Here is a 288,358-nt window from a genome sequence, read left to right as displayed (position 1 = left end):
TATAGTGTTATGTTTGTCTGACTGTTTCTTAGATTTTTTGGAAAAATTGTATCTGGAACATGTTTTGAACTGACCATATCCCATATCTGCATAGTATTTATTTATAGGTGATCAAAAATAGCAAAGCACTTATGATTCTTATATATATCATATATAATAATTGTTTCTTCAGTGGTAAAATGCAGGCTTATAAAGACATTTTCTGAAGTATATTAATTTATGGTAGTTAACCAGAAATAAATGTTTAAAGCTGATTCTTCGCATTTTATTTGATGTAAATAAGAATATTGAAAGCATCTACTTGCAATCGACAGTGTGCGGTTGTGCCTTTGTTGTCGACTCAACATAGGTCCACCGACTAAATGCCGATCACAATATTTTTTAGGGGTATTAGGAGTAATCTTTAAATTACTCATGCATTCTCAGGAATAGAACTATTCAGATTATAACAATAATTGACTTGAGAGACTTTAGGACCTAAATTCTATATATTCTCATTTCTACTTATAGATTAACTCTGCAATACCATGATGGTGTGGAAATTATACTTTATTGTACGTAAATTATCGTCCTATTACTATATCACTGAAAGCTATTAAATTTATAATAAAATTTATGATATCTGTTAAGGAAGTACGATCCTATGGCGCGTTTGATTGGTTAATCTGGATTTAGTCATGATTAATTCTAGATCTTTCAAATTTTGTTGCCCTTTTGAGCATTTTCAGGGTAATTTAACACTTGTGTAGTAGTGTTAGAAGGCATAAATACTTTTTATTAATACATATATCGAATCAAATCACACTTTATTATTCAAGTCATATAAAACCGCTGTTAATTTCAAGGTAATCTTAGATCTGGAATGTTGTGTATTTCGCCAAAGATTTACTAATCGAAAATGAAAATTGCAATAAAACTGAAACTCGATGCAAAAAGTTATCCTAGATTTACCAATAGGAAACGATATTAGTTAGATAAATCTCCAATATTGTTTATTGAGAATCTGCATAGAAGAAGCAAGAAATTAACCCAGGTTTACCAATAGAAATCGATATTAGTTAAATAAAACTCCAATATTGTTTATTAAAAATAACCAATAGACTTACGGAACTACTTATTTATTTATTATTAACAGCGGATGTGGCACTACGACCGTCGGCTCTATTGTGTGCACTTGTGGGCTTAGAGTAAGTCTCTAAGACCTATTGGGTCAATAAAAAGTAGTATAGAACCTATTTTACAGAGTTTTATTACCGCTTCAGTAACGATAAACATTCCCAGGAGTCCATTTCGTGTGTACATTAGCGCAAGGCATTCTAACAGTACATGTATGGCTGCCTCTTTATTCACTTCACAGTATCTACAGTTTGCATTCATATATATACCCAGTCTCGTAATATTGTGTTTTAGTTTATAGCGTTTTGTTAGGATTCTAAGTTTTTCTCTTAATAAGTCCATACAATCTTAATATCTCCTATTGTCATAGGTGATAATAAATGATTTGGATTGTGCTAATCCTTTTCGATTATCCCAGTATTCCTTTTTATCTCATTATCCTTCATTTTTATGAGAGGAGGGTATTACGTCCTAGTCCACAGAATGGTTCAAGCCCCATCAGCAGTGTGACCTCTCCTTTCCTGGTTAGTTTGTCTGCATATTCATTTCCGTGTACACCAGTATGTCCCGGTACCCAGAGCATCGTCACCTGATTTAATTCGCCGAACAGATTTAGCTTTTCAAGCTATTTTTGTACCATTCTTGAGGTTATCTGATGTGAGTTTAGTACCTTGATAGCTGCTTGACTATCTATCAGTATTACGACAGAGAGTACTCTTGGAGGATATTTATATTTTTGCTTAACGCTCCTTAATGCTTCTTGCTCGATCCGACTATGCTTACTTCGGAACCTTTCCCCATCAGCTGTTAGGTTTGTTTGACACCCTCCCAGTTCCTCAGTAAAACGAACTTTGGATTCATTGCGTCTCATGGCATTGACCACACAAGACACTGTTTAGCAAGATTTTCGAACCGTTAGAGATTGAGCCAGCTCTCTGTTAGATTTCATTCTTAGAACTGATCTTTCGGGTTGGAACTACTTATAGCACATCCTATACATATATCTTCCTACTGTTACGAATACTCTTATGGAAAACAATTTAGTTCTTCTGTATTTAGAGGTAACTGCAAATTTTCGTTATGTTCCAGTCGTCATTAAAGTATTCAAAATAAAAGGATGTTCATAAATAATGGCTCATAGGTAGTCAACTGTATACTGATGTTCTACAGGTGTTTTAAACTAACTCTGCGTTCTGGCATTGCAGATATACGTTATGGGTAAGTAGCGATACACCGAAGTTCTTCAGATGTTTTTTTAGTTAATTAGTTAATTCGCTTGTGAACAAAAACTATTCTTTGTAGTACTAGTAGTTTTTTTTGCTAAGCTTTTCTTATGTGTAATCACTTCGTTCGCTTATGAGTTTCGGAGCCACTCGATATCGACAACCAACTGACGCTTAGACCGGAACTTCATCGTTCACAGAGCAATCAAAGCAACGAGGCTTCGCCAGTGACAGAAGTTATATTTGAACTACAATAAAAATAATGTAATATAAGTTTCACGTTTTCGAAAGAAGGTGAACATGTTAGGTATCCCCGAAAACTATTAGAAATGCAATAACAACAACAATAACTACTAAAGTTGAGGAGCTTTCGACAATTAACAGTATGTCGTGCTTCAATATAAGAAATCTGTTTTGTGTTGTCTCTATTACCAAATACGAGTGGAAAATATTGAAGTTAGCGACACTTCCATTTTCAGAATATCAGATATGTAGGAAGTACGTTATATACGTATAAGGCAGTTGTCATGTGTGCAATTGTTTTGTTGTGTGCATTTCCAATTTAATTTGATTTTATTTGGAAATATTTTTATAGTTGCATGAAGAGTTTGTTTTTGTTGTCCTTATTTTAGGGAAAAGTCACGATTTATTTAAATGAAATGTCTTGAAGTATCGCATTCGCTTTGGGCAGTAATAAAATTGTCTGTCTTTAGGGGTTACCTATCCTTTGATCTAATTGTCGACGAGTATGTATTCACATGTTTATGAATTTATGATTACGAGTATGGAAAATAAGCTCTTTAATATGTAAAACTATACATTTTCGTTGCTACAATCTATAAATTTTCCACTCGTTTGGGTTGTGTTGTCCTTGTTGGCATTAATTCCATGAATGTTTGCAATATATTAAACATACGTTAGAAAAATAGACGTTTAGTTTGTGTTAAAATAACCAGAGGTTAACATCTTGTTTACGGATAAATTAAAAAATTTGTTTGTTAAATATAGAAAAGTTCTAAGAAAAACATATTAAGTGCTTGTTTTATAACTGATTCTGTAGATTGGTGTTAGATTTCAATCTCTGTGGATATGACAGATTTAGATATTGGTCTTGTTACTCTGTAGTGTTCTTTTTTCGGGCTCTAAATATTTTTTGTATTATTTAATTTTTTGAATTTGGGTATGTAATATAATAATAAATTCTATAAAATTTTGTAGAAAAGTAACTGCTTTATAACAAAGATATAAAATGTTGTTTATGTGTAAAAAGACTAAAAAAGACTTCCAGAGAATCTTTTAAATTTAATATTTTAAATACTTCAAAGCACACAATTTCACCACCAGACAGAATGAAAAACATAAATGGTGTTTCTTTCACTCACTGACAGTTTTTGCCGCCTCATATGATTTAGAAGAGTTAACATTATATTATATATGCAATTCCCTAGTTTCGCATATAGTACTGACATCCCAAATGCTGAGCACTGACAATGAGACACGCTATGATATATTTTTGAACACGAAATTCGATTGCTGTTAATGAAATTTAATTGATAGCTGATAATTGTACTTCGATAGCCGAATAAACGCGATATATACATAGGTTTACCATAAATAACTATATAGGGCTTGTTCTTCCTATGTTATAGTCCATTTCATTAAAAAAGCTACTAAACGACTACAAATAACATGCCAAAAAAATGACTAAAACCGGATTGTTATGTTATTTGAAAGTCAATATATATATAATAGCATTATACATATGTGCTTATCCATATAAGAATATAGTATGTGAATATATATATGTTAATCAAAAATTTAGTGTTGTAGTTTTTAAAATGGTGGCAACACAATGTCCATAATTTGCTTACTGTCAGCTGATTTTATTGTTTACATGAAATTTAAATAGGTATATATGCACGGTTGCCACTTATGGTACTTTAGTACCAAAATTGGTACTTTTTTTTTTTTTTTTTTCGTTTGGTACTCATTTTCAAAAACTGGTACATTTTTGACGACCCAATTTTATTGTGCATATTTCCAATTAATTTTTTTTATAAATGCAACTTTGCACTATTTTATATTTTGTTCATTTATAACACTATAAAAAACACAGAACGAGAAAACAACAATGTCCAAAAAAATTTTGGACCTTTTTTTTATAGAAATGGTACCTTTTTAAACCAATTTTGGTACAGAAAAAAATTTTCAAGTGGCAACCGTGTATATATGATAGCGTTTGATATGAGTGGGAAGTCACAGGTGACTAATGTAAGAGCTCTCGAGTATTTTGATGTGAACAAATTATTCGAAACTCGGATCATAGTATGTTACATTAAAATGAAAGTAGTAGTGCCTTAAAACGAGTTCTTCTAAAAATTTCATTACAAGTGGGCCGGTATAAATAATTTATAAGAATAATTATGAAATTCATAAAAATAAAAACGTAAACACAAAAACAAACTGTAAGAATATATAATAATAAAAATAGCCGCTTCAGCTTGATTGTCAATTTTCTATAGTGGTTGTGGCAGAACTGGTGGTAGTACTCGAAAAAATTCTGCATCTGCGGCAGAACAATAAAGTAAGAAATACTTAAAAACGAACCTGAAGTCCTCACTTCTAAAAAGTACAATATTTCATCGATACTTCAATGAACAAGTGGTAAAGAAACAGTCCAGATTCAATTAACAAAGATCCTTAAAAAAACATAATAATTTGATAAAGTTGAAAGTTGTAATAGAGTAAAAATCAATCTATTATATATTGAATCCATTATGTGGGAATATTAACTTATATTCTTGAAAAGTGGATCAAATTTAAATAGTTAGTTTATGGAATATTTAGGCTTAAACTCTACAGTAAAGAAGAGTTCGTAACCATTGCAATATCTTTAAAGGTAAACTTCTATTAATATAAGACGCAACTAAATGGATATCGGAGAAAGTCACTAATCGGTAAAATAAATAAATATACTCAATGAAAGTCAGGCTGCGCTCAACAGAAACAAAGAAAGCTAAGTAGAAATATGTACTTAGCTTCTACGGGTATGTCAGTGGGTAGATAACTGCATGGCAGCAATATAACCGATCCTATGGGTAGTATGGTATAGTAATATTGCTAGAGACAATACTACTGATGAATTGACGGAACTAAGTGTAAATATGCTTAAGCATCTTTAAAGCAACCTAGTAAGCTCAAAGTTCGCATGAGACAATCCACTAAATCGATAAATTAGAATTATGACTGTAATCTCTTTCTATATTGATAAGAATAGTAATGGGATATTGCATACGAGCACATGCTATACTTTATAAGTATAACAGCCCAAGTACGAAGAAGATATCTTATATCACCAGCTAGGTCTATGTTCTGGTCTTACAACTGTTGGCAAAGAACTTATTAACATTTGTCAATGCAAAAATTCTAAAATAGCTAAACTTCATTAAATAAGAAAAATGTATAAGTGAACCTATAAATGAATTATATAAATATAAATAATTATTAATAGTTATTAAATTATTTATAAAAAATAAATAATGTAAACGGCATCACAAAGAGTCTGAAAATATGTCTAATACGAACTACTTTCTTAAGTTCCTATTATTGTATATGATAAATTCATATTTACACACACATTATACTATATTAAATAGAAATAAAAAAGTAGGCCATAAAAAATTAATTTAAAAAATCACAAGTTATATTTGATTTTTTTGTTAATGAAAATTTTTGTTTATTATTATGTGTTGTTCTAAAAAAATTGATAATCCAAATTCTTATGTCGTCACATTTATTTCAAAAATTTTAAGTCTAGAAGAGATAAATATAAATTAGCATTTTCCATTAACCGCGTTTCGTATATAGAAAGGAGTGACACCCTGCAGTTACTTTTCTATTTTATAGAGAGCAAAAAAATTGTATCCAATAATCCTTTGCAGATTCGTTATGCCAACTTCTGATAACAAAATTATTTCCGCTCACAATGGGTAAGTCTTTTTTTTTTCTCTAAATATAGATAGAATGAAGCGTTTTTTATGGATTTAAGGTTTGTAAATAACTAGTTTTAATATAACTTATCTAAAATCATTGTTTGTTAAAATCGTTTTCTCATTTTTATCTAAAGCACATAGAGATAGATTTCTGAAGAAAGCAAAATTTATCAAGGATGATGAAATTATAAAGTCAAGAAATAAATTCATTCGTTCAAGGATACGAGTTGAGAATTTGAAAAAAGTTTTATTGTCTAAACGGTAAATTATTATTAATCGGAATGTTGAAGATTATAGTAAAATATATTAATTTAGTCAAAAATAATTTTATAAAATTATTAAGACACACTCACCTGTGGCGAAATTAATATATTAATTAATAATTAATAATTTTTTGAAATACTTTCTGTTTCTCTTAATTTTACCACAAACAAATATGGAATGATATGTTTGATTAAAAATATATCGAAAATTCTTATTTGAACCCAGAGCACCTAAGATATTTAAATAAATTTTTTTAGTCATGGAAGATAGATAAGATAGAGTAAATAGATCTAAAACTGTTACGACATTCTCTCAAAAAACTTTCTTATTTTAAATAAAATGTTTTGTAGTTAATAAAAAAAATCAAAAGAAATATTTTTTAATATTTATATAAAAAATAGATATGTCTATTATTATAAGATACACAAATATTTGTTATTAACATATTTCTTTAATATTCTTATATATTTTGTACATCATATATGTGAACAGTATATATTTGTTTTTAAATGAGTACACAAGTTAGTGTGTATAATAACTAAATTTTGTTGTGATGGGTTAGGAAATATTTAATAGGCGTTTTTATTTTTGGTAATTATATATACCAAAACTATCTTTATTAATCTAACTATTACTTGTGTTTCCGACCTTTGGAATTTTTTAATAAGAACCTGATTCTCATTACTAGCTTCACGTTATGATTCTCTTTCTCATTCGAAAACACCTGAGAATGTGATTCTTTTATTGTAAAATATCTTAGAATATCTTCTTTAAGGTCTATTTTACATCAACCAAAGACTTTTACACAGATTCGAAGAAAAGTTAATCTGATTGTGTTATTGTCAAAACAGTATGGTTGATTTATTAAAACTTTCTAGCCCAGTTCTATCAATTTTAATCGTCATCAAACATGTGTATACGATGAAATATTACAACACCTTACCACTTGATCGAATTCATCCTCTTTATCAAGAGAACTCTAAAGTTCTAAATATTTTTAACAAAAGAGATTGAACTCAAACGTTTGATTAGGTGGTAACAGATAATACCACTGCAATATTCCCAAACACACAAAATCACTTTCCTTGTAATTAATGATATTTTCGATATCATTCGTTTTAAATCCGTTTAACATTATCTTATCCGCTGCACTTCTTACTATCCACTGTAAACTTCAACAATATGTTCGATTTTGTTCTGCTTCAACCGGAGTTTTAAATTCAGGTCTAATAATTTTTTTTGCACCCTGTGGTGGTACCTCATTCCGAAATATCGTGCTTTTCTTTACTTTTTAATAATCTTATGGTTAATTTTTATTTCTTAGTGATATAGTAACTACTTACATACCATATTTTTTGAATACTCTACGCGCTTTAAGTGACCTTTCTTGTAATATCTTAAATGCGGCACGAATAATTTATATTCAGTTAATTCAGTTAATTTATATTCAGTTCATAATAAAGTTGTAATGTATGTTGGATTCTTGAAAAAATTCTAAACATCCTTTAACTTTTATAACGAATAAACAAATATTCAGTAATAATCAATTAATTCATCATTCGTCAAACACAAAGACGACTTCCAAATTCAACAAACCATTTCAAGCATTTCAACAAACCCATTTCTATTATACATACATACATACATCCTGTGTTTTTACGTGATTTCCTGCCTTGATGGCTTAACACCACGGTGCTCTTAACACACGTATTATTTTAAGCGTCAATCAACGCCCCATTGGAATAGCCTTCCTTATTCCGCCGGTACCAATGAAGAAATTCATGCAAGTTATAACTTCCACCTTGGTAAGATGCGAGGCCTACCAACTACCTCTGCTGATCTTTGGGTCACAGCACCCGGTTTGAAACGCACACCACGGCGAATGAATGACAAACAAAACATTCTTCCCGCGTGACTTTGGGTATTAACCACAACCACTTCGAGTCCAACGCCAATGGTCAGCACAGCCGAAGCTGTCGGGCCACTGACTCCCGAAGTACCAGATAGTATCATCTCTGGTCAAATGTCGCAAGTTGCCGCCCACAACTCACTACCATTTACACTTCTTGCATAAGTGTCAGATTGGCACTGGGGGATATTAGTCGCCTCTTACGACAGGCCATCCTAACCGCCGGAGTATTCTTTTCCCCTCTCCGCAGGGAACCATTTCAATTATAATAGTATTATATAATTATTGCCTTCTCTATTTAAAAATCTACACATGTACACTTTAGATCAAGGTTGAATTAGATATATTCTCTAATCACAGTCGAAATTTTTTTTAGTAAATTATTTTCAATTCCTTCTATTATTAATGGTTCTTAGTACTATAATAGTAAGTTTGCTATGAATTAAAAATTTTTCCTTAACTATCTCATAATTATTCACTCAAAAAAACGTTTATAGGTCTCATAAAACTCTTTAAACAATATATTTTAATACCGCAGATATAACACATTTGATTTAGGATATAAGATAATAGTATAATGCAAATTTTTTTGTAATCATTTATGTTGCTTTATTCATATTATTGATTTAATTTTCAATTTTAGAAATAGCGAAACTGAGGTAGTTGACAGTGAATGGGTTGCAAGTGGAAAATTAGGAACACGCGATGCTGTTCTCAAGTTTCGTACCAACATCCTCAATTCAGACATTTCCGCTACATCAGAAATTCAAGATTCAAATTCAGACAACAACGCAGCTGATTCCAAGAATCCCGTCAGCGGTTCATCAACCACTCCTCAGTTATTTGATGGTCGAGGTCGAAGCAACAGCATAGTTACAAAATCCGCAAAAGAATCTGCTGAGTCTGAGGATACTGAAGCGGATTTAAATGAGTCGGGAGATTTCCAATGTGATTCAGAGTATTCAAATCATGAAGCTGATGAGGGTAATATCGACTTGCCATATTCGAGAACGATGCCTGCACACGTACTTAAAATAACGTATAAGTTTATGCAAACGGAGACCAGATTAATTAGGAAGATTTTTAATAGACATGGTTTAACTGAAGTACAAAAAGATGAAAATTTTAGTATACTATGGACTGGTGTTCATATAAAGCCAGATATTCTTCGAAATCTGGCACCATACCAAAGAGTTAATCACTTTCCACGGTATGTGGTGGTAATGTTAATTTCATTAAAACTACAAATATGGATTGTGTAGCATAATTCTAAATAATTATATTGTTTTCTACCAATTTAGATCGTATGAGTTGACCAGAAAAGATCGTCTTTACAAAAATATTGTACACCTTCAACATTTGCATGGATTTAGAAGTTTCGATTTCGTGCCTCAGTCTTACATGTTACCGAAGGAGTTAAAGGAGTTGGCATCGGCACATAATAAACAGAAAGGTCCGTGGATTGTTAAACCAGCGGCTTCAAGTAGAGGACGAGGAATTTATATAGTCAATGCAGTAAGTAAATTTTTTTTTGTAACGGTTCAGATTCAAATCGTGATTGTCAATTTATTTTATAGCCTGATCAGATAGATATGGATGAACCGGTAATTGTATCTAGATATATAGTAGATACGTTATGCATTGATGGTCATAAATGTGATATACGTATATACGTGTTAGTAACATCATTCGACCCGCTCGTTATATATATCTACGAAGAAGGGTTAGTTCGTTTAGCAACAGTAAAATATGATCGTAGGGAAGCACATTTATGGAATCCATGCATGCATCTTTGTAATTATAGTATCAACAAATATCATATGGATTATATAAAGCCAAATGATGACACCGAGGAAGATATTGGTCATAAATGGACATTGTCGGCACTATTGAGGCATTTAAGAGTTCAAGGGCACAATGTTCCACAGCTGATGGCTAATATTGAGGATCTTATAATTAAATCGATACTTGCCTGTTCACAAACTGTAATTGCAGCTTGTCGTATGTTTGTGCCAAGCGGTAATAACTGTTTTGAGCTTTATGGATTTGATATTCTTGTGGATAATTCGTTGAAACCGTGGTTGCTTGAAGTGAATCTTTCGCCATCAATGGGTGTTGATAGTGGTCTTGATACTCGTGTTAAAGCTTGTCTTTTAACGGATCTATTGACCTGTGTCGGAATACCTGCATTTAGTACCTCAACACGTGATACCTTTGACAAAAAGTGGACTCGATTCCGAAGTATAAACTTTGGGAAACGTACTAGTTCTGCTGATTCCGGTAACAAACGCCCAAGTGTTAGTGGAAGTCAAAATCTTCATCCGTTGACTACGGAAGAACAACGAATCGTTCGTAATGCTTGCATGCAAAATGCCCGACGTGGTGGATTTGTGCGCATATTTCCAGCAGAAGACACTATGCAACGTTACGGACACTATTTGGATACTACAACTGGAATACCTCTTTCAACTTCTGTTGCACCAGGTCAAAATTTATGCCCTATGGTATTACCACATAACTACAATCAAGTTTTGTTTGATAATTTATATGGGAAAAATGCTGTTAATAAGGGAGCAAAAGAAGGTAATTCAGCAAAGCAGCGATATGCACAGTATGAAAGGGCCTTGGCAAACTCTACTCGTATCGTATTCTGTAAAAAAAATATAGAAAAATCAGAGGAATTATGTAAAAATTTGCGAGCTGAAATTCTCTCTTACATTAACAGCGGTTCTGAGCTAACACAGTTACAAGCACGCCAAACGTTTAGTCGATATTTGGAGGCGGTATTGCATCGTTTAACGAAGGAACCCAGAGATTTTCATGAAAAACTAATACTAAAGTTTCTAAATCGAATTGGTGGTGCCTTTAAAACTCCTGTTTTATTTAAGAATCCAGAAAATGCGAAAGTTGTTAACAAAGCACGTTCAGCAATGGTAGCAAAATTGTTATCTGATTTTCTTGAACAATATATTAGGGATACCGAGGCGTATATAGATTCTTTTGAATACTACAATATGATACCGACAAAATTATACAATGATTTTTTAAATCATGCATTGGAAAGTGATTTAGAACACGTCTTAGCGTTAATTACGTGTTTGACTGGATTAATGCCTTACCTATACAATCGGTATGGGCTCTCAGTACCGCCGACTCCTCCTATTCCCTCTGGTCAGTATGGCTTTCTGAGAGCATTACCTGCAATGGTTGCTCGTGGTACAGGATCAAGGGAGTTTCACAAATGTGAATCATACTTAAGAATTGAGAAAGCAAATGCAAGTGGTAAGTGTGATAAATTGCCTTATATAGCGGCTAATAAGAAAAGGAAATGAAGCAATTTTGAAGGATACGATAGGGTTATGACACTAGAACGGAAATGGAAAGGAATCGATTGAAAATTTTTAAGCATGATTGGAAAGAAAACTTTTTGGGTTTATATTTGAAGAAATTTATGATGAAAAGCTGGTCTGGCTGAAATTATTTTGAAATTTTATGTGTCGAAAATTATAATTATAAATTACGAATATTAACGAAATTCAAGCGAAAAATATATTTTTAGTATTATAAATTTATTTTTTCGCGTCAAAATCTATAATACGTCCACACTCAAAATAAGGCGTCTGAAGAACTGCCAGTGAAAACAAATTTCTTTATTTTTGATGCAATTGAAATGATTAAATAAAAGTAATATATATTGTACTATGAATATTTTTATTTTCTGAATGTATGATTTTTTAATTTTTAATTATTTGTATAAGTAAATTGAATGACAACAGTACTTATGTTATTATAAGTTTAGAGTAGAATTGAATTTACTTAGATATTATTATTTATTGTCTTTACTCTCGTATATGTTAAACTTTATAAGCATTGTGTGTAGAAGAAAAAAAATTATATACTTTTCCTTGTGCTATTAATAATATTGTAATACCTCATCAAATAATTTATAGGTTGTATAGGGAGTAATTGAATAACAGGAATATCTTTGCATAATTAATTAATATACATAAAATTTAATTGTATAAACAATCTGTTTAATATATACAATACTCCATTTGAACTGTGATAAAAATTTGATGATGTATGAAGGAAGTAACAACATATAGCATGTAGCACACAAATAAATATTTATAAAAATTTATTTTTAAGTTTACAAAAGAAATGTGAAAAATATTAGAATTATTATTTTTAATTATATTATGAATTGTATTTATTTTTTATAAAGCATTTTATTTCACTTTAAACTAAAACCAAAGTATATGCATTCCTTTTAGTGTTTTTGTTTTTATTAAAAATGTGGGTATTCACTTATAAGTATTTTGAATTTTTGTATAAATGTGATAATTAAATGTATTTTCATTATAAGTTAACTAAATTTACTTCTCGATGTTTGTAAAATTCTTAACTAAAGCCAAAGAAAATATTACGTATATTGCTTACTGCCTTAAACTGTTTCTTCGATTTTTTTAAATTAAATTAAATATTGTCATATATAAAGAAATGTTGTAAGTTTAAATAAAACTGCCCAAGAGAATGCCCACTTAAGTGAATTTATGTGAATTATTTGTTTCATTAAAAAAGTCTGTGAAGATATTTAAGTCTCTTCTAGTCAAATATTTTAAACTAAATGAATTAATTTTCTGTCATGTACGTAAGAAAAAAAAACAAAGTTTATATAAATGCATTAAAAGCGTATCTGTCATATTTTATAAACTTTTTAGCACAAATAGAAATAAATATTAAGCTAGCGGTTTTAACTACTGATTTATAAAAGAGACTACTATATAACAAGTAAATTATATATAAGTGAGATTATTTATAATATATTGTAATGAGAATTTATATATCTGTCAATCAAATGTCAAAAACAGACATTGCTTGATGTTCGTACCTAAAATAATTTTTAACTATAAAAAAAAGCTCTCTAAATTTTATTATCGAAAATATTTTTTATCATAAAAAAGAATTCAATTAATAAGAAGTCAAAAATGTGCACTTATTGTGAAACTATTGTATATTAAAAATAAAAATAATAAGAAAATTTCGAAAATTTAGAATACAGTGAAAACTCTGCTAATGGACACTACTAGCAAAAACATAGAAATATAAAGACATGTAATTTGCCGCTGTTAAAAAAATTATGATTTCCTAAAATCCAGAATCCGATTAATCGGATAGTAAACGAAAGTCTCCGGAGTTGAAAAAAATATCGGAGAGTCTGAATAATCTAGAGTCTGCGAATATCTGGATTTGCGATTATTATTCGAAGTGAAATTATTCGGTAACTTCGGAAGCAAAACTGAAGAGAGAGCACAAAATGCAAATGAACGTGCATTACACAAATAAAATTTAAAAAAAAATTTGTTTGTACGACTTTGTGTGTTTAGTATTTTACACAGAAAATAATATGTGTGTAATGTTTATTTTATTTTATTTTATTTTATTTTTTTTATTTTTTTTATTTAATTTTATTTAATTTAATTTTATTTTATTTTATTTTATTTTATTTTATTTTATTTTATTTCTTTTTACTTTATTCTATTTTGTTTTATTTATTTTATTTTATTTTATTTTATTTTATTTTATTTTATTTATTTTATTTATTTTATTACACATCACAACTTATATTAATATTTATTACTTATATTAAAGAAATTATATTGATGAAAATTTGAAATATTAGGAAAACAACGAGTGTCCACTTAAGAGAGTCTTCGCTGTATTAAAATATGAATTATGAAATACGTATATGTATATATATATGTATAAATATATATAAATTATTCGATTTTGTAAACATATATACATATATAGAAATATAAATGATGATAAATTATTTGATTGTATTGAATATTGAATTATTTGATTTTTGTAAACATAAATTAAAGTTTCTTAAGATTTTTTAAACTTTTCTAATTATTTATATATATAGTATTTAAATATTTAAGAATCATAAAATCTGATTGGGAATGCGTTAGTGAACCAATGAAGACAGGGCTATCTTAAGAAACTTTTACTAAAAAAGAATAATTTGAAACTTTTTGTTAAGACCTTCAGAAAGCAAATTTGTTCATTTTGCCAAAAGGATAGGATGACCCTAAATCATAGGTTGACAGAAATAAACCTAGATAAAAAAAATTTTAAATAATTTCCTTCAAATATTTTAAACAATAAAATAATGCTAAAACCCTTCATGGTTTTGCTGTGCAAACACAAATTTTTTGCTTACATAAAACAAATTAATTCGTAAGAATCCAAAGATTGAAATGTCGACCTCTGCCCAAAAAAGAATGTAATAGGGCCGATGCACACCAGCGACAAAAAACGCCTGCTACCGCCACTTTACTTCTTGAGCGGTTGTGTGATACAAGGATATCGTCGAGCAATGTACAACAACCAGCGGCGACGAATAAATTTTTCACCGCTCAAACGGAGAAGTGACGGTGCCCAGCGTCTTTTGCTCCTAGTGTCAGACGGGCGTTAAAGTAATAGATCATTTTAGAACCCAATTCAGTGCGCTTTGCAAAAGTATTATTATAATGAGGCTGTCCAATGTCAGTGTCGAGTCATAAAAACTTAAAATTAAAATAAAAGTAATAATATAATTAGAATCATATATACCATGTATAAATCTTAATGTTGTTACTTTTATTTTTTATACTTTTATAAGATTACTTAAAGAAAATAAATTATATATGAAATTATATATAATATATGTACTTTAAAATAAAAAAAAAACGTAACTAATTGACTATTTTTCAACATAATTACAATTTTTTTATTACTATTATTAGAATTGATAGTATTTTTAGTAAATATAGTAATTTTGTTGTTATATCTAATTAACTTTATTAATTCCTTATTTACTTTTGCAGAAAGAGAATATACAGAGAATATATATATTTGTGATTTAATAGTTGATAATAGGTATCCATCCGCTTAATAAAAGAAAATTTATATAAATTCAATTCAATACATTGGAAATTTTTTGAAACTTTAGTATATTGTGAAATATAGACAAAATTGATAATATTAAAAACTAGAAAAAATTAAAAAAAATATTTTTTTAAATGATAAGGCTTTCATTCAATATAGCAGCGAAAATGAACAAAAATATATATTTTTAAAACTACAGATCGAAAATTTAAGCTTTTCAGATAAGTAAAAAATTAAATTTTGTATTATAAATAAAATTAAATGTTACGTCCACAAAATTAAAAAAAATAGTATTCTAAATATTTTAATTTATTTGTAAAAATAAATGCAAAATTTTGGTAAATTGAAAATTATAATAAAAATTATTTTACTTTTTTTTTTTAAAATATAAACGCTTTAAATCAATAAACGTCGCAAATCAATCACTTAAAAAATATTTAAAATAATAATTTTTATTTAAAAAAATATACAATTATTTATTAAGCACTGCAACTTAGATATTAATAATTACAAATTGTTGATTTGAAATAGATAATACAATTATAATACAATTTAAATAAAAATAGTCGAACTTAATTAAAAACTAGAAAAACTTGGTGCAACGCAATTATTTTAAAACGAAACAAAACTTTATTTATTAATAAATATATTTATATTTCAATGCAATGTTCAATTAAACGAAATACTTTTTAGAAAATCAGCTTAAAATTTATAAATTAGCTTGAATATTTTAAATAAATTTTATTGCTAATAAAAATGAAATAAAAAATACTTTATATACCGTGTTAACATGATTTTTAAAAGAGTATATGGTAAGAAAAATATAATGGATCGGATGATAATGAAGATATTAAAAACGGTGTATGAGGGCCTACTGGAATAAGTGAATAGATAATAAAATGTATAAAATGAAATGAATAATATTTCGTAAAAGAATCTGATCAATTTAGTCACATATTTTAAATAATCAGCGTTATTATCTATTATCTCAGAATAAAGATGAGAAAGGATTGCAATCTGGCTAAAGACGAGTGGATTATGTTTTTAATAACCAAGAATAAAAATTAAAAGATTGCATTATGCCTAGAGACGAGAGAGAAAAATAGAAGAATGTGGTTCCAATAATATTGAAATATACTAACGTGGTTCAATATATTAAAATTGATATAATATAGAACATAAGTCTTTACATTGAAAATATATTTTATTTTCATTTCCACAAACTATTGGGAATTGTTTTACATTGAAGATAATATCACAAGACGTAAATATTAAAGTATTTTATTTAATTGTAATGAAAGTGCCTTAGTCTAAATCTATGTTGCCTTTAGTTGAGTGTCCCATGAGGACCGATGTTATTTTAGAAACTTATATTTTGCTTTGATTAATCAGGCCCAAAGTACTAGCAAGAGGTCTTATATATAGATTCTGTGGTTTTTTTGGTTCTAGATTGGGAGTATGTTGGTTTTAAGTTCGTCTATATGGTAAGATTTGACGATATCGTATTAATATGTATAGAGTGATCTTGCATTAACGGTTGTCTGTGACTGGTAGGAATAAGATGTTATCAACTGCAGTTTATTTTATAAATTTTATATAAATCCATTTTAACCGTTACAAGTTTCATCTTAGTTAATTTAGTATTAAAAACGTGATATCAAATATTCTTGAATTAATTATTTACTTATTAACTTTATTCTAGAAGGTGATATTTATGTTTAATTTCGGAATATATTGATTAATTTTTGAATTTATAAGTACAAAAAATAATAAAATATAAAAAATATATACCCAAATATAATAATAAATAATAATTAACAAATATAATAATATAAACCGCTAAACAAAAATGGTATACCTAATTCCTGATATTCCGATCTTAAGATTTACAGAAATTAATTTCTGTTAATATAGCTGGATTGCATAAACCAAACAACTTTAGATCAGCGCACTCATCACAGAAATTTTATAAATGTACTTACGACGCATATAAGTCTTAGAAGTATTGCTTGAGCACAATGGTATGTGTCAAATTACTTCATTCATTGGGAGCTAAGCAACTTTTTGTGGAGAACGATATTCATATAAGCCGTGAAAATTATGTAAAATATGTATATAAAATGGGTATCTATATGATTTTTTGTGATAGAACTTGTGGGTAATATCTGTTCTTAAAGGAGATTAAAGTGGTTTCTGCTTTAAACCTATCAGTTAGAATTAAATTTAAATAAAAATAAAGTGTTTGTTAATCATGTTCATATTAGAAGTACCATATAAAAATGTTTGTTTTAGTAGTCGCCGAGCTTTCTACTTGTATTCTGTCCAAGTAACGCCTAGACAATGTTTTGATACCATACACCCGATTAGGAAAATGTAAGTTTTCACACGAATCAGCGTCTTTGATAAAGGAGTTATGTTTCCTTTTATGCTCACTTAGTCTCATAGTGACATGTCTTGATCTTGCGAGACTTGTTTATTTTTAAAGAAAGTATTCAGTTTTTTTTCTTCCTCTTGAAAAGAATACTTTATTTTTCGGGATTTGGCACTTAGATATTGGTTCTATCTAGTACTGTCTTCTTCCTGCTAAATTTAAGCTTGTCAATTTTGGTTTGTATATAGTAGTTTTCAATTTTTATTCGGATTCTCTTAGAAAATGATTATGGGGATGTATTTGAGCACTTTTTAATGAGCTAAATATTTGTTCTTTTACTGCTGAGATGTTTATCTAGCTAGTTCGTTAGCGATTTTTTTTTGATTATTCTTGGTGCCTTGAAACCCAAATTAATGAAATTGTCCACTGGTTACTCGGTAATTTCTGTGGCGTTGTTGTCCTAGTACTATTTTAATATTACTTATTTTGGTTAGTTTCTCTCATTGTGTCTATCCATAGTGAGAGTAATAGATAAAAACAGTAATAGGTAATAATTGCAATAGAATATAGAATAGAAATATTAATAGAAAATTGCAAAGTTTTATAATTAATTGTAATTGTATAATATATAAATGTAATGGATACTATTTATTCTATTAATTGTTGTTATACCACCTGTACTCGACGAAAAGTATTTTACCCCAATAACTTAATAGTTGTAATTAATAGCAGTAAAACTAACTAAATCAAGAAGCTAATTTCCTTGTTAAGTTATTAGTATTGTTTAATAAAAATGCTAAAAATGGAATTTGATTGGGCATTCTACCCAACGACCAAATAAATACATTTCAAGCATTGACGTAGAACCCTTAAGGCAGTAGACGCCCTGGTGCACCAGTTTTAACTTGAGGACAATTGAATGGTCATTTGTAAGAGAGATGACAGTAGCGCATTACACATAGAACGATATATGCAGAGAAGTACCTAAAAGAGTACGGTTTAAGAGAACCGTTGAGATCGTTGAGGGAAAGTGGACATTAAGAACACTACTGTTTAATATTAGAGAATGAAAAACTAAATGAAATGAAAAATGATAAAATTAGATTGAAAATATGACAAAATATACACAAAACAGTAAACGATTACAGTAACGATAAGCCTGCTAATTTGCATATTTCTTGAACTTTTTACACTTGATTGTGAACATCCCTAGCGTATTCTTCGGTGATATAAGTTATTTATTGTTATAAATGGCAATGTTTCAGTTATAGAGAAATACCATTAAAGTATTTACTTTGTAAATATATTTTTCCGAAAATAGAATTTAGGCAATGTGTTTATAACAAAAATGTAAACATTAAAGATTTTGTTTATTTGAATTTTACTCAACTCGTCGAAATCATGGAGCTTTAGAGCTTTTTGGAGGCACCTTTTCTCACCACACTTGAAATGATTTCAACGATTGGAGTAATTTTTTTCAGTCTTTAAAAATGTCAAAACTGAGTGGAAAGCATCGGTGGAAGGATTTTGAGATATAAAATTTTAAATAATTAGGTAAATTATTTAGTTGAGGGATAATAATGTGTGATAATAAACTATTAAATATCGAATAAAACTGTGCGGAAATGTACTTTCAATTATTTTGTTAACACAATCTGCCATATGTTTTGGCGTCGGTATTGATTTTGTCAGTAGTTTCATACGTGGTTGATTGAAGGGAAAGATTTGAAAGATATCGCAATCCTACACATCTGTTTATGTAATAAATTCAAATCAAAAATAAATAAATATGAAGAGAATGAAATAAGTCGAACATTTTGCAGAGAGAAACGATTTCCACGGATTTCTTTATAAATTGAATTTTCGCAAGAGTTATATTCTCAGCCAAACTTCCTCAAATCCATAACAATAGACTGATAAGAGTGCGATGACTGCTGACTCAGGTATGCGAAATATTTTTGGTAGTAATAGTACAGTTGGGGGTGGAGGAGGTGGTGGTGTGTTTGGTGGCCCCAACAATGGACGTACAATAGCAGGCAGCGGTGGTACTATAACATCGGCAAACCCTTCTGGTGGTTGTAGTTCTGCACTTTTACAAAAACAAATGTCTTTCAAGACTTCCGTTGGTGCAAATCAGTTATCAAAAGCCGACGAAATAGAAGTTATCGAAAGTGCAAATATGGATGGCGGTTCAAATAGATATAACAAGGTAATATATTTATTCATTTAATTTATATTACAATATTAATTGAAATAATTTTAATTGTTTGATAGAATACTGCCCTCGGTTGGATCTGTTGTGCTCCTTGCATATGGTTACGTACATCAGCAACAGTTCATAAAATAGCAATTACAACGGCAACTTTGCTTGTTACTTCATTATTGGTGGCGTCTCCTATTTTATTTTTGATAAGCACGGCACCATCACAACTGCCACGGGATTGTTATACCGATGATGATGATTGCATGCCGACAACCGCTCCGCCGCCTGAATGTGTCGATGCAGTATGTCGTATTGCTGCTTCTAGTATACAAGCCAAACTTAATTGGCATCTGGATCCATGTACAGAATTTAAAAATTTTAGTTGTTCTGCTACTGTTCATGGATCAGGTTTGATAAGTTTACGTGCAATGCGTAGTGCACAGGAGGCGGTAGATATGCAAATGCAACGTAAGATTTTGCAAAATATTTTTTAATTGTATATTTCCAATAAAGTATTTTCTTCTTTTATATTTTAGAACTATTGCAGCACAATACTACTTCTGGTCCATTTAGAAAACTAGGCCGTTTGTTTGGTAGCTGTTTACGACAAACAACGAACTCATCGACAATTCAGTTAGTGCTGGAACAATTGGGTGGATACTTACCAATTGGAGCTTTAGGCCCTTCCTCAATATCGAATTTAATTTCAAAAATTTATGAATTGGGTCCGACACCACTTGTTGATATTTACTATGATCTGAGTTATGGTAGGCGCCCACACGTATTACTTATAATAAGTGGTCCCAGCACATCTGCGCCAATTTTAGAAGTAAGAATTTGAAATGCAATTATAGAAGTAAAATAAAAATGATAAATTTCAGAATAAAATTCGTTGGATGGGTCCTAAAGCACCACCATATTCAATGAAGCAAGGAGAACCAAAATTACTGAATAGTTTATTAGAAAGCTTTCTACCCAGTGGCTTGACGTATGACCAAAAGGCCTCAGAAAATGAAGCTATTTCAACTTTTATTAGAGCACTAAATAAGGTATGTAAAAAATAAATAGTGTTGGCTTGATTAAAGTAGTTGTTCACCCTGATTAAGTGGTAAAATAGTATTACAATTAGTAAAAGAGTAAACAATTAACAATTAGTAAAATTGTTTGCCTTATTAAGGACACAAGCTTGTTGAACAATCCGAAGGTTCTACATATATATATATTAATAAATATTAGGATTATACCCGTAATATAATAACGATCCTGATAATTAGGTAACATGGTAACACAGTAAACTTCGCACAACAAAAAATAAGTATTTTAAATGTGTATTGTTGTTGCCTCTTATTATGTTACTCAGCCACCGGGTTCGATATGTAATAATCTATATTATATATCTACATATATTTATACAATATGATAAAAAGTATATGTACAGAAACGCATTTAAGGAGAGAGGGTGTGTTTGAAAATTTACATAAAATATTTAATTGAATAAAATCCATTGTATCTGGTTTAAAAAATTTTAGAGAGACCGGGTGTGCACGTAGAAACTCTCCTCATGTACATTAATTTTACTATATTAAACAGAAATTCATTGTATATTAAAGGATAAGAAAATTATTTTAATATTAAGAAAATAACATATTTATTTTTTATATTATTTAGATATGTGTTGAACATTCTCGGAGAGGATTTTGGAATAGTTCTGTTTTTTATAATATATCAGCTGTCCAAGAACAATATCCAATAGTAAGAGAGCTTATATATTATTTTAAATATACCTGATGTATAATAAATTCAATTTAATAGCTGAACTGGAGTACACTGATACCGAGTAACTGGAGTGGACCAATTGTTGTTAGAAGTTCAGATTATTTGAAGGCTGTCGAGCAGCTGCTAACGAAATATCCAACTCGTGTAGCACACAATTCTCTTTTACTTCTATTTGCTTTAGGAATATTGCCACAGGACAAACCAAATCCAACAGTTTGTACACGTTCAACCATGTGGGCATTGCCTGATATCACTTCGGCATTATATGTAGCACAGCATTCGTCCGATGACTTAAATGATGTGATAAGAAGAGTGAGTACAAAGATTCACTATGTTAAAATTATAATAACTACAATCAATTATTTTATTTTTAAGACAGAAGTTGTATTTAAGTCACTCAAAGCGCATTTAAAACGTGCCCCTTCTTTGAAAGGAGCTGCCTTGGTTAAATTATCGGCTTTGAAGATTCAATCGCAACCTTGGAATGGATTTACGAATTTCACAGCAATGATTAGGCAATTAGAATCTATTGAAATAACAACAGATAATTGGTTTGAAAATGTTCTGAAAATATACAAACGAAATAGAATTGTACCAGAATCCATAAATGTTGAGATGGATTCCCACGATGCGTGAGTATACATATAATACATAAATCAGTCTGACACTTATTGCAATTCCTCTTTATTATTTAGTTGGGCTTATCCTATTGTTGCTAAAATATTTTATGATACTCTAAGTCACTCCATAGGTAAGACAATCATTTAAGGTATAATTTATAGTTTTTATAATTCTAAGTTTGGTTTAACATATTTTTCAGTTGTTCCTTTATCAGTAATATTGGTGCCGTATTTTGATGATAGACTACCACCATATTTGCAATATGCTTCCGTAGGTGTAGCAATTGCTAAAGAGATTTTAAGATCTATCACAAAAACTTTTGAAGATAAAGCCATGAGATGCGTACCAAAGTCCGTTAATATCTTTTCGAACTATAGCCGGATGGATATACTTATTCAGTCAGGTGGCATGCAAATTTCGTATCATTCGATGCTCTCACTCACTGGACCTATAAAGGGAATGGCACGTTTACCGGGACTGAATTTAACTCCAACACAAATATTCTTCTTAGTATCAGCACAGGAGTTGTGTGCAGAGTCGGACTATACGGGCATCGACACGGACGCTAGTGAGTTTGAAGATATGTAAGTAAAAATTTATATAAGTTAATGCTTAATTCTTATATTATTTAAACTTTAGTTTGGGCTGGCTTGTGGCACAAGGTGGTAGCGCTACTGAGGTATTCAAATGTCCATCGGGTTCGATGATAAATGCTCAAAAAACTTGCAATGTGTTATAAATTTCGTTATGAAAATAATTGAATTTAGTGTTATTTTCTTTCCGGATTTGGATTAGGTATTGTTATATATAAAAGTACGGTCACTTTTTTTTATCTATTTTATATTGAATGCTTAAAAAGACGGAAGATAATAATATCGAAATATCTACTCTATCCACACATCTGAGATAAAAATGTGGTTAAGTACTTTTAATACTATTGCTATAGTTTTGAAAATATGTTTTTAAAGGATATAATAATACTCATTTCTATTTGTTTAAAAATTTATGAGGGAAAAAATTTAATTAATCTAATGCAATAATTTTTAATTTTTTATAATATGAAAGTCAGTTCTAACTTGATATTAATTTTTTTGCGCGAATGTGATGCGACTTATTACGTTAAGAAACTAGTAGGGTTCGAACAGTGATGACGAAGTAACAACAAAAGTTTGACTAATTTATTGAAACTTGGCTGATCATACATACATACTCGAAAAAGCGTTCTATGAACAGCCAAATTTCAATAAATTAATCACACTTTTGTTGTTGCTTCTTTATTATTGTTCGAACCCTTTTAGCTCTTACTTGTTTAACCGTTTTTAGATATATTTGCCTAAATATAATTTATTCAAATAATTTGATATTTGTATTTGTATCAAGTAGTTTGAATAGTTCGGATTATTGGAATATTCGTATTGTTTGCATCAAATAGTTTAAATATTGAAAACTTCGAATATTACTTTTTATAGGTATGATCTGTGCTTCTATTACTTTCCTTGTTGACTATTGTAAACTATTTAATTAATTGTATTGAAGTATTTCAAGCAATTACCATTCATATTTTAAAACAACGGTGTAATTATTTGTTTTATAGAATATCTTTTATAGAATAAATCTGTTCAGTTAAAATATTTTTAATTATTTTAAAATTATTTTGTAAAAATATTTAATAAGAATGCCTTTAATAACATATTTGATAAGTTGTAGTAAAATTTTTAATCAATTATAATTAAAATACAGTTTTTAAATATATATAGAAAATTAGAACTGATATTGTTATATTAGAATATGTATATGAAGTTAATCTAGTAAATAAGTAGTTGAACTTTAGAAAATTGATGAAGTTATATAGTAAATAGCAGAAATTGAAAAAATGTATTTTTGTGAAAATAACAAAATGTTATTAATTGTTTAAACAATAAGCAAAAAAAAAATTATATAAAAAAATCTTTTGGTAACGATAAAAAAAAAATAGAAATGTTACACTTTGTTAAATTTATAAATGAACAGATTATATTATTAAGTTTTTGTAGTTCTCGAAAGCAATTCATTGAAAATCTACCTGTATACTAGAAAAAGTTAGTCAATTACACAAATCCACAAGGAACTAACAAGAAAATTTCATGCTTGGTTATCAATCCCTTGATGTGAAACCCTGTACCACAGTGTCTTGTATTAGAACTGTTTTTTTCTATTATAAAAGATTAAAATAAAAATATTTTTAAACTGAATTAAATTTAATTACTTAATATCAAAGCACTGGTAAGTTCTTCTTCTGCAGAAATAAAATGTGATGTGTTTCGATTTTGCATAATTATCATCTAAAAGGTTGCTAAGAGACAGAATTTTGGATCCCAAAAACTGCTCAATTTTTGGATATATTATCAAATATTTGATATATCGAATTTTAATTTGGAAATCGGATCGGATCAAATCGCACCATTTTTAGTGCACTTAACTTTTGAACCGTAGTGAAATTTCATAAACGATAACAAAGTCATGGTTGATAAGAAGAAGGGATTATGTACGATACCATATGTTTGGTGGGACCAATAAAGTTTATTGAATAAACAATTGATTATAATCTCTACTGTTGGTAATACAATAAATATATTTAAACCGTGAAATTGCGTTTCAACGACAAAAACCTTGGGTCATATTTATTTTTTACAATTCGAGTAAAAATTAATAGTCCTTAGCCGGAGAGTTTTAATTCATCTACAGTGGTTGCTACACTACACTAGGTCTTGCTATATTAGGTTACTATCAACTATTTGTTGTGATTTTTTCTCAAGCTCTGATTGCTGTAAAATTAATTTCTAAAGAATAGTCTGAAAAATATCTGCATCGGGTTTTTAAAAATGAAACTTTAAATAATGATGTAGTCATTCTAGACGAAAATGAATAGATAATGGCCGAAAAACTTAGCAAAATGTGGCTAATTCATATATTGTATTTTTTTATAATATCTAACAATAAGCATCGATCTGCATATATGTTATTTAGAAAGAAATTTTTATTTATTATTAACCGCAAGTTAATAATATTACCTACAAGCTTTCAAAATAAATTGCCTTATAAGCTATTATAAGCTATCCTTCTTACTTTTAGAGTATCAGATTTTCCAGTACAATAGTACAACTTAATCAATTTAGATTTATGAGCTACAGGTATTTAATAATACCAGCGTTTCCAACATAGAAATATTATAAAAAGCTCATTTGAAAAAACTCATTCAATTTAAAATACTAAGATCCACCATTACTGCTCCCATTTTATACGTATGTAGGGAACAAAAATATTTACCGAGATCTTATATACTATACACTATCTGTAAAAACTGATCTCTCAGCCACCAATCAAATCAGTTCAACCTTGTATAAAATTCATCATTTTAAAAATATTCATGTAAGTTTTCGTTATCGTCTCTAAGGAAATCAAGTCTAAAGCCAAAATTCAAGTATTTTAGCCCACATTATTGTCGTGAGTTTCCCATAAAAGAGTTACTTACTTTTTAAATTATATTAAGAGCCACTTTTTCTCGCTCTTATTAGAAGAGGAAATCAAACACAGGATCGTATACTAGGACAAACTACCAGGACTTTTACAATTCAAATTACTTATGGGTTCATGTAACCATAGCAGGTTCAAGGACTGTACAAACCTGTCTAAGAATTTTCACAGGAAACCTGACAGTACACTGCAGACTAAAGCACCGCCTAAAATTGACGAAGAGTCGGCAATGCATATACTTCTAAATTGTCCTGTATTAATGCACAAAACAAGACGAGTAATGGGAACAGAAATGTTACAGTTTGAAGAGCATAGACACGTTACAGTAGGAATCATACTACGGTTTATCGAGGTAATAGGACTTAGAGAAAAACTCGAAGTTCAGTAGCGACACAATAAATCTTAGTCACAATGGATTAACCCACATAATAATAATAATAATAATAATAATAATAATAATAATAATAATAATAATAAGAGTACTTAAGTTTTATTAACTTATTGTTAATTGCTAATGTAAGGGAATATTCTATAAATAACAAAATAGTAATAAAAAAAATTAATAAATAAATATAAATGTATACTCGTCTCTTGGAAAGAATCACACTATTGATATTGATTATTGATATTGTTCTGTTAGAGATTGTTTGCACTATAAAACGTCTGTGTAAATTTGGTGCGTACTGTTCTATTGATAATGTTGAGATGTCGAACAAAGATCATTCATTTCATTCCTTGGTAACGAAAGTAAAAACAATAAATATACAGTAAGTTTTATAATATATGTTAGTTTGCTTGTAATCTCAAGCAAACGTTATCTCTGATAAGGAGAAATAGAATGGATATCTCTAAATTGACAGCAGTTTTTATTGTCTTCTGTTTAATTGGAACACAGGCAGCTAAAATAGGAACCTCCTATAATTCCAACTATTAAAATTTTAATCAAATATACGAACAGAAAGCATTTTTCATTTCTTTTAAACATGTCTTGCTCTTTAGAAATAGATAACAGCCATGCTAGATAAACCTTACTTCAATAACCTCGGGAGGTAGCGGAGGCTAATTTTTACGCTCTATGTGTTCTAAAGCCACACGGATAGAACTTACAGTTAACTACAATGTGACATTAAAATGTTGCAAAAGTGCTAATTGGACTCACGGGAAGAGACTCCACTTGAACTTACAGTATACATGTACCTATTTAGGTCAAAGCCGGCATATAAATATATAAAAATTTTATATACACTTTTTATGCCTATGGTTCTATTTCTTTCATGACCGAATTTATATTTTTATTTACATACTAAACCACGCAAATTTATACATCTGATTGAGGAAGCTTCGGTATATATAAAGGTATATATAAAGATTTTGAAATGACAAACATATATCTTATTTACATATATTTCTCAGGTATTTTAAAAACTTGATTAAATTTTAAATTTTGTTCACTGAAATTATATTATTCAAATAAATATCTATATGAAGTTTAGCAGAACATGGTAGGCATTGCAATAAATTTTCTATTTCAAAATAAATGTTATTTATTTTGTAAAATTATCAAGGAATTCATTAATTTTGTTTTTTGCAACGATATATTTTAGTATCATTAATTAACAAAAATGATTTTTTTTATTCGTAACATTATTTTTATATCATTTATAGGAGTGATTATTTGTTCTCAAGCACCTCAACACTTAATACGAAAATCGGCACAATTATCCGCTCCAGCTTCTGTCGACGCATCTCCCGTTGTTAGTGCTGTTCTTTTGGAGTGCCCGAAGGAAGCGAAACTTAAGTCATCGAAACGTGCTCCTTGCGAAGATCAATTAATGGTTAATATACGTGTTAATCCTAGTTTCCATATAGAAAAAATGGAAAAATTTTTAATATTAGATGAAGTTTACGATCCGAAGCGGCATTGTAAAGCAAAGATTATGTCTCCATATCTTATTGAGATTAGTCGGGGTGAACCAGTTATGATGTATCCATTAGAGTTTTCTAAGGTATAATAAGCATTTTTTCAGTAACAAATATTGAAGAATGAAATTCTGTTATTTATAATATCTTAGTCAATGAAATGTGAGGGTTGTGAAGCAAAACCAGCTAGTTTAATATCAGAGAAACCAGGTCCTCGAAGTATTCATCTAAATGAGGATTTAAGTCAGTTGAGCCCTGAGCAAGAATCATTTAATAGGGGTAAGTAGAAGCATTGCAAATTTGTGATAATACATTAGATATATATATTATTTTTATTTAAAGTGATAGAGAAGATATCATCCGTATTTTCTCCAGCAGTTAGAAGGAATATGGATGAGAGTTTAGAGTCCAGTCAATTACGTAATGATATGTCTTTTAATGATCCAACTGCACGCGATCAATCCATTAAGAAAAGAACGCATACAAATATGGAAACAAATCATAGAACACAGCAAGATAATAAGATTGACGCAGTTGATAAAGAGTCTATTCGACCCATAAAATCAGGTTTAGGTCGCTTTTCGTCTGATATTAAAGCAACAGCTAAATTTAAAAATGATTTCTTGCGTAATGCGGACGATCATGAATCGTTGGCAAATGTTGGTGTAGATGAAAAATTTGTTAGTAAATTGGAAGACGGTGGAAAATTAGCACAACTAGGACTTGTTAAACCGTCCCGTGATTCACAACTAACAAATGTCAAACTTATTGGAAAAAATGATTTTGTGAATATAGTTGACAATATTAATAGCGTTGAGGAGGGTAAGTTACAAAAAGATAATGAAATTGAAGGTAAAATTGAATCGTCTGAAAATGGTTATGTGCGACCATTGCGAAGTAAAAATGTTCCTCTTGACCAGCAAACAGAAAATAAATTATATCCTCAAATAAATTTAAATGAAAATTCAAACGAAATTAAAGGCATTGAAGATATTTTAGGTTTGCAGCAACAGGACATGAACTCAGTTACTGGATTTCATGAGGAGTCAGACGAATTCAATAATGAACTTAATCCTTTAAATTACGCAGAACATAATCCAATCAAACAATTAAAAGTAATGCGTGGTGAGGGAACTAACGAGTTCAATAATGAATTCCGACCATTCAGTTATGCAGAACATAGTCCAGTAAAACTAAAGAAATATAGACATGATGATGATTCAAATGAGTTTAGTAATGAATTACGTTCTGAAAGCTCTGCTCAGCATAATCCAGTTAAACGGAAAAAAGGTAGACGTGATGAAGATTCGGATGAAGTAAATAATGGATTAAGTCCTATTAATAACATCGAACATAATTCGATAAAACGAATAAAAGGGGCACATACTGACTATCCTGAAGAATTTAATAGAGATTCACATCCTGCAAGTTACGCTCCACATAATACCGTCAAACGAAAGAAAGTTACCCGTGCTAAGAAAAGACACAAGGTAAAGCACCGACTAAAACCAGAAAACAAAATTGAAAACAGTGAATCCGTTGAGAATGAAGACTATAAAGATGAAAGTTATGATGAAGGTAATCAAATGGAAAGAAAGTTAAAGGTAAATGTTAACAAAAATGATTCAAAAATTTTCTTATATAACTGATACATTCTAAGATACCAGTAAACTTTAAAAACTGTGAGTGCAAAACAAAAATTGGTGTGAAGTCACAAGATTATGATGCCGACGATCAAATAGGTGAGAATGTGGAGCATAATTATGAAGACATACAAACTAATCACAAAGACCAGAACATGCGGGAAGCGAATAATGAGAATAAAGACAAAACTCAGAACTTTAACCCCAAAAATAAAATCACCGACAAAAATCACGATAACATGTATGAAGAAAGTGATCTTGACTCGGAATATGCTTACAATGACTTCGATGAAAGAGGATCAGTTCCTGATGCAGAAAACCATCTAATATCTTTAAACAAAAGACAGGAAACTCAAGTATTTTAAAATTTAATTGGTTATTTATATATAAAATAATAGTGTTTTTTTTAATAAAGCAAATTAGTGATGACAAATTAAATGTTCCAGAAGAAGGCAAAGTTTTAATGCAACGCAATGCCGATAATGTATTAACACCTCTTGATTTTTATGAAAACTCTTTGGGAAAATTAACGTCTTACAGAGCAACTGATATTATATCGGAGCCAACCTCAGACGATTTGAAAATAAATGATTATGACATGTTAAATGGGGATACTCTCCAAGGTTTCAATGGTAAAGCTGCAAATGTTGGTCAAAAGAAAAATTTTGGTTATGTGGAAGTAAAGGCATTGAACTTTGTGCCAAGTGCAGAGAAGACGTATCCAAGGTATTTAAATATATATATATATATATGTATCTTTTATTATAAATTTTATTACATTTTTTTCATTTCATACTAAATAATATCAAATCAATTTTGTTATTAAAACATATAATTAATACATTATTTATCTATTAAATTTTTTTTTATATATTTGAATCTTAAAGAAACTCAAAATATAATTTAAATAGTAAATATGTTAGTGAGAAAAAACTATCCAATAAACAAGATGTTCGAGAACATCTGAGAGGCAATATACCTGTAAGGGGTTCATATACAGAACTAACGTTTAGTCATAAACCTGGTTTAAAAAGTTCAACAACTTATCATCTTCCCAGTACATTCTACAATGAAAAGTATGACATGCCTAATACAAATCGTGATTATGTTTATAACAATCGCGATCAGAGTTATCTGAGTAAAGGAATGGGTCTTGATGCATTTAAATTTATGGATTCCTATGACAACAATGACAGGAAAGGTTTTTCAAAACTTAAACCAATTAAAGGCAGTGGGTTTTATGATGATGATTTTTATATGAATAAAGATCTTATGGATTTTACAAACAGCAAAAATGTGGATAATAATGAGCCTCAGATGACTGCAGTGAAGGAGGACCCAGAATATAAACCGGATTATGGCGCCATACTATCATATGGTGTTACTGTGCCAAAATTTTTAGAAAAGGAAAAAGAAAAGCCTACAGGAATGGGTTCCAAGTCATTATGGACTGATTCAAATCTGCCTTCTTGGGAACCACAAGTTATGCGCGATATTGATGAATCTGGTGAAGGGTCAAAACTTAAATCGCGTAAGTAATAAGACCTTAGTATTAGTTGATAAAATACAATAACTTACATTTTTAATACTAAATTATTATTAATGAGTACATCTTAGAGGAAACTGCTGAATATAAAGGGTCTTGGCAAGATTCACCGTATGAATATTCAATGAATAAAGCAGATAACATAAAATATTCCTACCCAAAGCGACCTCCAATCTCAAGAATTATAACAGATCCACATTTAAGCTTTACGGACAAAATGCGCATAATTGACACAATAAGTCCACAAAATACAAACGAGGATCGCAAAATGAATCAGTTTTCTAGAGAATTTGATTATACTGTCCCACATATGGCAACTCCGTACCCAATCCCAATACCTGATTCTTGGAAAATTCGACGTGAACACCCTAAAAATATGGAGAAGCGTAGTTATTTAATGTATGATGATTTAGGAATACATGACACGCTTAAAGACAATGATTACAATTTTGATGAAATGGATCAGAAAGGCTTACATTTAGGCATGCAAAGACATACTGATGAGGACGTACAACCCTGTAATTCATGTGGTGGTAAAGGTAAAAAGCCACCAACAAAAACAGATTCAACTACATCGTTAGGTGAGCAAGATTGTGGTTGTCAAAAAGATCCTTCTGTGTGTTCATGTGCGGATAAAACATTAAAGGGACCACGCTCAGTGTCAGACACTTGGTAAGTGTAGTCCCATTTAAAAGCATAATTTTGTAAGTTTCAATTGCTTGACATATAGGTATTCAGTATTCAACATGAGTGCGCCCTTGCCGTTCCTCACAACGAGTTTGAAAATCTTTCGCAAGCGCCGCAACATTTGGTGGAAGATTGCACCATCGATAACGTAAATGTGTTATTTTTTTTTTTGCAAAAATATTAATTTTTTTTTATATAGCCTCAACAGCTTATCAGGAATCTTTGCCAACGCGAATCTCTCGATTTTGTTCTCGTCCCATGTCGACATATTTCAACTTGAAAAATCCTTAAAACTTAAAAATCATCAACTACTCATTCCAAAAGATAATAAACCCTCACGCCGTAGTATAAGTACATTAATTTGCATCCAATATAAATTTTTAAATCTCATCATTTAATCATTGTTTAGTATCAAATTTAGCAAAAATCAACAGAAATCCAAATATTATCCTAGCTATTGATAAAAAGAGACGTGGAAGTCGGCATGCTATAAAAAATAAAAAGGCAAATCCCGTGGTAGATGATCAGATTCTTTGTAGAAAAATAAGAAGAAAAATGCATGCCGACTCCATTAATCAATTGAACGCTTCCAAAAATGTGCGAAATACAGAAACATCAAATGACTGTGTCAATAAATCAAAAAACTTATCAAGTAAAGATGACATTCAGACTATTGGAGATTTGGGTGTGTTCCCAGTGACAATGAATGTTCTAGAGCGGTGTCCACATGATAAAAATCATTTGTGTTTGAATATGTTAGATGACAAAGTGCCTGGTAAGAAATCTGACTTGATTCTTTTAATCTGTCTTAGAAATTGTATATTCATTTGCTATACTAATATCTTCTAGCATTCAACTTTAAAGTAAAAATGCCATTTCGCAATAATGAGGTGATCCGTGATAACTCATATAAAGTAAAGATTGCTAAAATTACTAGCGATGCAACCACAAAAGATGCATTGCAAGTGTCTGTAGATGTAATTAATGAAGGGCTTCGCACACATGAGTTTTCAATTGGTGTAATGAATTGTGATCTTGGTGCCTGTTCTTCTAGTGTTAAATCCACAGTAAACAAGCATTTGTATCCTAGAATAGGCGAGACCATTTCCTTCCTGCTGCCTTTGATTTCAGAACCAAATCAGAAACACAAAAAATTTAATTGTGATGGTTAGTTGGATTAATAAAAGTTTAACTTTTTTATTATTAATTATTCAAATAATAACTTTCTTCAAAGTTGTGGTGACGCCTTGTAATGCACGAACAAAAATGGACTCGGTAAAGCGACGTCGAAAAATAATTCCAAACCAACATGCAACGAAGTATAAGCCTATTGCTATTCGTCAAGTACAGATTGAACCAGATGCTCGATGTTTTTGTGTGTGGGATTGCCGTTGTCACTGTGTTCCAAATATAGAAACCCATGTGGATTATCACGTCTGCCAGCGTATGGATCATGAAGAAAAACTTTCTGCTGGCCTGTTACTGCATGTGGATCCAGATGATAATGAAGAAAATGTGTCACTCGGTGATAAAGTGCGAACTTCGAAAACTGAAGGAGGATTTAATGCAGAGGAGGAAGAAAGCTCAGTTTGGATCTATGTTCGCAATGCGATTATATTGATTTTACTTATGATTTTGTTAGGTTCGTTTCAAAGTATTTTTTAAACTAATAAACAATTTTTATAATAATATTTCTCACGTTTTTAAAAAGGATTATTGAAAGCTTCTTTAGGAGTTTGCGTAAAACCCATTGACAAATGTGGTTATGATTGGATTCAACCTGCAAAAGGATATGAAGATTCTTCGAGGTACTATATATAAATATGTTTTTGTGGTGCAAAAATCATTATAAATGTATAAGATATTTATTTGCGTTTATTTCACAGATGTCGGCGATTTGTTATAAATACCTTCTTCTTCATTCTATTTCCTTTTCTGTGTTGGTGTCGTTGCTTTTCTCCCACTAAAGACGAACTGCTTTGTGCAAACTCTGATTGGAAAGTTGAAGAAGATGACATGTTAAATCAAATGGACTCGGAATGTAGAGAAACTTACCATTCAGATAATGATTCCAAAGTAATAATTATTTATCTGCATTTTGGCAAAATACGTCACATGTTTATTAATTTAATTAACACATAAATTTTACAGAATTATAAAAGGCGTCACAGAGGTACTTCAAACGAACGCCTAACTGGTGGAGATGAATCTAATTTAACCCCTAGTTACTTAAAGGAATTAAAGAAAGCAATAAATGAAGAATCCATGTTTGATGATGAAGATGATACAGAAGAAAATTCAAGATATATTTTAAATGCAATGAAAGAAAGTAGAGCATATTTGCAAAAAATTGTAAGTGAACCCCTTAAAAACATGATTTGAAATATAACACTGTATTTGTAGTTGAGCTGTCACCCAAGCCCAGATCCAGCACCAAAAATAATATGCAAAGAAGCTGATGAATTAGTTAAATCATTAATTGATGCGCAAAAAGTATATCGTACATTAAATGAACCAATAGGAAATGTACAAAATATTCCAGTTGGTTACACCTATTGTGTTCAAGGATTGTTTCTATATGGTGAAATGTATGAATTTCTAGCATATTCTCCTATTATTCAGTACCGAGGTTATTCAGCAGATGTAAGCAAATTCTTTTTTTTAAGTACATATACATTTATTGTACATTTTACACTTACAGGGGTCAAAAATAGAATCGCTTCCACGTCCAGTAAATTTATCGACAAGAGCTTTTACTTGTACTTATGTCGACGAGATGGATATTTTTAAAAAAGCTGATCTCTCCGTAAAACCTCCACCGGATGTACCATGCATTAATATGTCGACAATCGCAAATGTTGCATCGTCTGTCGCAAGCTTAGCTTCTAAAGATTCTTTTCAGTCGAAAATTGAAAGTCTCAGTAAAATCTTAGAGAATACAAAGGAAGTAAGAAATCTAACAAAACGAAACGATGAAAATTGTTTTTCATTTAAAAGAAACCCTAGTTTTTCCACAAGTGACACCGATTTTAATAATTCTGATTATACTAACTCAGAAACATCTGATGAATCTAATAGATCTGACGAATCCGATAGATTTGATAGATCTGACAGATCAGATAGGTCTGATGGGTCGGACAAATCTGATGGATCTAACACCTCTGATAGTTCTGATAGACTTGATTTTGACACTAGTAGATTTAGATGTGATACGATTTATGAATAATTCATATTCAATGATCGATTTTACATATTAATTTCTCATATGTTCAGTGTTACATAGTTAGGATATGTATATATTTTTACTGTTGTTTAATTTGCATAAAAGTTGTGTTGAGTGTAAAGAATTTATTTTGTATGTTGCTTAAATTTTAATTGATGTATAGTTGATATTGTTTGAAAAATATTATAAAAATAAAAAATTATTTAATAATTTAATATATAAATAAACTTTTTTAATTGTAAATTATCTTATGTTATTTATGTAAGGAGAGAATAAAAAAAAAAGTAGTTATTGTTTAGTTATTGTATATTAATTTAGAACTTGAAATTTCTTAATATTTATTATACATTTTTTTACTTTTAAAAAATAACCATATGATGCCAAATTAATATTGTATATTAATTTATAAAAATAATTTAATATAAGTATTTGGTTGTTAAAAAAATTTAAATACCTGTGATCTTCATCCTGTTTTGTGGATCACTTTATATAAATAAAACTTCTTAAGCACTTTTGCTACATTTATTAGGTGTGCCGGTATGAAATGAGCGTTTTTTGGTGAAAATAAAACACTAATTAGTAATAGGAAAGTAAAAAACATTTTATTTAAACTATTGGCCATTGCTTTCTACACATTTTTACCACCTTTCTGGCAATTTGTGGATACCACGCCAAAAAAATTGTTCGTCTTTTAAGGCAAACCAACCAGACACCCAATTTTCGACCTCCTCGTAGGAATCAAAGTGCTGCTCAGCCAATGCGTGTCCCATCGATGAAAACAAATGGTAGTCGGAAGGAGCCAAGTCTGATAAATACGGCGGGTGGGGTAGCAGCTCCCAGCCAAGTGTTTTGATTGCATCCTGAACCCGTTTTGCTTTGTGTGCAGGTGCATTGTCGTGTCTTCTGGCCCATTCCGGTCGTTTCTCGATTAATGCATGGTTCAAATTTATCATTTGTTGTTCATAGGTACACCTGGTATTTTATACTATAAACATGTATGAAATAAACAAAATAATTTGTATGATTTAATTATTTCATCCTATAAATATGCAATTGAAATATTTTTAAATTTGGATGAAGAGGGGAAACCCTTTTTTCAGCAATAACTGGGATTACTAACAACTCATTCACTCCTATATAACAAAATAAATACCTCAATTTGAGAAGATGTGATAAGTATTTATCTTAAAATATCTAATTTTTATATGTTATTATGTTAAAGTAGGTATAAGTTTAAATAACAGATTTGTAAGAGGTGTTGTATAAGGCAGATCACAGTAAGGTATTAAATTTTTAATTAGTCGTAAAAGAAAAACAATAACTGGAAATAGCAAACTTATTTACATGTCAGAAAAAGTTTTTTCTACTTGCAAAAAAATAATAATTTAATAAACACACCCTGTAATCTAAGTCTCCAATCTATTTATATTTACATTACATTTATAATATAATATAACACTTTAATATATCTGGGTTTTTAAGATCTGTAAGTTATTTTCTAAATGTTAGTAAACCTTTAAACAGAGACGTATTTTGAACAGTAGTGAATTACAATTAGAAAAATTTATTATTTTTAATTATTATAATTATTTACTTTATTAATTTTATTCTTAATTAATTAAAGTTTTGGTTAATTGAGACTTATTTTAAACAGCGGTGAATTACAACAAAATTGTATTTCTTAATTATTGTTAGAATTATTTCTTTATTAATTGAATTATTGATCTCTATTAAAACATTAGTTTCTATTAAAAAACATGGTTTCTTTCGTCATAATTTACTTTAAAAATCATCTAAAAGGTTTAACTTATTTCATATCTATCAGCTTTCTGCGTTAGTAGTAATATAAGTGATAGAAGAGAAACTACAAAGATTAAGTTGTCAATCTGATCAGAACGGTGTTGGTATTCAATCAAGTTATGACAACTCGTTTTATAGAGTCCGTAGTTTAAGATAATAAATTGTTGTTCTTCTTTATAAGCATTTCAGTCCTAAGTGGTTCCTTCCATAATTAATACATTTAATTTTTTTTTCAATCTAATGGCATAGTTCTCTAATCTGCACATTAATTTTGTTAAAATGACCTATTACATTATCTATGCATCTTCTTGAGATATTCCTGGAGTATTTTAAACTGTTCAAAATTATGCAATAGAGGAAATCTAAGAGAGTAAATGGAAACGAATCTATCATATGTTGGGACAATCATATAATAAAATATGAAAACAAGCACTTCAAAGGTTCTACAAAGGCTAAGATAATTATTAGTAATAGTAGTAATTGGTACTGGTACATAAAATAAACAAAAAATAAAAGACCACTAATAATTGCTAGTTGTAAAAAAGAAGTTGAAGTGAGGGTGCCTCACGTTGGACTGCAGTTCTTAAGACAGTATTATATGTTTGCTATGTTAAAGTGTATAATCTTTTAAGTACAGCTACATAGCTGATATCTTCAGTAGTCCGTTTGGTGTGGTGGCCAACCACACCATTTGAGATGAGCATACCGATTTTGTCACCACGTCAAACGGGCTACTAAGAACACCAGATAAATAAATGAAAGTAAGAAGTGATACCCTTCAATATATCAAACAATTCAACAAATATTTAACACTAGCTTCCTTGCCATTAATCGCAGTTCGTTGGGCTTCATCTTTTTTTCGAGTAATAAACTATTGTGCAATATAAAGTTATATTATGTTATCTCCATATTTCCATCTCCTTTTTTATCTCTATAATGTTGAGTTAAAAGCGATTCTTGAATGGAAATTTGCTTCATTAAATTTTTTTCACTAAGTACATAGGTCACCTAAATATTCGTCTTGAAACCATTTCTTTTAAATTTATATGATTTCAAACAGTTGATTGATCTTCAGCTCCCTATAAATATCCTGATTTCTTATCAAAAAACTATGTCACTCAATAAATAATTTCCATTTTTTTTGAAAAGACTAAAGTGTAATTAAACGAAATATTAATTATTTTAAGCAAGAAGGATTTTAGATCCTTCTATATAAATATACTAGTTGTTACTTTCCGGTAGTTAGCAATTGCTGACACAGCTCCCACGCTTCGATACTGCATTAAAACTACTGTTTTCATAATAATGTTTCAGTTTTATATTTTGAGTTTATAAATGCCGAATTGAGGCCAAACTATATTACTTAATATATTTTTTTATTATTGCAATAATTTGAATAAAATTTAAAGTTTTAAATTTTGCTTTAAGTTTCAATTCTTTTGGTACGCAAATGATAATCGCGCCTTTTTACACGTCCAGAATTACTTTCACTATTTGTGTTAAGCTTGAATACATTATTTCGGTAGAAAGATAAAATCAAAAATAATTTATACAAGCATCTAAATATATTAGGCAGCATCGGAAACCTGATTCCACTACAGTATATATTTATATATATATTTTTCATAATTGTATGCTGCTCTTCACACATGTAAGTTAGATAGCCCATACACTATAATCTACTAATCATGAACTTGAACTCTATCTGCTTTAAGGTTTAATCGCCTAAAGTTCGTGATTATGATATCTACAAAAAGTTATATGCCGCTTTATCCAAGATGGATCTCGTTCTGGTCGGCCAGTAAATTTAGTAAATGAAATTTTACAATTGGTGGCGTATGACTGATACACAAGCTAGTCGGTGCTAAGCTGAGGTACTTAACATCAACCCAGTTCCAATTTAGAATCGTTTCAAAAAAGCAGATTATGCAAAGACGCTCGAAGTTTAGGGATCAAATATATTACCATCAGTGAAACGTAACGAAATCGAACCATTTTAAAAGGATTAATGGATTAAATAAGATAATATCCAATACATCTTAATAAAAGGCTGGGGACTTTTTACAAACGACTTTAAAAACTGAATTGACCAGAAACAAGTATATGTTCATTGTTTTGTGGGATTGGAAAGAATTGTCCATCATTTTAAGAGCGTATCAATAAGGGAGATGAATAATGGATTAAATAAGATAATATCCAACACATCAATCTTGATAAACGGCTGGGGACCCTTCACAAACCACTTTAAAAACTGAATTGACCAGTAACAAGTAGATTGTTCATTGTTTTTTTGTTGATTGGAAAGCATTGTCCATAACAATATTGTCCAGCCTGATTTAATGGTTGATGCAGTCGTTTACTGGTCACAACTTGACTGCTTGAATAAAACAATCAAGCAAAAACGATAAGAATTAGTCAACTTTTGGATTCCATGTTGGATTCCATTCTGATAATTTCATTTTGATAACGCTTGGCCACAAACATGTTTTATGACTCGAAATAAATTGCCGGAACATGTTTAAGAAGTTTTGATGTATCTACCATATATAAACTGGATCTTGCACCAGATAATGAATGGTAAAAAATTTGACAAGTGAAGAGGCTCTGAAAATTATTTGCCCAAATTTTTTGTTGATAAACAGGGTAGAACACCGATGGAATTATGAAGCTAAAGGAAAAATAGAAAAAAACCATAAATTTTTGTAATATTATTACAATAAATTATAATAATATAATAATAAATGATTATTATAATAATCATAATTGTAATCATATAATTGTTATTATATATAATACTTGTTTAAAATTAATATTCAATAAATTTAAATTTTTATTCAAAAGTGAAAAAAAAACGATTGATACACTTTAAAAACAATTATTATTAATTTATATATATATATATATATATATATATATATAATATATATTATATATATATATATAATATATATATATATATATATATATATATATATATAACATATATACACAATATCATAACAAAATTAATATGATGCTGATGATATGTGAGTGTAATGTGTGTAGCGCAATGGGCTAAAAGCCTGGCGGACTTAAAGAAGAAAGCAAATGAAAACAAAAGTTTTAAAAAATACAAACTAAAATATAAATAAAAAAAAAATATATATGTAATATAAAAAAACTCAAATCGCAACTCTTTTGAATATTCAATAAGGTGTTACCTCACATGGCGGCAGATTGGACGCAGAAGTCGCAGACGGACAGCACCCATAAGAGATTAACACTTAAACAGTTGAGTGTCAATATGCGGATCTCGACTGATCCTACTTGAATATTGAACTGATTGATGTAATGGAACATGCAAACCGCTTAAGCATTAACATATAATTATGTCTGCATATATGCATATCCGTATATCCGTAGAAGAGATCCAGTCGAAGTTCGAAGTTATCACAACAAACCATATTTACAAATGAGAAAGCATTCGCAAATATTTTATGTATATATGTGCGATATAACAGTTGAGATACATACATTTTTTTATTGAATTTAATGTCATAAAATGTATTAGTATTATACACCGGTGCGGTGAAAATACTAATTACGCTGAGTCATTGTTAAGTAATAGTTTAATTTTACACTTTTTTTCTGAGACTGCCTTTCTGTCTAATCTACTTCATAGGTTAACTTCGTTTGGCTCCTACTTATCGAATAAAATATTTGTACTTTTGAGCATACAAAATATGAATAGCAAATGATCACTTAAGGTCAAGAAATAAACTAAAAATAGGTTTTTTTCCAATTCAATGTTTTCATATGTGAACTATGAAATATGTTTTAATAGCCTTCCCTAAATAAGTCTTCAGATGTGCTACTAAACAGTCATATATCCGTAAATTATGGACCGTAATAGATATTTCAATACTAAATCTACTAAACTTTTGTCAGGTTACGACTAATGTTTAAAGTATTTGCACAATAATAGTATTTAAATGTTAGTTAACTATAATTAGATGGAACATTTACTATAATTCGTATATCGCGATTAGTCTAATCCATTCTGGTATTGTGAAATATTGAGGTCATAAAAGCTTCTTTTATAAAATTTGTCCGTCCGCCGATTGCGAGTTTTGTTGCTCTCATTAAATTTGGACTATTGCTATATAATTTATGAATATGGCGTTACAATAAATTAAGATATTTTAATTGTTTTTTGAATTTATTACAATTTTTGTATGCACCGGTTATTTTTTATGTCAATAAAGTTTCTCAATATTGTGCATTCGCAACAAAAAATTCAATATTTTTCTACAAGTGATTCATCCGTAATTCATCATAATTTACTTATCCAATTATGGGATAAAATTCGAGTTGTTAAAAGAAGAATTATGGATTGTTACTACTACAAGCCTAGACCGAGTGGTAAGCAGAACCGCAAAGGAAAGCGCTTTACAATACTTCAAAAGTTTCTTATATCAATGATATCGCATAACATCGAGACTCTTTATTCAAGGTGAGATACTTTCCCGATAGTTACTAAGTCGACCTTTACCATTTGATATGCGCTAAGATATAAGGGCTATGCTTCCCTAATTTCTGTGCTCAACCTTGTAGACGTCAAATTCACCATTTTTCGCTTATAATTTAGTATCTAGGTCAATTGGCATAGACTCTTCAACTAATTTAATTCAACCGCTAATCCTTCTGGCTTAGATGCATTTGGTTTGCTAAATTTTCTACCAACTGATTTATCTGTATTTCTTAATTTCTTGTACTATAATTAATATGATATGCTATTCACAGCAACGGAAACAGTTTTGGGTATATCGATCTTTTATTAGTTATCTATTTTATCCTTAGAAAATGGGTCTAACTCTAACAGTATATGGCCTTTTTCCAGCTACGGTACATAAAACAGTTATTATCCACAAAATGGGAATAACTGTGATAGAAAGGTAATTACCTTAATCATGTTATATAGTCAAACATCTATAACTCGAAGTAGGATTTTGCAAAGAAAAAGATTCGATTTATGGAGACTTATAGTTAAAAAATTGTATGTAACTTGCTCTCTAAAGCCTGTTGTACTCTATTTAGTCTGAATTATAAAAAATTCGAATAACAGAAGTTCGAGTTATGGAGGTTTGACTGTATATATATATAGATTCTGTAAAACGCCGTTAGTGTCATTGTAAGAGAATATTTAATACAAAAGTTATTCCATCTCTTGAAAAATCAAAAGAACAAAGTGATACATCCAATAAAAGTATGATGATGCTGTGGTAGGCATTAATTTTATTACTCAAATGTTTTATAAAATCCAGCTTAAGTTATTCACAGGTGCACTTAATATGGATTCCGAGACATGATGGTATCCAATGCAATGGAATCGCAGAGAAATTCGCAAGAAGAGACGCGGCTTTAATAATGATAGACCCAAACCCTGCGGTCTAAGCAAAGGTATTGTATCCATTTTTTTGAACGGCGCAGAGGAAAAAGAAAGAGAACTATATTGGGCACCAAGATTGCGGTAATCTAACATGCTTTAAGGAAGTTACAACCTAAAACGCTTCAAGGAGTGTATAGAACACACAAAGAATAACCTAAGAATTATTACGGGATTATTAACGCTTGACTGTAGCTAGAATAATCACCTAACAAAGTTAGGAATCCAATCCAACTCAGACTGCAGATGCTGTAAAGAAGACAGAGAAATCCCATATCTTGTGTTAGGGGAATGCTCGGCGCTGATGTCGAGCAAGAGGAAGAAGAAATACCTATGGGGCTATTTCATGAAACACAAGGACTCAAGACTAGGAAAGATAGGACCTGTACTGTCTTTCATTAAAGAAGTCGGACTTGGAGAAACACTCTAATCCGACTAAGGTGCATAATAGATCTTTTAGGTTGCATTATTATAATTTTCCATAATAATAATACTATCCACTTTATTTACCATGTCATACCAGTAAAAAATTGCTATGAAAACTAAATAAGTTTTGCTTCATTGATTGGACATAAAAAATAATATTTATGGTTTGATGAGCACATTTACAGACAAATTAAGTTGGCTATGCTTCCATTTTGAGTAGAGAAACAATTAATTTATACATAATATTTATATGTTTTTCAAATATTAATTGGCCTACATTTGGATTATGTAAATGTCTTTTGGTGTTTCTGCTCCAATTTAAACCTTCAACACTTTTCGCATGGAGTACGCTTGCTTCTTATCACCGGGTATCATATCCAATTACCAACTCCATATGCAGTCCAATGGCTTGTAAATAATTGCTATTTGATTAGATGCGGAACGTATTACCTAATTCCAAATTGTGGGAAAATTAATGATTTTGTTCCAATCACATTCATTGATCGGTGAAGAAAAGCAAGAAGAAAAAAATTTAATTCGACATGAAGTTCGAATGTTAATAAGTATTTGAAAGCGAACAATGAAGAGTTTGCGATCTGTAGGTTTGGAAGCTGAGATGAAAGTTTTGGTGTTCATTTACAATGTTTACGTTAACTAATTACTCATTCGCGGAGTGGTAACTCGAAAACGAGAGTGTTGAGTTAATAAAAAAAAAATTGTCCAAAATTTACACTTTATAAAAGCGCGCGTGCACGCACAGCATTCGAAAATTTGATTAGTTTATTGTATATTTTTTCTTCTCCTCTAGATACTTACATACATATACTTATATATATACATATACATATATATACATATAAACAAACGTTTAAATTTGTTGAATTTAATTGTTTTTACACTATATGAAATGGCGTTGGAGCAGATCTTTTTCACTTAAGGTTTTTTTGTTGATTCAATTCGCTCATTTGGTCGGCGACAGAGATAAATGAAGTTACTGGATATTACGACTTACATTTTACCTACTCAACTTTCTCGTGATGGTATAAATAGTTTAGCATAATTTGACTTGTGTTCATTCCGCGAAATTCGTTCACATCACTTGCGTTGATATCTTCAAATTATCGGTTTCCTCACGGAATACGCGATGTCAAGTATTGTTTTGTTACTAACCGTTGTTGTATCGGCTATCGCTGCACCCCAGGGATATAATTACAAATCATCCGCACCCGTTGTTGAGCATGGGAATCTGAATGGATTTAAGCCAATTCTGGCAAGTGGATTACCTTGCTCACATAATGCTAATAATAATTTAGGAGAAATTAATGGCAACGCCGCAGCACTGATACAATCACAATCGACCGGCAGAATTGTGAATCATCACAATGGCCAACATCATGTTGAACATAATTTGGATACAGCAGCAAGTACAGTAAACTCACAATCACAAGCAGTTACAGTAAATAGTCATATCAGAGTCGGAGATAATGGACCTGCTGCATCTGTCATCACTGGTGCTTCTCAAGAGTTTCGACCAATAGCTGGATATGTGCAAGGTGGGCTAGCTGAGCAATCCAGCAGTACCGCTTCAATTTCACAACAATTACTACCATTACCTCAACAACAAAACTACTTTAATCCATTACCACAACTTCCCCCTCAGTTACCTGCACAACCGTTCAATTCAGCTCAAACAAACTCCGCTCAAAACTTTGCTTACACTAATACATTCACCAATCAAGCAGCATCTACACAAGCGAATCACATACATCATCATTATACAGTGCCATCCTCGGGTAAAGTTCAATTACCACCAGCACCCGCACCCGCACCCCCACCATTAGTACCAGCACCAGCACCAGTATATTTACCACCACAATCAACGCCAGGTTTACAATATGCTTCGGGTTATGAAAGTAATAAGTTTGCAGCTACACAAAATACAGGCTTCACAGGAAGACCATCTCGTCCATTAACTCAGTTTATCAGCTCATCTCCATATCGTCCACTTGGACCTGTGCTTCCTGGTCCAGTTGGTAATGTTGCTGTACCTCGACCAGTACAACATTTTGGCGGTTCTAACCAATTTTCTTCGAGCAATAGCTACCAACAGAGCTCTAATGGATACGCAAGTTCATTTGGACATAATTCCTTTGGTGCTCAAGTGATTTCACCTAATAATAACTTTGCACCGCAACAGCCACAGCATTTAATTTCAGCCGGTAATGCTGCATCGTTTGGAACTGGTTCATTTGGAGGACACAATATTGATTTTAGTTCCTCTTCATCTAATCAATTAAATGGTCAATTGGGTAATGTAATTCGGGAAACTTTTGCAAATGCTCCATTAGATCCAACCTTTGAGAAACATATCTACGTGCATGTACCACCAGAAGATTTAGAGGGAAGCAAGCATGCACCAGTACAATTAATTCAACAAGAGCAACCAAAGAAACATTACAAAATAATATTTATTAAAGCTCCAAATAGTGCTACGCCCAACTATGCGCAATTAGCAGCTGCAACTGCTCCACAATCTGAAGAAAAGACAATTGTATATGTATTGGTTAAGAAACCTGAAGAACCAACGGTTGAAGAAATTCAACAGATTCAACAATCTAGCATTCACTCAAGTAAACCAGAAGTCTATTTCATTAAGTACAAGACACGAAAAGAAGGCGAACAGCTTGGTCCAGTGTATGACGGAGCCACGCAATATAACAATGTTAATCAAATATCATCAAGCAATGGAGCATCTAATGTTGCAACTAATAGCAATGCGGTACTAGCACCTGAAGATAACATTGATATAAGGTATGGAGGCGGTGAAAGTAACTCATATTCGACATCATCATCATCACTGACATCGACATCGTCGTCATCTTCGGCATCGTCCACTTTAGATGACAGCGTTACACAGCATGGATTATACGGCGTACCGCTCGAATGAAGAGCAAAATAAAATCGAATTGTATCACTTTTTTATATTTATTTTTCATTTATTGTATTAATTTTTATTTCTTCGTTTTAAAACTCATCATTACTCATTCGTATGTGATTGAAAGCTGCTGAAGCTGTCGCTGCTTCGAGTATCGCATACAAAACTAGAAGCTGCCATTTGTTGCGAATTTAATACCAACGAACTTTTTAATTTATTTATTACGAAATATTTATTATAAACAAATACATTTTTTATTGCCATAACATTTCTTTTTTTTTACATAATTATAGGTGTGTTTTTAGGGAAAAGTGAATTAAAAATACAAGAAAGAAGAAAGAAGTTTTCAATTATTGGATTTATGTGTCTTTCTTCAAAATTTCTTATAATGCTTTAAATTATTTAGATTGAATATATGCGTATATATGCATCTCTTTAATACTTTCTCAAAGATTTTATTATGCGGTTCTATGCACTGAGTAACAATCGGTTTAATCGACCCACTTACATATAGTACTTTCATAGAGAATACTGCATATACATGTCCATTAGTGTTGGGGAATGAACTTAGATTCTTTGCGAGTTCAATCGACCCACTTACATATAGTATTTTTATAGAGAATACTGCACGAATATATCCATTAGTGTTAAGGAAAGTACTTAGATTCTTTGCGAGTGTTATGGGTTATATGTATATACAAATATCATCTTTATAAATATCGGACGCAATATGATTTAATTTATGGAGAAACACAATGAACTTATTTTGCAAAACAAAAATTGAAAACAATCTTAACAATATAAACATATATTTAATAATAGCTTAGCTCCAATAATTAATTGCAGAAATAGCAAAATAAAGACCTGGAATCAATTCTATTAGACTAGAGTATACATTAGTTAAATATCACTTAAATATCAGCTAATGATCTTTACTGCTAGTAAAGTTTTATGAAAAACATAAAGTGATATTAAATCATAAAGGCTTATGCAATAACATTAGCCTATTAGAGAGGTATTAGTTTTTTCTAGTCCCCACACTATTCAATTTATTGATCAATTCCTCCTGGTTGAACATTGATTTGCTAATGCTTATAATTCTCATTTAGTATAAAATTGAACACATTCTGGCATTGGCTTTTCCGTGGAAGTTATAGGTACACCGAGAGTATTAACATTGGATGCATTATGTTATACATAATCAATAAAGAGTTTGTTGAGAATTTTCCGGTACAAATTTATTTGTATTTATTTTTATTTATTTTTAATTAAATATTTGTATTGTATATTATTGTGCAGTATTTAGTAGTTTTTATTACGAATATTATTTTTAAGGTTGAATGATTTTTAATTTGCAAAATGTAAACAAACTATAATTGACACTTAATTGGAGAATCGTTTATTGATAATTAAAACGCATTAATTAAAAAGTTGAAGGTAAAATATACATTAAGGTTTTTATACTTCAATTTAAAAATGCCTTAAAGCAAAATGCATCTTCAGATTATAAAACCTTTTTGTTATGAATTGTCAACATTCGCAAGTTTAAATTTGTATTTCGGATTTAACAATAAATTACATACATATGCTTTTGTTTGGAGTATATTTTTGAAATATTTAATTTGTTGATAATTGTTATTTTTATGATGAGAAGTTTGTAAATATGACATATATATATATATAACGAAATATTTTATTAAAATGGAACGTTACAGTACTAGTTCTTTTAAAATACTAAACCACTTCTTTTAAAATACTAAACCATAATACTATCACTTAGAGTCAATACATCTGTGAAAGAATATGACCTGATCAAATTTCTGTGATTGTTAAGGAGAGTTGATCTTAGGGTACAGATCACGATCGTCACAGGGCACAACACAATGAACATCACATGGTCACTATGGGTGTTATCACAGATTCGATAGATCAATCTTGTCTTGTCTTGATGATTGTCTAGCGTTTGTATAAACTAGAACGAGATTATAATCGTCGGAGATCCTAATCATAAACAAAGTTTTCGTTTTAGTCAATCCTCTCAGTTTCGTTATGAAATGAAAATATGCGAGGCAGAGTAAACGCTTGTTCTATTTTCTCTTTCTATCAATTATCTCTTTCATTATGTTCAATATCATATGATTTGTGTATCTAGTTCTTCTGCTTTTGGTTTAGGACCAAATGGTCTGTTAACTATTTACCTTAGTTTTATAATGGTTTCTTATCAACTCTATATTCTAATCTTTTTCAGAGCTCCTTTTGAAACGTAAGATATACGTAAAATTGATAAAAATTTTTGTAAATACTGTATATGGTAGTATAAATAAAAAATTAAAAAACACTCAATAAACACTTTTAAAGTTTAAGATCTGTAAAAAAATAAATTATTTTTATTTTATTACTAAAGGTAGTATACTTTAACAATTTATGTTATTTAGTTAATTTTGTTAGATTACCGATAAATTTTATATTTGAAAACAAATATTGAATGCAATAGTTGTTGTTGGTTTGTATATTTATTCCTGAAAAACAGTTATGGCATAGAAAGTTTTTTATTTTCTTGGTTATGTAGTATTTTCACTTTAAATCTTCATATTTTGTAAATTTCTCAAACTCTTTGGAAACTAGCTTTCCAATATATGTGTTAAGCAGTGAGGAAGATATTAAATTCCTTTCGTGCTAGTTTGTATTTGTGAACAGCTTGATGAGATGAATGGGTTTAGGATTGTAAATCTGTTGGTATTGAAGTTTCGTAATGGACGGATGAAATTTCTAATATATATATATTTTCTATAACACTAAGGAATGTTATATTAACAGTGTTTAATTTATGAGATATAATTGCACTCCAACATTATACATTATGCCAACAATTCATTGATGATGGATATTTGATGATAACTAAAGTAGTTATATGAAGATGAATAGCACAAGAATTCACTTGATTATAAATTTAATTTTTGTACTAATCCATTATTATTGCCTTTATACAATTATAAAAAAATTTTTATTCTAAAATATCTAGAAACGAGTATAAAAATATACCAAAATCTTATTTTAAATTTTTAATATATACCGTATCATTTTTGTGTTCTTTCCAGAAGAGCCTCATTCTCAATTGGCAATTTGTTACTTAATGTTAAAAAAATGTTAGCAATTTAGTCGAGTTTATTTTCTCTAGATTTGACAGTTTAAAATAAATGTTACGGTGCTTTACAATAAAAACCAAATATATTATTATATACTTTAAACTATACAGAACTTAACAATTTGGCTCCTCATGTAGTAAATATAAAATAATTACCATGCAAAATGAACTTGAGTTTTCATTAACCTTTGATATTATATATTACTTAGCTGTTGCACGAACAACAATCCCTTGCTCTTAATTGGATGGAATAGGCGGCTTAGTAGTAAGCTGCAAACTGGTGACCCCGACTTCAGATAAAACAAGCGAATCAGTAGTGAGGTGATAAACTTATGATTTTGACGTAGGATTGAACAAGAAAATCAGAGTAAAAAGCTGCTAAACTAATGACTCCGACTTCAGTTGGCAAGAAAGTAAGAAGATACCAAACTGCTAAATCCAATGTTGGATGCTAACAATACATTGAAGTGTTATTACCATAACTATTGAAAGATAGCTACAAAAAAGTATGACTACATTAGGAAAACAGAAAAAATTTGTAGTTTTGGTTTTAGCGAATTTTTAGTAGTCTTTACAGGGCAAGTTATATTTTATAATAATATAGGTGCTCGGGAGTGTCACATTACCGCCTCTTTGCCAATTGTCTGTTATAACCAATTGTTTATTGTAGCCAGTTCTTCTTACATTTAAATATTTATTATTACATAAAAGTTAAATAGATTTACTGCACAAGTAAGAGTTTCGTTATCACGAGTGAAATGTCTGTTATAGTATGTTTTCACTCTATGTAACTTACTAAGTAAATTTCGTTAAACATACAGAGTGCTTCTGTGCTTTTTAACTTATAGCATATTCACACTGTCTCATTAAGAAGGTTTTGCACATTATAGCCACTAATTAGGATGATTTTTCATACAAAGTGCTTTCATATAAATGAGCTCATTATCAATAAATCAGCTTATTTAAGGGCAAAAAATGTCAAATGCAAATATTTTGAAATTTCTTCCCAGTAAATATAATCTAAAATTTCTAGTTGCCCAAACTATTGCTAGAAATTCATTTTCTATTCTTGAATATCTCTTCTCCATATTACTCAGTGCACGACTTGCGAAATAAAGTAGTAAATTTGATCCTGCTCTTTAAGATAGTACCGCCCCTAACGCCTTATTACTAGCATCTTTCCAATCCCACATTAAATAGGTATCATTCTGAAGCGATTGAAAGAGTCAATATCGTAATAAATTGGTGCAAAAAAAACGACTCGTTTTCTACTAATCACATGACTAATTCTTAAACTCTCCGTAACGATATTATTGTAAAAAATTCGATTAAATCTAAAAAACAAGTAAACATTACCGAATATTTTAAATCATAATGTTCAATAAAGATAATAAAATAAAGTTTTTATGTAGAGTTTAAATTTTTTGATAATTTTTTATAGAAATAAAAAAGTCCAGAAATTAGAACAAGTAGTTCTAATTTGTGAGCCTCTACTGTATATATAAATAATGTAATATATCAATTATTTATTACATTTTTTATGTAGTATATTATTAAGTAAAGTTTATTTAAAAAAAATAGTAGCTCTATTAGAACTTTAAAACAACTTTCTTTTCCATATAATAAGTAACTTATGTCAATGGAAACGACAAAATCTTAAATCTAGTTAAGTAACTTACTAAGTAAGCTGTGGAAACATGGTATTAGGCTCATACTTGTATAACAAAAACATGTATGCATTGGCATATATAACTACATGGACAGTCAGAATCAGTGTGTTAATTTTATAATGCGAAATTAAGGAGTTGGCTACACTCATGTATATATATATTTATATTTACTCTATTTTATAGATAGATAGGGACGCAACTTTTGGTATTATATATTTAACATGAAAATTTTCATATAATGTATATAATGTAATTACCATAAAATTTATTAAAAAATTTTAAATTTGGTAGTGTTTGAAATTACCTGTATACCGAAGGTTTGCTTCCTCGGTTAACTTATCAGAAAAAATCATTTGAAGATTATTTAGGGCGCTACCGTTTATGAAAAACACTTAAAAACACTAAAAATATATTTTGTGACATCTTCAACTGGTTTACTCTCGAGTTGTTAGTTTTGCGGTTTCTTCGACCAAGGTTATTTATGATGACTCAAGTTCAAAATTAAAGAAACCACTTACTATTAAGTAAAAAATATACTCATTGGTTATATTATTTAACTTTAAAAGTATTCTAGCTAAAATTTTAATTTGATAAATTTTAGGTGTGCGTCACGAGAGAGGCAACCGCGATCTGTTGATCTGTCGATCTGTTTTAGGTCAAAGACATATTGTATATTTGCACTTTCGATTTCAATTTTGTTTTTACTTTCATTTAGTTTGAATATTAATTAAGTTTTACGATGCCTTCGCTTATTTTGGACGGATTGTTTTGAAAGTATCTAATTTCCCAGATTCGGCTCGCTATCTTTAAGTTCGGCTAGTTGTATTTCGAAGAGTGGCTCTTTCCATCAATGAAGCTACACAAATCAACAAAACGATGTAATTGTTGTCTAATTAAGTGTAAATATGAAAGATGCGATAATTGTTTTTTAATTTCACTGCATTTACAAGATCTTCGTTAATTTATGTTTAAAGAAAACTATTAATGTTTGCTCCCGATCAAGGCCAGGTAAGCTCGTAAACAAAGCAACCAGTAAATTGGCGTTTATTGATGTATTGTTGATAGATATTTGTATTCGTTTTTCATTAAATCCATAAAGTTTATTATCTGCATCAATTACCAACGAAGACGCAGCTACGAGCCAAAGATTGAAGCGAAAATTGCCCAATATTAGCCGCATTGCTCAAACGCGAACTATTGTATGTTGATTTCAAAGCAATTTCAAAGTGAAAAAATATTTTTTCAACAAATTTCAAACGAATTAAAAATATACAAATATATTAGTGTAGTGTAGCTACTTCGCAGTGCATGTTGCTGTCATTGAGGAGAAAAGGCCATCTTAGCTTTGAGACAAGTTAAGATATTTGTGGCACAATATCAGCACAGACAAATTCAAACAGATCGGCTCACAGGTGGTATAAATAAGTTCCCTCATTTGCGAGCGCGTTCAGTTTGTCGATTTTTCAACGCCAGTCACTCGGTCGGTCGGTATATGTGTGGAGTTAAAAAAAATTAAATAAAATTAAATAAAATTTAAACTTGTCTATTGTGGTTTCGATACAAATCTAAGAAAATATAGGAAAACATGAACTCGTTTAAGAGTGACATGTTAATAACAACATTTTCAAGTGCATTTTTCTTGTATTGTTGCATATTAATATCAAGAGCAGATGCAGCGCATATTGCAGAATCAAAAGATATTGTCTCGAAAGACTCAGTGTACAGTGAACCACAGATACTACAAGCAAGAATATCGAATGATGCACAATTCGTGCAACATCCACAAGGTGGACAAAGTTTCTATTTACCGCCAAATCTAAAAATTGACCACACAACACATCCTCAGGCACAAGAAGAACAAAATGAAGTGATACAACTACAGTTGCCTACAAATAGAGATACGAATAAGATATTATTGCATTTACCTCAGACACAAACGCAGTCGCAGTCGCAATCGCAATCACAATATTCTGCACCGCCTCCATATCCATATCGTTTACCACCGCGCAAACACTATAAAATCACTGTAATACGCAGTCCAACACCAGCTACCACTCCTCCACCTCCAACACCCGAAATCGAGGAAAAAACCTTAATTTACGTTTTGGTCAAAAAGCCCGATGATCCGACACCAGCACAAGTGGAAGAAATTCAAAAAGCACAACAAGCAGCGATCAAGTTTAACGAACCTGAAGTTTACTTCATCAAATATAAAGCGAACAGCAAAGAAGTGGAAACCATAGCAGCTGGTAATGTGGCTACTGCACATGAACAACATCAGGCAATTGGCCAACTGCACTCAGCGGACTCAGTCGGTCAAATCGTACAAAGCCAAGCACGACCGGAAGCAGCTGCTGCCACTGGAGGATACTCATATGCCGGCATTTCGCATTGATACCGATTACCTTTCTGCTTGGAAAAATGGTTTGGGTGAACGGACGAACTGATGCTTTGTAGAAACTATACATGTTTTTTTTTAATTTTTTTAAATTTTTTAAATTTTCATTTTTCATTTAAAATAATTTTTCCGCTTTTGTATTTTTTTTATAAATTTATTAAAAGAAAATCACTAGTTTGTGTGTGCAATACAAGACACAACATAAATGACAACAATTAATGCCTAATTTCTTTCTCGCTAATTAATCTTTAATTAAATTAAATACTTAAGTGCCAAACAAAAATTAATACTTCGAACAATTAAAATCTGTTAAATTTTCTCTTTTTGGATTTATTTTACTTAATAACCAAAAATATTGAAAACTATTAGTTTCTCTGTAAAACTAGTTTCGCTGCGGAACTGGGTGAGATTTTGGAAACGATTTCGTAATTGGGCTCAGATTGCGAACTGAAAATTAGTTGAAGAATTACAAAATCGAAAAGATTTCATGGATATTCTCATTAAAATATATAAACAATTTTTCATAATTTTTTTAGTTTCTATGAATATGCAATGAAGTCTGGTACTTGTAAAAATTTGCTTTATTATGGGTAAATACAATATGAGTTTTCCATTGTTAACGACTATTACAGTGCTGCCTCGCTTTATATACACTTTTCACTTTGTAAACAGGTTCTCTAAATTATATAGAGGTTCTCTCTAAATTAAATTAAGTATACAAAATTTAACATGTTTCACTAGAAATAACGATGCAAAAATCATTTTCTTTCTTGCCTTCAGAGTAATGACTCAAAAATCGTTTTTCGATGTTTAACATCATCTCCTTCAATTGATATAGTATCTAATTTTTTAGTATAATATTTTTCTTCCTCTTCAATTTGAATAAAATTTATATAAAACAATAATATATGCATTGGAGGTCCAAGTCTGAGAGTAGTGCATTTAGGTAAATCGTACTTAATTTATTATTCGGAAACTTTTTCTATTACAAGTTACCGCTTAAAAGTACTAGAACCATTAATTTGTAACGCTTCTACCGATTTTTTTTGCTAATGCCATGAATCTTCTTTCAATAGTTCTTTCTATATATTCTATACGATTAAAGGTTATTATTTGATTAATTAGGATTAGATTATTTGGATTGTTAAATTTTTATAAATTTGATAATGGACTTATATTGATATCTATTAATTGTTTGAAATCAAATAACAATTCAAAATTCTCTGCATCATTTATTAAAGTAAATAAATCATGCATTGAAAATGTAATTTAGTTTAAAAATTAGTCTATATAGTCAAAGTGCCAGCTTATAACGTCCAAAAGGGAAAAAGGACGCAACTAGCATTTGCAATTAAAAATATATATGAAGAAAATGTTTTCATAAACATTTTCAATGTTTTGATTAAAAACATATTAATCTTGTATATAGAAGATATACAGGTTTATAAAATACATATAACTAAAATTATATGTAAAATAGTCACTTGTTTAAAAACGGCTTAAATATCAAGTGTATTGCAATAAAATATATTTTGTTTCTTAAAAAAAATGATCACTGGAATATTTTAATTATTATTTCTAATTATTTCTAATTATTTTCATTGTTAGGGAGTAATTAATTCGCATTTATAATTTCAAATTTTTTATATTTATTTCAATTTTTCTTTTAAAATTTACTTAATATTTTAATAAATTTACTTAAAAAAAGGAAACAAAGTAGATAAGTACTGCCTGCCAATTCTCCATCCCTAGACTAAGTACTTTAAATCCAAAGTGCTTTAATATATTTGCAGGGCTGATTGTATGATGATTCTGTGATGATTATATGATGATAATATAATGATTTTATGAATAACAAATAATGATTCAATCCGAAATAAATATATTTAGGAATATAGCAAAAAAAGAAAAAAGAAAAAGAAACAAATTACTCTTTTGTGGAGTAACTGCAAAATATCGGAACAGAGTTTAACCTACTAAAACTACTTAACTGTGACCCATTGATAATGTTTGTAGATACTATTCAATATATAATAGTATCGTACAATATAGTATATTGCATCTTGTTTTATGAAAAATAAATTTTTATGAATTTAAGATATAAATGTGTAATAAATAATTATTTTTAGACTATTGTGTGTGTGTGTATTATCAGGATACTGAACTTATATAGCATACATGAGATCTCTCTTTCTTGGTGTTTTCAGTGATAAAGTAATTATTGTCTATAATTATTAGCTACAGATCAAATAGGTTTTTTTCTATTTATTAAACAATGTTAAACGTCCTACGTTAGAACTACGCCTGTTTTTCATAGTTTCAAAAAAAATTATTTCTGGATTCATTCAAATTAGAACAATAATTATAAATAAAAAAATATATATAAAAATATATAAAAATAAATAAAAATTTTTTTATTATTTTTCCTTGTTTTTTTTACTTATTACTATATATAAATAAATTAATTACTATTTATAAAAGTGATTAACTGTGACACCAACTAAGAAGTGCAAGGGTCTATAAGTTGTTCAAATGCTCTATTTTTAAGTTCAAATGCGTCGTTATTAGTTTGCTAAGATGAAGTAATCTACATTTATAATATATGACATTCTGCAATATGATAACATTAACAGATTGTTTTTTAAATTATTGTGTAGTTCTAATGGAATGCACAATTTTGTTTTGTTTCCTTTGAATAATAATTACATAAATTGTTAATATTTAATAGACCATTAACGTTAGAAATCTTAGATCCATATTAGTTGGATTATCTGTTGTTTTTTAGAACGAATGATTAATGTTATATATTTATCTATTGAAATATAGAATTGTTCGGCTTTGTCTATAATACACGCTTCCAATTCAATTTAGATCAATGTAAAGTCTACGATATCTGACTGATTCCAAATATAGTTATGTGACTCAATAGATATATTTCTGGAGTTCACTGACTTTTTCAGTTATTTTGGTTTTATTTTAAAGTATTTTGTTCAATTGCTTACTTCGTCCATACAAAGGTTAGTAACTCGCCTCTCCCGGCAAAAATTTTTGAGGACATTACAATGGGCAATATATGCCTCCGAGTGGACGCGCCTTCCGAACCTAACCTAACCTAGTTTGTCCATTGCTTCTTATATTAAAATATCACAGTTGATGATTATAGAATATAAGTTATAAATAATTAAGGAGTACTTATCGATATGTTACTTTGCATATATGCGTTATTGTAAATAAGAGTCGTTTTCAATAATTATCTAGCAATATTTTAATCATCTTATATATGTATAAATCCTTCATATTTAACTTTATCGATCGTTGAATATTCCTAAAATATTTGGTTTAATTTTATTTAAGCTTCCCTAGTAGATCTAGGTTATTAGATTTCACATCAGCAATTTTTCCGTTACTGGTTTTTGAATGATGGTAGCTATATTTAAATCTTAACCGATTAAATCATATTTTCAATATGTGTATCGAATAGTATCCATATGTTTCAAACATATCATCATAACTAAATCATAAAGAAAAACCTGTTTAAACTGTAAGTCATTTCAAAAATCATCAAAAATCAGATTTATACAGATGATCATCATCAGATTAAATTATCTAATAAAGCTTATCAAATATATACTTTCCTTATAGGATCTTCGACCTTGCGCTCACTGCAATCATAAGGTCTCTGCAAACTGAACATATTGTTGTACTATAACTGTATATGGTCTAATAAAAAATTTTAAATTCAATTTTTTAAAAGGTGCATTCATAATCTTGACTAACGAGCTCGATAATCGAATAACATGGTAACAGAGCAAAGTGTCTACGGGAAAATACATATACTATACTCGAAATATATTTTTTTATGGCCATTTTGCACTGTTTTGTTTGCGAAAACGTCAATACCGCTATTGTGTTTAATTAAACCATAATGGGTCCATAACAGGTATTTTCTTAAGTTGAAAATAATAAGACAGTCCAAACAGATATTATCTCATTGTTTTTATTAACTGTCGTATACCACGTTAGAGCTGGAGTCGACTAATAATAAATTCAAATGTCATTATTTTTCGAAAAAGGTGTTCATTTTCATTTAATATCAATTTCTAGATCGGGACATTGAAATGGTGTGACTTGTAAATGTAGATTCTGATCATATAATTTAGCAATAATAAGTTGAAAAATGCTTTTGCTCCGGCTTCCATTTGAAAAAAAACAATGTATTTGCAATTTCAAATATATCTTAGAATTTGAAACTGGTTAAATAAACTTAATAAGTTAAGACCGACTAAGGAAACATATTAAGAGACGATTTACTTCTGCTGCTCGAAATCAGCTGATGCGCTCTACTTTATGGGAAATAATGCATTCGATTAAGTAAAAATAAGAGGAAACGTGAAGCGGGCATTACACATCATACTTGGTGCTACGACTTGGTGTGTTGAAATGGAAATTTGTGTCAAGTCTTATGTTCGGACTAATCGAAATCAAAATATTTTGATTTTTCGTCAGACTTGCTCGTGTTTTTTCGTGTACAATCGAATTTTTGTCGACTTACATGCAAATTTCATTCTATTTTAAAGATTGGAACCGAAACCGTCGTTTAAATGTACGCACGATTTTATTTTGTAGTATATTTGTTGTTTTTTTTTTTGCTGAGGAGTGTTTAAAATAATGTCGCAGTGCATGATGTGTAGTAGCAAGCGACGTCCAACCAAGTTATAGCATCAACTTGTAGCACGAAGTTGTAGCACCAAGTTGTCGCACCAAGTTGTAGCACCAAGTTGTAGCACCAAGTATGATGTGTGATACCCACTTAAGAATCAATTGAATTTTGGTTTCTTGATGTTGACATAGAGAAAATCAAATATATAAGCTGATAAAATATTAAGCAATTGTATCGCATTTATTTCTGTTCGAAGTATTTGGTGATCGGATTCGAACTTGTGTTATTGGTATTTTTTTATTGGTTTGTGTTATGAGTATTTTGCTATAACGAATCACTAATCTTTTTTGCGTTTTGCGCTTAATGCTACTTTCTTTTCAAGTGCTACCTCTACGACACTAATTTATACTGGATTCACAGAAGAGTTTGATTTTAACTGTCATTTCAAATTATTCTTGATTTCGGTAGCAACCCAAGTTTAAATAAATAAGATTTGTGTTGGAATTTTGACCATAATACATTTTCTCTGTGAATGCTCGGCTTAGGCGTCTAGAAGATATAGGTTTTTAGCATGATACTTCTTTGATAGTTTATCAGACTGTACATCGGTGAAGACGAAAGACCTATTAAATTATTTAAATTTAGCTTGATGGCCTTAGTCTCTACTCTTCTTTATTAGAGTTCTTGCGAGGAATGTGGTAGCAAAATTAGTGAAAAATCGCTAATGGAGGTAAATGGAAGTTATCTTCCATTGCCACTGCAACCAACCAACCAACCAACAGTATTGTGCGGTAGAAACTTAGTTATTGTGAATAGTTTTAGGGAATTTTATACCAAATAAAATAAAATTGATATATTTCATATGTATATATAATATCTGCAAAATATTTGTCATATTTACATATCATATAAAGTATATAGTTTGTGAAAGTAGTTAAAAAGTGTAGACATAAGATATATCTGACAATCAAATTACAATGATACGAACGTGTGAATCTATATTTTTGCTTTTCGATTTCAGATATTTCAGACATCATTTAAGTTTCAAACAAAACTCTTAAAATTACAATCAAAACTCTTGTGTGAATTCAATATTTAGCCTTAAGTGCTGTTCACACCGACGAATAAAACATGTTTAGTAATTTTAAACGAAAAAAAAGTATTCTCTGGTTTTAAATTTGTCTGTTCCATTTCCACGATGAAACGTAGCTATGAATTATAACACAGAAATAGTTCAAAAGCTTCTTGCTTTGTGTAATCCAACTTCTCCGTCGATCGATTTCGTTGGAGACAATTTGTGTGCGGGATTGAGCGTACATTTTCTCTGTTTTCAGTCGAACGCGTATTGTGAATGTGTAAAGATTGTTCGCGGTGTTTTCGTCGAGTTGTTTTCGTAAACGGGTTTTTGTTTATATGTGAGTACCGTGTTTTTGTTTTCGGTTTCGCAACTGAGTGTAATTACAAGCGATTGCATGGTAAGCAGTGTCTGCCGTTTCTATTTTCAAGAATACACAGTGCATTTTCTCTCCGTGCAATTCATCGTAATTATGTATTGGATTTGTATGTAAACATTGGCATGATCTCTTCGCAGTGCATTTGAGGAGCAATTTATCTGATATCTTCTCAAGACGATGCTAAATAATTACATTTGCTTTTTCCAGTTGTTTGATGTATGCTTGCGGTTTTTAAGTTTTTTGCGTTAATTGATGTCGTCGTAGTAATATGTTTTTTTTTTTGTTGGATTTAAAAAGTTTTCCTAATGCGAATTAAATAGTCTCTACGACACTGAAGAGTTGTACAAATGCATGCATCCCAATCCCAATCCCAAGAAGTGAAGATTAAATTTTATGCATGTGTGTTAATGTATCTTTTCATGCCAACACTATTGTTGATTGAAGTGTTTGTGGTGGCTTGTGCTTTATATGGAGCGATTGTTTACAAAAAATAAAAGATATGTATATTTTCCGAATACAAATAACAAATTAATTTGTTGATTCGTCGATTCGTTGCTGAAATTGAAGTTGTGACGTAATAAATTGATGATGTGAACAAAATTTTTTGAAGTACGGAATTTGTGTAACAACGTAAAAAAAATTCGTTTCGAAAGTTGAAGAATTTATGTACAATTGCTTGCTATACCTAAATACGTATGTAAATAGTACATAAATAGTAAATAGTAAATAAAAATAAATCGTCTTGTGCTGTGCTGTGTTGTTTACTTAGTGCGCATTCATATTCGCTTTTTCAGATAATAAAAAAAAATGTTAAAGTAAAAAGTGGAAAAGCAAAACGAATTCATTCTTCACAATATCCATCCAGTGCTATTATTAGATCCGCAGTTCAACCAGTCTGTCATTACGCTTCATGGTCTGTACGCTTGAAGTTGTGGATCTTCAAAGAAGTCTGCCTACATACGAACACTTCGGATAGAGGATATATTTATAAATGCGTGTGTGTCGATCTTTCGATACTTCTCCACAACAAGTTACATATTCTCCTCACAATTCTACGATTCGTAATTAAGGTAAGATATTTTGCAAGTTAATTGAACATGTTTCGTTCATTTCCAGAATGACTACACAAATCTAACCTCAAGTTTATTCATTATTTGAGACTGAAATCTGCATCGGCTTTGAGAGTAATTTTTTCTTTACATTTCAAATGGATTTGCACTGCATTAAATGTTTTATGTCTTAGTGCAATGGATTATTGCTACATAAATAAAAATGTTTTAAAACTATTTAATGTCTTCTATAAGCTTTATTGATTATGCGTAAAGTGGGTAGCGAATTTAGTCTAGAACGAGTCAAAAATGTAACTTAAGCTTAGCCGAAACCTTCAAATCTTTTAATCACACATTTAATCGCACATATACGAAATAGAGTTTTCTTATTAGAATAAATTTTTATGTTTATAAATAAAAAACTATCTTAAAAACCCTCCTGTTTAAAAAAACCTCCTGTTAGTCCATAGGACTAGTTGTTAATTTCAACTCTACATTTTGTTTAAATGTAACAAACAAAAAATATATATATATATACATAAATAAAAAACTATCTGATGAATGAGATTTGTGTATAGTTGAATGTTAATAGCATACTAATAACATTTTCGATTCAATCTAAATCTGGATTTAATCTAGATTTACACCCGATTTGTCAAATTTTACATTTTTAGAGTAACCTAACATTTTTTTAGTTGTGTTAGTAGACATTAATATGTTTCATAAATACATATACATATCAAATCACATTTTATTTGTTAAATCACATAACATTAACAGCTGTTAATTTCAGAGTAATCTTATTACTCTGGCAAGATATTTAGAGTGTTATAAATTAATCTCGAGTGTTATATACTTTGCTCCAGATTTACCAATCGAAAATGAAAATTGTACTAAGAGTGCATTTAAAATGCATCTCGATTGAAAAAATTACCCCAATCGAAAACGCTATAAGTAAATAATTTTATTTTATACGTAAAAACATTGCAATAATGTTACATAAATCACAATTCAATAATTCAGTTTGTTGTTAATCGAATTATTTTTATTTTTAAATGTTCATTGCGTTGTTCATCAAATGTTTTTCGTTGTATCATTTTTAATAACATATGTGATCCTTGAAAATATCAAAATTTTTGTTATTATTTTTATCGGAAATGTATGTAAAAATAATTTATTTTAGCATACCTGAAACATCTATCTAAATCAAACCTAATCTAAAATCTGCTGTATCGTTTAATAATATTATATTAAGAGTAAATAAAAATAAATTAATAGTTTATGGGTAAATAATCAACAAACAAACATTACATCCCAATTTTTACATAAGTATTTATATACAGATATATAGATTAATAGTTCTATACTTCTAGTGAAATCAGTTCTGATTAATATGATAACTATAGTAAACCTCAGTTCCATAAGTGTATATAGAGACCCATATGAGGAGGGGTTTTTAAAAATTTATTGAAAGTTCATATGAAAACGTGTAAGTGAAAAAAAGGAACAAATCATCTGATGTAAAATGATCCGATATATAAAGCCACTGCTCTAGTCATCCAAATTTGGTCATTTCAATTGGTGTTTAAAGTCAGTTTCGAAAAATCTATGTGTGGCTTTTTGTGTGTTTGACTGAAATTCTTAAAGGCTAGTTTGTGTTGAAACAAACGGGCGAATAATTATTAGATCAAAGTAAATAATACATACATATATTTATAAGATCTGTTATATTTACTTTACAAACACCTTGACAAACACTCTATGTAAGTTATATAAAAACTTAAAAAACTGCAATAATGTTAAACTGGTATCTCTCAAAAAAGATATATATCAGTAAATCATTTTTTTATTCGTTAATATGATACTAAAATGTGAATAACTTGACAAGTCCTAGACTTTTATGATACTAAACTATTTTCAAAACCAGAATTTGCAATTCTCTCTTAACCCATTCGAAACACAATATATTCATTTGTAAGATTTTATTCCAACCAATATATGCAGAATTTTATATTAGTCTCTCTATATGAAGGCGAAATGGTTTACTTGTCTCGAAATAGTTTAGTATGCATATGGCAGCCAGATTAATGGATTTTTGTCTTTCTAATAAAATGAAAGTTTATTAGACTGTGAATGACAAAAACTAAATTTTACTTGTATTAATTTTTCGTCAAGTGTTGGTATTACCATTATTTCTTAGACAGAGTTACGACTTAATAATTATAATTACATTATTATACAGAGTATAGGGCAGAGACAAAATCCTTCTATCCGTCGAGTTTGCGAGTATGTATGTTATTCGGTACCATTCTTCCCCATGTCATTTTTTACCTTCTTTGTGTTAGATCTCTGTGTATAATCTTTTAGTAATTATTTTGCGTTCTTAGCCTGCCATTATTTTTCTTCTTTGGGTTAGATCCTTGTGGATAACCTTGCAGTGTTTATTTTGCAAATTAATTACATTATTTTCTGAGCAAGTTTCTCAATCCATCGCAAGTTCATATCTTTAAGCAGTTACATTAGAAATACCTCTAATATATTTAGCATCTCGAATGAGGCGCTTAGTTACCGACTGGTATTTAAAGTGCTAACAACAAAATACGTATATATATATTAGTTCACGCTGATCCTATGAGAACTAGAGGGCCACAAAAAAATATCTGTACCCGAAATGTGTTTTGTTGTTGCCGTTCATGATGTAGTAATGATTTTTGTTTAAAGAGATCATTACTCGAAATCGAGAATATCCCTTTTAAATTGTTATCTATCCATCAATATTCAGTTACTACTTTAACACCAAAAAAAAAATGCAACAGAATATGTTACGGACGTTAAATCTGAACTTATTGGCTTTTCATATTTTTATGGGCTCGCCCAGTAATGCGTCATATTGTTCTGATGAAAGTATATTTTTAGTTGTTTATGTCCGAATTAACTATTATCTATAGTGAGAGGAGCTTTTAAAGAAATTACTTAAAAAAAGAAAATTTGATTATTTATTTATTATTTTTTTATTTAAATTAAAATTATAAATTTAATAAAAAAAATTTTTTTTAAACACATTTTGCTCTGTGTGTTCTGAATTTTTTCTTCTAGTTTTTTTTTAGCGTAGTCGATAATATGAAGTCTCTTGTCCTAACATTAGATAATAATATTTACAGTTCTTTTATTTACCAATGTCACGTCATATAGACTTTGTTAATCAACAAGTTTTTATATTGCAAATATTGCATTTCGATACGAAGTCTTCAATCTGAAGTTAAAGGCAACTTTTTTAGAAAAATAGTTTTTTCTTCTTTCTATAGAGCGATAATTCGAATCTATAAACTTCAATCATACGAAGACTTTAAGGTTATCAATTCGAATGTCTGGCTTGTAAAAAAAAAAAAATGTTCTTGACGTACATTTATTTCTTTATTCAATGTTAATTTTTTTAAACATTAATTGTATGTATTTAAAAAGTGATTATTTTATTTCCTATAACAATTTTTCACTCCGTTTGTGAACTAATAACTTGATAAGTTCTTTAAGACTTTGCGATAAAAAGAAAAAAATTATAAATCTCATGAATTTGTTATCATTTTTAAAACTTTAAACATATTTTTCATAGTTTGGAAATGCGTCTCTGCTCTTAGTGGATTGCACTATCGCCACTTAATTCTTGTTTAATATTATTATACTATATCTATATAGAAATATGCATTTATGTATATTTTTTATTATTTAATTAAATGCAGCTGTCGGATAAATTATGGACTTTGCTGTGCTGTGGGAACTTTCTTCTTAGAATCTGGTACCGTTGAATTCTGTAGTAAAATCTATCTATGGTACTATTTCTGATTTTGTACAAGGGATAGAGGGGAAAAATATCGAAAGAAAATATAAACATAAAATATAGTTAATAAAACTAATACGTTTTTCATGGCTTGATATTTTAAAATAATTTCTAATTTTATTTTATAGATAGTTTTTATTAATTTTTTAATTAAATTTCAAATCATGAAAATCTATCAAGGCAACCGGTTTATTTTAGTATTTTGTTCACATATAGTATATTGAGACGGCGCTACTTGAAAATCAATTTCAAAATAAAATTAGAAATAAACATTTTTTTCATTAAAATGAAAAAATTATTTGGTTCAATAAAATTTAAATAATATTATACATGAATTTATCAATTCATGTATAATATGACCTGCTTTTTGTCTTCAACTATTACTATTACTATAATATAGTAATACTATATTACTATATATACTATAGTTATATATATATACTTACTTTATATATAACTATATAATATATAGTTTAATATATTACTAAACTACAACTATTATTTTACTATTACTATTAGTTAAAATTATAGTATTTAATATTTACGATTATACATATATACTAATTAAATACAATATATAATATTTAATAATTTATAATATAATATATAATTTATAATATAATAATATAATATATATATTATATTTATTATTATTATATTTATATATTTTAATATATAAATATATATATAATATATAAATATATATTATTATATTTATAATAATTTATAATATAATATATATATATATAATATAATTATATATATATAATAAATGTATATCATTTATAGTCATTTATAGTCTGACTATTATCTATAAAATCTCAAGATTTTATTACAATATAAAATCACATTATATATGATTCTTAATTCATAATATATACGATTTCATATTCATATTATATAAGAAAATAGTTTGAATATATTTTTATTGTATAAAAACTATACTTCATAAATTTTCACTATTTTTTTTTTATACACTAATGTTTTAATTACATATTATATTTTAATGAATGTAAATGATTTATATTATTGCAATAAAAAAGGTCTTTTATATTTTTTTGTGTCTCTTCGAATTATTGAATAATGCTTTTACTTTTATAGTTTCTTTTATATTAGCCATAATTTTTTCTTTCAGAGTTGTAAAAAAACAACATTAAGTCTGGTTGAAAGAAATTGGCAACACTTTAAAAATTTGTTAAATGCTAGATTTTCAACATATGTTTTTTATTGTGTTGTGTACAATATGAAATATAAAAATTAACTACTTAATTTAAACAAAGAAAACAAAATGAATATTAATAGGGATATTGTTAGCATTTTTAACTTTTAAATTTATTAATTTATTTATGCATTTGAACGTAGTGAATGAAATGCTCATATGGTTATAACGAATGATTTGAATTTTCCAACATATTTCCAGTGAACATACTTAAAACTTAAGACTTAAAATTTTTTGCGAGTAAAACCTAAGTATGGAGATTTTAAGAGCACTGTTGTTGCTTCACATATTTTTTTTCGTAAGTTGCGAGTATATTTTTGCTACCCTGGCAGAAAAAATATGCCTTTTATTAGGATCATATGTTATTTTTCTATTATAAAAAATATATTACGTAGTATGATATATTATTTGATTTACTATATTAAGGTTTAGAGTTGTCTCCAGTGCAATATGATTTGAACTAAAATTAAATATTAATATCCCAACAGCACACACTCTTGTATTAACTCACCAATTTAGAAAGCGGCACTAAAGACAACTAATATTTGAAGATTTTGTAAAGATCGTACTAAACATCTGCAAATCTATTGTACTTAGTTCGAATCAAGCATTTCTAAGAAAATAAATTTAAATTTTATTCTGACCAAAATATGTATGGCACTTAAACATTTAATATAATAAATTAGAAACATTTCCAAGGGTTAGTAGTGTAGATCTTTTTGATTACAACGTACTTCTGAACCTTCTTATATCAATAATAATTTTTTTGGAATTAAAACTTTAATTTTCAACAATACTTATTAATAGTATAGTAATAGTATGTTTTTTTATTATTACTGGGCACAGGTCGTTAGTGAAATTATATAAATAAATATCTATTCATATACTCAAATTCATATACTAAGTTTATTATCTCAACTAATTAATAATATTATTTTTTTATTTGTTTATAAAATTAGATTTATTGGTTAACATTTACTTGTTTTATATGTATTTTTATTATTTTTTACATAAAAATAAAAATAATTTAACTAAAGTATTTTAAACTTAAAAAGATTTTATGTTTGTAAATAAATTTTTAGATTTAATATATAACTACAATATACAATAGTTTTAAATAAATTTATATTTTGAATATTTTTTCTTTATTCGAGTTGTTATTATTGTAGTCCTTGAGAAGACTGATTTGGTTCGCTTTCTCTATAAATGATGAAAGTTGTTCAACGGAACTGTCAAGCGAAATTTCACCGATAAAAACGAATAGCTGTAAGACCGGGCAGCTCGTATAACCTTTTTAATGGATCCAATCATTGAGTTATTTATATTTTCCCATTTGATTTAGAGCATAATACTTTCTTCTTACAAATTTAAGGCAAGAGAGGGCTTTATTAAAAATATTTTGTTATCTATGCATATTTTATGGGATCTATTTTAGTATTATAACTTATAAATTTTAAATACTTATACCTCAAAATTTGCATTATGATTAATAACGATTTTGCTGCTGTCATTTTCATACAGCTGTATCGGTTTTTACGCAGCGCCTACTTTTTTGACCAAGGACCACTATGATATTTTTGTTTTTAATAGGGACCACAATAGGTAGGTACAGTATATATGCTATAAAATAGGTATATAATTACTTGGAAATGTTTTGTGTTTATTTTCTAATAAGTGGGGACTCATTGGACAAACTATAAACTATGTATCCATACCTACTTAATTTGATTTTCGAACCATTTGTAATCATCTCGCGGACCATCGGTTCAGAATCATTGGCTAGATTTTTTATATATATTCTTAGTTTTTTTACTAGGTACATACAAATTTTTGTTTGAATCCGAAATTCAAGAATATTACATTTAGCCAGTGTAGACTAAAAGTTTCGACATCTGGCTGATTCGTTCTAGATAAGTGGGTCTGTGATGTAGACCCATCCACTCATAAAACTATTAAATGCAATCACTCCATGACTGTAAAAATTTCTAAACAAAGATGTTTTTACAAAAATCATTGTTTAAGAGACACTATTTTCCAAATCTTCACAGGTGGAGTGTTAAACATAAATTACTATTTTCAATTATCACTTTTTTTTGTTAATTATTAAAATTATCTAAAATAGTCTTTTATACAAATTTTGTATTATAACTGTGTCGCATTCTGAAAGGTTTTTAAAGATACCTATTTCGAAGATACGAGTCTTATTTAAAATTTTTTTTAATTATTTTAAATTGCTGCAAGCGCTTTTACAAGTAACGTTAAGAACCCTATAGTCTATTATTATTCCGTATATGTGCAACATACTGCTATTAATGCTGATTTTTCTACTATTAATAACTCTGTATACATAAAATCCATAAATTTAATAAGCTATAAATTCATAAATCTATATTAGGAATATTTTAATTAGCATTTGTTTTTTAAATTGGTTTTTTATTTTTTTATGAATGAGAATAGCATTTTTTTTAAAGGTAGAGTCTTTTAATTAGTGAATCACTTACAGTACTCATTATCACTTAGAATTTTTTTTTATACTCGTATGTAAATATATATATGTAAATGAATTTAACTTTGAAATACTTTTTTAATGAATAGAACTTCAAGGTAATTTTCTTTATGGTAATTATATTTAAATCTATTTGATTTATCTAAACAAGTATTTCGTATTATATCTAATATTAAGGGAACTATAATAAATTATTACTAAAAGTGTATTCCAATCTGCCTTTCAAATATAAATGAATCTATGCAACAATAGTCGTAATTTTTTTCAGAGTTGTAAAAAAACAGCATTAAGTCAGGTTGAAAGAAATTGGCAGCATTTTTAAAATATGTTAAATGCTTACTTTTTAACATATGCTTTTTTTGTGTTGTGTTCAATATGAAATATAACAATTGTAAACACTAAAAATTAATTAATTTAAATAAAAGAAAACAAAATGAATATTATATATTTCTTATATATATATATTTCACATATATTTAAATTAATTAATTTGTTTGTTTTCGAACTTAGTAGTAAATGAAATGCTCATATGATTTTACCGAATGACTACAGCATATTTCCAGTAAATATTCACAATAGACTGATTTTTAAATTTGGCTGCACTAAAACTCAATTTTTTTTTTGTAAGTTGCGAGTATTCTTTTGCTATTCTGTAAGAAAAAATTACGGTTAATGAAATATTAAACAGACGTTTTCAATTGACTTTAAAAGAAATATATTGAATACAGTCAGTACCAATTATGTGAACTTAATTTCTATACAAGACTAACATATAGTGGCTTTTTAGTCTTCTAATAAGGGGGGCTCCTACATTAATGTATATTTTTTTTTAAATACTATGTATTTAAGCACATATGTACAATAAATAAAAATCATATTGTAGGACTTGAAATCTACTAAAAATTAACATGTAAGAATTTTTCGGAGTAAATCTTAACTCTGAAGATTTTAAGAGCATTGTTGTTGCTTCACTAGTTTTCTTTCGTAAGTTGTGAATATTCTTGTGCTACTCTGAAAGAAAAAATTACGGTTAATGAAATAGTAAACAGACGTTTTTAAATATCATTGACTTTAAAAAATATATACTGAATACACTCAGTATTAATTATGTGAACTTAATTTCTATACAAGACTAACATATAGTGCCTTTTTAGGCTTCTAAAAAGGGGGGCTCCTACATTAATGTATATTTTTTTTTAAATACTATGTATTTAAGCACATATGTACAATAAATAAAAATCATATTGTAGGACTTGAAATCTACTAAACATTAACATGTAAGAATTTTGCGAGTAAAGCCTAACTCTGAAGATTTTAAGAGCATTGTTGTTGCTTCACTTGTTTTCTTTCGTAAGTTGTGAATATTCTTTTGCTACTCTGGAAGAAAAAATTACGGTTAATAAAATTTTAAGCATAAATTTCTAAATTTCATTGACCTTTAAATGAATATACTAAATACACTCAGTATTAATTATGTGAACATAAATTCTATATAACAAGTCTAGCATATAGTGCCTTTTTAGTGGTCCAATAAGGGGGACTCCTACATTGGTAGAAATTTTTTTAAAATACCATATAACTATGTACATATATACAATAAATAAAAATCATATTGTAGGACTTGAAATCTACTAAAAATTAAAATTAAGAATTTTTGCGATTAAAGCCTAACTCTGAAGATTTTAAGAGCATTGTTGTTACTTCACTTGTTTTCTTTCGTAGGTTGTGAATATTCTTTTGCTACTCTGAAAGAAAAAATTACGGTTAATAAAATTTTAAGCATAAATTTCTAAATTTCATTGACCTTTAAATGAATATACTAAATACACTCAGTATTAATTATGTGAACATAAATTCTATATAACAAGTCTAGCATATAGTGCCTTTTTAGTGGTCCAATAAGGGGGACTCCTACATTGGTAAGATTTTTTTTAAAATACCATGTAACTATGTACATATATACAATAAATAAAAATCATAATGTAGGATTTGAAATCTACTTTAATGCCATTTTCCATACTCCACAGTAGATTGAATTCAATGTTATTGGATAGAAAAGAAATAATAAAAAATATAATAGAGAATGAATTAAAGTATTATTATGCTACACGCCTTAATTGGTACTAATAGACACACGCGTGGTGAAAAGTAACTTCCCCCTTCTTCCGTTTTTCACATAAAAATATTTGTATCTAAATTTTGTATCTCTGTGTATCTTTGAGTATCTTGACGATTCAAACGTTGGTTTGGGTGAAGTGAAATGTGTGCGTATCCGAATGAGTATTTGTCCGCTGGAGACAAAGTTTTCGTTGAATGAATTTGTGTGTCATAACTTCTTGTTTTTTTGTTTTAAATATGGGAATATACATACTTAGCAGCGCGCTAGGAAAACACGGTGGGGGGAAAACTAACGTACTTGTGAACCGTTTCTACACAATTCAATTGTTGTCTTTAAAATAAAAATTCAAATTATTAATAAAATAAAATACCGCAGCCTGAATTGCTCCGCTAAAGTTTTCACTTCCTCTTGTTTTTCATATATAAACGTACTTGCATAAGTATTTCGTAAAAAAAATAGTTGTACTTTTTTTTTTTTTGTTTTTTATTATATTGTACATATTTTATATATATAATATTTCAAGTTTTTTTTGTGACACAAAAACTTTATAAACTACCGTAATGACAAAATAACCGCTAACAAAATATTAATTAAAAAACTATGAACACAAATGTGTCCGACGAGTATCTTTCACACTTGTCGGCTGACTCGACGTGTTAAATGAGGCTTTTAATTAAACATGCACGTTAGGTAGAAATACTAAAGTACATTTTTTGTCTCTAAATGGTTTGTTTTTAAATTTTTTTCCACGAAAAAGGAGATTCATATGTTTTAATTTTAGCAGATTTTGGCATATGTTCCAAATAAACGACCAGATAGTTCTTTCATATTTCCGTTCCACAAATTCTGTTTACTTGAAATGTTTGGGGACTGCACTCGGTTAGGTATTATAGCTTTTAAAAGTAAAAATTGCTCATCTTTTCGTGATGAATCAAATTGCTACGTATGTCTCTCAAATTGGAAACTTTTATGATCTTCGAGTAATGAAAAATTTTCTCAAAAAATTATAATATTTTTTTTTCGTTATCTATAATACTTCCAGATAATTCATTTCAAATTTCAGCAAAAATAAATAAAATTCACATTTTTTTAGAACTATTTATATCTTTGAAATCTAAGACTATGATTGCTTCTGAAGAAATTGCTTCCGAAGAAATGAAGAAATTCCAAAAGATCTCGTCAAATTTTAGTATAGATACAATCAGTACTTGAAGATGAATCCGATTTGACAACAGCTTTTGATAGAAATAGTTATTTTCAGTAACTTTGTATGCTATATGCCGATATATGCTATATGCTATATCAGGATGTATTGAAATTTAAAATGATATACTTTTTACATAAATTAAATTACCAAAAACATATTATTATTATTAATATTATTGTTACTATTAAATAATAGGTTATAAATGCACCCTGACCTAAAAGATCTATTGTGCACCTAAAGGCCCAACTAAAACAATTCTAGACTATTTATAAATCTCGTAATTGCTGTGGGCTTAATTTTAAGTATTTGATTTGGGACAAAGATCCCGTTTCCAAGGTAATCGCGTCTACGTCTTGTCGCCGCTGGAGAGTTGCGTAAAATTTGTTCTGATGTTTCCTTCTCCTCATGACAGAGTCGACAGCTATCACTTTCTACCGCACCTATAATCTTCAAGTGGTAATTAAATCTACAGTGTACTGTAAGTACCAAAAACATATACATGGTATGTATATCCAATTTCTACATTGATTACACAAACAGCGAGTATAATAATAAGAAGACTCGCTAGATGGCATGCTACTTGTAGTTTGTTTTCATGTAAAATTTTTTAATTTTAAAATCTAATATCTCAAAAAGTGAGACAAGTCGACACATAGCGTAGTGAAAAAAGTTAGTTAAAATAGCTTTATTATATTCTTTATTAAAAGTATGTATCAAATAGACGTCTCTAGAAAATCGGAAACGCACCACTAATTATTGTTTGCAGTCTACATACATACATATATTAAGCGCAGTCCGATAATTTTGTAATAGTGTTATATGAGCAATGAAGCAGTTAATGTTTAACTGATGTAATACAAAATTCTATTCAAAATAATTTTAAAGTTTATATAAAATAGATTTATTAAGTTATAACATTATAAATATTTGGTATGACGCTTACTTATGATATATTTTCTGGGTTGGGACTCATTTTCAAAGCGTTCCTCAAAAGGTTATTGACTTCGATTTCGATATTACATTCATACATCTATATATTGTCTCTGGTATTAATGTGTTGCATGAATGCTTAGTATATAGGAGGTTTCAAAAAAGTCGGATTGTAATTTCAAGGGCAGTACTAAAAATTTAAAGAATAAATCTGACATAAAAGCTATATATCGTCAGTTTCTCTATAACTGCATTTATATTAATATAAATATTCATATTTTTCGAATGTGACGCATTTTATGACGAAAAGAAACTATTAATAAGTTAGAAGGGGTCAAATAGTAATGAAGAAATAACACCAAAAATTTTAGTTAATTTATTGATTATGATTAGCCAAATTTTAATAAATTAATTAAAATATTTGTTGTTGTTTCTTCATTAATGTTCGAACCTTTCTATATATTAATATACTTTGGTATTGAAGTAAAAAACTTTTTAGATTAAAACATTTATAGTAATTATAAAAATGTATTTTTCATTTATGAATTCAATTATTTGAGCTACATAAACTCAAATTTAAAAAGCAATAACAAACTGTAGTATTTATATTAAAAAACCTATTCCATACACATATAAACATATATGTACTTATATTCTATACATTGTTAATAAGTTCCGAATAGATTTATGAATCTAGTACTTTAGTTGAAATGACGCAGTAATTTAGAACTAATTCAGCGTAAGTCAATAAATTATTTAATGATTCCATGCTATTTATTTTGATGTTAATTGCTATTTTTGACTTAATTAAAAGGTCAACATAGCGCGCTTTGTTCACATTGGTATTAATTAACATTAACTTGTTTTAATCTAAGATTTTTACAAAAACGTTTTGTATTTTCTTAGAAAATTTCGGGTAAAATTCGTAAAAAAAAATTATTTTTTCTTTGAAAAATTTTAAATTAAATCGTTTTATGTAGTGCTATTTTAAAAATCTGTGGTTGAAAATTTTTAAAGAGATATTAAATTCATTGCTCAATAAAAAAAATCTTTTAATAAGCATAAAAATAATTAAACTTTTTTGACGTTTTTTACTTAATTTAAAACATAATTTTTTAATGATTTATTGTAAAATTAGTTATTACTATTTATTCCATATTCTTATCATTTTTTTTTTATTGAAACGTCCTTCTATAAGCTAGCTGTTTCCGATTATAACTCCTGGTACCATGAGGAATGAATGTTTTTATTCATACTCGTGTGGTTTGTAGCCTTTGTTCTTTAAAGTTCTGGCTTAGCTTACCGTCAATAGGTATATCTACCACACATCTAAGAAAGTCACTGGTATATATACAATTATATATATACCTATAAGCAGTAAACTAACTTTAGAATTTTTTGTTTTCTTTAAGAATGTTAATAGTTTCTCTTTTAGCTTTTCCATAACAACCCAAGTATATTTGTCAAAAAAATTTTGATCAAACAACCCTCTATATTAGAGAAATAGTTTATCCAAATATCGTTTTCCGTTTTTTGCACTAAGGAATAGTCTTCGGAATTTACGTGGCGTTTATAATTTATAATCTATATAATCTATATATGTATAATCTATCAATGGAGTATATTCATTATAGTTTTGTTTTGGTTTTAAAGGTTTTGTACTCTGCAAAAATTATGTTTTACATACTTTTGTTCATATTCAATATATTTTTTTTATGGAATAGAAAATGAATGGGGTACTGGGTATTAGATAGCGGAATACTGGAAACATGCTTGATCTCTTGTGTTATTTACTGACTAACTGAACAGAAAATACTCTACCTTTCAAGTGATAGCCAAAAAATCAGCGGTTAAGGATATCCTAGCTTCAGACGAGGATATGAGGCTCAGATAAGAGCTTTAGCACTCTTCTCCTGGTTTAATTCAATGCCGGAGAGTAATAGAGAATGTGACTAGAGATTTCGTTCGCTTTCAAACAGAAGCGATATTCTGTCAATTTACACAGACCCATCCTATTAATACGATACCGTTGGTTGTGATGTGCTGTCAGCCAATCTGCCAATAACCTTAGTTTCGTTCTACTGAGTAAGGGCACCCTGACGTAGTTTAACGACCGCATCAGCCTGGCGATTACCGGGAATGTCACGCCAGTAGCAACTTCTCTCAGTTACAAATCATATTTTATCAAAAAAACTTTAATTTTGCCTTTTAAATATAGTTGAAATATATCCCGGTTTTTTTATATACAGACTTTATTATATTGGAAATTCATCTGTCAAGACTTTTTTTTACAGCATTCCAAAAAAACCGTTAGAATAAAGTTTTGAATGATTTGATCATTTAAAAATTTTTTTATCAAATCTGTACTTTACATAATTAACTGAAACTACACAATTATATTAAGGCAATCATAAATTTAATATAACTTATCTTTGATGCACTCCAAATTAAGCGGTTTGTGGATTTTTACATATTTCAAAGTCATTAAGGAAGTGGGGACTTAATGTTAATTTGATAAATGAATTCTGAATAACTCAGCGGTTATCAGCTTTGCTTGAGAGAAAAGTACTTTAGTAGCAGTTGACTTCTTATATTTAATTTCTTATCCATTAACTTATTTTACATTATATTTAATTAGTAGCATAATGATTCAAAAAGAATTTAATAGAGTAAAAAAAAGTCATAAGATTTTGTAGTGACTTTGTGCTTTCTTCAAAAATAGCCACAGTCACTATAATCTGAGCGGAGCATAAGTATGATCTCACCTAACTTATGCATTGAATTTGTCACCGTGATGAAAAACATTTAAAATTTTGTGATTAAAAATGCATTGTGAGAAATCATTTTTGTTGCTGTGATGCTGTTGTTCTTTCAAGAGACGTTACTCATTGTTGAGTAAGTCTATTTGGTATGCATTACTTGTAATTACTTACAATTCTGATAGCAGTTGTGAATAATCAACGATGATAATTAATTCCGATTGTTAGGAAATAAGCCCAGTACTTTCATGCGATTGAATCGAATGATGTCCAGGATCTAGAATCAGGTTTAAATTAACCTGGACTACCCTCAAAACCTTAATAACCTAACTATTTTCAAGGGTAATAACCTAAATACCCTTGAAAATAGTAAGGTTATTAAAATTTTAATAGTAGTTCAGGTTAACTTGGAAAATTCTCTCCAGGGATAGCGCAACAGATCTTAAACGTTGCATTGTACCATTGTCCCTATTACTAATAATAAAATCGTATTCTTGTGTTCTTACATTTAAAAATATAGTGCAATTTTTTTTTTAATTATTTTAGAATTATATAAACATTTTGGTTTCAAAAGTGTATATATTTTTTCAATCATTCCTGACTTCTTGCATTTTCATTTTCTAACTTTTATTTTATAAATGATATATATTTCATCTAGAGAATTTCAAGAAAAAATAATTCTAAGGCTACTGATGATAAGTATTTTCCAATACCAAACATAAGTGTATGGTTAGCCAAAAATTCAATTAGTTATAATAATAAAAAAAAAATTTTGTTGTTGTAATTCACTACTGTTCGACACTTCTCCATTAATTACAATGCTTTCTTCACTTTAAAATGCAATTTAATAAATCATTTATATCAACAAACTATTTCAATTATAGTCCATTTATTTAAAAAAGTATATATATATATATATTTAACATATTCTTATTTAGACGATTTTTCTACATTGGAAAAAATAATCTGTAATGTTTGTTTGGTGGAAGGTCCAAATGCATATACTCCGAGTCTTCGCAGTCGAAGAAGATGCAGATTATATATTTTAAATAATAATTTTTCTTTAAATGCTTTAGATAAAAGAATGACAGCAAAATTTGTTTTTGTTTGGTCATTATGGTCAGTAGTCAGAAAAGCTATTAAAATATGGTCGTAATGTCGGTATATATCGTTATACCGATGTCGCTATAAAAGTTATAAATTTGACAAATTTGACTTCGGGAAACGGTTCTTAAATACAATTAGTTGTTGTTATGGTAATCTGCTGGGATGTAAAAGCAGATTACATGAAAGGATTTGCAAGACGAATACTTGGTTTAGGATGTGCATGGGTGATGGTAAATGCGATTGCACATTATATTAGGTATCAATATCTACTATATTATATGTACGTACTCAATCTATTCGCAAACAAGTTTCTATTCTTTTATTTTGCGCCATTATATCTTTCATCTCAATATATTTTTTGATCGTCCAAGGTTTATTCTATCCTTACAAGGGTGTAAGTTTTTGCATCTCAGCAAAAATAAATTAAAAACTGTTGTGTCGACCTTGTTATTGGTGTGGTACTAGGTGCCTAGCATGTGGCAATCCCGGTATGCTCGCCATTGTAACTATTTTAATCGTTTTTACGGATATTTTTAGCTCCCTAAATATTTTATATAGAGGTTCACTCTATTTTTCTTATTGAAAAATAGGAAAATTACAAATATGTAAATAATAATACAATACAAAATATTGTAAATAATCTAAAAATTTGTATTTCTTTATTCTTTTTTAGTTTTACCAATTAAAAATAAATGTTATATAAAATAAAATATAATAAACTATAAATTTCTAGAAAATGTTTCATATGTTATTTATTTAAATTAACCAACTTAAATTTTACTAATCTTTAAATATATAAACATAATGTCTTTTTAAAATTATTTTCTTATTTTATTTGCAGTGTTTAAGTCAGAAAAATCTTCAAGGTAAAACATAATCAGATTTACTCGTGAAGATGACAACAGCATGTCACAAATCCGAAAATCAGCTTCTTTCCGGTCAAGGATACCAGTAAGACGAACACGCCTAACACACCAACGGTGCTGCAGTCCTCATATGCATGACTTCGAAAGCACAACCCAAAGAAACTTGCAGTTGAGAACCAATAGTAGTTTTGCATTCGAGAAGAATTCAGTGGGCAGTAAGCAACATTTTCATATTCACAGCAATAAGAAAAATTGTTCTTGTTGCGTTAACGATCTCGAATATTCCTCCTATTCTAGTAGTGATGAAAGTTATGAATCTGAAGATACTCATGAGGTAAAAAATATTTATAAAAACAAAAAAAAATTGTATTTAATGTAATTATTAATATATCTTATTTTTCGTTATTAAAGAAAACAGTAAAACAAAATATAATACATCCGATAGATGATTTTATGTACGTATCAACAGATGCTATATCTCTTGATGGTTTGTTGGATACTGTAAGCTGTGGAAGTAATTTTTCTAATCCGCCTTCTCCAGTTGAATATAAGAGTAAATTAGTTCTTTTATATTTCATTCATCTTATTAATATTATTAACTAAATTTTCTTTTAGATGCGAAAACGCAATTAAATCACAATTTGTCATCATATGAATCCTTAGATAAATTTAAACTTAATGATGATCTAATGAATTTAGATAACTCATTTAAGTTTAATAAAATACAGAAAAAAATAAAAAACAATTCAAGTTAGTATTTTCAAAAAATTCAATTGAGCATGTATTTGAATATATCTACATGACTAATCATAGCCAATAATCACCCTTCACCGATTCTCTTAAATTGCTTTTAATTGGCTTGATAAATTATTTAATTATTGAACCAAGGCAGTCTGATGATTATTATATGTGTAATACTTATAGTTAGAATTGAAAAAAAATATAAAAATATTTTTTTGAAGAAGTGCATATATATGATATATAATTTAGAATCAACAATAGTTCCTTAATTTTTAAATTAGATGCACGTCGGTATATATTAAATAGTATAAATAATTTTTAACACTTTCATAAAAGTCCTGTATCGCCTGTAAATTTTTCTTAATCGTAACAACACTTAAAACCAGAATTTCTCAATACTTGGTCCATGAACTGTTACTGGTTTATATCATTAGCAACACCGCTCCATAACATATAATATTTTCGTTTATGGAGATATTATTTTTTAAAAAGATATGGGGTTTCAAAACATGGAGTTTATTTTATAATTTTTGAGTTATTACGTCGAAAATATTTTAAAGTGGGTTCTAATATTAAGAATTCTCTTGATGAAGGCAAAAGCGAACTTGCCGAAATGCGTATAGAAATATACTAAAAATAATGAACGAAATAAAAGCTCAAATTCTTAAAAACAAAACCGACATTAAATATATTTCTAGTCCGTAGTACGTTTTGTGTTAAAAAACGCTACTTTAGACAACCCTTTACTAACAACTAATATCCTTTATTATAACATGTTTAGTTAAGTTTGATCAAATGACACTATATATATATAACACTATATATATAGCTTTTTCATATTTAGATATAAGATCGTATCTTTGCATAAGTTGAGAAAAAGTTAAGAAAATAATTTCAGATATATTATCGAAGCAGATTATCCTTAATATATAATTCCTTAATATTATTTATTAAAGTAATTAAACCAGCAATCCAGTCAAGGCGTAGAGAAGGGTTCTAAAGAAACCTCGCAGTCAATAGAGAGTAAAAGTGCTTAAGTGTACTGACATAAACCAGCAATGGAACATTTATTTTGGTAATGACTTTAGTTATATGAGTTTACACAATGTAAGAAACTTTATCACTAAAACCACATCTTAGGAATGAATGAAGAAGATTGCCACACACCGCAATGCATATACTTCCTACTAGTAATTAAGAGGGCGAAATTTAGTTAATAGTTTTAATACGAGTACTTAGAGGTTTAGGTTTATCTAAGCAAGCAGGTTTACAAAATTGTCAACTTTGTTCTACTTGTAGGCCCATGCATATGATGTTATAAGTATGCTATGTGTGAAGCAATACAAGGAAAAGAAATCACTAACAAATTCAAATTTATAACCAGATTTATACACAGATTAACTAAACAGAACGTTTACGTAAGGACACTATATTTAATAATATTTTATATATTTTTTATATATATAATAATTTTTTTATAGCTAAAAAATTGGAAAAGGATCATTACTAGTTTAAAATTACAAAATATTTTGTTAAATTAATAGATCAATTATGGTTCCTAATATTTTCATTTTTGAAGTGTTAGAAATTGTCATAATATTCTTTTATGTATTGGTTTTGTAAGCATATTAGGAAGTAAAAGGTATTACCCTTTCAGAGACCAGTAACTACCGCTTTTGTCAAATGAATGTTGAAATTTCTGAACATATTCTCTGTGTATATTGTAATTTAAGTAGGAGCAGCATTTTTACCTATCTGAGGGCCAGACTTATTGCTCCTCTAGAACATATAGAACAATATAAAATTGTTAAAGCTCCTAAAAGCCTAAGGGTACGAAACGGAATAGTAAAACTGCTGGTGTTAACATAACAGACCGTCTATATAGTATTCCTTACTTTAATATTTACTTTAATATATAATAATATATATAATATATAATACAAAGTGGAGTACGGAATTCGCTGATAATTTTATATTTCAATAAATTACAACTGAAACGAAAAATATACAAATTAATTTCAATTTAATATATACAGTTTATATACATACAATGCTCAATTTAGTTGAAATATACATAAAATAGTAACAGTCAAAGTACCAATTAAGAGCTCTATAAAGCAAAAAGAAACGAAGCAATAATTAATTTGTCAACCAATTTCTCAAACAACGAAAGTACCAACGAAGAGCTCCATAAATCAAAAAAAGAAGCAATAGTCAATTTGCCAGCTAACCCTACTAAAAATAAATAGTAAATAAATCACAAAAAATAAAAAGCTAAAGATTAATTTGAAAAAATTATGAATTGAAAAGCTCATTGCTATAGGTATATACTTCCTTTTAAATTTAAATATGTAATTAGTGCCAATAATCACAATAAAAAATTTTAAATTATTTTTGAAAAATAATTTTTTTTTGCATATTTTACATGCTTATTTTGATATTTACAATTGCTATTGTATTTGAACCAAGTTCTAAATACTCATATGAAATGATAAAATACATAATAACCTGCTGAATACGACAATTGTACGAACTTATAAAAACAATAAATAAATTTTAATTTAATTACAATGCTATATTTATACATAGTATAATTTACATAAACAAAATAAACTGGAATATGAAATGTTGTTCTTTGTAGATTCTAACGAAAAACCACAACAGCAGTTCACCCGTCAAACTCATTCGAATGCAACACAATCCGTCATGGCCTCAGAAGAATTGAAGCAGAACTATAACGAAAAGCAGAGACAGTTAAGTGACTGGTATTATATAAAATCTAAAAATGTATCTACGGATGATGTAACGAATGCTCATAAGCCACTTGATAAATCAAATGGCAATAATTTGAGTTCCCCAATTACAAGTAGATGCGAGAATAATCGCATTAGAAGTGCTGGTATCAAATATATGACGCCAGTAACGTCAACCAGCCATGCACAGTCATTACCCAGGTCAAGTAGTGGCAGTGCAACCCCAAGTTCCAGTAAAAAATGGAATAATTTTGATGCATTGCACAGTTACGAAAACGTGCGAATACCAAAAATTGATGATGTGTACAATATACCGCGAGATGCGATTGACCGCAGAGCTGTTGGAAGCACTGCAGGTGTTAATATGCTTGCGAGTGATAAAGGCGATGCAAGGTGCAATGTTAATTCCTCGTTACCGCGTGAATATGTTAATTTGAAATCAAAGCTTAAAACTCCACCGTATCAGTGTCCACCCGACTACAACAATCCTCCAACATATGACATAATTGAGCAACAACAAACGCGCAACGTACTAAAGCAACAGCACATGAACTCGCTCAACATTGAACCAGAAACAGATGCCTTAAGCAAGGTTAATGTAAAATTATTAAAGCAACAATACCAACAGCAGCAACAACACAAAACACCAACCACGACACAAATTTTAAATACACAGACTGAATATGCGAATACACAACCAAGTAGTGGACGGCGCGGGGCGGATTGCAGCAGTAAGTACAACAACAACATCGTTGAATTGCAATTACGGCATTGGGAAAATATAAGTAGTAATGGTGTAAATAACCAAAATAGAATGCTTGACAATCTGACATTGTTGTCCTGTCATGAGCAGCAGCAACAAAGACAACAATTACAGCAACAGCAACAGCAGCAGCAGCAGCAGGACCAACAGCAGCAGCAACAACTACACTCACGGTTTCGAAATAATCCTAACAATTGCGGTGATGGCGCAGTTGTGAACAAGTACAATAGCAACGATTATATAGAGCTAAAACAACAACCAAATTGTAATGAGTTAAATGTATATCGCACACAGCAAAATCAAGCTCCTCCAAACGCCCAACATCAGACTCATCCACTACGAATCAATAATCAACGTTCCGAAATAGAACAAAGCGCAGACAATGCACAGGAACAGCCCACTGCAGCGCCACGTCGTTTTGCACTACCATTAACTGCAACTCCACGTCCTGCACTCAGATCAACACTTTTACAAAAACGGCCAGACGAGACGAGTTGCAGCAGTTTTGAGCAATTAAATCTCATAGGACCGCCAGGGGAAATTGCATGCGATAACAATACCATAGAGAAATGTAAAGTGAATGCACGGATTGGCAGTCAGGCACGAAATCCACAGACTAACCAAAATACACAAAAATATGTCCTTGATAATCAGAAGCATATAGCTACCGATGATAAACAAGTGAAGGCTGAGGGTGAGCATACAGGTTCTTCCGCGGAAAGTAAAGAAATTGTTATGGATGCCTCAAAGCAACATTACGGCAACATAAATCGTTTGCAAATTAATGAGAATAAAAGGTCGGATGGCACTTTAAATGGAATACAACAAATGCATGGTGATCAGACACGGTCCCCGATTTTACATCGACCCAGCCTAGTACGTGGTGGTTCGAGCCATGAAATCGGAACGAAACAATTTGATGGCACAGTTCAAAAGCAAAAACAACAAATTCAAATGCAACTACAACAAAATCCCCTGACAAAGCAATTGTTTGGAGTAGTTCAAAAAGAGGTAAGTACATGGATTATATCTTAAAGTGGATATTTAAAAGACTGTTATGTACTCGTATGATTGAAATATAATAAAATGTGTTGTTACATACATACATTTCGTGGCAGCATTATTAGAAATTTATTTGTCAGATTATAGGATAACTGAAACGCTTATTATTAGTCTAGTAAAAATAATTTTCATACATAAATTTGTCGTTAAATGAAAACCCATAATATAACTAACGAAGTTATTTCTAGAGGTTCTCCGTAGTCAAATTATAACTTTTGATTAACACAATTTCAATTCCTTATAAGCGTTTATCCATTGAAAGGAACATAAAATACCTAAAATAATTGCTGCCATTAAGAGCAACTAGCTTCATTCCTAAGCCATTACTCTAATGTGACTCCTACGCCCTACACAATTGTTTGGCCTTCCTTCCTTCCTTGATGCCATCCTACCAAAAAAAGTAATGTAATACACTAAACGGGGTCACCTTTGTTTAAACGTTTCGGTACGCTTTGTGTTCATTCGAATCACGAACGAAGAACGCGGCCTGCTCCCTCCCTCCAAGTGGACAGCAGCCGCAAATTTGACATTACACACGCAGTAACGAGATGAAATGTGTGAAGAATATTGTGTTCCGACCCTGAGTTTATATATCAGAGAGAAGAGTTATGAAAGTATTATATCCATACTTCGTTAAGTTCTCTCTTCGTATGCGCTTAGCGAGGACCTACAGTCTGCGCAGTACAACTCTCATCTCATAGTAATACGGACAAATACGATTGTTTACTTACCGGCAGTGAGTGTATGTTGTATCGTCTGTGGGATGTTTTGTATTATTTCTTTCAAAACCATAGGTTCAACAGGCGTTCAGTTGGAAATTAGCCATACAAGTGTTCGGTTATCTAATATTTCTTATATGCACATACATCGACAATTTTAGAAGTTTAAAAAGTTAAGACTTGAAAACTGTTTTAATAAAGGTTTTTAATGATATAACAATTTTTTCCACATAAATTTGTTGAACACTCGATATAGCTCACTGGAAAGAAATATATTTGAGGTATGTATATATTGTTTACTTTTTGTTTTTGAACTTTTAAAATACTAATTTTATATTAAATACTATTAATTATTTTCTTTATATAAGTGATTGATTTCTTTTAATTTATCTAATGATAACAGTCAAAACTTTGAGAAAGAAAATGCGAGAGATAGAATCTCTTTGGATAATGAAAAATGTTTATATTATTAGATTTTTACTAATTTTTGTTTTGAGTTGTAAGGAAGGAAACTCTAACGATTTTGTATCCCAAAATTTTAATATTATATAAGGGTTTAAAAATGCGAAAGAGACGAAAAAATATTCAGTATACAAATCAGACTATTCAGATTAACTATTTTTGAGATATCAAGGAGATATCTTGAATACATACTTTGTCTAATAGAGTTTCGTTTGGCATTGTATTACTCGGTAAATATTAAATATACAAGTATATCCCTTCGTATACGAGTCTATCTCGAACCAATGAAATACCTTACAAATTTTAAAGCAGACTGATACGAAATATCCTGTATATATCTTAAGTCACTTTTTTTATAAGGAAACATCATATCAAAGGTTTTTTCCAGAAAATATTTCTTATTTGTTCCAATTTTAATAACAGTTACTTTCTTTCCGGTTTATTTTTTTTTTCACTTCTACTGTTGTTGTTGTTACTGCAAATATTTTTTCTATTGTTGTTGTTATGTACGGGTTATGCGTAATAACGAATGTCAATTAATGCGAAGATCACCTGAGACTTCTCAATTTATTGTTTTTCTTTCGAGTTTTGATTAATTTAAATCTATTTATTAACTTCTGAGTTATGCTTATAATCTATGAGTTTATTACCTCAAAGTATCTGTTATAAATAACATTAAGCAATTCAATTTCTATAACTCTAAATACCCAATATCTTTTATAATTCTGCAATATAAAGTATTAATTATGTATTAAATAATATAAATTACATATTAAAATCAGTAGCTTGTGTAATACCATGTTTCCACTGGTCTCATTTAAACGGAGACTAGGGCAGAGCCGTTGGTCATTAAGGCTGCTAATGAGGATAATTAACCACACAAAGAGGTTGCATAAAAATGAGCTCATTATAAATAAATCAACTCATTTGAGACGAAAAATATCAAATGCAAAATTAAAAATAAATTTCCTAGACATGAAATTCCCAAAAATTGCAATATTTGTCACATGTTTTATATGTAAAATATAAACAAACACGTTATTTAACATTTATAAATTAGCTTATACCAATAGAAACGACCAAGTCTTAATTTTATTAATATAAGTAATTTTAGCTACAGCGGATATAATGTGTTTAGAAGGGTGTTTAGAAGGTTGTTCTAACTATTAAAGTTTTTTATATTTTTATTTAATGTAAAAAATATAGTTTAAAATATTTTTCTGAATAAAATAGAACATAAATAAAATTTATTAACTATTATACATTTATGTTATAAATGCCTCTCGTTGGTTCTAGCTTGAATGTCTCTTTACTACCTATTATTACGAGAATTTGTGGATTTAACACGACTTTCTTAGCTAATTGACGAGGATTTGTTCCTCCATCCACCACAACTAACTATCAAACATAACTTTAAGTTTTAATTTAAAATCTTTTATTTTAAATATCCTTTATCATTTATTTTAAATATTTTATTCACTAAAGCTCGCTTAAATACATTAATATAAAATATTTTACTTTCAAAAAAATTTTGATAACAGTTTTTTTATATCTTAAGGATTCAGTATTATTTCGGATTTTTTTTTATTTGGTTTAAAATAAAAAATAATTCATTTTATGTTTATAGTTCAATTTATTTGTATATTTACAATGAAATATTTTTCTAAATCAAAAGAATATTATTAAAAAATATTAAATATTATGTCTTTATGTTTAAATTATAAATATTTTCTTCACTAAAACCCATTTAAATTCATTAATACAAAACCATTAAAATTTTTAATGGTTTAAATAAAAAAATTTAAATAAATAATTTAAATAAATTTTTATAAAATTTTGATAAGAATTCTTATATATCCTTAAGGATTAGGTATTATTCTGAATGACATTGTTTTTTTTTTTTGTATATTGTTTTAAAAATATAGTCTAAAATAATTCTTTTCATCTATTCATTTCAATTCATTTAGTGTTTTTATTAATATGAAATATTTACCTAATTAAAAAAAAATATGATTAAAAAATGTTATGATATGTGATAATAATATCACATTATAATATGTTATTAAAATAATAGTATTCTCACTAGCGCCTTTCTTTTATTCATTAATGTTAATATTTTGTGTTTATAAAAATGTTGATAATAATTTTGAATATCCTTAAGGATATTTATTTGATCTTAAAAATATAGTCTAAAATAATTCTTTTCATCTATTCATTTCAATTCATTTAGTGTTTTTATTAATATGAAATATTTACCTAATTAAAAAAAAATATGATTAAAAAATGTTATGATATGTGATAATAATATCACATTATAATATGTTATTAAAATAATAAATAAATAAAATAATATATAATATAATATTATAATAATAAATATTTTCTTTACTAGTGCCCATTTATTTATTTATTATTTATTTATTTATAATAAATATTTTTCCTTTACAAAAATTTGTGATATTGATAAGAATTTTTAAATATCCTTAAGGATTCAGTATTATTATGAAGGATATTTTTTTTTATTTGGTCTTAAAAATATATTCTAAAGAAATTCATTTCATCTATCATTTAAATTAAGTTTTTGTTAATATGAAATATAATTCTAATTAAAAAAAAATTATGATTAAAAAATATTATGATAAGTGATAATATCACATTAAATATGATATTAAAATAATAATTTAATATAATAATAAATTAATATTTTAATAATAATATAATATAATAATAATATAATATTTTAATAATAATATAATATAATATAATAATAATAATAATAATAGTTTCTTCACTAAAGCCCATTTATTCTTTATTCATCAATATTAAATATTTTTCCTTTATAAAAATTTTGATAAGAATTATTGGATGTCCTTAAGGATTCAGTATTATCAGTTTATCATTCAAAATATTTACAAAGGTTTTATTTGGCAAAGTGTTGCGTTTGTTTGTTGCTATTGTGCAACTGCGTTCGTTGTTTGGATTCACACTTGTTTGCCTTAGAGTAGTCCTGATAAGATTCCTTATTGATAAATGTTTTTGTGTCCTCGTGTGCCGGTTTGTTATCAACAAACCGTTGCTCTTTTCAAACGTTTTATAAGAGTACAACAGCATCTTTTAACGAGACAACTCGTATAACATTGCTACTGGTATAAGAGTCTGTGTCGTGGTTTCGTTAAATATTTTGTATCTTAGAGATACATCTTTTGGAGTATAGATTCAGTTAAAACTTAGAGCTCGGATACTTTACTTCGGTTTTTTATGGTGCACGGATAATTTCTTTTCCAAATAAAATCTATCTCCTGTTCTTAATCTTTTTTACACCATAAAAATTAATGCACCATAAATAAAGTTAATAAATTTAAGTTGTGTAGTTGTTGTTCGGTGGTTAAAAGTGCAAAAAGTTTTACTATTTGTGAGATATTAAATGCGAAACTCAACGGTTCTGTGGTAGATTTTATTAAACAAAAAGTTCAATAAGTAATGCAAGAGATGTTTGTGCAAAATTGCAGACTTTGTGGAAAGGACATTTTTTTTTAGAGACTCAAACACATCAAAGGAATTTAATATTAATACTAAAAGCTTAACAAATAATCGAAGCAAATTAGTTTAGAAAAGAGTTTAGTTTGTGGCTGTATCTGTGTGTGGCTGCGTTTTCGCATACATACAAAGAAAATTTTTATTGTAGTTGATCCCCACTTAAATGCAATTGTTTTGGATTTATATTTTAACTATGTGGGTGACTTGTGGTGCATTTACAATTGTACTCCTGCCATATGGAAGCTCTTCCTTAGCTCTGCTGCAGGAGCAAATATTTGAAAATGTTAAATGGAAGCAATTCTTGAAAAAGAAACTAGTCTAACGAAGGACATATTATTTATAACTGCTGCTCTTGTCCTTTTTCATGGCAATGTACTTATTGCATTCGATGGGAGATGCAAGTATCCTTCAACTGTGAAATTGAAAAATTTTTCTCCTCCTTTCACCAAGTACTAATGTATTATGTTATACTTATTACTTAATTCATATCGCTGCATTACATCCATCGTCAAGTATCGTATGTAGTGAAATATTCCAAATATTCCAAATATTAATGTAATGAATAATGAATAATGAATAAAGAATTTTTTTTTTGTGTGAAACTGTTGAAAATATTTTTAATGAAATATTTGCAACATTCATGAAAGTTTCGAATATTCAAATTTTATTTTTAAACAAAAATAAATTGTGTCAAATTTTGTGAAGTGAATTTGAAATGCATAACAGCAATTTGCTTAATTTTATGGCGCTGCCAGCGAAAGTATAAAGTATCTTGATGGTCCTTTAAACTGAATTTCAAAATTTATGTCTTTGTAGCATCTCATACTTTGCATCTCTTTGAATCGCAGAAACCTTACCATCCTTACCTTCCCTTTATCTGCTGATATATTCCATGTGGTCCGTTTAAATATAATTTTTGTACATGCAGCATAAATATTTTATATCGCAAATGTGCGTGCGTGCTCTCGAAGCGCCTGCACAAACCCATAAACCCACAAAATCTACAAAATCTACATTTACTCAATTTAATTCGTAAATAAAAAGAAGCACGAAACACAAAGGATTCACATGCATCACAAATTATTTTCCACAGAAGAGTATCCAGCGCACAGCTTCAACGCACTAAGCCCAGCCATATTGTTTCAAATATTTCGCATCTACAAAATACAAAAAACAAAACAATGCCACATTGAGTTCGAGTTTGAATCTATTTGAGTCTGAATCTGTATCTGTATCTATAGCTGTAGCTGTAGCTGTAGCTGTAGCTGTAGATGTTGCTGTATCTGAAACTGAATGCAAATACGAATTTGCATTAAATTATTTTGCACGAAATGCAAGCAAAAATTATAATTTTTATGTGTCGTGGGCAAAACAAAAGGATTTGGTTTGCTTAAAGCGTTTGTGTAAATCCGCACATATTTTAACATTTTTATAATTCAATTAAGCCATATTTCATGTTTTTGCATTTAAGATACTAAGGATTGAATTGGAATTGTGTGTGAGTGCAAATATTTGTTTTGGACTTTATGGTCCAACTATTTTGCACTTAACATGATTAATTGACGGAGTCAAAGTTCGAGCCAATATGAAGTAATTAATTACGAATGTTTTGTTATTAATGATATAAAATTTAATTGACTGCCGAAGTACACATAACGCCAATATAGGTTGCCCTCTCTCAGTGTTTGGTTGCCCTCGTAGGGAGCAACCTACAACTAAAATACAAAAACCGCAGACATGGCCACTTGAGCCCGAGTTACCGCTTGAGTCTCAATGGGCTGACGGTGTTACGGAAGGCTATTGGGATCAAGGTGGTCCATGGGTATGTTGAAACATATATAAATTAAAAACAAAATAATTAAATAACATTATTTTTTGATAATAAAATAAATCACCTAATAAATTTGATTTAAAAACTATTAGTATAAAATTTTTAACTAAATTTATAATAAGCATATGTGTATTAATTTTTGATTTTAAATTTATATATTACTACTTTATAATATAAAATAATGACACAGTGATTTCTAGTAACGAACTCAGTTTGTAGGGATTCCAATGCAAAAAAAAATAATTTTCTTAAAGAAATATATTTTCCCACTTCAAAATGTAGAATGATATAGCAGGATATAATATCACCATCAATATGGCATGGTATATATATATCATACCATAATAATGGACTTAATGATAGCAACAAGTCTGCCATAAGATAAGAATATTTGAGGTAATGAGTCCCAGTGAAGCAGAGTACTGCAATTATATATGGCATATATACACCATACCATAATAATGGGCTGGATGATAGCAACAAATCTGTTATAAGATAAGAACACTCGAGATAATGGGTCCCAGTGAAGCAGAGTACTGCAATTATATATGGCATATATACACCATACCATAATAATGGACTTGCTGATAGCAACAAATCGGTTATAAGATAAGAACACTCGAGATAATGGGTCCCAGTGAAGCAGAGTACTGCATTCATATATGGTATACCTTACCATATTGATGGACTATATGATAGCAACAAGTCTATATATGAGTTAAGTTAGTTAGCTCTAAGTCTAGTTAGTCTACAAGCTTAGAATATTTGAATATATTTGAATATATAATGTGTATTTGAATATAATATATTGAATATATAAGAATATATTTAAAAGATTCTGTTAACCGACTCTAACTGAACACTCCGCCCTTTGATTAAGCGCTAAATGTTAGATATTAAGGGCATCCTAATATCAGATGGTGATAGAAAGACCTCATTTATTAACCTTCTCTTGGCCTAAATCAAAGACAGTCACAAAAAATATGACTAGAAGTTTCATTCGCTTACAAGCAAGGTCCACATTCTAACACTTCTGATAGGCCTATCTTGTCGAATTAGTAATGCAGATCATGGTACAATATTACAATTACCTGTCAATAAGCTCAGTTCCATTCCTCTCAGAAGACACGAACTATCGCGGGGCGTAGTGAATAACCAGCTTTTTAGCTGGTCTGTTACTTTTTTTAATTACAAATTACTTGTTCATGAAAAACCTCATTGTGAATCAACTTAGTTCACCATAGTTTATATTAAATTATAATACTATATTACTATTATATTAATATATTACTATTATATTACTATTTTACTATTTATAATTGAATGCTAAGTGCTATTTCGAATTGGTAATTTCTCCGATCAGTTACGAATACATATTCATGAAAAGGGCATTCTATATGCCTTACTTGAGACATGTAGATTTAAAAATTAGATTGAGATATTTTATAAAACGTTTATAAGTATCCCGAGCTCGCTATATCTTATCGCCATGTCTTGCTTTTTAAATGATATTTCTTTGGTTTTAACATTATGATTGCGGAGCTTTAGCGCTCATCTACAATAACTTATCGAAAAATTTTACCATTTTCGCTTTGATGGATTTGTTAACCGTGATAACTAATAGGTCAGTGTAAAATCTGTATTTTTGGTGTTCATGACTTCGATGATTCCTTTTGATATTTATGTATTTCATCTGTGGTAAATTTGGCAGCTATAGCTTGAATTTGTTTAAAAACGACTATTTGATTATGTGCTTATAGATAAATAATCGATTTCTATACTTATCTTATAATAATTTAGAAGCCATCAAAAAATTATATATTAACTCTGATTTGATTTTTGGTAGACCAGCTCGCATAATCTCACGGATATCCCATGTGAATTCTGCATGATGTATTTGGTTATAAATAATATAACGCAAATCAAGAGTTTATCACTACTATTAAATAGTTGTGGGTATCGAACTATACTTAATTAATGTTATTATACAATTTAATTATTTTATTAGGCGTTAAGTGAATATTTATATATTATATATATATATTATATATCTTACAAAATATGAAAACAATGGTGTATAACAAGGTATATGTATAACCTTGTTATACACGCTAACGTGATTGTTAGGTGCACCTAAAAGCATTGTTCAGTAAAATAAGAATTCTTAGTTAGTGCTAAATCTCTTTTTTTTAATAATATATTTGTTAAGATAAAAAATTTTATGGTTTTTAAAACAACTATGGAGCATCAGATCATTGGTGAATCAATTGTACGTTACAATATAAGTATTTGTCAGAATAAATAGACGTGTATACCTTGATGATATTTCGAAAGAATATAATTTTATTATACGTTCCCGATTCTTGCAATCTTTTCATATTCAGTCTATATTTATATTTATTAATACGATACAAAACTGTTCAGAAAGCTCAATTTATAATTTAATTCTAATTTAATTTGTCTCCTGTGTTAATTAATGTGCTTGATAAAATCCTTATTAAGGCTTTTTAATTTAAACAATAGGTGACTGACTTGATTTTATCTAAGCCTATTAATTGCTTTAATGAGTAGCTTTAAATGGATTATAAACATCAGCAATAAATGTATTATTCCATTCCATCCTATCCGTAGATGGATGTTTTTGCTTGCTATAATTATTATCAGAAGAGCAGTGGCAATTTATGATCTATAAAATCTATTGTAATAGCCCTGAGGAAAGGTTTTTAAACTAACATGGACTAATTAAGGCTATCTTATAAACGTAACAAAGGCTCCTCTTGATTCTAAGTCCCATACTTCATCGGTTTAATGAAAGTCAATTGAAGTTACTAAGCTCATCTCCTGACAAACTCAGGGTTCGAGCTGATAAAATGAGCGGAAGTTCCATTCAGCATTTCACAGTATCTGTGTCCCTAAGTCTCATCTTTAGAAAGTGGTAGTTATAGGGGCATTTCCAATTGAGAATGTCCAGTGATTAATTTGAGTTCATATCTATTTATTCATGATATTTGTTCCATTGAATTTAAGTGTTATGTCATATGCATCATCGTTTTATTATTTTAAACTTTTTAAATTCCTGTTGTAAGCAGCTTTAAACTGTGTACATGATCTCCTCTATCGATTCAATTTGTTTACACAAATTATATTTATCTACGAGTACATATTTTTTTAGATATTTACAAAATTATATAAAAATTAATTTTAAATAAAATTTTATTTTTAAAAGGTGTTCCAACCAAAAACTTCACTTCCCGTGTACAGAAGTGAATGTGAGTTGTCAGGTTCTTATGCTTCGCTCGAATGTCCTTCACCACCGGGGCCACCAATATGTCTTCCGGAAACTCAAAGAGATCCACAGGTATAAAAGCTAATGCAAGAACTAGCATGAATTAAATTAATTGTTTTAATTTAGGCACGGCTTAGTAATTATTTAAGAAATCTTTATCAAGAACTAAGTTTTAAAGAGCCTGTAATTCCACCCTGGGCAATACCTATTCAACCGGGTGCCTTATGCAGTGCACGTCTTGAACCAGATTTGCGTCTCAGTTTAAATTCGCATGGTTTTAGTGATTCTTTGACAGTTGACCAGATTTTGGTGTCTTTACAGGTAATTAAAAATGTTTACAGGTAAATTTAATATTTACTTACATACACAATAAAAATAATTTCAGACAAAAGAAGGAACTTTTCTAGAGGCACCACGAAGATGCTTAATTGAATGCCCTACTTGGGCATCACGAAGTAATCTTTGTTTAAGAATTTTGTATGCTTGGGCGAAGGAACCACCATGGCCGCAAAAAGGTACGCCCGTAGCGCTAACCTTATTTATTCCACTCAATGAATTGAAACGTAGTTTTGCTCATTACTTGGAAAAGGTAATTTAATTTTTAAAAACTCTAAATTAATAAAATGTGAAACAAAATGTGTTTTCTATTAGGAGATATTGCCGAAAGGATCTCTCAATCCCTTTACGAGTGGAGTTGGTGGTTTTAGTGCAGCATGGAACTCATTGGAATCGCTTGGGCCAAAATTGTTGATTATTTTAGATGGCTACGGCCAAAGCAATCAGAAATCTGGTAACGCTAGTGCTAATATTGTGGTAACTCCGAAGAAAAATAAAAATGGTAGTTTTACCGCTTGCGCAACTGCAAAACATTATCCTTCAGATGTATACGATTTACTTGATGGTAGATTATTTCCTGAAGCAAGAGTTATTATAACTACATATTCATCTAGCTGCATGGAATTAATGCCTATTGTTCAGCGACATATTGTTTATGAAGGTTTAACATGGGGTAGATCAGTTTCGATTTTGGAAGGCGGGCAGTGGGGTGGTCCATCCAGAATGTTAGATGCAATTCAGGAAAGTCCTCATTTACGTAAAGCAATTAAAACACCGCTTGGCTGCTTGGCAGTGGCTTCAATTTTTGATGCACACGGTGGTGACTTGCCTATTGATGAATTGGACGTAGTCGAATCAATTATGAATTGTGTGGTCCCCGGTGCTTCATCTGCTGTGGTGTCTGAATTAGGTAGATTGGCTTTATTTTGTATAAAAATGAAACGTACTTGTTTGACCATGAATGAGATTAAAATGTATTGCTCAACTCCTGATCATATAATGGGTTGTTTAGATAAATGTGTTTTATATGGAAAAACAGCTAAAAAGAAAGCTGAGTATGTATTTAATCCAATATGCACTGGAATGATGGAGTTTTTAGCAGCTAATTATATTGCGTCATTGGTATCTCGCCCGGGTCTTTTGGCAGCCGAAATTACAGGTATGGCTATTGGAGATGAGTTAGATCCAGAATTATTAAAAGTATTAAAGTTTGCAATGGCACTACTTGGCGAACGCGCACATATCCTCTTATCAAGATTGACACCATTATGGCTATCACCACAAACTGTATTTACTCTAGCTTTGGCTGGTGGATATAGTGAAGCGAATATAGCAGCTCTATGTGATATTCTTGGCATATCGAAGCATCCACCTATATCTCCATTAGAAACGAAACCCTTGTGGGTACAAGTACGCTCTGTTCCCACAGATTTAATGGGTTGGGGTATGGCGTTAAAAAGTTCTACGTGCACGCTCAAAAATTTGGAAGTTATATATCAATTAGAAAAACAAAATCTTACAGAATCAAGAAAAGCTATTGATATATTTTTGGATTCAATAGCTTTAAATGAAAGTGTTTCAACACTACGTTTATCATCTCTTATAGAAATGGATGTGAAGGATACTGAAATCACATTTTTGGGAAATTGTGTGTCGAGGCTTTTACTTAAACCACGTTTGGAACACTTTGAGCTAGTTTTAACACTTATCGAAGAGGATCCACCAATGTTAAAATTGCAGCCAGTTGTTGCAGCTTTATGTAGAACAATTCCACGGCAACCGAAATTAAATTCATTGCTATTAGATTTAGGTTTAAGCACATCTCAACTAGTGCAATTGTGTACCGGGCTTGAAAAGTGTGCTAATATAACGAGAATTTCATTGCCACATTTACGTTGTGAACGCGGAGCCATTTCGGCTTTATCAGCTTTACTTAATACTAAGCCTATTAGCTTTCTTTCTTTACCATCTTGTTGGGGAGCACGAGATGATCCGCCATCATCTAGTGGCGTTAGTATGGGTAAGTGAAAGTTCACTATATTATTTGTATGTTAATTAATAAATATTTTTTACAGGTTCAGGAAGTGGCAGTAGCACAGGTAACTCTTGTCTGATTAAGCAAGGTTCTTTACCTGGGGTACCTTCACCGAAATCATATGCTCCAGGTATATTCTCATCATTGCCACGGGGTGTATTTGTACCACAATCGTCAATTGGACGTTCAGCGACCTTGCCACGACAACCTTTGGAGCAATCTGTCGAAAAGCGTTCATGTGATTCCGTTGTTTCTAAAATGTGGTATCCAACACCTGCTTGCGAAGGAGGTCCACATAATTCAGGCACACTGCACGATTTGTTCTTGGCTGTACGCGAATCAAATTCGAAATTGCATGGCTTAGATTTAAGTAAGGCACAATTGTCATTAGAAGATTCGATGTGTCTCGGAGAAACTGTTCGTCTTTCGCATACAATGCATACTCTGAAACTCGAGGGATCATCACGCATAAGTGAAATTTTACCATCTGTACTAGGTGCTAGTGAATCTCCATGTTTGCAGATGTTAAGTATTGGCTCACAACGTTTGAGTTTAGAAGATTCGGTAATTGTAATGTGTGCTAGAGCATTAACTAGCTGCTCCACTTTACGTCTGTTAAGTCTAGATGGTTGGTCATTCCGTATCGAAGTAAGTATTATAATCTATCTTATGGAAAATTAATTTCTTTAAAATTTTTTATTAAATATTTAGCATTTGCAAACACTTTCGATTATAAGAGCGTTTCTGTCGTTGACATCAATTCGAGAATTGAGTCTGGCCAATTGCCGTCTGCAAACGAATTTAGTTAAATTAGATACAAAAGTATCCCATATATTTGAGTCAAGATCAGTTGTTGTGCTGAAACTTGCTGGCGCTCAAATAATTTTACCAGATCAAAATGTTTTGCGTGGACCACAATTACTGCAATACATCGGTGGCTTTCCTTGCCTACGAGAATTAGATTTATCAGCACCAGCACGCTCTGGTGTAGACAGCACTCATTCATCTCCACTTATTTTGGATGATAAATGTATCGTGCAATTCTTTAATAATTTGCATACACACTTTGGGTAAAAGTTTTTTTAAAAATAATTAAGTTTTTGTATTATTCCTTATATATTGCTTTTGTTTTTGTTTGTTTTTAATATCAATCTAGATTGTTAAACACTTTAAAGATTTGCAATTGGATCATACATTTTGATGATTTCTCAAGAACAATTAAAGCTATTGCAAAATCTATTCGAAACAGTCCGATAAGCCATTTAAAACTGGATGGAATTTCTGTGTTGGATAGACCGAAAAAAACACGGAGTGAATCAGCTTTAATTAATTGTTTCATTTCATCCTTGCCCCACCTGCGTTGGATGGGAATAAGTTTATCCGGTAAAAAAGAGGATCAAATAACTGCCATTGGAAATGCTGTATTGGATTTAAAAGGAACTGAAATTGAAATAAAGTAAGTCTTACCAGTACACACCAATTGTGACATTATAATCCATTTTTATGTTTATATCGTTAAATTGCAGACTCAGTGAGTCAACAATAGAGCAAGCCAAACTCATGGCTCAGGCGATAAGCGTTGATGGAAAGTTCGATATAAAAGTTTCGACTTTTGGCACTTCAAGTGGTATTTTGATACATGCCGAAAAGTCGGGCATGAAGAGTCTTTCACGTAAAACAAAAGAAAAAAATCAGTATTTCTAAATTAAAACTACTCTCAACGAAATTTACTTTAAATAATTTAATTAAATTAAAATTAATTACATAAAAGTTTTAAATTAATATGTGAAGCATAAATGTGTTTAGAAAATTTATTGAATTAAACGGAAATTAATTAAAATTAATTTTGCTCGAAAAGACTGAAAGATAATTTATGTAGAGTTCATAGAGAAGAAATTATGAACAGAAGTTCGTATTTAATAAATATTTAAATATTCATTATGATAATGAAATAAAAATAAATGCAACAAAATTGTGTAATAAATGTTAATGTTTGAATTCTATTTAAACACACTTTAAAATTACGAATATATCTTGTTAATATTTGCAGATAAAATCTGCTCTTAATTTTTAAGTTTCGTTTTTATACATTTTTAATACAATTCATATATACTTATGAATACTAAATATTTTTAAATGTATTATCATAATTGTTGTAATTAACATGTTTTATGATATATAATATATATATACATACATACATATATATATATATATATATAAGTGCATATTTATATTGATGTTATTGTATTACTAAGTAATAAATTTTAGAACGAAATTTATCTTTACATATTTGAGTGTTGTTAGTTTAAAAATAAGAAATAAAAATGAAAATAAAAATAAAAATAAAAATTGTTAATAAATAAAATAATTAAGGCAAACTTATTCACCAAAATATATATAAAAATATATAAGGCATATTTAGAACATATGTTTAGTTTTAATGATGCTTATTTGAGATATATGTATGTGCTGTAGTTAGAATATTAAATAATAATAAAAAAAAAATAAATAAAATTTAACTCTTAACAAATTTCAAGAATTTTTCAACAAACGTTATATACTATAATTTATTATCTTTTTAAATATTTTATACGCAAATGAGATGGAAAACTGGTAAAAAAAATATGCAAACGAGGTTTCTTACAAAAACTATTTACTTCACGTTAGACGAATTCAATTAGTCGAAATATTATTTTGAGAATTTTTAGACGAAATGTTCCTCTGTATGATTTCACATCTTTCTTTTTATACGAAAACAGAAGAGTTATTAATATAACTTAACGAAATCTTCACACACACAGTATTGGTCATCCGAATTTCATTTCTTATTTTAATTACTCACAGAATAAAATAAAATTTTTATAACATTATAATAAAATTGATTTTTTTTCAATAATTTTTATTGTGTATCGACTTTGAATTATCGTTATCAACTTATCTTAAGATAATTTAGTGAATTTAATTAAAGAATTCAAATTATTCATTTATTTATATAATGGTGATACATAACTTCGCTATAACATATTAATGTCATAAATAAATATATGATATTAAGTATGATAATAACATGAGTACGATCATCATTTTAGGTATCAATTATTTTATTTTAAAATTATCAGTTGATCAATATGTATTTTCAAGCAAATTTGTTGCAGTACAATAAAAAAACTCCAGAAAAATGTCCGAACATAAAAGTCAAGTACGGCTTTGGGTCAGTTAGTTAAGGTGCGCTGACTCTGAGCTTCAAATTTGGCAGGGCATGAGTTCGATTCCTGGTACTTGCAGTTTCAAAAAATTATTTACGAATAATTAAATACAAACATTATTTTCAAGACCAGTATATGGTCAAACAAAAATTTAATTATTTAAAGTAATATAAAATTAAAAAATTTTGGTTATTGTGGTTCACTACTGTTCGAAAAACCTTTTCATTTTCAATTAAACTATTTACACTGTCATTAAAGAAGTTTATACATACATAAACTTATCATATATGCCATATTAGTTATATTGACATTTTAAATTGCAAGACAAGAACAAACTGCAATATGGCACTGTGACGATTTATAACGATATGACGGTCATATATTTGTGACACTATTAAGAAAAAGTTTTGAATCACATAATAATCATTGGCGTAGCAATAGCCCAAAAAATGTAAGTGAGATAATATTTAATTCTTTTAAGTGTTTTCATTGGTTTGGAAAACTTACAATACATAAACAAAACAGAATTTTTTTTTTTTGGAAAAAAAATAAATATACGATAATATATCATCAAGATATATATTGTAATAACTGTTTTATAATATATTTATATAAATTAAATTTTTGTTAAACAATACACTTATCAAATTTTAAACAAAAACGTAGAATATTTCAATTCCCTAGAAACTAAAAATATTAAAAATTTAGATAAAAGTTTTTGTTATATAACAAACTCATCAAATATTAAACTAAAAAAAAAGGAAGAATATTTTCAATTCGCTAAAATCTAAAAATATTGATAGTTTATATAAAAATTGTAAGCAAAAAATTAGTAAAAAAAATTATTTAAATAAAAGAATCAGATTAAAAAAATTAAATATTGTTGTATTTAAGGTTAATGGCTGTGTGTGTGTTTTAATTGCTTAAATTAATATAAGATCGCATATTAATGTTTTTAATTGTTAATAAGTCAAATATTTGATTCCAATATTAGAAGACAATACAATAGTAAAAAAAAAAGTTTGATGTCAGTGAAAATATATAAAAATTTCGAAGAATTTTCCTTTTGAAATATTAAGATAATAAATAAAAAAATATTTGTCCATTCCGCACAAATTAAGAATGTTTATAAAAAAATTAATAAGTGTTTTTACAGAATTAAATAAAAAAAAAATAATTAAATAATAACTACAGTAATATAAATAACAAAACGAAAAACATACAATTGTAAGTTGGCTATAAAAAATAATTTGAAGTTCATATAAGTATAAAAAAAATAAATCTCTCTTAAGATAAATAAATAAATGCACAATAAAATACAAAATAATAATTAAATGCAAAAAGCAAAATCATTATACTTAATTTATGTTGATCGTATACCCTACGCTTTGCAACCTTCTTTAAAAGTAATCCAGTTTTATACCAAATTTAAACCAAGAAAAAGCCAGAGTTGCAATTTAGTTGCTTTTATATCAAAAACTTTAAACAGTTTTTTTTTAAATAAAAATCTGTTTATTAATTTATTTATTTATTTATATTTATTTATTTAATTTGTTTTTAAATTTTAAAAAATACAATTTATTAAAACTTATATTTTCAATTGGAAAGATCGATAAAATCGTCTAAAGTGTTTTTATATTTTATTTGGAAATGTAGATTTATTTTTTTTTATTAACATTTTTTTGCTTTTTTAACATCTGATCTTATCATTATTTGAGTGTGTAACCAAAATGTGCAAAATGAAATAATAAAAAGAAGTTTGTTAATATTAAAGGTGTCTATTAACCAATTACTTTATAAGATAATACTTAAATATATATTTCATATATATAAATAAATAGTTTAAACTAATTATATTGAAACTTATTAAGTAAAGTATTAAGGATAGTAAGAGAAAAATAAAACAAAAAGGCACAAAAAATTAAATTTTATTGTGTAATCAACTCACATTTGTATACAATAATGAACAATGTATCTTTATCTAGTCTAATGCTAAAAAAATTTCACTTAAATACTTACTTTAATAAATTAAACTATACTTGTACTTGTCTCTTCACACCCCAAAACATTAACACAAATAAAGTTTTCAAGCTTGTTGAACAAATAAAATACAATTGAATTTATTTAAATTTTTTTTTAATAAATTAATAATCATAATTTAAATACATTATTTCATAAAAATTTAAATATAATAAATAAATATTTAATGAGTCTTTTTTTATACATATTTCTATATATTCTTCTTATATATGGTGAAAGTAATTTATTGCTTATGGAGATTTATGCATGACATTTGGTCCTATGGTGGTTATAGTTTTATTTAATTTCAAATATGCAGTCAAACTTCTATAACTCTAAAAACCATCTTGCGAGGGAAAGGTTCGACTTATGGAGACTTCGAGTTAAAGAACTATTTTGTTATTATATGTTATTTGCTTTCTTAACCCTGTTGCACTTTATTTAGTTCTAATTATAAAAAATTCGAATTATAGAAGTTCGATTTGTGGAAGTTTGACTGCATTTATTTATAATAAAATTATTTAATATATTAATAAAGAATAATATTTATAATAGTATTTATACATTAATTTTAAATATATATATTTTTAATTATGAATAGAATTTATTATATATCTTATAAAATTGAACCTAAAATTTATATTTCTGAAAAGACAACTCTCAACAATTTCATTGATCCCCTTAATTTTTTTTAATATTTTTTTTTAAATGAGTATAAAGTAATATGTTAGTAATAATATTAGAATACATATTAGAACTATTATTTAATATTGCCTAAATCATTACAAGTTCGTTAAAACAATGAAGGAATGTAAATAAAGCAATAGATATAAAATGGAAAGAGGAAAATAATTAAGTCCAAAAGTCTATATTTTTTAGGTTAAGTATATTTTATATCAATTATTATACAGGATATTATTTCCAATAACTTTTTAATAAAAGAAATGGAAATAATATTATTCCAAAAAGTATTGAAATCTATTAAAGTATAGATTTCAAGTTTCTAAAAACAAGTTTTAAAGCTTGCGGAAATGGAGTGTTCAATTCCTAATTGAAAGTTGCCAACTGTGATATCACTGGCCTTTAAATCTAGATTGACTGTGATTTTTCTGTTGTCCACATATTATTTTTCTATCATAAAAAAAAGTAATTTCGCAAAGTTTAGGTTGATACAAGGTTGAAATTTGATGTTGTTCCGGAAAATGCGCCAAGAATAAATTCATCCTGCCTATTACGAAAGATCTGGTTTGAAATATGGTAGACATTATAATGATATAGTAATTATATCAATTTAATATCATTTCAAATCTAACATTTAATAAAAGCGATATCAAACACTATCTTTCTAAATACATTATCTTTTGAATAGAAATATTTCTCGGTATTGGTCGACTATATATATATAATTTAAAACAAGAAAAGAAAATATGTGTTACACATATATATATTTATATTTATAATCTCTATAATCATTGGGTGTTATAATTACAAACACGTTTTTTTATTAAATTTCCTAAATTTCTGTCCGTAGCTCCTAAAGCGCTAGTCTTAAAAATTGTTTTGTTTAAACACCCTTAAAAGAGTTTGTTTTAAAATTAGTTTTAACTCATTAAAAACAATTTAATAACAATTTTATCATGAAACATAGCTTTTAAACAATACAAAAGCCACTTTAAGTTCAGGTCCAGATTCTGACTTATCAACAGAAAACAAGCATTTTTTGATTTTTATGCCAATATACTCTTAAAATTGATTTTAAACTCTTAAAATGCATTTTAAAACTCACGTAAATGTAGTAAATTTAAAGTTATTTTGTATATTTAACACTTATTAGATTTATATAAAATACTTGTTAAAAAACAAATTTAATATCCTTTTTATTCAAAAAGTATGTTATCAGCAAGTTAAAAAAATTCTAAAGAAATAACTTTCCATTATCTATTTAATTTTCAAGATAAAAGCAACCAAATATTGGTATAACATATTTTTAACAAATTTTTAACACTCCCTACCTGTGAAAATAAACGTAGTATTTCTAAAGAAAATCGTTTATCTCGAATGATACGACATCCTTTGACAAACAGGAAGCCTTAAGGCCTAATGAAAGGAAACTGTGCCAGGATAATAACCACTCAACGTTGTTTACCAAGTGAAAGCAAACTGCAAACACCTTAGAATCGCTTTCATTTCCATTTAAAATTAATTAATCCTTCGTATCTTTTTTCTAATATGAAGATATCTTTACTTTATTCCTTATTTATTTTAAAGAATATTTTTTTTTGCAATAATTAAACAAGATTTAGTCTTTTTGAGGAAATTTATTATTTATTATTTAATTTATTAAGTTGTTATACTAAAGAAATATAATTCATTTTTAAATTTATGAATTTATTACAATAATTATTAGTTAAACAATTTTTTATTATTTAATTTACTATAATGAAATTATTATTTAATTTACTATTTAATTGAAGCCAGGTAGAATCTGTTTACCTGTCTCAATTTCCCAGCGACATACTTAATAATGAAAGGTAAAAGCTTTCTTAATTCCTTACGCTTGGATTTGGAGGGCAACGTTCGCGTTTCTTCATTAATCCTGCTCTACAATCGTAGTTACAACAACTTCTTGCACAGAGTTTACTCTTAGTAATTACTATCTAGCAAGAGTATCCTCTCTTTCTCCTCACACTTCCACCCCATCACTGTTTCCTTCACTTGTTTTTATTTATCTCTTATATATATTTGTTGTCTAAATAGTTAGCCTTCTGTATTTTAATACCTGCCTTTTCCTAGATTACTGGAATAGGGTGTAATCTTTGGGCCTTTACGATCCAGTGGCTGAAATTAAATTTCCAAAAAGTGATTTAAGTGAGAAAGTGAATAGAATCCGCTCGTAACACGATACTAAATTTTTAAATGATAACGAATACTACGTATGAAAATATAATAATTTAATGAAGATTTAAATATAATTTTGCTTCATCTGTGCGGATGTGAATGGATGATGAAAATGGAATGAGAAAAATAATTGTAAAAAAACTTCTATTAGAGTTATTGTCATGGGACAGAAAAATTTTTTAATTATTGTTATTGTATTTAATTATTTTTTCTATAACTGGAAAACATCAAGAGCCACAGTATCAAATCTAAACTTAGTAAAAATACTTCTTAGAAAAGTTAAACAAGCAAATCCCATTCCATTAATTAAGAAAAATATATATCTGGCACAAATTTTTGTAAAATTAAGTGATGAAAGAAAGAGAGTATACTATTGATAAGTTTCCGTGAGCGATTAAGAGTAAGTTCTGGATAGGGAAAGGACAGGGAATAATTTTTCAAAAGAAAGGGTCAAGCATTAAGACGCTTGCACTTGAAATGTTGATAAGAATTAAATATTTGACTTCACGTTTTAGTTTTAAATTAAAATTATTAATATGAACACAAAACTCTCCAGAATACTACGGCAAAAAATATACTAAAAGTAGATAATTAACTTTAAATAAATAGTTTTTTATTAGCGACATGATCTGCAATATAAACATGCTGTACAATATATTTCTTTCTTATAATGTGGTGGAATTTTGTTTAAACATTTTTTATTCAACACAGCATACACTGAACACACCGTAAAAACAAACATTTTTGTTGGCAACGTTATTTAGTTTTGATTACAAAGTAGCCGGCAGAAGATATAACACTGATGTCACAGTCAGTTAATTTTTTTTTTTTTGTTTAATTCGCTCGCTCAGTTTTTATAAAAAATTTTAAATATGAATCTTTTAAGTTTTGTTGTATTGTTGTGTATATTCGGGTGGGGAATGGGCGCAGGCCTTGAACAGGTTGACGACTCAGATTTAGTGCATTTGTTAACTGGCGATGACAACGTCATCGTTTTGTTTAGTAAGTACAACATTGCAAAATTATGCGTATATTAAACTAAAAAATTTTTTTTAATTACAGCACAAACTAGATGCGAGGATTGTAATAAGTGGGAGTTGCTTGTTGAGAATATTTATAATGAACTTACTCAGTCTTTGGGTGCTATTGTGGTTAAAGCCCATAATAGTCAGTTAGTTGGTATTTATGATCCTTCAAAGGAACCGTCTTTGGTATTTTTTAGACGTGGTATTCCTTTACTCTACCACGGAGACCTTGTTGAAGATGACGTAGTGCGTTTATTTAGTGATAATAGAGAACCGGTTGTCAAAGAGCTAGCAGATGAAAATTTTGAACATCTGACTCAAGCAGCAACAGGCGCCACTACTGGTGATTGGTTTGTTTTCTTGTAAGTTAAAATATAATGCATCATCTTATATTATTAAAAATAAATCAATTAATGTATTAATGTAATTTTCAACATAGTTATTCAGCTGATTGCATTTTTTGTCAACGGCTGTATGCAGTCTGGGAAACTGTAGGAGCTGTTCTGAGACATCGTCTTAATGTAGCGCGTGTAAACAGGCTAGAGGCCGGTATTTCAACCGCGAAACGTTTTGGTATTACAACATCTCCAGAATTTATATTGTAAGTTAATACAATCTTATGTACAATAATGTAATATTTAATGATATAAAAATGTACTTTAATTTCAGCTTACGCCAGGGCAAGTTATATCGCTATAAATTAAAGGAGTACACTCCAAAAAGTTTTATCGAGTTTGCACAAAGCGGTTTTGCTAAGCAGTCTCATCCAGAACCAGTGCCGGCAGAGATTAGCTATATGTATATTTTATTTCTATATTAAATGCCAATGTATGCAATAATTTTTTTTTAATTTTTTAGGAGTGATATGCTATCCAATCCTTTAGAGCTGCTGACGGAAAACAAGAATGCTGTTATTATAGTAAGTGCATCTGTGGGATTATTAGTGCTAATCGTTTTGATCAAAAAATGTTTTACAACAAAACCTAAGAGTCCATCACCTAAAAGCAAGAAAGCTAAATAGATTTTAGTGTGACTTAACTTATGATATCAAATATTTTTTTTTACTTAATTATTACTTAACATTTCATTCCAAGAACAAATTTAATTTATTCTCTTTTATAAATGGCTTGAGTAGTTTCACTATTTTTAATGTTATAAAAAATAAATCTATTGAAATAAATAATCAATTGTTTTCCCATATTGTGTTCTTATAAATATTAATACGAATTAAGTTAAGTACAAAATATTGTACGAGAAATAAGCTATATTTTTTATTAAGTTTCATTATGTATAACTAAAGCGAATTGTTTTTTGTTTTTACTAAAACTATTTTGTATTAAAAATATAAATTAGAGAAAGAATAAAAGTTTAATAATTGGCTTTAGTAACACTTAAAAGTAAGTTTCTAATATTATATGAATGTATATATAATAGAGTTATGTTACATATATATTCTAGTTATATAGTTAAAACGTTTATGTAATTGTGTTTTAATCACAGAGCTTATTTTAGCGTTCAATAGGAAATGTTAAATGTTAATTAAAATTGTTAAATATATGGTAGTAGTAAAAATTTAAACTACTATTTGAAATTTTAACTACCATTAGCATTATATTTAAATGAAATATAATAATCAATTATTTTAAAAATTTAAGAAATATCTTACTTTAAATTCGTAGTTGATTTTTGATGTCCGTTTTCTTTCTTATTACTTCTAATTATCGTAATGAAGATTTTATTAGCCTATTATTGTTAACATGTTCTCCTTATAAATTTAATTATCGTCAAATCAAATAATATATTGAATATTACTGAATTTAAAAAAATAAATAAATGAATAATTGAAATTTTTGGAAATAATAAAAATTCCTTTATCAAGGTTACTTAAGCAAGCCAAGTGAAAGCAAATATAATTACAATTTAATAATTACAATTATGGAATAATTCAATTAGTGAGTTTGCTTTTGATGGCTAATTGACATTCACTTTTTTTTTAGGAATATTTCCAATCTATCATAAATAATTCATCTATTGTATATGTGGATTAATTAAATTATATTAGTGCTATAATACAAGGTACTTAAATATATACATTTATAACTATGTAACTCTAAAAACTGTCCGAAGGCTGTATTTGCTGGACATGTACAAATTCATATGAAAAGAGAAATATGAAATCTTTTTCGAATTCATTAATATCCAAAAATTGTCGGGTATACGTCCTGAAGCCGGTCTTCGACAACGACGACCAAATTTCGTTCACCACCCCCAAAGGAATTTTACAAGCCGATCCCAGCTTGGAGTTTGGATTAATATCCAAAAATTGTCGGATATACGTCCCGAAGCCGGTCTTCAACAACGACGATCAAGTTTTGTTCACCATTTTACAAGCAGATCCCAGCGGGTTACAACAACAACAACCGAAATAAAGTAACAACAACATTGAGAGAGGTTGATTGTGCTGCATATATCGATAGTGTCCTTTTTCATTTTATGGTTGCAGAGTAATATGGTCCCAAAAAAAGCTTTACCTGATGTTTTTTGTAAAAAACTGTGCAGCCAGTATTATGTAGATCATGTGTTCAATAGTGACTTACCTCGTATAAGTCAGTCTATTTGTAGTGTGTGCTTTAACTACAGCTTTACTCGTAATGTTAGTTATCTATGTTAACTGTTTTTCAGCATACACTGGTAGCTTGAGCCACTAGCAATTTATTTGAAAGTCCCCATTGTCGACTGGATAATTCGATTTGAGTTATTTCAGTACACCCCCATAATATACCTATTCATTTCCAATACCTCACATATTTTTTAATGGGCTTTCCAATCGACCCTGATATCATAAATGTGTGCTAAAACTGCTCCGCACAGAGTGTGAATTCTACAAAGGTCTTGTATATAAACAAGCTTTAAAAAATCTTAAAAAAATGTGGCTCTAACTTAAGAATAGCACTTCAAACACTCATTCAATTCGCTAAAATGGTTTCTATAAAATAAATATGGAAACTCAATATCATCTAGTAGCACCAGTCACGAAGTTTAACTTAACCTAACTATTTTCCCAAATGTCCTTATAAATATATATCTCATATGTTGATATATAAATGTTAATAACCTTTCAATTTTTTTTAAATTTTTAGAGTACTATTTCTCTTATTTTATGAATTTATTTATTAATTTTTTTTTGTTTTTATTGGCTAATTATTTCTGTCATTGAACTTCCAATTGGTTCTGAGAAGAACGTTATTCTCAATGCGGTGGAGCTGACACCAAAACTAAAATTATGGTTTCTTAGCATAATTGGTGCTTGGCTATAATTCCAAAAGTAAATAAAATCATCGACAGCTTTGAGACGTTCATACAACTTTTCAAACAAATCAGTTTAGAAAATATTTTAGACGAATTATTATAAATTTATGTGTAAGTTTGTATATAAATTTATGAATATATAGTTTGTATCGTTCATATATATACAACAAAGTTAATTGCGTTAGAGATACTTATACTTCAGGGTCAAGTTTGAAGCCACTGTATGAATAAGGTGAAGACAGCGATTAAGTACAATTCGTATATTTTAAGAAATGCAGATAACTCGTATTTTAAATTATAGCTTTAATTATCTTTAGCAGTTTGGCTAACATAGTTTGCTTAGAGAATAGCAGATATTAAACTTTTTAATAAAGTATCTTGTCATTCTCGTATTTCTAAAATTCTGAAATCGTTTAATAGAGACAATGAGGTGACTACCTTGATTGTGAATGACATTAAATATCAAAACACTGTTTTGCTGTCTCCGAGTGACTGACAGAAATATAGTTTTTATATAACTTCTGATATATGTTTGTAATTCAAATAATATCTAATAGATAATGCTTTTATCATTCTATTTTATATTAAAACATTTAGTTGCGTATCCTGATGCATTTAAGAAGGATTGGTAAGATAAGATAAGAAGTATACAATTTTTTTGCAAACACATAACAGATGTTTATCAAATTTTCTTTTAATGAAGTATTATTCCTCCTAAAGCTTCCTTACTTAACCGTGGAGTGTTACCTAACATATATTCCTGTTCTACTTTAATAAAAGTAAACTGATTTACATAAATTATTATAGGGTTTTTCAAATAGTAAAGAAAGAAAGGACAAAAACAAAAATTTATTTAATTTTATTGAAATTTGGCTGACCATACAACGCTGTTTCGACTATTGCCAAGTACTCTTCAGCAGTGGTCTTAGGAAATAATCGAATTTTTAATTGGTTTATAGTCCGTATATAATTTGTTTGCAAGTGCCAGGCTTAGAATTCAAGTTAGAAGCGATGACTAATCGTGTTTCCACAAGTATTCAAAGTGCATACAGTTTCAGTGCTCTAGTTCTAGGTTTTTTGTCACTTTTTTTAATTGTTAAAGACCTCTATAAAAGTTTTTATAGACTTTTATTGGGCGGAAAACCGTTATCGATATTTCTTCTTAATTTAATTTTGGTTCATTTCTACACTTATATTGTACAATATATAAAAATGTTATATGTGAAAATGTTATATTTATTTGCGAATAATAGTGATATATACGTATATGTACATAAAAAATTATCTGCATTTTTTTAATATATTTTATTTCAGAAGCAGAAATATAATAAAAATAAATAAAATTCTATAATTTGAAAACTAGGTAAATCGAAACTTCCTTTATTCTAACGGCTTCAGTTTCCTTTTAGTGTTCGATTTACAGGGTCTACTGAATCCGAGTTAAAATAGTGAGGTATATTCATAAATGAAATAAAAAAATAACGTGTTTTGTTAACAGAAATTTTACTATTCCTCTTCTATTTGATTTGTAGATTAGCTAATATTTAGAATCAAATACTTTTATTTTCTGTACAGATCTTTCCATAATATTTTTAATTAATTTATTAAACATATAGTTACTAGCTTATTAGGATAAATAAGTACTCTAAACGCTACTCAGTTTCCTTTTGCTTTAATATGATTGCCAGCAAATTCTTCATAAATTTAAAATAAATCACTTAACAACACTGTTGCAAACGTCATTATCGCAAATAACGATATGGCGTGCAGTGTGAAATGATCGTTACAAAATTCGCGGATATTAAATAATATTCGTTTATTAATTATAATCAAATAAATCATATATTATTTTGTACTGTTTTGAAATGATGTTAAATAAATCACACAATGTTATTATTGTGTTCAATTAATTAGTAATAAATTTTTAATTAATATGAGATGTGCTCATAACAAATATCAAATTTTAAAGGAAAGACTATTCATCACAAAAGTGTGATTCAGAAGAAAAAATCAAAATACGTTGTATTTAAATAAATTTTAATATAATTTGAAGTTAATTTATTAATTGATCATTTGAAAATTAAGGGAATGTGTATATTTAAAATGTGATAAGAATTCTTAAATTGTATTGATGGTATTAAACATTTCTTTCTTCACTTACATGAACCACCATTTTGATTGCAGACAAATACACAAGAGAAAACTAACAACAACAAATTTCAATTCCATTATTGGTGAGTACTTTTTTGTGGGGAATTTTTATCTATTATAAAAGGATTTTCTTGTTAGTTTCACTTAATATCCTTTTATAATTGTTTAGAGTTTATACATAGATATTTGTATAAATAAATTCATAAAAATTATCATAAGAATCTTTAATCAATATATTTTACAGAAAGACAATATTTTATTTATAAAATGTACACTAATCGGTTTTTAGAGAAACCCATAAGTGATAATAATTTTAATAAATATTTTATTTATTAATAAACAAAAAATTAAATATAAAATTTGTTTATATTTTGAATATTATTTATTTGACTTTATCTGTTTTTGTTCTGATTAATTTTGAAGGCAATCAACAAGGCCCAAATGTAAGAAACTGATAATCCATTAATTACACTGACCGAAATAATCAATTTAATATTAACTTTATAACCGTATTATTTGATTCTAAGAATTTTGGCTAGAAGCTAATCAGTGATTAATCAGAACACCTGCCTTGAATACAGTAGTTTAGAATATTCTACGTGACACATACTTACCTCTGACGTAAAAAACATAAAAAAATTAACCAGATTCAATTGATATTATATATGAAACAAATAAACAATAAATAGTTAAAGAAAATTACATTTATAATAAAAGAAATAACTCAATCTAATGTTCTTCTAAGAAAAATAAAGTTTTTTATGATATATTGATAACAAACCGGTTATAGCACTTAAAATTTTTTAAATTAAATTAGATGTATACCCCCAGTCCAAACGCCTAATTTATTATTATTTCCTTATAATATTAGTAGTATTTTGATTTTATGAAAAATGTCTAGTTCACAAATATTAGGGACATAATAAGTTCATGGGGATTTTTTTTATTAAAAACAGGTTAACGATCTTAATAAATAATTTTATTTCAGTAACAAAGTTTTTTAAAGTGTTTGTTTGATTATGTAGATATCGTATTACTCTAGGTTAATAAAAGTCATTAGTATGATTTCTTATACTTAGTAAGACACAGATTTTGGTAGCTTTTACAATTAAAGTTAAAAACATAACTCTCTCTAAAATAAACATATTTCTGATGTAACTATCTTAACTTTATGACATATAATATAAATGATTATAAGTTTTGTTTTTAAAACATTAATTTTATATATCTCTTAAATGAAATATTTCGAGAACTATTAAAACAATACATGAGGAGTTTGAAATGATATCTAAAAAAAAAAACAAGAAAATAATATATAAAAATTAACAAAACATATATAATATATATTCCTTTTCGAAATTCATAATCAATAAAAACTTATAAGCAAAATTAATCAATAAAAAATTACAAGTTTGAATTCAATTTGATAATTTTTTATAGACTATGGTATATCACTGGTATATCAAGAGAAAACGTCTTTAACATTTCATTTAAAAATAAAATAATGGACTTATTTTTGTTTTTTGTTGTTATTGTAGACCGAAGGGATCTATAAAGCAGACAACATGAAACGAATTTCAGGATGTGAATAGGTGATGTTAGAGAGAGAGAGGAGAGAATTATTTAGGAGTAAATAATGCTCCTCTCTCATTTGCATCGTATAACATTGTTTTTGAATTCGCTCATCCATTGCAATCAATATGAAGTATTAGTTACTGATATCTTCAAATGATTAAAAGTAAATGAAGTTTATGGAAAATATAGAATTGGTTAGAATTAGCTTTACCCTAATTGAAAACTGATTATATTACAAACATCTAAAAGCACAAAACTACTTTTTGTGTCTTTCTAATAAGAGTACAACAACAGATTTTAATATATGAAAGCTGAAGAAAATTCAGTTTCCGTTAAGTTTTGATTGACTTATGTACCCTTACTAAAGTTTTAGTATTTCAACATTACATATTTTAATATAAAGTAACAAAACTTTAACTTTAATTTAAATTAAGTTCTTTAAGTTTTTAAGAACAAGATTTTTTTTTAACTTACATTGACTTGTAAACAGAAGCGAAATATTGACATTTTGAAACTTGATTTGCATTAATTAATTTTCAGTGTAATAAGTATGGAATATTAAACACTTGCAAATTAATATGGATTTATTGAAATAAATTTATAAAAACTGGTCAAAGTCGTTGAACAAGTACAAATTTGTAAAGTTCAAAATACGCGAAAAAACTCAAAACTTACTAAAAGTACTCAAAAGATAATAATTTTCAATTCGTATTTATACAGTTTATGTATAAAATATCAATTGACATTAAAAAACAATTACATGAAATAAATTTTTTATAAATAAATTTTTTAATTTTTTTAAAATAAATTTTTCTTTCGTTTCTTTAAATTTGGAATTTAAATAAATTGCGTAAAGTTGGTAACACACTTTTGTCACTCAGTGTAAATGTATTTTGGCATGTTGCATGCATAGTCCACAGATTCGCAGCTACTGGTGCTGCCACTGTCGCTGCTGTGTCTGGTCTGATTTGCGCTACATACGTACACCGTACACTGTACACCGTACACTGTACACACATATGACTGGCAACTACGAATAGTTGTGCAGAATACACACACATAGCTACATATATGTGATGTGCATTTTGAATGCATATTTACGTTTTGGTCTCTACGAGCGACTATCAACCTGTGACGAATGTGCGGCGGCTCTGCATTAAACTATTTAATTATTTGAGCCACACCGGTTTTAGTTGTAGTTTTTAAACATTTTTCTTTGTTTTTTTTTTTGTTTTTAGTTTTTGTTTTTTGTTTTTAGTTTTTAGTTTTATTCATTTCTTTTCTTTTATATTGTAGATTGTATATAGTGTATGTAGTATGTAGTATGTAGTATTTACAACTTAACCATCGGTGCTGCTGCTCGTTTGACTACACATCTCAATTCTGTTTGTTCAGTGTTCGATAAGCCTTCACTCCGCGTTGACACGAAAAGAAAAAGCTCAGCTTAGCGCACTTAAAGCAATCAATTCGTAAACGTCGTGATTGAATATTTACGCGTCATCGAATGATCAAGCATAAAACACAAAAATATCGGTGGAATGGAATCTCAGTTAGTGAATCGGCGGTAACTGAAACGTCTGCGCTAAATCGCAACGCAAAAAAGTAAATAAATTGAATGTTGAATTTTAAGTGTTTTTTTTGTGTTTTTTGTGTTTTTTAAAAATTTTACTTTTTCCAAAAATCAAAAGAAATTTTTAGCGGCAACGAAATTGTCGTCGACACTTAACACCCATTTAACTTGAAGAAACATAAAATTTGTGTGTTGCGTGTTTGTGTGTATGTGTGTGTGTGTGTATTTGAAGCATTTGAAACCACACAAATTGTTACGTATACGTACCGCATTCAAATTGGCACAGATAAATTCGTATGTGATTTTTTTCCATTAACGGCAAACAATTCAGACATGTACATTTCGAGATCAGACGTTGCTGCGACGTTGTTTTCTCTATGTTTTTTGAAATTTTATTAACAATTTTATTTTATTTTTGAAATATTATACAATATCATAGTTTTGCTTTGCCAAATTGTGTGGAGTATACAAAACTAATATCTTAAGTACCCACTCGAAGATGTGAATTTGAAGATTTTGAACTCGTTTTGTGTTTTAAGTTTCTGTTCGCTTTTTCTTTTCGCAGTTTTTAAGTGAATTTTATTTATTTAAAGTTTCAAAAGGGAGTCCCCGTATTTTTACAAAATTTTACTTTACATTTATTTTGAAGATTAATGATCAATTCACATACCCCTCAACCGCTTGACTTTTACTTTAAGTTCAAATATTGGGCTAAGTAATTGTATTTGATAATGAGAGAAATTTCAGTACTTTAAAAATAAAGAAAAGTAAATTAAACGAGTTTTACATGAGGTGAGCAAAAAAAAATAAATAAATAAATAAAAAAAAACAAAAATAAACAAAAAAGAAAAAAAAATAAATTAAATATCGATATGTTTATATTCAAGTATGTAAAAAACTGCACGCAGATCGTTGACTCGCATATGCGATACTACCATACTACCACCAACAATACCTCCTCACAAACATCATTTCTGCCCGTTGGCCCAACAATTCAATGTTATTCCTCCATTGACAGGCAATATTAACAGCTCAACGATGGTTGAGTATTGTGAAAATTCAAAACAATAAAAGCAAGGCAAAGCAATTGCAATTGTTTGTTCTTTTTACTTTACGCAGCAAACAAAGAAAAAGCAAAAACAAAAATAAAATCAACAAAAAAGCAAAAACAAAATCAACAAAGAAAAAACAAAAACAAAATAAACAGTAAAACAGAAAACATGTAATGCTTTCCCCGCAAAGTAAAGAAATAATTGAGAAACAAATTCAAAACATTGCTGATAAGAAAAATTCCAATCAGTCTAAGCTATTGTGAATTGAATTGGTACTCTTGTTAGTTATTGTTGTTTTAATTGAAGTAGTAGTAGTTGTTGTTGTTCTTGTTGTAGTTGTTGTAGTTGTTGTCATCATTAGTCAAGCAGTTAGAGCAATGTAAACATAATACAAACGACTGTTCTAGTTATTTTATGTTTGTGTGTTTGTTTGTGTTTGCATTTTTCTTTTTATTATTGTTATTAACTTTGGTTGTTATTATAACAGTGCAATTAAAAATATGTTTTTGTTGTTGTTGTTGTTGTTGTTATAAATGTATGTTTTAAAAAAAAACTTTGATATGAATATATTAGAAATTGACAGTGTAGTGCATAAAAATAGATACATAATTAATTTTAATAATAAAAATATAAAAAAAAATAACTATATAAATTATAGATAATAGACGAAATATTGGTGCCAATAAAATGTATGTATTTTAAAAAAAAAAAAATTAATTTATATATTTAGTTGTTGGGGACAATAAAATATATGACGTGATAAATATTTATAAAATTTTTATATTATTTATAAAATAATAACTAAATAATGGGAAGAATATTTTAAAATATTCATGGAAATCATTATTACCTTCAGATTAAAAATAAATTATAAATTTATATATTAAATCATTAGTGACAATTAAATATACGATTTGATAAATAATTAAAAAATTTTTATATTATTTAAACAACTGAGTAATTAGCCTGTTCGAAAATATGTATAAAAATTAAATGTGGTCATTAAGACCATAAATACAGTAAATAATAAATATAAAATAATAAATAATAAATATATAAATATGTATATAAAAATAACGAAAATATGTATATAAATAAAATGTGGTTATTAAGGCAATAAATATAATAAATAATATATATGTAGTAATTCATAATTGTATAATAATTAATAAATAAAAGATATATGTTAACTAATAGATATATTACAAATAATAAAAATATAATGATAATAAATAAAAGATATATGTTAATAGATATATTACAAATAATAAAAATATAATGAATAATAAATATATAATTATTAATAAATGCATAATAAATAGTAAATATATAATAAATTGAAAAAATTTTAATCTCCCCTCCACAAGGCCTCCTCGAATACTAGCTGAACTTATAATTAGCAAAGGCAAATAATATAGGGCCAAAGATTGGGAAAATAAGTGTTTAGAACTGGGTGTTTCAATAACCAGTTTTCTGAGAATGGATCTTAAACTATTGCACAAAGATATTATAATTTTATACAAACGGAATGAACACGATTTCTTTGTTGCGAATGCTATGTCGGGATCTCATGGCATGTACCCACAGCTACAATATGACATTTTGCATAATTTTTATTTCGAAAACACTCAGCACATATCGAACCTACTTTTTAAATGTAGAGGCGGTCTTTTTAATCCGAACGGTACAGAATTTACTATATCTGAAGTGATTGTTCTTTGTGTAATCGTCATGAAATAGAAAATATATGTCATATTATTGGTGTATGTCCAATTTTCAGAGAACATAGACGTATTTTTATTGATAAAGCACTTCTGTCCGAAGAAGAAGTGAAAGTCTTGTTAAACGGTAGCAATATTTATAAACTATATAAATTAATGATAAGTGTTTTAAGTTACAGAAGAAACTTAAGATTTGAACCCAGTAAACCACCTCTTAGGAATAAATGGAGAAGATTTCCACAGCATTGTTACAACTTTATTCCAGTAATCAGGGGAGAGAGGAGTTACAAAAGATTAATTTAGATTTTAAGTGAAATTCTATAATATTTGTATGAATTTTTTGAATAAATAAGTAATAAAAAAGAAAAATAAGTAAATTTGTATTACGACTAATTAAATAGTTTTTTATATTTTTACCGGGCTTAGGTCGTTTATTCAACACATAAGTTTAAATATAAAATATAAAATATAAATATAATATTATATAATACATTATAAATATGTAAAAAAATAATAGATATATTATAAATTATAAAAATATAATAAATATATAAAAATTAATAAATGTATAATTAATAATAAATATGTATACAATAAATAATATAAATTATGAAAATATAATAAATATATAATAATTAATAAAGTTATAATAAAAAGTAAATATGTAATAAATTATAAGTATATAATAAATAATAGATATGTTATAAATAATAAAAATATAATAAATAATAAATATATAATAATAATAAATAAATAAATAATAATAATAAATAGTAAATATATAATAAATTATAATAAATAATATATAATAAATAATAGACATGTCATAAATAATAAAAATATAATAAATATTATATATATAATAACTAACAGATATATAGTAAATCATTAAAATATAATAAATAATAAATGCTTATAAAACATGTATAATTAATATATATTATAAACTATAAAATTTCATAATGTATATAATAATATGATATAAAAAAAAATTATGAAAAAATAAAAAAAAATATATGAGATGAAATGAAAAAATATTATGTCATTATATGTATTTAATGCACAAGCTTATTTGAACAATTAGAACACAACGTTTGATTGTCAGGTTCATAATTGCTTGAGATGAGAGAGTATAAAAAATCTTGGCTTGAAAGATTGAAAGATTATGTCAAAAGTGAAGGTTTCACGCACAAAACAACTATAAATGCTTGCACACAAACACAGTAGCAGCAAAACAGTTAAAATCTTGCCTGTTTTTATGTTAGTTTGTGTGTGTATGCGCTATGACAGTTTTGTGTGTGCTGTTGTTGTTGTTGTTATTATTTTTCATACATACGTGCATACATACATACGAGTATGTATATGAAATATTTATGACTTAAAAGTTAAGTAAAGTTCAGTTAATTTTTAGAGGAAGTTAAGTTAGTTGTGCTGAAGTTAGTTGCCTTGCTGCATTTGCGTGCGCGTGGCCTCAACACTCAATGCTAATTTTGAAACCCGTTTTGAAAACGTTTTTTTCTTCTTCTTTTTTTTGCTTTTGTTTTTTTTTTTTGCTTTTTACTTTTTGTTGTTATGGTTGTTGTTGTTGTTGTTGTTGTTAGTGTAGCTGTTTTATTTTGGTTCCTGTTTTCGCATAACAAATCAGTTTCTTCTCTTTTTTGTGCACATAACCATTAAATTGTCAAAATAACAGTAAAATTAATTGCACGTATGTTTGAAACATAAAACAAAATTGATTAAAAATATAAAATCAAAAAATCAAAAAAGCAATTTATTAAGTTTAACTCAAACATGCATTACAGTTACAAAACCTATAATAGAAATATTCTAGAATCAATCGTAAAGCATCTCGAATGATTTGATACCGGTTAGAATAGTTGTAAATAATATCAGTTTACATACGCTCGCATATATCATAGTGTCTATGTCATAGACTATGCATTGTACATACATACATACATACATACATACATACATACATACATACATACATACATACATACATACATACATACATACATACACATCATGTAGATGCGGTGTGTGCTTTGTATATGCACCTTGTTTGCAATTATTTCTGTGCTGCCAGATTGCTCATTATAACAGCTATTCTCCTGCCCCTGCCTGCAACCCACTCCATGTAAGATAATGCGTAAGTGTATGAGATATCGAAGCATATATAATTTAATATCATACATACATACATTATAAATTTGATGTATTTTTGTGTAGATAGAGTATATACATTTGTGCATTTATAGTTTTCTAAACTAATCTAGATATTCCATGATCAGTTAAGGCGTGTGCATAATTTTATTAAGTACATTCATGTCATTTGATAAGTGTTATACGATATCTAAACAGATATCATTAAAAACTTTTATTGAAAAATCATATTTGTTTTATTATTTAATAAGTTTATTCGCATCAAATATAAGTTTTATTATTTTTACACTATCTTTAAAGTTGTACTCTCAAAAAACAATATAGTTAAAATACAAATTGATAATATCTAAACATATAGCACTTCTTATGTTCATAGAATTCCAGTACTGTATATATATATATATATATATATATATATAGTATGTACATATATCAAAATATAAAACAGTACTGAAAGTCAATGAAAAGGGCTATATGTTTAGATATTATCAATTTGGATTTTAACTATATTGTTTTTTGAGAGTACAACTTTAAATATAGTGTAAAAATATGTATACATATATTATTATTATATATATTATTATATATTATTAAATATTATATATTATTATTATATATATTAGGATCTCCCCAGTTGTATAGTCACCAATTTTTTATTTCTGAAGAGATTGGTTTTATTAATTTCTAGTTATATAGTGGAAAGGAAAATAATGTGAAAAATTTTGAAAAAAAATTTATTTTAGGGCGTGCTGCAGGTATATAGTCCCATTCTGTCATTTATCACTTTATAAGTCATAATATAAATAAGTAGATAAAAAAAAAATAAATTATAAGTTCCAAATTTGATCAGTATTACACAATTTTTAAGTCGATTATTCTTAGCTAATATGACAATAATATAATACAATTTACTAATAAGTATGCAAATTTGAGGTCAATTATTGCTTAGTTTGATGAAGTGATAAACAATAATCTAGTCAAGATGTAAAGAGGGGTTTTGAAAATACCTCGAGTTAAGTCCTAGTGCTGCTTCATGATTCTGTGATAGAGTCTATGCTTCTGCGACATTCACATAAACACAAATATGATAAGCAACGTATATAGTAGAGCAAAAGTTTTGTCTGTCCAGATATATATGAAATTAAATTCCTAAACTCATTCTTTATTTCTTTTCTAATGTTAAGTATCCAACGAGGCATTTTGGCCATCATAAAATTTTCAATAAAATCTGGTTAAATATTTTTCAATCCTAAGGGCTGATAGACAGTCATATTATGAATGGTCACGGCAATTGAAGGTTTTTTTTGGTTATGGCTAAAAGGAATGATATGTATTAATTTTCATCATATTCTTATCATCTTAGCATCACAACTTTCATCTGTTGAAAAAAGATTACTAAATACCTATAAGCTATAAGATACATGAGGTAGATTATCTTAAATTTTAAATTAAACGTTTTGAATTTTGTATTGCACAGTAAGTTTCGGTATTTGAGGAAAATACTTCTGGCAATCGCAATACATGTTTTGATGTTTAATTTGTTATTCCAGTTTATTCGTCTGGCCATAGGTATACATATATTATATACGAGTACTTCTTTATGTTGACTTGTTGGCAATTAATAAAAAGAGTGGTTTGGTTCGACCTTGATGTTCTTTTCTAAGAAAATTTCATATTTTATATTTCTTTTTAAATTTTGATTAATAATACATCATTTTTGCTGTTATCATACAATTTCCTAGACAAAACTTACTTTAATTTCCTTAATTTTGATTTGTTTGTAAGCACTTTCTGGAAAAGTTATAATAATTTATAGATATATTTCTAAAGTTTTATTAATTTGTTTTTAAAATGTATCTTAATAATAGTTTTTATAACAGTTTTCGTACAGTTTATTGCATTCAGCGGTTTGAAATTTTACTACTGCTTTCATGTTGTTGAAAAGGTAATGAAATCAATACATAGGCAATTTTTTCTTCTGCATTTTATTCTTAATGCTGGAATGGAATAGTGAAAAGCGAAAGTAAAAAGTTTGCATGTAATTTATGAACACCAATATAAATATTATACTACAAGTTGCTCAAAGTCAGGCTTTCCGAAGGTTTTTCAAAGAGACCTTAGAATAGATCCGTTCAAAAAATACATAAGGGACAGAGCTCTGAAGCTATATGCGAAAACTGACAGGATTTCCTTATTTAGCACTATCTAATCTCAGAGTAATCACTAACCGCACGGGGAGGTACGCAGAGCTTAGATCAATTATTGAATAATCAAGAAGATTATGAGGATAATCAAATTAGTCAGTGAGATAGGTGGGACTTTACAGAAACCCCCAAGCCCCCAAGTTATTAATTTTTCATGTAGTAATCCATTGTGTGTGTATTTGTTATTTTTAAATAAAATGTTTAAATTGTTATTCAAGTAATTTCTAGCATTTCAGAATAATAGCAAAATAAGGTCGTTAATAATTTCTAGCATCCCTTTGTTCCATTGCGAACACTTATAACTATTTCAAGTCCCACAATTTGTGTGTTTGAGATGTTTCAAATAATTAAATTAAAAAATTTATTATTTACTTTTATTAAAATTACTATTGTTAATTAAATTTTGAAGTATTTCACCGGTTTTTTTTTATTTCAAAATATTTTTATGATATTGCTTTTGTAGGAGACCTTAAATTATAATATTCAAATTTTTATCACTTATAAGATATTTTGTTTTTAAATTGGCTAACTTAATAATAATAATTTGAAGCTTTTTTGTTTAGGAATGAGTTATTTAGAATTTAAATTTATGCAGTACACGTGATACGAATTTAAAATCGATTTTAAAATATTAATTATGCGGTTAAAGTAAAAGAAACATCGTCAAATTGAAATTGATTAAAATGAATTGATAATTTTTTATGATTTCATTAATATTATATAGTTTCTAGTTTTTTAAATTAGGTGTAGTAACATTTAATAGATGATAATTTGCTATTATATTAAATAGATAAACATACCTATTAAATCTCCTACATTTTCAGAAGTAGTAAAAAAATTCGTTTTATTCAAAATTTCGCATTATATTTGCAGATACGTTTTTAAAAAATTAATTTAAAATCGTAATTTGATACTTTTAATAGATTATTCCATACTTCAATAGAAATGTAATATATACATTGGTATTGTAAATTACTACAAATTTAAGAATCACATGCTATCAGTTAAATTTATTTATTTAAAAACAATAGTAGTTTTACGAGATCGACAGAACTTAGCTTTATTTCAAAATTATAAAACAAATTAATTTGTTTTTTCTTTTATTCATTTGTATCTGAACAGTTTTTAAATTATTCTTGTCATTAAATAATGTTTTATATATGTATATATAAAAATATTTAATGGGTCTATTCACATTTTGATGAAGGTCTTCTCACCTAATTAAAATAATTTTTGTTTTATAATTCGAATTAGTTTCTTTTAATTGTTTTTTTAACTCTTTATTTATTTTATACATTCCTAATTTGCTTGAGAGATAATATATACATACATATATACAATAACATATAAAATTTATTAAACCAAAGCGACTAAAATTTAAGCGGTAAGATTAAAATAATTCAAAGTGAAACCATGAGTATTTTGGGTGACTTGATCAAATCAATTTTTGTCAATGAATCTTAAAGATGCAGTTAAGGTTCCAGTTAAAAATTATATATTTGACAATTTGCCAATTTTTTAATATCTAAAAACTAGAAATAGATTATGATACAGACAAACTTTTTTTTATTTACAATATTATTTGTAATTAATAAATTATTAAGAAATATTGTTTTTATAGATAAGGTAAATAATACAGATTGAATTGGATCTCTTTGTATCTAGATCATAATATAATTTAAATTTAATTGAAATAGATTTTGTAAAGCATTTATAAAAAATCTCACTTTTAAGTAATCTTCAATCAATCATATTTCAGAAATTGAAAAATTGGGTTAAAAATTGCAAACTCTTTCAGATATATTTTTCAAAGATATATTTTTTAAAGATATATATTTTTAACGGAGAAGTTTCCACAAATTGTGTTTATTATTATATTATTATATTATATTATATTATTTGTGCATTTCATAATAAAAGTTAGAAGTTCAAAAAGTTATTTATTGTATAGTATAGTTGTTTACTTTTTTGTGAATATATCCATTACCGATGCTTTTACAAAATAACCATTAAAATAATTTTGATTATAGTAAAATATCAATTGTTGATGTAAATAAGTAAAAAAATATTCACTTTTAGTTAAAACTGAATTTTTTTCTTATTAAAGGGTGTAAAAATTGTCGATTCAAAATTCTATAATAAAATAAAATAAATTATAATTCTCAAATGGTTCATTTTCAAAAGTATGATGCATATAAAAAAAATAAGGAATTGGATATAATTTATCGTTTTGCGGTTATTATAATATAATACTTCCTTGCTACCTTTTTTACTTTATCCTTCACCGAAATTATCCTAAGGTCCCAATCTATTTAGAAATTAGCTACATACCATGGAGCGTTAACCATTTCTCATAGAGTTTTAGACTGAAATCTTTGAAGAATTTCGATATTGGATGTTGAGGTTGCTTTCCATCCCATAGGTCTATATGGGTTTAAGCACACTTTTATATAAAATAAATTTATTTTTTAGGGATACTGAAGATATTTCATTTAGTAGCCAAAATATTTTTAAGTATAGAAAAAGATAGGAATGAAAGAAATATCAAATTTGTAACGTGAAAGATTATTTTTGAACTAATTTATCTTTTTCACAGCGCAACACTTTATGAATAGTGATTTATAAGTTTAAGAGACAGTTTAGATAAGTATTTATATTTCATGCCGATTTCATATATTTTTATATAATTGATCTATTGTTCAAATTGATATTTTTAAAATACTTTCAAAAATTATACATTATTTTCACCAATATTTTGACTATATTCTATAATCGTTCTTTATATCAATATAAAAAGCTTTGAATCAGTTTATAGTCTAATTGTTATTGTTTAATGTTTCATATTTCTTTTTATCATACTATTGTGCAATTTACTCACTAATTATAAAATCTCACTATTAACTAGACATCGAAACTTCAAGTATCACCTCAAAAAGATAATTCTTGCTGACGAAAACACTTGCAGACTATGTCTAGAAGAAAAGGAGACAGCGGTGCATATATTGTGCCAATGTCTAGCACTGGCAAGTAGGAGGAAGATTGTCTTGGGACACCATTGGGTTGGTGATGACTTGACAGGCAATCGTAGAACGAAAAAGGACCAAAGTAGTTTCGTGGTCTACTTCGGCTGATCCTTTACTTCAGTGGGGTCACTTGTTGGGCGGTGCGCTGCGTCCCCAACGTTCCACAATATATATTGTACGATTTGTGCCAGTTCACCATCGAAATACTAATGAAATTAAATAAATAGAAATAAATTTAAATTTCTAAGAACACTTCTTCAATAAATTGAAATAGTTTAAATACTTTCTACAATGAAAGCCCATAATTTCATAAAATGTCATAAATAAATAATTACAATTTTTAAATACATTTAATTACATTTTAAACAACACATTTTTACAACAGTAAATTAAAAATTTGAAATATTTTTAAGTCAAATTTAAACTGAAAAATTTCATACAATTTGCATAGGATTTCATGCGGAAATATTTGAAATTTTCTACTATTATATATATGTATATTAATGTATATACTATAAAGTACGTATGTATTTCTTTTGTTAGTGAAAATTGTTCAATGAACGTGAGGAATGCATAGGTTGTATCTTGATACTTTGTTAAATTTACAAAATTGAGTAAAATATAAAAACGTTAGTAAAATATAAAACGTTTGAGCTTTTATGGGCAGAGTTTCTGTTTTAAAAACAGTGCTTTTTTTCAATTGAAAAAAAAATTAATTAAAAAGTATGAAATTTTGATAATTTACATATAAGTTAAATATGAAATAAACTTCAATGTTAGTACCAATATTTTTGTTGTGAATAGAAAAAAAAAATAGTCATAAATGCCTGACCTTGTTCAACAATTTTAACATAAAATTAAAACGCGAACAAGAAAGTTTTTTTTTTTTGAGTTTTATTAACAAAAGTTTAACATAAAAAGCAAATCAAAAATTTTATATTAACGAAAAAATTAAACATAAATAATAAAATTGAAAACCAAATCCTAAAATTAAATGCTCGAAATTGAAATTGTGTCACAACGAGTTCGAATTGTATCTGATGTGCGAGTATCTGCGAAGTATTTGGCCTGTGCTTAGTAAATGTTTGAACCTGAGTCGAACGTGTGTCGATAGTTACTATTTCAGGTTTAAGTGAATACAAACGATTCGTTCATACTTCAAAGTACATGACGAGCTCATGTGTTTCTGTGCAAATTCATGCTCTTCATTTCAGTTCGATTGCATGTTTGTTTTGTTTGTTAACTTCAAAAAAAAATGTATCTGAAAAAAATGGAAAACAATAAAAAAATTGCTAAATAGTTAAAATTCAAATTCAACAAAAATAGTGTTAATAAGACTTTGTTGTTGTTGTAGCTGTTGTAGCTGGTGTAGCTGGTGTAGTTGGTGTAGTTGGAGTAACCACAAACCGCAGCGTAATAATTAGTCATATATGCAATTAAGAAAATGCACAAATTAACATAAATAAAAAAAAATTAAAACAAACAAACTTTTCAAATGAAAAGACGAAAAGTGTCAAAACGACGAATGAAATTATAGCGATTTTTTGTCCAAAACGTTTGGTTTTGAGTTTGAAATTTTTCGAAAATATCTTACGAATGTGTTTGGGTGGCTAATGAAAAATTCACGATCATAGGTTAAAAAGCTTTAGTTGTGTATCTCATTCACGTCTCCATTGTTGCTGTTGGTTGCTTTTACAATTTTAATCAAAATGTGTGTCAAAAGGCAAACACTGTAATCATGAAAAATTAATAATAATAAAGTTATTTTTAGAGCAAAATCAAAACAAAAAAAAAAAAGAAAATATTAAAAATAGTAAGAGGGAGAGATAAGTGCTTACGAAAATTACTCAAAGTTAAAAATAATTAATTCAAAAATAAATTTATATCTGTTACATCAACGCGTCTGCTTCAACAATCTATCTATTTATCTATTAAATTAGAAAAAAATGCTGATAATACTTAAAACTATAAAATTTTTAAAAACACATAACTGAGACGATAAGCAGTGCTCGTAATCCTAAATTAATTTCAAAATACAAGACGAATTTCGCAAGAAGCAATAAATCATCGACTGACGTTTATTTAAATGGTTTAAGGTAAGAAAGTGCCCGAATGTTTTAATTTTATATTTTAAAGCAATTTAAGATAAGGTTTATTAGCTTAAATCGAAATATACAATTTAATAGATCATCATGGGACTTAAGCCATGATGACGCTGACGCTATTAATGACTTTTAGTCGATATTAGATTATTGCAAAATATAAGTGTTTCAAAAAAATTTTTTATTAAAGTTTACAAAAGGGTAGATAAAGAAATAAGGGAATTAATTAATACACTAATATTATTATTAATAATAAATTTATATAGAATAAATAAAAAATAAGCGAATTAATTATTAATAATAAACAAATATTATTATTATTATTAATAAATAAAAATTAATAATAAATTAATATTAATAGAAATGATGTTTAGGTCACATATACTTCGAAACAAAACACTGAAGATTAAATTTTACCTGTTTTAACAAATAATATTATTATTATTAATAAATAATAATTTATAATAAATTAATATTGATAGAAATGATGTTTATGGCACATGTACTTTATAATTTAAAACACTAAAGATTAAATTTTAATTGTTGTATTATTTAAATATTGATAGCCATACTGTTTGTAAAATATTCCCAAACTGATTTATTTTTATATATTTTCAACATCATCATTTTTCAGCACTACATAAGATTTCTGATTTTGACATCGAATTGGGTGGGGCTAGGTTTGGAGCGCCTTAATCTACGTCATTTACCAAAGCTCTGTTTTTGAAAGCTCTTCTTAATTCAACTCTATTGTTATTATTGCTATGGGTTGTGTCACTGCGACCGTCGGGTCTATTGTAACCTATTCTGGGTTTAGAGTACGTCTCTAAGCTCTCTTGCGTCAATAAGAAGTAGTATACAACCTAATTTACTGAGTTTTGTTGCTTCTTTCGTAGAGTTATGAAGTCCCAGGAGTTTATTCCTTTTGTGCATTCGCGCAGAGCAGTCCATCAAATACTTTTGCAGATATTTTCTATGATTAAGGAAACTTTTTACATATATATGTTCGATTTTTAAGCAACATAAGGCATAGCAAATATCTTTAATATTGAATTAAATAAAATTCTAAATATTAATATACAGTAAAATGCTTATTTTTATATATAATTTTATTTTTTAATTTAATATTTAGTATTAGTTTTCAATAAAAGTAATATTCTTATTAAATTATTTTACTAGCTGACTTTGAATCATAAAAGCTTCTAAAATGAATGGAAAATCCATTTAAATCGAGTAATGTCAATTTACACCTCCAAGATTGGTTTCAAGTTTATTCAAATTGATTAGCCTATTTATTACAAAAAAAAAAACCAAAAACAAACAGGCTGGTGAACCACTGACGGCACAGGTAAAAGACTGCATTTCACAATTTAAGATAGTGGAAAATTTGTCTGCAGAAACTATAAACGATCATACATAGAAACAAACTTTATATAACCAACATAAAGTGGATCAATCCAGAATAAGTAGCTTTATACTGGTTATATGCAGATATGAAGCCTGTTCGTAGAGTAATCTTAATCTTTACATATTTTACAAATCTCTGTGATATTGCTTTACATATATACAACTTACTTGTGTATCTAAAGTGTTGTTGCAAACAATAATGGATTTAGTTTAACAAGCCTTAATTGCCTGCTGGAAGTATTTAAAAACATTTCCATAATTATAACCTAATCACTGATCACTTTTTTTATATCTTTAGATTTGTCGAGAATATTCTTTTAATATATGTCATAGCAAGACTTAATTAGTAAATAGAAAACAATTGGAGAATTGTTTATGCCTTTAAACTTAATATTATCATATCAGATACGATCAGCTTCAGATTAGTGTAAACAAATTTATTGATAAGTAGCTGAAACCTTTTAGCTACTACTTAAGTTAGTAAACATGATTCTTAAAATTCATGTCCTTAAATTTATAAGGTATGAGAATTGACCTTATAATTCGACCCTTTTGAATTGAAAAATTTAATTAAAGCATTCAAGCTTATGTGTAGTTATAAAAACAGAATAAAAGTTAAACGAATTACAAATTAAACCTATTTAAGTTTATAGTAGGACATCGATACCATTATTTAAATTTTTTAATTGTCTGATTCAAATCTATATAAATTGGTTAACTTTACTTGAAGCTAAGTTTGATTAGCTGAAACTATTATAGACTTTCGTTAACATACTGAAGTTATCTATTGAATTATTTAAACCTTACATATCGTACTGAAGTTATCTGTTAAATTATTTTGACATGTTTTCGATTTATTTCCCTCTCTTCAATTATAAGTAACGTTCAGATTTGTTGATGTATTTTGGTAACCTTTTTTTCAGGAAGTGTACAAATCTCTATACATTATATAAGCATTTCAAAATGAAATCGCTTTTACGTTGACAGAGTAGGACAGTGACGTATTATTCATCATTATTATATTATTATATTATATTATATTATATTATTATATTTTATTACATTTATCAAAACATTTAAAATCTACAAATTGTTAGATAACGATTTTTGACTATTTGTCAAAAAATAAATTTATTTTTTGGCTTACAGAATTGCTTTTTGAGATTAAATTAGTCTAATACTGATTCCTAGTGTCACTTGTTTTTTTTTTGATATTTGCGTAAGAATGTACTTTCTTCTTACGAAGCTTATGTATATGAATAATATATGATAGCATATACTCTAGCTTCAAAAGGTAGCTAATGGAATTACATTTGGCTACAAATTAACCACGAACTAAGCGAATTCCATCTAAAAAATTATTAAATTGACTCCTATGCACTGCAATGCTTTTTACTTACATCAGACAATATCAATATTTTGAGTTGAGTGAAAACGTGGGCTGTAGACAATCCAAGCAGCTTATACGCGTCAGAATGAACCATCCACTTAACTTTTTTCTTCATGTCGTTGGCTGTTCCGGAACTGAATCCATCATCTGGATTTCATCGAACAAAACTTTATCGCGAAATTTAGTTAAAATCATATTGCTAGGTTTTTTAATAGTTTTAATATCCAGAAGGATATCTAAATATATCCTTCCATTATATATGTATCTATATCTAGATATTTAGAAGGATATATTTCCCAGAGTTATGACAATAAATCTAGTAAGCCGCGATGTACCATTACTTTATCAAATATATATAATCATATTAATTTTTTTTTTGTGGAATGTGACGTATCTTATGACGAAAAAAAACTAGAAGGGTTTGAAGAGTATTTGAAGAAGCAATAACCACACAACGTTGTCTCAAGTATTGCCAAGAATTCATCATTTGTTGCTCTAGCAGTCCAATAAATTATATTCGGACTATAAACTAATTAAATAAAAATTTGAACATTTCCTAAGACTACTAATGATAAGTAATTGGCAATACTCGAAATAGCATTATATGGTCAGCCAAATTTCAATAAACTTTGTTGTTGCTTTTGCATTACTGTTCGAACCTTTCACAATAATAACATTTTTTTCTCTAAGAGATTAATAGGTTATATGTTATACTAAAGAGAATTTAGTTTATTGAACTAGTTTAAGACAAACTTCCAATGTTTTGGTTTTTCATCATCATATATGGTTTCTCAACTATCAGTTTTCAACGTTTACTAAAGCTAAAAAATAACCTTTTGGTTTTAATTGAATAAGCGATTAAAAGTACTGAAATTTGAATATTAAACTAATATAAAAATTATAGTTAAATTATTGTTTCATTGTATTTCTCATATGCTTTAATATTTAAATGAATGTTTAACTACAAAGTTAACCGTCTATAAAAATACTATTTTATGTGATTATATGTAAATTAAGAAAAATATTGCATAAATTATTAAGTAAATAAGCAAAAAATGAAGAAGTTTATATTTTTAATTCAACTCTGGCATTTATCTCTCCAATTAAATTTTATTTCTACAAGCAAAAGCCATTAATTACAACATCAAACTGTTTTTTTCCATTTCATTCACGGATGTCATGATCATTCTTAATCTTTATCTCGTTCAAAGCCCGTTCTAGTGATAACTGCTTTCAAGACGGTTTCTTCAACCGGTTAAAATCTTCGTGTGCTTGAAATAAATGCACGTACATTTAAATTAGAACTTTTCCAACCATCCAAACATTTGCACAATTAAAGTCAAAACTTTTTAATGGGTTTTCTAAATTTGCCTTCAAAACTTAACAGAGTTCTTTTGTTATTTTAGCGACAAGACTTATGAAATATACTTTTCAGCCTGTTTGACTGGTAATTTCGAGCGATAATTTTAAAGCAAAAACTTGCATCAATTGCATATCTTGCTTTTATTTTTAGCACAAGTGAGTTACGTTATAGCCCCAGGCTTTAGCGAACAAAGCATGGGTATGAATCATTTCCCATAGACATAAACTCAGACCGTATGTCTACTGAGAGACGTCGGACACTATCACTTGCCTATGAGAATTTTTAAAAATAGAATTATGTTAGACGTATTATAAAATAGAGCAGTTCTGTAGAAAAAAATTTTTACTTAAAATGATCAATGCATACATGTTGGGTTAAAATCTTATTATTAGAAAATACGTTCATAGAGCTTCCCGTTTTTTTTTTATTATTTTACTATTTAAAGAGTCTTTGAAAATGAAATAATAAAATGTCATTCACGTTTTTTAACTGATATTGTAAAGACCACAAAACCTAAATTCAAGGCTTATTTACAATTCGAAACGAAGCTCAATAAAATCAGTTTTTTTCGCAATTAATCTGCATTTTATACACTGAAAAAAATTTTGATTTTCAATTTTTGAACTCATGTTGTTTTGACTTCAAATTAATGTACGAAGTTATTAATATTATGACTAATTATTTTTTTTTATTATTATCTATAATATCTAAGTTAACATAAAAATAAGGATAGCATAAGAATTTAAGTAACTGCCCTAATATAAATTTAATATATGTGGATATAATATAATAAGTGGTATTTAATAAGTGGTAATAATTTATATTACAATTTTTAATTGTCCTGCCAGTTACTGCTCTTGTCTTTCAGTTCTCAGTACAAATGTTTAATAATGAATATTTAGAAATGCAGTTTACTATTTGCTATTAGTTTACTTTTGCTATTCATTATAAAGATATTAAGTTTTTGAATACATTTGTTTTTCTTTTTTGTAACTAAACATCATTAAAAATATTATTGTTTAATAACATTATTACGTATATGTGCTAAAATTCATATATGATTTGTAAGTTAAAATCATAAGGAAATGACAATAACATACTTCATATCATATAATCATATATGTCTGTTTAAAGATATGGTAAGCAAATACGGTATTCGTAATTAGTATTTACATATATTATTTATTGTTTATGTGTCTGTCTCAGTATTGTTATTACCCAATTATAATAAATAAATACATAACGGCTACATTTAAATATTTTATGCATTTTTAATATATATGCAATTTATATAATATAATTAAAATTATGCTTTTTAAACAAACTTAAACATTTAAATAAATTAACACATTTAAATGTAAATTTTTAAATTAAAATAAAATAAACTACGATCATAAATAATATATTAATTTTACATTACTTACCACAGAAATTTTAACTATTTTTTTACAAAAAAACTAAGATTTTAAATAGTTAAAATAGTCTTGAAGGTGATAAGTTAATGGGTTTTAAATATATTTAGTAAAACATCGTTTGGATTATCGTGCTAATTTAAAAATACCTTCCTAGCATATATTGTTACAATGTTTATTGATTTACCACGTAATATTTATGTAAAAGTAAGTAAGGTAGTAAGTTACTTAACTAACTTTAAGATTTTGTCGTTTCCATTGGCATAAGTAACTTATTGCATGCGAAAAAGCTTATAAGTATCAGAAAATTGTTTGAAAGTTCTGACAGAGCTTGTTTCTTTAAATAAACTTCATTTAATAATATATCACATAGAAAATTAAATATATAATTGATGTACTTAAGCATGTATATATATACATACATTATTATCAATTACATATTCAACTCATAAAACAAAGATTTTATTAAATACTTACTTCTTCAGTGGGTTTATTTTTAGCTTAGCTGTTGTTCGTTTATTTTATATATAGAACTGAGATAGAACTTTTATAAAGTTTTATAAACTCAACTTAATAATATATCAGACAAAAAAATTAATATATAATTTAATAAAAATATTATAAAATTTATTAATTAAAATAATGTAAATGGATTTTTGTTGTTGTAGTTCACTATTTTCCAAAAAACCTCTTTATATTATTTATATATTTAATGATTTGTATACGTTATATATATCAGTTACATATTCAACTTGTAAAAATAAAGATTTTATAAAATACTTATTTCCTCAGTAGATTTGCTTACAGCTCAGCTGTTGTCTGTTTACATTTCACATATAAAACATATAACAATTATTACAAATTTTGGTAATTTCCCTAATGGGAAATTTATTTTTAAGGGTTACACTTAACATTTTTCTTCTTAAATGAGTTAATTTATTGATAATGAGCTCATTTATATGAAAACACTTTGTACGGTAAATCTTCCTTATTAGTGGCTATAATGAGCAAATCAGCCTAAATGAGACAGTATGAAAGTACTATAAGTTAAAAAGCAAGGAAGTTCTATGTATAGTTAACGAAATTTTCTTAGTAAGTGTAACTTAGCAGTAAAAACATATTATAACAATAAGGTAAATCTAGTAAATACAAAAATTTTTTGAAATCTGTTTTATTGTATTACTTTTTTCTATATTTATTTCCCTATTAAATATATATTTTCGTAAATAATTAATAACAACAGTACTAATTTGTTAGAATCTAATTACATATATATGAAAATATGTCCACTCGCTTCAATGTCTAATCTGATATTAAAATATAACAGATACTCCCTTACTTTAATTCTCGATGTATTGAAAGTTCATCACTTAAAATATATGACATTTTCTTTTACTTCTTCAATTATATTTTAATGATTATTATAAATTAAATACAAATTGAATGTAATTAATTATAAAAACAAAAATAAAACGATTCTACGGTAAGATTTTGTAGTAAAAAAATTTATTGCATACATTATAATTTATGTAATTAAAAAGTTATTTAATTTTATTTTAAAAAGTATATATAACTCTTAAATAATATTCTTATAATTAAATTTTTATTACTTGATTATGGTTTTCTTTATTATATGATTTTATCATGTTTTATAATTGTTATTAAAAGCTTCCTTGTTAACAAATTCCGGATTTAAAAAGCTCTTCAAAATTTTATTCTTAAATTAAGAGGACAAAATCAATTAAATATATTATTATTTATTGAGTTTCTCTTTGAGTTAATTAATAAATAAATATATTTTTTATTATTTTCTATAATTGAACATTTAGTTCGTTTTATAGTATTTACCTATTGGAAATCTATCCATGAAATGCTAGAAACAAAAATAAAAAAAATGGAATTAGAAAAATTGACAGAGACTATAGAAATATTTTTCAAGATTTTGGAATATTAATAACTGGACAAATTCCAGCTATTAACCCGTGAATACAGAAGGCTAAGTAATTATAGACAACAAATATATCTAACCTAAATTTATAAATAAGTGAGGGGAGGAAGGAAGGATGTTCTCTTTCCTTCCTCTATAATCGTGTTATAACCACGATTATAGAGCGAGATAACAGGATAAATGCAGATGATTTCGTATTGCATATTATATTATTTGTATCTCATATTATTAGGTAGATCGATGGGAAATTGAGCTAGGTGAATATCAGCGGAAAGATTATCACAACTACTTTGACCAATTTCAATTATCTTAAATTATCCTAATTATTTATTTGATTTTAATGAAAAATTATTAAAAAAAAATATTATTTTAATAAATAGCTGTATTTTATTAACTATATTATTAACTATAATTTTTAGAACACATACCATTTCGATCTATATAGTCTATTAGACGTCCTTTTTTATCATTAGTACAAATAATTAAAAATGTTCAATGGGAATTGTATTGTATTAATATGTTTGTTATTATTATATTTTTATTATTGTAGGACAGTTGAAGAAGTTTTTCATAGATTTTTTATTACATTGTATACTTCTAACTTTTAAGCTGTTTGGGATTACTTCACAACTACAATACAGTAGCATCTTTTTAATCAATATATAATAAGAAAGATATAATGTAATTATATTTATAATATAGTCTCATAAATATTATATGTATTAAATAAATATAATTATAATTATGAAAACAAATATAATGCAATTATATTACGTTTTCATTTGTTTACTAGTTTTTTTATCTGAAAAAAATAAACTCCCTCTCTGTGGAGTATTGTTTTTAGGTTAGGTTAAAGCTAGTTAGATCCAGAGAATACAATGTATGTTCAAATTTTTTTCTTCTTTTAAACGTGTACAAGTCATAAGATAATAGAGAATTTTCAATTTATTATTCTTCATTTCTCAAAATGTTCTACAAACAAGTTCTGTCCATATTCCAAATTTCATAGGCTAAAATCTTATCAGGTGTTGCTTGAGAACATTTAGTAGGTGTGGGCTGCTTTTAGAGTCCAATTTGACTCTAAAGTGGAGTGATGGATCTATGTTTAATCCATTGACATATAACGAAAAAAATTTATTTTTGTTTTGTACCGTAAGAACTTTAAATATTGCTGGTAATCATGAAAGTGATGTTTTTAGTTCACTTTGAGCAAACACAGTACTCACGCCAAATACTTCTTCTGCACTATTTAATATTCATACAAACTAGTGTTTATAATTAGTTCTGTTAACTTCAAGATGTACCTTAATTTTATTTTGAAATCATTTCATTTACTTTTTTGATTTTTATTTGAGCAACTATTGAATCGGGGTCTTTATGGCAGTGGCATATACAAGGTTGGATCTCATATCTCAGTTAAATATTTTGGATTTCTTAGCTCCACATAATAAATTACATATTTTTTTAATTAGATGTTTAAATTAGTCTCTGTGTTGATCTATTAATTAAGTTCTATTAATTTTGATAGAGCAGTCATTAAATTTTTTCTTTGAAATTAGAGATTTTGCACAACATTTTGTTTTACTAAAAAAGAGTGCTTAACTAAATTTCGGAATTTAGATTAACCTATTCTTTTGTCACATAACTGTGGTCCAATGCTCCTCCTAGGAGTTAAAGGAATTTATATTTGCTACATTACGATTGATATTTAAAAAATTTTGGTAGATGAACTTATTGAATGACGGATAATACAATTATCTCAAAATTGATCTCAACATTGTTTTCATATTATCTTTTTTGAAAAATTATTGTTAGAAGAATAAGTATTTCTTTTTAAAAAATTTCTTAATAAGTAAAGTTAGTATTTTTCTTAGTTCTGAAGGAACTCCTCATATAATATATCTGGAATATCTACGATGAGAAGGAGATCGATTTAATTAATTTTTTTTTTATAAAAGTTAAAATGCGCAGTGTGTTTCGAAGTTAGATAAATGTTGAAATAAAATATACCTATAAACATTAACAATTCCTTTAATATAATTTTTTTTTATATATATTTATATTTGCTTATATTTTACTTAAAAGTCAATTATTTACTAAAATTGAGCATGTCGCGTGTGTAAACTTACGTAATCAATATGGCTCATTGCCATGCGTTTTAAAATTTGTATATGATTCCATAGATAAACAATACACATACGTAGATAGGTAGATACATATACCTATATTGTAGGTTGATGAATGTCTGTTTAAGCGATCTTTCACAATGCAATTTACCTACGCAAACTGAACGTAATTTTAGCTGCAAAAAAAGTATCGCATGCCGCTTTACGATCGGCGAGTACCTACAAAAGAAAGTTACAGAGTTACAAAGGTACAAATAATTATTATTGACTTGATAAATAAGTAAATATTATAGGAAACAATTCAATCGAAAATTGTTTATAAATTCGATGAGCATTGAGACATCGAAGTATCTTGACTACTGCGCCAGTAACGCGACAACTCGGAGAAAGCCATTACAGCATAGAAAGAGCGGCGATAATACAATTGATTTTAAAATTTATAGTTGTTATGCATTCGTATTACCTCACCGCAATCTCCAATATTGGAAACTCTATTGAAAATGGCAAGAAAGTAAAAGAAAATAGTTGAGCAATAATGATTTGCATTAAATCAATTGAATTGAATTGTATTTATTGTGTAATTGTAATCGATATTTATTCGAATATCGACGAAAAACGCAAAACGCAAGTGAATCGAATTTATCTCAGATGCAATTGTAATCACTTTGTGACTTTATTTTGATACGAGTATAATGTAAATTATTAGTGATTTATAGACTTCATTCCTCATGTTAGGCACATAACTCGTAATTTATACACAATGCATACAATAATCGATTTTGTTACAGTAATTAAACTTTAATTAATATGTGGCAAAATATTTTATGTCAATAATTTTAATTCAATTTAATTATATTGCATCTAAACTTTATAGCGGACATTAATTAAGCAAAATTACAGTTTTAACATCAATTAAGGCGATTGTGTTTGCATTAATTTGTAGAAATCAATAACAAACGTCGGTATAAATAGATCAATCTATAAATATTTTCTACTGATTATTCGAATTGTAATTTTTCCTTTCAATTACTTCAAATAACAACATTTAAATGGTTTTTTCCATTTGCTAAATACAAGACTTGATATGTTAATATAATCAACTTATGGCAGCGATAAGCTTTTTCATAATATTTGTTTTAAAATTATTTTGCAGCTCATTGAAGCACCAAACAGTGAAGAGGCTAAGTACTTGTAGCCTTGCCTTCTGCAGTTAGTTTTTGAGATCTTTTGCGATCAACCAACGGACGATCACCGGTTGTCGTCAGTCATTCGCCATTCGCCATTCGCCATCAGCTATTAGCAGTTAACAGCACATAAGGCAGTTCTATTGATTTTTGCCCTTTTAATGTGACTGTAAAGACCGAAGATTAATATTTTTAAACCGAGTTTTTGCCTTTAACTTTTGTCCATAAAATTTTTATGATGTAAATAAGAATTATTTAATTTCTTCTCAATGAACTCTTATATGTTTTTCCACATTATATGAAATTTTATATGGATTTGTACCTGCTGTCAAACGACTGGATATGGCTTAATAAGATAATTTAAATTCTTTGAGGTTCATTAAATAATTGTTTTTATATGAATAAAAAATTGACGTGATATGCAAATTGTTCTAGACATATACAGAATTTATAATGTTGTTCAAACATCCGATTTATTTTATAATTACTATACGTTTGAGAAAATCATAATTATAATTTAGATTCAATTAAAATTATTTTTTCAAGCGCTTGCAATACCTAACAATCAGATTTATAAAATTATAAATTAATTTGCAATTGTAATTATTAATTAGTTATTTTCTCCATAGAAAAGATTTACATTTATTAATAACTCATATTGTTATATGACTGAAATCAGATGTCAGAAATCTTAATTATATTAAACAAACAAGAAAACATAATCATAAATGACTTTAAAACTTAACCTATGTTTAACCTCAAAACTTTATTTTTAATTTATATTAATTAATGTTTAGTTCTCAACTTAGACACGCACTTTAATAAAAGATGAAATAATTAATTAATATGTGAAAAATAAAAATTAATATATATACACTATAATTATAAGGCATTTATATGATTAAACAGTTAATAAATTACCAAAGCTCATTTCAAAATATTCTAAATATTTAATATAATGGGGACTGTAATTAAAAAATTTAATGAATTACTATTAAAAATAAATAAGAAATTTATTTTGTTCTAGTTAGAAAATAACTAAATTCAACTTCATATTTGCTTGAGATAATTTATGTATTGGGTTTAAAAGTTAGCGCCTTGAATTTAGCTGTGCTGCCTTGAAATGAAAATTATATCTATATTCAACCATCGAATGATGCTAATAAATATTTATGCTATCATTTATCAATCAATAATTTTTATCCTCTTCACACATACTGCAAGATAAATAAAAATAAGTTTGTTAAGTTGTTTGTAACGCAGTTGATAAGACACTTTATTAGATATATATATATCAATTTATACGAGTAAAATGGATAAATAGGGTTCTAACTTTTTAATAAATAGTTCAGGTATGCTTTTCATGCAATGGTAGAAAGATATGCTATTTGATTAACAATGATTGCTTAGAGCATAATGAGTGAGACAAACTATTGATCTTTTGTAAATTAGATGATATAGAGAGTAATATGGATAAATAGTGTTCTAACTTTTTAATATATAGTTCAGGTATACTCTCTATGCAATGGTAGAAAGATATGCTATTTGATAAACAATGATTGTTCAGAGCATAATGAGTGAGACAAACTATTGATCTTTTGTAAATTAGATGACATAGAGAGCTTTCGAAAAGTAGTGAACTACAACAACAAAAAATTTTTTTATATTATTTTAATTATATGAATTTATGGCTGATCAAACAGCTGTCTCCAGTATTGCCGTACACCCATCATCAGTAGTCGTGGTGCAATTATTTCTTGTATTTCATTATTCGTAAATAATGGATAGCATTGAAATCTAATGGTGTGGATGTATGGTTGAGCAGTGTTACCCTTCAAACCAAAGGAAAATTTTTTCAAAATTGTACGCTTAAACATTACTTCTTTATAAACTTTTATAAGGCGAAATTTTTAACTCACAGTATCTAAAATCTAAATTGCTTTGATATGTATTTTAATATAATTATAATTAATCTGCGTATTTTTACATTCTTAAAATATTTTTATTAAGTTCCAGCTGAGGGCCATTTACTCCATTAAAGAAATGATATAACTTTTTGATTTTTAAAACCTATATGAAATAAGTATAAAAGTACTTTGTATATTTAGAATAAATACAAATATATACATAGTGTATATAGTATACATAGTATTTTTCATATAGAATAAATATTTAAAACATGAATGATTTATGTGTAATCAATATCTAAATCTTTACCTTGATTAATTATTGAATAAATAATTTCAGTTAATCTCTTTAAACTTCTTTTAAGCTTATCGTGCATAATTTGATAGAAGTTTATTAACAAAAGATTAGAGATTCAGTGGTGGAATATTGGTTAAGATTATTTGTATAAGGATATAAACAGTCTTTGCTCAGTAAGCAGTTTCTTCAATAAACTGTTAACGATCATCACCTTTAGGAATGCATTCTAAGCCGCCATGCAAAGACTTCTGTCAAGCAATAATCATAAATTATTTTATAATTATTATTTATTTTTTAAAATAAATGTTCAGTGAAAAAGGAAGGTTTACTAAGTGGCATATCATAAGGCTATAAGGTTTTCTTCTGTCTCAGTGTCTATGTCAATAAAAACAAAATTATATCTTTAAAGTAAAGAAGACCCTAAGCCGCTGTTAATACATTATAAATAATGCTCTATTTGATGCTGTTTATAAATAGAGGACATTAATAAGTTGTTCTTGTTTAAATATTAAAAATTAAACAAGGGAAGAATGATTTTAAGTTCCATGTATGGGAAGTAGAAAATAGAATCAGTAAAAGAACATTTTCTGGTGGAAGGCTTTTAGTTTCATCTAAAATCTTTAAGTTAAGATGTTATTAATTGTTTTGTTAATATAAGCGTCTTATGACAATAATGGAGCTGTGGCATGTCCTCCAAGATTGTGTAATTTATCGTCGGTAGAGCATATTTTGCGAAAATATTTGACGTCATTGACTTATGATAGCCAGTAAACAAGGACTACAAGTTTGAAAGGAAATAATAAATGCACCATTAAAGAGTTACAAATTTAAATATTTTTAGAAGTTAATTAATATTGGAATTTCTTAATGCCGAGTCTAAGATATCATTTTTTTATGATCACCATATAATAATCTTTTGAATGTAGGATTGGGAATTCTACACGTTTCAAAAACACACTAGTATATATAATGCATTTTTTATATTTGTTAGTTACATAAATTTAATACTCATGATTAATTTTATATAATTTAGTTTACTTAATTTTACCAAGAATTTTTAGAAATCTTTAGGTTTAGAAAGAAATACGTTTTGATTAATATTATAACTAATTTTTAATATTAATTAATTTTAAAATAACATTAATTATAATCATTTTATTTTCAGATTTTTATTATAGTTGGAGAGAAAAGTTAATTAAAAAGTTTAAACATGCTCAACTGTACGGACCTGGCATGTGTGCTGCACCATCACCACTTCTACGCACATCTGCATCAGTTGCGACATCACTTACAGGACGATGTGAATCCAGGTAAGAAGAATAGTTTTTTTATTTGGAAAACTATCAAAATATTATTTATTATTTGTTATATTTGATGAAATGGAGAAAAAGTTTTTTTTATTATTGATTTTTACTTTAATATAAACACAAATTAATTTTTACTATTTATTGTTGCTTAATAACTTAAAAGCTTGTTAATTGAAGCGTTTAACACGATCGCCGGAAAAGAATGACATTGGCAGAGGAGCGTTTCAGTAAATTAAGTAAATATTTTTAATAAATCTCAAAACTGTTAATTTTCTTCACATGATATTTTTGTAAATACATGATGATTTCTGATTAACACGCTTTTGTTACTCCTCTTTAGAGGTACTAGTACCGATGAATACTAGAAGCGCTTCGCCTGGATTTCATACATGAATTGCAATTCTCACAAAATGTGCGAATGTAAAAAGATAAAATTTAGCACTTTATTTATAGAATCGAACGAAAAAAGAAAGCTTAAGATTTTTCTCATATCAATTTATTATTTGAAATTATATAAGGAAAAAAAAAAATTGATTACTATTTAGTTGCTGTGACTCAAATTAATCAATCAGTTTATTAGCATTTATATAAATATTAAATTCGTAGACATTTGCATTCTATTAATAATCTTATGCTGAGACTAAAGTATTTTTAATATTTAATTAAAAATTATGGTTATTATTAACAGTTTGAAGCACGTAAAGCTATCTATTGGCACGTTAGGTCTTTCGTTAGATACATGATTCTTTCATGAAAATCATGTTCTATTCTGATATTAAATTACCTTAATAAAAAACAAATTATTTAATATTATTAAATTATTGATCATTTAGTTTTTAATTATCTTTAAACCATAATATTGCAATGGAATTTAATTTCATAATATTAAAATCATTATGCATAGATATTTAATTAAATTATTAGTAATACTTTTATTATTGAATAAAATTAATAATTATAAAATCAATTTGTGTCATTTTAAAAGCAATATTTCTATAAATTGTAATTAAATTTATTCTAATTGATTTTTTATACTTAGTATTAAATTAATTATTATACTAATTAATAAAATTCCATTTAACTAACATGGAATTAACTCAAGCTTTAATATACTAATAACGAAATACTCGATAGATTTTACATTTTAAAGAAACCAAATATCAGATCAGTGAACTTTTAAGAAATGATATAAACCATATAATACATCATTCATTAAGATCAAGTTTCTGATCTCTCTAACAATGCATATCAACTTATTTTCGAAGAATTGAAAGAAATCAAATATCAGATCGGTGAACTTTTAAGAAATGATATAATGATCTATCTTACAATGCAAATCAACTTATTTTAGAACTGAATTTTGTTAGGAAAATACTACCCTTTAAGTTAATATATTAATTTTAAGGATGTTTTAACTTTTCGATGGTCTTTTGTAGAATAATTTGTCTTTGCCTTCAAATTAGATCTTAGCTTCTTCAATCACTTTTAAATTTCAAACAAATTTTTTTCTATAGAGAAATTTCTTAATGTCTGCAAGAAGCCAGCAATCACTGGAGGTTAGATCTAGAGAGTACGATGTGCAAGAAAACAATTTGAATCGTAATTCATTTATTTTAACCATCGCTTTTATAGACTTTTGATTTGTTACTCTTACGCATGCTAATTTACATCTAGAATTCTAAACAATTTGCTGCTTCCTGACTGTAACATAAGTTATTCATTAAATTTTTTTGTCCGTCATGTCTTGACTTTTAGTGTGCTTAGTAGTCTTAGTCCTAGCCAACTAGGTATATTGCGTACAATTACTAAAAGATATGATCGGGTAATAAGTGAAACTGAGGAAGTTTTGAGATGGTACGTTTAAATCTTAATAATGTTTTATATCTTTATATTCCTCGAACATTTTTATGTATCTTACTTTTCAAACTTTGCAAACTCAAGACTTTAATAAATTTAGTATGAGGACATGAATTTCCTTCAAAGGAAAATTTAGTGTAGTACTTTAAATCAGGGTTTTTCACAAGCCAAACATTATTAGCAGAACATTATCGTTCTGAAAAATACTGTATGTTAAGTTAGGTTAAGTTAGGTTATACCGCCGATCCCTCGAGGATCCACTTTCGCCTATTGGCCCATTGTGCTACTGTATGTACAGGAAATTTAGGGATGGCAACCATTTAAAACCTTTGGCGAAGCTTAGAATGATTATTTAATATTCTTCCAAACTGTAGTAATTATTAAAAAAAAATTGCAACTATAAGATTTATTGCTACTTCTAATACTATTAATAATATTGAATTTTACAGAGTTATTTTTCATGCTTTCAATAAATTTATAAAACTTAATCAAATAATTGTTAAACAATTGTTAAAAAAGAGATATTTCCATTAAATAATTACACTTATTGAATATGAGTAATTTATAAAAGTTTATAAACAATACTATGTAATTAAATTTAAAGAAACACATATAGGTGTATATTATTAGTATAGCTTCTAATAAGTAAACTTTAATTACAAAACAGTTAAATTTATTTTCGATAAACTGATCTATCTCAAGAATTTTTAAAATAACTTTTAATTGCTTTAACGTTAAGTATGTGTTATAAAATATAAAAATACAATCACGAGTACGAAAGCAAAGATTAAAAGATTATTAAATAAAATAAATTTAATTGCAAAGTACTTAAGTCATGTGATTTAAAACGTGAAAGTCTATAAAATGTTTCATTAACATTATGAATGATAATTTCACTTTTGAAATCTAATCAAATGCACAGAGATATGGCGTTCCTACTGACAGACCATGAACGTATCAAATTCGAATTCTCTCATACAAACCTGATAACTGTAGGCTATTCAGCTTATGGTGAGGTCAACAACAAATGGAACAGTGTACTACGATGTGCTGGGATAGGTTAAATGCATTATCTTACATTTTTAAGATGTGAATCTCTATGCCATCTGATTTTATAAAAAAAATTATATTAATTAAATGAACATAATGATATTTTTTCTTTTTAATTAAAATATTAATTATAAAATAAATTTAAGTTAATCGTATCGATAAGCTAGCAATACAAGTTTCTAGATAATTACACACAGAATCAATTGTGTTTTGATATAAATTTTAAACAAAGAAAGAAAAATCAAATTATTTATTAAAATAAATCAGAATTCACATAAAATTTTCGTTATTGCTCATTTCCCATTTAAGCATTTCTGAATTAATTATATCCATAAAACTTTATTTGTTTAAAAAAATAATGTAATAATTAATAAAAAAAAAAGTTGAAAATAGATACAATGCAGCATTCCCATTCGCATTCATGCTCGGCGGATCATCTTAATGGGTATATTTACCCTAAGTTAAATCGTTAGTGGGTACGAAATAACAAAATTTATGAAAAAATACAATTTAATTTTGACCGTTGAATCAAAACTGTAAAAATTATTTTGTCATCCACAACATACAATTTCATTCTCGTATTTCCTAGTACTAAAATTCAGACTTGCAATATATTAATTATTCCTCATTTGCATAATAAAATTTACATTACTTACCTGAACTTCCAAATAAATTCTACATCCTATACTCAATTTTCTTCTTGATGAATTAATTGAAATAAATTTTTGACATTTTGAAAATATGACATATTTCAGACTCACATAGATGAATCTCTTCAGTGTTCTTGGCTTTTCGATAATTATTTTTCTTTTAGCTTTTGATGTATAAGAGAGTGATATGTTTATATGACAAATTGGAGTTACATCTCAATAGCGTCGCTGGATGATATTTTCATATTAGTAGTCATACCAATGGTATTTTTCAATAAATTTCAACGGTATTCTATAGAGTTTCAACTAAATCAAATTTGTTTTGCGTTAAGGAGGATTGTAATGCCTACACACTGATCACAATCCGGTGCCTCGAAAAGTGATGCCAGAATTGCTGACTAAAACCACTCCCTTTCATTTCTAGAGACCTTGTCCTACTCCTGGACTACATAAGTATTACTTCGAGATAGGATTCCTATTAGTCATTTAAGAAACCCATCGGTGTAGCCTGCACCCAGACCTCGCTACTGCTTCGGGTGATTAATCTTGCTCTTATTTACCTTTTTTTGGGTATCAAGTAGTTGCATACATATTAGCTGTTAGTTTTAGCTAATTTTTAACTTTCCTGAATTAGATAAACAAAAAATTTTGTCATATTTACAGTTTACCAATATTAAAACACTGAACTCATAAAATTAGATAAATAAAAATTATAATAAAACTTACAAATCTGCGCTATAGACAATAGATTATTACGTCATGTGAATATCATATCCTTTAGTATTGAAACCTAAAAGATGCTATTGCGCACTTCAATAGCAGCGTACAAAAAAATAACGTCAATTTCATTACGTTATTTCTTTAATCAGTTCTTTGAATATATTAAATGTCTCGGCGATGTCTAGAGAAGCACAAATAATTTTAATACTAACAAGTTTTTTGTTATTCTATGTAAGCCGGTTTGGTATTATATATACAAGAGTCATAACAGTAGTGCAATTTTTTCTAATTAATTAACAGAATATGTTGATAAAATTTTGTTTAAGTATGTAAGTATGATGTATTAGCCATGCGTTTAATTAACTAAAGCATAACTTTTATTTTACAGTTATTATTAATTTCTTGTATTTAATTGCACTAGTTAGAGAAAAAATTAATTAATATAACGTTTTTGTATGTGATTTGTACACAAATTACTTTACAATAATGATAAATGTACTAATTCAATCTGTTAATATAAATTTTAATCTTGTTGCGCATTGTATCCTGTTCCCATTAAATTAACGTCATATATTAAGTGTTGCATCTTTCCTATGATTCAATTATAACTTAAATTGGAATAAATTACATCCTAATCCTATAGGTGTAATATGTTTTTAAATACATACATATATGCACTTTTCTTATTCTTAGTGTTAGTACGGCATAGGGCTGTGACGTTTTTTTTAAACTGCACTCTGTTAACTGCTTCTCTGCATATATCGTTCCATGTGTAGTGTGCTTCTGTCATTTCTCTTTCAATTGTCCTTCTCCAAGTTAAAGCCGGTGCATCAGGACGTCTGTTGCTTTGTGAATTCCATGTCAAAGCTTATTGTAGAATGTGTTTATGTGGTCATTGGATTATATGCCCTATAAAATTCCATTTTCGTGTTTTTATTTCAGTTCTTCGTTAAGTTTCTGCGATTTCCATATATTCTGCAATTGTCCAAACACTGCTTGAGCTTTCTTTATTCGTGCTGCAACGTTCTCGTCCGCTTTTGTTTGTTATTACACTTCCCAAGTACGTAAAAGTTGTTCTGTTTACTATATACATATATTCCAAAATAACGGAAAATATTTTCAAATTGAAATAATTTGTCTCTGCTATACTTAAAAATTGCATGTATCATATTCAATTCATTTTATAACATTATATTAATCACATATCATTATATAAATTGACAATATTTAATAAATTTCAATATTCCTTTATTAGTATAAAATAGATAATTAAATCAGATCAATACATTACTTATTAAAAATATTCTAAACAATCTTGAAAGGAAATAATTGAAAAACGTTGTATATAGGTACATATATATATGGCTTTTATTCTCATGGATTAGTCAGTTTGCATACAAAATTTTGCATAATTCTCGCAGGTTATGTCATGTCTGCTTAATATTATATATGTGGAATGTATATACAAATCAGTATTATTAGTTCTATTGCTAATGTTAATGTAAATGTACTTTAATGAGTCGCCTACATCAGAGATAACACCGATTCGAACATGTTGAAATGACGGAAGTGTTCGTTAAACCGTGCAATAGTTTGCTAAATTATTCATTATTAGCGAATATTAAATGAAAAAAATGTATAAGATAAATCACAATAAAAAATTCAATAGGTTTTAAAAGTGTAAACAACAAAAATCGTGTGACAAATACAATTAACTTAATATTTATTTAATGATGGAACTCTTCAACAAAGTTGAATTAAACAAATTACTTCTAAAATGTGCAAAATTCAATTATAATGAGAAACGTATGTTAAAGTAACAGTCAAAAACACTCACACTAAAACAAAAATGTTTGCCGTCTTTTATTAACATATGCCCTTAAAAGTTACTGTTAAAATGGCTACATTAAAAAATTGTTAATGTACAGTAGTACGCTTTAGACTGAAGTACACTAGCACTCGAATGTGGTTAAATGAATGAAAAATTAAATTTTTATTTAATTTATCTGTTGTCATGTTATTGTTTGGCTATGTTATATTTCTATTGGCTATGTTATTGACAGTTTGTTTTGTTACTGTTTTGCTACTGTTAATTAACAACCTAACACGGCTCTGTACTGAAAATTACTGGCTCAAATCTGTTTGTCTGTAATGACAGGTTGTTTCGAGTCTTGCTACTTCTGCTGACATATCGACAAAATGTCGTTTTGACGCTTTTTAATATTGGTAATTGTTTTTGTTGCAACGCGTAGTTTTCGTTTTTTGTTTTGTTATGTTCATTTCATTTCATTTTCTCATCCAAAGAATGGAGGTAAACACAACAAAGCAGAGCAGAATAAAGACAGAATACAGAATACAGAACACATCAAAACAGCGAGCAGCAGAACTGTTGAGCAGCAGAACTGTTGAGCAGAGCAGGAGCAACGTTAACCGAAGTACTAGCCGCGCTAGTAGCGGCATTAACTTAACACAAAATGAAGTTTATTCGATAACTGACTTTCAGAACGTTATATCGCGCGAGCAGATCGTGTTCAGTTATAAATTATCCGCCGCTTTGCTACTACAGACGATTCGATGCAATTTTTTCATTTGACAAAACCGCAATACCTAACACTAAAAACACAAAAAAAAAAACAAAAACGAATTGTTAAAAAAGCAAAATAAATAAATTAATTAAATATACAAAAAAATTAAAACAGGTTAAAATTATTATTAATTTGAATTTTAAATATGTTCGTCGTTGGTTTCAGCCAGGCTAACTGAATGTAACGAAACAAATTCGCAACGTAGCGGGCAAACGTAATAACAACAAACAACTCAGCTTAAAATATTGTCTGTCTGCCTTTCTCGACAAACTGTCTGTTTAGCTATTTAGCTATTTAGCTGTGCATTCAATAAGTGCGTAAATAATTATAGTTAAAATATTATAAATAATTATATATAGATTGTGTATTTTTTGTTTTTAAATTGTATACTCTAAACAAGTTATATGAAATAATTTTTCAGTTCAATGAAGTATGAAAGTTTTTTGTTTTTTTTTGCACCAGCTTTGTGAGAAAATACAGTGAAAAGATTAATAATACAGAGGAGATAAATGTAAAATTATTAAAAAGATATAAAATACAAAATAAAAGTTATTATAAAATTTCCAATGCCTGAATGCATCTGATAAGCATTAAATTAAAATAATTTATATTCTGTTGATGTATGTATGTATGTAGTCAAGTATCAGATAGACACACTTACCCACGTACTAAAGCAGCAGAGACCTTCTCAGAACAGCTTTTTTTATAATTTCAAAACTGGATTACTTTCATTATAATGGGTTCGAGAATAAAACTAATACAACTGATTCATTTTTAGGTAAGTTTTTTTCTTTTTGAGATAAATGCAATAAAATTTTTGAAATTACGTTTTATTTTTGTGAATAAAACGTTTTAGCACATCTTCTTGGGATGATTTTTAAAAAATGATCGAAACATTTGTACCAACTTTAAGTAACTTAAGCACTGATCTCTCAGTACACGGTGTTTTTTTTTGAAGTAAACAATGCAGTACGCATTCAATTATATGAACACATCATCTACTCACCAGTTATATTCGTCAATTATTTTCGAAATACGTAAAGTTTTTAAAAGTGCTATAATTTGAATAATTTACTACATCAGTAGGCACAAAAGCGTTTGTATTCGTGGAAATTGCATTTTAGAAACACGAAGTAATTGTCATCAATTTCAGTTTAATGTTTTTCCGCAGTTTAGTTACAAAAATTAAATAATAGTATTTGCACTAGTGTATGCTATATTAAATTTCATAAACTTTCCATTCAAACCTTAGTGCCAATTGATAAGAGTAAAAAAGGTATGCGAAAAGCAAAAATCGTTCGCAAAGTAACGCACGGCTTACTTTAAGATATATGCTAAATAACTTAATAAAACTTAATATTTTTAAAAATTCATTTCGTTTAATTTTATTAACAATTTTTATTTTAATATTCATTTTTTTCTTAAATATTCATTATTCAGTTTTAAAATGTCTTTGAACCTTTTTCGAAAAGGTTGAATCGATATTGATAATTTTAAAATTGACATTTTTATAAACTTAAAATTGTATAAGAAATCGTAATACTAAATTTTTGTAATCGTAAATTGAAAATCACTTTTAGTATTATCTAAATCTGTTGCCCTCTTATTAAGAATATTATATATTATTTATTAGTTATATATAAGTGATGGAAACTTTTAAGATTTCATACAAAAAATAATTGTAAAATAGGAAAAACCAGCAAAATTTCGTTTAAACAAATTCTTAATTTAAAAGACAAACACATTTAAAATTTCTGTGTCGTACTTTCCATTAGAGTAAATACACTTTTTTTTTTGTGAAGAAGTAACCTTTGGAATATGGACTCTGTTTCATCATGACTAAGCAGTTAGAACGACCACTTTAATTATATCTCATGGAAATCTTGAAACTTGTATTTAACAATTACTAACTTCCTATGGTAGCAATAAAAAGTTAATTGTTAAATAATTTCTAATCAATTTTTTATCTAGCATTAGTTATATTCCATACACAACTCAATTTAAATATTTAAGAAGAAATTGATTTGTTTGGCTTATAACCCAGAACCAATTCATTACCAAGAAGAAAACGCAACCTTGAATTGTTAATGTAAATAATTTATGGTGCCGTAGAACCTTTATAATAAAAGTGTAGCACTCCTTATTTAAGGATGAAAGATGGTTTGCTTTCACTGCGAAAGCAATGTAGTTCAAATATTAATAATTGGTTTTGAAGGAGCGCCTGACTTGACCGTAAGTTGCATTACGTAGTTTTTCTTGTAATAGGTCACGAATAACTGTTTTTGACATGCAAGCCAGAGACTAAAATGTGACTAGACACGCAGACATACTCATATATACTCGTATTGACTTTTCTATAGGTTAGTCCAAAACGCGAGTGCAGGAGTTACAATCTAAGAAGTAAGTTTTATTGAGAATATGTGCATTTTTGAAACATTCGATTTAAATTGTTTAGTTATCTATTAATTTAATTAAGGTTTTTAAATGCGCTTTTAAGGTTCGTTATAGACGCATAAAACTGAAATACGCTTAAATAATATAAATTGTTTATGTCTTATTTGACTCACCAATGTATAATTGCAGACAGATGTGAAGAATAATAACTGCAGGACTTTGTTTTGGATAATAACAATGTCTATTGTGAAACGAAAACAAAGAAAATCTTGAGTAGAGTAGATAAAGTTGATTAAGAACGATAGTGTAACTTTTAATTAAGACTAAAATTAATAAAAAGAATTTATATTCAATTTTTATAACATAGAAAAAGTTCAAGATGGAGAAAATAACACAAAAAATAGCAATACGATTAAATTCTATTTTGTTTTCATTTTCTTTTTTTTTAAATCAATATTTAATGTTAACTGTTTATAGTTTTATTGATACTCCTCAAAATCTTTACTGTTTCTTAAAATTAGATACTTGTGTATATCTCATTTAAGATGCTTAAATTACAGAATATACGATATTGTATGATGTTTTATGTATCATTTATCAGTGTCAATATATCACGTGTCAATATATCTTTCTTGGTTGGCTGAATTTCTCATTAATTTTAATATTATTAACACATGAGTTTTGACACTCAACTGTTATATAAAAAAGTTCGCATGAATATATTTGTTTCTTTATTATATATATATATATTCTATATATAATATTTTATTTACACTACATAATCCATATTTCATATAATTTTTTGTTTACATATAAAACTTTAACTAATCACTTTAACTATTTTCTTTAGAAACGCTGTTTTAATTTCATAAACGCTGTTATAATTTAAAATTTTTTTAAACGCTGTTTATAATTGATTTTTTTATATTGTCTCCATTGAGACCACCTATTAAGATTATCTAACTTATAGAATGTTTAGAATTATTGCGCCCCTATTTGACGTTAATTTATTAGTATTGTGTAATTGAACATCTTAAAAACTTAATAAGGTAATACGTGATAAATATTTGTTTACCTGTTTTTTCTTATACTTTTTAATTGGAAAAAAAGTTATTTAAAATATTTTTTGTTTAAAAGTGGTAATACAACTGTTCTTATTAAAACAGTAATGTTATTTAATTGAATATTATTAGAAACCGGAAAAAATATAACTCACCTATGCCTTCGTTTTGTGTAGATTATAAAGAATAAATATTTAAAAAAAAAATACAGATAAAGATATGTAAGATAAATACCTAGTTGAAATATTATACAGGCACAAGCAATAACAATAATTATGTTAATTCAAACTAGTAAGAATCAACTATAGCAGAAAGTTTTAAAGAAAGTAATTCTTGAAAGATTTACCCTTATATTGTTCAGAACATAACTCAATATATATATATATGTATATCACGTCACTACATATTTTAAGAATTTGAGTGACATATCCACTTTAGTTTCATAAACGAGTAGCAGTTAAAAACGCCATTGTGTCCTTTGAAGAGGTGTTGCTAATTCTGTTATAAGTGGATACGTAGTCGATAAGTACCGAAGTTTCAGTCTGGCGAGAGTATCACAGTGACACAGAATGTGTTTTGCTGTTTCCTCTTCTTCGTAACAAAGTCTGTAGCTATCGTAACTATCGTATATTAGGTCTAAGTATATTTTATGTTCTGAAGTGCAGAATGTGTTCTACTGTTTCCTCTTCTTCGTAACAAAGTCTGCAGCTATCGTAACATTCGAATATTAGGTCTAAATATAATTTATAATATTTATCGCTCGTCTAATAATATTTCATTAGTTATAAAATGTAAATAATTATTTTATAAAAACGTCATTGAAATCGGTAGAGTTTTACATGCATTTTAGTGCAAGTATCTAGCTAAATATACACTAAAGTTTAAACGAGAACATAATGTATTCATTTTTTGATTAAATACATTGTCATTAAATACGGGTATTCTATTTAACTACATTAAAAACTTTACGATAATAATAAAATTTTATTGTTTTTATATTATTTAATATAAATTTAGAACATTAGAAGTTATACATTATTAATACAAATCGTAATACTTGTATATATGTGTAGTGTTTTTATATCTAAATCTTTTCCTGACATAAATAATAAATTATAAATCTATATAAGTATATATATAAATCTATATTTTATACCACAAAGTTTTAACATATTTGTCGTTTTTACTATATTTCATTCTTTAATAGCAATTAGATCTTTAATATAATATATGTGTGTCTCACATGGCGTATACGTAATATATTTGATCTATTGATTTTGATACATATTATCAGTCTAAACAATTTTCTTAACAATAATAAAATGTATAGTTTAGTCATTATTTTTATAAAGACCATTTTTAGTGAAACGAATAAGCTTTTTTTTTTGATTAATATTGCATTATAGCTTTTTATTACCTTATAGGTTAGCTTAGATTAAAATAGTGATTCTAAGGGTCTACTTATGACCCATACTGTGTTACTCAAAAGCTTTGAAACATTTTGAACTTTTATTAAAATTAAAAATGCTGTTTAGAGATATATTTTACAGGTCATTAAGATCTTCGAAAAAGTTAGTCCCTCGCATGTTTAAGCTGCGAGGAAGCTTAACTTTCATGATATTATACAATGTATTTGCTTATAGAAAAAGAAGTTTAGTTCCCATTAAATATTTATATTATATACTATGAGCTTAATTGTGAGTTATGAGTTAATGATTCTTGCTTTGGAAGCGCTTCATTTGAACGGGACTATAAAAATCTGACAATCATCATTATCCTCGTCTTTGTTTAAAGTACAATAAAACGGTTATCAGGCAATCTTTCCATCGACGCTTGAATTCTGTTAATTATAATTGATACATGAAATTTTATGGAATATAGTGTTAATACTAGATAATATTAATATTACTACTATAGATACGTCTACTAAATAAAGTTCTCAAAATAACTTCTTAAAAATCTTTTGTATTTTACACAGTACATTTATGTGTAATGAACGATTTGTATATTGTCAAATACATCAAAACTAAAATATCTTTTACTTTTAAAATGCGATGCTTATGGAATAATTAATTAAAATGATGAAGACGTAAAAAGCACCACAAAAATATTTGAGTTTTCAGAAAAAGGTGTGGCATCTAATTAAGAGCATCATTACCAATATTGAGTAAGTGATGTTATAAATTATTTAAAAATTCCAAGAAACATTTGTGTATTTGTACAGCTTCTTGCAAGAAAGCTTTTGTTACTATGCAGATATAGAGTTAATAATATATTTCAATAGTGTTTGAAAAGTATGTTGTGTTACGTGTTGCAGGACACAATCGTGGCTTAGACTACTAAATACCTATTACTTTGACTTGGAAAATAATTCGATGTTTATTATGATTTTTAACATCGTTTGAAATATTAGTTCAACATTCCCACCCAATCACTTTAGAGAATGCTTATTTGGTAAAGACAAATATAATTTTATTGTACTTTTGAGCGATTTTCTAATATTGGTTTAACTTTCTGATTGCTTTCTTCTGCTGTGTCTGAGTAGGTCAACAATGTTGCATATTGAACAATAAATATTTTAATTAAGTATTTAATTATAGTAAATAAAGTGAAAAAAGGACCACAATCCAAACATATTCACATAATCACAATCCAATGTTATGTAAATCGTTTGATGAATTTAATATATTAACTGGTGGCATTATTTCATTGTCTAAGAACAAATACCTCTTTGCTGTCGACCATGTATTCAATGTCGATAAAACCATGTATTATTGTAATACTAAAACCATAAATTTCATACAAATGGAATAATTTTAGCGTCTATGCCAATTCTATATGTGAATTCTTAGTTACTATATATTCAGAATTGTCAGAATTCTGAACCACTAGATAGTAGGATATATGTTAGGTGAAACAAACAAGGGTTGTTTCAACGGTAGTTGATATAGAATTAAAAAATGCTATACAAAACGATAAACACGACTTACAGACTTTCAAATAAAGCCGAGAATGTTGAGTAGTAGGTGGTACCAGGCAGAGGAATGATATATGTAACTACTTGAAATCAAAGATATAAATGATAAGTTAAGATTGTGGGATAACTTTTAAAAGTCCGTTAGGTAGTCTCTCTGCAACTTAATCATATTGAAGTGGGATGTCCTTTTGTAGTTATAAATACGAACAAGCACTTAAGAATTCATAGATCAGTAACCAATAGTCGGTACTGGTTTGCTAACTTCGAAATGGAAAGAAGATTGCAATCATTTATCAATCGATGCCTACGCAACATACTGGGCATATGGTGGACTAGAACTGTTTCAAATGAAGAATTACGGAGAATAACACCAAACAAACCAAACAAACGTAAACAACGAAATAAGTTCTTCTTGGTTTGGATAAGAATGGTTGGTTTGGACATATACTGCGTAAGCCTTATGAAGATATCGTGCATGCTGCACTTACTTAAAACCCTTAGGGGACTAGGCGCAGAGGCAGACAAGCAATGAGCTGGAGAAGGACAGTTCAGCTGAAGATGGGCAAATCCTTTAACGAGCTGAGAGCAATAGCACAAAATAGAAATCAGTAGAAAATTTCTGTAGATTCCTTAAGCTCCTAATGGAGTATGGAAATAATAATAATATTAATTTTGATGCAAAATACAATTTATATGCAATGGGTGTATTTTTTATGATCATTTTAATTTCATTCATAGTCCACTTAGAAAGAATTCCGTATAGAGTACAATGGAATGTGACGAGTTTTAATCATTTTCCTTGTTGATCTTGGGTAAATATTTCATTATCGGTAATTTCTGTTTAATTAATATTTATTACTAGATATGACCTAATATATTCTCTTCTGTAAATGTTACCACAAATCGCATTGTATGATGGCAAAAGCTGGAAAATCAGTTTCTACTACAAAATGCGTCATTTATTCAGATACTTTTTTCAGTTCAATTAGTTACGGTCAAATGCAAGAATACCATAAAAATGCATTTACTGCTCTTAAATTGTGTAACAAAGAAAACCTTAAGTACAATTTATTCAAAGAATTTAAAAAAATGCAAAATATTTGCATTGGAATAATTTACTTCCTTGTAAAATTGTAAAATTAATGCAACTTGTTGTGCATATTTTTCTAAAAGAAAAAAAAGTAAATGAGAAATGCGTGGGAGTGTTGGTCTATTGTTACTTTACTAATGAATAAATAGTTTAATTGTGCCGTGCTGACAGGTGAGCTCGATAGGAATCTAGATTCGAAGAGTGATGTGAGCAATATTAATGACAAAATAAAGAAGAAGAATACATAAAATAAACATTAAAAGAGCTAATAACGAATTAAGCATCGACATGCGCCTTATCTTGTACGCAATAAATTTCGTCATAACGATTTTAATTGTATTTCAGTAATTGTTTCTTTAGAACTTAATGGATTTCATATATTTGTAAATAAAAAAGTAAATATTTTCGGTAATCGTTTGCCTGACCGCACAGTTGACGTCAGCAATCCGATCTGTTACATTTTTCGTAATGAAACTCTTTTGTATTTACACGAATATCTCAAGTGCGGGTTCTTCCCCTGTTAACAATAATTCATAAAAATTGTACAAAAACATTGTGTTTATTGACAGACAATAATTGACTTCACAAATTGTGAAGGTTTCTTAATTAATTTTATAAATTATTTTGAATAGATAATGTGTTAAGTAGATACATAATAAATGCAGCGTTAAATTAAGTTTGTGTAATCAATTTTTGAAAAAAAAGTGAAAAAAGTAAGACACGATTTTTAATCGGCAGTAGAAATAAATTACATTTCACTTAAAATACAAATTCTTTTTAAATTAAACATTTTTATTATAACAATTTTTTTCTCCAAATAATTACTTGAAAGATACTAATTAAGCATATTATATAAACTAGCTTCTGCGAGTATTGTGTATGCAAATTTATTTAAAGTTCTATTATGTTTAATTAATATATCAGTTATATTTATACAATAAATTATAAATAATTTATTTGCGACTCTGTAATCATTTTCTAAAAATCATCTTAAAGTTTGATTTTAATTATAGTTGAACAAATTAATTTGATTTCAATTAAAATTTAAAAATTTATGGAAAGAATGCTATTATTACTTTACAAAAGAAAAGGCCGATATATAATTATTCTAGCAGATGTAGTTCAATGTTGAGATAATATTCTATTCTATTCTTTATTATTGATCACGAAACTTTGAAAATCTGCTAATATATCCAGGTGGGCGAAGAGTTTCATAAATTCTACACATTTTTATAGTAGTGAATTTATTAATATGCTTTATTAAAATTTTTTATAATTAATTATATAGAATAATTGATTAGTAACAAGATAATGAGAACACAATAAACTAATACCAGTGGCGTAACCAGGATTGTGTGAAGGAAGGGATATACGAGAAAAAAATTTGTGTCGAAGTTTTTCAGTTCAGTGCTCCATCTCATGTGGCAATGTTTTTCTTTAGCTAGAAACAAATTAAAAATTTTCGGATCCCCTTTTTTTGTTATCGATCTGACTGAGGTGTCATCCTATAATATTAGGGACCTGACAATGTTTATAGAATTGTCAAGTTGGTTATTCTTTACCTAATGGGGAAGTCATTACCTTTTTCGGCAAAGATTTGAATCTATGTATGTGCTATTCCTGTGGTACCACAATGGGCCATCAAGAGATCTTTTTGGAAACAAAAACCCACCTACCTACCTTTTCAGTTTACTGAATATATGTTATTAATAGCACCAATATTATTTTATTTATAATATACATTTATAATTGTATTATTTTCAAAAGTTTTATGTAATCATTACCCTTTTACCAAAAATTGAAATCCTCTCTACTGTCATTACTTTCACAATAAATAGTCTTTTTTTTAAGTTTCACCAACTTTTCTAACGTTTCATTAAAATAATTTTTAGTATAACTAGTATTAGTATCTGTAAACAAAAATATTATTAGATTTACGTAATCTTAATTCTGTTTAGAATATATTGCCATGAGAGTAACAAACCCCTCTGTCCCCTTTTTGCATACGTCGTGGACTTGTACTAATAAATTTGAATACATTTTATTATATTTAGAATATGGACAGAATATTGGATATGAATATTATATGAATAAAATATTAAGATAATATACTCATAGTGGAATAATATCTTTGGAGCAGAATGTAAAAGGTGTTACATATGTTTAAGTATAAATAAAATGGAGATCCATATTTTCTTAACTCCCACGAAACTTTGAAATTGCACAGATGTTATGGGTTAGGTAAGAGACCCATATGGTATATTGTAACAATTTCCGACATATTGCCTCTCCTTTAAGAATTATAATTTATATTATAAAGAAAACAGAATTAATTTATTACTAATTTAAGTGATATATTTAATCATATATAGAATATGGATATTATTCTATTAAAGATATGGATATTATATGAATAAACTCATTAAACTTATTATGGAATGACATTTTTCAAGCGTAAAAATGGGTATTGACACTACTGTTGAATACAATGTTCAGTTTAAGGTGTTTAAAGAATCAAACGTTCTAAGGTGAGATTGTTTGATCGGTTGAAGTAAGTACAATAAGCTGTGTACAAATGTTAAAACATCCAAAATGTAAAAATATGTGTAAGATAATATGATCATGAAACGAAATATAAACCAGATCACCTGGGGCATCTTCGAGTAGCTCAAACCCTTTCCATTATATACAGTGTTCAAGCCAAATGTTCGTTTCAAGTATACTCGAGCTGTTCGAGCAATTGAAAAATGAGAGACTTAAAAATCAGTTTAAGAATTTAGTTCTACTATTTATCTCACACTATCCCTTTCCTAATTTATTCATACATTAAATAAATTTATTTGGTAAGATAGTATGTTAGTCAAAAATAGTAGTGAAGTGTTTTTTAACTAAAAGTTTATTTAATAAAGTATATACGATTTTTGAGATTATAAACTTATAATCTCAAAAGTTTCTGTAATAATCTTACAGTTTCTGTAAACTGTAAATATATTATAAAGTTTTTTTTAAAAAATATAGTATTGTCCTTATGACAAATAAAAGTTATGAATGTTAATTAATGTTAATTAAAATTACTTATATTTATTACTTGTAAATTTCGTATTATTATTATTTATTTTAGATTTTTTTATAGCTACAATAACTTTTAACTGAGAAAAAAATATTAATCACTCTTATAATTATAAGTGTCATTCTGTACATAAAAAACTTTTTCTATTGTTTTTTAAAATATTTAAATATTTATCTAAGCCCTTCAGTAATTATAATAATAATTATTAAAATTTTATTAATGAATCAGTAGCTTACAACTTTTTTAATAATCAATAATAATGCACCCAGTTACGTTAATTAATATATTTACATTGTGAAAGCTCTGTTATTAAAATGGAATTAATTTTAATATTTGCCAATAACACGTCTTTTCTGTTGAAGGGACTTTAATCGAATTAAGAAAACCATTTTTAAGGCAAAGTTCATCAATATTAAAATAAATAACGTCATTTCAAATATGTTTTCTGCAGCTGAATAGACTATGTAGCATTTATTTTAATGTACTATTACTTTATTAAATAATTTTACACCCTTCACACCTTATTGATAACGAGGTATATTAAGTTTGTTAGGATCTTTGTAACGGAGTGAGGTGTGGTGCTTATAATATAGTCAGAACCTATATTATAAGAGTGTTTTTCGTTTTGGTGCATGTTACGCGGTAATCATTGTAGAATATATTCTATATATGGGACGTCAATACAGTTATTGTATGAGATGAAGCGAAGTATCACTCGTAACTTAGATACAAATGAGTATGAATGATGGATGTAACAGTGGAAGAAAAAGTTTACCTATTGATACAAAATGTAGAATTTATATCATTAGCACCTAAGGAAAAATTGTTTTATAGTTAGCAGTTTGTTAAGCACTTTAAGATAAAGTATATATGTAAATCCCTGGATATAGGTGCTGTATATGCGAAGTGCGATACAGTTGGTTGAAATCCGAAATGCCGAATTTTGGTATATTTTTATATATCGTCAGTCCATTTTGTATAGCTGCTTAGCTACGGTCAGCATGAATTATCTATTCTCAGTCACAGTCGTGTAATGACCGATTTCTTATTTATACTATATTCAGACACAGCTTAAATTCGCAGCAATCTTAATTTTATCTTCGTTTCAGCGAAATTAAATTGTTTTTTTTTCATATAAAATTCAGTTTTAAGGTTAGAACGAAATTAAAGAAATTGCCTTAATTTCGTTGAAAGGAAGGCTGAAATTAAGGGACATTTTGAATGCAACTATGCGTTAGATAAATTTTAAACAAATGATAAAGTACAGATAACGAAAAAGTGACCCTTTTTTTAATAAATGTCAGTACATTTGACATTAATAACACAGGGAAAATGTTTTGAAAATAGTGTAAATATTTAAATATGTATCTGTTCTTAATATAAAAAAGAGTGAAAAATAATTCACATTCCTGCAATCCATTGAAGTTAATAAAACTACTAAATGCCATCGTATATAGGTATAATAATCAACTTTTAAAATTTCTCAGATACAAATGGTGTTTGAAGCATGTAATTTTTAACATTCGATTTTTAAACAAAAACCATATGATTTTCTTGATTTATGGCAGTATGAACACTTTCAAAATTAACTTAATTTCATTTTTACGCAATTAAGGAAATTTGGCTGTCTAAACAAAGTATAACGGTGTAAATCAATTTCAGTAATGAAATAGAGTTCTCCTTCTAAGTAAAAGTTTAAGTTAGTTAATTTATTTATTATATTTTACGTTCTATAAGTTTAAAAAACTAATTCCTATTAGATTCATAAATTTAAAACAGCTGGACTGGATTCATAACTTCATAAGTTCATTTCATTATAAATTATTAGGGAACAGTTAACTTGCATTAATCATTTCTTAAAATTATCTATAAGCTTTAATAAAAATGTCAAGTATTTTTATTGATACATATTAAACAAAAGTACCAATATATTATAAATAACATTAAGTTTTTCATAAGAAAATCACGATTTCTTATTAAAGCAAATAACAAAAAGGGAATAACAGTCGTGGTACTTTCCAGATAAAATTATTGTAATGTAATCATTATATTTCTAAAAATGAAACTAAATTAATTAATTTAATAACTTTCATTATATTGTGTTTATTAATAAAAATCAAAGTCATTCTGTATCTTAATTATTTGCAAATGAAATATCAACTTCAACGGAATCAAAATGTAAATACTTAAAATAAAAAAAGAAACAAAAAATGAAAAAAAGACAAGTGTGGCACACGATTTCATTTTAAGGAAAATTTAACAAAATATGTTAATCAAATGTTTAAATAAATTTCATACATGAGTTATATATATACCCTCATTCGATTGAATCAGACTTTGAGTAACTCATTAACATATTCTGGCAAAAGATGACAAATTTGACATGATGTAGAAATGGTTTTGATATCAGAAAACAAATGTATTTCGACAGACACGATTTATACATTCCGAAATATTAATTGCAGTAACACCTTGGTAGTAAATTGCAATTCTTATCTTCGGGTCTGACACCATCGCTATTGTCATTGAACCGATAGAAGATAATTGTCCATGGTTTTTAATTTTTATATTTTCAATTTAACACCCTGCTTATAGCAGAATTTTAGACGGTGACATTAAAACGTTTTTAATATTAAAATTATTTTTTAAATTAATCAACACAATTAAAAATTTTGAAATATTCTAACACTATTATATTAGTAAATAAACCTTTGGTATTTGCTATTACTCGTTTACTTTATAAAGATTTTGACTCAATATGTTCAGGCTTGCATTTTTAGTGTAAGTTTTCTCTACGGTTTCCAATATGTTCAGTTTTCTCTATGGTACATCATTCAATTTCTGAATGATGTAGAAAAGTTCTACACCATGATGTTTATAATATATATAAGTAATTCAGTAATAATTAATGCCTATTTTAAATCGTTTATTCAGGTTTTGGAAATAGAAAAATTCATATGGTGCCAAATCTGCAGAAAGAAGTACTTGTGTCTTGACATTTACTGAATGCCTGATCAAGTAACTACTATATCTCATTTTCGTGATGTAAAATCGATTGATTGCCCTTTAACACATGTGGTACTTTGTTAGAAATATTGTATTTCAAATGGTGTCAAATTAACTTCTGGAATGAATTTCGATTTAAACACAATTTCCAGATTGTGTTCCCCAAAAATATATACTTTGTATGTGAAGATATATTGTTTATATGTAGCAGCGGATAAAATAAGAAAATAATAAAATTGATCATATATTTGAGTATCCCAAACGCTCTTAAATCATTGAAAATGTAGTAATAGATTATTATGTTAAATATTTGAAAAATTTTGCTTTCTCTTTTTAATGCTGTTGGCAGACACTTTTTTATATATTTTCATATTCAGGTATTAACATAAGTGTTGGTAACTAGCACTTTGAGGCTGGGTTCACTAAATACTTTTGAGATAAGTAGGGTATTAGTACATGCCCTATTAGTTGTTAGTTAACACGAAATCACCCACGATTATTATAATATTAGAAGTTCTCGACAGTACCGGGTTAGATTAGATTAAATTTAAAGACGGGTTGGGACCTTGTCAGCACGTCACTCCATAGACGAGTATTAGGCCCTTTACGAATTTGAATATAACCCAAAACTTTTCTTTCTAATAATGTTAAAAAAGCTACTCCCACTAAAACACAAATAATTAATAATAAACTTCTTAATAAAGATACAATAATTTCATTTAAAAACAAGTACTACTTATAATTTTTAAATTATATAAATAAATTCTAAATTAAAAACGCCATTATGTCCTTTGGAGAGATGTTGCCTAATTCCGTTACAAGTGGATAGGCAGTTGATATGTACCGAAGTCTGAATCTGGTGAGACTATTACAGTGACAAAGTATGTGTTTCCTCTTCTTCGTAACAAAGTCTGCAGCTATCATCTCTTGCAATACCTAGGTGCGATAAATAAGATTACTAGGACCAAACTAAGACACAATTTATTACATCTACATACTAAGAGAGCTTAAAAAATCTAGGAGATAGAAATGAGATAAAAGGAGATAAAATAATAATACCTTTAAAGTTTATATTATGTTTTGTGATATTATTTGCTTTTAGATTTTTTGCTTACATTCTCATACAGCTTTCATTTTGCTATTTTTCTTCAAAGATCGAACAGAACAATTAAAAAAAATATTTTCATATCAACAACAAGTCTCTGATTTATAAATTTTAAATTTAAATAACCTGAGGGCAGTTGAAAATCAATCTTAGCAAAATTGATTTAAACGCTGTGGAATTTTTTAATTATACATTCCCTGATTTTACAAATGAATATTTATAAGAACATCAGATAAACTAATTAATTTTATCTATAAGACAAGAAAATTGGGATTAAGTCGTGCAATCAACTCATGCAGTTTTCTCTAACTTTATTCATGAGGTACTTATTTCTTAAATTGTTATATATAATTTGATCTAAATTCGAAAAAAAAAAATAATACTATATTTTAGTGTTTTGGTATTTTAGTTTATTTAGAGCTAATATTTATTTTACATGGTTTTAATATGTACAAAGCTAAGGGGTGTCTGCAAATCAATGGTTCAGTGTAGGTTTAAAAACAGTCAAATTTCTTAAATATTTTGTTTTTACTTTTAAATTACTTTTTTTTATTTGAATAAGAAGTCAATATTTATTTTGTCTTCCCGTGGTTACCAAAACTGCTGAATAAATAATGAATTTTAAAATAACAAAAACAAAAAAAAATATTAAACAATAAATATTAACCACAACACAAAATATTTTAAAAAATATAGTAAATAATATATGTGTTATAATATATGTATGTATATATACGCGAAATATAATTATGCCGTTTTCAATTTGAGCTTAGAAAAAATGTTAATGTAAGAAAATTTATAATAATAATTAATATTATTAATATATGATTTCTAATTAATAATTCTATATGTGCTAAAATTTGCACTTTGCAAACTTATCAATTTGGAATAGTTTCAAAATTGTTTATAGATTGTATTCGCATATGTTTGTGTACAGTTACATAAATCCATGCGAAAACCGCAGAAGTGCTAATTAATCCAGGCTCCATACCCGCCCGTTGAAGGTCGGCCTTGCTTTCCTAAGTAGTTCATTACAAACATTTTTAGCCGAAAGCAGTTCAATGCAGTACTATTTTCACTAACAAAACATTCGTCATGATTTTTTTTTAATTATTTTAAATATAATACATTTTTGTCAATAATCGAGAAATCCAGTTTAAAATTAATAACATATTTAACGTATTGAAGGAAAATTTTCGCAACGAGTTTATAGAACTCATATTTTTACTACGAAATAACTAATTAATTAATTAGCAGATGTTTTAATTGTGTAAAACGAATGTCGTCTGTAAAATTTTTAAAATTAAAAAATAATTTTTTAATTTATCATGCTTTTAATATATATTTATTATTAATTAATTAATAATTTATTACTTTAATTTAATTTAGAGTTTAGTTCACGTTAAAACTTTGTATTTTAATTAGTTTAAAACTAAACAAAATATAATAAAGTATAATGGGTATGGGTATGCTGGTAGAAGTAGAGTGGAGTTAAGCTCTCCCTAATTCATATTCTCCTTATTTTTCATTATTCTCTTCTTTCATTATTAATTTATACATTAATATATATATAATGAATAATAATAATATAATAATATATATATAATTATATATGCAACCATGCATAATAAAAGAAATCGTGCCTATCATAGCTGTATCATATCATCCGCCCAGAACTCTCCAAATTTGAATTCTAATTAAGCACAGCTCGCGTACAGATAAAATGATAATGAATATTAAACCCTTTATAAGAAAGTACCCTAAAATAGAAAGTCCAAGAATTTAGTTTTAAATGCGTCCCTGTTTTGTTGCTGACGCCTTTTATCTATAACGGCTTAGTACACTTAACTTTCAACTTTCATTATTCACAAGATTAGTTGAAGAACATTGCTTATAACCAAAAAGATTTTAAATTAAAAATCTTTAAGTATTCTGTATTGAAGATAATAATAAGATAATAAAATAATGCTGTTTGATACCATTCCCTAACTAAAGTATGAAAGTCTGTTCTCTTTACTAGTGCATAGTACATAGTTGTCATCTAAGTGATTAGTGGGCAAAAAAACAGAGTTATTCGCCTTCCACACACAATGTGAACTCTAACCATTCGACTTTTGAGCATAAAAAACATCATATTAATAGGTCACCCATCAAACACTCCTAACTTCTAATAACTTCATCATGTTCCCACTCAACAAAGACAAACTGTGTGGACAATGGTTTTCATCAGCAATAGTAACCGTTAATGCATTGAAAAATCATGTTTCAAAATACATACAAAATGCATAAATTATAAAGGAAAATATTTTTAAAAAACGTTAAAGCAATTTTTAATTACAAATTACCATTTTTTTTTATTATGCTCACAATATAAATAAAATGTTTATATATAATTTTTTAATTAATTTTTAATCGTGCAATTAGTGCAGGTTGAAAGAAGATTTTTACAGATTTAAAATCCTTCCAGACTCTAACTATTACCCCGAAAATGGTAAATGCTTATAAAAACCTTGTTAATAGCACTGAAGTGGTAATATGTTTTGCAGCTCAGGAAGGACTTAACAACAATAAAATGGCTGATTTCCTAATAAAAAAGGGGTGATTATTATAATGTGATTATAATTGGTCTTAAGTTTTTGTGTGAACTCACAAGAAGTCACTTAGATGACGTCATCAGGAAATGGGAGTTGACAAAATTTCCAGATCTCTGGCTTACTAGTGTAGGCCAAAGGAAATTTCAAGCTAAGTTCTATTGTAAAGCCAGGTAGACTTGAAAACACTGACTGGCTACTTTACAGGTCACTGCAACCTGCGTTATTACTTAATTAATACTCTTGGGGCTTTCCGATACTGATGTCTATCTCTGACGTTTTTGTATCTCTATATGAGTTATGCAAAAATAAAATCTGTACTGTGCTAAAATTTATAAAAGGTATAAATATATAGGTTTAAGGATCAAAGCTAATCACACATTTCTAGGAGATCACTGTACTTTTTGGCGTTTAATAGTAATAATACAAGATATTGTACATCAGTGCTAATATTATTATTTTGCTTTTTAGCATGCAAGATAGACACTACAGTTAACAAGATACACTTATCACTACTTTATGTATCTAATATTTAAATAAACTATTTAATTACCACGTAATAACCCATATATAATATAATAACTCATGTAATTAGATCTCTACAGCATTTAATTGTGTTTTAGTATTCAATACAGAATCTAAAAAAATTATTCATTTTAATTTTGCATCAAACAATTTATACCTTCATTGTTTCAGTAAGTTCTCTTTGAAACTATAAAATGAATAAATACATTTTTAATAATTTAATTATTAAATTTTACACGTTGTTTTCTTAAGAAATAGAAAATAGTCAGATACATTTTACATATTTATTCTTACTGCAACGACTACAAAATTGTATGTGAGAAAAAATGCTATTTACAACAAAAATGTATCTGGTGACTAATATTAATATTTTTACATAAAATGAAATAACTTTTATTTTTTAGTCATTTTTATTCAGTCTACTATTTTAGATATTGAGGCGGCATAGAAACATTTTCATTGATAAAATATTTTTAATAATAATATTAAATTTTTTAATTTAAATTTTTGAAATAAAATTTTAAATTGTGATATTTATTTAAAAATAAATTTATTTTTAATTTATTTTATATTATATATCACTAAATTATTTTAGGGTATTTTATAGTCGGTGTATGCTTCCGTTACACACAATTAGTTTTTCTCATTTCATTTGAATTTAATTATTAGTGTGAAATTCAACTTTATTTTTATTTTTATTTATTAATTCAAAATTTTGCTACAGTTTAACATACACATGAATATATTTATTATATATTTATATAAAAATAAATATATATATTTACAGCACTTCATACAAATAAATGTAAACAAAACAAGTAATTTAAATGATTTCCTTAATCATTTATTATTTATTTGACGTTTAATTTCAAAAAAAAAAAATAAACTAGAAATTTGATTTTAATAATATTAAATGATGTTTATATTTTTCAAGTGTTTAATTTGTGTCATATAAGGTTAAAGATCACAAAGTTAATAGAGTAAAGTGGTTCATAAACATTTTTTCAAATTATTCACACTTATATTGTGTACGATAATATGTATATATAACTAATGAGAGTTTATAATAATTAAAACGAAATTTTTAGAGTGTTTTTAAAATATATAATTAAAACAAATAAAATTTAGTTTTTTAATTTTCATATTTTTCATTATCTGATAATTACAACCATTTTAAATTATTATTATATTTTTACGTTTCCACTTTGATGTGATGTTGAACTCATTTATTCGACTTTTTCCTTAACTGCTATCTACAAAAAAATAAAGAAACAATTTTTTAAATTAAATTTTTAATTCATTTTTTTTTAAAATACATATATTCAATATATTAATTAAATATTTTCTCTTGGAGACCCAAAAACTAGTATTCAAATCCTAAAACTATTCACATCTCACTTTTTAATATCAAATTCTAAGACTTTTGAAATGCCGATTATATATATCAATATTATGTTTATATACCATATATGCAAACAATTACAAGTTATATATAATTATAATAAACATTTTTTATTCTTTGGCCTCTACTTGAAGAGGCCTACTATGTTCTTGCACTGAAGAAGCGGCAGGAGTATAGGGAAATATAAAAAAATAAATAAATAACAAAATAAGATAACTTTAGTGTTGTTTAAGGATTGACGGTCTGAAATTTTGAGGCGTGAGTGCTTGGTCGTAAAAATAAGATCTCTGGTTTAAAAGGAATAATGGGTCTCTAGTTATTCAAATGTACTATTGTTTAATTTTTACGAATTTTGATAATACCACAGAGGATATTTTACGAATTTTAATACTACCATAGAGGATATATTTGTTTCTGATGTGTCATGGTATAATATTTACAATGATTTTTGATTTCAATTTGTAATGCACTTACATTGCAAATATTTAGGATTCTTAATTATGTTCATATTGATTTAATGCTGTTGTTATAAAAAGTAACTTTATACTCTATATTTAAAAACGGTAATTAGCCAATGCAGCTAATTGTTTAGAGCTTAATATACACTTTTATTATTTTTATATGCTTAAGCCATACTAATTGTTTTTCCTAGTAAACCCCTTAATAGATAACATTGTCTGCTTGAGATAGGGAAAATTACTTTATAGTAATTGTCGGGTAAATAACTTTTTTAAGGTTGAAAGTAAGTTGGTAATATTTTAAATCGTTGACTTTTATACACGAGCTGGAAAATTCTTTTTACCAAAAATGAGTATTTTTCAAGTTAACTCAAATTTAAGAATATATATATAATAAAATAAATATTATATTTATATATTTTATATATAAAATGGAAAATATGTATACATATATATAACATAATAAGTAAGCTTTGAGTTTATTTTTTGTAATTAAAGTAAAACGATTTTTTCGTAGATATGTTTATTATTACTATATACTACGATTATATTGCTATATTGCCCTGTTTATATTGCACTTGACTACATCTAAAAAGTGCAGATTAAATCAACCAAATTTTGTAGCTAAATAACAATATGTAGACTTTTTATCATGTTTTTTCCTTAACGACTTGCCCTGTTTAGCATTTTTAAATGCCACACATCTGGATCAGATAAAAAATTATTAAGGTTATGTATTATAAAACATCAATCATATCTATTAAAAAATATCTAGAAATATTCGGAATAATGTTTATTTAAAACTAAAATTAAGTTTTGTAGAAAAAATTGCATTTCCTCATAATTTATTTTAACAATTTGCAAGTCAACTCAAATATGCCGACCGGGAAGCACATCCTCAGATATAATTGCAGATAATTTAAGCATCATTATTATACCATTGTTTTATGTAAAATATTTAGGAGTTTAAAAATTTTACTCACAGTGGGAATACTATAATAAAGCAATAATAATTAACTGATACGGAAGTCGTAAGGAACATAAAATAAATAGGTTTTTAAAAGTATGAAATGACTTCTTGATGATGAACAAAAATTTCCATCAGTAAAAGAAACTAGTTTTAGATATAATAATTCCCATTATTAATGCGCAACTGTGAGTCCTTTTCGAAAAGAGTAGATGTATTAAATCTTCATTTTGAGGTAGGAATAGCAAAATTATTATGTAGTAATTACTTAATGTTTACTATATGTTTGTATTTTATAATTATTGCTATTTAACATACATTATACTGTAGTATTTTATTATTAAGTGCTGTAGTAAAAATTAATACAGCAATTAAAATTTTGCTATTGTACATATCATTGTAATATAACGATTTAGTTCTGATACCAATTATACATTAAGACTGAAAAGTTTTCGGAAATTCTCATTTAAAATTCGCGCGCTGTATATTTTTCGATATTTTAAGTTTATGTAGTTTGGCAGCCCTGTCCTTAATTACTATGCCAAAAATGAGCGCGATCTGTCAGACAGTTCGTTTACGGCAGCTGTTGAAACCAGTTCACCTCAGTAGTGCGTTGCGAAATGTCTTCGACGGTCTTACGACCGTCCTGAAAGGCTTTGTACCACTCATAAACTTGAGTTTTCGATAAAACTGATTCCCCATAAGCCTTTTGTAGCATTCGCAACGATTCTGCACACGAAATTCGTTCGAAACACAAAATTTGATGCAAACTCTTTGTTCAATATTTTTTTCCATTGTTTTTTTCGCAACGCACTACTGAGGTGAACTGGTTTCAACAGCTGCCGAAAACGAACTGTCTGACAGATCGCGCTCATTTTTGGCATAGTAATTAAGGACAGTGCTGCCAAACTACATAAACTTAAAATATCGAAAAATATACAGCGCGCGAATTTTAAATGAGAATTTCCGAAAACTTTTCGGTCTTAATGTAAACTTGTCATCATTAAAATGATTTGGAAAAAAACTTAAAAATATGTCAAACTAATATAATAAAAAAATATATTTTATATGTATGTATGTATTTACAGATCAATAATTAAGTAGCAGTAATCTTTATATAGGAAAACTGAGAAAACGAATTTTTTTTTCATCTGACAAAAAAAATTAAAAAAAATAGAGATTCTGTGTTAAAAATTTATGTTCGTGATAGTTCCGACTACATGTACATTATATTTGAATTCTTTTGCTATAAATTTAGTTAAAAAAGTATATTTAGATTCTTTATGTATTTGTGGGAACTAATTAAAAGAAACCGAGTGAACGCTAAAAGGTTTACTGTAGTTCTTTCTGGAACCCACGCATTCCTATAGAAACCTGTGCATTCCTCATAATCCTCAACGCAGAAGTTGTAAAACCTGCAGGAAAAAGAAACCTTTCTATGGGAATGCCCGGATTTAACGTCCATAAGAAATTGGTTTTTAGGAAAATACTTTTTTGACAGTTTATCAGACTGTTCATCGGTAAAGACGAAAGACCTATTAAATTATCTATACTCTTCTCTTATATTCCACTCTTATACTATAAGAGTACTATAAGAGTCACTACTCTCTTATATACTCTTCTATATTAGAGGTTCTTGCGAACCTCTAACGGCGGAAAATAAATCATCAGAAATACAGAATTCTTTCTATAAAAATGTTTATAAAAGTTTCTATAAAAATTGAAAACTGTATTTTTTTGTGTTTAAAATAAAGTTTTTCAAGATATTTGTAAGACAATGTACAGTGTTTTTTCTCTTGATTATTTCAAACAAAACTGATTGATTCAAAAGGTGTTTGTTTATCTCACTTTCTTGCAAACATTTTGTGGGAATAGCGATTGCTCTAAATTTCTACCATATTTTTTTTTATTAAATCTTTTTTACCAAATTAAGGTGTTAACTATTACAGCTTCTATTTTATTAAATTTTATATCAAATGGTAACATTTGGTCAAGAGTTAGAAGTACCAGCCAAGTAAGATGAGGGGCAAGTTGTATATTATTCCATAAAAGAATATTGTACTTCATAAAAATGTTTCACAATATTATTATTTAAGTATTTATATTTATTATTATACTACATATTGTTATTCGAAATAAAATAGGCAACTTTAGGTGTTGATATAATTGGTATACTATATAATCTAATGATTCAGATATATGTTCTCAGTGAGAACTTCTCACATATTTATTTATTTCTTAACATTATTTACTGGGAAAAATTTTTGTGATAACATTTATTTTAATTTAATATAAAGATTTTATAAGCTTAACCTAAGCCAAAAGTAAGTTCTTGATTTGTTTTCACTTTTTAAGAAAAAATTATTTTTTAAAGGGCAGTGTAATATTCTCTTTATTCTATACAAGATCACTTATACTAATATAATATTAATTTATATTATATTAAATTGATTTTTAACATTTGCTTTGATGCAAGAAACCAAATATAATTAGTATAAACTATTGTTTTTATGTGGAAGAGAGAGCTTACTATCGAACAGTAGTGATATTGCAACAACAAAAATTTTTATTATTTTTAATTAATTGAATTCTTAGCTGAAATTATATATTATATTATATGTAATATGACAATTTTACAATTTAATCTAACACATATTGTAACTAATAAAGTAATTTATCTTAAAAAAATCCGAAGATGTACATAAAATTGAATTATTACTTTCTATATACATATATTAAATTAATATTTATTGTTTCACTTAAGTATAAATAAACAGTATAATGTAGTATTAATTTAATATGACGTGAAGAAATCGAAATTACCTGTTAATTGTGTCAGTTGCGCTTAGTGAGCTTATGTGCCTACTTGCTATCGGGCGGTATTGATAACGATAAGTACTTTCATAATTAAAACAATACTCGAACTAATGGCATGAAATGCTTAAGTAGACTTTTTGTTTTAGTTATGGACATGATCCGATACGAAATAAGAAAATGGCACCGTGTATTTAGCAATAGAATTACTGTAAAAACTAGCACAAGAGGACTCGCACCAACACTTGTCAGTATCGTGCAAACTTACTAAAAAAAAATATTTTTTTCGTACTCCCAAAAGAGTGTATAGCTCAAAACTTCTACGGCTAAAATTCTAAAATATTTCGCTCCGATGGTAAAGAAAACGCTCGTTTTTACTCAAATTCATATCGAAATTCGTTGTTTATCAGAAAACATCGGCCCGATAACGTGCATTTCGCACTCGCCAACTCGTTGCCGGGTCGTTGGTAGTGAATTGAAGATACGTACTAGCAAGCGTTCACAGAACAATTTTGGTCACGAATCTTTCAGTTTCAGTTGGTTTAGTATAAATCTCCAACACTTGTTTGTGCGAACGCTTTATAGCTTCATAGCTTCATAGCTTCATCGGTTCATCGGTTGATCGGTTGATCACTGATCAGTGATCAGTTGTTTCGTTACCATGTTCTAGCCGCGTTATTGTTTGTTTGTTTATATTTACGAAATACGAGAACTAATTTTGAAGTTTGATGCTCAAGATTACATTTAACAATATTAAAGAAATTTGATTTTACATGTAAATGAATCGTGTCTTCTGTTCGCCGTACAAGAAAATACCGGTAAAAAGCGGATCTCAAACAATTTTGAAGATTGAAGATTGAAGAGGTTTTAATATTGTTTTATTAAAATAATTATTTTTTTAAGCAGTGTTTACCTTAAGCGAAACGTAAAGTGTTTGTAAGTGTTTTGTTGTGTAACTCATGAGTCCATAAATCAGTGGAAAATGCTCTGAAATAAATCTGTTGCATGTGGCAATTTATTTACAATCTGAAAAATAAAATAAGAAAACAAAATATTTAATATAAAATGCAAAGAGAAAATAATTAAATGTTTTTTAAATACGAAGTTAACAAAAATTAAAACAAAAAAAAATAGATATTTTTACAATTCGTAATTTTTACATCTGCGAAATGTTGAAAGTGATTTTACCTTACTCAGTGTGAAATATAATAATTTAATTATTTACTAATTAATTAAATTATTAAATAAATTGTTTAAGAGCATATGAGTGCGAATGCGAAAAACGAAAAAAATCAGTTCACTGTGCATCTCGGCTTGGAACAGTTTGTTATTGCGATCACGCACGCTATCTTAACACAAATAAGAAAGTTGGTTACTGATCCAGTGAAGGACACAACGTAGTAAACAAGCGCGCCGATTTCCGGAAGTGATTCTAGAAACAGGAAAAATAGCTTTGCCACGATATTTCATAGGCGCATGTGTGTGATCATGTTCACATTTAACTAGTTTTTTTTTTTTGTTTATTGTCAATATTTTTTTATGGATTTGATTAAAACGTGATAATACAATCATAATCACAAAATATACACACGTGATGTGCTGAATTCTAAATTAGGGAATCAATGATTTCGTGAGTGATTTTTTATTGGTCACTCGTTTGTTTAACAAAAACAAAAAAAAAAACAAAAAAAAAATCGCAAAAGTTTTCCATTATTTATGCAATGCGTTAAACATAATTAAAACAATTCATTAATGAAGGTCTAATTAAAAAATTGAATTTATAAATAAATTTTATAATTTCTATGGAAATATATATATCACCAGTGACTCGCAAAATTTTAGGTGCGATCAAAAACTCTCGCTGCTGGTGTCATTCCGTGCCAGCTTTTAGCACTTCATTACTCCGGTGATAATTAAAGCAAATTAACAAATCCTTTTCTTGAAAAATTAATTTTTTAAAAATAATTCTCTGCCTTTGTTGCTTAATTAAACTGCCATGATGCCATGATGCCAAAATGCGCAATATCGGCCATAATTCTTGGCATTCATAAAACTCTTGCTTAATTTTTTCTTTTGTCTTTTCTGCCTCTTCATCAATTTATTTCATTAAAATACCTGTATCCATAACTTATTTTTTACTAAATAAACTATGAATATATGAACTTATTTAGTAAAAAAAAAGTTCTTCAGAATTAAATTTTAAAAAAAAATATATATATATTTCGCAGTTTGTTTCGTAATGTACTTAGCTGTTTAATTGCCATTTGAGAACGCGCCTCTTTCAGGGTTTAAAGCTATTAAAAAGTCAATAGTTTTGAAAAAAAAAGATAGTGAATTTTTAAAGCAATAAATGTAATATTTATAATAATTTTAATGTTTAAAAAATACTTTTTTCATCAGCGTACATACAAATATACATACAGACATTTTTATATTTACATGTTAATATATATCTTTAGGTAATACTTATTTACATTTTCATCTTTCCAAGTAAATTGATAATTTTATTACTTAATGTACACTTAAATGGAGGTCGAAGATTATCAATAAATTATAAATATATACACATAAATATCAATTAATATATGTGTAGAACTAGTATTGCCCTGTGTGCTTCTCTGCACGTGGTACTGGGATTTTATTTTCAATAAGAAAATAAACAGTTCCAATTATACAGTTTCAATTCGTGTCTTCTACTGTTCTGACGTTTAATTAGTTCTGCTTTTTCATAATCGAATTTTCTTAATTTCGAAATGTTCATTAAGTTGTTCATCAATTTCATGTTTTCTAATATTTATCATTACTGCAGTTTTTGTGGTACGCTTTACAATGATAGCTAGTTATTATATTAAAAACTAAAACGCAACGTTATTTCAATAATGTATTAAATAATTATAATTTAATTTAATATTAATGTATATTTAATTAACTGAAATTAAAAAGTTTTAATTAACTTGCATAAAAAACCTAATTTATTTTTGCTTCTCCCAATTATTAAAAAAAAATGTGTTTAAAAAAAATGAGTATAACTATTTTGCACTATCGAAAAGAAACATGGAATATATCCTTTTCGTCTAATAATATTTCACGAGAACTTTATCAAAATCAGTCAGTTAGTATCGATGTACATAAACAAAAAACACAGTAACTTCAATTTTTATTTAAAGAAAAATAAATAGATAAATACATACAGATAGATAGAGATATCCATTTATTTATATACTTTTATATTTAATGTTAAATTATTTAACATTTAATTAAATATTGTGTTTATTATTGTCCATAAATAAATATCAATAACAGCAATCACATCACAGGTTATTTTCTTATTTTTTTAATACTAGCATTATTATTTATTTTCAAATAATTCGATGATTAAGTTTTAAAAAATAAGTACTTCAAACCTATAACCTATATATCTAAAAGATCTAGAAAAATTACGAAAGTGATAAAGAAACTACGAAGCAACCTTTATATCTTGTATTTCTATTTTAAGCGTTTTATCGAGATTCCACTTCATAGGTCTGGTTTTCATTTCATTAGCACTCTAAGAAAGATGCTGATACTATAGATTTTTTTTAACTATTTGACTAGTAACTACTAGTTAACTATATATACTAAAAAGTTACCCTAAGTAGAATGGAGTGTTTTTGTGAGAGCTCTTTGTCAAAGGTTATATGCAGGAATGGAACACTTTCCATTCGATCTTAAGCGACATAAGATATTAAATCATAATGGTTCCAAGTAAATTTTGTTTGATACTTTCAATAAAACACCTCATTTTTATTGTTATTTTTTTTGATATAGTGTTGTTTTGGATATTTATAAAAATCTTAGAAACAATTTTCTTAGAAAAAGGTTCCATATATCAAACAGCGTTTTATTTTCATATGGAACAGCTATATATGTATATTTATTAGTTGAAAAAAGATGTGGTCAATTAGAAAGAAACGGTTTGTGATAAATGGAAATTTCTTTATGGAAAATTGTTTTTAAGATTTTTATAGGATATATATATATTTTAGGGTTAAAGAATTTAGGGGAATTGTTTCTGAAATACAGTATTAAGCGATTTTCAAGTGAAACCTTTTATTGGGTAGGTTTCTTTGATACTCTGCAACACTAACGCTCGGCCCCGTTTCATGTAATATCTTTTCTTTTCTTGGAACAAAGACTTATCTGCAGAGTTATGGCACTTTAAGCAAAACACAGTATTTTTATTGAACTAACTTATGTGAGTTAAGTAATTTTATTTACTAGGACTCCCCAACTATTTAATTAACTTAATTAAATAAATTAAATTAAAATTATTTTTTAATCTATTAATTTTATTGCTTTTCGCACAATATTATTTAAACTAAGTCCTCAAATATTATTCTATTACAGGCATAAACGTTACAGGTTGCATCTATTTTATCATATATAGTTAATGATCACTTTTATTGATAATATTCTGTAAGAGACTGTAAGAGAAGATAACTACTAGAAGTATATTAGTGTATTTATAAATTGTGAAAGACCCTTGAAAAGCCTTGTGGTAACATAAGATATAAAGTAAAAAATTGTGCAATATTAATTTCACAAAAGAGGCGAATGTTTCATACTCATTTCAACATAGGCCTTTATCTAAAATTCTTATTATAATTATAAGATATAAATAGTAGATATAAAATAGTAGAAATAAGAGACAATCAAAACGTAATTAAAAATATATTTCATTAATAAAGCTTTTTACGTTTTACGTTTCATTTCATTTGAGTTACGAATGCATACCTTCTCGCATTGTCCCAGTAATTATCGTCTACTATAACACTTTTTATCTAACCTCAGCGTGTGTAGGAAATTTTTGCTTAATTATATTGTATTTTAACTTTGTTGTTAGCAATTGACATTATTTAATCAAATCTAATTAAAAAAATAGCAAAAACAAACATCCAACAAAGTGTTTTTGATGATTGATAGAATTGATAAAAATTATTATTAAATTCGAAACAAATTTAAAATCCATAAAAACAATTATCGATAAACAATTGAAATAAAAAAAGAATTAAATTATATTATAATTATTTAGCAGAATTTACAATTGAGTTTCAGTGCCCGAACAGTTGAGTGGCTCTTTAAATGTCATTTATAATCAATCATTAATATCGCGACACATAGAATTTTAATTTCTAATCGCTGGAATAACACACAACTTGAGATACTTCTGCGGCGGGGAAAATGCCTTAATTATCACCAGCACTGATACGAAAGTAAAAGTGTGATTTCACAACTAGAAATGAGGCCGTTTACCGAAAATCTTATGTTAAAATTAAAACCATATCCAAATTTAATTTTGGAAAACCTCGACATCAACGAATACGTAATCGTAAACCAAACAAAATCACAGGAATACGCTCGTATCCGAGGTAAGTGCCGTTTTAGGTTTAATCCGAAACAATTGCGAATTCCATAAAATTATACGATAATTACTTATAGTAAGAGATTATGTTATAGTCATATGTCATCAAATGATATCGGCATCGTATGAAGTTCAATAAAATTTCAATAAAATTGCAATAAAATCTTTTTACCCAACTGACTTTAGCAGTTAAGTAAACAAAACAATTACTTTTATTTGGCCCGTGATTGTTTTTTTAATAGACCAAAAACCACGGCAATAAATCGTTTAATTGAGTCACATCTGAAGTTTCATTGGTATGTCCCCGAATTTTGTTTTGCCATAAATAAAATATCCTCCAATTTAAAGGAAATATTATTTATTCTTATCTTATCCGTCGAGAAGAAAAAATAACAAGATTTATTGGATTCTAAGTCTTACAAAATGCGTTTTAAGAATATGAATTTTGCATGACCCACTAGAACAATGGAATTGATTTCCTGAAATTATTTCTAATGCTATCTTTAATTTTTTAAATTTATGATATTATTAACTAAATTAAATTAAACAATATTTTTAATCATTTATATGCATATATTCATATTGATACATGAACCATATAGCTTTTATTTATGAATGGAAATTGTTCACGTTTATATTTGACAAATTAAAATTTTTTTCATGATAGATATACTCATATATGTAACCCCTCTGTTGCCAAAACTTTAAACAAATAAATATACAGCCGTCTAGTATAACGAATATCAAATTTAAGGAATATCTAATTTAACGAAAGACATAAGTTTCTCATTGCAATGCTCCTTATATAAAATGTATAGTTTTTCTAATATTGCAGGAAAAACAAATGAATATGTAAGGGAACCTTTTGCTAAATTAATACCTTATATATGTTTTAAAAAAAAAGGTCTGGAACACTAAAACCTATTATACAATGGGTTAAAGTAGGCGTACCCAACTTTTTTTAGTGGATTAAGAACCACTTATATTTTTGGTTGTTAGTAGGGACCACAAAGTTTAAGAAAAATAAGCTGTACGATTATTTTAATATGCTTTATGCATCTCTGCTATAGGTAATGTATAATAAATTTTATAAGTACATAGGTACATTATATAGGTTAAAAAATAGGTAAATAAATACTTGAAAATTTATACTCAGAATACCAACTACAAAATACCTGTTAAATTTGAGTCACGGACCATTTTGAAACATCTCTCGAACCACCGGTTGGGAACTATTAGGTTAAAGAGAATAATATGCGACACAATAGCCAAGATTTTTTTGATTTTATGCTTTGAATAAATCAATAAATATTTTTTAATAGAGTTATCCGCTTTTTCCAAAAATATTTTGTAAATATAATAATAGAATTACTTTACAAATGATTCTCGGTTTAACAAATATACAATAAACCTAAAATTTTATTTTTAAGTTTAATTGAATGACTACTGTATGCTACCGTATAATATAAATATATACTTTTTTAATGAGGACTGTAGAATAGGTACATATATTTAGACATTCCCATCAAGCTTTAAAGAAATAATATTATTAAATAATTTAAAATAACGATTTTAATAATTATTTTGTTTCTGAAAAAGGTCAATTGTTTAAATAATATATTTTATTAAAATTAATTATTAAAAAAATTAATTTTTTTCTACACCAATATTTCGACTATTCGACTATACTGCTTTCCAAATAAAATAACATCATTTTTGAAAAGAAAGCAACTCAGTTTTTGTCTATTTCTGAGTATATTATCCTTCAATATAAATATATTTTTATATATATTTTTCTAATAAGTCTAAAATGTGTTCACACACCTTTATTTTTAATTTTATTATTTTATTTTGTATTAAAATTATTTTCAATACAATTATTAATTATTAATTTTGTATTCCTAATTTTTCTATTTTATTTATCTCACTTGACTAATACTACGAACAATTTTTTTCTCAATAATATCTGTACATGTTGAATATTTTTTTTGAAGAACTATATCTAAAATAAATTTCAATATATGTTTAACGAAATCCTGTCTGCGTTCTTGCGTATGCATCTATCTTAAAAAAAAAACTATTTTTCTTATAATTATATACATTTTACTTTTCACTAAATATTATACCACTTTATATGAAGCAATTCCCCTTTATCATAAGTGTTTCGGATAAGAAGTCTAAATTAGACCCGTCTAGTCACTCATTACGAAGCCTTATGACGTTCTCGATTGGTAAATCTGCATTCCATCTAAATTTACTTTCGATCTTCTCAAATTCTGAAATTTTTTAGTTGTGTTAGTAAGCATTTATATATATCATAAATACATACATCAAATCAAATCACACTTTAGCTGTGAAGTCATATTAAACAGCTGTTAATTTCAGGGTATTTTTGTTACTCTCGCAAAATATCTAGAGTGTTATAAATTATTCTTAACTGTTATACATCTCGCTCGAGGTCACCAATCAAGAATGAAAACTACACCAAGAGTAAAACTCGCTTGAAAAACTTACCCCAGATCCAAACCAGTATCACATGAATATGTTATTTTGTCGAAGATGATAGAAAAACTTTCTGTTAGTAGAACTCATCAGTGAAGTCTTTCCATCAATAGCTTAATGACAATCCTAAAACATCGTTTGAGATTATATATACTGACCGGTTTCAAATACAAAGTTCCTGTTCTTTGTGTTTTTTTTTCTGTCGGTACAAAAAAGTAGACGATGCAGAATGATGAAAATCTTGAGGTTCGGTACAAATCTTATTAAATAATTTGTTTTATTGGCATAAACTATTTTCTATAGCTTTTTTTAGTGCTCTATTTGAACCATATAAGAATGTTCAAGTATATCATTCTTCAATACTTCTGATTGCACGTTTCTATGCCGGTATCAAGAATTCAAAACATTTTTCGTTTGTTCCACTTTGTGTAAAGAATTTTTTTGTTTTTTCGTGCTCTACAGATAAGAATCATTTTAGTTAATGTAAATTCATAGTACTTTTGAGTTTGGGTAACGAAATATAATCACCAAATTTACTGATAAACTTCAAAAAATTGTGTAAATCGGGTAAAATTCGCCATCACTATGAATGAAATGTAATAAAAATTAGACTATTATTTGTTATTTGTTTATTAGAATTATTAAATTATGTTATCTTAAAAACACTGGTAATAGTTTGGTAATGGTTACCTACTTTGTGCCGTTGCTAAATATAATCTACAGACATTCAGACGTTCAGTTTTCAGAGTTTATTCATACCGAAACGTCAACGTCAACAGTGAAATGGGAATAATTTGTGGCAATAAATTTTACAAGTCGATAACGTATTAGCGTCATGATTTTTTATGACTCTTAATGAGGAATTATAAAGCCAGAAGAGTACAATTTTTGATGATTTGTACTCCGATAGAGGAAACTTGAAGTAATAAAAAAAGCATAAGTATTTTTTTTATTGAAATAGCCAATCTCATTCGATTGACTGATTTTAACAATGACATTCATCACATTTAACATTCAATTTGAGTAACTGAAATGACAATAAAAGATCCACAAAACAAGAGTTTGACGTCTTGTCTGTGCCTTTTTTTGGTTTCTCTGTAATCCTCTTCTGACGCGTCTTCATTTTGACTACGTGCTAGTTTTGGAATAGGTGATTTTTATATTGCGGTACAGTGCAACTCAAAATAAGTTTCTTCATTAACACCATTCATTTAGGAAGAATAGCGTTCATTGGATTGTTTTCTTCAGTTAACAGACTCTGTAATGAATGGGTTTATTGGCAATAGTTTTAAGTATTAAATTTATTATCCAATCCTCGATATAGTTGTTATGTCATTTCCTGTCAGTTTATTACAATTGGTAAATTAAAACGTAGATTGCAGCATTAGGAAGTACTTTAAATGGTTTTATTGGAATAGAATAAATAGTTCTATTAGCATAGAATAGTTTCATTAGCAGAGGTCATTGATATTAACAACATCCTAAGCAAATTACTTGACATTTACAAATTGGCTGATTTACATTATTTATAACTTATTATTGAATGAATGATATTTCTTTAGCACTTTTTAAATATTATAGAATTTTACTTAAAATCTAGATTGATGGTTATATAAATATAATTACACAAAAAAAGATAAAAGAATTTACTACTTCCAGACTTAGAATAGAACAACTTGGTGTAGAACAGAGTACAACAATTTTAGATTTCAACAGATCCTAACACTATGTTAGTCCTAACTAAGGTTAGTACTACTGGACGTTAGATATGTTAAGCTTTCATAACAGGTAATTTATTTAAAAAACTATGGACTCTGGGCATACCCAAAAATCTTTAGAATACCTTTTATTGAAAGGCGTTTAATTTCTGATAGAAGAGGGGTTGAGAGTTCATTTTTTTAAAAGTTTTTTGAATATCCTTATTCAAATAAATGCTTATAAATTAGTTATTATTTTTATTTATATTTTTATATAGTCTTCTATATAAACATAACCGACGTTTTGAAGTTTGTTTGACTCCTTACCCTGGGCGGAGTATTATTAAAACTGCACTTGGAAACATTAAATTTAGTTTGGTGAAAAGTAATAAATTTTTAATCTAAAATTATATACATATTTCCTTAACAATTACAACAAATATTTATTTTGCATAAATAGTAGTAGCCTCCGCTGTTTGTTGTTTTGGGTTAATTTTGGATATAACGATGTCATTATATCGTTCCGAAAATCTAGTCATTACACTTCAATTAAATACTACATCATATTAGGATAAACAAAGGAGTGGTTTCAAAATATATCTAAATAGTATTCAAAATCATTATCATGCTATTGATTTTTCTCGACCGTGAGCGTATACTAGGTACAGTTTTAATCCTCAAATGTTCATGTTATATATATGCATTTTAATATACATTTAAATCTTTATATTTAAAATGATATAGTGAGATTTACATATATATTTAATAGAAGTGGTTGTTTTTTTTGGAAGAGTTAGTAAGTATATATCAACCAGAGCTTAACTTAAATGTTTATTTAAACTTAAATCTAACAATAAAACTATTTTTTTGAATATAATGAGGGGCGGTACATAATAGTAAAAATAAATAATAAAAAACCTTATTTTTATTAGTATTATATTTGATTTTATCGTCAGTTATGACCGCAGTGACTATTTTACTTAATAGAAATTTTAAATACTATAATTAAATTTTTTATTTGATTATACAAGTGATCCGAGTACTATTATAAACCTATCGTCAGTGACATTCGAAAGCCTTTGTTGTTTTTATTAGTCCATTTATAAGTTTTGGATTGCAGGTGCCATGCTTAAGACTTTGAAACTTAATTCCCTTCTTGTACATAAGTAACGCTTTACAAATAGATATTTGTAGAGAGATAATATATATTATATTATGTGTACATATATTATATATAGATTATATAATATAGTATATAATTATATATTGGTAATTACATATTTCAATAGGGTCAATCACTCTCGGTATTTGCTTCATTTGGCACTGTTTGGGATAAATACACTTGCATTTAAAAGAAAACCATTTTGTGAACTCTGCAACTGTTCAAAGTACTTCTTCAAACATTTTGAAAAACATCTGAATCGACGAATTGAAACACTTTCACGGCATTATGATAAGCAGCGGAAACTGCTGTATTGAACCAGAAGAAATAGAGTTTTTTTAATTAAATAAAATAAAAAAGCTATTAGTGACAAAGGTGGCTAAAAATGTTTATCTTAACAAATTAGTGAATACTTCCATCCAAATCAATAATTCTCCTTCTCTCGTTTTCTGAATAAAAATGTTAAGGATCGATTTTCTACTTTAAACTTAAGTTTTAAATCATACTTAATTCATATATAAGTCAGTTTTGTAATTAAAGTTATGACTATAATATCAAACCATCATTTCTCAATTCTATTTCAACTAACTAACAATTTTAAGTGAATCGCTAGATGAATTTAGTACTTTATAATAAATTTCTCCGATTTCTCGGGCACTCCTAATTGACAATGGATTTTAGTAAAGTACATTTAGTTCTTTTCGAACAACATCTTCTACTGCGCTATATGTTGATATAGCTTAGTGGTTTAAAGTTAGAAAATTTCAAATGAGAACCACCAATTACGTATGTTGGAAGAACTGTTATGAGAACTAGATGACGTATATACAATTATAATTAACTATATATTTATATATAATAAACTTTGATAGATTGATAGCTAAGCTATGTCGATATTAGTATATTAAATAGTGGAAAAAATTGCTCACAATGAATGATTCACTAAATTCCATTGTCTAATCAGTCTGCCCTGGGTAACAAAAACCCGCCGATTCAAGAACTTGTGGTTTCAATATAATATATTTGTATACGATAACTTAAATTGAAGAAAAAATATTAAACTTAAACTGGGATCTGGAGATGCACGAGTACCACTATTGATAAACGTGTGCCCTTGAACTTGTAATTTTCAAGATTGTAAAAATCTGATAGTAAAAACACTTGTGTAAAATAAATAAAATAAATTAATTAGATTAAATAAGAGTTATTACACAATAAGATGTAATAAATAAAAATACTTTTTTTCTTTTTTTATGTAATTATCTTAAAATTTATTTTCTTTAATTTTATTAGAGGAACGAGAACGTACAGATACGAGTACTCTAAATAAATCTTAGAAAAAGATTATTAAATGTAATGAGATTTTAAAGCATTAAACAATAATATTAAATACTAATTTAATATATAAAATATAGCAATTTTTGAATACTTTCAGGAATACTTGAATACTTTCTGCTCAAAAAGTATCCAGATTTTGTTTTTTGTTAACTACTCTTTAAGTAATAGACCAACAATTTTTTTTTTGTTATATTGGTACACCCTTTCTTGACATATGGTACAAATTTGAGCGCCATCTGTCAATTAGTTTGTTTACAGCAACTGTTAATATGAGACTACTTTTAAGTGCATTTTGCGATTTTTACTATGGAAAAGGAACTAATAGCCATACCTGCACGGGCCTACGAAAAGTATATGGAAGATTGGGTTAAGCGTTGGCATATGTGTATCGCTTTAAAAGGAGCATATTTTGAAGGAGATAAAATAAATTTGGAATAAAATTTAAATTTGTGTGTTTTATTTACAAAATCCGAGTACTTTTTGAGCAAAAGGTATCTATTGTATTCTAGACTTCTTTAAATGATCTTTGAATGAGTTTTCCATAAGAGATGCTTTGCGCTCTGCTCGTACATTTTGCACGTCAATTTTCGAGAAAAATTATTTAAATGCAAATAAAAACACACAGCTCTTAAATTGTTGACATTTAATATATAAAAAAAATATAAAAATAAAAACATTAACGGCAAAGTAAATAAACTAACAGATAAGCTAATCCGAGTCATGAAAGATATTTCGCTGTTATTAAATAAGATTCGTTGAGCAGCAAAGATAAAAATTGTTTAAAAATATCTTAAATGAATGCAAACTTCTCGTTTGATTTAATTTTTTCCCTTTAAATGCAAATATTTTTCTATAGAACTGTTAAATATTCCGAAAAAATAAATCTGAAGTATAGTAAACATTAAACACACTTATTTTGCAATCGCTATATAACCGCCTTACCACAGAAAATGGATTAAAATTTTGTATAAATAATTTAAAATTGCCGTATTTTTCGTTTATTCCAAGTTAATAATGTTTGTATGTCTATAGTCTAAATATGATTTTTTAAGTTGATATATTAGGTGATTTTGTAACATCAAGACACTGTATTAGTTCCTTCTCTAAGATCAAGATCCAATAAGGACACTGAGAATAAAATATTTTATTCCGTTTTATTCCGAAAAATTTAAATCATTATTTTGACACAAAAATAAAACTTCTAATTTTGATATAAAGTTACTTGATCTGGAGAGACACAGTATAGAAGTGTAGGGATTTGAGCATTGCAGAAAATAAATAGAGCCAAGTATAATATTAAGCATCGGTAGGTGAATAATATATCAATATAACATATTCTCTGAACACAGTAAAGAAGAATGGAGACTTCACCAGTGGAGACTTCATCAATAGAGCCAAGAATTTCATTGAGCATCGGAGTGGGCTAACAGCGACGACTTACTCAAACAATAAGTAGAACAAATGTTGACCGTAAAGAAATTATTGCGACAGAACTAATAACAACATTTTGAAGTTAGGTAAAAAGTTTAGAAATTTAGAAATACTTTAATGAGACTGGATCCACATAGCAGATAATGCTTTCCAAGTATGCAAGTACTCTTTTACCTACAATCTTTATCTTTTTGTGAGATCAGGTTTTAAAAAGGCATTTGAAAAAGTACTTGTTCGTGATTTCCACCTATAAATTTGAAACCTAATTCCCTAATCTATACTCTTACTTTCTAAAATGGCTTTCATTTAAGTTCGCTTATTAGTGGTTTTCATTTATAAATTTCCATCTTTTTCTCCCGATATTTCGAAAACTTATAATGTACTCTATATTGTTACTTTTTTAAATGCCTGTCATCCCAAATGTATTTATTGAAGACACTGCTTATTCTTTTAAATAACACAGTAGTTTCTCAGTTTCGCAAAACGGGGAGCCACTTCTTAGGGCGTATATACCATTGAATAGACTTTCACTGACATCTATCTATCTACTATTATTATATTCATACCAATAAAAATTAAGCACCTGAAAATCTGTTGTGCTCGTTTATATTCTTTTTTTGGATTTGAATTATTATTTGTTGACATGTTCATCAAAAAATAATATATGTATTTCAAACATTATTTGACATTCTGAGAAACGATTTCCGGCATTCATATAAACAAAAATGACAAATGGACTAATAAATGAATTTGGAAACTCAGTCCAAATAACAGACAATGAGTTTGAAATATTTTCCATTTGAAATTTTTCAATTTACACAAAACAAATATTTGTGTTTTGATTACAAAAACAAATTAATTTATTATAAATTTTTTCAAGTGTAGCAAATGATATTAAAACCCAAAACTAAAAAAAAAAAAAAACCGCAAAACAAATAAAAAAATATTAATTTAATTGTGATTTTTATCATTTCAGCTCTTGGAGATGGGAGTGACGTAGATAATAATGATAACACGCAGACGAATACAAATGACACCGGTAAGTTGAATTTATCAAGAAAAATAAACAAAAAAAAAATAACTAAATTCAAACAAAAATTTATTTAGTTTTCAATTGCGATAATGTCTTCTTAATTTTATTTAATTTAAATTATTTTTTTCTTCAAAATTGATGCTTAACTGTGAGGTCTTACTTTGCTTGGGCGATATTTTCACATATGATTATTTGCGATTGGATTTGGTTTACTGACCATCGCCATATCGTTTAAATCTAAGGTTCGTTTATCAAATGGTGAAGTCCCCGGACGACGTCACAAGCTGCACTGAATTTGGAAATTCTGTTGAAATACATTAAGACTGAAAAGTTTTCGGAAATTCTCATTTAAAATTCGCGCGCTGTATATTTTTCGATATTTTAAGTTTATGTTTGGCAGCACTGTCCTTAATTACTATGCCAAAAATGAGCTCGATCTGTCAGACAGTTCGTTTACGGCAGCTGTTGAAACCAGTTCACCTCAGTAGTGCGTTGCGAAATGTCTTCGACGGTCGTACGACCGTCCTGGAAGGCTTTGTACCACTCATAAACTTGAGTTTTCGATAAAACTGATTCCCCATAAGCCTTTTGTAGCATTCGCAACGATTCTGCACACGAAATTTCGTTCGAAACACAAAATTTGATGCAAACTCTTTGTTCAATATTTTTTTCCATTGTTTTTTTCGCAACGCCCTACTGAGGTGAACTGGTTTCAACAGCTGCCGTAAACGAACTGTCTGACAGATCGCGCTCATTTTTGGCATAGTAATTAAGGACAGTGCTGCCAAACTACATAAACTTAAAATATCGGAAAATATACAGCGCGCGAATTTTAAATGAGAATTTCCGAAAGCTTTTCGGTCGTATTATTTTTAATTCGTATACAGTTACGCATACTCGTATACCCATATTAGGATTTGTCTGCGATACATTTTAAAATCGTATAAATTATCAGAAAAAAATTGTTAAATAATTTATTAAGTAAAATTTGTCGGTTCGATATTAAATATTTGTGATTTTATAACGATTTCTTCACCGAAATCAAACCAAAAGTTAATGAAACGTGTTTTTGAAACAAACATTTTTTATTTGTTTTTATAAATAGTGACGCTCTTTGATTTATTATTCAACTTAGAAAACAAAAACTATATTTTTTAATTTAAAGATTTATTCGAAATACAAATACACAAGAGATAAAAACTCAAACAACAAAAAAAAACGTTAAATTCTTAATCTTCTTCACATTCTTAAAATGAAACGCGTCAATAATTAACACGATTTTTCATTAAGTTTTTTATTTTCGTTTGCAAAATTTTGCATACTAAATTTGTTATTAATAAAAAACAAAAAAAACTAGAACACAGAATAATCAAACTTCATTTCTTTATGAGCAAATAACATTTTGAATAATCCTTGAAATTGTATTGATACCTTAAAACACTTGATTTATGCAAATTTCCATCACAGGCTAAAGCCAATAACTATTTAATTAGTCAACTTCCACTTCAGATATCATATCAAACTGAGCAAATCTTCTACTTTAGATATCAATCAGAATTCATAGCAAAGGCTATATAATAACGAATGTCTATTCCGCTCAAAAGTGGATGTGTGTCATGGGAGTGAGTTAGCATAACATAGTCTAGTAGCAAAAACGTTTCCGCGAACCCTTGAAGTCTTTAGCGGTCCCTAACTTTTAAAAAATTAAGGTTCGTCGTCATAGGTGTTCAATATCACATAAATAAGCTTTTCGGTAGATTTTTTTTTGTCGAATGTGATGCATCTTACGACAAAAGGAACACTAGAAGGGTTCAAACAGTAATTAAGAAACAACAACTATAAAAATTTGTTTAATTTATTGAAATTTGGCTGACACTGTTTCAAGTATTGCCAAATACTCATACTCGAAACAGCGTATGGTCAGCCAAATTTCAATAAAATAATCAAATTTTTGTAATTGTTGCTTCTTTATTACTGTATATATTCTAGCTATAGCCTTTTGTTAGTTTGATGCATTTTGGATGTAATATTCGCTTGTTATTTACAAATATTTGATCGTTTGTTATATGTAGGCTTCGCTTCATCGGGTATTTGTTAAACCAAGTGTCCACTGTATTTATAAAAACACCATAATATTTAAAATTTTATTAACATTTTTATAGCTTATTAATTTACATATATAGAGATCCGTGAGAAACCAACCCTATTTTATTGAGTTCGCTTCAGCTTGTCTTTTTTTTTAATTTATTGTAGCTTTTGTCTCAAAAAAATATTTCATTAAAATTTTTTTAAATATTTTAATATACAAATATTTTTAAATTTAAGTTAATTAAAATTATGTTTACTAAGTAAATATTTTGGTGACAAGCATATAGTTAAATCCTTTATATAAACTTTTCAGTTCCTCGAATCAAATATTTTGACATGAGAGTTAACATATTTTTGGAATTTTTTAAACATTAATTAAAAGCTTTAATTTAACCATAAATCCAAAATTTTTTAAATTTCTTTTTATAATTACTTTAACTAATTATTTAACAAATTTTTGGTCTTATCTACTCAATTTGTTGTCAGTTTAAGAGGCTGTTTGACGCAGTAATAATAATTTAGGATGATTTTTATTTTCTATTAAAATTTCTTTAATAACAAAAAATCATAGTATACGCCCTCTATATTTCAAAAACTATACCAGCAATATAACGAACTTAACAGAATACAAATTCTGTTAAATAAGAACCCATTTATTAAAAGCTTTTATATTAAAATTCTTAAGTTATTTTTGAAAAGCTGCACACCAACTTTATGTTATTTCTTTCAGATTCAGAGCTTTCATCGCTTTCCCATGTTGGTAAGTAAACGCCTCAACACGCTTAGCGAAGAAATTAACATATTAACGCATTTATAAAATATTTTTAAATATCAAGAAAATCAACTAATATTTCTAATTTTTTTACACTCAATGATAAAATGGTGTGAATATACTCATTAATAAAATATTTCCTACAATAAAAATTATTAATCGCATGGGGTGCACGCAGTGATAGTAAAAGTTTTTTACTTCTATTTAAATATAAAAAGTATAGCATACTTTTAGCTGCCTTCGGCTCAAAACTATACTATGAAAAATATTTTTATTTTTCTGCAGTAAGCTTTTTTAATTTATTTACTTTAACAAAGGTTTGATTCTGTTAATAATGCAAAGAAAAACATAGAATATTGAACTATTTAACAGAGAAGGAAAACATTTCACTTTTTCGATGATTTATTTATATGTCCCAATCACAAAAGTATGCTTTATAATTTTTATAATATTTTTTATTTTTATTCTACATATATTAAAAAGTACATTCATATATTTTTTGTTTAAGCCTAGTGCTAACATTCATTTCGCATGAAAAATTGTTATAAAAATCCAGAAAAACTTTATAATTTTAAATCAAATAAAAATTTATATGCAATTTTGTGTCAATATTAAATGGGGAACGAAAGTTAGTAATAAGCTTTACTGAGAAATATTTTTATTTCTTAAAATACTTTGCTTAATTGGTGTTATATGTACAGTATATATATATATATATGAATAAATAAATTTAAAAATTAATAAATTATCTCTTTAATTATTTGAAAATGCATGAATTAATATTATATATAAATGAACTGAATATTTTTTTATTAAATTTATCATTTTACTCGTATACATCCAGAATTTACGACTAAACTATTACCTGAAACCAAAACATTTGAAACAAAGCAACAACCAGGGTTTGAATTGCTGTTGCTAATTGCATTGCTTGCATAATTGCTAACGCATTGCATATGAAAATGAAATAAAAATATGCATTAGCAACAGCAAAAAACGTAAACTGGTTTCATTTTGATTGCTTGCTAATAGTCAATTTTACATTTTTGACTATTATGCATTTGGAATATATGCAACTTGCTTGCTTATGCGTTAGTTGCTTGTGTTTTGCTATTAGCAAATGTGTATGGATTTCTTTTTTTGTTTTTGTTTTAAGGGAATGTGTACGCATTATTTCTTTGTCAATTATGATGTGTGCGTACAATTTGTATGCAATTAATATAATTTTATTTGTAATTAGATTATGCCTAAACTTATGTTTATTTTAATTATTAAATTTATGATATATATGATATATATATATATATATAGATAGATATATATATATATATATTAATTATTAACTATTAATTCATATATAAATAAATATATATATATATATAATATATATAAATAATTTTGTATTAAAATTAAAATATAACTTAATATTTAAAACAGTTTAAAAAGTGAAATTTTTTATTTTATTTAAAAAACGTTTTTATAAATTAATGTGTTTAATAAACGACCTACGCCCGGTAAAAAACATAAAAACTTTGTTATCAATTATGATTAAAAATTTTAATTTGATGTTATTATTCTTCTAAATTTAAGTCCCATTCAGGAGGTTGAAACAACGGCATATCATCAATAGCATGGTCCAAAAATTGCGGATTTAGTTTAACCATGAGAATGTTTTCTAAAGTTTCATGATTAAGACGATTCCGTTGATCAGATAATATCAATTTTAGTGACGAAAAAGCACGCTCGATGGTAACCTTAAATGTAAATGACATTAATTTGATTATTCATTATTTGTGCACTAACAGCAAATATATTGCGAGACAATCTTGTGGCACTATCAATTTTTAAGGAAATCAATCGTTGCTTGAGCTCTTTTTTAATATGTTCTTTAATATTGCCAGCAACTAATTTCAAGACACTTTTACAGTTATTGCTGTTCAATACAAATTTTTTATTAAATTTTTCTTCTAAGCCACGACAAATAGGGTCAATAATCTTTCTCATATTTTCCGAATTAAGGACATTAAATGGAATACTGTCCTCAGTTACTAAGCCAATATAGCAGCGAAATAACTCTTTTTTGCTCATTTCGATTTTAATTGTTTGTTTTCGGAATGATTTTTTCACAACTATTGCACTAGTACTTGAGCTGGAATCTTCATTTTCATTTATATTTAACTGGTGCATATTTTTTAAATGCGTTCTTAAATTAAATATTCTGTCCCTCTTCAACGAATGTTTGCAAATTTTACAAACTGCTAAATCGCTATCACTAATTATTTTAAAATGTTGAAGAATTGCGAATTTATTAAGTCGCGGAGCCATGATATACCGATTAAAATGAAACACTTCAGAATAATGGCAACTTTGTCTTTTAAGCTGTACGGAATTAACACGACTAGGCCGATTTACATTATCATAAACGTAAATTGCTTGTTTATATAAAACATAGCTCATGTCAGTTCATGAAAATGTTTGTCTAAAGTATCACGTATTAGACACATAATAGTGTCCCACATAGTCATATATATAATATATATATATATATATTTATATATGAATTAATAGTTCATAATTAATATATATATATATATCTATCTATATATATATATATATCATATATATCATAAATTTAATAATTAAAATAAACATAAGTTTAGGCATAATCTAATTACAAATAAAATTATATTAATTGCATACAAATTGTACGCACACATCATAATTGACAAAGAAATAATGCGTACACATTCCCTTAAAACAAAAACAAAAAAAGAAATCCATACACATTTGCTAATAGCAAAACACAAGCAACTAACGCATAAGCAAGCACGTTGCATATATTCCAAATGCATAATAGTCAAAAATGTAAAATTGACTATTAGCAAGCAATCAAAATGAAACCAGTTTACGTTTTTTGCTGTTGCTAATGCATATTTTTATTTCATTTTCATATGCAATGCGTTAGCAATTAGTCGTTTGACAAAAATCGACTGGTCCATAGTTATGCATTAGTCAAAATATGGTTGCTTTTGCTAATTTTCAGCAAGCAATTCAAACCCTGGCAACAACTGTAGTAATAAATAATGAATAATAATGAAAAGAAAATATCTCTATGTTAAAATATAATTTCAAGTACAAGAAAAGAATGGACTATAATAATAATTATTATTATTAAGAGGGGATGTGGCACTGCGACTATCGGGTCTATTGAGCTACCTTCTGGTAGTTTCACGTAAGTCTCTAAACCGTGTTGCGTCAATAAAAAGTAGTATAGAGTCTAGTTTACAGAGTTTAATTGCTTCTTCCGTAAGGATATACTTTCCCAGGAGTCTATTTTGTTATGTGTATTAGCAATAAGCACATTTTTAAGCTATTTATCAAAAAAATTAATAGTTTCAGTTACTGTCAAATATGCATAATCAAGGATTTTTTAGAAGTATTTTTGGTTTAATTAACCGTATATGTTGAATTATAAAGGTAATATTATATAGTACGTCATGGTTACGTTAAATTTGAAATTATTATCATAAATGTTAAATAAAACATTGATAATGAGAGAAAGTTAGAAATTTAAACTTAAATTTGATCACGGTTTGATCAAGGCTTTGCGTGCCGCGTAGGCTATTGGTTGTAAAACATGTCCCTAAGTAAAGCGATTGTATATCTATCAGTATCTGCACAAAAAAAAAATTCTTTAATGTTGCAGTGCATGCATAGCCTATTCATACTAATATATGTCAGTGTATATTCTATTTCATAGCCTGCTTACGTTTTATACAGAAACTTTTTAAAAAAAAGTTTCCTGTGATTTCTTTTTTATATTTTCATATTTTTTTATTTTGATGCTGTTAGCTGGCACATTTTTATATTTAGCATTTTCTTTTTTTTTTCTAACTAGGTGGTTTCATATGAATTTAATATATGTAAAGTAAAACATAAGCATAGAAACATGTGTTGAAAGTGGACTTGTATGATCATCTTGCTTTTATCAGGAAGACCAAATAATTTAACAAGGATAATATATAGAGATGATAAAGGTTATTTTATTATATTTTACTTTTTCTGGAAGACTAATTGATTTAGTACATGAAGGTCATAATGGTTAAAGTAATTCACAATTTTAAGAATATAACAATGGACTCCATAGTTGTCTACTAATTGGAGTTAAAGACTTCCATGAGTACGTTGTTATTTTATGCAATTGTTGTATCAGTACACGTCTTCTCAATCTAGCTTAACATTTTTAGCGTGATCTTTACATGCAATATATCCAATATCCTACTTGCAATTATGGAGTGCTACTTACAGTTCATGACTGGTTATTATCTACCCTTTTAGTTATTTAGCGATTTGCTTGTAATAATTAATAATTACTCATAATACAATATTGCTTAACTTCGGATTATCGGCTTTATGCTCTTAGTCATCATATCATTAAAGCTATAAGTATATACGTAACGAAATTAGTTCGTAACTGAAATTTATTTTCGAGTGAATTTATATACAAAATTGGTTCACATCTTTAATAATAATTGTTAATTTTAATAATATAGTTTATATATGATAATTGAATATAATGTATGTATAATCTGTTATGTCGGCATAACGTACTCAGATGCAGCATGGCAACTAATTTGAATTTTGTTATATTTTTACAGTTATTTTCCAAATAGAAATATTTGCCTTAGAAATTAAATGTTTAGAGAAAAAAACTATGAAAAGTAAATTAAAGCAAATTATTTGTTTAAAATTATTTATATTTGCTTGCGACGTGTAAATAAGAAAATAATTTTTCACAGCTTCGCTGTTTTTCTGTGTAATATCTTTTCACATTCAACATCTGCTGCATTATAGGCACAAACAGGTACATTTCTTAAATAATTTGATTTTTAATAAAGTTTTTGAATTTAATTTCAACAACAAATGCCATTAAATGCAATACTCACAATTAACAATATATTACATTGCCAAGGTGAAAATAATAAAATCAAGAAACTCAGAGCGTATGAGTGATTAAATTAATATACTTTCTTTTCCTCCAATACAATAATGACCTGATGTGGAGCTTATTATATACTATAACTATATTAATTATGTGAACAGAAATATTTTTATTAATTTTACAGACCTATAACTAATAGTTAATGCAAAACATCTGCAACCTGTAGCACTGCCTGGCTTATTCCATACTCCATTTCAGCAATTACTTATATAAAGGTCAAATAAAAATATTTTCAATCGAACTTGTAACATTTCGAACCGTTTTTATTGGTTGTGGAGAGAGGACAAGTTGATAATAAAGTATAAAAATAATATATATATATCTATAGTATATAAACCTATATAAATATTAACATGGGCGCACTTCTGCACCGCTTCGATTACGATTTGTAAACAGAAGCGGCGCGAGCATTGATCTGATGACTCGCCTCGTATCTCCAGAGCCGTTGGGTTATTTGGTTATTTGCTTGTTTATTGCCTGCAGTGAATAAAATGTAAAGTAAATTTATTATTTAATATGAAAAATATGAGAAATATGAAAAATATTTTTGTGTGCTAATGTGTAAGCAGATTGTTTTTGTTTTTCGTTTTGCTGTTGTTTATTTGAGATAATAATCCGCTATACACAGGCAATTATCATCATTAGGTTCCTATTTACACTTCGTATGTTACAGTTTTTCTTCGAAAGTGTTGATCCACCCTTTTTGATAACAATATTTACTCCAGTTTTCATAACCAAATATTATCACAAATAATTCACAGATTCATTGTTAGATGTGTCGACTTGAAACAGGAAAACAACAATAAAAGCACATCTTCGACTTGGCAACAAGACGCATAAAATCCATACTCCGTATCGAAGCACCGAATCGCGTCTTTTCGAGTATCTTTTGTAGATTTTGGCAGATTTTGGTGTCAAATTTTGGTACTTCTGAGAGAGTAGCAACAGCAGAAGCAGCAGGTGTCAATGTTAAAATCCAAATGTTGTGAATAAAGTTGGAATAAATTTTCCATTACTCATACCAGCGAAATTCAATTAAATTCTTTTCTTCATTATTTTTTTTTTTTTGCAAATCTTGCTCCTCTGCAGATCGAACCATTTCGAACAGTTGCTAATTTAATTTATTTGGGCTTGAGCTCATGTATGAGTGCTGGTATCGCAACGATTTCTGTGTTTACCCATTTAAAATATTATTTTTTAATATTTTTATAGCAAATAAACGAATTTGTTTGCTTTTTGCATAATTTGAGTGAAGCAAACAGATTTCTGTCTTGTTTTTTTGTTTTTTGTTTGGATGTTGAATCTTGGGTGATTGACAAATCACATGATTTATTGCTTTGCTTTGGAAATATGCTTTTGACTTCACACATCTCACATCTTCAGAATGGCAAGCGAATTTGGCACTCTTCGAAGGTTAACAACGCCATGGACCCTTGTAGGCCTTTCAGTGTTTTTGAAAATTATTTAAGGTGCTAATAACCTTATAATATTCTTAAGCATCAATTGTTTTTAGCAATTGTCTTTGTTTATCATTTTCATAGTTATACATAATGCCTGGGATTTTCTGAAAGTTATGGTCACGTCAAATATTAAATTGTTTTCAATGAAAGTCAAAAAATTTGACAATGACATCAAGGGAGTAAAATTCTATTGCCACGGTGACGTGGTTTCCTGTATCTTGTCAAGTAAATGAAAGCAATGTTGCTCACTAATAAAAAAAAGAATTTCCAATATTTAAAAGCTAATATATACATATTTGTGTAGAGCACTTCTACAAAAATTATTTAATCTTTCAAATTTAGACAGAAACAAAGCAGACCAGGTGGCCGGACAGGGTCCTTTTAGTAACCGTTTGGAACAATTTAAAAATCTGAACATATCACTGATATTACGCAAACACTTATTGACTTCTTTCTGTGCTGAGCAATTTAATAAAAGATGGAAAGACTCAACGTTATGTTTGCAAATTAATCGCTTTTTATTAAGAAAAAGTCAAGCACTCTCATTGAGATGTCAAGTTAAGATTTTAGTCTCGTGATAAGTTTGCTGCTGGATCACAGCAGATTAAGGAACCATAACAGAATATTAGAAAATACAGCACTCCCATTGAGATACCCAGTAGAGATATCAGTCTTGTGACTATACTAGAATATTAAACCTGCGTTTAATAATTTCTTTCACAGTTGTAGAGAGAATGATGAGCGTGCTTACATCTGCTTTGTCACTGCCAAGCGTAAGTGTGACACCTATTTACTCTTTTAGGGACTTTTATACTTTACTTTACTTTATTTTTTTATACAATATTGGTTCCAATTCAAAGAAGTAAGATTAAGTCCATAGCAATTATGAGATTTATATATTAAATCCTTTAACTCCTAGGAGGAGCATAGGATCGCAATTGCGAGATTTATAAATAGTCTAAAATTGTTTTTGCTGGGCTTTCAGGAGCACAATAGATCTTTTAAGTCGGGGTGTATTCATAGCTTATTATTTAATAATAATATACGTTAATATAATGGGCCTTTAGACCTAAGGGAGTTCTTAAGATCGCTGGTATAACCTATCCAAACAAAAGTGATCAAAATAGTTACAACAGTTTGAAATTGCGAATTGTAATTTGACTGTCTCCATAACATGCCTTCATTTTCATGACTAAAAAACGCTGAAAACCCATATAACCATTCGTTATATGACCTATCCAAGCAAAATATATCAAAATAGTTGCAACAGTTTGAAATTGAGAATTGTAACTTAACTGTCTGCATAACATGCCTTCATTGTCATGACTAAAAAACTCGTAAAATCCATATGACCATTCGTTATATGACTGTCTGATCAAAATTAACAATTAGTTTTTTTAAAATTAATTAAATAAAAAAAATTGAAATTGTTCTAAATAATGTTCAGACATTTCGTGATACCTTACTTTCTCACCTCTTCCCTCTCACCTGTTAGCTCTTAATAGTATCAATATTCTCTTAATAATCTAAGTAAATATAAAATTAAGTCCAAAGTTCTTATTTACTCAGATGACTAGAGATTCTTCATAGGCAACCTTAACAGCTCTTAACTCTTGTTTGTTCACGATTCCGATATCGGAATTCTTCCATAAAACGAGCAATTAAGCAATTAAAAGTGAATAACACTTTTACCGCATAAATTTCGTTCAGTCGCGTGATAAAATATTGTTTTTTTGTTTTCATTTTTTGTTTTTGTTTTTCTTGCTTTAAAACTAATTATGATATCATAAACTCATTACTGTGTTGTATGGCTTCGTCACAAACAAAAACAAAAACAACAACAGCGACAAAAAATAATAAATATATTTCCATAATTTAATAATAAAAAACAACACAACAACAACAACAACACCTTTATTAATATAATAAAAGAAAAACAAGGAAAACAATAACGCTAACGTCAGCGCCAGTGACAAAAATAAAAATATTGAATTTTTGTTTTCCCTTTTGGGGGTGCGGAAACTTACGCACTTAGTGTGGTCGACGCGCCTCCAATAAAACAAAAGTTTTCTTCTCTACGATTTGGCTCTGCAAGGCGAAATGAAACAAAAAACAAAAAACAATGAAAACAAAGTGAAACCCAAAAACAAAGTCCACTGCGAAGCATTGACTTTCATTTTTTTCCCTGTTTCTGATTGACGGAAAATAAACAACTGCAACCAAGCAAAATGCATGCACACATAGGCAAATAAGCATATACAAACGCAAAAACAAAAACAAAAACAAAACCAAAAACAAAAGGAATTTGTTTTTCATTTGATTTATTATTTCGTATTTTCTTAAACTCAGAAGAGTGTCGCATAATTTTCTTTCCTCACTGCTTTGTAGTTGTTTTTGTTTACATTTCGTTTTATTCATAAATTTTTTAGACGGTAACCTATTCTATGACGTCAGCTGTTTTGAGTTGCCGCTGTTTTTGTTTTAGTGCGACTAAATCTACGTCTTCGTATCAATTTTATATTGAAAAAAAAAAATTAAAAAACATTTAACATAGCCGCAATCTAAAAAATTTTAAAAAATTCCTCAAACAAAAAATTCCACTAAACAAAAAACAAAAAACAAAAAAAACCTTTAATAACAAAATTGCGTGCAAAAAAGACTTGAAAATGTTGCAGAAAACCAAAATTTTAATTAGTTTTAGGGTTACTTTAATTAGCACTAATTAATTAATAAAATCGGAATAACGCGAAAACACGTTTTTTTGTTTTTTGCTGAGTTTGTTATTTACGCAAATTAATTTAACTGATAATATTTTTTATTAATTTTTAATTTTTTAAATAAAAAATATAAAAATTTTTTATATATTAATTTTGATTAATTATTATATTTTATATAATTAAAAAGCAATTTGCTAATTTTTTTTTTTCTGAAGACTCGCTGTCTACGTCTTATCGTCATCGGGAAGAACTACAACAAAATGTAACCTTAAGAAATTACCAAATTTTACACGAGTTTTCACTGTAAATTTCTTAGAAAACCTATAATATAATAAACACATTTTATTGATTCCTAAAAAATCAATTAGATAGGCAATAAGGTTTATGATATTATAAATGGATTATCAAACAAATTCTGTTTAAAATTTTTACTATAGCTATGTTAACTATATAAGTGGAGAACTTTGACTTTACAGTCTCACCAAAGTATTCCTTCATTTTGGTATTGAGTTCAAATAACTTAGATTTTCTATGTAATCGATTTTAAACACATGATGTTAAATAATTTTTGAGCCCTTTGATTAACATTTAAGTTAACCAACCTTACTTACATACCTATTATTATATTACGTTTCTTTGAGCTAATTAATTATTCTTTAAGTTAGCTATGCTTACTTACTTATTTCAATGGTCATAACAATCCATTACAAGAGTTCAGTCAAGTGCGGTCAGTGCTATGTCAACTTAATCACTTAAACACTGGAAAAACAATCCACCTTACGCGTTTTTCTTTCAACTACCGCTTCAAATACCATCTTCATCTATTCTCACAACCAAACCATGATGTTAATTCACTAACTCATACCAATGTCGTGATAAGGCTCATATAGCTCGTAGGTCATTCGAATGCGATAGTCGCTGCAACTCATAGAGAACCAGAGATCTTACAAAAAAATTTTCTTTTAAAAGCTCCCACTGCAGTTTTATCATTCTGTGGTAGCTCTATGCTTCTACGCCATTCAGTAGCACAAATAGGATAAGTGATCTGCATGGAGTGTAAGTTTTGTCTGCCGAGAAAGAACTTTCAATTTCAATTGCCTACTTAACCTATAATAGTACCTATTAGCAAAGATAATTCTTCATCGGATCTCCAGGCTTACATCGTTGTTGTTTGTTACGGTGATACGAAAATACACGAATTCTGGATAGATTTCTGGATATTTCTTGCAGTAACCGACATATACTTCGATTTACCTTTAATCACCGATAAACTCATTTTCGCATATTCCTTCTCGATAGCAGCAAAGATAGCAGTTACATCACTTGCTACGCCAAATTATGTCCGTGATCTCGGCTTTAACATAGAACTAAGCACATTGGTAAAATATTGTGTCATCATGATTAATACGTAGAAGTATTAATTGATGGCATATTGGTATTGCACGACATTGTTTCTATATATATATATATTCATATAAAAGTAATGAAATTACTTGTTGATTTTTCACATAAACTTAAAGAAATGTTTATTTGACATATATGAATGAATACCAGTTAATGTTTTTTGATTACCCTAATAAAATAGTCATCTACTCATATTTAATACTTAATACTTTATTAGCACATTGACCGATTTAGTTGATGATTAATAGAGGATGACTTTGCATAAACAAAAAAAATTAATCAATAATCTTGGATTTAAATTTCTTTAAACTTCATATTCTAGAATTATCGGATAAAATTATATTAGGAGGATAATTAATAAGTTATTTTCCGCAAAAAAAAATTTTTCTTTTTTGATTTTTCTATATACTTATAGACATATATTTTTGAGATATACCATTATACTCTCCATTTACCAATCTTCTGCCATATTCGAAGTTGATAATAAAAATTTCAGTCTTATCAGTCTTTTGAATGTATTCAAATTATAATACATTTATTACACGAATAAGTCCTTAGGCCTTAGCCAAAGGATTTCCTGCTACAAGTGAGTATAAAGTAATAATTGATCATGAAAAGTGGGTTAATGTAGATAATGTGATAAGTTCATGGTGTCTATATGTAGGACGTAATGAAAACCAAATTTGAGAGTATTGTAATTGCTTTCCGTCACTACAAGTTAACCTTATGTACTGATGTATATACTAATGTATAATCCTTGAAGTAAATTATATCGGATTTTTTTTAATTAATTTAATTAATTGTTTTTAAATATTATGCAAATAATTTTACAAATGCAATTGTTGTAAATATTTAATAACAGTATCTGAGTGGGGTAAAAAGTATAATTTATTATTTATATTTAAACAAATTATATTTTATTAAAATATTATTCCGATATTTCGACTATCTTTGATAGTCATCTTCAGGGAACTAATAAATCATGGAATGAAAAATTTATAGCGGGAAATTAAAGGAAATCATAGAATAAATACAATAATAATAACAACAAAAAACAAAAACAAAAAGAGAATAAAAATTATAAATACATATAAAAAAATATATAAAAATATTAGACGTTCTACTTACTTTATGAATTGTTATGGCAATTGTTTACGGTACTATTAACTAAAAAAACGAAGAATAATTTTAGTTTTAATAGAAATTATATATAATTATTTTGTATAACAATTTAATTTCTTATATAAGTAAAATAAATTGTTAATATAAATAAATTAAAGTAAAACATTTTATATTTATTTATTTACTTATCTTAGTTTACTCAGCTTTATTTATATATAAACAAATTAATATTTAAACTTAGTCATTATTTGGGAATAATGTGGAATGTGGGAATAACATAATAATTTTTTTAATAAATCCTTAAACTAGTTTCGTATGTAATTTAAAAAATATACAAAATACGTATATTAAAAGTGAAAATAATAAATAACAATTTTATTTAATCAACAGAGAGAAATTTCTGATCAAATGCGCCATCTGAATTGATTCGATTTTGTAATTTTGCAAACAATTTTTTAAGGCTTAAAAAAATCCAAACAAACACTTTTGAACTCAATGCATAAATCTTGCTAATTGCAATTAAGAAACATTTCATAAATTTATATTAATTAATAACTAATTGTTTGCTCATGTGCCTCATATTCCATACTATACCAGATTCTCTGATTAACATCATCCAACGTCATTCGTCGTCCGTTCTAGTTCCTTCTGAAACGAGCAAATCTCTATCTATCTGCGTAAGCTAAAACGTCACAAAGCGTCTTTACGAAATATCAACAGATTATGACTTTTACATTTATATATATATAATACATATACATATGTATATACATACAAGTCTGTTTATATATGTGCATATAATGAATAAATTTAAATAACGAAAGATTTTCAGCTGTGTTTGTCTTTGAGGTGGGCAAACGCTTCAATTCAATCTAAAGCATCTGTGCTAATAGATAGAATGTTCTTTTTATCAAATAAATAATATTGACGATTATGAAGAGAAAGAAAATTTAATAATTCATTTGACTTAATTGCTTTGTATGTCAACGTAATTAAAAATATACGTGACTTCAGTGTCGCCATGATTTTCCATCTATTTTTAATTAAAATATATTTTAAAATAAAGCAAATGATCCAACTCTGTGGTTTCTTTAGAAATTCATTTTCACTGAAAATAATTATCATTAATAGCGTATTTAGTTTATATATATGTATATATATTTCACTTTATAATTCAATATTAAAAAAATATTTATACAGACGTTTTCTATAGATTTTTTTTTTCATTTGTTTATAGTGCAGTTAGCAAGCATTTTTATCTTTTTTTATATTCTGTGATTTATTACTATTACCTGACAGTTTGATTTATTTTTATTGTAATGTATATATTTGAGTTGAATAATGCACTATAAATAAAGATGAGTGAAGCGAAGGGGTTTTCTTCATAATTAATATGAATTCAATACACGTCTCCGATTTGTTGGAAGTGCTTTTTTGACAAAAGATTTTAGTAGAATTAGTTAGAACCATGGAATGTAGAGTACCATGGGCACATCATGACCAAAATTGTTGTTGTTGTTTTCAATGCAAATTTTAAAATTGAGAGTGAGTGAAATCAATATGTCGATTCAGATATGGTCATAAATGTGTCTTTCCGAAGCAAATTATTACAATTTCTGTGATACTTTGCATAGCATGCATTTCCGTCAAAGCCAAAAAGAGACAATTTTGACGAGCCCATGACACTCTACATAAAATGGCAATTAATCAATTTTTTTGATTTTATATTTTTTGTTGTGGCTACTGAGAGGCATTTTGATTTATTTTCATTTTAAAGTATATACACGAATCAAGGGGCTTAGTTTCAAATTGATTTGAACTAAAAGGATTATTCTGATTTCCCAGTGACAGTTTTTTGACACAAGATTTCAATAGAGTCAGAGTTATATTGACTATATATACTGACTATATAGTTTATAGTGTAGTATATTGACATATAGCGTAGTTTATGAGATATCGAGTTAAAGTGAAGGATTTTTAAATGGTCATTCAATACATGTAAAAATTTTATCGGCTATGTTAGTTGAGGTTATCTTATGAGGCATATTTCGAGAAGTAAACTATATCGGTAGAAAAATTTGTTTAAATTAATAGTTGACTCTATTGAAATCTGTTCAGTAGAACAGGAGTTTGAATAGGTCTGAACCCAATTAAGTAGGGTAATGCATATATGTTTAGACATTTTCAGTGTTAGACTGATTTGCTGGATTAAGATACTTATTACCTAAATTAGTGAATGATTTTAAATATTTTTTTGTTAATTTTTATTTAATTTATTATGTAAATAATGAACTTTCTCTATGTTCTTGAAGTACTTTTACTATTACAATTTCATTATCTAAAATTTCGTTCTTTTTTTTCAATTTATAACATATTCGTATCATTTTAATTTCCCAAGTGTGTACATAATTAGCACAATGAAGTATTTAATCTCATCGAAATGATGTGAATGTCAGGGCTTTGGCCGCACTTCTACGGTAAATATTCTAGTTAATATTTGTATTTGTGTTTATTTGTATTGTGTTTATATTTGTATTTGTATTTATGTTTGTATATGTGTATGTATTTGTGTTTAACTTACCTCAATTGGTTGTGTTTTTAAACTCTATGCCACACGAAATATTTCTTTCAATCAACTTCTTTGATTATTTTCTGTTATCTTATCTAGAATAAAAATCATTCATATGATCTAACATTCATGCACTGCGTTCATTCTCTATATATTATTTTTAATCAACTTTTTTTAATAGTTTAATTTGTAAGTAGATCAAGATCTCGAAATTGTGGTCGAATTGGTTCAAAGTACACCAATTTGAAGTGTGCGCCATTTTGAACATTCAATGTGCAGTCCCCCAGAGAAAGTATTATTAGGATTGATTTAAATATTAGATTTTTATAAAACATAAAAAAATAAATGCATGACTAATTTTACTAAAGATATACATGAACACATATATGTCTATATCAGAGAAGATATATATTAACTAGAATATTTTTCTTTATTCATCATAACGCCTACTTTATAGTATTACAGACAACACCATATTAATTTTATATAGCATCGAAATAAAAATATGAAATAATAATAATAATATAAAAAATATTATGGAAACCTAAATTTTTTTAAGTAAAAATATCTGACATTTTTAGTTGCAATAAAATAGATGTTCTTGATCATATTTAGGTTTTCTTTGAGTAATGATTTTAAATAACAAATTATTACAAATATTGTTTCCATAATAAGTCAATGTAACTTATATCTTATCAGTTTCTTTGACTAACTTCCTTGAAAAAACTTTTCATCACATTTCCACTTACAAGTAACATATCTAAAGCAACAGATACGTATTCCAAGAAAGTTCTCAAACAAAATTCATACAATACCTTTATTTGGATCTTATCAAATTTTTAGTATAATTAGTAATTGTTCTCTTTGCTTCATACTAAACGTTTTATATCACGTGTTCCTTAAATCTATTATATATACTAACATTGCAGATACAAATAAATCTTTAAATGTCACTTTGAAAAATCCCCTTAAAAGACTGAATATATTTACTCCATATTTATAAATATAATCTTTGCATCTGTTTCAATATTTTAAAAGAAAAATTGATAATTGTTACTCCATATTTATAAATAAAATCTTTTAAAACCTGTTTATAGTTTTTAGAAGAAAAACTAATAACAATTGAAACAATGTTGTGGTGACCATTCTTTCAAGAATCACTAAAAATTATCTATCAAGTATATCACTCTTGAATTCTTAAATTTAAATGTCCACATACATTTCGTTGAAAAACTTTGAGTCTATAAGAAAGGGGATATCGTATTATTAAACTACTACATATTGAATTTGGTTTTAAACGTTAATTTCATATGTTCTTAATTCTATTGCTTAAACGTAAAATATACGGCGTTCATAAAACATTTGAATCTTATTCTAAGAGAAGCTTTATAACTTATGTCGTTCGACATAGAACGTGAGAGAGGAAGTTCAGCGTGTTTATGGATTCTGACTCTGACATCTTGACGTCCGCTCCGCTTTCGTTTATTAGAGTACTATAAAGAATTTACGTATCTTTGTTGATATTCTTTATTGATCTTATAATCACGGTTTTTGTGGCATATAATTTCAGGTCATATAAATTGTATTAAAGATTCCTAGCACTATGATTTAAAAATTACATATCATCTGCATATTAAAGATCTACAAAATTGTTTTGTATAAAACTAATATAAAATGACTTTCTTTATGTATTCATTAATGGAAATTATTTAAAATTCTTTAGTTGCCATTAAAAATAAAGTATATGTTTTCACACATTGTAGATTTCATTTGACGCATTCTAGGTCCCAAGAGGTTACGCTGAGAAGGCGCGTGCTGACAGTTATCAGCACTTCCACTCAGAGGCATATATTGCCCATTGTGATGCTCTCAAAGGTGCATCTATTGTCCACTGTAATATAAATCATTGACATATGTATATAAATTTTACTGTAATATTATTCTTATTAGAATTTTCACTTTTTTCTAGAATATTATTAATGTAATATTAATATTTCATTATTATTTCAACTGCTTTTATGTTCCATTTTTATTTATTATACATGTTATTATAAACATTTAATACTATCCGTTTCTGTATTAGCAATATATTTTGTTTAATATCAAATATAACTAATAATTAATGACTAATGTTAATAATAAGGCCCTGTGCTCCAATTAGGAGAGAAGGAAAGCAAGAAGTAGGAATAATAATAACTAAACTGATTGCTGGACACGTGCCCATTAAAAATGATATTAGTATATATTTATTAAATATTAAACAATATTAAAACTTTTTAAATTTATTTTAAAACATACATATTATTAAAACATTTTATACCCAAGATTTCTGCTTAACTCAGACATTTCGATATTAAAACTATATATGCGGTCCACGTGTGGTATGAGTATCTTTTTTGACTTTTGTTTTTTTGTTTTGAAGACCAACGCATTATTTTCTTACAATTTAACGATATAATAAAATTTTTAATATTTCATGTTAAAGGCGGTTTTACTTGGAATTCTCATGTATTTAGTTTCTAAATACATTAGGTCTTATATTCTACAATATATTGTTTTATGTGCATGTCTACAGAATTTAAATTAAAAATTTTTAAATTTATTTTGGCAGTCGAATCGAATTTGAATTTTAAAAATAATTTCAACGGCTATTTTTAGAAAAAATCAGACAACAATGTCAGCCTTTGAGTCGCCCGAGTTGAGATATATTTGCCACAACTATTATAGAAAATGTTCACATATGCTTATATATGAATGTATGCAGATCAAAACAAATTTATTTTTTTTCTTTCTATTTTGTATAAAATAAATTTTGTAAACTAACACAAAATAAAATATTCATTAAATTTGATTTCCTTTTCGAAATCATGTGAATTTGTTGTCACCTAAGAATAATAATAATATAGTGAATTCTCATTATACGTTTACAAGTATAATTAAGAAATATTTAAAAATTAAAAATAAAATTATAATATTTTTTGTAAAATACTCGTACCGTCTCCCAAATAAATTAAATGAAAAAAAAAAATAAATAATAAATGTAAAACATTTTTGTAAGTCAAACGAAACTAATTTTTAGCAAATTTTGTTAATTTTGAAAATTAACTGCGTAATTATGCATGTAATTTTATTCAACAAAATATTTGTGGGTGAAAATTCAAAACAAAATAATAAAATAAATTAAATGAACTTTTGTTTAGCGCGGATGCAGAACAAATTGAAAACAAATACTTGTGTGTGAATCAGTTTCGGGGTTCCAGGAATGCATCTGCCCAAAACAAAACACAAGAAAATTATGTTATGTTTTTATTTACTTCACCAAATCTGATCTATTGTATACAATTGATGAACTTTTAATTACCTAAACAAACTATCGGGAAGCACAGTTTTACGTAAGATGAAATTCTGTGTAACAACTTGTTATGCAGCCACGATCCAATAGAACTGTCAGAACACAAATTACATTAACTAAACGGTTTTCCTTTTATTATGGAACTGTTTATCTAAACTGTTATTTTTAGCAATTATTGTATTATTTTCGCTTTTTGATACACGAAACGATCCATCAAAAAAAAATAGTGCCTTACCTAACGATTTAGTCACTTTGTCTGAAATGATTATTTCCGTTTAGTCGCGTATTTGGCACATCTGTTTTTTTTTGTTTTTTGAATAAAATTGATTATTTATGGAAAATTAAATCGACACAGTTCCTGGAAAGAAAACATAACGAACTGCCCGAAAAATATGACGTCAAATTGAATATAAGACTTTTGAAATTTATGAGTAATGTTTTGATATCTTATGCCTGGTGAAAATATAAATACCTCCATCAATTATGATTGAGCACTTAAAATCAATTCAGTATTATTTATGTAGAAATTATAATGATATATTGGTTAAAAATAGCATTATTTTTAATTTATTGAGTAAATAAAAATACAAACAAATGGAACAAAAATCAAGTGGAAAAATACAATTAAAGTTGATATTAATTTCTAATTAAATTGCAGAATATTTAGTTTGATTATAATATAGTTCAGATATTTGCAATATAATTTAGATAAGAAGTAGGAGAATGGATCTAAACATTCTTCCTATAACAAAATATCTAATTTTTATAATACCTTAAGTTGTCCGTTGTACGTAAAGTAAAAGTAAGAGCAATAGATATGAAGTTATATCTTGTTTTACATACAGTTTCATTAGACTATATAGTCTCAGAATATGTCAAAATTAAATAAACAAAAAATTAGAATAGTAAAAATCATAAAGAATATCTTGCTTTTGCTTTAATTTGAAGAGATATGAAACTACAACCATATATTCAGCTCTTCAACACTTTAAATATGAAATATCAATATAAGGATATTCCATATTATGGACGTGAAACATGGATGAGAACCTATTAATCCAGTCAAAAATTCAGATTTCAATAAACCAATATTTACGATGAAGCCTTTTTTAATGATTTTACAAATTTAACACAACTTTTTCAATATTCTAGAGCCCACCAGTAGGTGACATCTATTCAAGAACTGTTTCGCTATAGTTGACCATATCAACTAACGTCACTGATTGGTGTATTGAAGTATCAAACACCATATACTATAATATTTAAAACTAGTAAAAACTTGTAATTATCTCACAAAATTTATTGTTGTATAAGCTCTCCAGAACATATAATTCGCAGTGTAGAGAATCACGACGCTATAATCCACTATATCAATAAACCATTTCAATACCAGTCAATTCTAGTGCCTTCCAGTGTTAATGAACTGATAAGAAGACATTCAAAACAAATAAAAAATTATTTTCTAGCAATAGTGATTATAACTTATTGTAAAGATTTTGACTACATACCATATATGAAAAACTATATTTATGGCTATGTATATTTATTATTAATGCATCATATTTTTATTTTGTTATATAGGTGACACATTTTGTAAGTTTATCAATGGTACAATGTCTACTCTCATTCAAATATATAAGATTTATATATCTTATAAAAGATAAAAGATAAATAAAAACTTAATATAATGCAATAGATTTCTTATGCATTTAGGTTGGTACAAATAGCCAAAGTGTGAAAGAACTAAATGAAAATCGCCCAGAAAAACACATATTAACAGAATCTAAAACATATAGTATATGTAGCTCAAAAGAGTTCATATTCTAACACTAGCCGAATATTAAGATAAATGTGTATATATATATACATATATATATATATATATATATATATATATATATATATCTAAATGCACATATGTATACAAAACTTTTATTTGTTCGTTTCTAATAACTCAAGCTATTTTATAAATTTCTATGCCAATAAATTTTGAAATATTTCATATTTTTATTAGCTAATTAAATAATTTTATGTCTGTAAACAACATGTGCCAAACTTTCCTTGTACAATTCATAAGATTATATTTTCGTTTGTGTTTCTAATTTTATGAAAACGGATTGTTACTAGACTGACAGTTTAAATATATTTACCGACAAATATTTAATCCCCTTATAACTTCTAAAGAAACAACTCTCATTCTTCATACAGCAATAACTTGATATTCGCAGGGTATTTATTAGACCAATAATGCCAACAGTTAAACATCAATTCACAACTGTTATTTTGCTTTTTATGCTACTCAATTTAAGTGAGGTCAATATGTTAACTTATACAAAATATTCAAATAAAGTTGATAAAAATTAAAAATATTTGAGAAAGAGAGTAAAAGTATTTTATAAATTTTTATACGAGTAAATAAAAATTTTTTAGTTTTTTTATATACATTCATTGATTTTAAATAGTAATAGAAAAATGTTAACATATATAAAAATTAAGTTTAGTAATAAAAATCAATTTATTTTTTGGTAAAAAATTTGGATTGACCAATTAATTTGTTTTGAACATAATTCAATTGAAAAACATAAAAATAAATATAAACGTAATTATTGAAAATATATGTCAATTAATTTAATATAAGTCAATAATTTTCTGTTTGCTTAGCGATAAGTTGATTATAGTAGTATATGTTATATGGATTTGGTACTAGGTTTTTTCGCTGAAAATATATAATTTCAAAAACGTTATATAAGAACGTTGTATAAAATAGAAAAAAATATTAGCAATTCTTAATAGTATATATTTATTATATTATAATTTTTTCTAAACATAATAATTTTAAATTGCAAATCTAATATTAAACTAATATGCTTTATAAAGAAAAAAATCGAAAATATATGTTTATATTAGAAATGAATTTTTTTTTTTTATTTTGTGACTCAAAAAATCAACTACTGAAGTTATAGAATATTACTTATATAACTCTTACTTATATTAATATAATGAAATAAATTTTATTCCATTAATAATTTAATTATTTACGAAAAATTATAAAGAAGAAACAATTACAAGACCTATATATTTATAGGTCTTCAAAATTTTAAATGAATAGAATATAGAATTTTAAATAGAATAAAATGAGTTTTATTCTATAAATTATTAAAATAATGGTAATGGTTATTTGCCAACGATACAGCTGTATATAGCAGTTAGGCAAAAATTTAATTAGATAATAAATAATAAAATTTTATTGTTGTAATTTATACTATTGTTTTAAATATCTCTTCTTTTGAAAGCAATAGTTTTTATTAAGAGTTTAGTTTCTTTAGTCAAGTCAAGTTAAAAATTAATTTATGTTAATATAAAATGAAATTCTAATTACTTAAAATTAGACAAAGTGACTAAACCTTAAATTTATATTTTTAATTTAATTTATTTTTTTTATATTTTTTTTTTTTGCTTTATTATTTACTAATTTAGAAATTGTTGTTTTTGTAAACTGTTAAATTATTGTTTTTAATTTATTTATTTTATTTTTCCATAATTTTTTTTTTGCTATATTATTTAATAATTTGTAAATTTTTATTAATTGTGTATGAACTATTTATCTTTTTTTTTTGTTAGTTTTTAAGTTAGTTCTAAGATGATGCAACAAAAAGACGCATTTTTAAAATTAATTAAAATACAAAAAAAAAAAATAAATAAATAAATAAAAAATATTAAATAAAATTTAATAAATGATAAGAATAAATGAATAAAATAAAATAAACAGAATAATATAAAATTAAACGTAAAAGGAATTTAAATCAAGTAAAATAAAGTAATATAAAAAGAAATAAAATTAGTTTATATCAAATAAATTAGTAAGTACACTTATTTATACAACAAAAACAATTAATATTATTAATCGCATTTATTGCTTACTACGGCAAGAAATACAACTTAAAGACTTTTCTTTGAAATAATGTTTAGTATTAAGTATATCATTTTATGAAGTTTTCTGACTCAACAACAACAGTTGCTGACTTTATATATATACAGTTTTACATATATATCCAGTTATAAATTGTCGAACAGATTTACTTTTATTTTGCAATAAAAAATCTGTGGAGTATCTTTTTAACTGTTTTTAAGATAAGTATTTTTCATTGTAATCGTGTTATTGTAGGATCTTGACACTTTAAGATAACACTTAAGCCTTTGCATTATAAAGTGAATTGATTATTTTTTATTACTTCGCATGTAGTAACAGCAATTTCCCCTAACTTATATCGCTCTTCTCTTATATTAACTTACAATAACTATTTAGTTATAAAATTAACATGAAAAAAGTATGGGTTTTTGGTTGATTTCATTTCCTCTTTAGTTTCGGCATGAAATGAATTTGCTTTTAACATAAAATAATTATTATGATAATTTTATAAATTAACACCTTTTGCATGTACTATTCTTCCTTATATAGGAAATGATATATGATAAATGACAAATATACTAAATGATAAATTCTCTTGCAGACGCACCAAATGACACTATTTACATGGTGTGCGGTGTGGTGATCGCGATGGTTTTGGTGGGACTTATCATCATTTTGGTTGCAGTGACAATAAAGTAAGTAAATTTATATTATTTAATAGAAAATGAGTCGCAATTCATCGCAACAGAAATGCGTAGTTGACAAATGCGCATATTTCCATTAAATATTTCATCTTTATCACTATACATCACTATACTACATATGTAATGTCCAATAGCCCAATAATCAATACGGCTAATTTATTTACCTTCATACTCCGTACATGAACTCAAACAGATAATGCAAATATTGGCAGGCAGTGCGGCAGACACCTCCGTGGGAATTGTATCATGTTGTTCAATGTTTATTTGAAGTACGTCAACTTCAGTTCAGAACCGACAGCAAAACTTAATAAATAAAACAAAAATTGAGATTAAATAATCGGTCTTACATCGAGGGTCTGTGACACTTCATGAAATAGTATTGCGTATTGTCTTGAAATATTATGAAGTATTCTTCGATAATTTCGACATTTCAGCTTTTGCCGAAACGTTCTCATAAATCATAATTCGCAAATGTAAACAGTTTAACCGCAAAAGTAGCTGCGCGTACAATAAAATTATATAAAATCAATAAATTAGCAATTTCCTTTGTAGTTCAATTATGAAAGTACGGGTTTTGCAATAATCTCTGATTGAATTACCATGACACAAAAAGAAATGAAATTGGAACTCGCTTACCCAAGAAGTCAAAGATTGCCTTACGTTAGCACACACTTTTGAAAATCTTTCAGATTTTTTTTAATTTTTTTTTTTTTTGTCATATAAAAACTAAAATATAAATTTCTATACTCAAACGTTTTTACGATTATGAATTCATGCTAAAATTTGCTTACTTCAGATTTTGTTGGTCATATTTTTCCTTATCTTTTTCTTTTGTTAAATCGTAAAACAAAAATAAAACTGTACAATGTGTAAAAGTATCTGAAGACGGCACGCGTATTTGTATTGAAACAACAAAGTCAATACAAAACGTAATCAGTTTTTTGTTCTTTCATATCAGAGAATTTTTTTTTTTAATTTTTTTACATTCTCATACTCATGGACTTTTACTAGACACCAAGTAAATGGGTTCTATATTGAGAATAGTCTATGTGTTGTGTGGAACCATGAAGTCTTCTAAAGTATTTCAAGTAATTAGAACTGATTTGAAAATAAAAGCACTTTCATAAGAAATTTAATACAAATAATATTTACTACATTTAAATATTTATATCATTAATTTATGTGACTAAACGTGCCTTTTACGAATTAGTTTTTTATAAACCCTGAACTGCTCACATAACGCAGTTCTAGCGAATTTTATCAAATATTATTTTCGAGAAGCTAATAATTTAATCATTACATTTTTTTTTTCAAATTAATTTAATATTTTTGTAGTTAAAATAATTTAACGAGTTAGTCAGTCACACAATACGATGTTTATATATATTCATTAAAATTTTACTTTAACACGGTACATACTTGCGGTCTCAAAAAATAAAAAAAAATATTTACGAATAATTAAATACAAGAATTATTTCCAAGACCACTACTGATGGGTATTTGGCAATACCCGAAACAGCTGTATGGTCAATTAATTAAAATAATATAAAATAAATTTTTGTTGTTGTAGTTCACTACTGTTCGAAAAACCTTCTCATTAAAATTTTAATATATTAATAAAAAAAACAGCAAAGGATTTTTTATTGATTTATTTAAAATCAATTAATTAAAAATAATAAAACTGAACTGTTTTGTTGTTGCACTTTTACTACTGTTCAATAAAAGCCTCTCTAAGGACAACAAGTGTTGATATTAAGAATTTAGTTTTTATCCTTAAAACTTAAGGATTTAAAATTTAAACTAATTTAATATGATGAGAAATATTTATGAAATGCTTTTAAAATTACAAAAGTTGCATTTAAACAAATAATAAAAAATATATTCCAGAAATGATTTCTTAGTTCGAGACACCTAAAAAATCGTATGTGAGAAAATTATCCATTTTCAATATTTATCTATATAAGTCTAGAATTAAATTATATTTTAATATATAACTACTAATAATGATCATGCATGAATGCTCATAAACATAATGAGAATGAAATGAATTTAACTTAATACGTATTACTGCTTTTAATTAAATTAAAATATATAAGAATTATAAGTACAAGAAGTCAAATTTCATATAGTTTTTTTAAATTTAGGTAAGTAAAAATGCAAAATTGTAGTATATACAGTTCTCATATATATGATACTCTGGTGGTCTCTTGATAATAGGAAAATACACTTCCTGAATTTAAATTAATTATAATTAATTTTGTATACATATTTTAATTGCCATAATTTATAGCTAAAAATCTCTCAAAACAAGTAATAAAAGTTAATACAAACAAGTCAAATCAAATTTCGCAAAAAATTTCAGAAAGAAATATTACCCACGTACCTGTTGTACAGAAAAATATCTATTTGTAATATATTATGTATTGTGTATTTGTTATCATCTATATATCTATATATCCTTAACGCCACAAATAAAAAAATTCTGAAATGCTTCATTTTTATTTAAATATCACATATATTTTTATACATGCTACTTGTGAGAGTAGTACCATAGCTTCTCCAAGACTGGTCTGCTACTGACTGTACAATGAAACCTGGACTGTGTATCTATAGATAATTTTGATTCTTTTTATAAAAATGAAACAAAAGTTAACAATTGAAAAACTTAATATGACATTTTGAAAGATTTTGATTTTATAATTTTGTATATAAAGTATATAAAATATTCACAATTTCATGAAAGTAAAATCATCGCGCTATTATATATGGTATGAGTAATAAAATACATTAATTTTAATTTATTTTTTTCTTTTTTTGATGTACGTTTTTCAACCTCGAAATTACTAATAATTACGTTTTATTTAAAATTCAGGAATTATTTTCTATTTTAAATTAATTGAAAATTTGCTATTAACGACTAAAGTGCACCAATTTCACATAAATAACTATAATTGCCAATAATTTGTTAATAATATGTAAAATAAGAAAATAAAAAATAAAACTATTTTTTTTTATTATTACGGAACTGAATTTTCAATAACATTGAAGCTTAAGCGGATATCACAATCATGTCGACACACTCTGAAGTATAATATGGACACTTAATCGGTTAAAACTATAAATCTGAATATCAGTAGCAGAAGCAGTCAATGTACTTTGTAAAATTATTATTATTATTAAATTATTTACATAGCGTCACGTAAATAAATTTCAAGTCCAGTGACCGCCAATCTATCAATTGAACTGAGCTATCACTGACGAGAACGAAAATATATTTGCTCTCCTGAATGTTCTCTATATATTTACATTAATTTAATTTACATGAAGCTTTAAACTAAGACGCGTTACGACTTCCTATAGAAATAATATATATAAAAAGTATGATTAATTTAAAATATAAATAGTAAATTAATTATTTTTAAAAAAGGCATGCGGTGTCACGAGTCTTTTATCAGATTGTTCTGTCAGATAAATACCAATTGTTTTAATATTTCTTTAAAATAGTAACTTTGAAAAATTGGTTATTTTTAAACTTTCCGATAAATATGAGTAGGTGTTTCTATAAATAATACATTTTGGAGTACCTTTTAAATGGAAAAATTGATAGAAATTCTTTGTAGCTTGTAATTTTGAATTGACTGCACAGTTATTCTGTTTATTGGAAAATATGTCTCTATCTGGAACTTTAATTTAAAAGTAATTTAATTGCATGTTTATAATTTGGCCGCAAATGATTTAAATTGTTAATTTTTTATATGCTAATTTGATTATTAGTAAAACGGATAGTTGACTACTACCTAAAACATCTATTGTGTCTCTTGGTCGGATTGAAGTGCTTCTCCAAGTCCGATTTCTTTAACGAAAGACGGTAAAGAGCCTATATTTCCTGGCCTTGAGTACCTATATTCCATGAAATACCATCCTAGATGTTTATTGTTTATGCTTGTGCATCAGTGCCAAGCATTTCCCTAGCGGTTTCTTTGTCTTCTGTGCAGTATCTGCACTCTGAATTGGATTGGACTCCTAACTTTGTTAGATGATTATTTAATCTGCATTATTATCGGTTAATATTCCCGTAATAATTCTTTGATTATTCTTTGAAATGTTTTACGTTATAAGCCCCTAAAAGCATTTTAGATTGCAATAGTCTTGGTAGTTCTTCCCAATATAGTTCTAGAACCCAGATAATTTTTGATTACTTCTATTATTATTTATATTATATTATATTATATTACTAAACACATTTTTGTATAAAATAGTAAATATTAACATTTAGCAAATGTTTATTTGTTAAACAAGGAATGACATCATCCTTTCGACCATATTATCGTATATGGCAGCGCGAGAGTTAATCAATGTTTCAAGGAAATCGAGTAATATAATTAATTTTTTGATAAAATTTAATGTTTTTTAGTGTTCCACTCTTCCTAATTGTATTTGTATATTTTACGCTTTAATAATTTTATTTTTTACGCAAAGACAAAAACAGAAATTAATAGCAGGCGAAGATAATACAAAAATTAACTTTACGACACGTAACGTCAATGACGTGTGACTGTTGAGAAATATTATTATAAAATTATTTAAATATTTCTGTAACATATCATGAAATATGTATCATATTTCATAGCAACAGTTGATTATTCGGAAGATTTTTATACGCTAAGCCTGCACATCTTTAAAGGAGCAATGTTTATAACCATTGCTTATAACAAAATGAGGCAATGGGGTATTAGTTTAAATCTGTTACAATTTGAATACAATATTTTAGATTATCTTAGAAACTGCATGATCTGAAGATAGAACATATAGAAGTACTGCTATATGGTGGCTATATTAAAGTTTAACCATTCGATTTAACTTTGGACACCAATGCTTGACTATAGTTTTTTTTTTTGTAACCGAAATGATACTTGAAGCTCTTTTAACTATCAAACTATCTTTTCTACAATGAATCGCATCTGAAATTGTACAATCTTTCCATAACTTTAGAACGCTTCTATCTATAATTTGGTCTAAACGGATAAGACCAAATTATCATTTTGATTATTCAAAAAGTTGATATAATTGATATTATATCAATGACCTTCTTTCCTGTAGCAGAATTACTTTCAGACATAATTATGGATTTTTAAGTATCTTAAAAAAACGAAAATGCAAACTAAAATGGCGTTGGATTGGGCATATGCTCCACAGACCGAACACAAACATCGCCCGACAAGAACTTCGATGGAATCCTTAAGGCAGATGTCGACGTGTTGGCGCACCAGCAAGAACGTGGAGAAAATCAATACAATTAGAAGTAGAAGCTGCAAAATACTCCTGAAATGACATCAGCCCTGAATCGCGTAATAGAGTTCGCTATAAGAGAATGATCGGGGCCCTATGCTCCATTGTGAGATGAGGATGACAGAAGAAGTATCTTAAAGAAGCAAGTTTCATCACAAAAGCGAAGGGCAAAGTTACTGCTACTAAGTTACTTTTTTTAATTGCTTTGTAAAGGATTCAGTTAACTCAAAAAACCTATTAAATCCTGATTTATGGTACATTTTGATTTTCATAAAAAATATTTTTATACAATAATTATCTAATTTTCTATACAGAAATAGTTGATACTACAAAAAACTGTTAATAACTTTTTGTGAAGTATATAATATTTCAGCTAAAATATAAAATTTCAATTAATGCAATTTTTTAAAATGAAAAATTAAATGACACGTGGATTATAAGAGATAAAAAAAAATTATGAAAATTGCAAAATCTGTGGCCTTCAGAATAATTTTTAACAGTAATTATTTTATTTTAAACTTTTTTGTTTGAGAATTAATGAGATTTATTCATTAGTAAGCAAAATGTGTAGTCATTATTTTGTACATTAAATTATATTTTATTTACACACAATAATTCGAGTTTCAAGATATTTACAGACCGTGGAAACAACTTTCACGGAAATTAAATTTTGATTATTTTTATTACAACTAATAAAATTTTTAATTAATTTTGTTTTTTGAATTTACATTTAATATATAATAAACAAATTAAAATTAGATAAGAAAAATTTTATATGGATGTGGGTAATATATTATTCACTGTTAGGGTTTTCACATTACCTAACAGTTTCATAATCGTTCACATATATCTACATATAATGTAAATACACTCTGGATATTTTACAGTTTTATTTTCAAGTATTTGTATATATATTATAAATTCATATATGTGTTGTTTGAGTTATATATATTTAGGTTCACTAAATTTGAAATTGTTGTTTAAGAAATAGTGTTTGAAATTGGTTCTACAAGTAGATTTGCTTTAAGATTATATGTACATATCCTTAACATATTACATACATCTAACATGTGCATGTTATACACATTTTTACATACTCTCAAGAGACAAAATAACGCTCAGGAGTAAGTTCGCTAAAGAAGTATTATAGCGGAACCGATGCTCTGACATATTAGCCTTATATCGTAGAACACTATTGTAATTCGCTATATTCTTCGCTTGACGTGTAAGAACCTACAAAAAAACAAACCTGTGGCGTTAAACTTTATTCTGATTGAACTTTAAACAGAAGAATACTCACTACTATAGGATGAAATCCAAGAGATTCAAGATATTTCCAGTAACCAATCATTTACTATTTACATTTAGTTAATACAAACAGATTACTGAATTTTTTATTTATTATCATCATTTGTATTTGTAGTATAAATATTAGTCGTAATTCCTTTTAATTAAATTTATATTATTTTTTGAAACTTTATTATTTGAGCTTATAAGCAGAACCCTTTCAATAATAAGAAAAGTATGTACTTGTTTATTCTACGATATTGGTATCAGCAGTCTGACGGGGTATAAGTAATTATACACTCCACTATTGTAAACAGTCTTAGTAATTTGGTTACTTGAGGTAAAAATATGTTTATAACTATATTCAATGTTTAGTCTTCGGTTTATTTTAGTTGGTTTACTATATCACTGCCTCAAAAATCACAAACATCATTAACTAATATTCGAAAATAGTAATAATTTCTCATGCTTATCCGTTTAGATAAGTGTTTATAAAATGAGATAGTACTTCAGATTACGGAGTCTACACCACGAACATACATTTAAGAAATATTATTTTCCATACAAAATATATCCTTCTATTAAATAAATTTTATACATTAATTTTATTTTACAAAATAAGCTAAAAATAAATTTCTTTCTTAATATCAGAATAACAAATGTTATCTACTTAAGAGTTTTATAAATTATTCTTTATCTGTAATTGTAATTTTGAATGGAAATGAAGGACTTCAGAATTTTTCATTTGTGGCGTTAAGGATTTGTAGATATATAGATGATAACAAATACACAATACATAATATATAACAAATAGATATTTTTCTGTACAACAGGTACATGGGTAATATTTCTTTCTGAAATTTTTTGCGGAATTTGATTTGACTTGTTTGTATTAACTTTTATTACTTGTTTTGAGAGATCTTTAGCTATAAATTTTGGCAATTAAATTATGTATACAAAATTAATTATAATTAATTTAAATTCAGGAAGGGTATTTTTTTACTATCAAGAGACCACCAGAGTATCATATTTATGAGAACTGTATATACTATAATTTTGCATTTTTACTTACCTAAATTTAAAAAAACTATTTGAAATTTGACTTCTTGTACTTATAATTCTTATATAGTTTAATTAAATTAAAAGCAGTAATACGTATTAAGTTAAATATATTTCAATTCTCATTATGTTTATGAGCATTCATGCATATATATTTACATTATTATTAGTAGTTATATAATATAACTAAATGCAATTTTAATATAATGTTGTGATATAAATTTTTCATAAATCGATAAAGTGTTGTACAGTAATATAAATTATAAATTTTTTAATATAAATTGAGAACAAAAATAGTGTAGAATTTTTATATAATATGTTTATTTTACTATTTGTGTTTTTATTAACTTATTTTTACATTGGAGGAGGTTTACTACTGAAACTACTTTTTATTTGGATTTGCTGCTGCTGTGTTGATATACTATTTTATACGATTTCCATTTAACAATTTGTTTTTAAATTCTAATTAATCAAATTAAATTTAAAATATTGAAAAATAGATTCTTGTTGTTTATTCCCGTCAACTTGATATTTACTGACAGTTATACTTACATATCAGCGCATATGTATAAGTCAATAATAATAAGAACAGAACGATGTATTAATACTAGAATGGAAAAGCGGAAATTAAAAGTAAAAAAAAAAAATAAAAATAAAAATAAAAATAAAAATAAAAATATAAAAGTGCACCTAAAATGGTCAGGTATAAAAAAGGTCTACTATAAAAATACCTACGTGCTCAAAATATTGTTATTCCACATACATTATTACAATATAATACAATATATTCTATTATTAAGTTAGGGGACACTATACTGCCATGTATATACATCTATTGTAATTTCTTTATGGATTAGAAGTATATCTCCAAGTTCGATTTCAATTTTCCAATAAATTGTAATATTAATCTAGTTTAATTAAACATGTTTAATTTCTTTATGGATGAAGATATAATTACATATTACAACATAACTATATATCTGATATAATATAACCGCTTAGGTATTCCTTTCGTCTATGCATCAGTGGCGCGCAGACTCCCAGTTCTATTAGAACTCTATAATTTATATGTTAGGATTGATTCCCTTTTTTAAGAAACTGTTTGTATTATAGATTTCTTCTTCTTCCACTTCTTCATATAATTGAAATGATATACGAATATAATTTTTTTTTTTTGCAAATATATAAAAATTAATTTTTGTTTTTTTTTATTGTAGATTGCAGTGCAAATATTACTCAGTTACTCAGTGTTTAGACTCGAGAATTCAATTCAGAAGTGCAAACTCATTCGTATGTCGCACTTCAGTTACTAAGCCCCAATTTATAAAGAAAAAGCAATAAAAGTAAAACGTTTCTAGCGTACGGCCGCCGATGTTTCACGTGATGCGCCCATTTCCCTTTTAATTAAAATTTATTTACTTAATAAGTTGCTTTTATTTCTTGTCGTTATTTTTTTTTTTAAATGCAAGATTCGCTAAGAACAATTAAGAAATGAAGTTTGTCAATACTTGTATGCGCACAACATAAGAGGAAATAATTTACTTTAATTATAATTTTAATTATATTTACTTAATACTAGCCGCGTGACAAAAATGTGAAAAAATATTTGTGTAAATTTAATATAAATATTTAAGCTAATTCACATGACTTCGAATCGACGCGGCGGACGAAACAACAACAATTCAATTAATAAAAACGTCTTTAGCCTATCAAAATTCGATCGTTTAAATGCAAAACACAATAAAACCGCTTGCAGCGACTTTTATGGAAGCGGTACGCTTAGCTTTGCAAAGATCAATAATTGTTTGTGAAGCTTCCGCCTCTGAAAAAGACAATTGAAAATGATTGTTTCTTGAGTTCTTTGACAGAATTTTGATCAATTCTGACAGCAGTTCAAACAAATTCTTAATTTCCTTGCCAATATATCGTAGCTTCTGCTAATCACATAATTAAAGTCATTGAGAATATTCAATTCTTAATGTAAAACTTGATCTCATAATGGTTTATATTTTATCAATAAATTGGGGATAAATACTTAATTGAGATAAATGCGAAATATTCTCAATTATATTAGTATATCACCACAAAGTTGAATGACTGCTTATATTATGTCCCCAGAATATTGTCTTAAAATTCGCAGAATCATTAGAAAAAATTTATTTGTAAAATAAGGAAAACTATTTGTATATATAGTTTTAATCTAGTTTTATAGAACAAGACACTTAGCTTTATACAGTAACACATTAGCTTTACGCACCATTATACTACAATGACTCGGTCTCGAATGAGTTTTGAAATGTTTCCCCCAATAGGATTACATATATCTTTAATATGTACTCACAAAAAAAAAAATTTATAGATACATATATAATGTATATATATGTATGCAGATCTGAGGTCAATTATTGCTTAGATTGATGAAGTGATAAACAATAATCTAGTCAAGGTGTAGAGAGGGGTTTGAAGAAACCTCGAGTTAAAAAAGAGTACTAGTGCATAAGTGCACTAGCTCAAAACAGCTTCAATATAATAATAAAAATAATATAATGTATATATATGTATAAATAAAAACTAAGTTTAATTCTTTTGACTTTTTTGTATAATATACATATACATGTTTTTTTATGTACAAAAGTATAGGTACACTCATTAATACTTTATGTATTGTCGTATAAATTTAGTTATATATTATTCGGTATTTTCGAAATAGGCTTATATATCATATTTAGTCAGATTATAAACTTTAGTCATATGTATACTTTGGTTCAGCTTTTATTATATGTTTCTTAATATTTTATAATGAATAATCTTAAATCTGCTAAATGATAAGGTAATGCTTTGCGCATATAACACCCGTAAAAACTGAAAACAAAAGCAACCACAGTTCTCCAAAGTATAATCACTTTGACTTTTGTGGTTGCCTCAAAAAATATTATTTTTGTCTAACAAAAAAACACTTTCAATTATTGGATGTGATTGTCATCTACACGGGGTATTACTCTATAATAACTCATATTACTGTTATATGAATGAGGAAGAGGGTACATCACATTATTTGTCTATACATTATCATACATTACATTACCATACATTATCAGAATATCGTTATTCCATCGTAAAAACTCTTAACCTTCCACTGAAATCCGATATGGCTTCCAAAACTGCAGTTAATAGAATAGATAGTACACATAATAGAAAAAAAGCCTAAGTTGAAACCATTTCTAATATAATCTGTTTTTATACGTTTTAAGTACTTTAACCAGTACTAAGTTTAATTCTTTTGATTTCTTTATACCTATATAATAAATACGTTGTTGGATATATAACGCATTAAATTATATCTAACAGATTTTATATCTGTTTAATTATAAATCGATATATCTATAAATAATATACCTATAATGAGTTCAATCAGTTCACTATTATATATAGACAAGGTGGTTTTACTTTACATTAAAAGCAAAAGAAGACTACAGAAAGTATCTGTTGAAGAATAGATTATGTGAATACTATCCTTTGTAAGCAATACGATTATGGTTCTGCCGAATTGCGAATATTGCTACTTAAAAACTTTATTGATAAGTACTTTGATATCTTATTTATTAGTCTTATTAGTATCTGAACTTTTTTTGTTGAAAGTATTTAACTAACCAATTATAAATTAGAAGGTTTAATATAAAAAATATATCTCTTTACATAAAAAATATACATATTTATTGCATAAACTTATTAAATTAACGATGTTGTTCTATCTTTCTTAATAATATCTATCTTTAAATAATAACACTAAATGGTAATAACCTGATCCTGTTGATTAAACCAGAATCTCTACATACTCTAAATATATAAACTATGGTATATAACTTCTATTCAACCATAGGTTTTGAATACTTATCGTACACCTATAGTGTGTATACACGTAAAATACATTAAAGTACATAACTTTTATTGAACCACAGATCCTCAATACCTCTCGTAGGCATACTCGTACAATACATTAGCATAAGCATTTTTTAGAGAATTTTTGAAGAAATATTTAAACTGCTGGTATAATAATTAGCTATACGGATATTGTGTTCTCCTTAAGTCTATAAATAAATATGACGTTGAGAAAGAAATCAAAAAATTTTGAAACGTCTACGATTTTTAATACAAGATATCAAAAATTATAACTTTGTGTTTTCAGTTTTTTCATATATTGTTAACTTAAGCCTTTGCTATAAATAAAAATGACGTTGTTCTAGAATACTTGATCTTTGATTTTTTTTATATTGTAAGGAAGAGAATTAATCATGCAATCCTAAATGGGTTAATGAAATGTTAATAAATGTTAATTAAATTTTATTGACAATTTCTTAAAAGCACCATAGATACAAACAAAAACATATATAATTGTGGATTATGATCACTTTGTTATTACCCTCAAATATTGTTTTGTGGCAGTTTTTATTATCAACAACAACATTATAAATTTTTTATTAACTTACATTAAGACCGAAAAGTTTTCGGAAATTCTCATTTAAAATTCGCGCGCTGTATATTTTTCGATATTTTAAGTTTATGTAGTTTGGCAGAAATTAAGGACAATTACTATGCCAAAAATGAGCGCGATCTGTCAGACAGTCGTTTACGGGCAGCTGTTGAAACCGAGTTCACCTCAGTAAGTGGTTGCGAAAAAAACACAATGGAAAAAAATATTGAACAAAGAGTTTTTGCATCAAATTTTGTGTTTCGAACGAAAAATTTCGTGTGCAGAATCGTTGCGATGCTACAAAAGGCTTATGGGGAATCAAGTTTAATTCGAAAACTCAAGTTTATGAAGTGGTACAAAGCCTTTCAGGACGGTCCGTTACGACCGCGAAGACATTTCAACGCACTACTGAGGTGAACTGGTTTCAACAGCTGCCGTAAACGAACTGTCTGACAGATCGCGCTCATTTTTGGCAAAGTAATTAAGGACAGTGCTGCCAAACTACATAAACTTAAAATATCGAAAAATATACAGCGCGCGAATTTTAAATGAGAATTTCCGAAAACTTTTCAGTCTTAATGTATTTGTTTTTAACGATAAACTACGCATTTTTAATTTAAAAATAATAAACAATTTATGAGAAAGTTGTAAAACAAAATAATAATACGTTTAATTTTGTAAACAAATTCTGTAAGTATATGCCATGAAAAATGTCTATAAGCCACAGAAGTAGGGTATTATCATGGTCGATTAGATCAATGTTAACTGCCTCATGTCAATAAAAGGAATACTGAACATGCAATTAAAAATAAAATAATAATATATGGAACTGCAAATTTATTTAAATGTGACTACAAAGTAATTAAATAAGACAATTATTAATTTAATTTTAAATTAAAGTATAAAATAGTTTTATTTCAACTACAAATATACGATCAATTAAATAAAGATTAATTAAATGTACGTATTATAATATTCTAAGATTATCAATTAGGTTGCATTATTAATTAACATACATATTTGTTTTAATTATTTTAATAATATTTTATATATTTATGTGCTCTAGTTAATATGACGCAGTCAATTTGCATTTACATATTGCACCAATCAAAGCACGAAGGTCTAAAATACTCTACTGTAGAGAAAAAATTTGAGTAGAAAGTTGCATTATTTCATTTTGATTAATTTTTTTAACTATTAATTATTTGTACTATAATATATTGGAAAAAAATTTCTATAATTTCTTTTACTTCATTTACTCTAATTCATATTAATAATTGTACTATAACTGCTGTCAAAGCACTCACTATTACTCTTAAGTACTAATTCCATTATTTCGTGACGTGCAACACAAAGGCTTCATGCTAGATAAGTGTTTTATTATTAAATATAAGGTAACAAAAAATAAAAAAAGTAAAAATAAAAATAAATAAATTATTTGTATAAATATATTCAATAATAATTTATAACTCTACTTAAGCCGTAGCCACACGTTTGACGTAGTCATTTTAGATATAGAAACCAACTAAAAAAATAGCAATAATGCAGATATAAATTAACCATGCTCAACGTACCAAAATGCCGCTACAATAATTTGGATAATTTTAATATCAAAATACGAGTTTATGAGTATATTTAATGTTTCAGTCAATTTATGGTTCTGATATATAGTCCTATTTACTGGAATTATACACAAGTATTTAGTATTCCTAAGGATCTGAATGGTTATGCGTGAAAATTTTATTGCTAACCAGCTCCATCTAACAAAATATATAAATAAAAATGAAATATTTTTAGGATCTTTTATTCTATGAAATTTATATAGAGTAAAAACTGTATATATGAATATGTATATTATTATTGGTGACTTTAGAGATCCGAAAGATCTCTACTTTGTCTTTTGGTTTTATGTTGTACGAATTACAAAGTTATAAATTAAAGTCATTTACAATCTTGAAAATTAATATTTAAGGATATATATTTTACACAATTTTACTCACAAGTAAATGATACCACTAAGGATCAGTTTGATCTACTTAAATATACAACTAAATTCGGATTATGTTCAGTTTTTCTTTTTATATGCAATTTGTATTAGAGTGAAAGCTTTATATGAAAGGAATGGAGATTACTATATATGAAAGTCATTATAATAATTATAAAGATCCACAACTAGTCCTCGTCGCTTTTACTCTTGTAAACCATTGGTCATTATAATAATTATAGTGATCCACTTAAATCTCGTGGTCATTCACCGTATATTGTAGGAATTACAAAGTAGTAAATTACAGAGTCAGTTTAAAAGTTGAAAATTAACATTTAACAAGTTTCACTTCACACAATTTTATTTAAATCGTGTGAAATTAAATAATATATAATTATAAGCAAGAAATTACTTTAAATTAAAATTTTCCCTGAGCCCTCTATCACTATATATCAATAACTTAATTAAATTCGTTACTTTATAAAATGAATATATAAGATTGAATCATCAAATAACGTTGCAATCTTCTTACTAAAATTATGTTAAAAGCAAAATACGTCAGAGACTATAGATAATTAGTTAATTAAATTAATTTTATATAAGATTTTTATGCTGCTTATGTTAAATGTTGGCACGTTTTAAAATGTATTAAGCCACTAAAATTTTGCTATTGTAAAAGATACACATACACAATATTGTTTTCAAAAACTGTTCATTAGCATTTATAATATAATAAGTTTACTTAACACTTCGCTGAGTCTCTTCAACTGGGTTGCTTAAAAATCCCCCTACAAGATGACATGACTCAGTTACGTGCTCAACTCATACTTTTTATGTGGTACAGCATTCAGATACATTTCGAAGATTTCATTTATTTTTTTTTTAATTTCAATGCACCGATTTATTTACATTTTCCCCAAATCCCAACTTTATGCGATAAAATTTTTTAGACCAAGCTGAACCCATGAAAGCTTATATTAAAATAAAACAAAAAACCTGAATTCAACAGAATAATAAAAAAATTATAAAATTGGAAAACAATGAAGCTTATATGCATCATCTCTCAGATGCATTTTTTTTATCTGAGCTCGATTGCTCATGCAAATATGCAAATATCTGACGTTGGTCTTCAAGGTGAGCGAGAGCGTTTATCGACGATTTTCTACAAAGATTCAAATATTAGCGGGAAATTACAATTGTAGAAAAGTTTCAAAGCACAATTGTAAATACCCGTTAGTGCTGAATAAGCTTGGTTCTTTTGACGCCTTTGTGTAGTCAGTTTCGAGCTCTATGACGTCTCATCAGAACAACCCGATTATAGCGTAAAAGTAACTTAAACCGCACGCGTCAAAATGTCGGTTGGCCCTCCTCAATAACTAACGCCGCATTCGCAAATTTGGCTTATTTCTTCATATTAATCGAACCGAGAAGGTGCAAAGGAAATGAAACTGTGTTGTAGTTAATTTTAGTACTTCTGTGCCATACGATTCGGTGAAAATTTCATTTCAGTGGAAATTGTATCTAGATTCGGTGTGATTGAAGTTTGATAATTAATTGAATTGGTGCGCGCTGCTGTGAACGATAAATTGTTCAACTTTATCTGCAATGGAGGAAATATTAATATATTTACTAATCGAAAAACGGTAATTATAATAAAAATAGCATTGTTTTTATATAGAATCATTGCTAAAAATAATTCACAGAAAATAGTTACTATAAATATTTGAAGTGTTTCGGGGGCTGTAAAAGAACCAAACAATTAAGAAAGTCAATTATCTATGATGTACTTTGTTAACCTAATGAGATTTAAAGTGCTTGGCAGCATTTAAAAGCCAGTAATAAAAAAAACACCTGCACTCAAGATAAACTCTTTGTGCTATTTTATAGGTTCTACCTTTATAAAGTAAACAAATGAGCTCATATGTCAAGAATTGTACTTCATATCAAGTCATAAAATCGTGCTGAAAACCTAATTAATTACTTTTTTTTTGTTTTTGATCATAAAGATTGGGAAGTCATTGGAAATAAGTCAATATAATTTCATCAATGCAATTTTAACAATTTTAACAATTTTAACAATTCGGATTAATTAGAATTTAAGGTTCGTTGACTGACTATCTGTATTTCAATGACTTTGTGCTCACTTCACAGTACAAAATTTTTTAAAATATTACAAAAAAAAAAAAAAATTTGAATTACAACGGGAAATTTTACTCTAATATTTTGAAAATTTTCATTCAAAGAATTTTGCAAATCCACGCAGTAATTGAATGAAATCGTTTTGTTTTTTTCTGTAAATAAATTATTATTTCAAGATTAAAATTTCCAATTGAAAAAGGTCTTATCATCTTATCAAGTTAATACGAGTGCTCTATTTTTTGTTAGTGGGTCGTTAGTGTGTTAAACACTTGACTTTTAATCACATGAAAAACCCGGTTTGCGATCGTAAATTCAAATTCACACGTTCGACGAAATTTATGGCTATTGGCAGGACAGAAAAGAAAGGGGAAACTCATTTGATCTGTGATCGAAACAGAAACATTCAAAGAAATAAAAGTTATCAATATTTTTATAAACAAATTTCAACAAAAAAGAAAATATTATAAACTTTGATGAGATTTGGCAACATTTTATGGGTACTTTTATATTTAGGTATTTCACAATGGGCGAAATGTATCTTTGTATTTATTCACAACTGTGAAATTGATAACAGAGTTAAATGCAAAATAAATATATATATACTGGGATTTTAATTAAGTGTTTGTAAATCACTGCTGTATAACCTGAAAAAATATAGTTGAACGGAAATTCTCTCACTACTTAACATCAATCCTGTTTCCAAGTTAGCAAATAAGGATATCTAGCCCTCCATGTTGGGAGTTGATAGCAAGGCCAACAACTTTGTATCGGAAAAATTTTACCGCTACATAACCCTCAGGGAGGCCAAGGTTCACAATGGACTGTAGAAGAAATCACTTCTTAAACTAATGATTAGCATCTGTTCAGTTTTATAAAAAAAGTTATTGACTTTACTTTATTGATGAGTTTAAAAATATTAACTCTATTTAGATATAACAAATTTATTAAAAAATCAAAAAATATATATAAGTGAGATATGGGTTGTAGGTGTTGTAGTTGGCTTAGTTATGTTTCATCTCGATAGGAATATATATTAGGGAATATCAATATTAAACGATTTATTTTTTTAATTCTTTTACTTGTTCAATATATATTTTGTTAATTATTTTTTTAATATTCATATTAGTTTCATTGTAATTCTATATTAAATTTGACTTTAACGTGAATGTGACTGTAATGAGTATTTTTACTTTAATAGAGACATTGGTATTTAATAGAAAGGTTTCGAAAAGTAGTGAATTACAACAACAAGAATTCTTTTTAATCAGGATTTTAGTTAGTGTGCTCCATCTAGAAAAGAATTTATATTTTGAAATATCAATATGAATAGATTTATTTTATTAATTTTATTATTTGTTAAATCGACAATACTTTTAATTATTTCGCCTAATTTCATTAGAATTTTAATAGACTGAGGATTAGTTTAGGATTAGTGAGTATGCTTCATCTAGAAACGAATATATATTTCGAAATAGTAATATCATTATATTTATTTCATTTATTATTTGTTATATCAATAAGATTTTTAATCATTTCAGCTAATTTAATCAAAATTTTATTAGGCTAAAATTGTTTAGGATTATTTCTAATTTATTAATCATTAATTTTCTAAATGGTGTATCTTAGCGCTTCCAAAAAGAAATATATATCTCGTAATCATGTTTATTTATGAAATATATTTACTAAATACTTTAGTAATCTTTATTAATTAATTAGAAAACTTTCGTGTTCCAGTAAATTTAAAAACTCTCTTATAAATGTCATATCGCCATTGTGATTCTTAAGTCAACACACTTATCACTTTCCAAAAGGATATTAAAATGTCAAGTTAAGGCAATTTATCATGGAACTATTCTACTGTAGTCACAAAAAAAAATTTTTTTATAATATCTTTTTATATAATTTCTTAATATTTACAGAATATAAAGACTTTAGTAATTTATTGACAGTCATTAGTTATGACTGCTTTTTCACAATAAATTGACTTTTAATAAACACATTATATATATTCTATCAAAATAAAAATAAATTAAAATCATTAAGAAGATAATTATATTAATGCATTTATTTGAAATTAATGTAAACTATAAACATATAAATTCAATCACAACAATAAAAAAAATATAAATAATTTATACTATAATTAAAATAATACATTTATTTGAAAGTAGCAAATAAAATGTTCACATAATTTATTTGAATTTATCTATGAATTATAAAAAATTAAAATTATTAAGGCAATTAAAAATGCATTTTATTTCGAAGTGGCGATATATTGTCACATAATTTATTTTAAATTATATATTAATTGTTTATATTATATAGTTTTTACTTAATGTTAACAAATATTGTTATTCCGTAAAATCATGACAGATATAGATATCTATTAACTACATGTGCAGTATATACTTAGAGTTGCACACGTCTCTTATCTAATGAATTTCAACATTTCCTGTTGTAATATTATATATTGTACCTATATGTAATTATAATGTATATATATATATAATATATATACGATATGTCTATATATGTATATATGCAATATGAATATATATACATACGTAATATGTTATTTGTGATTCTTCTTGTTAAAAAACTATAATGTATATTTAATTAGTATTAGGAAACTCTATGGTAGGGTTGGATACAGGTTTAATTATCAGTAAATACAATTATAAATCAGACTACCATTGTCAGAATCCAATTGCTATTTAATGAAAGCTTCGTCCTATTTGCTATATCAAACTATTTCTTTTTACGATATATTTCTTATTATAGTAACTCATTATAGTAAGATACTATATATTTTCGTTCTCATATCACTAATTTCATAGTTATAACATAAGATTTTAATACTCATTTTAATAAGTCATATCAACTGGAGTATACACGTGGAGGCTTATGTGTTCAAACCTATTTAAAACATTTTTAATCAATATAAACTAGATATGATTAATATTTTTCAATCAAATTTTTTTCAAATAAACCTTAAATTAGAATTCAAAAATATCCATTAAATGAGACTGGTCTTATATGTAAGTCTATACTCATAATAAATTTATAAATAAAGCTCTAGCTACCTTCCTTATAAAGTATTTATTGTGTTCATATTTCTATAATAGAATCAAAAACGTTGATATTCAATAGTTCATTAAGCCATCGTTGATGAACTGATAACATTAGTTTGTAATATTGAAAATATTTGTACTTTTTCTATAGAATTTTTTTGTGGAAATTATTATTCTATTTTTATTTTTGTTTAAAAATTTAAAATTTTTCGATTTTATTCTATTTTTAGTTTTACTTAAAAAAATTAAGTTTCTAAGCAGATACTTTTTTGTTTGATATAATTCCGTTTAATGCTGTTAGCTGGTATACTGGCTGTTGTATACATTTTAATTTATTTTATTACCTGCAATTTGGATTTTGATTACTTTAATAGGTGCATTTGAGAGTACCGACACTCTGTATCAGTAAAAGCATATTACTTTTACTACTTCTATTCACTTCTTCTTTTACTATACTACTAAGTATATTATTTGATTTTTTCAAAAAGCTGTATTTAATTAAACCTGTTATATATTTTTGAAGAGGCTTGTTGGACCATTGTGTAAATAATAAACAATTTGTTTAATTATTTAAAAAAAAAAATATTTTATTGGCACTAATATTTCAACTATAATCTATAGTCATTTTTCCTGAAGATGTGTCGTATTCAAATTATTGATTAATCAAACCGTTCAAAAATATATAATTAAATCTGATGAACTGAACTACTACTATATGTAGTTCAGTTCAACTCATTATAAGGGTAATATTAATGTTAGACTGCATAACTTTGGCAAAAGATATTGAGGATTTTTATTTTAAATTAATTAATTAATTAAATCATAAAAGAGGGAGTTGGCATTGCGAAACAGGAAATTTCACAAATATTTTCGTCATATGATATTTGATTTTGAAAATGTAAATGATATAAGAATTTCTTTATACTAATAATTTTTTTGAAATATAAGTATAAAAAAAAATATTCTAATAAAAATAATAAAAAAATCCTATTTTGTGAAGTCGAATTAAGCACTGTAATAATTGAACTACTTATTGATTTGATTATTTTAACTTAATTTTAATTATTTAACTCAATTTTATTTTAATTATTTATAATAAATACATTAATTCAAACAAATTATGCGTTTGTTACTTTCAAATAAATTTATTATTATAATTATGGTATAAATTATTTTTAATGTTTTTTTTAATTAATTGGATTTCATTTACATATAGTCTATACTAATTTCAAATAAATACATTGATATAATTATCTTTTTAATTATATTATTTTATATTATTTTAAATTTGAATGGAGCGATGATCTGAACGATAGCCATACAATCAAAATGTATATTAAATAATTTTTCTAACATTTTTGCTGAGGTGTTCAATTTAATCTCACGCTTAATACTTTACACAGATGTATGCGACAGCATGATCTTGCGCCACTCTCACTCTCACTCTACACTCAGTTTCTCATATTGTTTGCATTTACTCAGCAAAAATTTAACTGAAATGATATGAAATTTGGGTCGTCAAATGAATACAAAATAAAAACAAAATAGTAATAAAATTTATCTCTAAATTTGTATGTGTAAACTCTCTCAGAGTTTGTGATCTAACATATAGTATATGGCAATGACAATTATATGACTAAATAACAGAGGCCGTTATTTGTTTGAGAACGAGAGTCGCTGAGAGCGGCAACCAACAGTTTATTAAAGAACAACATATACATTTGCTGTAAATATGCAATTAAAACAAAAATATTAATAAACAAAATAAAGAAATAAAATATAATTTACTCAACATTTACACAAATGACACTAACACAACTAAGATTTATATCGTTTGCATTTTAATTGTTGTCTATTTAAGTTCTAATTTCTTTAATTTTCTATATAATATACAAATCCCAGACATTTAACAGTTGCTTTTACACTAATTTTCCCATAAGTTCCTTTTTTATCAACAATCAACAGTTTTCATTGTTTAGTAAGTCGTAATATATGCTTTTCATTTCCTTCAACTTCGTTGCTTGTTGTCACTGTTGCTGTTAGTTGCTAGGCAGCTGATTTCTTTCACACTGTGGGTTACTTGCTAGTGACGTCACAGCGTTTCACTTACCTTCTTCGTTGTGTGACTTCGACACTCTTTTTTTCCTCTCTCTCTCTCTCTCTCTCTCCCTGTAGGTTTCTCTCTGTTTTGTTTTGTTTTGTTCGGTATGTAGCTGCATGTGTGTATAGATTGTATAGTCAAGATTTGAATTCTGTATGCATATCGCAAGTCACGTTGGTGTGCGTGTGTGTGAACAGTTGTTTCGTTTGCTCTGCGCTTGGTCGATCATGACGACCGCCGTATATAAAGGCCACAGTATCTGCGACGAACTCTTAGATTTTCAAGCAAAAGCGAACAGTGCGCTTCAAATTTTTAAATTTCAATTAAAATTAAAAAGTGAAGACAATTTTCTAAAAACTTAACGTGATTCGTACTCAATTTTGTACTTAATTTTTGACATAATAAAAGCAGAACTTTTTAACGTGATTTTTTTTTTTTTGTCAAGACATTGCAATATTTTCAGTTGATTTCGAAAATCAAAAGTGCAATAAACTACAAACGTTTTTTGTGTTAGAATTTGAATAAAATAAGAAAAGTGGTTTTGTTTCTTTATTTTACTGAACTTTCAAGCTCCGCAGTGTGATTTCGCTTGTATTGTTTCGCGTGTAAGGCGTTTCAAAATAGGGCGAATAAAACTACTCAATCAGATGTACTACTTAGTGGCCTACAGTTAACAATTACTGCATTAAAAAAGCTAAATTTTTAGCTTTGCAAATAAAGAAAAACTCTTAAAACTAACAGTACACCCACCAAAACCAACAAAAGCAAGTTATAAATAATATTTATAACAAAAACTACACCACCAACCAAGTTCGTCATTATAAAGCAGCAGCAATAGTTGCCACCACTTAAACTAACACGAACCCCTCCTAAGAGTGACACGTGGTATCTACCTTCCAGAGCAAACACGCAACCTAGCCACATCTAGAAAATCGATAAAAATTCTAGTCAAATTGTTGAATGTTGAATGTTCATTCGTTCGTTGTCCAGTAAAAAAACTATTGTCAGTCTGTTAGCGACCTTCTGTACGTTCAACTCAACTCAACTCACTTCAGCTCAGCACAAGTTAAATTATAACAAAATCAATTGAACTGAAGTGAATTTAACGTCGTCGTCGTCGTCATCGTCATCGTCGTTGTCACACACACCTCAGTTCGACTCTCGACTGTGCCCAGCTAAATTCCACTTCAATTAGGAAACGTTTTATGTTACCAACCAACCAACCTTCGGAAGTTTATGCAAATAAAAGTTTAATTTAAAAACAACAACAAAAACAATAACAACGCAATACTCCTCGTAATATAACACAAATATCATTTGAGGAAACATAAAAAAGAAAGATATTAATAAAGTTAATTGAACTGTGATAAGAAATATCATTGCTTTTGCAATTTGCAATTTGTTTGAGATTTCAGTACTTTTTCATTAAAATTCATTTAAATTTTACAACATTTAATTATCAATTAAAAAAACTACATACACATATACATACAAACAAAATGGTTGGAAGTACTGGCACAATAATGACAATTCGTCTTGTTCGTAGCAAATTACGTAAACGTGAAGAATCCTCAGCCGCTACACCGGCTACGATCGAAGCTCAACAACCAAACTTTGGCCTACAGAATCGCTCCAACAGTGCCACAAATACAAACTGTGATCGGCATCAGGATCATCAGCAACAGCAAACCATATTCACCACTGCATCATTGGTGCAATGCAATAATGCCAACAATGTGAATAATCATTTTAACAATAATAATTGCAATAACTTACACAACAACAATTGCAACCACAACACCAACCTAGAACAACAAGACCAAATAACATTCATCCGCACCAATGGAGTCGGACCCACTAATAACAGTTGGGTATTCCCACCAAAAGCACCAACGCCAAACATCTACAACTGCAGCAATAATGTAAGTAAATAAAGTCTATTCTATCTAAACTAAATATATAATTTTTATTTTTATATAAATAATAATAACATATATAACTAGTAGTAGTTTTATATACTTTATATACATATACTATATATACACTATATATAATATGTGTGTAAAACAATAAGTATAGTGAATATATTTATGTACTATGTTATATTCTGCTTAATAAATTACGCTAGTCGTTAAAGCACATTACATAAATTTACAGTGGAGCGAGCTAGAAAAATTTTTGGATAAAACTTAAAGCCATATTAAAATAAGAAAATAGTTTGAAGAAGTTAGACAAAATATATATATATGTTTGCTTAGAAAATGACATACTCTTATTTATTCTCTAATATTAATTACATTTGAATGAGGTTAAGGAATTAGAATATATAGTTTAATATTTTAATTTAAGTTTCTAATATAGAAGTTAGACGGATAATATATTTGTACTTAAAAAAATGATTTACAGTTTATTTTATGTTTGAATATTAATTATGTTAGAATGAGTTTTATCCTTATCGGAGATATAAAGTTCTTTTTAGGTTAGAAAGCACTAACTTTTATTATATTTTGTTTATTTACTTATACCATTATAGAATCACTTCCATAAATATTTAATAAATGAAATATAGATTAGTGCCATGACAATTAATAGATATACTTTGTTATAAATTTTATTAGCATAATTTATTGTGTTATATTATATAAATTGACATACCAAGTCATAAGCATAAAGTCCAAGAAATAAAGATTAGAATACTAGAAAAAAATATTATCGTAAAATTCAATTACTAATTGAAATTTTATTTCAAAAACTGAAAAATAAATTAATAATATTAAAATGTTGTAAAATTTTCATTAGTTATTAGTTTCAGTTACGTAAATCATTAACGTTTAGTTTTGGAAACACACGTACATTTCTGCTTAAGTAGTAAATAAATTATAAAAATTAATATTAATTAAAAGCAAAATAATTTAACAAAAACGACAACAAATTAAGTTGCTTGAAATGCGGCCAAGTACAGTTGTGTGCTCTATGGCAAAATCAAGAACAGAGTTGAGATGTGACAATACTTGGGTATTTCACAGACACAAATATAGATTTAATTTTAAACAAAGTGTCATCTCTGTTTTATTAATAAAAATGCAAGAGTGTCAAGTATTTAGTATAATTTAGAATTATTTTAGCTACTCTAACCCACAAGAAATCAGCCAAAAGAGAACATTTTTAGTGTATTTAGAAAATTCTATACCAACAGTATATTGCGATTTAGAATAATAATTTTATTAGTTGTAGTTTTTAATTGATTTATTAATATAATTTAGCACCAGTAATTTTAATTAATTTGTTTAAAAAAAATACTGATGAATGACTGAGGTGTTGAAGGTACTAAAACTAATGTATTGTTGGAAAACAATAGGTTTCAGATTAAAACAATTTCATATTGTCAACGCAAAATTTTGTTACGTATTAATAATCTTGATTTTTTCCATAAAGTTAATTAAATATAGTTCTTTGTTAACTTTTGTTACGTATATATATTACTTTGTTATTATAGTTTAAGCGCATATAACATTAATCATTGTAGCTGTTGATGCTTTCCATCTAGTGTGAAAACGATAAATTTGCTGCGAAATAAGACTCACTTCACTTCGTAGATTATTGAAGTCTTCTAAAATTGTGTGTAAGAGAATATTCTTACACTTTAGTGCTGAATCATATCTTTAAACCATAATAATAACAATAAAAAAATGTGTGTAAAATACTTCAGTAACCATTTTTGTAGATCTTATACTTATATATATAGTCTTGGTATATTTTGCAATCATATTTCCTGATGCTGCCCACTGTTAGTACAAAAATAGATCAATATAGACAAGTTTTGTGCATTCTAAGTTCACAAAGCATGCCATGGCTGTACAGCTCAATACATTTATAGATAAAAATACTTGAAAAATCATAATAAAATGACATTCATTACCTGTTATATACAAGAACCAACATACATAGTCAGATGTAGAGGCAGTGAATTCATATTGCAGTCTCATTATCTTAGCAAAGCTGCTTTAATTCCTGGTTACTAAGTGGCTGTATAAGTGTTTGTATGTAATAAAATGTCTATGTATAATTGCAAAAGATCTAATGAAAAATATGCCAAGTCAGATAGAGTATAGAGATCATTTTTGTCTAAAAACCAAAAATATAAAAAAAAAACAAAAACCTCTATCTATAGAATATGAATACAAATCCCAAACAGCAGTTGCTAAGAACAAGTTTATTTATATTCATGCCACACTAAGCACATAAACTCAGCTGCATGTATGTATGTATATATGCGACTGTGTATATGTATGCGAATTATATATGTACGTACATATGTTATAAGATTAATAGGTTGTCTGGAAAAGGAATAGGTATGCGCACCAATGTTGTATATAATATATATAACTATGTGCTAAATACATATGTATATATATGTATTAAATGATAGGCAATATTTTTTATTAACAACAACAACAACAACAATAAGAAAATAATAAAAGGTTTCTTTGAACCCAAATGGAATACAGTGGGAAAAAAGTATCAGCAGGTAATACTTGACAGCAGACGGGCAAAGTCAAAGAACTCTCTTAGATTTTTTGTTCCCTTTTTTTTATATTTCTGTCTTCCTTTGTTGTTATTATATGAGCAAAAGCAGGGCGATCTTGGCAAGACACAGACAGACTATGAGATTGACTGCCAGACACATGCGCTGGTAACTTGAAGTCCTCCATAAATTGCAATTTCGCAGTCATATTACATGTAATATGAGTAAAAAAAAAAATTAAGGAAAAAAATAAAAAAAAAAAATAATCGGGGTCATAACAATTTATTGCGACTTGTACTGCGATTTCTCTCTTTGAATGTTAGCAAATTGTTTTGTTTTCCTTTTCCGTGGTGTAATAAAAGTTAAAGATACAAATATGTCTTTGTTTATAAGATACAAATTCACTAAGATCCAGTTTGATGCAGTTAAATCTAGAGAGTATGAGTTTTAAGCGGTCCCCCAAAAAAGAGAGAGTGAGAGCTTTGCAGAGAGCTAGAGCGACAGAGAGAGGAAAAGAGATAGAGTCAAAACAGAAGAAAAAAAAACAATAACAAAGCATATAGCATAAAATGTTTTTTTTTTTTTTTTTTCAAATAAATATTGCAAATAAGCAACGTTTGTTTAATAAAATACAAAGTTTAGATATTTTTAAATTTGAAATTTTAATTATTATTTATTATAAAACAAATTGCAGTTGTCACCTCGCCAGCAAAACTGGTAGCGAACATATGATGTGGCTCGATTCGTCGAGCCACAATCGTTCAGATAATTGTACTCTTGTACTTGTGACTTGACTTTTTGTTAATCTATTGAGTATGTATCTGTGTGTGTTTATTTGTATTTCACTTCAGAAAATGAAAAAAAAACGTAACTACACATATATAGGTATATACTGCCTACATATAACTACATGTATGACATTTAAATTGCCAATTGTTACATAAACGAATTGTTATATACATAATATGTTTATATATGTTTATGTTAAATGTGTTGGCGCATAAAAAAAAATTTAATTTGCACATAAGCATACACCCAGCAATATTGTATTGAACTATGCTGCAATATTACAAGATGTAAATTTGTATGTTTGTGTATGTAGTGAAAATTGGCAACTGCTTTCAAGTTCAGCTTCCACTGCAAAATGCATTGCCCAGTAGTAAAAAAGTCATTAACTGAAGCGACAACAGTGTTGCTTGTAGCAATGCTTGCGTTTGCGTGTGTAGTAAGCAGATTGCGTGTAGATATCATATTGCACAAGCAACGAATACCCAGTAAAAATTTTAGAATTATCTATAAATATGTATGTATCTGTATAAATAACTTAATGGCGTACACTTGACTAAAATTAAGGATTAAAATTAGTTTTTATAACAGTTTTTCACAGTTTATTCAATTCACTTAATTGTCAGTTAATAAACTGAATAACTCTGAAAGTGTGGCTTGGGTCAATACGAATACTTATTATATAAATTTGGACCTCCTCAGGATATATCAGGACCTCCTGTTCTTTGCTACAATCTTGTTTCAAAGTAATTCATGTACTATTTTTTTTATTATATAACTACCTTAGCCGTTCGATAGCGTACTCTCTGTTAGTTATTATTAAATAATGTGTTAAATAGGTATAACATATCAATTAGTAATACTATTATTAAAAAAGACCATTAAATTAATTTTTGTCATAATATATAAAAATGTCATAGTAACCGATATTTATTTTTATTAGCATATTATAAGTACTTTTTTGTTATTGTAATTATAGGCTATTTATCATTATAAAGGTAATTAAAAAATAAATATTTTTTTTGTACTTTAATAAAATAATGACTGAAGAAACATCACTTACTGGATACAGTAATAATTTTTCTATTTATTATATATTCGCTTAATAGCTTTTTCGTAATACTAATAGATATTACTTGAGCACATTTCAATCTAGACTTCATACATAGGTTTATTATCTATTTGTATATGTTAACAAAAAATTTTTATTTAGTCAATTTTTGTTACATTCTAACAGTAAAAATTATTTAAAAAAAATTTCGTGAAAAAATGATTAAAAATTGTAATTTTAATGTTTTTGTTTTGTATATTAGTGAGTTTTTTAATTCTATTAATAATAGTTTAAAGACACTTAATTATTTATTTTTATATATTTTCGAACTAGAAAGTACATTCATAAGGAACTAGTTGCTTCCTGTTTATATCACTTTTTTTTTCTGTGTATTTTTAAATACGAAAGAACTACTTATATTACATTTTTCTCTGTGTATTTTTGAGATCGTACGTACATTAGTAATAACCGATAAAATGTGGTATTTTACTAACTAAGAAATATCTAAAAATAATAAACCTCAATTGAAATGTGCTGAAAACACTTTGAAGGGTACGTCAATAAATAATTTTAATTAATTTTTAATATTTTGATACTGTAAAGTTGATTGTAGTCGCTGTCATGACGTTAATGAAATTTCAATTTCTATAGCTGCTAACATATTATCAAACTCTGAAGTGTAGAAACATAGAAATAAACATACATATACATACATACATAGAAATAAAATATAATATGTGAATATTAAAAAAAATATGAATAAAAAAAAATATATGAATATAAAAAATGTGAATATATGAAAAAATTTAATATCAGACGGAAAACTGAAAACTTAAATAATAATAATAATAATGATGATGATGATGATGATGGCTACAAGTAATTTTTTCTCATAATAAAAACGTAGTAGAAACCTAATACTTCAAAGAAAACGTCAACATTTTTTAAATTAGCACGTTGTCTTGTTGTTGTGCACGTTTTTGTTGTTTTTGCTGTTGTTGTCGATCATATATTTTTCAAAATATTTTATTTTGTTATTAATTTATTTTATTAACAAAGCACCACAAAACAGCAGTTTGTGCTGTTTGACGCCAATGAAAAGCAACAAAAAAAAAACAAAACAAAAAAAAAATAAAAAAATAACAAAAATAAAAAACATTAACAATAAAAACAAACAAAATAAATAAATGAACAAACAAACATATCAAAAATTAAGCAAACACAAAACACATACAATTGAACTTAAATTTTAATTTAAACAAAATCATTTTAATATCTCTTGAAATGTTGAACAAAATTTTAGTTATCAACCAAAATTCGCATGAAATCACTTATAAGGCAAGACTCCACACATGATAGCAGTTGTTCAGCCGGGGCAATGGGGGAAAAATCACAATTAGCAAGTTAATAAGCGAAGGCGACGCGCACTGAACATACCACCACACAGTGGTTCTTGCTAAATCCATTGATTTTCAAGTTAATCAGTCAACCTCAATACGAGGAATTCACACAAAAGCCGTTAACGCCAAAATTTATGAAACGAGATTTCAGTCTGCGGTGAAAAAAAAATAAAAAAAAATTTGCATAAACGTAAAAATCCAATTGCTACTTCTCAGTCACAGTGACAGCGTTAGTCACTCTTTACTTGTAACTGAAAAAATTACCCATAAAAACCAAAAACAAAAAAATAAAAAAAAAACCTAAACTAAAATCCAGTTTAAAAAACTGAAACACAGCGGAAATCATTTAAGATTGTTTGATTTTTCGTTTATGGAAATTCTGACTGTGTTCAACTTTACTATAGCGGGTCTACCAAAAACAAAAACAACAACAATTAAAAGATACTGACTCAAAACTCATCATACATATGTATGTATGTATGTATCATATCATATTGATACCATAGAAATTAAGCACACAGTTGGGTGGGGTGGGGTGGTGTGAGATGTAAACCGACACATTGCTTTGCCAGAGTGACCAATAGGCCAAAGTGACTGATAAGCATATGCCGCCACTTATGGTACTGGAAGAGGGATCTGAGGTGGGTTCTATGGGTAGAGCGTTGGGGGAATTTCATTGAGAATTTTTGTTGGGTATTAATTTAATGTGTCGACAATTAAATAAATAAACTTATAGACAGACGCTTGTGTTGTTAATTTATTAAGTATACGTTACGAATTACGAGTTACGAGTTACGTACTTGTGTGCGATGCAATTTAATTTTCAACTCAATTATAATTTACGTTTTCCAGTTAATGGAAATGAGTAAGTTAAATCGATTAATTCGACATATGAGTCTTAAAATTACGAACACAAGTTATACACATGTATATATGTACGTATGTAAGTACTTAATATATAGTTATGATGATTACCAGCGAACACAGTGACAAAAAAAAATATATTATTCAAGGTGGTAGTTTGATATTTATAGAATAATTATTCATTGAATTTAGTTATAATGTAAACAAAACATGATAATCTTTATGTAATTAGTTTCATTGTAATTGATTACACCCAAGCTCAACTTCATTAGTTACATCACTAATTACATAGAAAATGGATTTGATGCGATAAATCGAGTACTTTTTTTTTCACTTTTGAATAACCAAAATTAATATTAATTCATAGGTCGTATTTAATGATTAGTATATTTTTTTTTAAATTTAATCATTAAAATTTTATAAACACAATCTATTTTTATAAAAATAAAAATCTATAAAATTGCTTGAAATATTTCTATAACCCTTAAAGCTATGCGAGTATTATGTATTTTGTCTAACTTATATATGTAAAATTTTTGTAAAAACTGTACGAATTTTCTTGAATCAATAATAAATAATATTAAATAAAAAAAACTAATTAAACAAAATAATATTATGTTATATGATCACCAATATTCGAAACGAATTGACAAATAAAGAAGAAGTAGATAAGTTTATATATGACAACTATTAATACATGACAACCATGTAGTTTCTTTATCAAATTACTCCCTACAAGTCCTTTTCCTTGTTTGTTGAAACGCGAGTTAGTAACTAAAGTATTTTTACTCAATAGTCTCTGTGATAACTTGGGTGATTCACTGTAACAAGTGTTCCATAGAATTATAATAAAAAGTTATATATAACTCATTATTTATTTCATCTTAGAAATCACTTTATTATTATCACGTTATTTTTTAGAAGTATAATCTAAGCTCAACATATCTTCCTGGACTATATAGTTAGTTTATTTAATTTAAGAGAGTACAATTCTGAATTAATGTGAGCATCCACAGATTCCAACAATTTTAGTGCTTTGTTTTGTATGTAATTTTGCATACTGTCAAATCTCAAGTCTTTGTGTATATCTTCATTTCTGTTATACCATGGATTATACGTTTCGATATAAATTGTGATAAGCACAAAGTTTTCTTTACAAGTGTGAACACTTGTCGTAACACTCTTATGTTCAACACTTATCATGTTCCGTAACCACATCCAGTTACTAAATTTAGCCTACATACTCGTACAAAAATATACAAAAATTTTAAGATATCCGCAAAACTTAAGCTGATGAAACTTAATGATGATTAGGATATTATTGCGTTTACACTTTGTGTGAAGCTTTAAGCAACAGTCGCTGACAACAGTCACTAGCGACAGTCACTGACAACAGTCTCTGGCGACAGTAGCTAACGATTCTCACTGTAGTCCAATTATACATATATAGTCCAAGTACACTTATCAAAGCCCGTTGCTTAATCATGCATTTGGCAGGCTTTGTTTTTGTACAATATTTTAGTGTTCGATGAATACGCAACGAATAACCGGTTACTGTTCTAACTTATGATTACAAGTATACTTAGCTGTTCACACTAAGAGTTTCAGAAGTCTTTGTTTATTGGCAATTGCTGAGTTGCAATGGGCAAATTACGCTTCACTTTGTTATATTTATATACAATATATGAATATAAATAAATATACATATTCATATAATGTATATATAACTAAAAATAAACCAAAGCAAAACACCCATTGCGAGTGCGAACATTAATTAACGTGTCGAGCCGTACACATGTGCACTATTTTAATCGCATTCAGTGCTGCTTTGTTTCAAATTTAGCTACTACGAGTTTTAAAGTAAACACTTACGAGTACGAGAACACTGTACTTTATGCAAATACACTAGGTTTCTTTGCTTTATTTTTATTATTTGTTATTTATTATTGTTAGTTCTGTTGTAGTATAGTTTATTTTATCAGTTTATATAACTATTGAGAATATAAATATGTATATTAATGAAGTGTTTTCTTTTTCTATTTGCAGGAAGCGTTGTTAGCCACTAACGATAAGAACGGCTTTAAGGGATTCCGCAAACAATTCAGTGGGCGCTTCAAGCGCTTGGTTGCGAAAAAACCGGAACCAGTCACCGTCATACCACCTGAGCTGAAGCCACAGTTGAAGACCATTTACGTTTATTAATTTTAAATTAAATTTACATATAAACAAATTAAAATTGGGAAATTTACGTTAAAGCACTAAACACTTAATCAACTGAATTAAGACACTAAATTACATTAGACTTAGCTTTAGTTTGTCACCTAAACGTAGCTTTGGTAAGAGTCAAAAATTAAGAAAGAAAACAGGAAAAAATTAAATGAAGAGGAACTACAAACAAACACAAAAAAAATCATGAAGAAAATTATGTGAAGTAATTAAGAAAAAAAATTAACTAAAAAGCAAAAAGACAGTAATAAAATTGTAATTTTAAGAAAATATATGTCACATTTGCTTCATGAAGACTGAGTATAAAATTTAATAGTTAAAGAAAGTAAATTAATAAAAACAAATAACAAAAATTAAATATGTATGAAATGTAAAAGTGAGGTTGCGTACTCTTGATGATGACTCAAGAGGAAAAGCAAAGTTTCACTTCGACAAACTTGTAAGGATTTGCAATGGATTTGCGTGATTTGAAAAAAATAAAAATAAAAATAAAAATAAATTTAAATAAAAACAATGACTGTAAAAAGCGGAAGAAAAAACACTTAAATGTATAACTAAAATCATTTTAAAAACAAAAGACAAAATTGCAGCTGATCCTACTAAGTTTAGTTTAATTTATATATACATCTATATGTGTATATAGATATATTAATTAAAATGTATTATTAGAATCAAAAATAATTATATTTAAAAAACGAAAAAAAATTATATCAAAATTATATTTATTCGCTCACATTGAGTGACACTCTTAATTAATGAAAATGAGAATAAAATTAATCTTACAAATGAGAAATTAATTAATTTAAAATTAAGCAAAAAGTATTTTATGAATTGTGCTGTAAGAATATCAAACAAAACAAAAAGTATCGATTTATGTATTAAATATCAATGAATATTTATTTACAAATATGATACAACATCTGTTTTTAACAGTTATATTAAGATATACAACAAACAAACACACATATATCTACATTTATAAATATGTTTAATGAAATAAGGAAAAGCAATATTAATGCAAGATACGCACACTTTAAGATGTATTCAGTTTTTTGTTCTTATTTTGTTATTCTCAAAAATGAAAAGTTACTTAAATATTTACATATTTTTGTTAAACACTTACAGTATTCTTGATCTTTATTTATCATAAAATTACTTAAAAATAAAATATTTAAATGAACTTAAAAATAAAACTAAATATATAAAAATAAATAACCAGTCTTTTATTTAATCGAGAATTTTCAATTAATTTTAAGAAATTATTTTTCATCACAAAGGACGCTCGAAAAATATCCATAAAATCATTATATTAATTAAATAAATAATTAAAAAATAAAAATATAATTAATATAAATAATATATATGTATATAAGAATAATAATAAAAAGTAATTAAAAATAATTAACTGCAAATAAAAGAATTTAATAACACTAAATAATGATAATAATAATAATAATAAAAATGAAAATAAAAAATAATTAAAAATAATTAACTGCAAATAAAAGAATTTACAACGAAATTTTAAAAGAAACCACTTCTTTCACGAATTTAATTAAAAAGGAACTTATTTTAATTAAAGTTATTAATTAGCACTTTCAAATATTAATTATTGAAAAAAGAGTACATACAAGGAATTTATTTTAATTAAAGCTGTTAATTAACACTTTCAAATATTAAATCTTAAAAAATGTGCATACAACAAATTTATTTTAATTAAAGCTGTTAATTAAAATTTTCAAATATTAATTATTGAAAAAAATTACATTCTAGTATGATATTACACATACTACTTTTTTTGTGGTAGTTGAAAAGTATCGACAAACACAGTGTGAGACTTTAACCCACTAAAACCAACTCTTAGAAAAGAATGGAGAAGATTTCCATCACAAAAACTTCAGAGCAGTAATTTGGGAAGAAAGTTAAAATAAAGAGGTTTAGTACTTATAATTCCAGGCTTAACTAAACCATAAAGCATGGGCGTGGTATAGGGTAGGGTAGGGGTGGTAAGTGGTAGTTGGTAAGGCTGTTACACAAACGCGGGATTTATAAATACCTCACACGTAGAGTAATTCATTAAATACAGCTCGGGTGCAAAGAAATATTAATAATTAAATAAAAAATAAACAAATATTAACTTCATATATATACTTTTTGTTAATTACCAGAGAAATTTACAATTATTGACTGATGTGCTCAATTTAAGCATCGTCCAGGAACCAATAATAGTCACCCGAAATTGCTCTAGAAAAGAAAAAAAAATCCACAAAATAGTTTTGTAAGACTGAAGTGACATTGTGTGAGATAGCTGACACCTTAAAGGTATTGGGAAGTAGAGTTTGAGCATGCGGGGTCTGTGTTTGAAGTAAGTATCCCATTTGTCCACTCAGAACCAAAATCAATTAGTCATAAAGCTATAAAAACAAATACATTGCATTACGCTTGATAATAATTTTCTCTCCAACCTTTTTCTTCAGATCTGGTCCCCAGAGACTGCTGGCATTAAGCAAAATGTCATTAGAGACATTAGAAAGATACTTCATGGAGGGAACTTTGGTTTAAGTGAAGATGTGATACTCACACTATCGCGGACAATGATTGTGTCTTTTTTGAATATTTTGGTACGTTTCACGACCTCACTCTACACATCATTTTGGGCTTCACCAAAGGTTTAAAGATGTTTTTGAACCGTTGAGTTCTTTTACAGTAAAATAATAGATAAATAGACCTAATGAATCGTACGCATGCAGTGTAGGATCAAGTCATATATCAGCTTCTCAGACGTAAACTCAAGTTACAAAAGGCTCAATAGTAGTAGTTCTAAGCTTTTTACGAGTTATATATTCAAAAATTACCTATATGTAGCACAATTCATTTTATAGCTCACAGTATTTGAGTGTTTATTTGGTAATATTCTAATAATAAAAACAAAAATGATATAAATATTATGCAGAAACCGAAATTGATGAATAGTTATTCGGAAACGTATCAATTATTCATCATCAAAATAAATAAATTGTTAATTTACTGTCAATTCCCTTGTTAAATATCAGCCACTTAAAAAAATAATGCGGTCATTTCGTTCATGAATTCCACTTAATTCAAATTAATTTTTATTCAATTATATACGGGTAATTAAACCCAAATATTTCCAAATAAACTTCAATATTGATGGATATTTCATACTAACAGAATTTGATGGATGGTCAATTTATTGGATATTGTCAATTTTTCAAGAGGAATTCAAAAGTAGTAGTCCTTTAAAGTAATCTATTGACTGGCAAGAGTACCTAATATCAGTAACCAGTTATAATTTATTTAAAAGAAGAACGACATTTTAAATTGTATATAATATTGAAAGTATATATATAATAGGCAAACACAACTAGAGAGGGGCTTCAACTGTCATCTTCTAGGTGCTCAAATAGTATTTATAAGTAGATATGTGTATCATGCGATAATATTGTTTATATATGAATCACAATATATCAATTGTACTTTTTTTTAATCGGAATTAATAAATCTCAATTAATTACTTTAATATTTATATCAATAAACGAGTAGATATACTCTAAATTGGGGTCTATCTTTTGCTGATAGAAAGACTATTCATAGTTGATAAAATTCTATATATTAATAAACAAAATGTGTTTACTTAAGTACAAAGTTAAAATTTATTGAAATTCAATCTAAAGTATTTTCTCAGAACTTCTCTTACTACGTCTGTTAATAATATGTTTTTAGTTTATTTTTATAATTTGAATTAAACACTTAAGTAAATATGCAAATAGTGGACGTATCTGAATCTTCAAAACACGCTATTGAAAAATAAACAAAAACATAAACAAATCAAAATAAATAAAAAATAACAAATAAGAAAATAACAACTTAGGCTTATGAATGACATTTTGGTTCCTTAATTTAAGAAAAACCTTTATTCTAAAGTTTTTAGAATAACACCACAACATTTGAAAAGGATTATTATGAGATTTGTAATACACAGTACCTAATATATTCCTTGAGAAATACCTTTTCAAAAATCTATAATTATATTAGTACGTATTTATAGAATTCAAATTTTTTTGGTCTTCCTCTGGTTTTTCCACTTTTTGTTATAAATTCAATCCAATTCTTAAATGAGTAATCTTATGTACCTCCAGGTGAGCTACCTTGTCATGGTAATGGGAGTCAGTAAGTATAATAGTGCTAAGAACATTCTTAGCGGTATAACTATGTAAGTACTACATAGTAACGTTTTCTAAGCGGGATAGTCAAAGGTATCTTCTTTTATGAGTTAAAGTCAACCTTTAGAGAATTAATTATTTAATTGTTCTCCATAATTGAGCAGTGAGAGCAATAATTTTTAGTTACTGAAATGATCCTAACAGCACTAGTGGCAGTAATATTATATTCTATATATACATAGACCCTACAATCTGATAAGTTTTAACGTGAATACAGAATCCAAGCGCGCATTTCACAACTTAAGCGTCTGTTTATCGGATGAAATGTGGCTAGAAGCGGTAGTCTGCATTGATGTGAGCAACCTGCTATATAAAGAAATAAGTAGTAATGAGGTCCATAGCCCATCGCATTAAAATTTAGAAGATGTTATTTTTGGACAGAAAGTACAGACGCAACACAACTTTTAAGAGTAGTTTTAATACATCGAAAAATCTTCGGCAAAAGAGTTTTGGATGTGCCCAAAATTCACAATATAATGATTCAATGATGTAAGCATAACGCTTCACTGGGACTGAAGCACGGCTGACGTGTCAGATATTTTTAATATAAGATTGGTAACAGTATTTCACTAATTAAATGTTCTTTATTTTCATAAATTCTGAAAACTTCACTACACTTTAACTAACCATCTGTGCAATACGATATGATAATAAAAAGTTTTATAAAAACAAACAAACTTCTATGAAGAATCGACGTAATACTCGTAAATAGATGGTGTAATAGATTGGATCGGATTCTTATGAATTGAAATAAAAACCAACTGTCGAGATTTTATTATGCAATTGATATAGATATTGAAATGAATGTGTACGAATATTAAAAAAAAAAAAATAACAAAATCCGGTACAACAAAAAACATATATTCGCAGTTACTTGTCTTTAAGATTGATGGCAACACTGTCAAACGTTTATTGTTTTGTAAATAAATGGAATATATTAAAAGAGATAATAGATAATATATTAAAGTCAGAAAGCTAAGTATTTAATTCAATAGCACTTACTAGCCTTGTTTCTTTTCCATAAGTGGCAATAAAAATTATCGCTCATTATTCAGTGCTAACTTTATGTAGAAGCGTTTGAAAATATGAATTATATTAGTTATTGGGACTCATAAATCTAAAGTGCGGATGTATTATAGTGTAATAAAAAACTGTGGAGTAAATGTTTTGAGGAGTATGAGTTTTGTTGGGCACCACAATTTGACGATGGATTATTATTTTGATTATTTCGGATGACTTCTTTATTACATAGCCTGATTTATTTCCATATACTTTTATATGCAAACTGCAAATACCTATACATAATTTTACTGATGGCAGTAAAAAATGGCTTCTGGTCTATTAGAGAGCAGGATTAGGTATCCCTAGTAATATTTACTGTTAAAGCTATAACCATATGGAGGAAATAGTATACAGGCTACTTATTTTGTCAGTACATGCCCGGCACATTATAGAGACCGAGCAGCTACTTTGGGTAAGCCGCTCTTCAATAATCGTAGAGTGTTAGTAATATTTGAAATAAACAAACTACAGAGCTTCTTTAATTGCAGCATAGACCGTTCTATCGGTCTAAACAAACAATTGGACAATCAGTTGGTAATTAATATGTGGTAACAAGTGTTAATAGTCTGTGACAACAGCATTCGAAAGCGTTAATTGGATATACGGAAACTCACCGTTTACACCAACTAACTTGTCTTTTGCTAAATACTTTCATTTCCAATGTGTGCCTCAACTGTAGCTCTATTCCGCATAATTTCATCCATACGCAAAAAAAATTTGAGACCTATTAATTTATAACTCCGGCGAGTCGAAATGGCCTGTTTGTTACTTGGATCTAAGTTTCACCTTTAGTCCTTCATATCTCCATATTATCTTTCCTATCAGGCCTCATTGTGCAATGTCTTGTCAAACTTTTGCTTTTAGCTCGGTGTTTGGTTACAAAACAAAAATTAGTTTGAGTCATTGTTTGTGTAATTGTTTGTTGATGGGGCGCTGTCCTCGGACAGTCTTATAGACGATGTTGTTGGATACAATAACTGGAACTAAGATATTTAGCTTTTTTAAATATTATATTGAATTTTTTAACAGGTATTATATAGTATCCATGGGTAAATAATGAATGAAGGAGCTTAAGGAGTCTACCAAAGTTTTCCACTTGTTTCTATTTTGTGCTATTGCTCTCAGTTCGTTAAACGATTTGCCCGACTACCGCTGTACTGCCCTTGTGCAGGTCATTATTGGTCTGCCTCTGCGCCTAGTCTCCTGGGGGTTCCAAGTAAGTGCAGCAGCGCAATATCTTCATAACGCATACGCAGTGTGTGTTCAATCCAACCATACTTCCTTCCTCTTATCTCGTTGATATATATATTAATATAACATGGATGAAATCTATTATAAATTCAACAACTTATATAAGATTTTTAGTTTAAAACAAGTACCACCTGCATAAACTAAGCTGTGGTATATAATATTTATTTATAAATAAATTTATAAAAAACATTGTTCGAAAAATTAAAAATAACATTAAATTAAACAATAACATTATTTTGAATTTCTAAAATAAGAGAAACAAATATATGTTTTGAAACAGCAGTTATCAATTATTGTTGATATATGGCTCGGTTAAACACATTAAATGTTGGGTAAATTCGAACGAAACTCTAATCCAACACAAATTTTGTACTCCATAAATTTGGACAAATATTTAGCCAAGAAATCAGATTCACAAATAGAATTAATTCTTTTTTTTTCACTCACAAATCGGTTCCGTATTTAAGCCCCAAATAATGGCTTAAATTATTGCCAATTTATTTGCATTAAGTAAATAAAAATCGGTATTCGCAACTTCTCTTGAGCTACGATGTGTCGAGAATACGAAACGTAGGCAGAAGTACACGGGCTATTCTGATTAAAAATAAACAAATTATTTAAAAAAATAAATTGGTTCTTCCGCGAAGAAAGTATCTGAGTAGCTGAAGCAAAGTGATGTTTCCTCATGACGTTTTCTTGCTTCTTCTTCCAGTTGAACACGGAAAAGACTATTTAAGTAATGTACCTCAAATAAAAGAAATATCGTATTATCTGGCAAGTGATGAGATTTAACAAAGTAAACAAAGTCTGCTGCGTCATCCTACCGAAAATCTTTCTGCAATTATATTTTTTTTCTATTAATTAAGCAAAAGATAAACAATTGTTTAAATAACAAAAAAAAAAAACGTATAAATAAAAATAAAAAATAAAAAATAAACGTAAGCAAGTTTTATGAGAAAAAGTCTGCGAAGAGAAATTTCTTTCAGATACTTTTACAAAACAATACATCCATTAAATATGGGAAATCCTTAATTATATTTATGCCGAATTTATTATGATTGGAAGCACACTTATTGTATGATGATTACTTAGCACTTATGACTAATTTATAAAAACATTCAAAATTTTTAATAGTTAGCACTACAGTCGAGTGCTAATTTCTACAGCTCAATATCAAAGCCGGATGGTCACAAAAAATGTGACTAAAAGTGTTATCTAGCTCCAATCAGAGCCCACATTATGTCTCCATCGACAGACTCAACTTGCTAAGATACCAATGCAGACAATGGTGATTTGGTTGGTAACCTGACAATTAGCTGATGAAGTGCGTAATATTGTAGTTGGTGTAGTTACCAAAAGTATCAATAACTAATTTAAAAAACCAATAGATTGTAATATTCTCCAACAGTAATACCGATATTCTTAAGCTGTTATTCCATCATAGTACGAAATCAAAGTCCAGCAGTAGAAAACTCAACTGTGATCAGTGCGTAAAGAGTGTACTGAGGGCAGTGAGTAAAGAGTGTACTAATATCAGTGAGTAAAGGGTGTACAATATCATTGATTTGAATTCCAGACCCGTTGGGAATAGAGTTGAGAAACATCTTTGGTAGAGGAACAAATACTAACCTCATCAAATATTTTTCAAAAACATAATCAGAACCATTAGAAAAGATAATCGCTAATTGTCAACTTACTATTTAACGAGAATCTAAACACTAATAGGCAGGTTTAGGATCGAAGAGCGTCAGTAGGCACTCATGCCGGAAAATTGTCTATGCTCTTTACCCAAACATCCAAAAGTTACGGGAAAGAGAAGTAGAAGAGAAATAGAAACTGTGCAGAAGAATTTCTTTGTAAGTACCCGGGAAGGTAATAAATTCTATTGTTGAAGTCCATGAACTAATTAGACTAGCGTATGTTCAAAATTTAGATTTTCTATAATCAATCTTTATATTAGTCAACCGGTTTGTATCGTATATGTGGTCATGTAACGAAATAGATTTTATATTCTACTTAGACAGGAAACAAACTTTTCCATAACCAAAGCCAACCACCCAAGTTCATATTCTCTGGAAATTCTAATGCAAACTGCAATTAGAACAGTAAATAGAATTTGTGGAAAAAAATAGAATGATAAGGGATTACGGGAAAGTTGACGTTGTGATTGTCAAAGTTTCTATACATCTCTAATTAAGCAATGACAGTTTACTATTTATATAATTTTACCGAATTTGATTAACTACTCAAATTAATAGTTCTACCTGGGTTTTGCTAGATTGTTAGACTTGCTTATTCTTGATGCAAATTTTTTCATTTTGCGAGTTAGTTTATTTTTTTTTTAAGTAAAAGCCGTATATGATATCTTAACAGGTGCTCAATCCCAAATATAATTTGGGACTGGGACGACATAACAAGTCCATGTATGTGATATAAAGTAGTTGAGCTTTCTCGTGTTTAAACGACTGATATATTGTTGTATCAATTGCCTCCACTTGATATATTCAGTGATGTAAACATGACTGATCTGTTACGACTAAGAAATTGATATATAAATGATATATTACATTTCAGCATTTTTTTGATTAATCACGTTTTCATACAATGTATCATTTTCCTGCAATGTCTTAAAGTTTAATTTTTGTTATATCAAATCAACAGTTTTCTCTTAAAAGAATTATATATAGCATTGTTTTAATATTAAAGGAATTAAATTGTTAAAACGACTAATTTATTTGTTTAATGAAGCCCACTGATTATGTCAGAATATCAAGACAAGAATGCCTTTTCCAAATAAAGTCAGATCAGGTAGTGGAGATAACGTCCAATACAAAATATTGTAAATCTACATTTTTTCAGGGCTAATAACCTTTTAATGAATTGTGATAATATTTCCTTAAATTGCAACAGATATTCTGAGAAAAATCTCGTTGGTTGACACATTATCGGAGAGTATTGGAGTTCCATTAACGATGATCTCATATGAGTGAAGATAAATTCTTCAACAGAATTCAAACAAAGTCTAGCACAAGGAAGAACATTCTCGGTAATGAATAATATTAGCAAAAGAATGTAAATTGATAGTCTCTAATTTTAAAATTACTTAACTGTATGAAATGAAATTTCAATAAGAAAATAATTATCTTTCATTTGAAATCCTATAGATACGAATTTACTCATTAGGTGAATTTGATAAATTGCAACATTGACAAAAATAATTTTCCAGAAAAGTACATATGCAGTTTGAAGTCATAATCGCATTTAATATTCATTAAGTATCCACGTACTTTACTGTTAGATTATTTGAAGTATACGGGTACGAGTGTGCATGATGAGTATCGATACTATTATAGTGTAGTTCGAAGACAATCACTCGACTTAACTGCTTTGTCTGGATTTTCTATGTGTTGAAGTCCTTATCAGCTAAGCACCTTAAATTATTGCTCAATAAACTTAAGTATGGAATTTACAGAATTGTGTGTTTCTGTATATCGCAACGGAAATACGTCTCAGACGGCTAGTAATAGGTTTTCAAGTATCAAATAATATATCCAAGAATAAATTAGTTAGTAAAGCTTATTAATAGATATTTCACATGAGTGCTGTCATTCATTTTACTGATATTAAGCACATTCATTAAAATAATTAGTAATTTTTTTTGTCACATGTACATTTTTATCTCGTTAACTTTTTTATAATTAGGCTATTAAGTTATAGATTAGAATTTCTGTTACTAAGAAAGTGATTAACTCAGTAGTATTTATTCATGAATTGCAACGCATGTACTTCGTATCCTATACTATGAATCTTTCATAACAGCACGTTGTTAAATGTGTGCATTTTTTTCTATTCCTTCATAGATTCTTTTTAGAAGTTATATAAATATAGGCGCTACTTGGATTTCCCAGGCATACCGATTTGACAACAAATCTTATCAGAGTCAGCTATTTTGAATAGCTTTTATCACTATGTTATATGCCGAGATATTATATATATACCGAGATATCGATATTTAAAACCATAAACCTTCATTACTCTGGGAAAAAAACTAACTATGCCATCTAGTGTCAACTAGTATATATTACTTTAAAGTTAATTACATAAAAAACAGAGTTCAGCTTAAATTGTCATGACCCCTAAGCCAGAAAAAGATTATTCAGTACCACAAAACAGGAGATCAATATGTTTTTTCCATCAATGGGAAAAGGTTATAATAAAGTAATTTTAGTATGGAAATGGGTTTTATAATCTAAGTGAATTAAAAAAATCAGTCAATCAAAGAGGCTTCATTTTACTACAACAATTTAGGTTCCTTGAAAATCGCTCAACTCAAATACTATTGGTAAGGGTTTCACAAAAAGTTTTAAGTAAAAGAAAATCACTAGATATGGGAAGTTTTGGTATTGTCCAAGCCTTCGATAAAGTATAGGAGGTTGGACTAAAATTTAAGTTTAGAAATTGCGGGTTTCCAAATAACATAGTCGCACTTATCAGTAGTTTTCTGAACAACCGGGAGTTCTCTCTAAATCTTTTTGATACTGTGAACACACACACCACAGTGCAGAGTTAAATCTATTAAAAATAATTAATTTTTTCGTTATGGGTGACAGATATGCTAGAATCAATATACTACTTTAGTGAATGAATATTCTAATACTTATACTCATCTATACTTACTAGTGACTTACTCAAGAAATTATCTTAATACGAACGTAAACATAACATGAGTTCTAAGACAAAATTACATACAATAAAGAAAAAATTCGAGTAACAACAAATGATGGGCAACAGATATCGCTATAATAATATATAGCGCAGTAGAAGAAGTTATACAAAATGTCTTTACTTAAGTTTTTTGTCAAGTAAGGGTGTTTGGTAAATCGAAATCGTGCTCAAATTTTTATTAAGCCTGTATGGACATATCAAAGTAATATTGAAAATAAGTGTCACGGGACAATGGCTTAACTACTTGATGTGATGATGAAATTACGAAGGTATTAGCAAGGTATAAGGAATGAAATATGTTTAGGCAATAACAGATGGATTTTATGGAATTGCACAATACTTTATAAATCATTTCCGTGGAATAATGTTTCTTATTCAACAAAATAATAAAAAATAAATATTTTTTATTCGCAATAGTAATAAAATAATAATAAGTTATTAAAATTTATTTTTATGTTATTTTATTTTATTATTATTTATTATTTTAACTTAACTTTTTAAATAAAATATTAATTCACAATAAAATTACAGTGTCTTCAAACTGTTAAAATAATAAAAACATTTTTCAATTATTGTGAATAGTTGAACAGTTTGACAATTGTTAAAATATATTTGCACAGTTTGCAGATTACTGTAAGGCTTCAAGCGCAGTTCGCGTTCATATGAAATTAATAACACATTTTTTAAAATTAACTACAATTGTTCATTAATTAAATAAAATTTAAACAATTTCATTTTTTTTTCGTTTAATGTTTGTAAACAAGTTCAACTAACTTAGCCGGTTTAAGTAGTCACACAATCTCTTTGTTTGAAATTCAAATACTGTGTTGAATTTATTAAAATGTAGCATGATTGAATGTGTAATGAATTCTTTTTTTACACCATTTCAGCGTAACAAACTTTTTAATAAGGAACGACAATTGTATTTAATTGATTAAATTTTTTTATATGGAAGTTGCATCCAAATGAAGATTTGTTCAAGCAATTCATATTGCTTCCCTGAAAGTATACTTCAAATTTTTTTATTAATTGTTACTAATAAAAACCAATACAATTTAAACTGTGCTGAATAGTAACATTTATGTAAATAGTTTTTTTACTCAAATGTCTCAGAGTTATTAATATTATGTATAATATATAATATGTTATTAATATTAATATTAAATTGCTATTTTTATGTTGGCTGATTTTACACTGTAACCTATTGTACTCTTTTCATGGGCTTAAACTATTTTTCCAAGTCTGACTTCCTTGATTGAAGTATTCAATCTACATTACCAAGTCTTATTTCTTTATTAAGGTAAGTTCTCAGTTTTCGGTCTGTCAGAATTTTTGTAATGATTCATTAAAAGTCACTTTACTTAGTTCTGTAGAATTCTTAAATCGTTTTAGGTTCATTAAATCATCCTTATAAGCAATTTCGATTGTAATAATCTTAGTAGATTATCTCAGTAAAGCTTTTTTTATTTCTTCTTTTCTTTCTAAATGGGTAAGTTGAAATAATCTCTTCATAAGCCATGGAATGATTCCAGACGTACAAGCAGCAATTCTACTCCTTTCCAAGAAAGAAGTCTATTTCACAGATAAGAAAATCAGCTGCGTCAGATATATTGATAGAGAATATGTACAGACGTTTTAATATCCATTTCATATACGCACCATATTTTGGTTGCATTTTATTGAGATGGTATCTATGCCACTGAGTCCTGTCTGAAACCAGACAAAGGGCCTATTATACGCTGAAGGTGAAGGATATCATGAAAATTTATGTTCACAAATTTGCTGACTGCATTTAAATATTGAAACGATAAAATTTCAAGAATCTTCTATATAATAAAATATTTTGAATTTTATATTTAAATTCAAAATATTTTTAAACAAAAATTGCAGAAATTCCGGATTTGCCACAAAGCAAGTTTTAGGGTTCATAGATAATCAATTAAATGAAATTCCTTCTCTTGCGGAATTAAATGGTCAATATTTGATTGCCGCACTGGGCGTGAAATTAAATGTTTCGTACGCACAAATCTTAATAATAATAAAAAATACAATAAAAAAAAAGTTGATGAACAAAATAAATAAATAAGTAATTGAAATATTTTGTTGACTTATGCAGAAAGTTGAGTTGGATGGGGCTGCTCCATTGTATGGGAGCGCGGGGCTTCGTGCACCCACCGAGGAGTAGTGTTTCATTAAATAAAAATTTTAAAACCAATTAAAAAGTAATAGCCATTTGACTGTGATTTTACGCGGTCCGTTGAGCTATGCCATGGCACCCGTGTATTCAACTTGCCTATAAATCTTGCATATGCCGATATGCGATGTGGTTTATATACAAATTATTAATATTTTATGGAAATTACATTTTTACAACTGCAACTGCGCAACTGCGCAAATGTACAAATGTACAAATGCACAAAAGCACAACTTCACCAATGCAAAACTGCACTGAAGTGCAAATGCAACTGAAGGTGCATTGCTTCGCAGAGGGCATCTGGTACCTACGAATAGATTTCAAGTTTTCAGCTTTTCATTAACGTTAAAGCTAACATTTTCTTTCTGGAAGCCGAAAGCACTTTCACGCTGCCACAAATTTCAAGCACATCGTTGCGGTATCTCCGCTCCGGCCAAACAAACAGAAACGGTGCTACACCAAGAATAATCGAGTTAAGGTAGTCAAGTCAGGCGGTAGACGATGTGATGTGAATTGTTCTTCGCGCTTCAGAGTTTGCCAAGTCCTCAAAACGATTTCATGATATGATATGCCGTGAAGATTACTGTGCTGCAAATTTCAAAAGCAATTTAATAATGAATTGTTTTATTTACTTATCATCTCAATTTTAATATTTTTTTAATAATTTTCTTTTTTTTGTTTTGTTTTTTTTTTGTTCACTTGATCTACAGAAACGGTTGCGTGCAACTTTTCACTTTTTCACTTTTCAGTCTTGCAGTTTTTATTGTGTTTTTATTCTCTCCTTTGATAAATGCAGTCAAGTACATAATTTAATGAATTTATAATCAGAGAAAAAATTTATATGCAAATTAGTTTAAAATTAAATTAATTATCATAAATGCAACAAATTAACATGTTAAATGCCCACACATACGACTAGTAATGCGACCGACCAAGAACAGAAGCTACAGACTTTAAAGCCTACAATTAGAAGAAAATACACTGCAAAAAATGATTAATATTTTAGATATTGTGGAGAAGAAGACCTGGAAGACGAAAAATCTCATGGTTGAAGAATTTACGTCAATGGTTTAATAAAAGTACAAGATCACTTTTTCGAGAGGCTGTAGATAAAGTCAAAATAGCAATCATGTTAGCCAACGTTCGAACCGGACAAGACACCTAGAAGAAGAAGAAGGAGAAGAAGAAGTAGAAATATAAAGTTCTTTTATGGATATAGATAGAAGAGGACCCATAAAGCTTTATCTTCCGTGCGGTCAAACAAACAGAAACGGTACATACACCATAAATAATCGAGCTAAGGTAGTCACTCGATTATTATTATCATTACATTAGTCAGTTATTGTTCATATTAGTCATATCATTATATGCTGTGAATTGAAATATGGTCATATTTATTATAAGAATTTGACCATTGCTTCATGAGTTATAAATAAGTCATGGATTTGAATTGTTTCTCTCGCCGCATTGGCCCTCTTCAGACTATTCCCTAATTTAGTTTTAATAATTTTATGTGAAATGCACAAATTTGAATATTATGGGGCACGGCAGCAGACGGCAGCAAATAACGAATAAACAGTTGCATAAATAACTAAGTCTTCCGACTATCAAGGCAAAAATATCTCATACTATAAAGAACTACGCTTATCGCATATATATGCATCCAGGCACTCTGGTTAGACACCTAATCCAACTTTAACCGTCCAACACTTTTACAAGGCTATAAAGAAAAACTTCGAGAGACATCTTAGTTATGTAAGATATACCTATAAGAACTATAAGATCCATGTAAGTTATACATTTTCATTTTAAGTATAACGGATACGGATATGGATATATTACTTATTGTCATTCACACCATACTTGATAAATAATTCAAGATAAACGAAGTGTCTGAAGTTACTTAGAAACTTTCTTAATCCAATCATTAGGTATGTAGAAACTTTTCCTGAATTCAGTTTAAGAATTATTTGACCTTTCAATAACATAAATGTTTGGTGTTTTGAAGAAGTATATATAGCGATATCCTAAAAAATTCAACACCCATCGACAATTGTACACACCATTCTCCATACACTGCACAATCTTAGCAACCTTGTTTTTATACGCATGGAAAAATAAATCCAAGAAAGATCGTTTTGTCCTATGATCATTGCCGATTTTGCGTTGAGGATGGGATAGTTTGGGATCTAAGATCTCTAAGTAAACATAGTTTGAGCACATAGATACAGTTAGATTTGAGCGTGAGTCCCTAGGTCATATAAGCAAATATGTAATATATAATAAGCAAAAAAGCAAATATTGATAATAAATAATCAATAATATTTTTTTCTTTATATATAATAATATAACACAGCAATAATAAAAAATAATTTTGTTTATTTAGGCAATGATGAAAATATTTGAGAAACTGCAGTTTGGTGCTTCAACTTTTCAGGTAATGCTGAATCTGAAAATGATAATGGAAGATGATTGAAATATTGAATGTGTTATAAAATTAAATAAATTTATTTTTAAAAAGAACCAAAGATTGATCTACCTGCTTCCAAATAAAACTTAAAAATAATATAATGATTTGGCGATTAAAATAAACAATTTTCTTAAAACTTTGTGTGACGAGGTACACTTGATATTTACTTTCAAAATTAGAATCGTTGTACACTTATTCATATAGACCAATAACTTCAGATATTTTCTCAAGAATGCTTTGTTGGCGATATATCGCAAGTGGTTACATCACAGCTCGATCTCTGAAGACAACAATTATGAGGATCGTTAGATTGGGAGCATTATATACTATCAGAAAACCCTGTTTTAATAATAATAATAAATAAATTTTATAAGTACAATATATTATATATATAATTTTATTTAATCTAAAATTTAAAAGTTGTTAATGATTAAAAGCAACAAATTATTTTTTACAGTGTAAGTTATTAATGTGCCTGATAATTAAATATATATAACATATATATTAGTTTTTAAATTTTATTTTATTAATGCACGCAAAGTTTTTTATATGTAAAATAATTAAATTATAGCAAGATTATTATTAAAAAAATAACGCCTTTTTTTTTACATTCGATATATAAGCGTTTCTCATAGACTTGTCGGATCGCAACTTTGAATGGTAAAAGGAAAGTTTCTTTGTGATATTTCTATTATATATATATTTAAATAAAAAATTTTTTTATAAATATTATTATACATTTTATATACGGTATCTATATATACCGTAGAAATATAATAGCTTATTACAGTAAAGTAAGAAATTGTCAAATTTCCAATTTTAAAACTCGATATCTCGAAAACTAAGCAATATTGATATATTGAGTAATAGGAAAATAGTTTAAAAGAGCTGGTAAGGAACCAAAATCCATTGTCTTAAAGGTGTACTCGGCAATCCAAAAGGAGTTTTTTAATCAAAAACTAAATCATTACTATTTCTAATGAACTAAAGACATACAATTTCATTGGCATAAGATTTACTTATTCCATTCTCTGTGGAATATTTATTTAAAGTTACTTAATCCCAAACAATAATTTTTAGTAAACATTATCCAATGTTATTTCAGCTCTTCCCATGAGACTCTTTTCGGATTTGAATCTTCCATGTTCTACGTGGATGCGCGGGTCTTTTTTTCTTGTTTTTATCAATTCGAATTCGAATATTGGTGATGATATAACTTTGAATAAACATAATTACACATTTTTCACAATTTCTGCAATATGTTCTCTTCATCTAGCTATACATATTTATAAGGATGGCGACCTCTCACATGCCAATCCATTAACGGATATCAATTCTGGTCCTGTCCATTGGAGTAGCTAAAGAAGAAGATATGTTACGTCAAGAAAGAAAATGTTGTCTGGTCCTAAGTCCGAAGCGAATAATTCACTTTAAGGATGACTACCAGATTATTTTAGTATTTTAATTAAAAAAAAAAATATGCATAAAGAATAAATTGTATTGTACATATGAGTATAGTCCTGTGATTCATTTCGTGGGAGATTCAGTCCCTTAAGCTGCCACCTCTAGGTAAGTACCTCCATAACTATAATCCATAACTATAAAGCGGTGTTTAATATTATGTTTAGTCACATAATAGAGAACAGAATGCAACAAAGTCTACCATTGACAATGATTTTCAGGACTTGAATGGTACTAGTGGTTATATTCCAGTTCTTACTGTTATACTTGTACAATACTAGAGCATTAGTATTCGTATTTTTATGCATAGAGTGATGTATGATAATTTCCTTGTTTTATTAAGAATTCCGAAGGCTTGTTTCGTTTTTGTAAAAATATTTTGATTGTCCCGTTGACAGAAAACAGAAATTATATATTTCATAAATACTTGATCTTCAAAATTTTGACTATTTATTTGCTTGCATCGATTTTGTTTTAACAATGTTAATTTCTGGGCCGCCGACCCTCGATTTCATCTTAATAGTCTTTGAATATTCCTGTGTTAAATCTAAGAGAAACTGTGAGACACCTATATCGCTAAACTAGTAATGGAAGCCGGTCGCGAACGCTTGGTCTCTGGTACTTGATCCTAACATAATGACTTTGATAGGAATACTAGAAAATAGCAGAGAATGTATACGATCATGTTTTATTTTAGAGTTCACTTCGATATATATGTCGTTGCATCTTACTCCCAAGACTGAACAGTGTGTGCTTGAAAAATGCACTTTACCGAATTTATTAGTTTCCAAGAGATAACTTTGCATTTAAGTCCTGTGCAATGTGGCATTAAGAAGTTAGTCTCAAATGCTAGTTTAAAGAAGATACAAATGAAATATAGGGGGAACGTCATTTGTCTGACTGTTCAAAAATAATTTGGAATTAAGGATAATTAAAATTAATATACATTAAATCCTATTTGCTCTTCATATAAGTAAAGTCGTAGACTTCAAAAGCATTACGTCTCTCCAGTTCAAGTAGTCTATTAGATTATGATTTTTTAATAAATTTAAACTAGTGTCTCTATTGAAGCTGTGAGATTGAAAAATAAGAAGTATTTCATGCTCTTCAGTTAATTTGTGTAGTGCCAATATATTTTACGTGAGATGTAGATAGGACTAGTTGGATTGATGAGATAGATAGACTTAGATCTCCTTCATCTACACTTGGATAAAATTAATGTATACTGTTAGAAATCATTTGTAACTAAACTTAAGAGAGTAATAAAGATTATAATTGTATTTTTATAACACATAACACGAAATGGTTTTAAAGACCGTCCTTCGTTTGAAACTCATTTAAGGAATAAAATAATTCATACATAATTCCTTTCACCACACAATTAAATACTTTATCTCATTTTAGATTTTTTGAACCAGTTGAAATGATTTACTATATATTTGACTAGAGTTATTTCTTAAAACAAAGACGATAATAGAGTTCTTATATATATTTGTAAATTCGGTTTTTTAATAAAAATTCAATGATATAAAAAAGAATTAGTAACTGCTTTATTTAATAAAACAAAAACAGAGGTCTTTGAGTGCCATTGATATATACAAAATTAAAACAAACTCTCCCTATTCCAACTTCCCTTCCATTCTACATAAACTGGGCAGTTGACTTATGCCATCATTTACATAAATTCATTTACATTTACAGAAATCGTATCATTAATAAAAATAAATTGTGACATAAACGTCCTAATTAGAGCAAATTAGAGTTAATTAATGGTAAATTAAAATTAACTTCAGGCGAAGGATGGGTCGCAAGGCAATAATTTCCACATATGATTTCGAAAATGACACCTTAAATTATGGAAAGTTTAATTGCGCCAGCACAGCGTCACATCGTCGCTGCGGAGTATAAATGGAGGTTAAGTAACGTCAACTGCCAATCCCACGTGAGTTTGAAATGGGTGAGGAGTGAATTTGAACTTGGAATGGCTGATGTGCAGAGATCCTTTTGCGTGCTCATCTGTCATTAAAGAACGATACGAAAACGATCAAACATTTGAATTAAATGGTGTTGTCTCCTTTGTGTGCGCCGCGCAGCCATTGCCGAACGTTCCATCCCCAAAGAAGGAAATTAACGTTTGACTACCCACGCAACAAGAAAATGATAACCTTGTTTCCGCACCAATAATAACCGGTCTCCTGGGTGAAGTGGCACTTGGTGTTTGTTATCGTTCGACTAAATGACAAACTGAGACTAATTGCATTTGATATCGATTTCAGTTGATTGTGTGCCTCTCGACATCTGCCAGCGACTGAATTCGTATCTGTTGCACTTGAGATACTCACTTTGGAATCGCCTCGCTTGATTCCAACGTTGAATGCTCAATTTGGTGGCTAATTGAGTGATTTCTACGAATTATTTCACATTAACCTGATGTGAGACGATGGAATAAATATTAATTTCATGCATTTTAGCTTCATTTCTAATAGTTTTGTTATAGTTTGTTGTTTTGTTTAGCAACTCATTCAGTTTTGTTTAAATATTTAGGTTAACTTTTCTAAATTGATTGAAAATTAACATGAAACAAGTGCAATAAGTATAGCAAACCCACTAAGTTTTTTATTTGAGTTATATTTTCTTATTTCTTAAGTATTTTAGCTTCTATAGAAGTTAACGTTTTTAATTATTTATATTTATATTGAATATATAGCTCTTATTATCTTCGAAGGTAATAGATAACATGACAATGGCTACTCAAATGAACTATAGGTCAGGTGTTTTAGTTAACCTTTCATATATAATATTAATTATTGCAGCGTTTCTAAATAGAAACGATTTGACCCGTCTTCAAAGACATCGTGACGTCTTGAAGTCATGACTGATTGATTCACATATAAGACGTTCTTCGAAGAGTCTTTTTTTGACGTTTACCATGCCTGCCTTGAAGACTGAATGCCTCCATATATAGTAGAGAGGACACATTAGATTGAATATATTGCGCACTTGACCTACTACTCATTTAATATTTTTGCTTCCATTTTTTTGTGCTTTCTATATTTTTTTTGACTCTACATATGGAATAAGAAATTTATCGGCAAACTTTTTTATTAAAGATAAAATAAATTTTTCTTGGAATTATTTTATTAACCTCTTTTTTTGCAGTAGATGGAAAGCACCAAACGCCACAGTGCGAGGCTAATACCCACTAAAACCATCCCTTAGCAATAAGTGGAGAAGATTACCACCGGATTACTTCATTTTAGTAATTAAGAGTGAGAGACGTAATCAAGAGGCTTAATATCTAGAGGTCTAGGTTGGCGTGCCACAAGTCAATGTTGAGTATGTGAGTTAGTAATAGCCTTTGTGCCCAGGGTCATAAGTCCCAAAGTTGTAGAGTAGGATGATAGCGGCATCAGAATTCATTTAATCGAAGTATAGCACGAAGTATTATGGGGGTTTTAAACGCAGGACTTGCACGAGGTCGGCAGAAAAGGTGATGGAGGTTGAGACGTCGGGGGAGGGTTATGTAGCCGAGTGAAATACAGAAGGACGAGGACGTTTTAATAACACAAATTTTTTATAGTCGTACAGGTATTAAAATTTAATTTTCATTAAATTACAAAAACAGTTAGAACAATTAAAAATTTTAACAATTAACTGTTCAATATTTTTAAATAATCCTGAAAAGCCAATATAAACATGAAAAAGGTGTAGAAATTCATTTAAATAAAATATGGTGATATAGTAACTATTATAAAACCATAACACATAATAAAGAGTAATTAATTGGAGTGAAATCGCTAGATGCGGATGTTTGCGAGACTATATTGAAGACATGATATTCGCAGACAAGTTTTTCAACTGTATTAATCATTATGACGATAATTATCGTAAGTCTATCTATAAGTATATGAAGTTTAAGAAACTATACTTGAAGTCCTGTTTGTACAGAAGAGATCAACAGGCAATACTGCTCAAAGTGGGCTTATGTTAAAAAATTAATAAGATTAAAATAATTAATAAATAAATAAAGAATATAATAAAATAAAATAAAATAAAATAAAATAAAATAAAATAAAATAAAATAAAATAAAATAAAATAAAATAAAATAAAATAAAATAAAATAAAAAAATAATAAATAAAGAATAAAAAATTGATAAGTATGTAAACTTAAAGCCATTGTCTATTGCTATTGATGTGATTTTGTTGAAATGTTTTTACATATTTTATCATCTACAGTTTTAGATAAGGGGAGTCCATTATAACAGAATGAATTTCTTTTATAACTGAATCCACTTCAGTCGAATTTCTCTCCAAACGACAAGTATAGAAAACCACTTGAAGACCTCAAAATACTACAGTCTTCTAATGACTAAACACATATCTTATAATACAGAGCATTAGAAAACATTGGGAAGGATCCTAATCCCATGCCCGACGTTTGTTTAATTAACTGAATTCGGTGTTGTGTATTTCTTTTTTAATTCTACTTTTTCTTTACTTTGTTAATAAAATGATTCTAATGGGAAGGGAAACAAAAGACTTCTTGTCTAGAAAACAAATATTAGTTTGCAGCTTAAAAATACCTGCTGTGAAAAATATCAGCGAACACTTCAAGGGTGTGAAGATACAAAAGAAAAATAATTAAATAGGATCACGCTGTTTCCTCACCTGTTACACTTCGGCTATTTTGCTAAAGACTGCACATGATCGCAATGAAACTCAAAAATACTCACATTTTTTGTGGCCGTAATTTGTAGGAAAATATACGATCGAAAATATTCGATTGGCATGATCATCATTATCAACGTCAACATCATCGGCAACCTCAACTTTAACTTCAACATCCACAACATACCCAAAGCCACTCGGCCAAAGTGTCAGAAACTCTGTGATGGTTAATTAATGTTATTGGTCGGCATCATCGTCAATTTGTGTACAAACCTTTTACTCAGTCAGTCAGTCCGATATGTTGTTCGCATTGTAGCAGCAGTAGTTATAGATAGTTGCTGCTGTTGTTGTTGTTGTTGTTGTCATTGTTGAAGAACGATAAATATTAGATGAAAACATGTTTTCGATTCTCTCATTCCATTGCTGCCGAAAGCGGAGGATATGGCAAAGTAATCAGACAATTTAACTGCTTTTGTTGGTCGGCCGACAAAACCGACAAACAAAAGGCAAAATACAACGATTAATTCCCGAGGTGTTAGAAATGGGTCGTTAGTCGGAATAGGTTGCAAACGGCTAACTCGCACACAGCATGTGTAAATTGCTCCTAAATACAGCCAATAACTGAAGATGTGACTGCTGCCAACAATTGGTGCGCCATTGGTTTGCTTCTTCTCGCCTTCTTACGTTTCTCGTCCCTCGTCCCTTGTCTCTCGTTTCTCGTTGCAAAAGTAGTGGGAAAAACTGTACTACCATTTTTGACGCGGCCACTTCCGACAGCTGTTACAAATATGAGCGGCTCTGGTGATATTTGGCTGCGATTCGAGAGTCGAGCCGTTTAATTATACGGTGCGGTATGTCAGGTGTTTTGCACCTCGTTAGATACATATTAACACCTCGTACATCAAATATTTCAAAGACAACTGCAAGTATGTAAGCTAATTTCTTAAATGGTTAGAAGGAAGTATTCGATGGGCAGAGCAAGGAACATCTTGGTTTGATTTGCCATTAATTAAAAGTGTCATAAAATCAGTTACAAAGATTAAAGTTAGAAGATTAGATTCTTATTCTTATTAGAGACTTCTTTTTAATATATACTAGTAGAATGTTGTAGTAGATGTTTATCATCAAATTATATTTTATACAATATTGTGCTTTAGTAGACTGCTGTACATATACTTGTATATAATGAGTTTTCTAACCATATTACCTTATTTCAAAATAAGTATTAACTTGAAAACTTAAAATTATTTAATTTTTAATATTTTATCAATATTAGGAAATTATTTAAATAAGTTAAACAAATAATTTCTTCAGAGTGTGTATTATACAATTATAGCACATTATTTATATTTGTTTGAATGGTTGGAGTACTAGGCCATCATATAAGTTTCCATGTTACTCAATTAGCTATCAAATTCTTGCAAGAAATCCTCAAATAGAAGAATACAAATTAAATCTATCCCGCCGAATGTAGATAATTTAATAGATCTTTTCTCTTTACCGATGAACAGTTGTCAAAGAAATACCTCCCTAAAAACCTATTTCTTCTGGATGCTAAAGCCAGACATTTACAAAGAAAGTGTTTAATAATTGTCTTTTCCTACAGTTTTCCACAAGTTCTGCAGTGAGAATTATAAGTAATGCACAGTTTCTCTACGTGGGTTCCCACAAAGAACTGCAGTACGCCTTGCAGTATTCACACGATCCCTTTTGATGAGTTCCCAACAATTAGTATCATTGTGGGCGAGCTATGTTGACCGGGAAATTGCACATAATTTAAGTATCTTCCCTTTTGTTATTGACAAGCTGAAGAAAGTAAAGGTAAGTACTTCTCGTAACGGTGTCTAGGGTAACATCAATTCGTAACTCTAGGAATACAGAATTCTTGGATTTGATTTAAGGCTTTCCAGTATTTTTTATAACTTCAATAAACTCGTCTTATAAATAAAGTGTAAATGTAAATTTTTTCGCCTGCTTATTTGTTCCATTGTATTCCATTTTAATCTTGCTTATATCTTCTTTGTTGAGAAAATAAAGGCAAAAGCCTTTTCTATATAAAAGCCCCTTTATTGACATATAACACACATATACATGAATCAATCACGTTTAGGGATAGTAAATTGGAGAAATAAAATTACCTTCTTTATTTATAAAATATTGCTTTGGAACACTTTCTTTGGTTAAGCCCAAAGAAAGACTATGTGAAGTATTTATGGTGAACTGAAAGTTTAAGAAGTTGTGATGTATTCACGATTTGGTCGTAAGTAAAATGTAGGAAATAGTAAAGCGATTTTATGGCTAATTCGTATAAGTTATAATATTTTCTTTTTCACTTTTCCTTGTTTTTTCTAATTTTCATACTAAATTTTGAATTTAGGTCTTGTTACATGGTTACCAAAGTCCACTTAAGTTCAAAACTTGGATAAGTCCCAATTTATCAAAATGACAGGCTCGCTAGATCGTTAAAAAAGATTTTTAATATTCTATTCTTCAAAGTATTGGGTATTGACAAAGACGGTGAAATAAGGATTTCTACTCCCCCTTATAGCCACAATGTGACAAAAGGAATTTTAGAGTAGGGTCTTATAGTATGTCTCCTTAGTTCGCAGTCACCTGTCATCTTCAATACCGTAGTGCTGGCTGAGTTCCGTCTTAGTTGAAGCATCTCACTGGTGCTTTTCTTGTCAATTCTGGAGCAAGTAGATCTGAATATGAGAGGATTTTTTTTACTACCCAGGTTTTATTTAGCTGTACTCATATATGGTTTCAAAAGAAGTGGATCTTGTTTATACCTGATTGTATGTATGGTGTTTAATTTAGTCCGTACTAAAAGTATTGATATCTATGTGAAATAAACTATGAGCAGGTCCGTGGCAGGAAATTTAGAAAAATTTTAAGATAGCTGATAATTTCAGTAACTTGAAAAAAATGTTAACTGTTCAAGTGCCTGGTTATAAGTATAGATTTTAATTCTTAGAATATTTGAAATAGTAAATAGTAACGAATTTATACAGCACTAAAAATCTATTTACAGCATTTAAAACCTTATAACTTAAGCACAATTATATAAAAGAATATCTGATTTTATATAACATTGAAATAATGAATTGATATAGCAATATATACAGGGTTTCAAATACAGTTACATTAGATGATTACATTAAAACTCTGATTTCATTGAAAAATTTTTATGAAATTTTATATTTTTTAAACTGAAGTTATGAGAAAGGGTTTTATTCTTCTTTATATAAATTTAGAATTCGTTTTTCTCATCAGTGTTCTTTTTATTATTTTCTGAAAACTTAGTATTGAGAAATTTAATTGATCAGTGACAAGCTTCTTCGTTCTTCATCTTCTGCTCGCTAAATCTTTTTTTTTTTTATTAAAATAGCAGGCGAATAAACATAGTCGGTACCAACATTCATCAAATCGTAATCATAAGAAAAATCAAATACTTCTTCTTCATTATTATAGGTTTAAATCCTGTTTTGATCTAACAATGGAATTGGATATATATATGTGAAATTATGACACATCAAATGATTGTTACTGTAGAGCCAGACCCGGCGGTCGACAGAGTAATCCAGCGGCTGTTGCATTTCTCTACCATTGCCATCTTAATCCGGCGATGATTTTCCATTCTTTGGACTTGCAGATTCCACTACTTCTGTTTCCGTCTACTCTATTTAATTATGTCTGGTACCTCGGAGATTCGTCATTGCGCATTCGGTTCCGACGAGTGAAACCAGCTATCAAGCAGAGAGTGTGCTTTTTAATTTTGGATATATAGTGTTCGGTTGTTTTCATATCGGCACTTGTCTCATTGGCATACGTCGATATAGGTCTAACGTACGTGTTATATAAATACTGTATAAATGTATAAATACTAAAAAAAATATTCTATAGAACTAATACAGTGTTATATTTGTTCTAAATTGTTCTATAGTGGTTCTATAGTCTAATGATTCGTAACCACAATTTTGGATACTCATTTTCTCTGAAAATTTCAGTCCCATCTACAAGTTCCTGTTTTCTCTTTTTAATCGATTAACATATTGTCGGTTAATTTTGTCATGTTATTATACATGGCGGTGATTATTGGTAGCAATTATTGTAGTTCACTTCTTAGTTTCAATAGATATCTGTTATGTGTGTTTCATCAAATAAGTTTTGAAATATTTTATCAATTTAATATTTTAAATTGGTTCTTCTAAGATATAGGTTTGGGTGAGAAAACAATATCAAAATATGGATATATATATTTTTTGAACATTTTGAGTTTCAATTTATATTCTCTTTATACTTCAAGCGAATATATGCAGATATCAGTCCAACATGTTTTGATTTCGATATTTATATTCTCCTTCTCTATCTTCTTCTTCTAGTTACAATCTAAGCCTAAAATACCTTATGAGAGTCAGGTATGTGGCGTATTCAAACTAATGCTCTCTAAGAGAACCCAGTAGTCTAAGGCTGTTAATGACTTTTGAATAATCATGGAACAGGCATCGATATCTATTAATCTTTCTTTGCTATTGGGAATAATAATTTGTCTGTCGCATTTTGTTGATCAGGGCTTGTATTATGAATGCGCCATTATCCCGTTTGCCATTATATTTACTAGTTGAATATTAAATAGTAAATCTAGAACATTATTTGATGAGAGGTTAATACAGATCCAATCATTTGTGATCAATTGTGTTTTTGTAAGTATATACATAAGGCAAAATGGGCTTCTTCGATGCTTATTAACTAGTATGACCTCTCCAGGACTTTGCACCTATCATTTAATTTAACACCCTCAAGTAATATCCCACAATATATATACAGTATTAAAAAAAATATTAGTTTTATTTTCATTAGACTTATTCCAATATCGCATAGAATTGTCGATTTATTTTTAATAATGTGTCTAACGATATAGAGAAACAAATTAGTTATGATTTGTTTGATATAAACTGAAAAGCTTTATTGTAAAATAATTTTCAAGATAAATACAAATATTATAGAATTATATTATATATTATATCATACATATTATACAGTATATAGCTATTCTAACGTTATATCGGGTGTTTATTTAGCTGCATGAGAACTTAAAATGATAATACAAGACAGAAATATTATTGGTATGAATCTGTGTATTATAATCTGATAGATAATTTCATAGCATTCATTTTTTGAACATGATTTTGGGCATATGGTCACCGCGAGTTATATGGTCCATCCGACCAATCGAATTTTTGACTATTTTTTTCAATAAATATGGCCGTATGGCATAAATGGTGGTATGAACATTGGCTTCCAATGCTTCAAGAGTTGCTGCTCTGACGGCATAAACCAATCACTTAACATTGGCACGTTAAACAATAAACGAAAGGTATTAAATCGCGCGAATGAGGGGGTCAGTTGACAGGACAACTTCTGGAAATAAAGTACTTACCAAATTGATTTCGCAATAAATCGATTGTTAAGTCACTGTATGGCAAGTTTATTTTATCATTGAGAAAATTACTTTCTCAGTTCTAAAAAGTTACTTTGATTAACGAATATCTCTTGACTGAAACATATTTACTAGCATTTGCTATATCACACCTAGAACGATGTGATTAAATATTTATAAAACTAAACAATAATAGTTTTAATTTTCCAAATTATAAAGGAAATTAATTATATAAATTAAATAACATACAACAGCAAACATTTTCCTTAATTTGTTTTGGAATTTCAAACATTAAAACATATCTAAAACTGCATTTAGACAAAATTGTGAACACACGATGTCAGGGAATGTCAGTGCTAATTGCTAATAACCTGTCAAATCAACATAAAACCAAACGGAACCACTTTTAACTACTGACATTCCATCGGAGTCATTACAGTCAAAATGTCAGATCCACCAATACAGAAAAGATAGACGAATTATGTACAACTTCACACTAGTGAAGAGCAACTCAACCAAGCCAAAGATATAAATTTCTATCTTCTTTTGTAAGAAATGAAATTTGACACTTTAATTTTCTTGAATTTTTGTCAGTTTTAACAAAACCGCAACATGTGCAGCCATCGAAACCAAATATTCCCTGTCAGATATCTTAAATCGAAATGAGTTAGACAAGAGTCTATGATGTACTTCGTTAAGGGTGCCTGCAAAGAAAAATGGAGGCATCAAAATGGGCGATTTAAGGCGAATTTGTCAATTGATAATCAGCTTTAGTAATTGAATAAAGTGGATTAGTTCTAATGATTGCTAATCTTGATATATACATGATGTGGAAAATTATTTTGTTTGATCGATGCATATAAATCAGTTAATCGTTACCACAAATGGCTTGGTTTACATGTTCTTCTTGGAGAAAAAACTGATATGTTAAGTACTATACAGTTTCTAAACAAATTAAATTTCTAATTAATTAGATTCAGGTTACATAAATAATGTATATAATGATTTTGCAAAGTATAAACACTAACAACACTCAAGAGACAGATCAGTTAGAAAGTTTTAAGCGTTGGTTGAAATATCAGTGCACTCTCTAAGCTTCATAGTAAGGATACATCAACAAAATCATGACAATCTAATGGAACTACGATGCAGTCTTGAGTTCTTAATCTTTCCATCTTTACTGAATGCTTTAAGATTATTTAATATATTCCACTATTTCTTTTCAACAGTCAACCGCTAATATGGTAGTAACGTGTACTGATATTGCATTTATACTCTTAATTTATATAATTCCAATCACAGATGATATTATCCAAACAATTGCGTACCCAATAAATTGTATGATTAATGATAGATAAATTAACTACAGGTTATGAGCGATAAATAAATCATATAAGATTGATATTTACTTCATTATATCATATTTACATCATATGATGGAGTTATCTAAGAGAAAAATAAATGAAGATAAGTGTAAAATATGTAAATTTTTAATTGAATATATTTAATTTATATTTATAAATAAATTAACATTATAAACGATCAAAATAAAATAATATTTGTATATGTACATTATAAAATAATACAATTATATTATGTGATAATACAATTATAATAATAATATAGTAATATTATATATATATTATCACATTTCACGCAATAATATAGTACAAAAAGTTTTCATGTTTTTCATAGATCCAAATAAGGTATAAATCTTGATGCAAACCCCCCCAAAACGTAGTAGAATCAACAATAAAGTAAATGTATTTGAGCTTTTTATCTATTTTTGTAACTTTTTTACAGAAGGCTTAAGTGGGTTTAAGTCTCACACAGCTACTGTGTTGTAATCCTTGTATATCACATTTTTTTCTCACATATATATCATGTTTGACATATTCACTCGTATCAGGCATTTTTAGTCAGTATTGACATACACTTTGTATTTATTTTTTTTAAATTGAATCGGTTATGAATCCATTATTTCTTTGTGTATTGGTTGCACTGTCAGTGACGTATATGTTAACCATCACTCACTTGCGATGCTTAGTTCCTTTTTATCGATCAAAGTAGTAAGATAATGGCAGGTTCCGAAATTTTTTGTATAGCAAAATGTTGCATTAGAGAGTCATTGAAATTTGTGTTTAAAATAGGCTTCAAATCATCAAATTATTTTCAATGTTAAGGAAGATCACAATACTATGGTATGTTTCAACCATGACTTTATGAATGGTACAAATTCTTTCTAAAAGATTAATTGAAAGCGTTAAAAATGATACTAGTTTTGGGCATCCTCTCCTTTGCATCTCTGAATAGTTGTCGCACACTAAGTGGGTAATAAACTAATAGCGCGTACAACAAGTTGTATACCCAGGACTTTAAGTATCGATTACTAGTGCAGAACGTGAATAGTCTGTAATATGGAAGCCAAGTATTAACGATCCACGCAAAAGAATCATAATCACAATACTTTGCATTAGATAACTGAGATTACCTTCTATTGCCTATAATCAACTTGCTCTAGCAGAGTTATTTTTTCTTTCAGAGTAGCAAAAAAATACTCCCAACTTTGAAAGAAAACACGTGAAGCAAGAAAAATGCTCTTGAAATCTTCAGAGTTAGGTTTTACTCGCAAACAATTTTTCATCTTCAGTTTTAGTGTGGCCAAATTCAAAAATCAATCTATTGTTAATATTCACTGGAAATATGTTGCAATATTACAGTCATCCGTTAAAATCATTTGAGTATTTCTAATAAATAATTTTCTAATAAGAACAAAAAGCAGTTAAGATTAGCAGTTAAGAACGCCACTATGTCGTGTGGAGAGATGCCGCCTAATTCCGTTATAAGTGGATAGGCAGTTGATAAGTACCGAAGTCTAAGTCTGAGTCTTTTTTGTACTAAAGCCTTCAGCTGTCATCTCTAGCAATAAATAGGTTCGATAGATGGTTTTTGACTCCGCAATGCCCAGCGAGAAACCCTGTGACAAGTCAGATACCACTTCTGTTCAGCATTAGTAGCTCCTTAGTTCTGGCTTTTAATCCATATTGTGATAATTAGATTAATTGTCCAGCACCCGACTCGTAGCACCTTATGATTTTCACCTAATTCCAATACAAAAAGCCATTCGAGGGTTAAGGTTTTTCAAAAATTGATAAGATAAGGCAAGACAGATAAAATTGAAAGCCAGCTTATGATTACATCTAAAACTCTATCCCAACTGTATTCTTCAAACTGAAAACATGTGTATAATATCAAAGAGGAACTAAGTACTCCTAAAACGATCATATGAATATTGAAGATTGTATACAACAAATATTTTTTGAAAAAATAAAAATTCTAATTACTTTTTCTTCACACCTCGTTTATGAAATTAGCTAATTGTTTTAAAAAATTGGATCATAGGCAAATGCAATTATGAAGTAAAGTAAGAAATATTAAACAAATTGTTAGGTAATGTATCGGAAAGCTATAAATAATAGTCTCAAGTAAGCATATACGAAATGGATTGATTTGATAATTAGTTTTGTCTAATCATGTCTGGCTTAATACATCCTGCTTAACCTCAGTAAATCTGTGAGCAAATCTTCTCAGAGTTAGTAATGTAAATAATGCATTCCACTCATGCGTTCAATGAGGCACCTTAGCACACATAGCTCCGCAGTGTTTACTGCGCACATTTACGAGTAAATGGGATATTTTAAATTTATATCAAATTTACTCCTTTCCTCTGGATTGCATTTAATTGGACTTTATTTTTGCTATTTCGCTGAGGGCAACGATAAAAAGTATTGAATTTTAATTTGGCGTGAAATGGTAAAGAAATCCATCTACAGCGCACAAATTTGTGCTTGTTGATTCGACACACTTCAAACGTGCTGAAGCTCGGTCCCGGCCTCAGCATCGGACTAAGTCTGCGTCTTCGTTTATGTCCGCACAATGTGCTTCAACGCAGCTTCACGTACTGCACTGAGATGCGAAGATCATTTCACGAAAATATGTGTTATTCTTCCTAATTTCAGCTCATATTCATTTTGGTTTATTTATCAATAAATAAAATATAATAATAAAAACAACTGATATCTGACCTCCATATTTATGTCTTCGGTGTAGAAAAAACTTTGTCTATCAAAAATGTTTAATTTTTAATGTTCAAACAAAAACAATGATTTAAAGTCTTTAATAAATATAAGAATATTTTATGTTCTAAAGGAACTTCAGATTTAATCTCAAGATTTCAGATATTTTTAATAGTCATCAAAAGTTCTTTGATTTCGTCAGACTACTGAGCTTCATAAGAACAGGAATAATTCATCCATCCACAGTTCAATATTTCATTTAACATTTCATTTGAATAGCTTTGATTTATGTGAGGTAATAAAATAATTTCAATCACCTCCACTTAAATAAATGATTTAATCAACAATTAATTTGTGTAACCACAATTGAGATTGAGATATTCTTTAAAGTCATCAAATTTCTTCTGCTTTAAAGGAACATTTACAAGACTTTGTATTCGCATCGAAAAAATCAAAATCGAAAAAATCAATCGAATTCGATTCATTACATACATTTTTTTTATTGATAATAATATTTTTATTAAAAAAATAATAACATAATATAATTAAACAAGTTTATTAAAATAAATACACATTTATTTGTTTTTTTTTTTTTACGACGGAGAGGAGGAGAATATTTACGCACTGACCATGATCTGGCGTCACGGAAAGTGAATGCCCGACTGGCACGGACTAAACCTGTCTTCTTCATTCCTATATAAAAACTCCTATAGATATATATACTCCTGGGCTTCGTTAGTATTACTTTCTGGTAGGGTCTCTATTAGTCATTTCAGAGTTCCATCGGTATGACTAGTATGACCAGTCAGTGCGCCGCTTGGTGCAATACATCTACTTGCTCTAGCTTCCTTTTGTAGAGATCTACTTTCTTCAACCTCAGAACCTTTTCAGCAAACATTACCAAGTGATCCCAGTTTTGTTTTCGATCATTTGTTTCTATGATCGAATTAAAATTATAGAAAGAAATAGAAATATGAAGTAATGAATATATATAACTGCTAATAGACATTAATATTAATAATAATATTAATTAAGTACATAATCTTCAATTTAAAAAAAATTTATATAAATAATCTATTAAAATATGTTTGTTTAAATTTAATATTTAATAACATTAGGACGAATGACATCCTCAGGTACCTCAAGATTGATCCCATAAAAAAATACATAAATGATGGAGCCCTCAAATTATTTGCGAAAACTGACAGACTTACCAAAACCGCGCTATCAAATCTCAAAATTTGAGGTTCCCCGAGAAACCAGTAACCATTTTGAAGTGATAAACAATGAAATGATAAACAATAATCTAGTCAAGGCGTAAAGAGGGGTTTTAAAAATACCTCGAGTTAAGAAAGAGTAAAAGTGCTCAAGTGCACTGACTCAAATAGAAATAAATAAATAAATAACAGTCATATATATATATATATATATATATATATATACATATATGATTAATATAAATTAATTAGTAATTTAATTTAAATGATTAATTTATATATATATATATATATAGATTTCATATAGTCATACCATGTAAGGACATATGACAGTAATTATATTTTAAATAAACTGAACCTTTTGATTAGATTAGAACAGAATAGAGATAAAGGTTCATAGAGAAGGAGAGCTTAAATAGGTTTTAATCGATAGGTTCTTACTTTTAAATATACATACGTAAAAATGTATAATGTTATATATATTTATATATATATACAGTGGCGTCGCTAGGCGTCAGCGATGTCGGCGCCCGCCGACGGCCTCGCGCCCACAGGGGCCTCGCAAAATGTTACCGACTGTGGATTCTAAGCACTTAATAAATATTTTAAAATATTTGGTTTGATGATGGCATTAACAATATTCGAAGTATTCCCGAATGTTTATATAGTAACCAGATTCATGTTCACAGTTCCAGTTAGTATAGTTTCAACGGAAAGAAGCTTCTCAAAGTTAAAATTGATTAAGACGTACTAGAAAGTGTATGATGATCCAGAGAGACTATCTCCATTGGAAATTCTATAAACTGGAGCAAAAATAGCAGCTGGCGCAAATTATGATATAATTTAAAAAAAGTGAGTGGTGCTAAAAGTAGAAAAATTCACTTATTTTAATTTGTGTTTATTTTAATTTGATTAGCTTATGTACTTTTACAACTGGGTTATAAAGGGGGCCTCTCAATTCTGATGTCGCCGACGTACAGAGTTGGCCTAACTCCGCCACTGTATATATATATATTTATATTTATATATAAAAATAAAATAAAATAGAGTAAAGTTGCTGATTCACCAACTCAGACATCTGAATATCAAAATCAAATATATTTACATATATATGTATATATGCAGTTTCTAGGTAGCATTAAAATTTTTAAAGAATAGTAGTTTCTAGGATTGCATAGAATATAGGCTTAATACACTACTGTAAAAATCCGATAGACCACTTTTTGCAGTATTTGGTATGCAAACTAGAGAACATAAACTTCAGTACCTTTACTTTTAACAATTGATATCATGTAGTGATGTGTATTAAATATTATTAGACATGTGTATTAAATAATTAGACATGCTTTTATATTATTGGCAAAACATAAGGTTTTTAATGCTGTAAGTAACTTTTTAGTGCTGTATAAATTCATTATTATTTCTTGTTTAAAGAATTCTAGGAATTGAAATATGTATTCATAAACATGCACTGATCCTGATAAGTTTCTGTTTTTTTTTTTGTTTATTGAAATCTATCTCCAAAATAAACTTCTGAGTGCGGACCTGCTCGTAGTTGATTAAATATAGATTTACTGACAATGCCGATTATATTAAACAACATATTGACTATGTAATTTAGATTCACCTGTTTTAAGACCAATCCTCAAACCTTACGTCTACAATCCTTACGTATTCTAAAGACATCTAACCAATCTCAAGTAGATAGTTTAAGGTGACATAGTTGTTGGAGCGTTTATAATGATGAAAATATATTTTAAAATTGATATAAAGTTGTATAAGAATAGTTGTAATTTCTACAAATAAGAAATCAGTAACTTCAATAAAAAATCCTCTCTGGGCAGAAAAAAAATTCCTCTCAGATATCAAGATCTACTAGATGCTTTAATTCAAGTGAAACTTACCTGGTACTACGGTGTTGAAGCTGACAGGTCATTGCGAACTAAGAAGACATACTATGAGGAGAAAGGTTTGGTCTACCCTATAATGACTGTTGTAACACTTTATTTACTTTCTTTGTTAAAGTCCATTTTTATTCTCAAAAATTTAAAAAATTTAAATTAATACAATAATGCTATATTCTGACCTATAAGTTCTTAGTTTTAATTAGGCATATATAAAAATGCATATATTATTAAATATATTAATATATATATTATTATATTTTTTATATATTATTATAACAAATAAACATCTATATATCGTAAAATTATTAGTGCCTAATTATCAATATGAAATCATTACTAGTTTTTATTTATATTATTTAATTTTTAGTTTATCTATTCCTCTGGATAGATAATAGTTGTTATTTGCTTAAACTTGGTTTCGTATAGACCCAACTGATAAAATACATATTACCTTTTTTATGTATTATTAAGAATGTAGTTGAAGATAAATAAAAACAGTGGTAGGATCTAAACGGAGAGGAGCTCTTAGCACAGGCATTTTTAATCAGCCTTAATTAATATCTGTTGTAGATTTACTATAATCAGATGGAGATTAGAGTTCTCGGTTCTTCATTCTCTTCATTTTTTACTTTCCTGTTCATCCACAATATTGTCGTTAGTTATGACCTTAATTTTGAACCAGGAATTTTATTTACAAACTACTAAATAGTACTAAAATAAAAAATATATGATGTTTAATAAAAGATTATTGGTCATATCACAAGGTGCCGTTCTTATAATTATAAATATAATATGCAATAATAATTGGAAGGATCCGTACTGAGCATAACCACCAAATCTGATTTTAACGAAACCTTAACCAAACAGTACATGTTTCCAACTTTACCAAAAGTATATGTGACAATACTATCCTACTATTAGTCGTGAGCAAAGGAGTGCTGCCATATGGTATATATAAAAAAAGTGTCTTCCTATTTCAAACTATACGTATAAACGTACGTATTTTTTTTGGAAATTAATTTGCATGACAAGCTAGCCAACTAAACAGCTACTTAACATAGAAAAGATGAACCCCTCTAGGCAAATATTATAGATATACCAATATAGGTATAATAGATTACCAGCGCAACGGATAGCTATATAATCATATATAATTATACAATTTATCAGATTGATATTAAAATTATAGAACTGAATTGGTGACCATATTTTTAAGAAGTCATTGTGTTAGTATCAAGCTCTTATCATTGAGTTGGGTATTATTTTTTTCTAAGTACTCTTATATTTTACTAAGCGCTTTAGTTGTTATATTATTTAATAATTTTGTTTTATACCTTGCCTATATTAAACATTAGAAACAAACCATTCTGTTAAAGTCAAACTAGTTACACTGTTCATAATAATAAAAATATAAAAACTATATTATTTATAATAATAACTTATAGTAGAATATAATATATAAAAATTAATTTAATTGTATATAATGAAAAGAGATATAAACTTGGGAAGGGTGAAGATCCTTCCTCTTTGTCTTTGTAAATTAGCCATACCAATCCGTTTACGGGTTTCAGCAACACGCAGCAATGCTCTGTAGGCGCCTCCATTGCGTCTGCTAGTGTTCTCGAATATCATTTATAAAGTATGGTTAGTGCTTTTTAATTTAATCACTCTATCGGTGACACAATCTACTTCTACGCTTTCTTCCTTCAACTACCGGTTGAAATATGTTTTTCGATAGAACATCGTCATCAAATGGAATATCATAAGAAAGCCAATGATGCCGCTAGTGATTAATTCGCTAAATTATATCAATGTCATGTTATAAAGTTTTGTATAATAAAGCTTTTACTGCTCGTAATACATTCATATACAGTAGTCGTCTCTAAATCGTAGAGGACCAAAGAGCTGGCAAAGAACTTTTCTTTCGAAAACTCTTATTGCAGCTTCATCATTCTGTAATGGTGTCCATAAGACAGGTAGGTTGAGTGACCGAACGTCTATAGAGAGCGCTCTACATCCTAATTGTCGATTGCACTCATAATAGGTAAAGCTTCTATTCGTATATTATAGGGACTGCTTAAGCACATAGTATAAAGTATATTCAGTAGGTATAGCTTCATCTCTCATAAGTCAAACTTTTCCTCTACCTTTTGGTGATATTATTGGTGCGAAAAATTTATATTTATTCTCTAGATTCTAGAAAATATTCTATTAGCTTGGAACATGAAATATTTCTACTATTGACTGGAAGTGTAAGGGTCTGTTATTGAACGATTCGATTTCTTATTTAAATTACTTAAATGAAAAATTAATTTCATGCTAAATTGTTTACAAAAAAACTCAATTAATAAAATTAAAAAGATAAATTTATTTTTATTTAAACGAGGAATTACAAATTAATTCAAGTTACCATCCGTTACAGTCCATGGATTTGGGTTTACTATTGAAAAGCAGGGGTAGTGCATAAAAAATGAATAATGTAAAATTGGTTGGGAAGGGGTAACCATTAAGGAAATAATAAACATTAATAAATGTTTAATTTTTTTGAGATGTAAAACTTTTCCTTTACATGGAATCACAATCTCCATTGTGCAGCTGTAATAGCTTCACACCCCTTCTCTTCATTTTTTTTGTTTTTTGAATTTTTTTGAGACTGAGGTGAGCTCTCAAATTTAAATTTTGATCACTTTCGGTAGCAGTTCAACTCTACGAATGTCACTGAGTGCGAAATCGGTCGTCTATCTCAGCCAATTTAATTCAATATCCATAAAATATAATTCTCGGGCGTGTGATTTCTATCTGCGGCGTGTAATATTCTGTTTATTTCGTTTGTTGTTATTTGTGTTATTTGTGTTATTTGCGTTGTTATGATGTAAACAAAGGATAATTCTATTAACTGCAAACCGTTAACCGTTTCGAATCTGATTAACGTCTGTCACGGTGGCTGTGCAAACGCAACACACAGCCACAGCCACGGCTACAGCTACAGCTACAGCCACGGACACATAGTCATAGGAGCTATAGCCATAGGATTTCTCCAGCACGACAGTGAGTGAGTCTCCTGATTATTATGCCATTATGCATGAATATTGCGGTAAATGTCAAATCTGCAGGGTGTGGCTGGGAAGCCACAGAACGACGGCAGCAAAGCGTATGACAGTAGACAACATTTAATATATAATAACAACTACAACGACAACAACGACAACAACAACCACCAGAGTGAGCACGACGATTACGACAACGACAATAGCACAAAATCAGAGGTTAAATCGTTTTTTCGTTTGCTGTTTACTCATTCCAGCCATTCTGTTCCTTTCATTCATTGCCCATTCATTCTTCGCTCAGTTGCTCATTCATAGGTTTATTTGCTGATTGTGTTTATATCCTGAAATCGTTTTAATGGCACAGAAGACGTTATTGTTGTTGTTGTTGTTGTTGGCGTTGTTATTGCCTTTGTCATTATTATTTGCGTTCCTTGTGGTATTGTTACTACTGTGGTTGTTGTTAGTGTTGTTGTTGGTGTTGTTGTTGTTGGTGTTGGAGTTGCTTATGTGACACAAAGCAACCGAAACCAATGAGAATTGTTAACGTTTGCAGTTGATGTGACAGATTGCAAAAATACGAGTATCGCTTGTCTTGTAAAAGGAAATTTATGTTTTTCGATGTGTTCGCCACGCTATTTAATTTTCTGGGTTTTTAAATTTTGAATAAATTGAAAAATAATTGTCCAACATTACAGCTTACAACATACAATATACAACATAGAACATACAATGTCAATGAAATTGTTTTGATTTAAAATAAATTACAAATTCACATCACTCCGCTAACCTTAACTAATTTGTTATATTCAATATTTGAATTTTTCAATTTTATTTACGATTGATTTTAAAGGATGTATATATTATGTTTCAGATTAGATGGGATAAAGAATTGAGAACACATTTTACAATTCAACTACTGAAAAATATACCCAATTGATTGCAATTCTTATCATGGAAAAAAATTTAATTAAATTAAATTAAAAGAGTTTTTAATTGTTTTGAATTAATTTCTATAATTTACTGTTTTGATGACCAAACTTTATTAATAATAATTTTAATAATTTTGTTTTTAAAACAAGGTATAGAGAGGGGTTTTGAAGAAACCTCGAGTTAAAATAGAGTATAAGTGCTTAAGTGGACTAGCTCAAAACAGCTTCAACATAATAATAGTTGAATAATACAATTTTTAAAAGATTTTAGTTTTAAAACATTTTTTTTATTTAAACCAATATTTCAACTTCATAGTACCCGGAAGATGACTATAGAATATAGTCGAAATATTGGTTTCAAAACAAAAAAAATTTTAAAACCAAAATTTGTTTTAAAAATATATTGATCAATTAGCTCGTCTTAAAAATTAAATTATTCATAAAGTCCTATAATAGGAAAGTATATAAGGAATTCTCCCGATAAAGGTTTCTTAAAAAACCAAAACCGATTTTAAAGTCCTATTCGTTTTTCAGAAAATTATTTCAATGGAATATTAAAAAAACGGTTTTATTTTTTTTATAATCATTTAGTCTTAAATAACCGTCAAAAATTTGGTGATATAGATTTTTGAACTCATATTTAATTGCATTTTACAATCCATTAATGAATTCCAGAATATTGAAAGATATTAACAGATAAGGGTTTATAAGACTTATAGAATAGACCATATTGAAAGTTATATTGTAATTTAAAGTTTAAAGTTTTTGTTGTGACAGTTACAAGATTAATATTTTAATAGATTATAAATTATATATAAAACATATACCTATATAAGACTATTTCCCCATTAAATGTGTGCGCACCACAAAACAATTGAAGTTGACTAATATTGTAGAGTAAATCTTAAAGATTTTCATTAACGCTGGTATTTCAATCTATCGAAAAATATGTAGTACTGTTTCTGTCAGTTGTTTTTGTGTTGTGAGGAGTGGAGTGATCACTGCAGTGATTTTTAGGCGAAGGTGATTTCCAATATATAGGTTGCCTAAAAATAACTAATATTTTTATAGATATATATACATACCATCAGACCGTCAAACCGGTTTAAAGTTCCTGAATTTAGTCAAATTTTCATCTAGGATGATTTTTGATTCCTACACATCTCTAAATGAGATACCACCCTATTTTAATATTTTTGTAATCTGGGTTCCCGGTCATAGGGATATTTTGCAACTGCAAATTAGTCAGTGTGATAATAATTCGGAAGTCCTAAAAAATCTGGGCATATCGGTGACGTCATGCAAACATTTGATATAATGAAATTTCAATTTGATGAAAGATGGTAAGACTTAATGATATATAGACATTTGTACGAAAGTTGATCCCATTCTTTTAAGAGAAAATCTAGTGCTCTTATTGAGTCTAATGGTAGGTTACTGACGGGTTAGTTACTCAGCCGTTTAGGAAACGATGCCAAAAGATCTATCTTCCTATCAACCATTTCTGTTGCAGTTATGAAGAGAACAATGATATTGTCTCACACCTGTTTTGTTACTATCCAGCGCATGCGGCACGTCATTTTACTTTTTCAGGGGCTTCCTTTTTTGAAGACCTTGGAAAATTTCAGGATTTCCCTCTAATAAAAATTTTAGATTTTTCCATAGATTCAAGGTGGTTTTTAAAGATCTATAAAGTTTTTTATACGGCAACACAATAGCGAATATATTTAATTTTCGGATCTTCAGGATCGAAAGTACCAATAGAACAAAAAATTATTTCTGGTATGAAGGGAACTCTACCTACTGGGCATAAATATTAATGTTATAGGTCATGTTTTATGCCTTTATGTAGTGATTACGTAGTATAAATATTAACGAGTTCAATTATGCAGTTTATAAGTAAATTATGTTCTACCAATTTTTTTGTGTGGGGACTATCTAAATTTTTATATCATCCTAAAATAATTATAGCCTATATTTGGACCTTGAATATTAAGTTTAGGTGGTATAAATGTTAAGCAGATTAATTCATTTGCTTAAGAGAAAATTTTGATTTTTATAGTTTTTTCATAAGGCGACCACCCTAAATATTGATCTCTTTGTATTAATCTCTTTATTGAAAGATTGTGTCGCATAAATATCATGTGGATCGATCAGCGATTAAGAAGTCTATTATGTACGGACAAAACTCAAATAAATTTATATATATAAATAAATTTAAGATGTATTCAATTTTTATGGCTTTTATAAGTATCTCAAATAATTTATAATTACGAACAGGTGGCAAGAGTTTATGAAAATTATTTCTTTAATATTTTTTTATATTACATCACGAGCATTAATGACTGAATTACTTTTATTACAATCATTTAATAAAGATTATATCTAAAGTCTTCTTTCGAGTGCCGCTTTAATGAAAAGACTTACATGATGAGGTGCCAACGAACCTATTGTCATACCAGAACTTTACCCCAGCAAAATTGTGTTTAAACAAAAGATTACTAGTATTTCTCTTCTATTTGTGAATACATAATACCAATGTATGTACGTACGACCTACGTATGTGGGTATGTGAGTAAGTAAGCAGACAATGAAGATGTTCATAGAGTGCGCTTAAGTATGGATAAGCTAAGCATTATTCATCGGGTGGATGAGCTTCTCTAAGAGATTGCGTGAGTTGGTATCTTTCGTTTCGGCTTAATCGCATGCAAATAAAACTGTTCTATAGAAAAATCGCTGGAGTTTCAATAATAATTGCATTGAAATATTAAATATTTATTTAAAACATCATTATTTTTAATTTATTCAATTAATAGAGTTTCATTAAAATTAACATTAAAAACATTTGTTCACATGAAATCATAAAATATGCAATACAATCTTGTTTTTATATTACTAATGTCGTAATTATATATTATTTTCCTATTATGGATATTATTTCTTATTAAGCCTGGTTAATTCCGAAACAAATTATTTCTAAATTAAATTTTGTTTGCATTTAATGACCGAAACCAGTACAGTTTATTATTAATCATATTTATTAAACATTTTCATTATATTTTAATAGGATCAGGTAATACTTTTGATTAGCAAAAATATTTTTTTTTGTTATTTTAAATAATTAATATTTAATAATTAATATTTTATTTTGTTATTATATTTATATATTTGTTGTAAGATAACAATGGATTGAAACAAAATTAATGTAATGCTTGAGCGTGGTAATTAAGTGACCAAGAAATCTATAGATCTCACACCTCTTTCCCTTGATTACTGAAACGAAGTTTCCACATTGTTGTGAAAACCTTCTCTATTTATTCCTAAAAGGTGGTTTTAGTGGGTTCAAGTCTCACACTTGGTCTTTTAATGCTTTTCATCTACTGGAAAAAAATACAAAATCCAATTCTATTGCTAATCCTTTACATGGTATTAAGTATTTTCCCAGATATTTTCAGATATTTTCGGCTTTTTTGCATAAGTGCATTACATTATCCTAGTGTGTGCTCTGACGACTCACGTTGTTCATCTCCTGTATCTACATATAGGATTTAATGCAATACTTATATTGACCTGGTGTCTTCTGAACCTACGATATCCGGTCAATACCTCACTTACCATTCTTAATGTGTTCTTGAATAAGTTAACACAGAATTCAAATATTTTGTTAATTTATTTAGCTAATAGCAATTTAAATTGTCTCAACTTGTTAAGCTAGCAAATGGGTAGTAGTAGGCTTTATGTGAGTCAGTCAATTGGATTGAATGCCATATTAAACTGACCTAAGATTCGTAAAAAGTGTTTGTACCCTTATCTTTCTTCTTCTTCTTACTTCTACTTTCCTTACTTCACTGCCTATGTTGTGATATCACGGATTAGCGTTAAATACGGGCAGACCAAAAGGACGTGTTATACTCATTGTACGAACGACGCTGAAAGACTCGACTTCTAGTTAATTGGTTGGAGATTAGAGATAAAGTTTCGACAGAGCTTAAATAACTTTTTTATGATAATATGGTCAAATAAATAAAAACTATTAACCATTTAGGTGAATAATTAATACAAAATATGTTGTACCTATAAAGAAATCAAGTGGCAGAAAGGAAAAAAACGATCTAATATTTCATTTATTTAATTTATTCTATTTATTTATTTAAGTGTTGAATATGCTCGTTTAAGTTGAAAAAACTTCTGCTTAGTTGATGGATGTAAAACATTTCTCTAAAGGAAAGTAAAGGTAATTAATTTCCATGTTTAACATCAATGGTTAGTTGAATTCCTCTATGTTAGGAAGAAGCTTTATTACTAATCATAAAAAAGGATTAGGATTATGGATTGAGTATAACTGAAGCACGCCGTCTAGCCAGCTCGCCTGCCTTGCTCTTGCCGAAAAAATCTCTATAATCAGAAACCCAAAGTCGAGAAATATTCAAATATGACTCCTACGGACGGTTTAGAGAACTGCCCTAGCTGTAGACTGAATTGAACTCAAAGAATTTACACACAATCGTACAACTTACACACAATCAGAATATAATATAACTTGAATTAACAAGATTTTAACTAAAGCTCAGGTTAAAATATTCTTACTCGACGCATAAATTAGTTCAACCATACCACACGTTGGTTTTCATATCTTCTTTATCACATGAGCTAATCAATATCTAACATAAAGATCAGGTCAATTTAACTGGTATTCATTTTAAAATACAGCACTCTTATTAAATTACGATTGGAAGATACTATAATATATGCACTAATTAAATTGTACATTAAAATGAATTTGTATAAGTATATTTTGAGGTTATCTATATCTTTCTGTTGGAAGTTGAATTGCATTTGTTAATACTCCATTATTGGTATAAGTAGATATTTCTTGAATGAATAATTTCAAGGTACTGTCTTTTCTTTCAATTCTAACATCTTTTGTCATACTATAAGTCTTTTATAATATGTTTTAAAGTAATATTCTGTTAAGTTCGAATTTTTCTAATGGTGGATAAAACAGCATTATCCCCAAAAATCTTGGTCTTTAAAAAAACATTTCCTGTTTATAAAGCACTGCTTTTTTCATGTTTAATAATTCTATTAAATAAAGCCTTAATATGAATTATAAATTAAAATGAATGTTTTTTAATGTTTTTAAAATTTTTTTGTAGTAATATCTTAAATAAAATGGGGACATTTAATTAATTTTATTATATTTGTAAGGAAAATGATTAAGTTATTATTCAATTTCGAAATGTTTATATTAAATTGGCCTGTTAAAATCAAAATGAAATTAAATTTAATGAATTAGTTAAAAAAGCGTTTTAATTCAATTACGTTTGCATTTGTAATTCAAAGTAAATTTATTAAAACTATTTTTTATGTTTAAAACAAAAACAAAGTCAACAAAGTGCATCTCTTTTCAACAATAGCAAACCCCCGAAGCAATGATAGCAACCAATTAAAGTGTCGCAAGCAACCATTATTTTTCATGTCAGCGCAAAGCTAGCATAGCAAGCGAATGAACGCCATTGTCACAAGATTTTGCACACATCATTTGATTAGGGAGACAGGCAGTTGCCATGCATTGAACATTATTTGGAGAGAAAGCAAATGCAGTCAAATGTATATATTTAAATTATAGAATAACTATCGAAGGATAATATAATGTATCAAAGTATTTGTATAATTATATGTTTTTCTTACTATAATTATTGTTAAATATAAATAAATGTTATATTAAAATTATAATATAGTTATATATGGATAATATATAATTAATTCAAAAAATTATTTTTTATTGGCATTGAATACAAGAGTTGTCAATTTAGCGAGATAAAATTCTCTTTCACCCAAATACAGTAGTTATATATAATTTATTTATTATATATATATATTATATAATTTTTAATTGCAGTTTATTGGAAGATCTGGAAACCCAAGTTTGTATAAATTTAAAATATATAAACTTATATTATTTATAAAATTTTTATATTTATAATAATAATTGTAAAACTTATATATATAAGATTGTTGTATAAAATAGTCTTAAATATTTTAGGATGGGTTTAAGCCCCTGGGTGGAAGGCACATTTGATGCTGATTTAGTATTACAAACTTCTTCATAAACTTAAAACTTTATTTTCTATAGGGTGAAGGGTATATAAATATATATATCATTGTACATTATAATAAACTAAGCCATAGTTACATTTTAAACTTATGTCTTATACATAAATGTGAACTAATGTTAACCATATTTCCCAACTTTTAGTCTAAATATCTTTTGTTATTTCTTCTCATAATTAAAATATGCAGATACATCTTCCAGGGACGGTATTGTATTTTTTGTAATTACACAAATTTATATCAAATTATCTCGCTTTAAGTAAAATCATATATCTTACTAAAGTTTTAATTCATTATATTACACAATTTAATGTGCATCTAAGTTTTAGATTGGATCTCAACAATTTTATAAAGATCTTCTAATATTTGTTTTTGATCGATGATGTAATATGATATTTATGAATAACTTTTATCATAATTTACCTATGAGTGTTTCAAAGAGCACTAAAATAGGTTGTACTCGTCTCTGATGAAAGAAGTGCACTTTCACAGGCTTTATATATTATATATATATGTATATATTATTTAGTCAATGAAACTTAATTTATAATATCCAACCTAAAAACTCTAGCAGCTAGTGCTCGTTTATAATTATTTATAATAAAAGCAATAAATAAAATAAAATTCTTTGGTCCAATCATTTATGACCACTTATGAGATGATTTCATTTTTAATATTTATAAATATATATGGGGTATCCAAAAAAATATATTGCTCAAAAAACCTAAATATTTTAAAAACCGTACTTTCCAATAATGATCTATTAAGATCTAGTGAGATAATCCTTGGTCAAAAACCTGATAGTCTCTGACTACCAGTTTTTAATTAAATATACATAAATTAAATTAATATCTTTTAATTTAATGTGTTATATATTTGTATTGAAAAGGTTGCGGTTGTTGCTATTGTCGAGCTTGGTTATTGAATACGAAGAGTGGTTGGGAGGTGGACCCAGTCGTTCCTAGAACCAGGTCCTCTAATTGTGTTAGTTCAAAGTTGATCTTTTTGATTTATTATATTATAATAAATAATATATATATTATTTATAATATATATGTATATATATAATATATATAATATAATATATATTATTATAGTATTTATTATAATAAATATTAATATAAATATTATAAACTTAGAATATTTAGTTTAACGGATATATTATTGATAGAAAAGGATCTCATTATACTTGGAAAATATTTGTACTGAGCAATACCTATTACTGAATAAAATGGAAGAATAAAATCCGTAAAGGAATAATTTTGGTTTCGCCTAAACTATATACAGAATTTACTGATTATTGCATTTATTCATCAGATCTGGTACCTGGTGACAATTTTTTGTATACAAAGTTGAAAATTCAAGCCATAATAAACTTAAAAATTTTTCAAAAAATAAAAATTAAATAAAAATTATACAAAAAACAGTACAAAAATTAAATTAGTCCAAAAGAAATTATCAACAAAAAAAAAATAGTTCTCACAGAAAATAGATTTTTTGAAGATGATATATAAAATTTAGAGGTGTTAGTTGCAGTTGAAGCATTATGGGAAAACGTTTATGGAGTTACACAAAAAAAAAAATAACAAAATAATCAAAATAAGTTTTTTGGAGATGCTCCACATATTTCTAACACGCCTAGCTTATGTATATAATATTACTAGCGAACCCGGCAGACTTCGTTCTGTCAAAAAGATTTGGAATATAAGTAGCAGTTTTTTGTTCCTACCTATTTTATAGTCGCAAAAAATTCTCCTGAACACAACAGTCACCCTGGTGTGTGGGGTTCAGCTCGGGTGACCAAAGTATCTTCTCTTCCAAGAACTTTAGCCACCCTTCTGGAATCCACTAAAAAACCCCGAAGGGGATGTCTGCCAGAGGGTTACAAACTAAGAGGCGAACTTAAGGTTCAAACCTGATTGGAAAATAATCAAAAGGGACAGTGGAAACCTAAAGGTGACAAATATATAAAAAGCGGGTGGCTTGGATAGTGGAGATAATGATCTGCAAAGGAAGTGATGGGGATTTAATAAACCTACTTACAATAATCAACAACTTATTTCAACACACAAACTCATCTATTCTGGTTATGTTCTTGTCTTCTTATAGTATATGTAAAAATGAATCGAAAAATGTGTTTATAAGCGCATAACTCAACAACGCCTTAACCAATTTGGAATTGGCAATAATTCGATTTTTTTCTCACCGTAAAAACCATCCTTGGACTTCAACAAACATTTAAAAAACAGGAATTGACCAAATTGGACCAGGCGTTGTTGAGTTATGCGCTTACCAACACATTTTTCGATTCATATTTATATATAAGATTATTATATTATGAAATATATTTGTATATTTTAAAACTTATGTTGTTTTTGATTAGCAAATTTTGTGTAATTTTTTTAGTCCAGATTTACTTTTAGTAAAGTTTTAATTTTTGATTAGTTAATTTCAGAGAACCTATATAACAGTCGACTTTAATTTATATCACTCGAGATTAATTTATAAGATAAAGAATTGTTTATAACACTCGAGATTACTTTATAACACTCGAGATCAATTTATAACACTCGAGACTAATTTATAACACTCTTGATATTTTTCCAGATTAATAAAATTACCTTGAAATTATTTGCTAATTTATATTGTTTGAAAATTAAATTTATTTGGCATTTTATATATTTTAAATTATATTTATTTGCAAATTGAAAGTTAAAAATAAATTAAAATAATATTACAATATGTGCTAAGAATGAATAAAATAATAAAATATGATACACTGACCTGCCAATATACCTATGTGTAGGTCAAATAATGTTAGGATTACCTTAGTCATATTCGAAGGGTCCACTGAATTCGAGCAAAAATCGACAGCTCGGGAGCAAATCTAGATCTAGATCAATCTAAAACGATATTAGATTATATGTCCTTAAAAATTCTTTAAAAATTAAACATTATTTTATAAAATA

General features: G+C 27.7%; 7 protein-coding genes across 14 annotated transcripts; all 7 read left to right on the top strand.

The window, feature by feature from the left end:
* Positions 1 to 6,102: 6,102 nt before the first annotated feature.
* LOC119679263 (tubulin polyglutamylase ttll6) lies at positions 6,103 to 12,203 on the top strand. Of its 2 annotated transcripts, XM_038091515.1 has the most exons (5): positions 6,103 to 6,328; positions 6,466 to 6,592; positions 9,148 to 9,714; positions 9,806 to 10,019; positions 10,082 to 12,203. In XM_038091515.1, the coding sequence occupies exons 1-5, from the start codon at positions 6,325 to 6,327 to the stop codon at positions 11,834 to 11,836; spliced, it is 2,667 nt and encodes an 888-aa protein (XP_037947443.1). In that variant the 5' UTR covers positions 6,103 to 6,324; the 3' UTR covers positions 11,837 to 12,203. The 2 variants fall into 2 exon arrangements, with proteins under 2 accessions (XP_037947443.1, XP_037947444.1); XM_038091516.1 differs by lacking the exon at positions 6,466 to 6,592.
* A 7,120-nt stretch (positions 12,204 to 19,323) lies between these two features.
* LOC119684562 (endothelin-converting enzyme 1) lies at positions 19,324 to 23,381 on the top strand. Its single transcript, XM_038098622.1, has 10 exons — positions 19,324 to 20,020; positions 20,086 to 20,482; positions 20,551 to 20,843; positions 20,896 to 21,063; positions 21,683 to 21,766; positions 21,827 to 22,102; positions 22,166 to 22,422; positions 22,486 to 22,541; positions 22,611 to 22,995; positions 23,051 to 23,381. Exons 1-10 carry the CDS (start codon positions 19,739 to 19,741, stop codon positions 23,148 to 23,150), a joined length of 2,298 nt encoding a protein of 765 aa, XP_037954550.1. The 5' UTR covers positions 19,324 to 19,738; the 3' UTR covers positions 23,151 to 23,381.
* A 4,146-nt stretch (positions 23,382 to 27,527) lies between these two features.
* Positions 27,528 to 35,052, top strand: LOC119679334. Of its 3 annotated transcripts, XM_038091624.1 has the most exons (18): positions 27,528 to 27,930; positions 27,997 to 28,123; positions 28,187 to 28,666; positions 28,844 to 29,448; positions 29,505 to 29,843; positions 29,903 to 30,213; positions 30,375 to 31,018; positions 31,105 to 31,705; positions 31,764 to 31,868; positions 31,920 to 32,071; positions 32,130 to 32,495; positions 32,570 to 32,887; positions 32,955 to 33,362; positions 33,432 to 33,528; positions 33,607 to 33,796; positions 33,872 to 34,072; positions 34,124 to 34,363; positions 34,422 to 35,052. In XM_038091624.1, the coding sequence occupies exons 1-18, from the start codon at positions 27,547 to 27,549 to the stop codon at positions 34,944 to 34,946; spliced, it is 6,093 nt and encodes a 2,030-aa protein (XP_037947552.1). In that variant the 5' UTR covers positions 27,528 to 27,546; the 3' UTR covers positions 34,947 to 35,052. The 3 variants fall into 3 exon arrangements, with proteins under 3 accessions (XP_037947552.1, XP_037947551.1, XP_037947553.1); XM_038091623.1 differs by having other exon boundaries at positions 28,187 to 29,448; XM_038091625.1 differs by lacking the exons at positions 33,872 to 34,072; positions 34,124 to 34,363; positions 34,422 to 35,052 and having other exon boundaries at positions 28,187 to 29,448; positions 33,582 to 33,776.
* An 8,686-nt stretch (positions 35,053 to 43,738) lies between these two features.
* Positions 43,739 to 45,541, top strand: LOC119676070. The gene has a single exon (XM_038087298.1). The coding sequence runs from the start codon at positions 43,739 to 43,741 to the stop codon at positions 45,539 to 45,541; it is 1,803 nt and encodes a 600-aa protein (XP_037943226.1).
* A 13,199-nt stretch (positions 45,542 to 58,740) lies between these two features.
* Positions 58,741 to 95,713, top strand: LOC119678555. Of its 3 annotated transcripts, none has more exons than XM_038090443.1 (14): positions 58,755 to 58,877; positions 59,651 to 59,926; positions 76,429 to 76,787; positions 76,865 to 77,006; positions 77,069 to 77,203; positions 79,836 to 81,721; positions 91,548 to 91,679; positions 91,734 to 91,928; positions 91,993 to 92,196; positions 92,259 to 93,963; positions 94,019 to 94,626; positions 94,690 to 95,048; positions 95,135 to 95,434; positions 95,505 to 95,713. In XM_038090443.1, the coding sequence occupies exons 3-14, from the start codon at positions 76,494 to 76,496 to the stop codon at positions 95,680 to 95,682; spliced, it is 6,138 nt and encodes a 2,045-aa protein (XP_037946371.1). In that variant the 5' UTR covers positions 58,755 to 58,877; positions 59,651 to 59,926; positions 76,429 to 76,493; the 3' UTR covers positions 95,683 to 95,713. The 3 variants fall into 3 exon arrangements, with proteins under 3 accessions (XP_037946372.1, XP_037946371.1, XP_037946370.1); XM_038090442.1 differs by having other exon boundaries at positions 59,064 to 59,926; XM_038090444.1 differs by lacking the exon at positions 77,069 to 77,203 and having other exon boundaries at positions 58,741 to 59,926.
* Positions 95,714 to 102,872: 7,159 nt separating this feature from the next.
* LOC119679837 (thioredoxin domain-containing protein) lies at positions 102,873 to 104,371 on the top strand. Its single transcript, XM_038092406.1, has 5 exons — positions 102,873 to 103,106; positions 103,167 to 103,491; positions 103,569 to 103,730; positions 103,799 to 103,927; positions 103,988 to 104,371. The coding sequence occupies exons 1-5, from the start codon at positions 102,977 to 102,979 to the stop codon at positions 104,148 to 104,150; spliced, it is 909 nt and encodes a 302-aa protein (XP_037948334.1). The 5' UTR covers positions 102,873 to 102,976; the 3' UTR covers positions 104,151 to 104,371.
* A 19,539-nt stretch (positions 104,372 to 123,910) lies between these two features.
* LOC119685563 (probable serine/threonine-protein kinase DDB_G0282963) lies at positions 123,911 to 240,770 on the top strand. Of its 3 annotated transcripts, XM_038099881.1 has the most exons (7): positions 123,911 to 123,996; positions 138,203 to 138,347; positions 183,174 to 183,236; positions 186,049 to 186,078; positions 208,228 to 208,321; positions 231,278 to 231,653; positions 240,404 to 240,559. In XM_038099881.1, the coding sequence occupies exons 2-7, from the start codon at positions 138,248 to 138,250 to the stop codon at positions 240,557 to 240,559; spliced, it is 819 nt and encodes a 272-aa protein (XP_037955809.1). In that variant the 5' UTR covers positions 123,911 to 123,996; positions 138,203 to 138,247. The 3 variants fall into 3 exon arrangements, with proteins under 3 accessions (XP_037955809.1, XP_037955808.1, XP_037955810.1); XM_038099880.1 differs by lacking the exons at positions 123,911 to 123,996; positions 138,203 to 138,347 and adding an exon at positions 173,754 to 174,074 and having other exon boundaries at positions 240,404 to 240,770; XM_038099882.1 differs by lacking the exons at positions 123,911 to 123,996; positions 138,203 to 138,347; positions 186,049 to 186,078 and adding an exon at positions 173,754 to 174,074.
* The last annotated feature ends 47,588 nt before the right edge of the window (positions 240,771 to 288,358 follow it).

This window comes from Teleopsis dalmanni, chromosome 2, assembly GCF_002237135.1.
Source record: "Teleopsis dalmanni isolate 2A chromosome 2, ASM223713v2, whole genome shotgun sequence".
Taxonomy (NCBI): domain Eukaryota; kingdom Metazoa; phylum Arthropoda; class Insecta; order Diptera; family Diopsidae; genus Teleopsis; species Teleopsis dalmanni.
This window is presented reverse-complemented; position numbering and strand designations above follow the sequence as displayed.

What these genes read in the sequence shown, in the direction of transcription:
- LOC119679263 (XM_038091515.1), top strand. An exon ending in AAAGTTTTATTGTCTAAACG is followed by an intron (nt 6,593 to 9,147) that starts GTAAATTATTAT and finishes TTTCAATTTTAG; the next exon opens with AAATAGCGAAACTGAGGTAG. An exon ending in GAATTTATATAGTCAATGCA is followed by an intron (nt 10,020 to 10,081) that starts GTAAGTAAATTT and finishes TTTATTTTATAG; the next exon opens with CCTGATCAGATAGATATGGA.
- LOC119684562 (XM_038098622.1), top strand. Translation starts at nt 19,739, where the DNA reads ATGACTGCTGACTCAGGTATGCGAAATATTTTTGGTAGTAATAGTACA. An exon ending in GGTAGATATGCAAATGCAAC is followed by an intron (nt 20,483 to 20,550) that starts GTAAGATTTTGC and finishes TTTATATTTTAG; the next exon opens with AACTATTGCAGCACAATACT. An exon ending in GAGATGGATTCCCACGATGC is followed by an intron (nt 22,423 to 22,485) that starts GTGAGTATACAT and finishes TTTATTATTTAG; the next exon opens with TTGGGCTTATCCTATTGTTG.
- LOC119679334 (XM_038091623.1), top strand. Translation starts at nt 27,547, where the DNA reads ATGATTTTTTTTATTCGTAACATTATTTTTATATCATTTATAGGAGTG. An exon ending in GCAAGAATCATTTAATAGGG is followed by an intron (nt 28,124 to 28,186) that starts GTAAGTAGAAGC and finishes TTTTATTTAAAG; the next exon opens with TGATAGAGAAGATATCATCC. An exon ending in AAGATTGCACCATCGATAAC is followed by an intron (nt 31,869 to 31,919) that starts GTAAATGTGTTA and finishes TTTTTTATATAG; the next exon opens with CCTCAACAGCTTATCAGGAA.
- LOC119676070 (XM_038087298.1), top strand. Translation starts at nt 43,739, where the DNA reads ATGTCAAGTATTGTTTTGTTACTAACCGTTGTTGTATCGGCTATCGCT.
- LOC119678555 (XM_038090443.1), top strand. Translation starts at nt 76,494, where the DNA reads ATGTCACAAATCCGAAAATCAGCTTCTTTCCGGTCAAGGATACCAGTA. An exon ending in AAACTCAAAGAGATCCACAG is followed by an intron (nt 91,680 to 91,733) that starts GTATAAAAGCTA and finishes GTTTTAATTTAG; the next exon opens with GCACGGCTTAGTAATTATTT. An exon ending in GTTGGTCATTCCGTATCGAA is followed by an intron (nt 94,627 to 94,689) that starts GTAAGTATTATA and finishes TTAAATATTTAG; the next exon opens with CATTTGCAAACACTTTCGAT.
- LOC119679837 (XM_038092406.1), top strand. Translation starts at nt 102,977, where the DNA reads ATGAATCTTTTAAGTTTTGTTGTATTGTTGTGTATATTCGGGTGGGGA. An exon ending in CAACGTCATCGTTTTGTTTA is followed by an intron (nt 103,107 to 103,166) that starts GTAAGTACAACA and finishes TTTTAATTACAG; the next exon opens with CACAAACTAGATGCGAGGAT. An exon ending in CCGGCAGAGATTAGCTATAT is followed by an intron (nt 103,928 to 103,987) that starts GTATATTTTATT and finishes TTAATTTTTTAG; the next exon opens with GAGTGATATGCTATCCAATC.
- LOC119685563 (XM_038099880.1), top strand. Translation starts at nt 173,945, where the DNA reads ATGAGGCCGTTTACCGAAAATCTTATGTTAAAATTAAAACCATATCCA. An exon ending in TTCATCGCTTTCCCATGTTG is followed by an intron (nt 186,079 to 208,227) that starts GTAAGTAAACGC and finishes ATTCTCTTGCAG; the next exon opens with ACGCACCAAATGACACTATT. An exon ending in TTGGTTGCAGTGACAATAAA is followed by an intron (nt 208,322 to 231,277) that starts GTAAGTAAATTT and finishes TCTTGTTCGTAG; the next exon opens with CAAATTACGTAAACGTGAAG.